Below are 288358 nucleotides of genomic sequence, written 5' to 3' on the forward strand. Positions count from 1 at the left end.
TAAAACCAAGTGTTACTTGTTGGGTAATCTTATCATCTTCGATAGGAATATTAAAACCCTGCACATCTACTTTGGTCTGGTCCTGCTAAATGTTTTTCCCTTGAGGGATCTCTTCCCCTCCTCCCAGCTTAAATCAATAAGAAATTGGGTACAGAGTTTATGAGATCTGGTATTTCCAGGAACGCTCTTGACACCTGTTTTCAGAATACATCAAAATGTAAGAGGGTTTCCAGAATGGTGTGAAGACGAAGCCTCATGTGAAAGCATCTCAGGTTTTAAAAAACATAAGTTTGTTTCATTAGATGTGAAGCAGATTATGAAAAACCCAGCCAGTAGACAAATATCAAAATTGTTCTTAAATTCTTTATGTGGTAAATTTGGTCAAAGAAAAAAATCTCTCACAAGCAGATATAGTGAGACAACTATAAGGTAGATTTCAACCTGCAATTTTATTGGTGATAACTGTGCCTGTGTCACCTTAATTTAAGTTGATTTTAAGTTGAATAATTGTATGCTTTGTGCATATGGAGCTCGAGTGGATTCTGTGCATGGCTGCCTTCCACTCCTTTTCTGAGATATTGATCCTTTTCCCATTGTCCTCTTGGATCTTTGAAAGGGAGGGACTGTAAAATGTTTTTGTATATTACAGAAATGCTGTCTGAGTCCTCAAGACTAATCAATATTTTTTCCGGAATAGAAATAAGTGGGAGGTGAGGAAAATTGGGCAGGTTTTGTTTAACAAAGTTTATAATTTGAAGGTAGTGAAAGAAATGTGATGCTGGAAAGTTAAATTTGGAGTGTAATTGTTTGTAGGATGCGAAGACGTTGTCTATGAACAAATATCTAAGTGATTTAATCCCGAATGTTTTCCAGACATTAAAAACTGTGTAAGTTTGAGATGGTGGACAAAGGTGGTTATTGTGCAGAGGTGCCACAGATAAAAGCTTCTCTGTCTTGAAGTACCTACATTGGTTCCATATTCTGAGTGAATGAAGCACAATTGGGCTGTTATTATATTGGCGATAACTTGTATTTCTAGGGGTACAAAGGAAGGAATATAAAGAAGTACTGAAGGATTTTATTTCTATTGCGGACCAAGTCTGTGTATGTTCATCTATTTCTGTCCATGTCCAGGTTTTTGTAGCCTGTCTTTGCTGGCCAGTAATAAAATTGAAAGTTAGGTAGAGCCATGCCACATTCTGCCTTAGGTCTTTGTAGGGATGCCCTTTGGATATGTGGATGCTTTGAATTCCAAATAAATGAGGTTATGGTTGAATCTAACTTCTTTAAAAATGATTTATTGAGGTGTATTGGAATGCTTTGAAATAAAGAAAATAAGCTTATGGTAACAATATTTCTATAGCCAGTCTCACCACCACTTATACCCAATTAGAACTGTACCATCATTTAAGATTTGTAACAAAAGAATTATTTATTTTGACACCAATTCTGTTTAGTATATTTATGTAGTGGACAAATAGAACGGGGCAGCATGGTGGCGCAGTGGGTAGCGCTGCTGCCTCGCAGTAAGGAGACCTGGGTTTGCTTCCCGGGTCCTCCATGCATGGAGTTTGCATGTTTTCCCCGTGTCTGCGTAGGTTTCCTCCAGGTGCTACGGTTTCCTCTCACAGTCCAAAGACATGCAGGTTAGGTGCATTGGCGATCCTAAAATTATCCCTAGTGTGTGCTTGGTGTTTGGGTGTGTGTGTGCCCTGCGGTGGGCTGGCGCCCTGCCTGGGGTTTGTTCCTGCCTTGCACCCTGTGCTGGCTGGGATTGGCTCCAGCAGACCCCCATGACCCTGTGTTAGGATATAGCAGTTTGGAAAATGACTGACTGACTGACAAGTAGAACACCCAGCTCAGTGATGAATTAAGATACTTAACCATCAAACTTCCACCCCTATGGATATTAGGCATCATTACCCCATTGGATGCCTGCTAGCTAGGCCTGCCAACTGTGGTAAGTGCTATTTAGCCAAGCTATTACGAGAAAACAATAAACATATGTTGTCCCTTAAACCCCAAAACATTGTCTCGTTTTACACTTGCATTCAACTTCTGTATAATGAACTGTTAGAAAAACTGAAGGAGAAGAAGAGGGGGGAGATGTGTCCAGAGGCAGGAGGAGAGAAGGAAGGTCAAGAGAGTGGAACTGAAGGTAGGAACTTTGAAAGTTGGCAGTATGACTGGTAATGGGAGAGAGTTAGCAGATATGATGGAGAGAAGGAAGGCTGATATATTGTGCGTGCAAGAGACTAAATGGAAGTGGACAAAGTCCAGGTGGATTGGAGGTGGATTCAAATTGTTCTATCATGGTGTGGATAGTAGGAGAAATGGAGTAGGGGTTATTCTGAAGGAACAGTATGTCAAGAGTGTCTTGGAGGTGAAAGAGTGTCAGACAGAGTACAGAGTAACAGAGTAATAATTATCCATCCATCCATTATCCAACCTGCTATATCCTAACTACAGGGTCATGGGGGTCTGCTGGAGCCAATCCCAGCCAACACAGGGTACAAGGCAGGAAACAAATCCCGGGTAGGGCGCCAGCCCACCGCAGGAATAATGATTATGAAGCTGGAAATTGGAGGTGTGATGATGAATGTTGTTAGTGCATATGCCCCGCAAGTTGGGTGTGCAATGGATGAGAAAGAAGGTTTTTGGAGTGAGTTGGAGGAAGTGATGAACAGTGTATCCAAAGGACAAGTGGTGATTGGAGCAGATTTCAATGGACATGTTGGTGAAGGAAACAGAGGAGATGAGGAGGTGATGGGTAGGTATGGTGTCAAGGAGAGGAATGAAGAAGGTCAGAGGATAGGGGATTTTGCCAAAGGGATGGACATTGCTATGGTGAATACGTATTTTAAGAAAAGGGTGCAACATAGGGTTACATACAAGAGTTGAGGAAGATGCACACAGGTAGATTATATCCTATGCAGAGGAGTCAATCTGAAGGAGATTGAAGACTGCAAAGTGGTGGCAGGGGAAAGTGTAGTTAAGCAGCATAGGATAGTGGTTTGTAGGATGATGTTAGAGATCAAGAAAAGGAAGAGAGTAAGGGCAGAGCCAAGGATCAAATGGTGGAAGTTGAAAAAGGAAGACTGCAAGGTTGAGTTTAGGGAGGAGATAAGACAGGCACTGGGTGGCAGTGAAGAGTTAACAGACAGTTGGGAAACTACAGCAGATGTAGTAAGGGTGACAGCAAGAAAGGTGTTTGGCGTGACATCTAGACAGAGGAAGGAGGAAAAGGAAACCTGGTGGTGGAATGGGGAAATACAGGAGAGTATACAGAGGAAGAGGATGGCAAAGAAGAAGTGAGATAGTCAGAGAAAAGCAGAAAGCAGACAAGAGTACAAGGAGATAAGGTGCAAGGTGAAGAGAGAGGTGGCGAAGACTAAAGAAAAGGCGTATGATGAGTTGTATGAGAGGTTGGACATTAAGGATGGAGAAAAGGACCTGTACCAATTGGCTAGACAGATTGATCGAGCTGGGAAAGATGTGCTGCAGGTTAGGGTAATAAAGGATAAAGATGGAAACGTACTCACAAGCGAGAAGAGTGTATTGAGCAGATGGAAAGAGTACTTTGAGAGGCTGATGAATGAAGAGATAGTAAATGAGGAAGTGCACAAGATTAGCAAGGAGGAAGTAAGGACAGCCATGAAGAGGATGAAGAATAGAAAAGCCGTTGGTCCAGATGACATACCTGTGGAAGCATGGAGGTGTTTAGGAGAGATGGCAGTGGAGTTTTTAACCAGATTGTTTAATGGAATCTTGGAAAGTGAGAGGGTTCATGAGGAGTGGAGAAGAAGCATACTAGTGCTGATATTTAAGAATAAGGGGGATGTGCAGAACGTAGTAATTACTGGGGGATAAAATTGATGAACCACAGAATGGTTATGGGAAAGAGTAGTGGAAGCTAGGTTAAGAAGTGAAGTGATGAGTAATGAACAGCAGTATGGTTTCATTCAAGAAACAGCACCACAGATGTAATGTTTGCTCTAAGGGTGTTGATGGAGAAGTATAGAGAAGGCCAGAAGGATTTGCATTGCGTCTTTGTGGATCTGGAGAAAGCATATGACAGGGTGCCTTGAGAGGAGTTGTGGTATTGTATGAAGAAGTCGGGAGTGGCAGAGAAGTACGTAAGAGTTGTACAGGATATGTACGAGGGAAGTGTGACAGTGATGGGTCTGCGGTAGGAGTGATGGGTGCATTCAAGATGGAGGTGGGATTACATCAGGGATTGGTTCTGAGCCCTTTCTTATTTATAATGGTGATGGACAGGTTGACAGACGAGATTAGACAGGAGTCCCCGTGGACTATGATGTTTGCTGATGACATTGCGATCAGTAGCGATAGTAGGGAAAAGGTTGAGGAGACCCTGGAGAGGTGGAGATATGCTCTAGAGAGGAGAGGAATGAAGGTCAGTAGGAACAAGACAGAATACATGTGTGTTAATGAGAGGGAGGTCGGTGGAATGGTGAGGATGAAAGGAGTAGAGTTGGCAAAGGTGGATGAGTTTAAATACTTGGTATCAACAGTACAGAGTAATGGGGATTAAGGAAGAGTTATGAAAAAGAGAGTGCAGGCAGAGTGGAATGGGTGGAGAAGAGTGTTAGGAGTAATTTGTGACAAACAGATATCAGCAAGAGTGAAAGGGAAGGTCTACAGGACGGTAGTGAGACCAGCTATGTTATATGGGTTGGAGACAATGGCACTGACCAGAAAGCAGGAGACAGAGCTGGAGGTGGCACAGTTAAAGATGCTAAGATTTGCATTGGGAGTGACAAGGATGGACAGGATTAGAAATGAGTACATTAGAGGGTCAGCTCAAGTTGGACAGTTGGGAGACAAAGTCAGAGATTGCGTTATTTTGGACATGTGCAGAGGAGAGATGCTGGGTATATTGGGAGAAAGATGCTAAGGATAGAGCTACCAGGGAAGAGGAAGAGAGAAAGGCCTAAAAGAAGGTTTATGGATGTAGTGAGAGAGGACATGCAGGTGATCAGTGTAACAGAACAAGATGCAGAGGACAGAAAGATATGGAAGAAGATGATCCGCTGTGGCAACCCCTAACGGGAGCAGCTGAAAGATGAGGAACAAGAAGTATTTACAAAATACAGTATGTGCATCATAGAAATCTGAGCATTCTGTACATTGTGCAAAATGTGGTTTGTCAGGGTAAAAAGAGTTATACAATCACTTTAGATAGTGTATACAGGCATTGTACTTAAGTTGAATTTGTGTGTAAGTCAGAACAGGTATATTATTTTAATAAATGGTATTGTTGACCGACTGCAACCAAGTGCTCTGCCAATGAATGATGGAATTTCACCCCTCTGACCCTTTTATTATTTATACTATATTTTTAATGGTGATGGTTTTTCTCTTCTTTACTTTATCACCAGCACCTGGATCAGATTTATGTTTCAGAGACATTCTTGAAGGGTGAAGACAAAAGGTTAAGATATGCTCTTCTGCACAGCACTATCCACACTATCACAGTAGGAAGGCACCCGTCAACACGTCTGATGTACTGACAAGAGACAACTTCCTGCTATGTGTGTAACAGTACAAGCAGGCTTGCTATTGAGAATGACTGGGGTGGCGAGGGGGGGTTCATCACTCGTCTACCACACAGTCACCTCCACTACAATATGTTGCCTGCAGCATCCGCCCACCGAGAACGAACACGATGCTGCCAAAGGCAGGAAGTGAATCGGCCAACACCAGTTCAACAGGCAGCCATCTGAGGCACACTACAATGCTATCCCTGCCGCCCCGTTTACCCTCAATGGCCTCCATTCAGCCAAAACCGGGCCACTGCTTGCAGCATTACCAGCCATATGTGCTGGGCAGGCAGTGAAATGCCCCCCTCCACTCCATCCAGCCTGCGTCCAGCCAGGAGCAGTAGCTGCGGTGGCGTAGTGGGCGGGAAGCGAACCATCATCCTGCACATGAGCGATAGCTGTGTCCTCTGTGACTATGGACCACGAGTGACCGCTTGCTGCTGGGAGCTGCCCGAGGGACACTACACTGTGCAAGCAGCGAAATACCCCCCTCCAGCCACCACTTGCAGCATCCCCAGGCCGAAGAAGACGGAGCAGGAGTTACTGAGGCGCATGCGTCGCAGCTGTGGCCTTTTTCATAAGTCATAGATCGGATGTCCGCAACCTGGGGACTACCTGTATATGGTATTGTTTAAGAACAAACATGACAATTAGCAGATCGCTATCTTGGGCAGACAGATGTATCTGGGCAGATCACAGTTTTTTTTACAGGCCTATGAGATCCTTGAATGAAAGATTACATTAATCTGTTGATTCATTTACATACCAACACCCCAGGTGAGTTTAGAGTGAGACTGGGCTTATTCCCTCAGACTAACCAGTGGACTACATATATACTGTAAAAGACGTCTCAGCTTAAAAAGGTTGTGATTCTCAGCTATCTTCTCATTTGGGATATGGACGGTGTAAGGACAACAAGCCCACACGTGTGCTATGAAACCTAATACTATTATGCTTTCTTATGCCACAAAGGAATCCATTCTGTGCTCTGATTTTGACAACTTGGTACAAGCTATGGCAGAAATCACCCTAAATGCTGTGAAAGGAAATCTTCCTCTTACATCACACCAAATTAAATGCCTGAAGAAAATGCAATCTCAGAAACAGTTCAAATGGATAAAATCACAGTCTCCTGAAGAACTTGACATAAGGAAGAGAGCCACACATAGCCTGGACGACAAAAGGTGGTCATTCTGCGAATTTGTAGCTCCCAGATTGTGAAAATTCCAAAGTGTATAAGTATGTGTTACATCGCTATCTTAGTTGATCTGTCAATTACAATCTGAAAAGACTTGCCTGACTTGACTTAGACCTGAGTCAAAGACTGAATCAGGCACCTCAAGGGTAGAGCCTTTGTCGATTTTCATAAAGCATTTGACTCAGTTGATCGAGCTGCCCTGTGGGACATCCTGAAGTTTCACGGGATCCCCTCGAGGTGGCTGGATATCATGTCCAGCCTGTACACTGGTACTGTGAGTGCTATGCAGAGTGGAGGCAGAACCTTTGTGTTTTTCCCAGTTGATTCTGGGGTTCGTCAGGGGCGTGTTCTTGCTCCTACTCTATTCAACGCTTGTATGGACTGGGCGTTGGGCAAGGTCGTGGGGTCCAGCACCTGTGGAACATCTGTTGGTGAAGAAAGATTCACGGATCTTGACTTTGCTGATGATGCTGTGATCTTTGTGGATTCAATGGAAGCTCTGATCAGGGCGCTCGAGAGACTGAGTGAGGAGTCTTAGTGTCTGGGCCTGCAAGTGTCCTGGATAAAAACTAAGATCCAAGTGTTTAATGACCTCTTGGGCACAGCCATCAGCAGTGTGTCTGTATGAAGAGAGATAGAGTCAACCTTGTCGAGAGGTTTACTTACCTCGGCAGTGACATTCATGTCCATGGTGAATCTTCCAATGAAGTCAGTAGACAGATTGGAAGGGCATGGGGGGTCATGAGGTCGCTGGAAATATTTATGTAAAAGGACGAAGGTCCAAGTTTTTAGAGTCCTTGTGCTTCCTGTCTTGCTATATGATTGCAAGACATGGATGCTATCCAGTGACCTGAGATGAAGGCTGGACTCCTTTGGTACTGTGTCTCACCAGAACATTCTTGGATACCGTTGTTTTTTCTTTGTGTCGAATGAGCGGTTACTCATGGAGTCCGGAATGAGGCACATTACCTGCATTGTGAGGAAGCGTCAGTTATGGCACTACGGCCATGTGGCGTGTTTCCCCGAGAGTGATCCGGCTCATAAGATCCTCATTGTTGAGGACCTGAGTGGCTGGACCAGACCAACAGGTCGCCCAAGTAACACCTGGCTGCGGCTGATAGAGGGTCATTTCTGGAGGGTGGGGCTGGACTATGTGTCTGCCTGGGGGGGTTGTCAACCGAGATCCTGAGTTGTTTCGTTGTGTAGTGGATGCGGAAACACGCTGTACCAGTGCATGCTCCCCAACCTATCTTGACTTGACTTGAGTGCATCTCAGAGAAACAGGAAGAATGCCAAAATCTAGTCAAGAAAAATTGTGCACAATAGCTGTCTGACATCTTGGGATGAGAATTTATTTCTAAAGACATTGCCATCCCTGGAAGCAACTTGCTGGACCTAACCCAGACTCAACCTCTCTCATGTGACAGGAAACCCAAAGGTTGGGATACATTTTATAAGCCAAGGGTCAAAAATAACCTACCAAGCCTTGTACTGCCCAATTTGGACAACAGGCTGCTGCAGGAAATAAAATCTGGCAAGGGTAGGACGGCTGGTACATTTGAGGTGACACTTGAGTTTGCTTATTCTGCCAAAAAAACAACTACTCATCACAATGATTTAAAAATGGTCAGATCATCCTACATTGTATTCATTTAAATGGCTGGTGATGTATTGAAATTATCCTGTAAATGTGATAACACTGTACACATTAAATATTTATGTTAAATGTTTATGTAGAATGAAGTGTATCACTCAATAAATTGTTAACACTTTTACTTATTCTTTTGTCATTTTATCACCTTCACAAACAACACAAATAAGGATCTCTTGATACAAGAAATATTTATTTTTTATTTGCAGTGAACAGTGGTAATTTGGGAGTTTCCTTCACCTGCTGAAGGTGCAAACATTCACATTTTAGCTTTCTTCATTTTCAAGGTAAAGTATCAAAAAGTTCTGTCTCTGACTTTAGAATTCATTAAATTATACAACCATTTACATCTTTGTAAAAGGTAAAAGCAGCAATGATGGCCGCAGATGGTGGACAAAACATCTTGCAGCTGACTGGAGTTAGTGTTGTCCTGCAATAACCTCAGAACAGTCAGAGGAAGCAATTCATCATCTACAGAAAATCTGTACGAATCAAAGAGTTCCTCTTTTCTATCTTCTATCAGGTAAATGGACAATCAGTGTTGACCACGTTTATATTTGGGGTTGGTATAAATAATCAAGGACAGCGGTCTTTAAGTTAGATTCTGCTTGTGGAACTTATCAAAGGGGAACACATCTGGAAAGCTGTTATGGGAGTTACACCCAAAATTTAAGAAATTTCTAATCTTGTCACTGAGCAACTGCTGTTCATTTACAACTGGAATGCCTCATGGAGAAGTAAAATGAATCTCTGATTTCATAGATTTTAAAATAGAAGAGTCAGATGTGTTTCAAGCCATAAATACGCTGAAGAACCAATAAAACCCCTGGACCTGATGGGATCCTACCGATTGTATTGAAAAAAATGAAAGATGTCATCTATAAACCCATATTAGGCATATTTCAGCAGTCATTTTAGAAAGAAAAAGTACATGAGGAATGGAAAATTGCAAATGTGACTCCAAACTTCAACATAAGACAAAAATCATGCAAAACATCTGCATAGTGAAATGTATTCAAGGAGGAAAAATACTTTCACATTCTGTACTTTACAGATCTGTTGAACTGCGCCACCATATTGGCTTTCATATCGCTCAGGGTGACAAAATTCTTTATCTGTGTTTGCTGAGAAACACTTGTCTCTGGTCTGTCTGCAACTTCTTAAGCCTTCAATCTTGGTGAAAGGTTGCTTCAAAGTCTTCGGTCACCTCCACACCCACTTTGCTTTTCATGGGCACCACAAAGGTATATTTAGAAAGGATGTCAGGATGAATTTCACACTGCTATTGTGGTCTAGGCAATAGCTCAAAGTTTAAATTTGCTGGCCAATGTCAGTCCACTGTTGGAACCACCATTCTATTCCTCTTCATTATCACCCTTGCTAGTTTATGCTCACTGGTCATCCAGTCATACTCCAACCTGTTGCTGCTTTAGCCTCACACCCTGCTCCTTCATCCTGCTCCACAACCCTCTAATCACTCTGAAACTCCTCAGCTGTTCTGGCTGTTTATAGATCCTCTGCAATGCCTTCCACCATCTCCATATACGCACAGACTCAAACATACGCAGACAGTCACACGCACTCCTATATGAGGACCATTAAAAAGAAAAAAAAAATATATATATAGGGTGGTCTTAAAAAGAGGCCAGAGTAAGATGCAAGATGGAGCTCCAATACAACAGAGAAATTGTCTTTTGTTTAATAAGAAGCCCCAGATTGGAGACAAGCACTAAGTAGCGCATCTTTATTTCTGTTTTTTGTTCTTTTCAATTCATCGAGTGAAGAATAAAATGGGTGATCTGGCTGGCTTCCCAAAAATCCTTTCTTTTGGACACTGTTGTTGCACTGCCTGATATATATATATATATATATATATATATATATGGTTGAATAGTTTTACTGTCAAATAATGCAAAGAGTACATGACATGTTTCGCCCTAATTCTGGGCTCATCAGGTGTACACACTCACTGCACCCCCTCTCGGGGAATCGAACCTCAGATGTCAGTGCTAGAGGCAAAGCCTTTTGCCTTGCGCCATGGCGTGTGGTTAGTTTATTTGATAGTATGTAGATCGGGATAGTTACATTCATGGCATTCGTAGTCTGAATCACAATCTGATATGTATGGGTGGTTACCTACAAGGTAACACTTGTGGTTGGTTTGTGAGCCTGCAAACCTCTGCCACGGTGCCCTCTTTCAGTTGCGAGAAGCAGATCATAGATATAGTGGCAGACAGCTAGGGACCTCGCCCCACTGGGACGCCTGGTTAAGGGAAGGCACGGGAAGGGGGCAAAATCTTCCCTGGATGCAAGAGGGCAGACCCTCTGATTTCCATCAAGGACCACGGATGCGGAGCTTGGAGTCTCTACCCTGTGGGGGTCTGTGGCCCAACCAAGCGGCTGCCCGGATGGTTCCTGAGCCCTGGAGGACAGCACTTCTGCCACACCAGGAAGTGCTGCCGCTCCAGGAACTGTGAGCGCCCGGAGTGCTTCTGGGTGCAAGGGCAGCACTTCAGCCACACCAGGAAGTGCTGCCGGAACACCATCATCAAGCACCTGGAGCACATCCGGGGCATGATAAAAAGACGGAGCTTACGTGGGAGGAGTGGAGGCGCCGAGGAGAGGAAAAAGGACTGAGTACCTGTGTGAGTTGTCACTGTACATAATTGCAAATAAACAGCATGTTTTTTGGACACTGGTGTCGCATCTGTCCCCTCCCTTTGACCAAGCACTTCCAGATCTGCCACCTGCCAACATCTGTACCTGCCTGCCTGCCCACCTCCTAAAGCAGGACTACCGGCTTACCATTGAACTAGAGGTGAAGCGAGTGGTGACACTATAAAATTAACCACATGCTTATTGGATCAAATGGAGAGGAACACCTGTCACTTTTTGAATTTTCAGTTCTGATTGGCTGGCTGTCACTTTTTTATAAGATGTCTCATACGCTACATACAGTATTGTCTCATATACTGTTTGTAGTAAATTTGATGTATACTTATGATACTTTTTAGATGTTACCTAAGAAAAATGATAACAAAAAGACTGAGATGATTAAAAAAAAATAGTTTATTTTTTCATTTAACAGCCTATACAGTGTGTCACTCATAGTTTTCAGCCATTGCCAAACAATTTTAAAAGTGATAGTTTTGAAGATTTCAATTGGAAAAAGGTTACTTTTCTTTGCTTCTTAATGGTTGTACAATACTTTCTTTTATTCTTTTTGGTCTTAACAAATGTCAAAGAGAGAGAGAGGGTGCTAAATATTAACAGATAAAATGTAGAAGCTGAATATACTTACTACTATAATTACTTGCTGGCCACTTTAGCACCTAAATGAAAAAATGCATATTTTATTAATAACAACAACATTTATTTAAATAGCACATTTTTATACAACCCCAATTCCAATGAAGTTGGGATGTTGTGTAAAACGTAAATAAAAACAGAATACAATGATTTGCAAATCTTTTTCAACCTATATTCAATTGAATACACTACGAAGACAAGATATCTAATGTTCAAACTGATAAACGTTATTGTTGTTTTGCAAATCTTCACTCATTATGAATTTTATGCCTGAAACAAGTTCCAAAAATGCTGGGCCAGGGACAGCAAAAGACTGGGAAAGTTGAGGAATGTTCAAAAAACACCTGTTTTGAACATTCCACAGGTGAACAGGTTAATTGGAAACAGGTGTTTGTCATGATTGGGCATAAAAGGAGCATCCCCAAAAGGCTCAGTCGTTCACAAGCAAGGATGAGGCGAGGATTCACCACTTTGTGAAGAACTGCGTGGGCAAATAGTCCAGCAGTTTAAGAACAATGTTTCTCAATGTACAATCGTAAGGAATCTAGGGATTTCATCATCTACTGTCATCTAAAGATTCAGAGAATATGGAGAAATCTCTGCACGTAAGCGACAAGACCGAATACCAACACTGGATGCACGTGACCTTCGATCCCTCAGGTGGCACTGCATTAAAAACTGACATTATTCAGTAAAGGATATTACCACGTGGGCTCAGGAATACTTCAGAAAACCATTGTCAGTTAACACAGTTCGTCACTACATCAACACGTGCAAGTTAAAACTCTACCATGCAAAGCGAAAGACATATACCAAACAACATCTAGAAACGCCACCAACATCTGTGAAGGCACCATTAATGCTGAACGGTACATACCGGTTTTGGAGCAACATATGCTGCTATCCAAGCAACGTCTTTTTCAGGGATGTGTTACAACAGCATGGCTTCGTAGTAAAAGAGTGTGGGTACTAGACTGGCCTGCCTGCAGTCCAGACCTGTCTCCCATTGAAAATGTGTGGCACATTATGAAGCGCAAAATACGACAACGGAGACCCTGGACTGTTGAGCAACTGAAGTTGTACATCAAGCAAGAATGGGAAAGAATTCCACCTACACAGCTTCAACAATTAGTGTCCTCAGTTCCCAAACGCTTATTGAGTGTTGTTAAAAGAAAAGGTGATATAACGCAGTGGTAAACATGCCCCTGTCCCAGCTTTTTTGGAACGTGTTGCAGGCATCAAATTCAAAATGAGTGAAGATTTGTAAAACAACAATAAAGTTTATCAGTTTGAACATTAGATATCTTGTCTTTGTAGTGTACTCAATTGAATATAGGTTGAAAAGGATTTGCAAATCATTGTATTCTGTTTTTAATTTTCGTTTTACACAACATCCCAACTTCATTGGAACTGGGCTTGTACAAATGATGTAGCTCAAAGTGCTTTACAGGATGAAGAAAGAGAAAAAAGACAAAAAATAACAATAAAATTAGGTAACACTAATTAAAATAGAGTAAAGGTAAGGTCCAATGGCCAGGGAGGACAGGAAAAAAAAAAAACTCCAGACAGCTGGAGAAAAAAAAAAACAAAATCTGCAGGAGTTCCAAGGCCACAAAACCACCCAGCCTCCTCTAGGGATTTTACCTAACATAAATGACCTCAATCAGACCTCTTCGTTTTCAGGCTTAACATGGAAGAACTTGATGATGACGGTCATGTGAACTTCTGGCCTTTAATCCATCAATGTAGGGACAGCATGGTGCTTTGATCAGGTGGTAATGGCGCAGATTGCCACCACAGAAAACCGGAAAAAGAGCAGCAGAGAAAGTAGGGGTTAGTACGGATTTTGGAGCCACCATAAATGATAATGAAAATTAAATGCATATACAGAATATCAGGATTAAACTAAAATGAAGCTATGAGAAAGCCATGTTAAAATAATATGTTTTTAGCAGTTTTTTAAAGTGCTCCACTGTATTAGCCTGGCAAATTAAGCCATTCCAGACTTTAGGTGCATAACAGCAGAAATCCACCTCACCACTTCTTTTAAGTTTACCTCTTGGAATTATAAGCAGACACTCATTTGAAGATCTAAGGTTACAGTTTGGAGTGTAATGTGTAAGGCATTCCAAAATATAAGATGGGGCGAGATTATTTTAGGCTTTGTAAACTATAAGCAGTATTTTAAAGTCAATTCTAAATGGCACAGGTAACCAATGTAGTGATGTAAAAACTGGAGATATGTTTGGATTTTCTTTATCTAGTTAAGATTCTAGCAGCTGCATTCTGAACTAGTTTCAATTGATTGATGTCTTTTTTGGGTAGTCCTGAGAGGAGTGTGTTACAGTAATCTAGCCGATTGAAAACAAAATGTGAACTAATTTCTCAGCATCTTCAATACTATAAAAGGTCTAACTTTTCCTATATTTCTTAAGTGAAAAAATGGTGTCTTAGTAATCTGATTTATATGTGATTTAAAATTCAGGTCAGAGTAAATAGGTACCCCTAAATTCTTTACATCTGTCTTGACTTTTAATCCTATTGGATCAAGTTTATATCTAACTAGCAAAATACCCGCGCTTCGCAGCGAAGTAGTGTGTTAAAGAAGTTATGAAAAAGAAAAGGAAACATTTTAAAAATAACGTAACATGATTGTCAATGTAATTGTTTTGTCACTGTTATGAGTGTTGCTGTCATATATATATATATATATATATATATATATATATATATATATATATACACACACACATATAAACATATATACATATACATTGTGGTCCCTTGGGTGGCGTCCGTCCTGGTTATGTTGGGGGCCACGGGTAGAGGGCTTGGAAGCCTAACCCTGTAGGGGCCTGTGGCCACCGCCAGGCGGCGCCCAGGTGCCTGAGGAACCCTGGAGCCCAGCACTTCCGCCACACCAGGAAGTGCTGGGGGGAAGAGAACAGGAGACACCCGGACGGCTTCCGGGTGCACAGCCGGCACTTCCACCACACAAGGGTATGCCCAAAAGAGAGTGCCGGGAAGCAGTTGGAGCCCATCCGGGTTCCCATTTAAGGGGCAACCTCCCTCCAGTAATTAGTGGATGTCGGGTGGAAGAGGACAGAGCTGGAGAGAGGACGGGAGGCGGCCAAAAGAAAGGCATAGAGACTGTGAGGGGAACGGGCGTCGCCAGAGTGCAGCGGGCTCCGAGGGTTGCGCTGTCGGGAAGGACGGCCAGGCCAGCGTTGCGACGCGGAAGGCCACACCGAGGCAGGGGCCTCGGGTGGCGGGATCCGGAGGTGAGTGCCCTGCCCTGCAGTAATCGGCCGCCGGGTCACGTACCTTGTTTTCTACAGGGGAGGGACGATCCGGATCCGCGTCCGTGGCAGGAGCACGCCAGGCCACGGGCTGTCGGCAGCGCGACGGTGGCAGCAGAGGAAGCTGCGAAATGGGAGCCGCTGCGGCTCGAAGAATTGCTCAGCTGCGAAGCTGCGAGGAGGCATGTCACTGCACCCAGAGCAGAGGAGACAAGATGGCCGCGGGCCGGCTGTCCCGCCCGCTGACCGGCACGGGATTGGCTAATGTGTCTTGTGTGCCCGCCAATGATTGGATGGAGGTGGGACCAAGGAATGCCAGTCTTGTGCCTAGGAGAGACCCGATTGGGCCAGAGGGATTGGCCCACAGGAGGCAGACGACGAGTGGGGCTGATCCACAGGTAAGCCCACTGCCGTCTGCCTCTCTGTTTCCGCCAGCGGCTCGGCGCGAGCCGGAGGAGTCCCTTCGGCCCGCTGAGTCGCCTTTATTACAGGGAGCACTTGGAGCAGCTGAGGAGGAAGGCAGTCGCGTCGGGACAGACGCTGCGTCAGAGGGGGGATCGGCGCGACGCTGGAGCCTTCGGCAAATAAGACACCACGGGGAAGGTAGGTTGTGCCGTCCCCGTAAAGCATAAAGGGGGATCGGCCAAACACGGCCGCGATTTTATTAAGGAGGACCGGCTTCAAGTAAGCGATCCCCCCACAGCGGACGCGGCGGTGCAGACGACCGGCGGGGCGAGGAGAGCGAACACGCAGGGACTGGCAGGACAGAGGCTGATGAGTGCCCTGGCTCCTAGCGCCCTGCGCTCCAAGCCCGCGGCAGTCTCCTGTCGCTCTGCAGGGGACGCAGACGGGGCTGGATTTGAGCCGTCACTATGCTCAGACCCAGACCGTCAGGCCGTCCAAGAGGAGAAGGAGGAACCGAGGGATGAATGCCGGTTCTTCCGATAGTAAGGGGCGTCTTGCTGGGAGCGAGCGTCCGAAGGAAGGCCGTCCTCTGCGGAGGCAGAGGGAATCCCCTGGGCGGCTGGGTGAGCCGCCTGCGAGAGCGGTCCCGCTGACAGCAAGAGGACGGGCATGGAACCTGCGCCGGTGGACTCAAGCAGGCAAGTCATAGGCTGTCAGAGGGGGGCGAAAGCACTGCCGGTACAGAGACCGACAGGACGCTCGGGGTGAGTGTCCTGGCAGTGCTTCTGGCCCTCCCTTTTCTCTTTTTACAGGTCTGAAGCCATGACGAGCACTGGAGCCGACGTCGTTTGGGACCTGCCCTCCTGGAATGGGCTGCTCCGCGGGAGGGCTCCCCGTCGGGAGGCCGATGGTGACCCAGCTGGTGATGACGGCGGGGGCGAGAGCGGCTGGACATTTGGGGGAACGGTGCTGGAGGCACTGGCAAGTGCACTGACTGTAAATATATAAATAAAGGGTGTGTGGTGAACTTATGATGTCTGTCTGTGTGTGTCCGGGTCCCAGTTCACAACATATATACATATATACATATCTACATATATACATATATACATATATCTACATATATATATATATATACAGTATATATATATATATATATATATATATATATATATATATATATACAGTATATATATATATATATATACACTAGCAGAATACCCGTGTAGTGTTTTAAAGAAGTTATGAAAAAGAAAAGCAAACATTTTAAAAATAGCGTAAGATGATTGTTAATGTAATTGTTTTGTCATTGATATGAGTGTTGTTGTCATATCTATCTATTTATATTATATATATATATATATATATATATAGCAAAATACCTGAGATTGGCAGCGGAGAAGTAAAAAGAAAAGGAAACATTTTAATAATAACGTAACATGATTGACAATGTAATTGTTTTGTCATTGTCATGAGTGTTGCTGGCATATATATATATATATATATATATATACACACACACACATATATAAACATATATATACATATAAACATATATATAAAATATATATATATATATACACATCTATACACATATATACATACTGTATATACAACATATACATATCTACATATATACTGTATATACACATATATATACAAATCTACATATATATATCTACATATATATATATATATTAGGGGTGGGACTCGATTAAAAAAATTAATCCAATTAATTAGAGGCTGTGTAAGAATTAATCTTTATTAATGTATGTAATCCACGTAAATTTGCCCCAAATCGCAAATTTTTTTTTTTAATTTAAAACGGTTTTAGTGGGCGACAGAATCAAATAATAGACATGGACATGAATATTGTAAACTGAAGCTGTTTTAATTTCTGAAAAAAAAGCTTTTAAACTGCATTTGAATTCAAAACAGAAACAAAAATATCATCCCTGGTTAAAATTGGGCAGACTTAAAAATAAAGTGGTAGTTTAAGTACTTTAAGTACATTTTCAGAATAGTATTGTCTTTAAATAATAATAACCAAAATTTCAACATAAAGTGCAGTTTTCTTCTTAAAAAAATGTCAGAAACATAAAAGGTAATTTGACCAGCTTACTCTTTAAACTCTGAGTAACATTAGCCAAAATTATTTTGTACATTAGGCTAAAACAGTGTGATCATTGAACATTTTGTAATTAGATGTATTTAGAATTACTAACGGTCACGGAAGTCCAATGATCCCCAGTAAGAGCCACAAAGTCCGCTTTCTGTAATGCATCTAATTTTGCTTGCTTTTCAGTGTGCACAAAACCATGCTTTTATCAAGGCTTCGCGGTAGTCGAAATGATCAGTCGTAGGAGCGCGCTTTATTCCGACTCTAACATTTTTGTAGCTGTGATGTGTGCATCAGTGTAATGGATGTACCAGGAAATCATGCATTGACAAAAGTTCCCGCTTGCTTGGAATTGAAAGTGTGATTAAATCGTTATTTTTAACGTTATGGAGTACATGCATCGAAGCTTCTCAGCTGTGCTTGTGCTAAGAAAGGGAAAATTTTAAAATAACGTAACATGATTCTGCGTTAACCTAATATTTTTCATACGTCCCAAACCAAGGAGATCGAAGGTAAAATGAATCGGGTAGCGCATACATAGTCAGTACACCCCTCTCGAATCGAACCTCGAATGTTGGCGTTAGAGGCTTAAGACTCTACAATTAGCCACAGCGTGTGGCTTGTCTATGCTAAAGTATGTATTGTAGATCGGGTATATATATACATTTATATATATACCGTGTACCGCAGTGGAGAAGTAGAAGTTATGAAAAGAAAAGGAACATTTTAAAAATAACGTAACATGATTGTCAATATACAGTAATTGTTTTGTGAGTGTTATTGAATGTTGCTGTCATCAAGGATTTGATTATCATTATTTTTTTCAATCAGGCTCGTATTTGTAGGATGTGTTCAAGTTACATTCCGTGTTTGTCAATCGTTGTAAAGATAAGAGGTTTCATTCATCGATTAGTTCCTTACTGCATCAATAAACAGCTCGTCTTCCTTTTATCTGTGATGTGACAAACTGCATGCACGTTTTTTTTCACTGTCTTCCTTTAGCAGGACATTCACTTTTTCCACCGTGTGCTTTGTTTCCGCAGTAGCTGCACTTATGAATATGATTGTATGTATAAGGCGCTTCATATTTTTTTACTGCCTTCTCAATTGTGTAATTCGGTTTTTGTTCAGCACTCTTTGGAACTGTTGCTTTTTGTCTGCGCATTGCGTCAGTTCACGTGAGCCGCTTGGTGTTCTTGCATCGAAGGTTCCCAGCTGTACTGGTGCCATCTCGTGTAATGTCAGCTAAGACCCGCACTTAAAAGTTTCTCTCGCAGTTTCAATGAGTTTGTGCCAAACACCACCCTGACCATCTCATCTTCCTCTGCATAAGCACAGTCCTTCACCCGTGAACATTTACCGGCAGTGTTTGTATTGGATTGCCGCTGATGGACGGCCTTATATGGGCAGGCACTAAATTACAAGCGCTAGTGGCAGCCTGTCTATGAACTTAATTTAATATAAACTTACGGTTCACGCCGTGCTTTGTTTCCGCAGTAGCTGTACTTATGAATATGCTTGTATGCATCATTTGCTTCATAATGTTTTTCTGCCTTCTCAATTGTGAAATGGCGTTTTGTGCTCATCGCTGTTTGGAGTTCTTCCTTGTTCTCTACGTACTTACGTAGGAGGCGTGATGATGTCACACGAAACTCCGCCCCACGCCATCTCCAACTCAAGACTCCATTACATTATATGGGGAAAAATAGCTTCCAGTTATGACCCTTATGCGTAGAATTTCGAAACCTGCCCAACTTTTGTAAGTAAGCTGTAAGGAATAAGCCTGCCAAATTTCAGCCTTCTACCTACATGGGAAGTTGGAGAATTAGTGATGAGTCAGTGAGTGAGTGAGTGAGTGAGTGAGGGCTTTTGCCTTTTATTAGTATAGATATATATATATATATATTGTCACAAAAAAAGACAAAGACAGAAAAAGGTTTGGGGCAGCCACCCATGTAATTTGGTATCCTGGCTGCAAAAGTCGTTTTTCTTTCAAAATACCAGCACTGAAGTGCTTACAACAGAGTCCAAAACAAGACTGTCAGAGAAGGGAAAAGGGAAGGCTTTTAAAGGGGGAGACAGAAAGTGAGGTCATAAGGATCGGGCACGTGTTCATCATTCATTGGATTAGGCCCGGATGTGACATCAGGGGGGCCGGAGCTGGCAAGGTCTGTCTCCATTGGCTCGGTCCCAGAAGTGACATCAAGAGAGACAGGTGGAACCTCCCGGGTTTGGTCTACAGGGAAGTGAGAAAGAGAGTTAGTGCACTCTGCCACATCCCGGCATGCCTCAGAACTGCCTTCACTCGAGCCCTTTAACTGCCTCCCATGCGCGCGTGTGTGACAATATATATATACACATATCAACATATATATATACACATACATATACACACATACATACACACACATATACATATATACTGTACATATACACATACATACATACATACACACACACATATATATACTGTATATATACACAGACACATATATATACAGATCTACATATATATACATATGTACATATATATATACATATATATATATACATACATATCTACATATATATATACTGTATATAGCAAAATCCCCGCGCTTCAGCAGCAACGAAACTAAGTACTGCTTTTAAATTTTTATTAAGAAGAAAAGAAAACCTTTTTAAACTGAGGGAAAATATACCAATAACTGTCTGTTAAGGATCTCTTTTTATAGCACGTTGTCAGTTCAGCACTCCGGTTGTAATATGACCAAGCTGCTAAGCTCACTCTTGAGAATGCAACGTATAGTTGTCCAGGAGAAAAGCAATCTTGCCTCAAATCAATGGCAAACTTTTGTAGGGTCTGTCCCTGAGACTTATTACTTGTCATCACGAAGCAGAGCCTTACTGGAAATTTAAGGCATTTGAATTGAAATGGGAGATCAGAGGGTATAAAGATGATAAGAGGAATACATTCAGAGTGTGGCGCTCTGCTGTTTTTTTGTGTAGCTGCCTTCACACAGCTTCTCTGCTGCTTTATAAACGAACGCCATATAAGGCTGTCATTTCTCCTTGCTTTGCGGTTCTGTACTGTTTTATTATTCATTTATTACGATTGTTATAGTTATTGTGTAGCTATTTGAGACTTACTTTACTGTTCAGGTACCCATTTCCTTAATTTAATCCGCGGCTTGTACGCTATTTTTTGTTTGTTTATTACAATTATAGTTATTTATTGATTCCCTTCTTTAGCTGACTGCCTGCTCATATAAGGCGCTCTGCTGGTTTTTTGTGAAGCAGCCTTTACACAGCTTCTCCGCTGTTTTATTAACGAACGACATATAAGGCCATCGTTTTTCCTTGTTTCGCCAAGGAAGCTGCCTTTTTATTTAATCCACGGGTTCTCCGATGTTTTTTTGTTCGTTTATTACGATTGTTATAGTTCTCTTTATATAGCACATTGTCAGTTCAGCACTAGGTCGTAATATGACGAAGCTGCGCGAGCGCACTCTTGAGAATGCAACCTATAGTTGTCCAGAAGAAAAGCAATCTTGCCTCAAATCAATGGCAACCTTTTGTAGGGTCTGTCCCTGAGACTTATTACTTGTCATTGCGAAGCAGAGACTTACTGGAAATTGGAGGCATTTGAATTGAAATGGGAGATCAGAGGGTATAACGTGGATGCGAGGAATACATTGAGTGTGGAGAAACTCTAGAGACAGCGTGTGTATTAACTTGTGGATTTTTCTGTATTTGGTGGCAGCGTGACGAAGTTACTTCCGCAAGACCGCGTTAGCTGTGGAGCTCAGCTCGGAGCATATTCTTTTCCTACCTTGTCAATTGTGTAATGCATTTTTTGTACAGGTTTGATGCATGGAAGTGATCACTCGTACTGCATTCAGTCAGTTCACGTGAGCTGCCCTCTTGTGTGATGTTGCGATGTCCGCAGCTTTATGTAATGTTAGCTAAGACTCGGCATTTAAAAGTTTCTCACTACAGCAATTTTAACTCTGTTACAAAGTGATCCAAGGTCTCATTTATACCTCGTGTTTTCTCATTAAACTTGTACCTCGCGAATAAAGTATTCGTCAATGGCATGAAAAACGTTAGTGTGAGCGTGTCTATAAACTTAATTTAAACTTACGGTTTACACCGTGCTTTGTTTCCGCAGTAGCTGCACTTATGAATAAGCTTGTATGCGGTTTTTCTTCAGCTCTTTGGAGCTTTTCTTCCTTTTGGAGCTCTTCCTTGTTTTCTATGTACTGCGTTCACAGTCAATTCACGTGATTACGTGGGAGGCATGATGATGTAACACACAACTCCACCCCCCACGGCCAGCGAGCTGAAGTCCATTACAGTATATGGAGAAAAATAGGTTCCAGTTATGACCATTACGCGTAGAATTTCGAAATGAAACCTGCCCAACTTTTGTAAGTAAGCTGAGTAAACAGAGTTGGGGTCATCAGGAGCTATTGATAAATACAGTTGTGTGTCATCAGCATAGCCGAGATAATTTAACCTAACGGAAGCATGTAGATCAAAAAGAGCAGTGAACCCAGGATAGAGTCTTGTGGAACACCATATGGAATATCATGTGTCTTTGAAGTATAATTACCACAACTAACAAAGAATTTTCTAACTGTCAGGTAGGATTCAAACCAATTTAAGACACTGCCAGAGAGGCCCACCCGTTGTCTAAGGCGATTTCTAAGAATACTGTGTTCATTGGTATCAAATGCAGCACTCAGATCTAAGAGGATGAGAACAGATAAACAGCCTTTGTCTGCATTTACCCGCAAGTCATTTACTACTTTAAGGAGTGCAGTTTTTGTCCTGTGATTTGCTCTAAAACCCGACTGAAACTTATCAAGAATAGCATGTTTATTGAGATGGTCATTTAGCTGCATAATGACTTCCTTCTCTAGGATTTTACTTAAGAGATGAAGGTTAGAAATAGGTCTAAAATTTTCAAAAGCAGAGGAGTCAAAATTATTTTTCTTGAGAAGGGGTTTAACTACAGCAGTCTTAAGACAGTCTGGGAAGACCCCTGTATCTAATGATGAGTTTACTAAGTCAAGAAAATGATCAATTAGTACACTGGATACTTCTTTGAAAAAACATTTTGGTATTGGGTCAAGAACGTAGGTGGAGGGTCTCAATTGAAAAATTATTTTACATAAATCAGGTAAATCTATCCTGGTGAAAGAATTTAATTTGTTTAAAATGTAGTACCAGAGTTTAAGAGGATCAGTATTGGGGAGATGTATTATATTATTTCTAATATCGTTAATTTTGTGATTAAAAAATACAGCAAAAGCCTCATAAGTTTCACTGGAAGGTTTTTGGAGGCATCCCATTGAGTGACCTGAGTTTAGCAGACGATCAATTGTAGAGAATAAAACTCTGGGTTTACTAGCATTGTTATTTATAATTCTAGAGAAATAACAGCACCTATCAAGATGGACTATGTTGTTGTATTCTGTTATTTTAGCCTTCAATATCTCATAGTGGATAATCAGTTTAGTTTTTCTCCATTCATGCTCAGCTCTCCATCATGTTCTCTTTAGATCAGACACTATTTGGGTTTTCCATGGTATAACAGTGCTAGAAGATTTTTTAACTGTCTTTTCAGATGCGACTATGTCAGCAGTAGCTCTCACTTAAGTATTAAAATTTTCCACCTTACTATTTACATTATCCTTGCTATTGTAGTAAGCACTATAAACAGACTGGTTGCTTAGAATGTTTGTAAACTTTAAAGCTGCTGATAAATAAAAGAAGCGTTTTTTAGCAATATGCTTCTTGTGAATTTTTTCTATCATTATTTCTATATTAAATAGTAAGAGAAAATGGTCTGATAAACCAATATCAATCACCTTTAGTAATTACTTAATCCAATGTATGCCCTGTTTTGCGTGTTGGCTGACTAACAAGCTGGCTCAAATCAAGTAAGTCCAGGAGGTTCATGAATTCTTTTACTTTCAGGTCACACTGATTATCGATATGAAAATTAAAGTCACCAACTATTAGGAACATGTTACAGTTCGTAATCATAATTGACAACCAAGTCTGAGAATTCCTCAAAGAAAGACGCACTGTATTTAGGAGGTCTATACACGGACAATACTAGAAACTGAGAAACTCCATGAATAACAACGGCAAGATACTCAAAGGACTTGAATATACCAAAGCTGACATCTTTACACTTTAACCAGCTCGAGTAAGTGTTTGCTAATCCGCTGCCTTTCTTACCTTGGCAATCTGCATGAGCAAAGCTGTAATTCAGAGGCACAGATTTGATTAAAACAGCCGCACCATCACAGTTAAGCCACGTTTCACTTAGTACAATAAAATACATTTTCCTATCACTAAATAAATAAATAAGATCATTGATGGAAAACAACTTGTTGGTTAATGCTCTAACATTTAATAAAGCCATATTTAATGTCTCGGAAGAGCAGAACTGAATTGTAGGAGCGTTACGAGTAATCAAGATAGAAATTAAGTTATTCGTATTAGTGCCACTCTGTGCATATTTTTTATTTAATCTACAGTCTGTTTTTATAATTTTAATACATTGTTCATCTAGAGGTGTAATTGTAATTAAATTATTCATATTTATGCCGCAGTGTCTAGATTTTCTACATGCATTGAGGTTAGTTATTAGAGTATTGCTGCAGTGCACTTTTCAGGAAGATTTTGTATTAACTATGGTGTTTAGAGTAATTAGATATTAATATTTACTTTCTAGCATAAAAGCATTTTGTTTGCAGTAGAAATGGCAATGTTATAGGCAAAATCAAACATAATGTAATGAACTACAACATAACAAAAGCTGGACATCAGTTTAAAGCTGTGAACACGTTTTTATCAATGCCATTCAGGTAAGTGGAAATTATGACAAATGATCATGCAAGTAATTATTATTTAAAATAATATCTAATTAACAATGGAATTAACTTACAAAGAAAATAAAGAGGTAAACAAACATTAAGGTTTTCTAGTATTTTAGCTCAGTCTAGTTTGCTTAACAAACTTACTTTTTATTCTTCATAGAGTATCTCTTTATTCTCCTCTTCTTATAGATGTTCACAGTCCTAATTGGTAGTCCTTCTTATTCAAGCTTTACCTGTTGGAATAATGTAGAGAGACATTTGTTTACTTCTACCGATTACTGTACCTTCATTTTCTGCCTACCATCATGCCATCAGATAAGATTTTCTAATTTCCATGTTCAACTTGTCTAGCTGTCCACTGTACATGTTTCCATCATTTTAAAGAATGTGGCTTACACTAGTTAAGGGGCTGACATCATTTTGACCCACTGTTTTTCATATTACATGATACAGCTTTATACACTCCCTCTACTGCAATGCTGAATTAAAAACATTGATGCATTTATTACTATACTTAAATATAAAATATATTTCTCTGCAGTACAGAAATCAGTGGTTAACCATGAATATTCAATGAAATCAAAAATCTACAAATATCTCAATGAATTAGAAATGTTACTGTTATATTCATAAACTCACTGTCACTTCACTGTCAGGTCAGTATAAAAATATTAACGCAAAAGCTTGAACCAAGCTTTTATAATGATGTCAATTTCTGCTTAAAATTAAGTAGATTCAACACACTTCAGTGACTAAGGTGAATTAGCTTCTCCATTACATTTAAAACTATTTTAATAACTTAATAACTAGCAATATAAACCCAAGTGTAAAAGTATTTTGATCATCTATGCCTCCTGGGATACAAAAGCTGGTCTAGTTAGTTTGAGGCAGCAGTGCTACCATTATGCTACTGTCCGGCCTCTTTTTGTGTCAAGTGCTTAGCAAGTATAGAATATAAGCTTTTAAATATAATATATTTAGAATATAAGCTTTTAAGTTGACAAAATTTCACATGGTTAAGTTGATTTACATAGTTTTATCTTTTTATTTGTTAGTATTTTCCAATTGAATTGTGACATCAACATAAAAATTGATTTGTTATATCATAAACCAAAGCCTGTATATTGACATCGCTTTGATCATAAGAATGGCTTTGTAAATAAAGTAAAATTCAGTAATATTTTTCCACAACAGACAGTTTTATTCAGCGGGTAGATAACATTTACATTTATTTGTTTAGCCGACACTTTTACCGAAAGCAGCTTACAAATGAGGACCTTTAAAATTGAGTAAACATCAGACTGAGGATGCCATGAACTTGTAGACATGAAGTTGTGCTAAGTGGACAGGAACCTTTGACATCATGTCTCAAATGAAGGTGGAACTGACATCACTCAACAAACTTGACTAAGTAACCACAATGTGATTTTTGTTTTTTATCAGTAAATTAATAAAATTATGTTTCAATTACTTACAATAGTAAGTGGAATTATTATTATTATTATTATTACTGTATATCAACACAATGTATTAAATAATGCTTGCAATTAAGAAAGTTTAACAAATTTATTACATTTAAATTTTTACATTTCAATCATGCATTTATTTAAATATTGGATAAAGGTCATTTGAATTATTTTTTAGAGTGATAGGGTCAGTGACAAAACAAGTTTAATAGAAGGGGCATTACATGATTACAGTTTAAATATAGGGATCTAATTATGCAATTTTCATTACGCTATAACTTATGAAGTTTATAACATAGGAAATCACCCAAAAAATCATCAAGAAGTGTGCGAACTGACGTCATGAAGAATCGTCCCTGCATAAATCAAAGTCATCCAGATGATCTGGATCTGCATAATTAGATCTAGACCACCCTGTACAACCCACTTTAATTGTGTTTTAAATCCACTCTTAGATAGGACTCCTGTCAGAAGGGGGATGACATCCAACACTGCAAAGACAATTGCACAGTTTTTAACTGGCCACAACCTATCAGACTTCTGGAGATTTCTAAACCCAAACTCAAGAACATATTTCTTCTACTCACCAGTGCATCATTGCTACTCAAGAATTGATTATTTCTTTCTAGATAATAATTACTTGCCTACGATTAAATCTTGCAAGTATGATGGTATTGTTATTTCTGACCATGCCCCTTTGATCTAGAGCTAAAATCATTAGGCCCCATACACTCATCTCGCAGATGGCGTCTTAACCCACTTCTATTAACAGACGAGAACTGTACAGAATTTATATCCAAACAAACCAGTTTCTTCCTAGAGATAAATACATCCTGAGAGGTCTCTGCAGGAATACTCTGGGAAACTCTAAAGGCCTTCTTAAAAGGACAGATTATTTCATATCTTTCCCACAGGAATAAATTAGAAACCAAGAAGGTATCAGAGCTAACCAGCGAAATTACTAGAATAGATTAAAAACATGCCAGGTGTCCAAGTGAGTCTCTTCATAGGAAAAGGCAGGCTCTGCATTCAGAGCTCAACCTCTTAACAACCAAAGAAACTGAGCAACTCATTTTTAAATCAAGACATCATTACTATTAACACAGAGAGAAAACTAATAAGCTCTTAGCTCAACAAATCCACAAGCAAGAAATTCGAAATTCAATCCCAGCAATCACCAACACGAACAAGGATAAAATCATTGACCATAAAAATATAATGCACACATTCAGAGACTAAATCCTTATATTCTACTGAGTTTAAAGAAGACAACACACAATCTAACGCATTTCTAGATACATTACAGATACCACAAATAGATGCGCTGTCAGAATTACTAGATGCTATCAAGTCACTTCAAAGCAGGAAAACAGCAGCCCCTGATGGCAACCCTGTAGAATTTTATAAGAAAATCTCCACTCAGCTAGCTCCCCTCTTATTAGCAACATATACAGAAGCTAGAGACAATCAAATTCTACCTGAAACTTTTCGCCAAGCAATTATCACTGTCTTTCCTAAACAAAATAAGGACTTATTACAATGTGCATCATACAGACCAATTTCACTTCTGAATAATGATGTTAAGATACTCTCCAAAGTCCTAGCTAGAAGGATGGAGAAAGTGCTGCCTTCGGTAATATCACAAGATCAAACTGGATTTATTAAAAATTGACACTTACATTCCAATCTTCGACGCCTGTTTAATCTACACTAATAAAAGACAAAGCCCTCACTGACTGACTGACTGACTGACTCACTCACTGACTCACTGACTCACTCATCACAAATTCTCTAACTTTCCCGTGTAGGTAGAAGGCTGAAATTTGGCAGGCTCATTCCTTACAGCTTACTTACAAAAGTTAGGCAGGTTTCATTTCGAAATTCTATGCATAACAGTCATAACTAGAACCTACTTATGTACATATATACCGGCCATAGCCTGCTGCTCGGTCGCCGTGTGAGACGGAGTTGCATCTCTCATCGTCACGCCTCCCACGTAATTGAGTGCCTGCTCATATAAGGCCGTCCCTCAGCGGCAATCCAATAGAAACACTCTACCGCTAAATATTTGCGGGATTAGGGCTGTGCTTATGGAAACGAAGATGAGATGATTAGGGTGGTGTTTGGCACAAACTGAGCGAAACTGTGAGAGAAACTTTTAAGTGCTGGGTCTTAGCTAACATTAAATAAAGCCATGGACATCGCACGAGATAGCACAAGTACAGCTCAGAACCTTCGATGCATGTAGTCCGAGCGGCTCATGTGAACTGACTGTGAATGCAGTACGCAGACAAAAAGCAAGAGCTCCAAAGAGCGCTGAACAAAAAAGTATTACACAATTCAGAAGGCAGCAAAAGAATATGAAGCGAGTGACGCATACAAGCATATTCATAAGTGCAGCTACTGCGGAAACAAAGCACACGGTGGAAAAACTCAATGTCCAGCTAAAGGAAGACAGTGTAAAAAAAAAACCCGTGCATGCAGTGTGTGATGTCTCAAATAAAAAGGAAGATGAACTGTTTATTGATGCAGTAAGAAAGGAATCGATGAATGAAACCTGATATCTTTACAACGGTTGAGAAACATGGAATATAACTTGAACACAACACATCCTCCAAATACGAATCTGATTGAAAGAAATAATGATAATCAAATCCTTGATGACAGCAACACTCATAACAGTCACAAAACAATTACATTGACAATCATGTTACATTATTTTTAAAATGTTCCCTTTGTTCATAATAAAATAAATGTTCATAACTTCTTTAACACACTACTTCTCCGCTGCGAAGCACGGGTATTTTGCTATATATACATACTAATAATCGTCAAATAAATGAACCACACGCTGTGGCGCAATGCAAGAGGCTTTGCCTCTAGCGCTGACGTATAAGGTTCGATTCCTGAGAGGGGGTGCAGTGAGTGTGTACGCCTGATGAGCCCAGAATTAGCGTGAAACACATGTTGCGTACTCTTTGCATTATTTGACAGTAAAACTACTTATATATATCTATACTAATAAAAGGCAAAGCCCTCACTCACTCACTCACTCACTCACTCACTCACTCACTCACTCACTCACTCACTCACTCACTCACTCACTCACTCACTGACTCATCACTAATTCTCCAACTTCCCGTGTAGGTAGAAGGCTGAAATTTGGCAGGCTCATTCCTTACAGCTTACTTACAAAAGTTGGGCAGGTTTCATTTTGAAATTCTACGCCTAATGGTCATAACTGGAAGGTATTTTTCTCCACTAACTGTAATAGAGTTTAGCTGGAAAGACGTGGGGGGCGGAGTTTCGTGTGACATCATCACGCCTCCCACGTAATCACGTGAACTGACTGTCAACGCAGTGGGTAGAAAACCAGGAAGACCTCCAAAAAGCGCTTAAGAAAACATGCATTATATAATTGAGAAGGCAGCGAAACAATAAGAAGCGAGCGAGTGACATATACTACCATATTCATGAGTCCTGCTACCTCGGAAAGAAAGCAAGGTGCAAACCTAAACTTTAAATTAAGTTCATAGACAGGCTACCGCTGGCGTTTCACATGCCCACGGGAATGCGGGATACAAGTTTAATGAGAGGAGGCAGGATATAAACGAGAGTTTTGATCACTTTGTAACTAAGTTAAAATTGTAAGTGAAGGGGTGTGCTTATGCAAATTCCGTGAGACTGTGTTTGTGGGGGATTGACAGTTAAGGCGGGTGGGGGAGTCACGTCATCATCACCCTCCCATTCATCTCATATCGTTCTGAGCTGAGCTCCGCGGCTAACGCCGTCATCCGAAGCAACTTCGTCACACTGCCACCAAATACTCACTGAAAAATCCACAAGTTAATATACACTCTGTCTCTAGAGTTTCTCCACACTGAATCCTCCAGGCACTACTTACAAAAGGTTACATTGACAATCGTGTTACGTTATTTTTAAAATCTTTCCTTTTCTTAGCACAAGCACAGCTGAGAAGCTTCGATGCATGTGCTCCATAACGCGTTAAAAAATAATGCATTTAATCACACTTTGCATTACAAGCAAAGGGAGCTTTTGTCAATGCATGATTTCCTGGTACACGATTACATTGATCAGCGCATCCCGATTCATTTTACCCTCGCACCACCTTAGTTTGAGAAGAAGTATGAAAAAATATGAGGTTAACACAGAAAAACAGATCACCAATTCAAGCTTTATGAATAATCGATTCGCCATCAATAATTGTTTTGGTAAAGCCATCCTCCTTCCATTTTATAAGTTTTCCGCCACTAGCCATGATTAAATGAACGGTAAAAAAGTAAGAGCGAAGCGAGGGTGACTTATTTAGGCAGGCATATATATGACACCAACACTCATGACAATGTCAATCATGTTACGTTATTATTAAAATGTTTCCTTTTCTTTTCATTACTTCTTTAACACACTACTTCTCCGCTGGTAGGGGTATTTTGCTATATATATAATATATGAATTACCTGCAAAGAACGCTGAGACTTTTGATATCATGAACGTGTGTACAAAAGGGGTCTCCTGCCCAGCAAAAGTCGAGCAGCCAGCGCGTGTGCATAGCTGTGCCGGCCTTTGAGACGCTGACTGCGCTTCTGCCTTAAATCAAAGTGAGCACTTTTAATTTTTTTCTTCCTCCCCCTGCGCTATAGCCCAGACAAGTGCAAACACGGGACCCCTTTTCTACACCACGGCAAAATAATATTAAGGCGATTCACACTTTCTTTTGCACGTGCTACGATTATGAGGTCCTCAGCTCAGATTATGAAGATACGCACAGGAGTGGAAGACTGACAGTGCCATCACAGCCGATTAATGGCGGGGACGTCTCACCAGTCTACACAAGACCCACCGCGACTGTCCCCAAAAGGCGATCATAACATCAGCGAACACATCTCTCTATACTATATAAAAGGAAAGGCAACTTTCCTTTCTTTACACCTTTTTTCCTTTTATCCCAAACCAAAGCCTTTCTCTCTTAACATTGCAAAGGACACAAAAATAATTTTCTTTAATTGCCGGTAAGGCACATTACCAGAGGCACAAATTTGAAAGTTCACATAGAAAATGTAATTTCTATACCACAGCCGTCGTGTAGCGCCTTTCAAAAGGGATCTACTACCGAGAGATGATCCATATACATTTTAGCTGCTGTTGGTTACTTACCTGTTGTGTTACACAGTCTTTAAAATGTAGTTTACCCAAACCACTCCAGTAGTGCTCAATGTACCTGTACTTCTTAAAACGTTAATGTTTTACTGTTTAATAACTTATAGACTATATTTTATTATTTTTCCCTTGCACTCAGTGACCAAAGCTATACACACACATATAGACACATACAAACATACAAGTATATGTATGTCTATACAGTATATATGTATGTATGTGTATATATATATATATGTATATACACACACACACCCCTATCTAGATTATATATATATATATATATACATACATACATATATATACACACATTTATAATTTGTGTGTGTGTATGTGTGTGTATATATATATATATGTGTGTATGTATGTATGTATGTGTGTGTGTGTGTGTGTATATATATATGACAGCAGCAATCCAAGCTGTGAGAAAACAGTAAAAAGGAGGCGTGTCAGACGTCGTGGTACATTTTCTGATGCAGCTAGACGAAAATAACTTTGTGACGCTGCCACCAAATACACAAAACAATTACATTGACAATCATGTTACGTTATTTTCAAAATGTTTCCTTTTCTTTCTCTTTCCTTCTTTAACACACTACTTCTCCGCTGCCAAGCACGGGTATTTTGCTATATATATATATATATATATATATATATATATATATATATATATATATATAGATAGATAGATAGATAGATAGATAGATAGATAGATAGATAGATAGATATATATATATATATATATATATATAGATAGATATGAGAACAACATATATATATATATATATATATAGATAGATAGATATATATATATAGATAGATATGAGAACAACACTCATATCAATGACAAAACAATTACATTAACAATCATGTTACGTTACTTTTAAAAATTTTTCCTTTTCTTTTCGTACCTTCTTTAACACACTACTTCTCCGCTGCGAAGCGCGGGTATTCTGCTAGTATATATATATATATATTGTGAACTTGAACCCGGACACAGGCAGACAGACATCGTTGTTTGCACCACACACTCGCTTATTTACAGTATTTACAAACAGTCCCGCCAAGTCCGCAGTGCCTCTTGCACCAATTCCCCAAATCCAGGCCTTACAATGCCTCTCTTTTCTCTTCTCAGGCCTTACAATGCCTCTCTCTCTCTCTCTTCTGGCCGCCTCCAGTCCTCCCACTAGCTCCGTCCTCTTCCACCCGACTTCCGCTCTAGACTGAAGGGAGGCGGCCCCTTATATAGTGCTCCCGGATGAGCACCAGGTGTTTCCGGCATCCATTCCTTGCCACGCAGCGCGGGCGGAAGTGCCGCTGTCCTCCCGCAGCTCTCCGTCGCCACAATAAGTCTTCCCCAGCACTTCCTGGTGTGGCGGAAGTGTCGGGCTCCCGGATAATTAGGTACTGGGCGCCGCCTGGCGGCTCACTGGTCCTACAGGGCTGGGCTTCAAAGCCCTGTACCCGGAGGCCCCTGCCTAACCAGGACGGACGCCCCACTCTGTCTGGAGGAGGCACTCGCCTCCTCCGTCCTCCAAGCGCCCGCCGGGCTCCAGCCCCAACCGCAACCGCGACGGGATAAACCGCATCGGGCGCCGCCTGGCGGTGACCACGGGCCCTACAGGAAGGGCTTCCATGCCCTCAACCCGCGGGCCCCCAACAGAACCCAGGACGGACGCCTCGCGCGTCTGAGGAGGCACAAGCCCTCCTCACGCCGTTCAGCCCCGCCGGGCTCCACGCCGGGCCACAATATATATATATATATATATATATATATATATATACACATACATTATATATACACACACACATACATATATATCAGCTCTTCCCGATTCATTTTACCCTCGCACGGACGATGCCGAATTCGCACCCCCTTGGTTTGAGAAGAAGTATGAAAAAATATGAGTTTAACGTAGAAAAACAGATCATCAATTGAAGCTTTATGAATAATGGATACTTTATTCGCCATCAATAATTGTTTTGGTAAAGCCATACTCAGTGTAATCCTCCTTCCATTTTCTAATTTTTTCGCGACTATCCATGATTAAATGTAAAAAAGTAAGAGCGAAGCGATGGTGACTTATTGAGGCAGGCAGGCGAGAGCACAATAGCACGCAGGCTCGATGTAGTGTGCGTCAAGTCGATCTAAAATGCACGATCAGATTCGAAAAAATATATCTTTTCAAGTTCTATTTGGATATAAGTAGGTTCTATTTAGTCGACAGAAATATCTTTGGTAGGAATGTAAGTTGAATTAAGTCTTTAAATTTCTATGGTGAAGAAAAATGTATGCAATAATGACTAAATTTAACTTATATTCCTACCAAAGGTATTTCTGTCGACTAAATAAAAATGACTTATATTTAAAATTTAAATAGAACTTGAACAGATACGATAATTCATAATACCCATACAGCACTAAATGCATGTAAGAGCGGGAGTCATCCGTTTTAACAAGCAGCGTATTGCACTGATACGAAATAGCCTGCCCATTTAATTATTTAGGAATGGATATGTAAATTAAGATTTTGTACAAATAATGTTTTTCATTTTTCTTCCTCGATGGATTCTGGCACCCCCAGCAAGAGCTGCTCGCACCTCAAAGTGTATATATATATATGTGTATATATGTAGATATGTATATATATATATATATGTATATATGTGAATGTATGTGTATATATATGTATATATGTATGTGTGTATATATAGATATGTGTGTATATATATGTATGTGTATATATATGTGTATATGTATATATGTACATATGTATGTATATGTACATATGTATATGTGTATATGTACATATATGTTTATATGTGTGTGTGTGTGTGTGTGTGTGTGCGTGTATATATATATATATATATATATATACAGTATATGACAGCAACACTCATAACAGTGACAAAACAAATTACATTGACAATCATGTTACGTTATTTTAAAAATGTTTCCTTTTCTTTTTCATTACTTCTTTAACAATACTTCTCTGCTGCGAAGCGCGGGTATTTTGCTAGTGTAATATATTCACCAGCAAAGTCAAACACCCCAGTGATATTATTATCGTTGGATGCAGAAAAAGCATTCGACATGATTGAATGGAACTACCTTTTCACTACATTAGAGAAATTTGGGTTTGGCTCGAACATTTGTGGATGGATCAAACTACTATATACCAATCCAGAAGCTTCAGTTTGTATTAACAACATTTGTTCAGACTACTTTAAACTAGAACATGGAACCAGACAAGGATGCTCCTTGTCACCACTGCTATTTGCAATCGAACCACTGGCAGTTCACTGTCGAAATGCTTATCAGATTAAGGGGATTATCAGAGAAGGACTTGAACAGAAAATTGATCTATATGCAAATGCTATGGCACTGTATATATCTGACCCACAAAATACTGTGCCTTCAGTTTAACAGCACTTACAGAATTTCAGAAGATCTCTGGTGTCAGAATTAATTTGAATAAAAGTGTGCTCTTTCCAGTGAATTCTCAAGCATACAGTATCAGATTGGACACCTTCCCTTTTATCATTGCATATCAGTTTAAATACCTATGGTTAAATATCACAAGTAAATATAAAAGCTCTTTATCAACAAAATTTCTCCGTCTGTATGGAAAAAATAAAGCAAGACTTGTATAGATAGTCAACCCTTCATCTCACTCTAGCTGGAAGAATTAACACTGTTAAGATGAATATTCTTCCTAAGCTTCTCTTTTTATTTCAAAACATTCCAATATACATCAATAAATCATTTTTTAAGCAATTAGATTCAACCATAACCTCATTTATTTGCAACTCAAAACATCCACACATCCAAAGAGCGACTCTACAAAGACCTAAGGCAGAAGGTGGCATGGCTCTACCTAACTTTCAGTTTTATTACTGGGCAGCAAACATACAAGTTATAAACACCTGGACACAAATAGATGAACATTCACAGGCCAGGTCAGCAATAGAAATAAAATCCTACAGTACTTCTTATATTCCCTGCTTTGTGCCCTAATAAATGCAAGTTATTACCAATATACTATTAACCCAATTGTGCTTTACTCACTCAGAATATGGAACCAATGTAGAAAGCATTTTAAGATGGAGAATCTTTTTTCTGTGGCACCTCCGCATAAGAACCACCTTTTTCAACCCTTGCAAACATATGCAGTTTTTAATATCTGGAAAAAATTTGGGATTAAATTGCTTAGAGATCTTTATATAGACAACATCTTTGCATCCTATGAACAATTACATTCCAAATTTAACTTTCCAGCAACGCATTTCTTTCACTATCTTCAAATTCGAAACCTTGTCAAACAGAACCTGCTCGATTTCCCCCATCTCACACCTTCCTCTATGCTGGAAAAAATATTGCTCAGTTTGCAGGGCTCAGACAGCATTTCTGCAATATATAAAATTATTTTACAGTCCCTCCATTTCAAAGTTCCAAGTATACAATGGGAAAAAGATCTCTTAATCAATATATCAGAAAAGGAGTGTAAGGTAGCAATGCAGAGAATTCACTCAAGCTCCATATGCGCAAAGCATACAATTATACAACTTAAAATTATATATTGAGCACATCTGTCTCGCCTAAAACTGTCCAAAATGTTTCCAGGGCAAGATCCAAACTGCGAACGCTGCAATCAAGTCCCAACCTCACTGGGTCACATGTTTTGGGCCTGCACCAAATTAACATCATTCTGGACAAAAAATTTTAAGTGCCTCTCAGACAGCCTTGGTATCACAATCCCTCCTAACCCATTAACAGCTGTGTTTGGTGTTCATCCAGATGGGCTTAAAGCAGAGAAGGACAAACAAACTGTGATTGCCTTCACTACACTACTGGTACGCAGACTCATTTTGCTAAACTGGAAGAATCCTAACTCTCCTCTTTTAAGTCACTGGGTAACTGCTGTTTTATACTATTTGAAATTTGAAAAAATGTAATTCTCAGTTAGAGGATCGGTGCAGAACTTTTTCAAAACCTGGCAGGATCTAATCAATAATATTTTAGAATAAGCTCTTAAAGCACTGAGGAAATAGATTCTCTTCCCATTTTTTTTTTATCCGCCTATTAAACTCATCAATTTATGTATTTTGACCAGCTTAAAGTTTTACTCCGTTGGCCATGCTCTCTTTCTCAGGAGTGGGGGTTGGGTTGATTTGTTTTCAATCCTATTTTTTGTAAAAATTGATCTGTATGGAATGATTACAATAAAACCAATAAAATAAAAAAAATAAATAAATACAACCCACTGCATTTCTGACTTAAAACAAATGTACTTCTGAATGCATACGCTAGAAGAAACAGAACATCCTCATCATTAGCAAAGCAGTGCTGCTATTTATCACTGTTGCTCAACAAGCTCAAAACCATGCAGATGTTATGTCTCTCAAACACATGTAACGTGGCACTCATAAGTTTACTCATCAAGAAAACCTAACACAAAGCAGTAAGTAAACATCCAGTGCTAAGAAAAACCCAAAATAAATAAATAGATAAATAAATAAATGCAATTTAAAAAAGTATAAAAGGTCAAAAATGACTACATTACTTACAGCATACCATACTACTAAAATAATACAATTTCTTCACTGTTTGCTTAATATTTAGCTATCAAAACACCTCATTGTGGAAAAATGTAAATTGTCCCAAGAATGTGTGAAATTGCTGGATTTAAACACACATACACAGTAATTTACCATTCGAGTTGAATTCAACAAGTCTGGGAACTCAATCTCTTCAAGACCATGTCTTTCTACTCATACTTATATTCTTTTACATTTTATATTTCTTGCAAAATTACATTTTATTCATTTCTTTATTACAATACATTTCTGTTCTGTATAAAATATACATTAAAACATATATACATGTTTTGAAGAAGTTATGCAAGGGTCCAAACTTATGTGAAATTGTGGCAAAATTAAATGCCAAAATTGTGCTGACCATCTCTTCGCATTTGGCCAAGAGGCAAGTAAGCCCAAAACAAGAGAATAGTCATATATTTCCAGGATTAGCATGCATGTAGACATTAAGCCAAAACACTGTAACCACAACAAAAAAAAAAATCAAATATATGGGTAAGTCTAATTCAAAATCTGTATGAATCTTTTACTAACAATATGTTTGCTTACTTAGTCTTTCCTTTAATATTGTTGCACATTACAACATTAGAACATTAGAACAATCTACTGTAGATGAGAAGAGGCCATTCAGACAAAACAAAGCATGCCAGTCCTATGCACTTAATTCTTCCAAAATAACATCAGGTCCAGTTTTGAAAACCCCTGAAAGACTCTCTTTGTAGCCACACTACTTGGTAGCTTATCCCATGTGTCTATATGTCTTTGTTTAAAAAAAGCTTCCTAATTTCTATAGGACCATGGGGCTTTGCCCCCTGCTCACTTTACTCGCCAACCCCCTGGCCTGCACTACGCGTCAACCACTTTGCATCTCTGCCACTCGAGTATGTGGGTTTCACTTTCACCAAACAACAAATCTTTTAATTCTCGCAGATATGACTTTTCATTGGGAAGAAACACTGCTTTTACCTGAGGGCAACACAAATTAGACAATCTACAAGTCTCTGACTTACAGTTTTAATCAGAACAATATATTCGATCGCTATTTCACCGAGTAATAATTTCCATTTGTTTCCGCTAATGCAATCTTTACTATAATTTTTTTGAAACTTTCGAATTTTAGTACTGTACTTTCATTATCTCTAACCTGCTCTGCATGTGTATCATGCCAACTTTTTTAAACCTTTTTACGACGTTCTACTTTGTCATCTACTCTTTGTCTTTTATTTCCGGCCATGGACACGGTTAAGTCTCTTGGTACAAAGTCTTGTCTCGCGGGACTTCAAAGTATCTCTCTGAAAAAGTCGCGTTTCGTCCCAGGTGTAAAAGTCTCATCTCGTCCCAGGATTTTTTTTATATAATAGAGAGAAATTTACATTTAACAAGTTTCCAACTGTGTCCCTTAGTTCTCCTTTTGTTCCCCTGTGACCCTAATTTTAAAGTAACATTCTTGATCCAATGTACTAATTACCTTCATAATTCTGAACACTTCAATCATGTCTTGTCTTATTTGACTTTTGTTTAAACTGAAAAGGCTCAGTTGTTTTAATCTTTCCTCATAATTCATCCCTTGCATCCCTGGAATCAGCCCAGTCTCTCTTCTCTGGACTTTTTCCAGCGCTGCTATTCTTTTTGTAGCCTGGAGGCTGGAAAACTGGACACAATACTCCAGGTGGGCTCTAACCAGTGCGTTATAAAGCTTGAGCATAACCTCCTTGGACTTGTGCTCTAAACATTGTGCTATATAGCCTAACAGTTTATTAACCTTCTTAATTGCTTCTGATCACTGTCTAGAAGTTGATAGAGTCAAGTCTGCTGTGACTCTTAAATCCTTCTCCTAAGGTATACTTTCAATTTTCAGACCTCCAATTGTGCATTCAAACCTAATGTTACAGGCCCCACTAGTAGGCCACAGTAACAGAAATGATGAAAGCAGCAAATCCCGAAGTGTATGTGAACTTCACCTCCACCAGAGGATGAGCTACGTCAACCAGGTCTGGAACTGAACTCCACTGGCCCTCAATGGTGATGCAATCCAGGTCTTTGGCCCTGTGGAATAGGTTAAGTGGAACAGTAATGACAGCACACCGCTTTCAGTTTGTTGTCCAAATTAGCGTCTATTTATGCACATTCAATAAAGTCATTATAACCCTGCATATATATTTCACTATTTTACATTCACATTCTCAGGTGTGTTCCCAATACCTCTTCATTCCACCAAGAGTCTCAATAAATAAGATCACATACTCATACACGTGTACATACAGCAAGCAATCCCTAGCCACTTGGGTAATACAGAAATAAAGTATTTAAATCAAGCTATGTGCTGTATTAAATTATATGCAGAAGCACAACTAATTTCTTCATTATATAACCCTTTTTTAAAAAATAACATTTCTAAAGGTATGAAACATCAGCATTAAGCATTAATCAAAAATCTTCAATGCTACTCTTATCATATTTCAAACACTTTCATAACTACCAGTTTCATATTTATACATGTATAACCACATAATCATTCATCACAACATTTCATCCATTCTATAATTTATTTGCACCTAATAGTTTACAAAATACATATTTAACAAGAGTACCAAGTGTTTAGGAGCCAAGCAACTATTTAAAAATCCACACTCTTGTCTGGTTAATGATCCACTTTGCAAACAAGCAGCTTTCCGTCTGCATTTAGCGAGTTTTAACTTCACGCCTCTGTAGCAATATATATCAGTATACTACTGTAACGTTCTGAGTATACTTGACTCTCAGTTAAAAAGTAAAATACTCCGATTTATTGTACACTAACCTGTGGAATAGGTAAAGTGGAGCATCAACAAGAGCACAACGCTTTTAGTTTGTTGTCCAAGTTGCGTCTGAGGTGTGGCCAGAAGTTTGTCCCTTTACTGCAACCCTGATGGAACCACTTCAGTGTGAAACACGCTCTTACCAATTACTGCTCATTCCACAGTCCGTTTTCATGGTCCAATCTACAACAGGGACCCTTTGTTTACCAAATAGTATTCACTTTTGGCAATGTATTACATTAATAAGATAAACTATTGTGGTCACTCTTTTTTTTGAGTGTGCCACACTAACATTTTTACTTCCTACATGTAATACTTTTTCTTTCATTAAATTTCATTTGCCACAAATCTCCCAAACCTGTATGATGTTCAAGTCCCTCTGTAATCATTCAATGGATTCTAGATTATCTACCAATCTACCTAACTTGGTATTTTCTGCAAACCTAAGTAGCGTGTTATTTATATTCCTACCCAAATTATTTATATACAGGTAGTCGTCGACTTATGACCATGTTCAGTTCTGATGGACCAGTCGTAATTCGATCTAGATGTAAGATGGACCAGTACATGTATTAAATATTGTATATCAAGTCCCTTATGTTGTATTGTTTGTTTTATATCCTTTCTTATCGTCATTATTAGCATATTGTTTAGATTTTCTATCATTTTGTAAATTATATTTTATTATTTTGTTTAATTTTGACTGTTGCTTGCATGGGTGCTGAACCTTTAACAGCTTTATGAATCCTTTTGTTGTCTGTTATGTTATGTCATCAGCGTGAGCCTCTCCCAGTGTGTTAACTGTGAAAGGAGGAATTGTACTGGCAGAGTCTGGGCACTCATATATTTTCTGTTTTAACATTTCAACCTGTTAATAATAAGGATTAACAGATAAAGGAATTCAGTGTGGCTTCATTTCCCCTTTGTGGCGGTTCACAACACAGAGGCTTCAGAGGTTAACCAGGCTCAAAGACAGAGTGCAGCAATACAGTGCGTGCAGTGAACACCAGTTACAATGAGATAACTTAAAGTCACATTGATCACATTTTCTTTCTTTCCTCCCACATACTGCTTGATCACCCTAATTTTTGAGATCACTTGCCTTTTTTTCCTGTAATTGTCTGACAAATGTAACTAAATGTAATTGAAACAGCTGCAGGTAATAAACTGAGATCAAGATGAATGAGTCACGGCATACAGAGCTGGCAAAGCAAAAACTGTTGTTTGTCCGTGAGGTCCAGCAGAGGTCTTAAGTTGAATGGCTGTAAGTCAACAGCAAGTGTATATTAAAAACAGCTGTGGCTCTGGCACTGACCCCACTCTTAACTTCAGCCAATTCTGATAGGGTTCCTTGCACAATAACTCTCTGCTTCCTGTGACTGAGCCAGTTGTGTACCCATTTACACACAACACCCTGAACTTTTAGTTTGATGCCCAACCTCTCATGTGGCACCTTATCAAATGCTTTCTGTAAGACAAGATAAATAATATCATATACTCCACTTTGATCCTATCCTTTTGTTGCTTCCTTATAGAATTCCAGAATATTAATAAAACATGACCTCCCTCTTCTAAACCCATGCTAACTGTCGAGTAAAATTCCTGTTCCTGCCAGGTGTTGCTCAATCTTTTCCTTAATAATTTCTTCCAATAATTTAAGTGTGATGCCCATTACATTTACTGGCCTATAGTTGCTTGGACCCACACAATCACCCTTTTTATACTTTTTATATTTGCCATTTTCCAGTCCTGCAGAATTTCCCAACTGTTCAGCGACTTCCTAAAAATATGTGTCAAGGGCTTATATATGTACTTGGTATCTTCCTTAAGCACTTGAAATCATTCTGATCTCTCTATCTCATTCAGGCCGCACCTCTTCTGAGCAGCAGTGAGTGGAAAGTGGCGTAGCTAGAGTTTGTGCTGCTCAGGGCTCAATTTAAATGACATATAGAGAAAAATTAAGATAAATTCTGCATAGATTTATTCATATATAGAGAAACAACAATAATTTTTCATTTATAATTATTTATAAGCATCATCCAGACAAGAATATAGCATAGATGCACTGATAAGCCGTGTTCTAATTATTATTTTAATATAATTAAGCTGTGAAAACCAGAACCAGTGTAGTGTACAAGTGATAGGTGGGGATGTTTTCTGCATAGAGCAAGAATGCATTCAGATTGATACTGAAACAAAATTATAAATTGTAAATTAGTTGTTTATCTTACTAGAAATTATTAACAGTGTAATGTTTATGTTTATTTTTGCTATTGCATCATAAATTTCAATTGCTGTGTCTGATGCTGTCACAGAAGGACAGTCTGAAAATTATTTTTGAAGCATTTATGTGTAAAAATCAGAGAATTTTGCTATTTTCATTCATGAGTGATATTTTTCTGAAACCTGCTGCTTACACACAGATTCTACTGAGCCTTTTGGCTAATAATGCCACCCTCAAAAATATGCCACCCGGGACAGACCACTCAATCTGCCTGCCCCTAGCTACGCAACTCTGAGTGGAAGCACAGAGCAGCGGCATCTCCCACACTCACATAACCCTTTGCAAACATCCAAGTAAGATCAACTGGAGTAAAGCGGAGAGCCAATGAGAAGAAGTAACTGGCAGTGAGAAATCAAAGTTGATCAACCAGCGGGTGGTGGAAACTTAAAGCCGACAGTCTCTTAGTGATTTCGCTGACCGTAGAAAGCGTTGTTGAAAGCACCGATGTTACTGCAGAAAAAGAAAAGATGAACTCAGTGCTAAATGTATGTTCAATCTGTTCTCTGCTCAACAAGGGCACATTTATATATTGTGTGTCCTGCAACATGTACAGGTTTTCTGGCTGACAATGTTGACAGCTTCACCTGCCAAAAGTGTTTGGTTAATTTATAGTTGTTTGAGGAAAATACGCAAACTGGAGAACTGCGTTAGGAACCTGATAGCATTTCGGCAAACCGAAAATCGGATCAATTCTGTTTGCAGTACTAATTCAGTCACAAGGTGAATGGGTAACAGTAAGATGGCAGTCTAAGAAGCCAAAGTTTAGTCCCTCGGCACCCAAGTCACCAATTCAGACCCAGAACAGGTATTTCAGCACTGAGAACAACAAAGTGCTCATAATTGGAAATTCCATAGTGCAGAATGTTAGAATTCCAAACTATGTTAAACCAGCTGTTAATGTTAAATACCTCACACAGGCAAAGATTTCTGACATAGAGGCCCAAATGGATTGTGTTGCCGACAATAAAATATCTACCTTATTGCTGCATGTTGGCACTACTGATATTTACTTACAACAATCTGAGGTATTAAAGAGGAACTTCATCTCTCTATGCACCAAAGCTAAAAGAAAATGTTGGAATTTAGTTGATTCTGGCCCCTTACCAAGATTATATAGAGGGGATATGATAATAGCAGATTGCGTTCCCTTCGCTGCTGGCTAGAAACCTGGTGTGCAAATAAAAGCATAGCCTTTGTGAACAATGGGGATTATTTTTGGGAAAAGCCTGGATTTTTCAAAAGGGATGGTCTTCATCCTTAGTGGAGGGGATCCTATGTATTATCCCAAAATATGGCAGCAAAACTGCCTAGCTGACTGGTTAGAGCACCATTAAGGCCACAGTCGCGTGATCTTAAATCACAGGCTGTTGTTTATCTCACCTGTTACTTTCCTGAAGCTATTACCCATAATTCCTGTTGTGGGGTATCTAGTAAATTTAGTCATGATGCAGACCTTAAATTACTTGATAACCAAAAAATAAGGTGTATAATTAGACCAAGAGATAAAACCAGACCCTCCACCAGGGGCATCTGTAATAGAAATGTAAAAATTAAAACAAAAAATATATCAGCAGTTCAGAAAGAAGTATGCAGTTTTAAATGATGCATATTGAACATTCACTCTCCTGGCAGTAAAGATGTTTTAGTAATGATATTATATTAAGTACAAATTCTGATGTGTCTTCTCACTGAAACCTGGCTCAGTGAATCTGACACTTTTCTCCTAGCTAAGGCATCACCAGAAGGATACACATTCCTTCATAAATCTAAAGATTCTGGTCGAGGAGGAGGCCTTGGAATAATTCATTGTAACAAAATGCAAATCGCTTCTAAAAATTTGGGCGACATTGTATCCTTTGAGGCATTTATTTTAAATATTAAAACAGATTCCAACACAATTGTAGTGCTAGTATACAGACCACCAGGGCCATATTCATTGTTCATTACTGAATCTGGCAACCTTTTACCTGATTTGGCTATAAATTATGATCATGTAGTATTGATGGGGGATTTTAATGTACACATTGATGTGAAAACCGACACTTTTACCAAATATTTTACTTATTTGTTAAATTCAGTAGGATTTTGTCAAATTGTCAAAGGTCCAACTCATAATCATAACCACACATTAGAATTAATTACAACTTACAAAATTGAAATTCAAAATTTAAATATTACTCCATTAAATTATTTATGATCACTATTTAATTGTGTTTGATTTGGTTCTTCCCTTACCAATACACTCACAGATTATAACAAAGACAGTGCGACATCTAGATTGTAATTCTGCTTCAAAATTTATAGATACTTTGAACAAATCAAGTGTAATTTTTGGATAGCCATTTAGATCAATTAACATCAAATGTAAATGTGGAAAACAATTTAGATCAACCAACAGCACATTATAATGTGACCTTGAAAGAAGCTACGGACACAGTGGCTCCCCTTAAAACAAAAGTGATCAAAGCACATAGAAACTCTCCTTAGCCTAATGAGAACACTCAAGCTCTTAAATTAGAGTGTCAAAAACTAAAGCGCAAATGGAGAACAACAAAGCTGCATATCTTTCAAATTGCATTGACAAAAAGAGTGTTAAATATGAAAAGCTCTCTTTTAAGCTCGCTCTGACTACTGTTCTAAAATAATAGCAATAATAAAAATCCGTAGGTACTGTTTAGAACAGTGGCTAATTTAACAAATGGGAATTCAGATCTACAGTGCAAAATACCAACAGACATTAACAGTAGACTTTATGAATTTCTTTAATAAGATAATTAAAAATATAAGATCCCAGATCTCAGCATCACAGTACAAACCACATACTAGCGTGCTAGACCCTGTCTCATATTGCATTCAACACATTAGAAATTTTAATCCTGTAATAGAGCAGGAAGTCTTGACTTTAATTTCTAAAATGGAACCTACTACTTGTTCCCTAGATGCAGTGCCAACAAAATTATTAAAAAGTGCAAAACCGATTCTAAACATTATTAATAGTTCATTATTGCATGGCACAGTACCTGATGCACTAAAAGTGTCAGTCATTAAATCATTACTTAAAAAGTTAGACCTAGACCCTGTGAAAGAAGCCTGGACACAGACAGACACTGAGACAGCCAGATATCCAAAACACACATTTTTTATTCAGAGTTCTTCCTTCTCACAGCACAGTGCACCAAACAGTACTTCAACTCACAAGTTTCCTGCCACCTCTACTCCTCAACTCGCAAGCTCAGTCCTCTTCCACCCAACTCCATCTCCTCGAATGGAGTGAGGCAGCCCCTTTTATTTTGCACCCAGATGTGCTCCAGGTGCACCCTGATGAACTTTCTGCAGCACTTCCTGGTGTGGAGGAAGTGCTGCCATCCAGGGCTCCAGGATCGTCCAGGCGCCCCCTGGCAGTGGCCACAGACCCCAACAGGGTTGAGCTTCCATGCTTTCCATCTGTGACCCTGATGTAATCCAGGGGGCTGCCCTCTTGCACCCCGGGGAAGATATTGCCCCTCTCCCGGTCCTTCCTTTCTCCAGGTGTCCCGGTGGGACAAGGTCCCTGGTAGTCTGCCACAACCCACACATACTTAATAACTATAGACCCATTTCAAATTTACCCTTTCTCTCTAAAATACTTGAAAAAGTAGTCGCCAGCTTCAGTCACACCTTATGCATCACATTTTATTTGAGGAATTTCAGCCGGTTTCCGCACTGGTCATAGTACAGAAACAGCACTAATGCGTGTTGTAAACGACTTTCCGATATCCTCTGATAATGGAAACTCCACTGTAATTATGTTGCTAGACTTTAGCGCAGTGCTTGGCACCATCGACCATTCCATTTTACTGCACAGACTAGAAAATAATGTTGGGCTTACAGGCACTGTCCTTGCCTGGTTTAACTCTTATTTATCAAACCGATTCCAGTATGTACAGAAATGTGCTGACAGTATTCCATCATTATTCACAGAACTGAGATATGGTGTCCTGCAAGGCTCAGTACTAGGACCTTTACTTTTTCACGTTACATGCTTCCACTGGGATCTGTCATTAGAGAACATAATGTTAATTTTCACTCGTATGCAGATGACACCCAGTAATACCTTTGTTTTAGACCAAATAAAGTTTCTGCAATGCTATCTTTAATTAGTTATGTTAGTGAAATAAAGAGTGGATGGATGAAAATTAACTTGTCTTTAAACACAGAAAAAACAGATGTTAATTATTGGAGGGAATTGGAGGAAATTTTGCTCTGTAATTGTAGTATTTCTATTGCACTATTATACTGTATTGAGGATTACTTCATTATATGAATTGTATTAAATATTTACCCCCATTTTGTGACACCCACTGCACGCCCAACCTACCTGGACAGGGGTATCTCTTTGGACTGCCTTTCCCAAGGTTTCTTCCATTTTTTTTGCTTACAATAGTTTTTTTGGCAGTTTTTCCTTGTCTTCTTAGAGAGTCAAGACTGTTGGGCTGTCAAAAGGCAGGGCCTGTTAAAGCTGATTGTGGAATGTCTTGTATGATTTTGGGCTATACAAAAATAAATTGTATTGCATTATATTGTATATTATATGGCCCTGGTGATTTGTTAGATTTTAAGCTATTTAATCTGTGCAGTCTTTCTCCCTGCACAATTTCCAAATTACTCAGTACCTCCTTAGTAGTCTGTTTTACCGATGTTTCTCCCATGAGAAGACCTCAGAAAAAACTGAGTTTTGAGCATTTGGTCTTTCACTGTCTGTATTTTTAATAACTCACTGTTCCTGGTGCATTTCACCTCCTTGACTGTTCTTTTACCACTAAAATATTGAAATAACCTCTTTGGGTCATCTTTTGCCTTACCTTCAATATTCCTCATTAATTGACTTTTAGCTTCCCTAATATCCTTCTTAATGGTTGTCCTCATGCTCTCATACATTTCACACTGGTGTTATTCATTTTATACAGCTGTTATTTCCTCTGTAGCTTCTTTTTCAACTTTTTATTAACCCACTGAAGAGTTATTTTCCTACTTATCTACTTATTCCAAATTTAGTTCTGCACAGTACCTATCCTGCACTATATGTAAAATGTTTTTAAAACTGTTTCAGTGCTCCAGGACTGCCTCCACACTTAAAAGCTTATCCCATTCCATCTACCTTGGACTTTACCACATCTGCTCAAAATTTGCCCAACCAAAGTTAAACTTAATATTTAGGTCTTTGCATCCATGCTCATCCTAAACACTGTGAGTTATATTATATTATTATCACTTGAACCTAGTAGTTCACATTCAATTCTATACTGATTATTACAAAATAATATTTGGGTACTTAAAGTGCACCATGACTATAATACCTCCCGTAAACTTGCCTTTTTAATATTACTAAAATGATGTGCATTGAAATTACTGTCTGCATTGGGCAGTCTATAACACACTCCTAAAATAATGCCTCTCTCACTTATGCTTTCTAGATGAAACCAGATGTCCTCACTAAGATGGAGCTAATTGTCCAACTGAAAAGGACTTGCATTTACATTCTTTTTGACATAAACAGCAACCCCACCTCCTTTTCTGTTCTGTCTGTCCTTCCTAAAATATATACTCACCAAAAAAAGAAACGTCCCTTTTTCAGGACTGTGTATTTTAACAATAATGTTTTAAAAATCCAAATAACTTTACAGATCTTCATTGTAAAGGGTTTAAACAATGTTTTCCATGCATGTTCAATTAACCATAATCAATTAATTAACATGCACCTGTGGAATAGTTGTTAAGACCTTAACAGCTTACAGAAAGTAGGCATTTAAGGTCACAGTTCTAAAAACACAGGACACTAAAGAGACTTGTCTACCAACTGTGAAAAACACCTAAAGAAAGATGCCCAGGGTCCCTGCTCATCTGCGTGAACGTGCATTAGGCATGCTGCAGGGAGGCATGAGGACTGCTGATGTGGCTAGGGCAATAAAGTGCCATGTCCGCACTGTGAGACGCCTAAGACAGCGCTACAGGGAGACAGGAAGGACAGCTGATCATCCTCGCAGTGGAAGACGACGTGTAACAATACCTGCACAGGATCGGTACATCCGAATATCACACCTGCGTGACAGGTACAGGATGGCCACAACAACTGCCCGAGTCACACCAGGAACACACAATCCCTCCATCTGTGCTCAGACTGTCCGCAATAGGCTGAGAGAGGCTGGACTGAGGGCTTGTAGGCCTGTTGTCCTTACCAGACATCACCAGCAACAACGCTGCCTATGGGTACAAACCCACCTTCGCTGGACCAGACAGGAGTGGCAAAAAGTGCTCTTCACTGATGAGTCACGGTTTTGTCTCACCAGGGGTGATGGACGGATTCGTGTTTATCGTCGAAGGAATGAGCGTTACACTGAGGCCTGTACCCTGGAGCGGGATCGATGGCTAGGGCCATTCCCCCCAGAAATGTCCAGTAACTTGCAGGTGCCTTGGTGGAAGAGTGGGGTAACATCTCACTTCAAGAACTGACAAATCTGGTCCAGTCCATGAGGAGGAGATGCACTGCAGTACTTCAAGCAGCTGGTGGCCACACCAGATACTGACTGGTACTTTTGATTTTGAGCCTCCCTTCATTCAGGGACATATTGTGAAACATTTTTAGTTTATGTCTTATGGTGTTGACTCTTTTACTGTTCATACAAATATTTACACATTAAGTTTACTGAAAGTAAAAACAGTTGAAAGTCAGAGGACGTTTCTTTTTTTGCTGAGTATATATACCTCTATATTATACTCATCCCAATATTTGTTATTTTAGTCAGGCTTCTGTTATTACTTTAACTAGACATTAAGCCCGTTACAATAACGGGCGCTAGAACAGTAGTGCATAAACATTAGTAGGAACAGTCTGTATTAAATGGCAAGGGACCTTGACCTCATTTTGTTTCTTATCTTAATTTTTTTTTGTCAAAAATACTTTAGCAAGAAGCCTAAAGTAAAATAATAATAAAAATAAAATAGAAATTTATATGACAACACAGTAAGTATAATTAATATTGTCTTAGTGCAAAACTTTGTAAGACACAATATCTGAAGAAGATATTTAGGTAAAATGTTCTATTTTGTTACCTCATGAAATGTTTCTATAAAATTTCATTACAGACAACAGTTCTTGTAAATATTCTGTCTGAGTCTGGCAACAGTTTGCCTTGATCAGGACCATCTACAACCTTGACAACAACATCTGGAAAACTTCTAACTTTTGATAATGCAATATATAACTGACCGTAGCTGAATACTGGTTCTGGTAAGTAAATGCCAACTTTTTCTAAGGTTTGCTCTTCGGAGTCTTTCTCTTTTAACGTTTTTCTGATGGTCATTTTCTTTTTCTTCAATCGATCTATTTGCTCGTATTTTTCTTTGACTTTCAGTCTTTCTTTGGTTGATGTTTACTTGTTGAGCTGACCGTTCTTCCAGGAGATGTTGCTTATATAGGATTTGATTGTCCGTGCCTTTTGTCCTACTTGACATGTCCTTTTTTTGGGTGGCATGTTGTTAGTAGATTCATCCGTAATATTTTCTCTTACAGTAATACTGGCTTGTATGTGGCTGTAATATGCGTCACTGTATTGTGTGTCATTAATTTTCTCTCACAGTAATACTGGTTTGTATTTCCATAAAATGCCTGTAATTTTCTCTGAAAGTAATACTTGCTTTGTTGTCCGTAATATGACTTTAATTTTCTGTCACAACATTGGGCAATCAGCAGAGTGTCCCCAGCAACTGATTTAATGTGTGGCGTGTAGCTGATAATCGTGCCCGTGGCGTCTCCCCAGCAAGTACTGTTTAGTTCCCCAGCAAGTATTTTGATCTGTGCTGGCTTGCAGCTGATTATTGTATGTGTGCCGTCTCCAAAGCAACGGGTTTTATGTGCGTGGCCACGACTAGCCAATCAGCACTCTCCCCAGCAATGTTGTCCTTTATTTCTTATCATGTGAGGCCGTGGCAAGGCCATTCACTGTGTGCCCAGCTTCCAGTGTGTGTGCTTTATTTACTTATCATGCGCGGCAGCGGCTAAGCCATTCACTGTGTGCCCAGCTTCCAGTGTGTGTGCGTCCATGGTGCCGTGCGCATGGGCGGGGCACGGCACGATGCGCGGTGTGGCCCGCGCATGCGCTCTTCACCAGAAGACACACACGGACACCTGGACGCACACAGGGGTTTTATTAAAGAGGATATCATAATTATGTTCAGCTACATAGAATTCCAACTCACTTGTTTTATCTTTAATACTTCTGGCATTAGGGCAAACCATTTTTAATGTGTTACTTATGTTACCTTTACACTTAAACTTTAGTTTAGAATTTATTTTACTAGGCATTTTTATGTTTAAGCTATTGTTTGTTCCTTCGTGTACAGTTCTAAACCTGGTCTATCCTAAACTCCCTCCCCCTGTCCCATTCCCAAGTTTACACAATTCTTGACTAACATACTCATACCCAACTGTGATATCCCATGGGAAGTGGTCCCAGCCTTCACTCTGGACATCTGATAGTTCATGAACTGAACAGGATCAGTGGAGGGAGGAGACACAGACAAAAATTAAAGGGTGAATGGTGCAAGTTTATTTACAAGAATGCTGTACAACCAAAAATGTAGTAGTGTCAGGTGGGATTTGAGACACAGTCCTTCAGCACTGACACTTCTTCAGAAATAAATAAAATCAAAAAAAGTGACAAATATGGTGTATTTACAAAAACAGTGCACTCCTACATAAACTACACACACACTCCAATAATTAAGGTTGTCTTCTTTTATCTCTGGCTTAAGAAGCTCCTCCAACAGGGAAGGAAAAAAAATGCAGAAGAACAAAAATAAGTGTGTGTACTGTATATACAAAAACAATTGCACCAAAATCAAAATGATCCCAACACCAAATAAGTATATATACACCTTCACCAAAATGATCACTAGGAGATATATAACTCTATATACAAAAGAATATTTACAAAGCTGGCAAAATCACAACTGCTACTTCAACAGCTCCGCAGTGCTTACTCTTACCTCAACTTTAGGTCCACTGACCCCTGTTGACCAGTAACTCCTTAAATATAACCAGAAAGACTGTCCAGCTAATCTGCCACCTCGTCTACCTCGCGGACCTATCCAGGTAGATGCTAACACGTTCACACCACGCCCTGAGCTACTATGGATTCAAAATTAAACCCCTGCGGGTCGTGTGCATAAGCCCCCTACGCCTGGATAGCCAACAGTTATGCTGAGCTCAAGCACACCCATTGCCGACTCACTAGTAAGGAAAATCATTTCTTTACAATATGGGATCCCCATCACTGACTCAACCAAATGACGGCTTTTTCTTTTAGGTGTGAATGGTAAATGATAAGTTCACTTCCTTACAACCATATAAAGACCACTGCTTCAAGTTTAATGCTTCAACTTAATCCTCCCTAACACATGGTGGTCCTTCAGTTCAGATGTAACTTGTTGAGGCAGTCTCCACTGCTCCTAAAGGTGTTATAACGCCACATAAGCATATAGCCTTCTACCCTACTCCAAGACTTGAGCCACATGTTAAGCCTTCTAATATTCTTAACCTTACCTGGACTGATGTGTGGCAGAGGCAGAATCTCAGAGAAGACTACCTAGTGGGTTCATTTCCTCAGCCTGACATGTAACTCTTTAAATTTGCATCGCAGAACTGACAGACTAGTCTTATGTATGTCATTTTTCCACCATGAACAATGAAAGCTGGAACCACACCTGCTCTGGCCAAGTGCCTATCAACCCTTCTAAGGAGGCCTCCCATCTGTGCATCCTGTAAACAACAAATCGTGTGAGACTCCTTACCTCTTAAGCAAGTCTTCACTTCAATCCCCCTAATGACTGAGTCTCCAACTATCATTCCCGCTCTCTTTCTATGAACTGGTTTTGAGGTGGTTCATGCCTCCCTACCACCTCAGAATCTTCAGAGATACCGTCTAGCCCCATGAGAACTTGAGAATGATTTGACACTTCCAGATCTGGAGTTGATGCCCTGGATATTATGCATCCTTTGCCTTGCACCTTGTGACTGTGATCCACCTATCTCTTCCTGTCTTGTCTGGAGTCTGTTCCTGCTTCACCTCAGGGGTGGACCTGGGCCAGGTCTGCCAATTGTCTGTTACAACATGGACCAGCCGAATCATCCCCCAGTTCAGCGACCCTGTGCTTGAGGTGCTGGATTAGCTGGCATTTCCTGTACATGTAGCCCTCATAGAAGACTGGCTCCTCCAAGCCATTCTCTAAAAAGTCCATTATCCCACCTGCCATGCACTATACTGACCTCATTATTAAAATTTGACATCTTAGTAAGTGTTCTGTCAGTTTTTATAGTGGCAACCTGATAGCATAATTTGCCACGAATCATAGGCAACATGTAACTAGCAATGTATGCTTTTGCCTTAATTATCCATCTATCCATCCATTTTCCAAACCAGCTTATCCAACGTGGGGTAGCGAGGAAACTGGAGCCTAATCAAGAAAGCATGGGCACAAGGAAGGAACAATCCCTGGACAGGGCACCAGTTCACCACAGGGTGAACACACTCACACACAAACACACACCACACAAACACTAGGCCAATTTAGCATCGCCAATCTAACAGTGCATGTAAAACAATGTTCAAAATGTCAGAGACCATGGAAAAATTAGCAAGAAAATCATAATGCAATGATGTCAGCAAAATAACATGAAAATTAGTCAAACAGAAATATCCATCCCTCTTGTGAATCCACTTATTGGGAGAAGGATTGCAGGAGCCCATCCCAGCAAGCATCAGCCGCAAGTTAGGAACAATTTCTGGATAGGCTGCAGGCCCACTGCAAGGTGAACACACACAAGGAAAGTTAAGCAATTCCAATCTGAATACCTTTCAACTGTGAGAGGAAAACTACATGTACAGAAGATAGACATGCAAACTCCACACAAAAAGCACCCAGGACTTGAACTGTGAGCTTCTTGTTATGAGGCTACCATACTTACCTCCAACATAAACATTTGAATTAATTTTGCATTTATTGAGATGCCTAAAGAAATAAACATCATCTTAACAAATTCCTACAAATAAAAATCAAATAGATCAAAAGAATGACCATCTCTTCTAATTGTTGTCATTAATGGGTAAATCCAAATCATAATAGCACATAAAAATATTTCACACACATTACTGTCAAAGACACAGACCATAGTTGAACTTCATAAACTGAAACAACCAGATGTATCTTTTTAGGTAAGCACATACTTTGTGTTTTAACTATGTAAATTAAGTAAATTGAAGAATTTACCCAAAAGCATTTCATTGACTAATAGAATTAATATGGGACAATCAGTGAAGTCATTAGCCTAGAGTGCTTACACTGAAGCAATTTGAACTGGTGGAAATGGGGCTCCTGGTAGTTTGCTTCCGCAAGACAGCTGTAAAATTTATTAAAAAATGAGCCTTTCAGGATAAAAACATTGAAAATAATTTCTCATCTATCAGCTTTTGCATACAAAATTGGAAATAGTTACAACACATAATAAATTATTTGATTTCAAGGCTAAGAGGTGTCTTTTCTTGAACAAAGAACTTATTTCTCATTTTTGAAAGTCATCTTTATATAAGGATATAGTAATTACTGTACTTGATGATAAGGTTTTCCTTTGTGTGCCAACCACTTGTGTTCCCAGCAGCCAGAGTAACATAGTATATACTAGCAAATGTGACATTGCACAAGTGTATAGTTGTATGTGCGTATTTCATATTTAATTTGCAAAGACATTTATCCAACTCCTGCTGTGATATAGTACAAAAATTATAAAATTTGTTAATGATTATTTTTTATACTTCTACTGATGGTTTGTAAGACCTGGAACATCACTCACTATATATGTACAATATAAATGTGCAAAAGAACAGAATATCATCTCATGTATCATTAAAGTATATCTATTTTGAGAGTCAGATTTTATTTAAATAGAATCTATTATAAAATCTGTTTGATGTGGCTTTAGCATAATGATAGTCTTAACCAGTCTTAAAAATGAAATGTGGCAAGATAAGTATTCATGAAAACAAAGTTGCAGCAAAACATCTACAAAGATACATGTTTTCCAGTACAATCAGTTATATGTCACTAATGTTAATGTTACCAAAAATTGGCACAAATTACTCTCCCCTGAGACCAGATTACTTGCAGTCAAAATGTACCAAACCATACCTTAATTGAGCCAGTTAATTAAAGTACACTCACTGACACTACAATAAAAGATAATCCATAAAATATATTTGATTCATACCAATCTTTCTCAAACCTCTTTGGAACCAAAGATGTTCCCTTCAATGTAAGCAAATGCTGGCTATTTAAAAGGAATTATCTGTAATTTTTCACAATAAAGTACTGTATTGAAAAATGTACTTTGGAATCACAGCAGGCCAAACAATCTTCTATTGTAAGACACCAAATTGTTGTAAAACTGCATTTGGTTTGGACTGGTCCAAACCATTGTGTATTGTGAGGCATTTTCGGTTCATGTATGTTCATACTGATTCACTTATCTGTGTGGTGAAATTACAGTTAAAAGTGACTTCCTAGCTACAAGAACACTGAAGGAAACTTGTTTAATATCGTAAAAAAATTTGAAAGTTTTAATTCAAAAGAGAACCAGAGACTCTTGGTATAAGTGAAAAATTAATGAGGTGAAGAGGAGAAGGGCTTTGGGGACCTTTAAAACTCAACTTCATATAAAGTTTGGGAAAAAGAGGTGAATACACTGTAGAAAAACCTCAAAAATACATTATATTCTCTGTATTTTCACAGTTAAAAAGCTGTAATACAATTTTCTTCTTTCGGCTGCTCCCATCAGGGGTTACCACAGCGGCTCATCTTTTTACATATCTTCCTGTCCTCTGCAATCTTGCCTTTTGACACCCATCACCTGCATGTCCTCTCTCACCACATCCATAAACCTGATCTTAGGTCTTCCTCTTTTCCTATTACCATCTCCATCCTTAGCATCCTTTTCCTAATATACCCAGCATCTCCCCTCTGCACATGTCCAAACCAACACAATCTCGCCTCTCTGACTTTGTCTCCAAACTGTCCAACCTGAGTCGACCCTCTAATGTACTCATTTCTAATCCTGTCCATCCTCGTCACATCCAATGCAAATCTTAGCATCTTTAACTCTGCAACCTCCAACTCTGTCTCCTGTCTCTGGTTAGTGCCACCATCTCCAACCCATATAACATAGTTGGTCTCACAACTTTTCTGTTGACCTTCCCTTTTACTCTTGCTGATACCCGTTTGTCACAAATTACTTTTGACACTCTTATCCACCATTCCACCCTACCTGCACTCTCTTTTTCACCTCTCTTCCACAATCCCCATTACTCTGTACTGTTGTTCCAAAGTATTTAAACTCCTCCACCTTTGCTAACTCTACTTCCTGCATCCTCACCATTCCACTGACCTCCCCCTCATTTACACACATGTATTCTCTCTTGTTCCTACTGACCTTCATTCCTCTCCTGTCTAGAGCATATCTCCACCTTTCCAGGGTCTCCTCAACCTGCTCCCTACTCTTGCTACACATCACAATGTCATCAGCAAACATCATAGTCCACAGGCACTCCTGCCTAATCTCGTCTGTCAACCTGTCCATTACTATTGCAAAGAAGAAAGGGCTTAGAACTGATCCCTGATGTAATCCCACCTTCATGTTGAATGCATCTGTCTCTCCTACCAAAGACCTCACCACTGTCACACTTCTCTGCCACTCCCAACTTCCTCATACAATACCACAACTCCTCTCTTGGCACCCTGTCATATGCTTTCTCCAACTCCACAAAGACACAATGCAACTCCTTCTGGGCTTCTCTATACTTCTCCATCAACACCCTCAGAGCAAACATCACATTTGTGGTGCTCTTTCCTGGCCTGAAATCATACTGCTGCTCACTAATCATCATCTCTCTTCTTGCCCTACAATATGTGGTCAAAAAAACTGCAATACAATAAATGGTTAAAATAATTATTTTAAATAGATGAATGCACATAAATTTACATTTAAGGGATGCTTTTAGTGTCAATATCAATTAATTGTGAATTGCTGTAAAGCCGCAATGGCACAGAAAACTAAATTTGCAAAAACTCACCCTTTGCAGCAACACTATAAATTGTTAGAAACAAAAACTTAAGACAACTAGAAAACTAATTTTCCAATGTTGTGGTTATGCTGTTGATTTTTTTGATAAACTGGTGAACTTGTAGCACACCTGACATTAATAAAGCAACCTTTCCTTTTCACCAAACAACATAAAACAATTTATATAAAACATTGATATAGTATCAATGGAGGGACAAATGATTGGTAGATGAATTGCTGTTAATTTAACTGTTAGGGTACAAAAAAGTTTTTCTTCACAAAATCTTTTAATTTTTGTAAATTTGTAAATTTTCAGTAAATTACTGTCTACTAAATTGCATTACTATTACAGTTCAAATGTAAAACTCAGGAAATTATTATAATTTCACAGCAGCATACTGCTACATCAAATTAATTTTGTGACCCAGTTTTTTGTGAAGTCACTGTAAATTATTGTATTTTTCTTGTAATATACAGTAATATGATAAGGTGTGAACTGTGAAGGTAATGTAATTAGTAGCCAGTAATTTACTGTAAATACATTGTAACTTTTTTTAGTGTCGCCATTCTTCATAATCATTATGGTGTTTAGAGACGACAGGAAATAAATAACATATATTTGACTATAAATTTAAAACAGCAACTATGCAACAAATATAATATGTTCTAAGAATGCTAACAGAACAGAGAGTAAGACAAGTTTTCATAAACCCCCTCTGTGAATGAATGGAAAAGGGAAATACTCAACAACAACAACAACAACATTTATTTATATAGCACATTTTCATACAAACAGTAGCTCAAAGTGCTTTACATATTAAAGAATAGAAAAATGAAAGACATAATTATAAAAAATAAATCAACATTAACATCGAATAAGAGTAAGGTTCAATGGCCAGGGGGGACAGAAAAAACAAAAAAACTCCAGACGGCTGGAGAAAAATAAAATCTGTAGGGATTCCAGACCATGAGACCGCCCAGTCCCCTCTGGGCATTCTACCTAACATAAATGAAACAGTCCTCTTTGGATTTAGGGTTCTCACGGAAGGGCTTGATGATGATGATGGTCACGTAGACTTCTTCCTTTTAATCCGTCCATCATTGCTGGAGCATCATGAAGCTTTGAGTAGGTGGAGGTGGCGCAGGCCACCACCACAAAAAAAACGGAAAAAGAAACAGAAAAGAGAGTAGGGGTCAGTACCGATTTTAGAGCCACCATGAATAGTTGTTATGATGAATTGAACATACAGAGTATCAGGATTAAGTTAAATTACGATTAAAATGAAGTTATAAAAAGGCCATGTTAAAGTAATGTGTTTTCAGCAGTGTTTTAAAGTGCTCTACTGTATCAGCCTGGCGAATTCCTATTGGCAGGCTATTCCAGATTTTAGGTGCATAACAGCAGAAGGCCTCACCACTTCTTTTAAGTTTTGTTCTTGGAATTCTAAGGAGACACTCATTTGAGGATCTGAGGTTACGATTTGGAATATAAGGTGTCAGACATTCCGATATATAAGATGGGGCGAGATTATTTAAGGCTTTATAAACCATAAGCAGAATTTTAAAGTCAATTCTGAATGACACAGGTAACCAGTGTAGTGACATCAAAACTGGAGTAATGTGTTCTGATTTTCTTTTCCTAGTTAGGATTCTAGCAGCTGCATTCTGCACTAGTTGCAAACGATTTATATCTTTTTGGGTAGTCCTGAGAGGAGTGCGTTACAGTAATCTAGTCGACTGAAAACAAACGCGTGAACTAATTTCTCAGCATCTTTCAGTGATAAAGAGGTCTAACTTTACTTATGTTTCTTAAGTGAAAAATGCTGTCCTAATGATCTGATTAATATGTGATTTAAAATTCAGATTACAGTCAACAATCACCCCTAAGCTTTTTACCTCCGTCTTGACTTTTAATCCTAATGTATCCAGTTTATTTCTAATAGCCTCATTGTATCCATTATTGCTGATCACTAAAATTTCAGTTTTCTTTATTTAACTTGAGAAAATTACTATTCATCCATTCTGAGATACTAGTCAGACATTGTGTTAGTGAATCAATAGAATCGGGTCATCAGGTGCTATTGATAAGTACAGCTGTGTGTCATCAGCATAGCTGTGGTAGCTCACGTTGTGCCCTGAGATAATCTGACCTAACGGAAGCATGTAGATTGAGAATAACAGCGGACCCAGGATAGAGCCTTGTGGAACACCATATTGGATATCATGTGTCTTCGAGTTGTAATTCCCACAACTAACAAAATATTTTCTCCCTGTCAGGTAGGATTCAAACCAATTTAAGACACTGCCAGAGAGGCCCACCCATTGACTAAGGCGATTTCTAAGAATGTTGTGATCAATGGTGTCAAATGCAGCACTCAGATCTAAGAGGATGAGAACAGATAAATGGCCTCTGTCTGCATTTACCCGCAAGTCATTTACTACTTTAACGAGTGCAGTTTCTGTGCTGTGATTTGTTCTAAAACCTGACTGAAATTTATCAAGAATAGCATGTTTATTTAGGTGGTCATTTAACTGCATAATGACTGCCTTCTCTAGAACTTTACTTAAGAAGGGCAGTTAGAGATGGGTCTAAAATTTTCAAGAGCGAGGGGTCAAGATTATGTTTCTTAAGTAGGGGTTTAACTACAGCAGTCTTAAGACAGTCTGGGAAGACCCCAGTATCTAGTGACGAATTTACTATGTCAAGAACATTATCAATTAGCACGTCTGATACTTCTTTGAAAAACCTTGTTGGTATCGGGTCAAGGACGAGGTGGAGGGTTTTAATTGAGATATTATTTTTTGTAAATCAGGTAAATCTATCCTAGTGAAAGAGTTTAATTTGTTTATAACAGGATGTTGGGGTTTAGGGGATCCTTAGTGTTGGGGAGATATACTATGTTATTTCTAATATCATTAATTTTTGATTGAAGAATACAGCGACAGCCTCACAGGTTTCACTGGAAGCACTTAGGAGGCATTCCTTTGAGCTACCTGGGTTTAGTAGGTGATCAATTGTTGAAAATAAGACTCTAGGATTACTAGCATTGTTATTTATAATATTAGAGAAATAGCAGCGTCTCTCAAGACGGACAGTGTTATTGTATTCTGTTATTTTGACTTTTAATATTTCGTGGTGGATAGTAAGTTTAGTCTTCCTCCATTGACGCTCAGCTCTACGCATGTTCTCTTTAAATCAGACACTCTTTGGGTCTTCCATGGTATACCAATGCTAGAAGATTTTTTCACTGTCTTTTCAGGTGCAACTATGTCAACAGCAGCTCTCACTTTAGAATTAAATCTTTCCACCTTACTATTTACATTGTCCTCGCTATTATAGCTGGCACTATAAACGGACTGATTGCTTAAAATGTTTGTAAGTTTTAAAGCTGCTGCGAATCAAAGAAGCGTTTTTAACAATATGCTTCTCATGAGTGTTTTTTATCATTATTTCTATATTAAAAAGTAGAAGAAAATGGTCTGATAGACCAATATCAATGATCTGTTTTATATCAACTTTCAGTCCTTTAGTAATCACTAAGTCTAATGTATGACCTGCTTTATGTGTAGGCTGATTTATGAGTTGTCTCAAATCAAAAGAATCCAGGAGGTTCATAAATTCTTTTACTTTTAGATCACACTGATTATCTATATGAAAATTAAAGTCGCCAACTATTAGGAGTGTGTCATAATTAGTAATTAAAATTGACATTAAGTCAGAGAATTCCTCAAAAAACGACGCGTTATATTTAGGAGGTCTATACACGGATAGTATTAGAACTTGAGAATCTCCATGAATAACAACGGCGAGATACTCAAAGGACTTGAACTTACCAAAACTGACATCTTTACATTTTAATCGGCTCGAGTAAATGTTAGCCAATCCGCCCCTTTTCCCTGGCGGTTTGAATGAGTAAAACTGTAATCCGGAGGCAGATTCGATTAAAACTGACGCGGCATCTGAATTCAGCCATGTTTCATTTAGTGCAATAAGATCTATTTTTTTTATCACTAATAAGATCGTTGATAAAAAACGTTTTGTTAGTTAAAGCTCTGACATTTAATAGTGCCATATTTAATGTTTCGGAGGTGCAGAGATGAGTACTATGTGCGTTATTGTTATTTGGAATAGGAACTAAATTATTATTAGCGCCGCTCTGTGTATTTTTTGTTTAATCTGCGATCTGTTTTTATAGTTTTAATACATTGTTCCTCTAAAATAGTGATTTTAATTAGATTATTGGAGTTTATGCCGTATTTCCTAGGTTTTCTACGTGCATTGAGATTGCTTATTACAGTATTAATGGTGTGAACTTTAACGGAAGACTCTATTAAACATTCATCATGTCCTGGCACAGCAGTGTTATTTCGGAAGGGGTTAAGAGCAGAGATAGATAGTCAAGAAAAACGAATTACCTTCGATATGTTTTCGGAGAGGACCCGGGCGCCGAAACTGTTCGGATGCAGGCCATCACGCTTGAAGAGACGCGGCCTTTCCAAAAAGAGATTCCAATTGTTGATGAAGCCGACATCCTTCTTCTTGCAGAAACCCTGTAGCCAGTTGTTCAACCCTAGCAGACGACTGTAGTACTCAAAGAGAAGGTGACAATTTGTAGGTTATTTGTTGGGTCTGCCATTCATTCTTGAAAAAAGTGTTGTGGTTATTTGTATAAACTGAAATATGCTTTCCCACCTTAAGTTATATTTAAAGTTAAGTTAGATTTTCTAAAGGAATACTCCATTCAAAAATAATTTTTTACTTCAATGAAATGTGGAAGTTTGATAATGGGGATCAAAAATTTGCTAACAATTTAACATCAGCTTCTGATTCTATGATCTATAAAACATTGAGAATAATTTATTTTAGCTTAGTTCAATGTGTGTGTGTGTGTGACTATGGAAAATCAAAATTGATTTTTATGTCTTATAATAGTAATTTACAACATAAAATGATTAGTATGTGTACATTACTGTGCAATAGTATGGGGTACCAGACCTCCTGATAAGGGCTGTTCAGTCCCTGTACAACCGGTGTCAGAGCCTGGTCCGCATTGCCGGCAGTAAGTCGAGTCCGTTTCCAGTGAGAGTTGGACTCCACCAGGGCTGCCCTTTGTCACCGATTCTGTTCATAACTTTTATGGACAGAATTTCTAGGCGCAACCAGGGTGTTGAAGGGGTCCGGTTTGGTGGACTCAGGATTGGGTCACTGCTTTTTGCAGATGATGTTGTCCTGTTTGCTTCATCAGGCCGTGATCTTCAGCTCTCTCTGGATCGGTTCACAACCGAGTGTGAAGCGGCTGTGATGGGAATCAGCACCTCCAAATCCGAGACCATGTTCCTCAGCCGGAAAAGGGTGGAGTGCCCTCTCAGGGTTGGGGGAGAGATCCTGCACCAAGTGGAGGAGTTCAGGTATCTCGGGGTCTTGTTCACAAGTGAGGGAAGAATGGACCGTGAGGTCGACAGGCGGATCGGTGCGGCATCTAGAAATGAGTTTCCTCCGCAGGGTGTCTGGGCTTTCCGTTAAAGATAGGGTGAGAAGCTCGGTCATCCGGGAGGAGCTCGGAGTAGAGCCGCTACTCATTCGCATCGAGAGGAGGCATCTGATCAGGATGCCTCCTGGACTCCTCCCTGGTGAGGTGTTCCGGGCACATCCAACCGGGAGGAGGCCCTGGGGAAGACCCAGGACACGCTGGAGGGACTATGTCTCCCGGCTGGCCTGGGAATGCCTTGGGTTTCTCCCAGAAGAGCTGGAAGAAGTGGCCGGGGAGAGGGAAATCTGGGCCTCTCTGCTCAAGCTGCTGCCCCCGCGACCCGACCCCGGAATAGCGGAAGAGGATGGATGGATGGATGGATGAAATTATTTATTTTTTGAATTATGTAGAGCTCTGTGATGACTACATTCAGGTAAAGATAGAACATTTTAGAACAAATGGTTTCCAAGACACCTACTCTGAGTGATGAAAGCTATGTACAATGATAACTTCCTTTTGGTCTGCTTTGGCCCAGTACTTATAAACATATCCTTCCAAAACAGTTTGAACTATTTCTAACAATAATTGCAGTAGAAATTGTTTAACTTAACCACAATTTTTGCTGTCTGCTACATTTAATCATGGGACCAGTACTATTGTTTTGAAAAATGTTTGCAACAATTGTTTTTGAAATACATACTGTGGTGTTATAGGTCCACAGCTCGTTGAGCAAAGGCCATTCATTTTAAATAATCACCGCACCCGAGGCAGCTTCGTGAGGGGGGCGTTGTTAGCGAGCAGGGGCAGTCGTCGATGTGGGCGTTTCTCACCGTGTGCACAGGTGAGGAACTCCCAACATTCGTGATTGCTCCCGTGGCTAATGCTACAGCTGTGATGGCCCCTCACGGATTTAAAAAGAAGCGCGAGTCGGTTGTGAGGTGAGTAAAAAAGAAACGATCGGAAAGAAAAAGGAAAGAGGACGGAGGTTACCGGGAGCAGGAGAGGAAGCAGGTCGGTTAAAGAGAGAGAGAGAGAGAGAGAGAGCGAAGCCGCGAAGAGCGAGCGGACGGGCGAGCGAATGAGCGCTCATGGACAGCTGCGTGGAAGCTGGGTGTTAGGCCGACACCCAGGTGTTTGTGTTGATGTCGCTCCCGCTGAGCGATCAGGTAGCGGGAGTGACCAAGGGAAGGCGACTGGCCGCAGAGAGGCCATGGAAAGGCAGCGGAAGTCGGGAGACTTGGTGCTGGAATCCCCAACGTGGGCGACCTGGCCGTTGTGGGAAACCAAGTTCTCGGGGACTGCGATGAGTGCCATACCAGAACCAGGGTTCGGGAGGTCTCCAGTCTCGTGTGTGTGTGTAGAAGAGGGCAGCTGCAGAGAGCGTCTTGCCTGCTGCTTGGCCCAAACGGGATAAGCAGGTGAGACGCTACCAGAAGAGCATCGGATTTGTTATTGTTTTAAAGATTGCTTCCTAAAGAAGATTTTAACCTCTCGTTTTAAAGGATTGTTTTTTTCTATTGATTTTTAACCTCCACGTGTTCTTTTTATGGATTATTTATTTACTGAACTTTTGAATGGACTACATTTTATGAACACTGTTTTGTTTTGATGGACAGTTTTAAATAAAAGCACTGTTTTGCACTTTTTACCTTCCCTTTGCTGGAATTATTTGCCTCCACTGACTAGCTCACTCGGTTTCATTATCGAGGGTGTTGGGTTCAAGTACTTCCAACAGCAATGGGAGTGTGGAGCCAGAACCCACATCGTCACACATACTTTATTTAAATATAGATATATGCAAACACAAAGGCACACACACTCAAATAAATTTATAAATGAAGTTGGTTGACAGATTGTTTGCCCTACCAGAGCATATGCTGATGATGAAGAGAAACAAATGAACACACACAATAGATTTGTAAAGGTCGACAGTACAGAGGCATTAAGCCAGCCTGTACAAATCTACCGGTGCAGCTTGTTAATTTCATTTGGCCCAATGTGTTTAGTTTCAAATTAAATATTATTTAAGTTGTTGTTCGATTCTTTTTCCTATTCATTTTACACTACATGCATTTGTGTATCAAATTAATTAATGAATTTGATTCTATATCATGTACTGTAAAATCAGTTGTATTGTTTTGTAAGATCTTTTGCCATGATTTCCTGCAATAGTTTACATGAAAGTACTGAATGGACTATTCAACCCTTATTTTTTATATGATATTTAACCCCATGTAGTTTGTATTGATGGCAGAGAAAATTTTCCTTTTCATGCAAAACAGAGATGGCAAAGTTTCTCTTATAATGGGGTCCTTTGTCACCAATGCTAGATAGGAGTAAGGAGCTTGATAAACGTCCATGAAAAAATCTCATGTAACTTGCATGGCATAATCCACATGTCGTGTCATTCAGTCATATGCTAAGAGCACCCCAAACATAAGTTTCTCATTAAAATATGATTAAATAAACCCCATCCAGGAAAACACTCTGGTGAATGAAAAGATGTAATCTCTTATTTGTGTTATAAACTGACACTTCCATTCAGAAGGATACAAACGTAAAGCTGAGTGAGGGTGATTCAAGTAAGGACTAATTTACAGTAAGCTAATGTGGAGCATGGGAGTGAAACAGCATTCACCTGCATACATTTTCAGACCTGCTTAATCCAATTCAGGGGTGTTGGAGACTATGACAGCAGAACTGGGCATAGGGTGGAGAATAACCCAGAACAGAGTGCCAGTTCATTACAGGAGACACAATGGCTCCGAGGCCCAACCCATACATCTCTGCAGATATGGGAGGAAATTCAGAAATCCACACACATGAAGAAAAGGTACAAACTACACACAACAATCAGGAATAGGATTTGAACCCAGACCTCTGGATTCATGAGGCAGCAGAACATACCACTGCCACCAACATGCAGCCTTAAAAATGAGTTTACTTATATTTTACTGTTTTTTTATTTTTATTTATTTTATTTTAAGAAAACAATATTGCATACAATCAATTCAAACGTATACACCAAATGACATTCACAGTGAAACTAAAAAAAGAAAAAAAAGAAACTTAAAAAAACAAGTAGGAACTAAAAAAAAAAGACAAAACCTAACAAAACAGAATTCAACCTTTCATCCCAGAGAAATAGAGGACAACTAAGAGCAAGAACATATAGTACTTCCTAAATGTGTGAGTCATGTTTTTATGATCAATGATTTTATCTCCAGTTGCATTGATAATTCATGTTAACTTTCTACTTGTGGATTTGATAAGCTAAGATCTTTTAGCCTTCTCTCCATGTTCCTAATATGTTGATTGTTGACCATTTTGTTATGAATGAGCATGGTATGCGTGGGTAAATGCACTCTACTCTGGATTGGTTCTTTCTTTGTGCTCAGTCTGGCAAGTACAGGTGTGGACTGGACCAAAAATTAAAAAATGGTTGAAGCTGGCTTTATAAATGAATGGATGGATACTTGCTGTGCAGGGTGCCTTATGATGGAATGATCAGTGAAATGCAATATATAAATAAAAATGATTGATGCATTTCAGCAAAAATAACCATACATTTGGTCTCTGTGCATCAAACATCACAGTATATTTCATTAAACATAATTTCATGCTGAAGTAATAGAGTGGAGCAATGATTCCCTCTACTGTCTCTCGGCTCCAAAAGCTTCGGTTTAATTCCTGGCTAAGCAGATTTTCACTTTGCATATTCTCCCTTTGTCAATATACATTTTCTGATTAGTCTGTTTCCTTACCAAATCTTAAAAAGATAACTGGTGTTTCTATCTGGCCTCTTATACTGTAAGTGGGTGTGACCTTTGACAGACTGGCGTCCCATCCTGGGTTGGTTTCTGTCTTGCAGTGACCACAGTGATAGGCCCTAATTCTATGCAGCCCCATAATGGAAAAATGGATTGACAATTTAATACATACATCTATTCATATTCTAAACATGTATATTCTCAGAGGTGCAGGAGTCTATCATGGTGACATCAGGAGCAAAATCAGAAGCAAGGTCTGGATAGAAATAGCGAATTGTTAATACCAAAGTCTTATACATTAATATACACGGAATTCCAACAGTATTACAACATTTCATTCCTTCCTTATAAAATCCTAAAAGAGACTGTTTTATTTCTCAAAAATTGCTATTTGTATTTTGGCCTTGTGTTTATAAGTTGCATGCCACTTTTTGATTCTACACAGTGTGTTAATAATGTTTGGACTATTTAAAAGCAAAGTTAATATATTCCTTGTTTTTTTTTTTCCTATAAGAAAATTGTCAACAAAGCAGGATTTCCTTTTATGGTTTTAAAAGTTGCTAAAGACATAGAACATTTGGTAATTTGTAAGAAACAAGGTCTCTGGCGGCAGATGGTTAGCCACATGATTTTAATATATTAATACATGTCTTTGATGACCCTTTGGGATATCTGTTAACTTAGTGGAACTTGGCACCTAATTAACAGACTAGAAAGGCTATGTTAGAGCAGGACATTTTAACATCAAAAATACCATTATTATCATGAAACAAATACTTGAAATTAGGAGTGTATCAATGTAGGTTTGCCAAAGCTGAGTGTTGCTTGATTTCCAATAATGCTGGCTGTAATTGTTGGTTCTTATTTAAAATGAAATTTTATACCATAAAAATGTTCTTTGATAACCAAAGAGTATCTATCCTTTGATGTAAGACAAAATTAACTTCCTTTTTCTTTTAACTGAAATATAAATTATATTTGAAATAAAAATACTCATGCTTATATTTTCAAATATAATATTTATGTGCAGCTGTGAACAGAATAGTAATATCTTCACTTGAAAACAGAATTAACATGACTATAAACATTCTGAAGTCAGCCTTTACATAAGGTTTTTTCTGTCTCTGTGTGGAGCATGATCAGGCATTGATGTCTTGATAATAAAGGTTTAAACATTCTGCCTTACAGAAGTAAATTCTACAGATGCCCAAACCTGCATTGTAATTTATCAGGGGTAAATGGCTAACGTGAGAAAGTGACTTATACAATGCATCGAAAATAAAGATGGCAGCACTTGGAGTCAACATAAGTTACTCATTAATTAAACATATATGTTTTTTGTTTCATGAAAGTCAACAGGCATCTATGCCTTTGCAGACCTTCTCCCTTTAGCATCTGCCACTTAAATGTGAAATTCCCACAAGGCACCATGACATTTATTTAAATTTTACAAGCTTTGTCAAAACCTGCGTAACTTCCCTAATCTTTCGCCAGTATCTATGCTATAAGATATTTTAGCCATAAACAAGAAGAAAATCAGTGGTGTTTCTAAACTTTATCAAATATTTTCACAATGTGCCCCTCTAGGCAGTCCTAGGCAACATCTGGAAAGGAACATGTCAATTAATATCTCTGGCACAGAATGTAATTAATTCATTCATAATTTACACTTATCTTAATTCTGTGGAAAGCATGGTTTATGTAATTCCAGTAAAAATTGTGTTTAGGACACATCTTTCAAAGCTAAAAATATCAAGGCTTGTGCTATAATTGTGAAAAATGCAATCAACCACAGGCCTCACTAGGGCATGTGTTTCGGGATTACTATGAAATAGGACTATTCTGCGGGAAAATATTCACATACTTGGCAGATAGCATTGAACTCACTAATACGTATGTTTCTGGTTTTGTTTATTCAACTTTTACTTAGCCTTAGAAATATTTCTTGTACTTGTACTTATTCTGGGATGTCTATTGTTTTCAATTCTGCTGTTATTTGTTATATTAATTTTATTATTTCCCTTTTAACTTATTTGTTTATTTTTTCCTTTCTTGTGATGCCATTATGAAATTGTAATGGGCGCTGCTGTTTTCTTTTCCTGGTTGCTGGTTGCATTCATCTTCCTTGAAGGTGCATGTTGCCATCTCTTATTCTTTAAACCTTCTACACTTTCTCTTTTGTGGCAGAATATCAATTATTCATAATCATTAAATGGTAACATTTGGGGTAACACCAGAAATAAAGATTATGTAGCAATAAACTTTGATTTCGTACACTATATTGCTTGTACATTCATTGATTGATTTTGCTTAAATGGAAGACTCTTACCTCATCCTTTATAACTCACTGAGAAAATGATGCCTTAAACTAGAAACAAACCAACATTTCTTTGTAAGGAATGATGCAAAGCTTTAGACGAATTTGTTAAGAATTAATTAATGTTGGTTGAAAATAAACCTCCTATGCCTTGGTTCTATTTCTCTTTTAATACTTATTTTATATGTTAAATGTGAAACATTAATTGAATTGAAGTATCTCTGAGATTAAAGTAAAAAGTATTTTTGACATGAGATAATAGTGAGGACTACACCAAGCCTAAGGTTTAAAGTTATTTAATAAAGGTGCAAGGGTGGGATTTAAAAGAGTTGAGTACTATAGGATTTTTTCTGAGAATTTGGGGTTGGTTGTCTAAACTTATTTTTATTGGTCATTTGTTGACATCCAGGTACAGAGTTTTTTCTTCTGAAAGGAATATTAGATAATCTTTGATCTTAACATTTTGTTAAAAATGTGTGAAATGTTTGTTTTGTGAAGCTTACATTTATTTTATTTCTCTCTTATGAAGTTGTCAATTGTTGTCTGAATTGTAGTCTAAATTGTAGTCTGATGTAAAATTTCAGTTTATACTATTAGCCCTAAAATTATTCAGACATGTCATATTTCATTCATGACTGCAATCTTCCTTCAGCCTGAAAGAAAAACATTTAAGTAAAGCAAAATGCAATATGGATTTATTGTTCAAATCTCACACACAATCTCACCCTGCTACTTTAAGCATTCAGACATGAGACCATCCAAAAGTCATGGTCACTTTCTATGCATTTGAAAGGATCATATACTAAACAAAACACCATATTTTCTCAAACTATATTTCCAGTCAATCTAAAGCATGGTAATGGACCTGGTCAACTGGAGAAGCAGGAGGTGTATTACACAAATATTGTTTCAGAGATCGATATTACTTACACCAGTAATTACATGTCAGACAGCATGTAATCTTTAATTTCTTAACTATACCTTTAAACAGAACAATTGCAGTGATTTTATGCTTACAGGAATCAATTTTATTTGTGTCAAGCCACCAATAGATATTGCCATCTTTGGACACAGAGAAAAGTTTCCATTGGACTCAGTGGGACTAGCTCTTCTGTACACTGTGCAGGTTTGAGGTATGCATGAATAAGAATGTCATACACTAATGGTAAAACCTCAAGCATTAAACTCACAGTTTGTACAGATCATTTGAACTAAGAGTTTTTTTCCTAAGACATTGTATAACATATGGATGTCCCTTTTCACCTTTCTTTTTTCCCCATTACTCAACTCCCATAAAATTTACTTATGGGTGGTTGGGTTACTTTGAGGGAAATGTCAGAGCACAATATTTTCTTAGATGCTGACAAAATACTATTCTAGATTTCTAATCCTGACTAATAATTTCTAGACTTGTCACAAATAGTGGACACAATATTTGAAGATTTCAAGCTTCAGGATACTAGGGTTTTGTACCGTGTTAGCCATTCTGGAAGTAGTGGGAAGTTAAGCAAAATTACACCTTTTATTGGGTAACTAGAAAGATTACAATATGCAGCCTTTTGAGGCAACTCAGGCCCCTTCTTCAGACAAGATGTAATTGTGATCATTGATTACATCTTGCCTGAAGAAGGGGCTTGAGTTGCCTTGAAAGGTTGCATATTGTAAATCTTTCTAGTTACCCGATAAAAGGTGTCATTTTGCTTAACTTCTCACTTCAAGCTTCAGGATAAATGTTAGTAAACATAAATTACTTCTCATGATAGTTACTGCTCATTAGTTTAACTTTGAACAGGTTATACTGTATTAATTACATCACACAAATTCACTTAAAGGGTTGCTTGTATTTTCAAAAGTTTTAAGAACACAGCTAATTTACATTTTAATAATCAAAGAATATGACAATTTAACCCATCCTACTTAGATTTTCTTCAATGCCACCTAGTCTTAAAAGAGAGAAACATTCTGCATAAATTAAGAATTTGTTAACTGTTTCAAATTTAGCTTAAGAGAAGTCACTTCAACTTGTATTTTTTGTATATAGTATTTTGTACATGTCAGATAGCCACTTCTGTCACCAAAACAACTTATCCAGGGGTGAGAGTAAGAGAAATTAGAGACTAACAAGCATTGGGTGCAAGGCAGGAACAATCTCTGGACCGGGCACCAGCCCATCGTAGGGAGAACACAAACACATGCACACATATCAGGGCAACAATTAGCATCACCAATCCATCTATCCTGCCTGTCTTTCAAAAGAGTTAGCTGAATCCCAGAACACTTGAATATTACACCATGCATACATTTTCAAACAGTTTTAACAATAAGAAAGTGTTTATTTTTCCACAAGTACAAAAAGCAGAAATTAAAAGTTTTCAATCATTTCAATACAATTAATGGAACTTGTGTACTTTTACATGATTTCAACATTTTAAATGTGTTATTGAAAGTGAGATTTAAGTTATAAAGTAATGTGGTATTATGCATAATTTATGATATGTGACTTTGTATGTGATGTAAATATGTAGTAGTATGTTTGTTAATCTAAAAAATAGAATATTAAGAATAAACATTTCCTTTTGTAATATCTACTGGAGTGAAAAATCAATGCTGTTAAAATGAGTATTTATCAAATACACACTTTCAAATGTAATTCTGTAAGCTGTATGTAGCTAACCAACATTTTTAAGAATGTACTGGAGTACAACTTATACCATTATGCATACAGGCCAGAGAAACACTCTTATGAGAGGAAATTGCCGCTCTTGAGACCTGGCCCTACCTGACCTTACAGTGTCATACTGAGCAGAGAATGTGTGGTCAATGGGTCTCTGGCCTGAACTATATAGTTCTCAGTTGGTACTTGCAGGGGTAACTGTAGAAAAGGAAATCAAATTCCTCCATTTTGTAATCTCTGCTGTGTGTACTGCTTCCTTTAAACTGTTTAAAAAATAGGAAACATCCTGTTGTTCAAAATGTATTAAGAACCAAGCCCAAATACAGGTGGCTTTTCAACTGTGTGTAATCCCCATCAATCGCGCCCTTAAGAAAGACATGATAACCTTTGCAGGATCTTATACAAAGTATATAAAAGACAGTTTTATATCATTTCAACAGCTACATTAGAATAAATATTTATTTGCTTACTTGCAGATCATACTATGTAATTTTCCAAATCATTTCCAAGTTGTTAGGAGCCATGGCCTAACCCAGAAACAATGAGCACAAGAAACAGCCCCGGACAGACATGCCATTCTCAGAGGTATACTTGCACATCTGAGGATCACTCTTCTGGCTCTTTTTTGTTAAGTGATTCCATCCTGGGGCTCTTTCTATTCCCACTGCGCAGAGAAGATGTCCATTGATAGCAGCTGATTCCGTCCATTCTGGTTGGAGAACTACTTATTCGAGGTCCTCACAGAAGGTGGTGTCTCATACTTTCCTGACACCTGACAGAGCTCCAAACCAAAAGGCTAAAAAATGGCAACAGTGGATCTTTATTCTGGTTAACATTATGTAATGCTTTTGTTAAATACTTTTTTGTTAATTAAATAGGGTGACCTAGTAGGTGCCCCAGAATTTACCAGAATCCAGTGTCATACCTCAAACAACTACATCAATTAACTTGTATGTCTTTGGGTCTATGGGAGGAAAACCAACACAGACATGGGGAGAACATGCAACTTCACATATGCAATGATTATTGAAGGAATTTAAACATAACGCTAAGGAGGTGACAGATTTCTGCTTTGTCCATATTTTAGGAACCTTTCCAAAGCCCAAAGAACCAATTTCATATGTAAAGGAACCTTCCCAGAATTAGCTGGTTCTTCATCAAGCAAAGGCTTTACAATAAATAACACAACCCAGTAAAGAGCAATTAAAAAAAATTATATTTAGGTGTATATATCCAAGTTAAAAGGAGGGCATATATTTGCTGACTTGGAAAATGATTTTCTTTCTGCAGTTTCTATATTCAAGGAGGCCTTATATATCAAGTTAGAGAGCTATTAATGTGCTCTCTGTGGATTTTCTGCCAAAAACATGTCTCTCTATTATATAAAAAAAATCCTGTGTTGAGACGAAAAATTTTTTGAAGAGATTTTTTCAAGTCCTGTGAGACTTTGGCCATGAGATTTTTTCAAGTCATGCCCTCCTCTCAACCATATTCAACCATGCACACACTACTCTCACCTCTCATTCATGTGAATGTTTTTATCAGACACAGTTCCTGCTCTTTCAGCTGTTATAAATTTTAACGTTTTCCTCACTTTAAGTTCCCAATTAAAGAAGATGTATTATGTCCAAATTCTATTGAAGAATTTCATCATGAAGGGTTATCAACAGAAAAAATGAGTTCACGGGCAATCCTAGCACCGAGAAACGATGAAGTCAAACAAATTAACGCAAAAATGTTGATCGGTGAGATGGCAAATTGGTTAAATGCGTATCAATAGACTATGCTGAAACAGTTGATGGTTATCGTGCAAAACATGAAAACATAGACTTACAACATCCCGAAGAATACCTACAACTGTTAACACTGTCCGGTCTTCCACCTCACGAATTACTGTAGAAAGAAGGATGTATCCAAGAAAGGTAATGTAGTACATCTTCAGGGGATAACATTAGACAACAAAGAAGATCTTGATATGCCATTTGTATTAAAACGTTAACAGTTTCCTGGTAGAGTAGCTTTTCCAAAGACAATTAACAAATCTCAGAGCCAAACATTCTAAAAAATTGTTTTATTTAATAGAGAAAGAGAAATGAAATTCAATCACGGGCAGTTACGTGTTGCGTTGTCGTGATGAAAGTCCAAAAACAGAATCAAAATTTCATGCAATATTGATGAACATTTAATTCAAAAAATTGTTTTTACTGAAGTTTTACAGTAAAAGTGTAAGTTTAAAAAGTATTTGTATTTATTTCAAAGCCAAACAGAATAAAATTGTATTACTCAACAACAATACTCAATTACATAACAAATAACAGTCAGCATGGGTTCAGAAGAGGGAGGTCATGTTTTACTAACATGTTGGAATTCTATGAGGTTGCAACAAAAGCATACGATCAAAGTGGAGCTTATGATATTATTTATCTGGACTTTCAGAAAGCATTTGATAAGGTGCCACATGAGAGGTCGGGCATCAAGTTAAAAGAAGTGGGAGTTCAGGGTGATGTTTTTAGGTGGGTGCAGAATTGGCTCAGACACAGGAAGCAGAGGGTGATGGTGCGAGGAACCGCTTCAGAACTGGCCGATGTTAAGAGTGGTGTTCCACAGGGGTCAGTGCTAGGGCCATTGCTATTTTTAATATATATAAATGATTTAGATAGGAATATACAGTAAGTAACAAGCTGGTTAAGTTTGCAGATGATACCAAGATAGGTGGATTAGCAGATAATTTGGAATCCGTTATACCATTACAGAAGGACTTGGATAGCATACAGGCTTGGGCAGATTTGTGGCAGATGAAATTTAATGTCAGTAAATGTAAAGTATTACACATAGGTAGTAAAAATATTAGGTTTGAATACACAATGGGCGATCGGAAAATCAAGAGTACACCTTATGAGAAGGATTTAGGAGTCATAGTGGACTCAAAGCTATCAACTTCCCAACATTGTTCAGAAGCCATTAAGAAGGCTAACAGAATGTTAGGTTATATAGCACGATGTGCGGAGTACAAGTCCAAGGAGGTTATGCTCAACCTTTATAATGCACTGGTGAGGCCTCATCTTGAGTACTGTGTGCAGTTTTGGTCTCCAGGCTACGAAAAGGACATAGCAGCACTAGAAAAGGTCCAGAGAAGAGTGACTAGGCTGATTCCAGGTCTAAAGGGGTTGAATTATGAGGAAAGATTTAAAGAGCTGAGCCTTTACAGTTTAAGCAAAAGAAGATTAAGAGGTGACATGATTGAAGTGTTTAAAATTCTGAAGGGAATTAGTACAGTGGATCGAGACTTGTATTTTAAAATGAGTTCATCAAGAACACGGGGACACAGTTGGAAACTTGTTAAGGGTAAATTTCGCACAAACATTAGGAAGTTTTTCTTTACACAAAGAACAATAGACACTTGGAATAAGCTACCAAGTAGTGTGGTAGACAGTAAGACGTTAGGGACTTTCAAAACTCGACTTGATGTTTTCTTGAAGGAAACAAGTGGATAGGACTGGCGAGCTTTGTTGGGCTGAATGGCCTGTTCTCGTCTAGATTGTTCTAATGTTATAATGTTCTAACTCTAATGCAACATGAAACATAATTTACTTTCAAATGATTATGTTTTACTATTTTTAATATGGTTAATTACCCTCTGTAATGTAAAATAGTTAGTTCTATTATGCATATGTAACAATTCCCACAAAAATAAAATCTGTTTAAATTGTACGTCCACATCCCCATTCGCGAGCAGCAGAACCACAAAGAGGGTAATGCGTAGCGCAAGCCTGGGGGTTGGCGAGCAAAGCAAGCAGCCCCCTAGTTTTCATTATTTCAGTTGCTGAAATGCTTAATTTATCTGAAAATACAAATCAAAGCTTGAGTGGACACAAATTTAAGTGAAAGTGTTTGTAGGTGAAAGACCTTACTGTTCTTCATGTTACGAATGTGAAACTAATGCAAAAACTCAGATGTACCCTGCATAAGCTTTGTTTTATTCAGTCCAAGAAATATATCAGTTACATTTTTGTTCAGTAGCTGACTCCCTGGAAAGTGTTTCTCTAACTGTACTTCCAAATTTTAAAGAGAAAATCTGTGAGAAATAGATCTTTTAAATCTGAGGTCATGGACCTCAAATGAAAATAGTGACCTGTGCCCTATAAGTAAAGGAACCCCAGCTAACCAGGTAGAGAAGTTCAGGTACCTTAAAGTCTTTTGGAAAGGCAGAAGGAATGCTTGCAAGACTGAATAAGGAACAGATGCAGTGGCAGCAGTTTTGAAGATACTGCGTCAAACAATCACGATAAAGTTGGATGTAAGTCGTCAGATGACTTCTGATCTACCACCAGTCTAAATCCCCATCTGCAGCTATAGTTAAGAGCTCATAAGCATAAAAAGAACAGCACAATGACAAAATGTGACTCCAGGATTTTCCTGATTAATTTCATCATCATGAGATTTCCTGAATAAACAGGCTGACTGCCATCATTGATTGACAGTCAGTGCTGGGAGCACACTTAACACCAGCCAGCACATAAACAAAAGGATCATAGACAGAATCAGATCAAACTTAAAATAAGGCTTGAGAATTAAAAATTTAAAATAACCTGAAATGTACAAGTCTTCAGAGATGCTTTAACTTAAAATAAGTCAAATATGTATGTGTGTAATATGTATATGTGAAGGAATATGAACCGATGCAAGGCACAGTAATATGCAGTTCCCATGAAGACAGCTGGGAACAATTTGTGAATTCACAGTAGCGGGTGAGCAAGTAAAAGTAGTGTTTGAGAAAAACGAGGTACAGTTACCTGTGAGCTTTGATTACTGAAGGATGAATTTTTTTATGATGCAGGTTACAACTGCTGAAGCACGTAAATCCTTCCAAATATTCAGACAATAGATATCTTTGAAATTGATTAATTCACATATTAAAGTCCTAAAACAGTAATGAAAACTATCAGGCTAATCATATGAATTACAAATTTGTTTTATTTAGAAATTTATGACATTAGCTAAACATGATCTTTTAAGACCAGTACAGTGCCACAGCAGTCTCATATTTTAACTCAGTGACAGTTATGAGTCTGCAAATTTTGCTCATATGTGCAGGCATTTTATAACACTAGTCAAACAATCTTTGCTGCTTTGGATTGAATGGCAACTCTAAACTAGCCCATTGCAAGCAGGTGTGGCTGTGTGTAAGTGTATCCTACTGAGGACTGTGTCCTGCCTAGGACTGGCTTCAGTTGTGCACCCAATCCTCCTGGAAACCAATAATTGTAATAAGTGACTTCAGTAATTGGATTCATAAATTAAATCTTTGGAGGCATGTGAAAACAGAACAAGAACTAAATAGGAAGTTCACAGAATTTAAATTAATAAACAACTGTTTTTGAACGGGATAAAAATAAAAAGATTATGAAAGAAGATATGCAATTTGTTAAAGAAAATTATAATAAACAAAAATTTAAGAATAAAGCATTATTTTTGAACAACATAACATTCTCAAGCCTGCTAAAACATTTCAAGGTTATGAGGTACTGAAGCCAATTCCAATGGCATAGGAGATAATACAAGAACCAACCCTAAACAGGGTGTACACACCAATAGTCACATTTAGCCAGTTTACATTTGACAAACAACCTGACAATTATGTTTTTGAGAATGTGGGAGGAAAAGTCACGTGGACAAGGGAACACATGCTGACTCCACAAGAACAACAACTGTATGAGGGATTCTCACCCAGGACATATAGGAGCAGGACTAACTACTCTAAATATATATATATCCTATACTTAAAACATAATCGTTATATTATATTATAAATAATATAAATTTTATGTAGTGCCTGTTAAAGTTAATGTAATGGAAGCGAGGTTGTTACAACAATGTAATTTCTATGCTTCCTTTCCAATATTTGTTTAGTTCCCTGGATTTGTGAAAATCTATCTATCTATCTATCTATCTATCTATCTATCTATCTATCTATCTATCTATCTATCTATCTATCAGAACATAAGAAATCTGACATTTGTTTAGCTAATAGCTAAGCTTTACCAATATCTGATCCAGATACTTCCCAAAGGTTGTCAAGGATTCTTCGTCAACTACATGTCTCAGTAGCTTGTTCAGGTTTCTACAACTGTTTGAATAAAGAAGTGCTTCCTAGCAAATCCTTTTTAACTGCACTTTTTTAAAAATTTCCATTGGGTTCTCAAGTATGTGATCTACTTTTTCAATGATTTGGAGGATTTTTAAGACCTGGATGAGAGCCCCGTGCAGCCTCATTTGCTCAAGACTAAACAGGTTCAATTTTAAGTAAGGTCTTTGCAGTACAACGTCTCAGGATTGTCTGAATGCTGCCATTGTGATAATAGGCCAGAAAGACCACATTCTGTTTACTTAAAAAAGGATTGCTTTGTAGTTTGAAATGGACAAGTAAGTAAAATACTAATCTAAAAAACTCTGATTATTGCCTATGTAATCAGAACCCAATTACTGCATATGCTGTCGGAAACTGTAAACTGGTAATGGTCTCATGAGCATGTGAATGAAACCTAGCTGCCACCACCAGTGGGTGCTATGTCCCACAAATTATGTAGTGAACTCCAGAAATAGGTACTGTGTGAATGACAAGAGAATGGATGCACTATAGAGGAATCTGTCAGTACTTTAAGTAGCAAGAGAGAGTTCCTGGATGTTATGCATGGTACCCTGCTACTCATGATAATGGACAGGTATCCTGGGTTTTGCCTGGCCCTTTAATAAAGACCCAGGGTTTAGTATTGCAGGGACATCTGTGGCAACTCAGAAGAGCTCCAGAAGGTTGACCCCAGGAGTTCACAAAGCCATTCTAGGCCTTGGAAATTACCTCCAGGATATCCTAAAAAGTAGTTCCTATCAGGGCTTAAAAATCCCTTCCAGACAACGTCTGACTGAACTTGAAGTTGGGAAAGAAGGTAAGAACTTAACTAGTGGGAGGATGAGAGGCCAAAAGTTCTGAAAAGAGAGAACAAGAGGTGAGAAAGAAAGATTTAATAAGGATAATCTAGTGGAAAGAACACCAGCAATTTCCTTACACAGAGAGTAGAGTTGACCTTAGGATTAGGAAGGCCCAGAGTGATGTTAGGGTTACTGTTTTTATGTGATTTAAAAAAAAACAAAACATTCCTTGCACTTTGTTTGTTTACTTTTCATTTCATTTCGGTTTGAAGACAGCTTGAGAATGCCTCCTGTCATCTACACTGTGTATGTGATATCTGGGGTCTTTTGGGCAACTTTTAAAACTTTAAAGTGTAAACATCAAAAATAGTATGATATAAAAACTTCCATAACCTAGTAGGCAAGTAAAATTAGAGGATTTTTCTTATTGAACGGGAAACACGCAATGATGAGTGTCCATATGGGAGACGTCAGACCAAACAGCAAAATCCTCACAACTCTCCTTGACTTTTATTTCAGGATACTTGCTTTCTATACAATCCTACAGCTAAATTCCTCTCTAAATTTATCAGTAATTGAGTAGAAAGGGGCTATTTAAACCACTTTTCTAAAGTATATCTCTGCTTAAAGTAAATGGTACCTTAAAATGCCAAAGGGTTTCAGGCAATATTTCCCTCTGCTGACCAGAAGAGTCTTTGCACTCTCACTTAACATCCGCAGGATACATGGTACATAAAAGGGCATATGTTCTCTAGCAGCTTCCCAGTGAGACCATATACCTAGAGACTACACCTTTGTACTGCTTGTCTCACAGCTTGAAAGACAACCTCCTATGGCAGAGCTCAACTTACTAGGCCAGTGCATGTGGGTATACACTTCCAAATAGTTGGACTTGTTATGACTGGACAACCTCTCTTCAGTCATGTCCACCACCGGGGGCATGTCATGATACACGATTAGTCTCTTTTAGAGAAAAAGTACTCATTGAGGTGAGCACTGTGGCATAATGAGTACAATTGCCACTTCATATTTCTTGAACCTCAGTTTTCATTTCATTTATTGCTAGACTGCCTTCTGTGTGAAGTTTATTTTCTATCTCCATGTTCAAGTAGGCTCTCTTGGGATCTCTGATTTTCTTTCAGTTATATTTTTTGGTAAAATTATATTGTTCCAATCTAAGTGATTGGGCCAAGAATCGATGGGCATACCATCTGCTATTTTTATATTATGTTGAATGTTACCACATCAAACCTGCACCCCACATGCTAGATAAGGCAGATTTAGAAAATGAATGGATGGTAACCACTTAGCCTTAAAAGATAATGAAATTGAATTAACCAATTAATATGTGGTAAGCTGCACAACACCAAATATGAAATTACACCATAATATTCTTTCATGGGTGTTGTTGTCTTTTATATTAAAACAAGAATGTGCCTCCTATATATTTTTAGTATCGAATGTGAAATTAAAACATGATGGTATGGAGAATTCATATATACTAAAAGTAACACATATTCTTATGTATACATATTGTAACTAATGGTTTCAGGCAAAGTAAGAGTCAAATGAGTTTAATATTATAAAGGCTTATGCTTGTACTTTTTATTCTCTAAGTAATCTGGGATGCCACCAAACCAAAGGTTAAGAATGTGACAGGTAATTAAGAGGTGGTCAATCCTTTGGCCAGATGGCAAACATGCCTCTCGGATCAAGATAATGGTGGCAGGTGATGGGTAGAAAACAAGTATGCCCATCAGAAAATTATTAATGTCCATTAAGCATGAGAAAATATTGGTGTTGTAAGCAAAAAGAGAGGAGTTGGGTACCGTGAGTCAGATAAAGATGAGAAACATGTCAAGTGAGATAATCTTGTGATAAGAATTGTAATAAATATGATGTTCCGCTGGACTAACGGCACTCACCTCATTGAACTAAGTTGGCTTTGTGCTCTGTGCAATAAAATCTTATTCTGATTGTCCATCCAGAAACACATTTTTCTCCAAGACAAAGGATGCTGCACTCCTCAGTATGATGTTTCAAAGAAAAGTGGGTGTTAAATCCAATAAATGTAACCAAAATTTTGTCATCAAAACATTCTTTGGAAACTTGTTTAATTCTCAATAAACAGACTAATATCATTTTGCAGACTTACAACATACAAGTATTGATCTTATATTTCTGAGGTGGCTGTCTGATAACTCTTTGAAATCTTTTTTTCCTATCAGATACTTTCACTATATATTTGTATATATTCCCAAAAACAGATTTCTTAAAATATTAATAAATCCATATTCACTCATACAGTCAATGCATTTGTTGCTCAGTTGTGGCAAGGTGCAAATAACATCTGTATAATGGTGATAATCTTCTTTGCACTTTACTCTCAAACAGCATTATATTTGTATTATAAATAAAGGACATGTTAAAAATTCCAAGAAATCTGCAAATAGGCATTTGCATTGAGCGAAACTTGACTTTTTAAACAAGGGTAACCCTCTCAGAAGTTTTCTTAGTATGTATTAATTCTGTAAAGATGCTTTGGAGCTTAATCAGGATTTAGAAATGTAAAACATACTATTGATCTAATACCTATAGGAGTTAAAAAGTTGTTATCTGTTTGGTATTTGGAACAATAATGTGCCAATGAAATTTTAATAAGGAAGACATGCACTCTTAAAAATAAAGATTCCAACATGGTTCTTCCATGCCATATTTTTTGGTTCCCACATGAACCATCATCATGAAGGTTCCAAACATAACCTTTAATTTAAGATCCATAAAAAGTTAAAAGAAAAGTGAGTGATTTTAAAATACCTATTGCAAAATAACACAGGATAAATTTGGGTCTTCTTGCTCTGTTAATACCTTGCCAGGCAGCCTATATTAATATTAAAGATTTCCAATTTGTATACTGTACATATTAGGAACTTTTTCAACACCAAAAGAACTAATTTCATATGCAGAGAACCCATCCCAGAATTAACTGGGCTGTTGTCATACAACCTTCAACAAAGAACCACAAAACCCAGAAAAGTGTCATTAAGAAACCTTTTTTAAGATGTGTGTAGCAGATAATGTGAGATAACTTTAAAAGCATGATTTAGATCAATGATGAATTAGATCAAGTCAAAACTGGGTATATCTGAAAAATTGCTGCTATACTGTATAATCTTTTTGTGCACAAAACAAAAACCATGACCTGCTGGTTTCTTCCAGATTACAACATTAAATTAATAAACGAGAAAAAACTCAATACTTATAACAGGGGACGCTGCTTATCGTTTACATACAATGTAAATAGAATGATATGCTGACAGTAAAACAGTGGCCCAGTGAAATGATCTGATCTACACGACCTGTTGCATTTAAATCAATATCAACATTTATAGTAAATATTCAGAAACGCCTTTAAATAAGGCAGAATTAATGCATGATGAGTTACAGGGTGGCAGTTTTTTTACTTGTGTCTCAACACAAGAACGTGGTTAACAACTTATTCTAAAAGCATCGTTTTGCAAACTTTCTGTCCTTTACGGCGCTTTCATCGGTTTGATTGTTTACTTAATAACATGAGGTGTACTCTTAACTATCCTGCGTGCACAAGGTCTTTGTTGAGCATGCACTCTTCAAGAACGGAAGTTTGGATTCTCTTTCTTTTTCAGTTCTTATCATTTTAGCAGCCGATGTACTAAATACATAGGCAGTTCATTAAATCATTAAAACGGCCTAGAATAATGCTCTCCAAGTCATTATAATGCTATTCCCCAGTCAGTGAGGTAGCGTTGCCTTAAGCACAGTTTAATCAAATTAGATAGCGAGCTATGTCAGGGGTATTCTCCTATTGATATTCATTAAAAATACATGATTTATCACTAATCTCTTGAAGGTATACCCCACTCCTCGTGGTAAATGTAATAAATGCCACTAGGAGAATAAACAGAAAAAATTAATTTAGCTTTCCATATAAAAGAGTTTAGGACAGCGCGAACATAGCGAAGCGAATTGCACTTACAAGTAGTGCACATCCAGAAGACAAACAAAACCTACTTAACAAATGAGCTCGCTCCCTGCCGTTAAGTGCAATAGAAGAGAGCTACTGCTGCTCCAGACAACGCGTCGAACATGAGGGTGGCCTTCAAGCACTGAATTTCAGCACCAACGGGAAGGCGAGTGATTTGCGCCAGTTCACTTACGCTGCCGCTGACAGAAAATGTTACCTCTGTGTTATTAAACATATGATTGAAATGCCAGAATAATACGAGTAATACTTCACTACGGATAACTAAATTGCATTCATCCGTTTACTAAACTCACTTAATCCAATTTCAGGGGCTGACTGAATGCGTTTGAAGCCCAACCAGGCAGCATCGGGCACGAGACAGGAAGCAACCCTTGGCAACGCGTCAGTAAACCACAGGGCACTCTCACCCACTCGGTTACTGAATTTTTCCAAGGAATTGATTTAACTTTGAAAAACGGAATTTAGTATAAAGCTAACAAAACCAGTCTTTAAACATTATTTTCATAAAGCGCATAGAATTAGGAGATGTTCATCGCTGTTCTACGTTAGCTGGGAAGTTTTTGATCCCCTGCTAATACACTTTTTCAATTTTTGTTTCATCATACTTCGAACGTTGGGCACCAAGGGGCGATGACACAATCTCAATATTCTGGACGCCCGGCTAGGATGTGTCACTGTCTGTTGGTCTGTATTTGCACTTCGGAACAGTGCCTTCGAATTCTTTGCCCGCATGTGGCGTTGGGTTTATTCTATCCCTGAGGATTTGCTGAGGATTTTTCTCCGCGCAGGTACCTAAAAACCCCTCCCCGCTGGATTCTGCTTGATAGGCTCAGATCGGACTAAGAGGATTCTGAAAATAGATGGATGGGCTGAATAATTAATAGTTTCTTGACTTAAGGATAGTCAACAAAAATCATTTTGAGTCAAGTCAGTTTTGAAAGGCGTTGAGGTAAATTGAACTATGTATGCCTTTTAATATTAAAAAATAGCGTGATTAAATCACTACTGGATATGATCTACATTATCTCTATATTTTTAACCAGCGCCTATTGTTCAAGACAATTTAGCTTAAGATGCGTTACAACTGTTTTCAAGTATTTTGCGCAGTGCCACACAGATCGGAATTGAACTAGCATCATTGTGGTGTGAAGTCCAGTGCCTTACCAACTCCACAATAAAGGCTAAATAAAATTCTAAACGAATTCTAGATAAAGCCGATGCTATAGTTAATATAATAGCCTTTCAATTTACGGGTTTTAAAGTAACTTACAATTCTAAAATTATGTTTTGACTATTATATCTCCTGCATCCCCGCAACACTACTCTGGATTAAGCGGGCTCGAAAATGATATGACACGATTTAGAAAAATACCATACACAACCAGTCCTAAGAAGTTAAGCAGTCGTATTTGCTCATTTTAACCTTGCTTAATCATTTTAGTATGTCCCAAAGTAAAAGGATATCGCTTCCTGTTTTTAACTTTTACTTTTATTATTTCGCTTAATATGTAGCCTTACCTAACACATATACATGCTAAATGAAGGTTCAACACCAAAAGGCTGAGCCACTAATTTGGCCCTTATAATATGCAATTACATATCTCTTTTGTGTTTCTCGATGCGCACTGACATCGCGTTTCATGAACTACTATGTGTGAGAATGCATTCATTTCTGGGTCTCCTTTGAAGTCGGTGAGCCGTAGCTTATCTGGATAACTCGGACACAAAATGTTAGACGCATTGCCTATATAGGGCAATTAAATTACAGTGACGCTTTTGCAAAACGCATAGTATGTTATCTTTTTTTCGTTATTAGACGACTATGTGCAGTTACATACAGAATTGTACATTGGCTTAGAATAAATTAAAGGAACGAATGAATGAGTGAATGAATGAATACTTAATTCTGAGAAAATATCTGGAAAAAAGTTATGTAATGCTTGCTCCAACTATTAAAAAATATTTAATACGTGATTAACGACATTGTACTGTTCACCTAAGTTAACTAATCTGCAAACGAGTGGCAACAATCTGACTCCATATCACCTTCCATCACTGCTTCCACCAATTATAAGTAGTTGAGTAAAGCTACCTTGCCTTCTGTTGCATTCTAAAATGTTTTAGTTCACTAAAATCATAACGGCATTCAAGTTTATACTTCTGTAAATTGTTTCTAAAATACGCCATCTACTGTCAAATTCTAATCAATGATGCAAAACAATAGTATTACTTTAATACCAGTATTACGAAACTGCGTCAAAAATGAAGACGTTACGTAGACAGCCTATCCCTGATCTTTTTCTGAAGTCATTTACTGTATATGGAACATGTTGACTAATACTTTTAATTGTCGCAAGAGGGGGTAGAAGTGCTTCAGAAGTGCTGGGCTTTGCAAACTTTTGCAGCAGCGTACAGTTTTTGTATTTCCTTCTTAGTTCTAACAAATGAATTGGCAATGTTTTGTTTTATTATATTTTCATGAAGGTCGTTTTCCATAAATCACAGAAAAGCTTTGCTGCACATGTGATTCTCGCCATCCCAGCCGAAACAGTGTTTGGCTAATATAAAATAGCCGATCATGACACAAACAAGCATTCATATTTTACCGATTAAATCCTTCGCCAGTAAGTCGACAAAATGAGTATACACAAAAACAATCGAACGAATTCTCCAAAGTTGGTGCTAAGAATAAAGACATTAAAAAATTTTGAAAACGGATTAGGGTGCGACGTATATTTCTGCAAATAATGCAGTTGCAATTATTCTGCGTGAGTTTCCTATACGTCAATAATGCGAAGTGGAAACTAAAAGTAATCCATAACCAAACCGTGAACTTCAGAATATTGTGAAACATTACACTGTAGATCAAATTACATTTGAAATAATACATGTATTACAACAGAAAATCTGTTTTTACAGAATTAATATCTACAGTTTTAGTTTCGGGGAACAACAATGCAAAGTATGAACGTGCTCTGATATTTGCGTGAAATTTAAGACATCGATAATTATTCAAGACGAGCGTGAAAATGCTGCTCGGGGTTCACAGGGCAGATTTCACCACAAAGCGAAATGTGAAGAACTCGGAGCTACGTCGCCCACCGCTGAACTTTACAGGTTTTTACCATACTGCATTTTATTAACATTTTTATCGTTACAGCTAATCGAAGTAATCGTCCCTCGTCATCATCGACTGTACAGCAGAAATGTATTTCTTGGCTGTTAGTAAGTTCTACGGACCGTTACCCAAACATAAATGAAGGAATGCATTAATTTGATTCAGTGTACTTGGGGAATATATGTGGCAATTTGTCCAGATATCCAGTACATTTAGTGGCTTACGAATACATTTGTTTTCAACATTGTAACTAGTAAATAACTATATTGTTAAAAAGCATCTAACAAAACTTGAATAACAGAAAGGAGAAGAATAAAAATTAACCATAAATACACGTCAGTCTGACGACTCCCATGGAACAAAAAATCACGAGATGTAGAAATACACCGCAGGGCATTCATCACAGTGTTATGGAAAAGGCAGAAGGCAGTGTTCATAATGAGTAACACAGATTAATTCATCCAGTAATGATGCATTACACTTTTAAACGAGGATCTTTATTTAGTTTACTGTAACTTTGCAAAATACGATTAGAAGTGTGGAATTGTTCATATAATTATTTGAGGATCTTTATTTAAATTATGCTTATTCGCTAGGCATCATTAATAACGTAATAAAAAATTATACTAACTTTGTCATCCACGATTTTTGATAGTTTTTCATTTGTATTTTAACAAACATGTGTTATATATATTTTCTTAATAATATAAAAAACTTCGCAAATTATAACTACATCTTCAAAAATATTATAAATAAACCATATCCCGTTCCAAAGCCTGCTAAATTCTGAGCAGCGGGCGGGGGGAGGGGGGTGTGTGTGTTGGGGGAATTGGAGGGGGGTATGAAGCGTATCCCATCCCATCGCAGGCTGGACAAACACACACACACACACCCCACAGTAGGACTATTTTAGTATCCATTTATAAATTAACTGATGGGAATTTTTTTATCTAAATATATTACTTTGAAATAAATTACAGCTTCAGTTTAGACCCACAATTACTATACGTAAAACGTTCCATGTGTTATTTTCCAAGGCAATATTCCTACATATTTGACAGTTCAACTAGGAAGGCGATTATTTGATAATAATGTAAAAATTTAACTTTTAAAGCAAAGAATATTGCATCCGGCAAGTTACTGGCCCACTTAATTCACCATAGGAATGGGGGAAGGAGCGCTGGAGCCTGTATTTGCGTCAAGGTAAGGAGCAACTGTGGACGGTAGGTAAAGGTAAAGATGAATTCATACTTAAGTGCAATGTGTTTATCATCGATATCAGTTCCAGTAATACATAATGCACTGTAGTTAGTGACCCAATTCATTAGTGCTCGTTTGACTTTTAAGTAGTTCATAACTAGAAATCATTTCTGAAGACACCTGCATAGTTTCGCCATCGGGCCTGCCAAAATATACTTGATGTTATTTTTGAAGAATTAGGTGGACATGACTGGCGAGCTTTTTTGGGCTAAATGACCTGGTCTCATCTAGATTGTTCTAATATTCTAATGGTTTAATCTTTCATGTACATTGTCTGCATCACAAAGCGAGAAACGTTTCCCGACATTTCCTTGGATCGTATTCCTGTTGGAGCAAGGTCTATGCGGAGTTTGCCCTGACTCTCTGTGTATATTTACATTAACTGAAAAATTGTCATCCCGCTTAGAGCTGGACTTCGATGCACACCTACGTCTCATAACCCATAATAGAATGTCCGTTTTGAAAAATGGATCATAAATGAATTTTGACCAAATCCAAAAGATTGACCATTTTGGTTTCGTTTCAGGACGCCGCTCTTGAAATGTGTGCCTCATGTCGACCACTAGAGGGAGTCACTGCACAGTTTGAAATTTTCCATGAGAGGTAAACTTAAACATAACATTCTGAATGTTAAACTAGACTTATTTTGGCATTGGGCGGAACTGTTAATTATTTTTCTTCTAAATAATCTCAGACTTTGCAATCCACAAAGCAGGCATTTTGCAGGTACTTTTGAGGGGATATGTGATCAAAGCTAAAACAAGTTTTGCTTACTGCCTGCTCTCACAGAAGGAGGTATTGTTTCAGCCAAAAGACAATATGGTAACAAAAAATATCTACTCAATTATTTTATAGGATGTTTATAAATACATATTTACTTATGTTTACTGGTAGTTAAAACTTAGTTTGATTGTTAAGTAACGACTACTTATTTAGACATACTATATGCATATTCACCTTTACTCCTGAAATAAAGCTATCATCAAAATATATGTCGTATATAAAACTGCGGTCAATTCTTATCTTCATATTAAAACAGCCTCAGCAGTACAGTTAATCGTATTTTCTGTATTGTATAAAATGCGACTAAACATCGGATTTTCCAAATTGAATTTCTTGATGCCTCTCCCACATATTGGATGTTTGCTTTTGATTCTATGAGTCTTCCGTTTTGTCATATCGCCATTATGTCTAAAGTACTCACGGAACTTTGTGATTTGTCGCAACTAACTTGCCCTGATTAGTGTTTCCGCCACCCCTACACCTATAACCCCTCTTCGATACCCCCTCCCCCCAAGAGCTGTCTTTGTTAGCCATTATAATACTTTGAAATTTGAAACGGTTGTGAATTTTGTGTATTATCTGTTACCTCCTGGAGAAAGAAAATAGTTTTATTTCTTCCAATTTCGTACATTACTTCAGACGGCCACACGAAAGCGCTGTGAAAGCATTCATTAAGTAAGATAAATGTCCAGCTTGTTGCGATCTATGAATACATAAAATAGTAACTGGATCTCGCGAAGTTACTTGCACAGATGTAAAAGTAAGCTGTGTGTACAGTCATTTTCTGTTCCCAAGCATTCTCCACGATTTATACTTAATCCAAAGAAGTTTATTAGTAAACACGTTATGTATCGCATGTGTATCATCTAATGGGTCACGCGGTTACATTTTCGCTGTTCTCTGTAATACGCTAACAGCCCATATTGGGGGCTTCCTACCTAGAACTCGATGCTGCCATGATAGGTTCCGCCCTCCCTCCTTTAGGCGGGTTCAGGTATGTCCAAAGACATTTGAACAGGAATAACCGATTTAATTAGCTGGAAGTTTATGAATGACTTTCTCTTTTACGTTTTTAAAAACCTATTCAACAACTGGTTGACGGTTTAAAAGTAGATAGAATGCATAGAACTACAATGTTTATTGGGCTTTGTATATTAAATATCATCTTCGACGTAATAGAGTCGTAAATTGACAGCTGTACATCCTCCTTTAAATTATAAGAAACTTATATTCAGTAAGTTTTCAATGACTAAGGCACGCATCAGTACAATAATTAATGATGCGAGTTTTCAAGGCAGTTATAATGTAATGCTATAAACAACAATGCCATTCGATTCATAGCGTTTATTTTATGGGATCGAGGAGATTCAGAATTTGGTCATTGCAATCCGACTTCATGAGAAACTGACATAGCTGTACGAATTCCTGTTTAAATGTTAACCTAATATTAAAAAAAAAGCTTCTCCTCCGCCTGACCACTATCCGTTTTAGCAACGCTTTTAATTAAGTGACGCTCTCAGGGCAAAGCTTTGAAGTATAGGATTAGATTATTAGCATTCATGGCACGGATTTTTAATTACTCTTACTCTTAGGCGTCTTTTTCCACGTGCCATGTACATTATATTGTCACCTCTCGATGTACGTGTGGTTAGCATTATTTTAACATGAAATTATCCAATGATAATATCACATTTTTATTTATTTAGCATACTTTTTGAGCCTGGGATACTTTCAGTTTAAAGTGCCTGCGGACATTCAGCGGTTAATGCTGTGGTCAGTACACTGCGGGGATGAGCTGAGGCTTTGGGCGCATTATCAGCTGGCACACTAAATAGTTGCACCCGATGTTTAAAAAACTGTAAATTATATATATATAATATACTGTATTAAAAACAATGTATTTTAGAAAACAACACTACAGCACAAGAAGGTTCAGTGAAAATAAACAGACCCTGAGTTACACATTGCAGCAAAAAGAACACTTTCATCACTCCGATCGGGTTTGTCGAAGTCAAACTCGTTATACACAAAAAAGGTAACGACTGCATCCAGATCGTTTCGCTATAAATGCACCCACTTCAAGTTAATCATTGAAACGACATAATGTGTGAGACAGCAGGTAAAAACATCACAGGCATCCTTACATCTAAATGTGAACAAGAGTTTGTAAGCTAAAATACATCTAAAAGAACCATGGGGAAGTGTGCATTTGTTTTCAACTGCTTTTAGAAGTAGATTGAAAATCAGATAATAATTTTACATTTACTTCCATTAACAGTAGGAAAATAATTTATAATCATTTTTTTTTTAAATTATTATCGGCATGGATACACTTTAATATTTCACAGAGGTTGAAAACGGCGCTTGTAAAACGTTCTAAGGGGAACTATTGCTAGAATGATTATAATATTACCTCGATATGTATACAAATGTCACTAAGGCTGTGCATGGCCATTTCCATTAAGTGTTGGTATATTAATGATTCGTAACTCCACACTTCGAAATAAAGAGAACAGCGTTTTTGCATTTTAATGTACAGAAAAATGTGATTATTGAAATTAAGAACTTCAGATTGTCGTCAACAAAGTATTTTTGTTCTTTAAAGTGTTATTTTTGTATTAATGTATATGCACACGCTTTATGAGTCCGTTTTTTAGCATTCTGCTCCACCCCGTGGGAAGGCAGCGCTTCAAGTTTCTTCGGATTTCTTAGAAATACATCAGTATTTCACTTCTTCGGTTGACATAGAGAACAATGATTATACGAGTTCAACTGTTGAGGTATTTGAGCAATGTTTTAGTTTTGTTTATTTTCAGTGAAATATGCAATTAATCTTCAGAATAAAAATCTACTGTTGCTATACAAGATCTATCTGTCTGTCTAAAGTGATGAGAGCAAGGAAGTACATTAAACATACATGAACACATGTAAATAAATAAAATGAACTTATAAGTTGAAATATCCTTTGCAGCCATAAACTGAACAAAAATAATAATTTAATTCCCCAGAAATGCCCTATAGTTTCAATACCTGATATTGACCTCTCTGGCAGAAGAAGGCATGTTTTTTGTAAATTTTACCAGTGGCTTCCATCAGCAATGTCTTCTAAAGGCTTTGATGCTGTGATGGTTGAGGGCTTTGTTGGAAGTACTACTCATTTCAAGTCTCCCTTTTTTTGATAAGATTTAGGCCTGGATTTTGACTTAGCTGTTTCCATCAATTCATTTCTTCTTTTTGAGTTATTCTGTTATGGATTGGCTAGAAATCGCAGAACCGTGGCCCTGTTGCATGGTGTATTTTTAATTCAGATTCTTGACACATAGCTGTTAATTTTGCTGAACCATTCTGTAGTATATTGACAGAGTTGACAGCACACAACCCAGAATGTGAAGAAGCAAGATTTCCAAACCACGATATCGAAGCCACCACATTTTCAACTGGTGTAATGTACTTCTCTTCAAAGGCAGGTTTGATTTGTGTCAAACATGACATTGCAGTAAAATACTTATGCTTTGACGTGTCTGTCCAGAGTACATTGTTCCAGATGTTATGTTCGAGAAACAAGTGATCTTCAGCAAATTTGTACACATATATTGTTTTCTGAGATTAAAATCTTCTTTTTCTGGCTTCCCTTGAAAACAACATACAAACAATCTCTTTGTGGCAATTGATCCACAGAACTTAAAATTGATGGTAGCTGTGTTTTATACTCTTGATGTTAATCTTGAGTTCATTAATACCTCCTTGTACATCTTTATGTCAGCACATGTTCTGTGTTTGGTGGTAAGGTCTGATCTTAATAGTTTGCCGGTGATCTTGAATTTTCTCCATTTCTGAGTAATCCATTGAATTGTGCAAAAGTTCACTTTAAATTTCTTTGAAATGCTGTTGCAACCCTTCTCAGGTGCATAAAGAGCAGCTATCTTTTTTCTGAGAGATTCTGGAAGTGTCATTCATCTTGACATGTATGTTCAAAATTAAACTTTCCCATTTTTCTGTTAATATGCCTTGTTCAAACTACTTTCTACTTATTTGGTAATTACATCTGGATTGGTGTACTTGACGCAATCTCTAATCATTACAGGGACTGATGAAACAAATCATTTTTATACCAAAGATAGATCTGTCTATCTGTAATGGTTCCACAGAAAACAGAACATAAATGTTTGTCAACTACTACATCTGTCCTTTAGATGGCGGCAAAACACCAGTTTAATGGTTTAAAATTCACATCCTGTTTAAAAAAACAACTGATTTCAGACAATAAAAGGCAATTAATGAAGGATGCGCCACATATAAGAGACTGTCATAATTTACCATCTTCATATATACTACAGTTACATGAATATGAACATTTGGAGCCATAAAAATGAAAAGTAGCCAAAGCTCTAAAGTTACAAATAAATAAACTCAATTAAAATGAAATGTTGCTTGAAAACTGGGGATTTTCTTCCTAATACTTTTAAATAGCTGGGATATACAATACATTTAAAAAAAATACATCTAGTTTTGATTGGCAAGAAAGATATTAACTGCAAGGCTAATTATGTCATATCATGTGCCAATGTTTTAACTAATGGCACTTTTATAATATTGCACAAATATACAGAAAAATAAAAGACAACCTTGAGTCATAACACTTGTACAATGCAGAAGTTCAGAACTCTAATCTAGTGGGGGAACTCTTTCATTCAACAGATAAATGGTTGGCATTCCCCAGTGTACCATCTTGGCCTCCTCATTCATCATCATAACAACCGTTTAGTGTAAAATTAACAACAACTTAACTACTACAGCAATAAACATGGTTATGCATTACCACAGGCTGATAAAGATTGCTTAGTGAAGCCAACAAAGTGTACAGAAGACCTAGCTTGTTTGGAGTTAGCAGGCTGTATTAGATTTAAGCAACCAGATTTCCGAAAGGAAAAAACAATACACAAATGAAGTGTTCTTTGTGGAATAGTTATGGTAATATACACTGTCTTCTTTAGGATCAAGAAATCACTCTATACTTAATTCATATTAACAACAAAGCTGACAAAAAAGTTAAACAATTTTATACCATGTGAAGGTATTTAATTTTCTTATATTTTACAATACAAATGTGAATACCTAAATACTCAAACTACTTTAAAATATAAACTAGGAAAAGGATACATTTCCAATAAACCTTTGTTATTTTTAAATGAAAGAAAGAGCCTGAAATTGCTAAGGTTTATAATTTCTCCCATAGCCAAGTAATCCCTTTGATTACATCTAATACCTGCCAAAACCCAGATGGTATGGCCACCCATCTCACAGTGTGATAATACCACATTGTGAAATCTACCCATTAATATTAATTGTCAGCCTGTGAATCTGTCTGAACTACTAAAGCTTGAAATTCCCTTGAAAAAAAGCAAAGCCTGACTTAGCAGGGATTTTAAGATAATTTCAGACTTTTTATTATTATTAATTCGGCACACCTCAGTGGTTTAGGGGAAAATAAAACTGATAGGATTTTTTTCATTAAGTTTACTTAAATATTAAACAACATGCAATTTGATTATACATAGTTTTTGGTGGGAAATGTTAAACATGCATGACACTTGCAACCCAAAGCAGTTTTTCTTTGTTTAAATTCTTCAGTTTATTTGTTTGTGCACATATATTTAGAATGTACTTTTTAAACTAAGTTTAACAGGCAATAATGTCTCGTTTTATTTTAATGAACTAATGGTACATGCTATTGCTAAACAACTTTTTAAAGATGTTACTATTACCATCACTTTTTGTTTCATATTACTAGAAAAAATGTCATCAGAAATAATTAAAATAAAACTAATTTTTTTTTGCCATTATAATAAAAACATTTGCAAAAATTAGGATAATTTTGCTTCACATTAATATAATCAGTTATTACCAAGGTATGGGCTTTGTACTGAGATGACCCATTTTATTATTATTATTAATGTTATTAATAATAATAATAATAATAATAATAGGCCTTTCCCACAATGGGTTAATTAAAACAGAAGCCGGCAGATGAGGCTATGGGGTGTAAAACAGCCTTGTGTTATATTTTACTCCAACTTCATCAACAGAGTAGCCTAGGGGGTATAAGCATAATAAAATTCCAGTATCAGTATCTTTGGGGTTCTGTTATTTTTAGTCTATGGTAATAATTTAACCCTAACAACGGGACCAGACTGATTTAATTCTCTCCGGAAAGGTCAGTAGAAGGCCTGGCTGAGCTAACCTCAATGCTCCCCATCTGTCTGCACTTGAATTCAGACACTTTCAATAGTGCCTTGTGTGCAAAGAACCTGACACAAATAAAGTGAAGTGGTCTGGGACTAAAATACAGAGTGTTTCAAAGTTTTCACCAGTAAAATGACCAGAGGGTTTTTTTGTAACAAAAACGCAAAGTCCTGAATACATGGGCCAAAATGTCGCAATAAATACTACTTTGTCGGACATTTAAAATGATTATTTAAGCTGCACGAAAATCAGTTTACATTTTTTTCCAAAGGCAACTCTTTCATTTCCCCAAAGAGATTTGCTTCTGAGTTAAGCATTTAGACATTAGTGTGTTAAACCTTTCACAGCGCATGAATTGGGTGGGAAAATGTTAATAAGCTTGCCCACTACAACACTCACGTAAACGGCCAATCTCTCACCCTAAAATAATATTTATATGGAGTTAATCGATAACTCTCACAACTCTTTAGGAGACGCATACACAAATGGTTTCCAATTGTGTGACAACTAAATTAATTTTCTAATAAATGCATACCGTTTTGAACAGCTTAATAATGTATTTTTTTTTCTTTTAATCGGAGAATGTAGGCCTATTTAATATAACACAGACTTTCTCATTCTTTTCCGGGTATCTTCAGGCAGCTCTCCTAGACTGCACGTAAACATTTGTAAACATTCAATTTGAATGCAAAGTTAAAAATCCTGTTTCACAACTTAAAAAAAATATTACCTGAGCAATAAAACAAGGCAGTACTATGGCACATGAGCTCATAACATAAGCTAAACAGACAAAACAGTCCTTGTAACCTTTCTGGCCTGAAGCTGGCTACTGAACCATGTTCGCGCCGGGCAGACACACGAGCGCAAGAGACCGGACCCAAATCTGTGAATCAGTAAACGAACGAGCTAACCTGTAATCTCCAGGTTGGGTCTTCAGTATCACTGCATTCGTAATACATGGCTTATAGCAGATAAGTAGCTATTACAAATCCCCTCCCTCCGGTTAATCAAAGTCATTAACGTATCTTGCATATTCTTGCAATTTTTCCTGCTGCGTATTCCGGAATGAGGTATGATCGCACAGAGTGCCAAAATTCTACGTTTTAGGATGTTCAACTTTCACTCCAGTATCACACGAAGCATACAGATAATAAGAAATTGATACATTGCTGCTGTACTGGGCATGTCGTGCCTAGGTTTAGCGATGTGAGCGATTGTTAAAAATAGTGTTACGACTTGACATTTGTTAAATACCACTATTTTTTCCAAGTCTTGGTAATGATACCACACTGACCTAGCGAATAACTCAATGTTATACAGCACCTTTGGAGTAAGTGTGATCATAAAGAAATTATGATCATAAGTGCATGATGGTGTTACATCTAGGAAACATATACAGAATGTTTGAATTTGAAAATAATATATTGTCCAAAGATACTATTTAAGACAATGTTTTGTCTCTACTAGATTTTATGATTGAAAGAGCTTCAAATCCCCTAACGATTAAAAAATGATGGCATGACGACTATTTAAACTGAAATGGACGTTGAATACCCGTAAAAAGCTCTTGTTAAGTACACTTTCATTCAAGTCATAATAGCTAGGATTTAAAAAGGCAAGAGGAATCTATAATGGTCAGCAAAGAATTCATTTCATTGACTATAATTAATGAAGTAATAGGGGACTTTAACACGCGCCCAATCCAGGCGTTCTTAAGCTTTACATTGGGGGGTATATTAAAGAACGTGTGAGACCAGCGGGTACGCGTGTTAGTTTGAGCATGTCTTTTCCTGTGCATGCGAGTGGAATGGAAGAATGGGGTGTGTGTGTGTGGTGGTGGTTGGTGGGGGCGTGGGTTTGTTAGTGTCTTTATTATTATTCTATAATGTGTGTGTGTGTGTTGGTTGGGGGTAGGGGGTGACTGGCTATGAATTGGTATATTTAAGTAAGTGCTGTATTCGTAGGGTTAATTATGCTGGGCTGTCATATTTTACCGTCTACATCCACTTTCACAAAAGTAATTAGGCTCAGAATTTCACTGAAGCTGACCATTGACCCTTATATGTCTATAATTCTGGAAAAAAGCGGCCGGTCTTTATGCAGTATGCTATAGTATGTAATTAAAGATTGTATAAAGTTAAAAAAAATCTTTCTATTTAGTGGTTTTTAACGCATGGGGTAGTTTTTTCCCCCTTTTACAATTAATCGCGTTTATAAAAATTCTGTTGTTTGATTATTTAAAATATTAAAAAAATCGTAATATTAACTAAGAATGAAAAGACATTACAAAGTATTAATTGCTTCTGATTTGTATCGCGTTTTATTATCACTACTGACTGCAGCGACTTTGCTACCGTGCGAAGCTAGGCGTTTACTAACACACTGGATGCAAAAATTATGCCCCAGTCCTTTCAGACGATCCGCTTAAATGCAAACAAGTTGTGACTGATAAAACAATGACCAGAAAGAAAAATGTCAACGACATTGGGCTTAATGTTGGAAAAAGAAATGAATAAAGCGAAGCAGAAAGAGAAAAATGACAATGTGTTGAGCGTTGATTTATTGCATAAGCCTCTGGTCATTTCCATATATTGAAATGCGCCCAAGCGGCCAGTCAGTCAATTTTCTATAAGCGGCTGCCCATGGATCCAGCACGTGACTCTCGCTCGCTCTCTCTCTCTCTCTCTCTCTCTCTCTCCCTTTCTCTCTTTGGTCAATCGCGTCGTTTTCTTCTGCAAAACTGATCAATCCCAGACACTCTGTACAAATGGGAATCTGCCGCTTTCGTATTCTTTTTGTTTAGTATGCAGAGTTTAGGTAGCCTCCCCCACTCCCCGACTACACTAACAGTCAATGGAATTAATTCGAGTAACACATCCGAGTTCGAAACTAAGTAAATAAATAAAATAAACGTATTGCAACGAGTAAACTAAACGACACGTGTAACCTGTGCAGGGACATAACAATCTATCAAAACTATTATAATTGGCAAAACAAAGAAAGTATATGTTTATCACGCAAGCATCATCTCTGCTCTGTGAAGTACATATGCGTTTACAGGGCATGCTACAGGAAGATGGTACAAATAAAAAGCAAATACAGGCCTCTGCATTTAATTTTAAGGACAGTACAGTGACTTGATTCATGTTCACATCAGTCGCTTGATCATTTGCATACACTGAATTTTGCTGTCCGCATATTGTAGCCCGCATATTGTATCCCTAGAAGGAGGCGAGGAGCAGGATAACGCCTTTATCACCGGTGTCTGCGAAGAAAGGGGCAGGAAAAAGAGAGAGAGAGAGAGAGAGAGAGAGAGAGAGAGAGAGAGAAACAGGCTGCCACCAGATGGAGAAGGGTCTAGGGAAAGGTCAAGGTTAGCACAGCCTACTATTGAATGGGCTGCAGCCTCACAGATAGATCTCTGCCTTAGAGGCACCCACTGGGGCTTCTCACAATCAAATCTAATACAAAAGGCAGTAACAGAAAGAAATCGCTTCATCTGAATGCTAAATTTGTTATTAGAACACATTGGTAAAAGGGGAGATTCATACTCGTAATCCTAAAAAGGCTCACCATTTGTGATTGAATGAAAACCTATTAAATGTTGATTGGACAGCAATAAAGTTAAGTGGCCTTTTATGGATCTGACTAACAAAGTAATTTTTAGAGCCCCTTGGCTGCATTAGAAAATAATTTATTTTCATTTTTTTAAATTCTAGATACTTGAGGTGATGTAAAAGTATCTATCTATCTATCTATCTATCTATCTATCTATCTATCTATCTATCTATCTATCTATCTATGTGCTTGTGTGTGTGTCTGTCTTTCGGTCGTCTTCTAATTGCAAACAATCTCATATAATGCGTGCATCTTGAAAGACTGACATGACAAGCAGAACAGGTTGGTAGACTGAGCACAGAGACAGATAACATCAAACAGCCCTCTCAATTTATTTACCCAGCAGTTTTTGTGAGAAGTTGCTGTTTAGACTACTGGCAGATATGCGTTTGGAAAGTTGCTGTGAACAAAAGAGATACAAACTCGTACATTTTTATATTTTACGCAATTCCCAATTCTTTGATTTCTAAGCTGTGAGAATATGTGTTTGCGTATACAAATCGGTGCACATATAAAATGTATATTTTGTTTATATTGTTATCTGCGAGCATTTGTATGGGCAATTCAAAGCGGTAAATGAATGGTTTTTATAAGAACGTCTATTTAAAACCGTTTCATCCACCCAGCAGCGCGTCAATAACGGGTACTATGAGTAATTTAATTCCATTATCTTAGTAAACAAAACGTTTGAACTTCATCTTTACTTCAGCATTTATCCTTCAAGTACGTGGTCAAATATCGCGTTAAAAGCAGTTATGAAGGTCGAATACTTTAGAAAATTAAATCATTTTAGCAAGTAAAAGACACAGTAGTAATCTTCAGCTTTAAAGAACGCAATTGCTCAAGTACAAGACAATTTATTTATAAATCAAAAGTCGAATACAGAGTTCAATTAGTGAACATACAAATCATGTCAAACGTTTACGATTGTTAAAACATTCCAAGATTATACTGGAACAATATAAATTATGTAAACGAGTTTATTCTTATAACTCTTAATTGTAATTTCGAACAATACTGTATACGCATATGGGCTTAGCAGATACGTTTGAACTTACCGTACTCAAAATTTATGCGGAAATAGAAATTTAACCCCTTAAAAACCACGAGTAATCTTTGGGAACATATCTGCTTTCCAGTTACCACTCAAGTAAACTGCGGTTAATTTACTTTCATCTGCAATTTACTGATCAATCAAATTTCCTTAAAAATCTTCTTGGTGAATATAAAACTACAAAGACTCAAGATTAAGACTCTTAATAAGTAAGTAAATACATAAATAAAAAGACAAACTTAAATAAATGAATAAATAAATAAAAGGTGTTTGGACTAAATTGCAATCTGTAACTAAAGTCGACTGATACATACCTTCCCAATAAACTTCGATAAAAAGTACCACATACACGCAGACAATTAATCTCGGAATAATTGCTTTGGTTAACGCACACAGCCACGCACTGCACCCATAGTACACGCAAACAATCTCGCCTTTTGAAGAACTCGCTCTGTAAAACAATACTTTAATGATGTAATTAATGGGATCAGAAAACACTTATTTATTTAATTTTAAACCACGTGCTTTTGTACGAGCCAGGAAGATTTAACGCGACGTTATCACCCGAGTTTTCTAGTAGGGTCCTGCCAAGCTCTGATTGCTACATAACTCAAGACTGGCCAGTTTTGTACAGATTCATACTTTTAAGTAACATACACATTTTAATAGTAGTTAACATTTTTGGTAAACAATATTTTGTCACACTGAATAAAAGTAATTCTGACGCTTTGAACTGAAAAAAATGGATTACATTGCTGTATGGGCTTGGGTGGGTTAAACCTTGGCAATTAATGAAGTTAGAATGTACAACGCATATTCATGGATATCTTTGAATACATTATGTTTGGAAGGGTTGAATGAAGTTTTAAGTGCTCCGTGCCTGGTATTTTGAGAGGACATTTACAAGTGACATGCAGCATTGAAATTTAACATGCAATTTTATGTTTAAATAACTGTCCGCGACGAACACTATAAACCCTTGATTAGGTCATTATAATCTCTTTGGGTTCGAAACAATTACAGCCACATCAAAGTCCAGTCCTTTTTACGATATATGAGTTCAAGTCACCTTTACCAGAAACGCCAGACATACAGAATCTGAGATGTTAGTTTTTCTTGCTGTCAGGTAAAGCATACCTGACCACTATTTATAGCAACTTTATTGTGCATCGTTATTATCGAGTATATTTTTAGTTATTACATGCATCAGTATGTATTTAAATATAAATGTCTCGTCCGTCCTTTCTGTTTTAAGTGCATCATTATTTGTTAGTTAATAAACTATATGCAGAACAACGATGTATTAAAGTGCAAAAAAGCAGAATTTAATAACGTAAACATCTTTTGCACTTTATTTTGAGATCGTGGAGAGCGAACTTTCGATGTTTTCGACTGTTATGCTCGTCTTTACCTCCATGAAAATGAACATAAAGGAATTCTTCAACGTACGTAGACACAAGAGATGCCCATGAAAGTTGTAGAGCCATGTCCTTCTGCTGAAGAGATGTCGCTGCAACCACTCCAGCCAAAAACATAGTATTTCTGATATTCAATGTCAGGGCAGCTTATATAAATTGTTAACTTGCTTGATGTGACCTAATATTAAACCACTGTGTCGATACATCCCAATGCCCCCTGTATCTGTACAATATCAAAAGTTCCACCTCATTGAATGAATGTTGATTTCTGCCACGTGGAAAAGAAAACAAAACAGGAGTCATAGAAACACAGTAAAGCACGCCCGAATGGCGAATAACAGCAAATGGATTCGGGTTTTCTTTCAGTTTTTAAGAAAGGGTAAAATTAATCTCATTGTTTTCAAAGCCGTCGGGCAGCTGGAAGAAATTACACTCACGTTTTAAAGAAATACAATGCAGTTCAATCTTTTCCAATTAGATCTTGTTTCGCGTTCATTTTTACCAGTTACGTCTTGTCAAAAGCAAGCCTGTCCAATGTATTGATGGTCAGTTTTAGGTTAATGCAGAATATGTGTTTTATAACGATTTCCTCTTATTTTATTGTATCATTGCGAAATTGCGAACACATTGCATTTTATTGTATCTGAGCAATGTCACCGTCGGTGATCGTTCATTTAATTGATGAATCCATAGATATATCTAGATATAGACAGATAGACAATGTGTTTGAAAAATTAGATAAAATACTTTATACAGTAGATAGATAAGTTACATACTGTATCACTGATTTGTCAAACAGACCCATCGTTTACATTAAACAAGCGTCTTTATGAAGTGCGCTGTCTTTTCCCTTATTAACAAGAAACTTTTGCCTCCCTTCGTCTTTACCAAAATAAGCTCCACTTGTAGTTTCTCGCAAACTAACCTGTTCAGTTAGATCAACATTTTTCTCAGCTGCTCCAGGGTTTGTCTCCACCGCTCAGCTTCCTCCCCGATCCTCTCCCTCTTCAAATCCCATTGATTTTTTCCCCCTTCCCCTTTGTATCCCACCCCAGCTCCGCGTCTGCCTCACGTTTTCATTACAAATCGCTCTTGTGATTCTCTTACATAGCCACTAGTCTTATTACTTTTTCTATTATTACTTGACTCGGTTATTTTCGGCGCTCCGCTTTAATTGAATACGCGGTGCACTTCTAAGCATGCACCTTACAAGAAAGGACGCTTTATTCTATTGATTGCTATTTTTCTTCTTCTGGTTTCTCATCTTTAGACGTTTCAAACTGCAGCTTTAAATTAGTGTCCTGACACACATTTCTAAATGCAGCCATGGACTGACAGCAAATAAAACCTGTCAGCGCTCTCTGCCTCGGCACTGTCCACCTTTAAAGTTACTAGACGCACCCCAGCATACCCACGCCTTGTTACCCCCGCCTATCCGCTGGCGACCCGCCTTTTCAGCCCCGTGCATTTCTATGACCTGTTGTTACAGCTTTCGATTTACAGCACTGGATCCATCGAGTCTCGATAAAACTATTTTAAGGCATCCTATAGGTAACTCGAAATATTTAAAGTGTACTGTCCGGCTTCCAACGCGTGTCGCGCAACCCTTCACACACACTTGCTTAAACTTTGGCTCGCTCGCGCTGGTCTGACAGTACTTCTTTTTAAATCTTCTTTCCCCTGTGCTTGCTGCTTTGTGGCCCACGGCTTTTATTTACTTATTTTTGTGCACTCTGGTCCGTGCCCAGGTCCCTGATCAATGTCCACTGCGACAGCTTTAATTAGACTCTTTTTTCTGCTTGTATGTCCAACCCCCTTATCCGTTGTCCATTGGCTTCTCTTGGTCTATTTTTCACGTCCAGCCCCCTGATCAATGCCCACTGCAATCATTAGACAGTTTTTTTTCCTCTTGTGCCTCTTGTCCAGCCCCCTGATCTCTGTGTCCATTGGCTTCTCCGGGTCTATTTTTCATGTCCAGCCCCTAATGAGTGTCCATTGGTTTTGTTATCTGCATTCCCTCCTCCTCCTCTCTTTCTTTGCCCTGCCCATGTTTTGTATGTCTGTGTCCATCCATCTCCTGACGTTCAAGTTCGCAGGGACGTCACGTCCGCACTTGAACTTGCAGCTCAGGGGGGCTTTTGCCATTTTTTCATCTCTCTCTCTCTCTTTTTTCAAAAAAGCCATGACGGCTATCCCACAATCCATCTTCCCTGCGCCATCTTTGTATTATTTCTAATTTATTTTGGATGTCAAAGGCATTGATGAAGATATTTTCTCTGGAGTCTCCTTTCTAACCCGGCTCTCCCGATGTGAACCGAGCTCAAAGCCACCACCAACCACCATGTCTCGCCGCAAGCAAGGCAAACCCCAGCACTTAAGCAAACGGGATTTTTCGCGTAAGTAATGTGCACAAAAATCTTCATTTCTTTTTTTCTTTTCATTTAGTTATTTTTTCCAATCGCGATTTGTGTAGTTTGTTTGAAAGGACTGGGCACTGACCGGAGAAGAGAAAATCGTTAAGGTGGTAGTGGACATCGGACAGAAGGAGAGAAAGCTAGTGAGAGAGAATGAGAAAGAGTAGGATCGGGTAGACTTAAGGAAAAGCATGGTCATCTGCAGAGTTAAAAATGCACAGATCATAAAAGTTGAAAAAAGTTGCAGTTTTTATACAGCGCCGTTAAAGTCCGGTGCACTTTCAACGAGCGCGCCTGTTTTATGCCTTACTGTGCCCTCGGTGCTTGAGCCACGAACTAAGGGGCATATGGTGGGTGAACGCGTTAGGTAATGCAAGCTCACTGGACATGAAGTGCCGCTGGACCGTAGCGCAAAGCCTATAGAAAGCCCTGCTCGTGCACCGCACTGAGAAGGCTTCCCTCCTCTAGTACTATTTTTTGGAAGATTTTCAAAAAAACTGGAAGTGGATTTTGATTGGGAAAAATCTCGTGTCTGAATGTTTACAAGCGCCGCGTGCGCGGAACCTCCTGCCAGCAACGTCGACATGGTGAGAGAAAGGAAAGAAGACGCAAAATACAGTTAAAAAGGTATAATTCCGACCTAAAAGTAGGCAATCCTCGATCTTAATTTATTTATACCACTTAGCAGCCAAAGCGAAAAAGCTTATTTTAGTTTAATGGGGACCTTAAGAATTGAATTAACGCGTACAGCGCGAAACTGCAAAATCAGAAAGATATGGACCGGAGGACTGTCCGGCTTTAAGTGATATGCATATGTACTCTCTGCCAAGGCTATCCGCGACTGAATAATCGCACCGTAAGACGAGCACATGTATATTCTTCGAAGGGCTCTGTTTGTTATCTGTCCTCGCATGTGTGTCATCGCACAACCTTCCCGGGATTTTTTTTTCGGTTTCTGAGAGCAATGTAACAGCTAACAACAAAGAAAAATACAAATGATAAAAGGAAAGTCAATAATATGAAAAGTGGGTAACTGGAAATAGCCTCACTTTTGCCGTGTTCTTCCTCTTGCTTACATCTCGATTTAAAGATGATCTGCTGGCATGTGAAACGTCAATCCGGTTTCTCCCTTTCTTCCAGTGTTCTTTCAGACAGGCACCAAACTAAAAATAAAAAGTAAGGCGTTGCGACTGCAGGTTTCAAGGTAACAAATGTGTCTTAAACAACTGTCCCGCTCGATCCGCGCGACTGCAAAAAATGCAAAGCTTTTCACAAGCCGCATTTGGTCGCTAGGAGGCAGGATACGATCAAAAACGGAGGTGAACTTGAACCTGATCAATTTCAACACCACCTCAATCTACATATCCTGACGAGATGCTTGGAATAATGGGGGAATGCTTCATAATACAACAAGGCTTTTAGAACAATTTCTTTTTTCCATTCCCAGTGTCTTCTAACGTAGTATTTAAATGAAAAGAAGTGACCCAAAATGGTTAACGCTGAGAAGACGCGTCTATTTTAAAGACTTTTACTTTTAAGCTTTCTGAAATGTTAACATGTCCTTGTTCTTTGTTTATTATATTCTTCTTTTTATGATGGGCTTAAATTGCACACGGTTGATACAGATTTACAAATAAAATCGTTTTACGTTCTATCTCCGTAACAAGAAGTACTTTTTTGTTAAAAGGTAGGAACGCAGTAACCCAAATGGAAAGGTTTTGTAAAAGGTTCTTGTATTAATTAACTTTGACCGCCTTAAACAAAAAGTACACATTTTCTCATCTTGTTCATTTCATAATGAAAGTGATGCCGGTACTTTAGGAAATGCTTAACAAGGTACTTATTAGAAAGGAACGTTTTACGTCTGATTGCTTTTATTCTTGACAGTTACGATACCCTAGCTTATTGCACTTACGTTAGTGTACGTGTACAGTACTCATACTATCTGCTTCAAAGCAGGGTGGACTTTACATAATGGAACACTATTATTATTATTATTATTATTATTATTATTATTCAGCGTACGATCGTTTCTTTAATTCAGTAGTCGGACTTATTCTTTTAAAATTATTCAACAGAACGGCGCGTCTCTCTCACACACACGTACACACACATACACACACATTTATATCCTAAAGAAGTAGTGCAGTTATCTTAACTCTTGAAGAAGAAAAATTATTTTTAACACGATTTCTTCTCATATGCGATTTCTTGTAGAAAACGGTTAACATTTTCTTGCTGTGCCAAGTATTAGAGCACGACAGCAAAAGTAAGACATTTCTGTTTGCTTTTATAATGTACGTAAGTTTAAATATTACTCATTTAGCTGTGACAGGTGTAAGTCATAAATTTAAGTTACACTAAACAGGCTTAACAATCCATACCTGTCATCCCTTTATTCACATTATCTTCTCCCTTTAAAGCATTATCTGGCCAGATAACAAATCTTGTAAGGTACAATGGTTTATTTGAAGTGGATATTGTCTAGGTAGATGGATATAAATTCATGTGCTCTGTATAATGGCAGGTTTTTAATTGTTTTTTTTTTGTTGTAGTCAGTGCTTACCAGTTGGTTTACAAAGAATGTCACCTGTGTGTGTTTTTCTTGAGTTATGCAGTATGTCGTTTTCAGCTAAACCTACTATCTAAAATATAACTGAATATTTACATGCATAATCACTTTTGTGAAAATGTATAAGTGTCTGAGACGCTTTACTACTGCTTTACTAAGTGAAGCAGGGGTAACTAACCTTTAAATCTCGTGGTTGTCTATTAAAAAATAAAGACAACATATGGATATATCTGCTTAAAAATCAAAAACCTTAACTGTGCCCCATTTCACTTTTGAAATATTTAAAAAGCAGTAAATGCTATATTTCAAACATGCAAAAGTAAAGTATTGTTTTTGTTAAAAACAGAATATATTTTTACATTCATTATGCCTTGTCATCAAAAATACAATTTTAAAAAGTTGTTGCATTATTATTAAGGGTTTGTGCATAGATGCTTGATTATAATGACACATGCATATTTTTGCAAAAGCTGAAATAATAATACAAATTATAAAAAGGAAACTGAAAGGCAGGCATGGAATACAAATTCTCATACCTCATTGCTGCTTACTAGAAGTGGAATAAAAATACACTCATATGTGCCTCTAAAATGCTCTACTCTCATTTAAAAAATTCAACTAGAAAAGGATTGTAAGGAAAAATATATAATTCCTTTAGATTTCATTTAAATTAGAGATCATGAAAAGCATTGAAATATTTCATTTAAACTAATTTAAATACTGCAACTATTGTCATTAAAGGAAATTAAGCTTATTTAGCTAGAAGACAGATTTTTTTAAGAATCACAATTCATAAGAAGTAATTCTTATCTGTCTACCCTGTTCATGTTTTATATGCTGTAAATGATATGTATGGCATATTTAACAATGTTAGTTTAATCCGCATTTGTTAATGTGCCTAATGTCTATGTGGATTTTCAGTATGAGAGGTATTCCATTGAATTCAGCACTTGTTTTTATGCATTTAAATGTTTTATTAATGTAAGTATGATTTTTTTAAGACATAATTTACAATTAATTCTTACAGTGTGGTTTTCTGGAAAAAAAACTTTTAAAGAGCCAAGTGTGGCTCATAAGAAGTTGTTAATTTGGAGTTCTTGCTTTTTTAGAACCATGCAGAGACCTCATATTCCAGTAGCTGACCTGACACAAAATTAAGGGTAATACCAGAGGCAAGAAATTATCTGTGTGTCCTAGATGTAACCCAGCTTTCGTGTAGTCTAGGTTCGCCAAATTATATTTTTCACTGCTCATCTGGGAGCTACCCCATATCTGCCCCTCAATATGTGGTCTAGGTAGGGCTGAAACAAATTTAACCTGAGTTCATAAGATCCCAGCACTTTATCAAAATCTGGTCCAATCTTCTGAAGTCAAATTAAAATCTATTTTTTGATTCTCAGTGGCTTTAGGTTCATTAAAATGTGAAATTGGCAGCTTAGTAAAGAAGGTCAAGTTGCTTAACCATTTGTAACCTCTGTTGAGACTTCACCTTTTGTTTAAAAAAAAAAGATCATGGATATCTGAATAGGAGCTAGATATCCTGATAAACCCCCCTCCACCCCCATTAAAACAGCATATGCTTATTTGAAAAGAAGCCTATCGAACTGCAGTAGCTGGAGCTCAGCTGAGTAATGCAAAGAGTTAACCCTCATCGGGTTATAGAAGTAACCCTTTAGTGGCTTACAAATGCCTATCCTCCTCACAAAGTTGTAACTAAAAGTTAAGCATGCAAAATGACACCCCCACTCCCCCAAAATGCAAAAATTGTACGAGCCAGAAATTACTCAACATGCTATGCATATACAGTGTGATTTTTTTTTTCTGTCAAAATTAGATTGGACATTTTTTCAGTCTTGTTTCTTTAAACAATAGAAAGTCCTCTGTGCAAACATGTGGTGGACACATTTGATTCTTTCCTTTTAAAGATTTCAAAGGATGGGGGAAATGAAATCTTGAAGAAAGTTGACTGGGACTTATCTTAATTCTTTCTGCAATATGTGATTTGTATTTTGAGTTGTGTTAGCTGCTGTACAAGGCATGAGAGTGGGTTGGAAAATAGACAGACATACAGAATTAAGGAGCCGGAGCTGCTACGATTTAACGCTGAGGTTAATATTTGTAAAGATCCATTGATGAGGGATAGCATCATCATTTTTTTTTTTACTTTAATTTTAAAGCATGGGGTATTGCTTCATAGCAATATGAAATTTTTCATTTTTTTCAAACAATCTCATCAAATCTTGCAGGTTTGCAATTTTTTTCTTTTTAAATGGCCATTTAGAGGGATGGAGTATGGAGGCTTTGCTCAATCAGTTTTTTCCTTGTAGAACATTTCTTTTCTGCTGACAAGAGTTCTGTGTACTGTTCCAGAAAGTCCTTATGCTATACATTTAGTCTGCTTGTATACTTCATTAAAGATTGTTTTTTTTATTATTCTTGCAAAAAATGTCACGATTCCAGGTGTTTATATACAGAGCAGAATTATTGGGGTTAAAATGAGTAAAGCAATTGGCCATTGCATAACTTTATAGTTATTACTGAATTTTTAGGCTGTTTCTAATCTTTCTTTCTTTCTTTCTTTCTTTCTTTCTTTCTTTCTTTCTTTCTTTCTTTCTTTCTTTCTTTCTTTCTTTCGTCCTGCTGCAGCCGAACCTCTAGAAGCCATTCTTACAGATGATGAGCAGGATCACGGAGCACTGGGAGCTTCAGAAGGGGACCATGACCTTCTTACTTGTGGCCAATGTCAAATGAACTTCCCTTTGGGGGATATCCTTGTTTTTATTGAGCACAAAAGGAAGCAATGCAATGGCAGTCTCTGCATGGACAAAGCTGTGGATAAGCCGCCTTCACCCTCACAAAGTGAACTGAAAAAAGCCTCCAATCCTGTAGAAGTTGGCATCCAGGTCACGCCAGAAGATGATGATTGTTTGTCAACGTCGTCAAGAGGAATTTGCCCTAAACAGGAGAACATAACAGGTAAAAATGAAAGCAAATAATAATGATAAATTGTATATACAAATTAATCTGCACACATAAAAGCACAGATGCACTCCCGAGCATATGCACAGTAAAGCTGTATCGGTCTTTGCACACTGGTTGCTTTTTATATAAAAGTGTGTGCAGTTAGCTCTGTAATATATGAAGTGGTCCAAGTAACTAAGAGACACTTTAACAAATGCATATTACTTTCTTACTGGGTTGCTGCCATACAGTCTTTGCTGGCAAAATTCTTTTTCGTAAAACTTTATTTTTTTAACGGCAACAGGTCTTTTATGTTTAATTCTGCTACATTATAGCGCTTTTTGTCACACTGCTACTTGATTCCCTCTTTAATTATGTATGTTATTATTAGTTTTAAGTAATTTTTTCCTTCTTTTTGTAGCAAGTTGCTTCCACTGATTACAGTCATGTAATTCAGTAGAACACTCTCCGCCACTGTACCCAAGATGTCGACTCATTCAGCATTACTTTTAGGCACATTCTTCTTCATGGTGGTTTTCCTTCAAAGTGTTAATTGCAGTGCAGTTAGGCCAGAGCTGGGTTTGCCCTGCAATTAAAAACAACAGCCCTTTGGCAGAATGACTTTACTGACCTTGAAGCTGCCATTTTTGACTGACCAGACTGTAATAGAGAGGCCCTGTACTGAGGTTTAACCAAAAAAAAAAAGTTTAAAGGGCTTATTAAAAATGTCAAAAGGTTGGTCAGTCAGGACAGGCTTGCTGGCTTCTGATAAATGCCACCCTCTGATGTGGCTTGGACAGATACATCTAGATGTTTTTTTTTTGTGGTTTACACAACCACATCACATCATTGTATAATATCCATCATATATTTTCTCTTTTCAATTAGGGTTTTGTTTTTTTTTTTCATTTTTCGCTTTTAGGAGCAGGCACGTATACTGCAAGATGGCTTTGAAAAAAGCAGAAAAGCATAGATGGCCTAGGCAAATAATTATTGATGTGCATACACGGCTGAAATTAGACCTTTTGTTTACAGCCACCCTTCTATCACAATAATAGTTCAGTTTATGTGAGTGAAACAAATCTGTTCTGATGCTGCAGCTCTGGTGTCTGGAGGCTGCGGCCCTTTGTAAGAATTGAAAGGACTCCCCCCCCCTTAAAAAAATGCAAAGAATGTCAAAAAGCAAAATCATGAAAAAATACTTTGGGTAGAAAGGATACGTCATTTTGGGAGCAATCAAGCTCTAAAGTACTTGTAATTAACCCTCATCTCACAAACACAGCATCTTGCTTTGTTACAGGATTTTTTTGGGTTATGACCTCCTGCTGTTGCTTGTGGATTAAATGAAGAAAAGCTTGTGGCATTATGTTCTATATTAAAACATACGTTTTTTTGGAGTCTTCGGAGTTAATGTCTTTTTTTTAGCATGTGTGTGCTTTACTGATATGTATAAAGAATTTTGTAAACTGAATTTCTTGAGACAGTTTTAAAGTGGTGGTAACTTTAAAAAACAAAGGTGAGTGGCAGCAGGGGGCAGTTAAACAAAGTCTCAAATACGTAACTTAGATGTACAATTTATCCTTCTAAAATGTGAGCTTTAATGCCAGACTGTTTTACTGCTCATTTTTTTTCCTTAGCTGTACTTTGTAGCATTTTCATAAACAACCCTTGAGATGTAAGGGAAGCTAGCAGTATTTGTGAATTCTGTGGCAAGTAATTATAACATCCTTATTTTCCGATCAAATTCCTACAGTACAGCAGGCCCACAATCATTCTTTATTTTTAATGCAGCAGGAGATCTGAACGAATAGAAGGAGCGTTGTAGTGCATGATTAATGATACAGAAGCCTTCAAGGAAAAGACATGCAGACTTAGAGGTCCAAAGCGATGCTAAATCGCCAAATATGGAGTACCACTTGAGTGATGCAACACCCTATTTACATATTGAGCAGCTCTGTTTAAAAGACAAAACACAGTACCTGTCAAGCAAGAATGAAACGCTCACTTCGAACATTGTTCCAAAATAGGCCATGCTGTGTAGCGCGCTGGCTCTCTGCTGCTACAGGAAGTGCCTATCTGAAACCTTTGTAGTAATTGTGTTTCAGGGATACTCTCAGCAAAGGCAGCTGATAGCTTTAAGCCCTTTTAACCAGGGTTAATATTTTTTTTTCCTGTAAGAAAACATATTGGTTTTATGAGCTCTTTTTTAAGAAACAAAGATCTAACTTGACAAGTGCTGCCTTTAGATGTCAGGTTCTGACATGAAAATAACTTATTCATGTCAACATTTTAAGCTAATATACATTAAGCAGCATTAATTACATATCAAGATTGTATTCTTAGTCAGCAGTTTTCAAATGTGTACATAGTAGCACACAGATTAAAATATTAACTTTGCGTCTTTTCTGTGTTTAGGCGCTTTAGACACAAGGTCAGTATGGAAAGCCAGGACAGGCCATCCTTTGCTGCAGTACCCCTTAGAGTTTACTGAAGCTTCCCTTTAGCAGTTGCTAGCAGTTGAAGTTCATTTCCTTTGTCAAGAATAGTGCAAGGGGTTGAATTCTGTTTTGTTAAGTTTTACTTGAGTGTATGTAATGTTATCTTCTTCATTGTCTAAGTTAGACCTGATCGTATGGAATGTGATTTTCTTTAAATAAAATTAAAAAACTACAGATTGTAGAATGAGCTTTGAGTCAATAATAGAGCATTTACTTACATTTCTTAAACAATGCGGCACGCTGGTTGGGGCCTGTCTTTTCAGATTTGTGGAAAAAAATAAAATATTTTAACTGTTTCTAAAGCACATCTTTGGAAACACAAAAAAGTCTTCAGAACCATGACTTGCCTGTGTCTGTTAGGGCTTAGTAAATGACACAGTGTTTCATGTATAGTGCTCAGCATGAGCTGTTGCAACAATGCTACACTTCTCAATACAAATGAATAGCACAAACTGTTGCATGGTCAGGTAAACCTTTGTTATCTCGGTAACAGTCTTTCACTTTGCTGGGGTGTTGGTTTGTCCCGGCTTAATAGTCCTGTACCATAGAATTAAATTAAATAAATCAAACTGCACTGTTGCTTAATGTGCTAGTGTGTTCCAAAAATTTGATAGTCGTGTATTTGGATAAAGGTAATCAAGAATACTTCAAGGGTCTGCTTTTATAAATGCAATAAAATGCAAGCTATGCAAAGCATGTGTTGTATTTTATTATATTACACAGCAAAATCACCAGTGTTGAATTAACATGTGAAGTGTACACATTGTAAAGAGTAACTTAATAGTATTTAATGCTGGAGAATTTACTGTATACATTTTTATTATCTATGAGCCAGAACTGTATCAAGCAGCTATTAAATATGTTCCACTTTTTGTTGAAAGAAATTTATTTTTATATCTGGAAAAAAACTCATTTTTATTTTTGCAATTTTAACCATTAAATATTCACAACTGTAATAGTTGCAAAGAACCTTTGAAACCAAATCCAACACCTTATTCTTGCAGAGCATATTTCTTCTTCTTAGTTATTATTACTTCTATTTTTTTTAGTAAATAAGCTTTCATTTGCTCTGTGCACATTAAAGTGTTAACCAGGGTGCATTTGGAAAGTGTCTGCTTAGTCTGATCTAAATGATGAGGATGTATTTTGTTTTAGAGAACTGAAAAATTGTTATCCAAATTTGTTCTACACTGAAAACGTGGTTATCATTTCGACTCAATGGAAGATGCCGTGAAGCAAGTAATTTGGGCATCACAAGTCCTTGGCCACATCCTGCTTGGAGGTTACTTGGCCAGTTGTCATCCTCTTTTTTGGCTGCCTCTTTTTAATTTTGTTGTTGGATGAGGCAGTTTGAAAACATTTTTTTGGTTCAAATGCAAGGTACTTGCAACCTTGCTTTCTTAGCTTCAGGAAGGTTTCCGTTTTGTTTTTGGATGGGACTTCATAACCTTAAACAGAGGTACAGATGTTTAGCATTGTCTTAAAAATCCTTCTTGGTACTTATGTTGATTTTTAGAAAGCTAATTTGTTAATTTATTCATTTTACTAAAAGAAAAAGTCATCATTTGGCAATTTTCGTGTTAAATTTGCAGTTGAACGTCAAATGAGAGAGTCTCTGAAAAATGACCAAATTAAAGGATGTGTTGTGTGCATATGCGCATTTCCCTGAAATACTCATTAGTTATCATTCGCACACTTTAACAGACAGAACAGTCGAACACTACTGGAAATGGTTTGCTCAACTCAGATGTTACGGTTTTTGTTCTTAGAGTGCACCTGCCTTTTTGTTTTACATCTGATTGCTTTTGTGGTAGCAATTGTGTAAAACAGGGAGAAGCTACGTAGAAACAAAGTTGGCTGAAAAAGCTTTTCATTTTAAAAACCTTTAATATTTTCTAAGACTATAAACCGTGAACAAAATTGTAGCTGCATGTTACTTACCTGAGCTGAACACAGTCCTGCTTTTTTGGAACAAAAGTGTTTAGCGCTTAGGCTGGCAACTGCCTGGCAAAATGCCACCTTGCTGCCAAAAGCCTGCACCTCGGGGTTATTTCATTTTCTCTCCTCAATCCTCTTTTGACCATTTTCTATCTTAGGTTTTTATAATCTTTTACGTCCAATTCATGTGTATATCTGGTGACCCAGGATTTAACATGTGGATCTCTTAAATATATTAGTGGGTCAGGCTGTTTTTTTTCAGCTGATTCTAGAGAATATTTCCTTTATGCTGTCATTTTATTTCTGTTGTTCTTTTTGCATTTATTGTCCAAGGTTCATAGTGCGTTGTGTTTAATATCTGTTTTTGGAGTCTGCATATTTGCCTAGCCTATTACATTATATGAAATGGTGCTCCGCATATCTAAATATCTCGATATATGCAACAGTTGAATGCTCCCTTGTCATAAAGCAGCCTTTGCTTTAGAAAAGGCTGTTGTTAAAAACAAGGCTTCCACTTAAATAATCTCCTATGATGCACAAACAAGTATTTTTATAAAGTGGACAAAATGCAGAGGATAATTTACCATTTCATTTTCCATACTTGTTCATTTTTTTTCTAGCCACTTGCTCAGACGTCAGCAAACATTAAAGGGTCTGAAACTTGGCAACAGCACCTCAGGACATCCCCCAGTCTCTGGTGCCAAAGATACCTTGGCACAGCGACGGTTTTGAGACGCGGGGTGGAATGATTGTCCCAGCTCTTAGCAGGGATTGCATGTACTTCATTTGCCTGTACAATTGGAGCATTGGTGCTGTGTCTCAGGGTAGCCCTCAGGTGCAGGCTTCGATGGGCACATGTTCTGTCAAACGTTATTCAGCGAATAACAAATTTGTGCTGCTGCAGCACTGTAATAAAGCTATAAACAGTTGATTTGATGACATTCAACAGAAGAAAACACATTTCTCAGGAATGTATGATAAACAATTGACACGTGAAGAGCCCCTTCATACTACACACTCTTTAGTTTTTATTTTTAATCTCAGGCAAATACTGCATTATTTGCAGATCCATTCCCTGAGAATAATCAATTACAGCAGCTATAACTATTGGATTTTTAGTGGCAAGTAGATATACTGTACAATTTTAAAAAATAAGCTTCCAAATAAATAAATGAAAATGGCTTTGTGTTTCATTATTCTAAGTTTGCCCGAGTGTAAACTCTGCGGTCTGCATTACCAGCAGTGTACATGAGTACCACTGAAACTGAAAATCTACAGAGACTGTTTTTTTGTATGGCAGATTAGATACAGAATGGTAAATTCATCTATTTATACACCCATCTGGCCATCTTCTGAACTGTTTAATTCTATACTTAGGATTGTCAGGGTCCAGGGCCTGTCTTGCCAACATCAGGTACAAGGTAGAAACCAGCTCTCGATGGGGTGCCACTCATGTGTCCAACAATACTATTGCTGTTATAGTTTGTATTATGTGTCCAATTTTTCCCTCTTTAAAAATATATAATAGCCAAACAGTGGATTTTATTTGAATTTCTCACGACATTTATGTCTGCATACAAATTCTGTAAAATTCGTATGAATATCTAGTGACATCTGAATATATAGAACCTGCATATCTATCTATCTATCTATCTATCTATCTATCTATCTATCTATCTATCTATCTATCTATCTATCTATCTATCTATCATATTACAGATACTAATATAGATACTAACGTAATATTAATACCCCAGAATAGCTTTTAATATGCATTTTTATTGCATGTAACAAACAGAGCAGGTATATATATATGTATATATAATATATTACATGTAGACATACACCACTATTGGATAAATATATTTTTTTTCTACATATAAGCTTGAACAATGTAAAAGTCTGGTTTCATAATTTCATTTTATTGTTTAACAGGAAATTCTTTTTTTACTTTTTCCATTACTATACATACACACATTAATAAACACATGGCCACTAATCACAGTTTTCTTCTCTTTGAAATTCTTGAATGTAAGTGGTCATGCATTAACAACCATTCTCTTCTAATTTTCATTTTGTAGTTGAGACTTTCAACCTTTTTCTTTTTGTATTATAGATAACCACACATACACATAGGAATTCCCATATACTTTGTATATATAACAATAAAGTAAAATCTGAAATATGAAATATGAACACACACATACATAGTGAAGGTCTGTGATACGGTTTCCATGTTTTTAGGTGGATGTGGTGGTGCTGGGGGGTTAATAAGGTGGGGTTTGGAGGGTGTAGGTCATAAAGTCTCATGTATTATGTGCATATACTTCTTTTCAAGCCTTCATATGCTGGGTTCTTGTTCAAGATACATGAATATTTTTCTTCCTTTATGGATTTCCAGCTACACACAAACACACACACTCACACACACACACACCCCACACACACACATATATATATATATATGTAATATATCCTATCCCATATACATATGTAATATACGAGTCCTATTACACTATTACTACAAAAAATACATTTTGGAAAGGATTGCATGACTACACTAAGAACAGTCTATTATTTTTATGATGGCTTCCATGTGCAAATACACATTTAACTTAAAAGAACTTTGCCCATATAGCTCGACTTCACATTTTTTAATATAAAACTGTACAACATTTTTGCATACATAACAATGGTCTACAACATTATAAAGAAAGTATGTTTTTATTTTAAGGTTAGTAAATATTTTCTTTTATTGTGAAGGTGGGTGGTGTTTACATGAAGTTTAAGAAAGTCAGGGAGATTCCACCTCCATCTGTTTGACATTCACATGGAATTCAAAATGTAAATGGCACAAAGTCTGATGACTACAAAGATGTATCCATTCCCAGAATGCCAACCCCACCCCCCCACCACCATGAGAAATGTAATTTGGCAGTACTCTCGATTCCTTTGCTTAAAGAATATACATTTCAAAAATTACGTCTACAGAGTAAAACAATAATTTACTATTGTATTTCTAATGAAAAAGATATATGAATATGAATGTAAAGGTGTGTGTATTTGTGCATATATTTTTTAACTAATTATGTAATATTTTTATATATGCTACATAACAGCTTTGCATGTAAAAAAGTAACATTTACAGTATATTGCTTTCTGGTTTTCTGAAGGAAATAACAATACATGTTTTAGGAGCATAAAATAAAAAAAACTTTTAAAACATACTTATCAACATGCAGCTTTTTGTTTTAACCATTTCAACATCCTTAAAGTTTATTGTGTACTGTCAATTCCAGGAACAACAAACAAAAACCACCACCTCTCACTTGTTTTATGAAACAGGCTCACTTAACAACTCAGTGGAGATGTACACTTGTTTGTACTACTGAGATAAAAGGGTGAAAAAAGGGATTGCTGTAAAAAAATAATTCAAGCACTGTCAGTTGACGTGGTGCTCAAGCAGCCTTTTTTGTGTTGGCCGGAGGTCGCCAGATCAAGCCTTTGCACCCTCCACTATGCAGTCTGTCACTGCCACTCGCTACAGCCTGGCAAAAAAGTTAATTGCTTTATTTTTAGGAGCTTGTGGAGAGACAGTTCATTTAAGCAGCTCTAGCTCCAAATATCTTTAGTCAGAAGTATTTCAGTATAATACTGTTAAAAATATTTAAACAGCCAATTTTAGATTGCATAGATTAGGATTTCAGTTATTGCATATAAAAGTTGTTTATCACAGCACTTGTTTGCCTATATGGTTAGATAGAAATCTGTCTGCTTATGGTGTTGTGTGGGACCTAAGGTCTCATTTGTCTCATCTTAGACACTTGAATTAGTAATTACATATCTAAGATTAGCCTGAAAAGAACATGGGTTTGAAAAATGGGGCAGCCTCATTCTGGGCCGTGGAATTGCAGAGGTGTCCCAAAAAAACAATTAAAATATCCGAATGTGAGATTAGCTCTTTTTTCACCTAAAATTTTAAAATACTTGCACTTTGAATTGCACCAAATTGATACATTTTTCTTTAAAATGAGGATTAAAATAGTTTGTGTTCTTGGAGTAAGAGATATGTATTAGTTATTATTTTGTTGACATAAAGCTACTACTAATTACTCTACTTTTTGGACATGTATTTTATTTATTTAGCAATAAAACATTAAAAAAAGAAAACAGAACCCAAATCCATAAAATGAAATAGTAGAAGTGAAAAAATAATTAATCAAATTAATATCCATTTTCAGACTACTTACTGCTGAAGCCCGCAGATTGCTGGCTCTTATCTATAGTAAATTTCCTAAGCCTTCTTAGGGTCATCTGTTTTTGGTTTGAAAATAGATGGAAAGGTCTTGTATATGCAGCTATCCCAGTGCAAGCCAGACATGTTTCCATAAAGAGTGGGGGGAATGGGGGATTCATTGTTCTGAAAGTTTTCCTTGTATCTCTAATGCTGTCAAAGCCGGCCATGGATAACGCTCCTTTCAGCCAGACCCCGGGGTCTTGTGTTTATCATTAGAGCAGATAGGAAGAAGCGGAATATTTTTGCATTTGGAGACATGGAGAAATTGCAGCCCCCACCCCCCCTCCCTTCCCCAACCCCAAAATCAGCTTGCACTTTCTGACTGAATCTTACTGATAATTTGCTCAAGCTCATTTGAATTTTAAGCACTTCTTTAATCTTCAAAGACTAAATTGCTTTATGAATATGCATGATGTGGGCAGACTTTAGTTCATTACCTAGTTGTAAATTGTAATGACCATTAGGTCCTCGCAGTAATTGCCAATTGTTTTGCATTTTTGATTGGCCTATTAACATGTGCATTCTGCACACATCAGGCTGGCCTGTCAGACTGCCGAAGGAAGGAAGGGGGAGCGGAAAAGGGAGGTGGCAGGAGTGGGAGAGTGGGCTGTAGGTTGTGGGGGTGGGGTGGGCAGGGGAGGGGGGTTTGTTGGGCAGGGTAGGAAGGTGAAAATTGTTTGTATCGACTAGATTTCTGTATTTCAGGGCTTGGAAAATTGATGATGTAAATTAAAGCAGCATTTTTACGTCTCAAGATTGAAAGTTCACCAAGAGATTTGACATATTTAATTTACATGATGACTTTGCACTCCTTCATTAATGCAATTTGCATATGAAGCTGTTGTTAATCACTTTTGATCATGCTTTCTGCATTAGCTCTGAAACAGCTTAAACGCTTGGGTTTTAAGGGTACAGCTTTCGAAAAAGAGAAGTGCAAAGATGGAATTACTACCAGATCACTTTTTTCTTCATTTTTGTATAGAAGTTTCTTGAGAAAGTCAGAAAAAACAGAGTTGTAAAAGTATAATCATGTTAAATAATTCCTAAGCTATAAAGCATCACTGCCAGCTTATTTGTATATCATCTGTTATATTGTTACATTATTACTTAATATTGATTTATGCAAGTTCTTGATTGACTGATGGAGGAACAAAGTACCTCCACAAAACACTTAACACATGGAGCAGGTAGTAGGTTGTATTGAAAGCCAGCCAATGCCAGAGAGAACAAGAGGGAAGAAGCAAGCGCCTAATGCTGAGCTGGGACCTGTTGGCAGGTAGATCTATGTGGCCTTTATCCCATGGTCCTCAGCAGGTGTGGCAAAGGTCTGCAAGGCAAAAATGGTACCAGCACTTGGTATACTAATAATGCTGTCTAAATTTCCTTCTAAAATTATCGTAGCCTATGCTGAAATTACCCAACATTTCTGAATGGAAAAAGGAAAATAGGAGGAGGGAAAGAAAAGGTTAAACTTTAAATCAGCTCTTGTAAAGCTCAATAGAATTAGAAGTGGAGGTTTATCACTAAAACGTTAACTTCACTTAAGTTTATGTTACGTTTTTAATATGTATTTTTCTTCCTATTTGCATTAACTCCATCCAGACTTTCAGAACTATGGCCCTAAAACTCATAACAAAGAAAGCATGTTCTCCAGATCTTCATTTTGCTTGCAGTGGACAGCATTATTTTTCTTTCAAGCGTATTACTCAAATAACTGGTAAATATTTCTGGTGGTCTTTGCTCATCTTTCAGCCTACTATCATCAGGTTTTGTGTACTGTCTTCTGTCTAAGAGTATTCATTAATTAAATCCTTATTGTTAATGTTGTTTTGAGGTGCTGATCATACAAATATAAAATTATGCCTTGATTTGAAAGCATAAATAAAAACCCAAACTTGATCCAACTGTTCTACCCAAATCCATCAGATTGCCTATGGAAACAAAACCAAAATCCATCATTCCAGGTTTAAGAGAACTCTTTTTTCCATTAGATCCAAAACATCAAGCTGTATTTCATTAGAATCAAAAGCATTAAGCAGAAAAACACCCTGGATTGAATGCCTGTTTAACATAGTCATAGAGTTTTGATCCTGTTTCATTTTTAATTTTTACTTCCTGTTCTCTAGTGTAACTTGCTTATGAAACTGCAGGTATTGTTTTTTGAGCTTCCTGAACTCTTTGATTTAAAGTAGTTTTCTTGGAGCTTTATATTAATTGCATGTTTTTTGGCACCATCTTGGATTTTTAAGGATTCCACAATCGATGCCATCAATGATATCATTGACAAGATGGCATAAAAGGTCATCTTGGATTTACCTGTGCTCTCTTTTACTTTTCTTATACTACCTGGTTAAATACTTCTAGCCGTGACTATTGACTTCGATATAGGAATTCTTTAAGTGATTTGGTGAAAGGTAGGTTAGAACTGTCAACATTAAACCTGGTAGGTTATTGACACACATTTATTCTTCCACTTCCTCCTCATTAATCTGCTTTGCAAAATATAAGTTAGCCAGTGAAACCAAATGTTAACATAAGAGGCACATAAGAGTGTTAACACATTTCCATTTTTCGTATGATGTCTTGTCAGATATCACTTGTCTCCTATGGAGTGTGAACTGGGGTGAGAAAGAAAACAATTTAGCAAGTTCAGCTGAGGTGACCCTGAGCACTCATCCTGCTACAGGTTCAATTAAGGTTTACTTCCTCTTCCTTTTTGACACCTTAAATATAATGGCATTTTGTTTCTCATAAAGTCAGTGTCCCCACTGCATGTCATTTATTCCCTCTGGGATGTGAACTTGGGTTCTGCACTGTATAGGGAGAAAAAAGCAACCATTTTAGCAAGTACAGCTAAAACTTAAATTAAGTAACTAGGTATGAGTTTGGTCATTCTGTAATATGCCTTGTTTCATGAGAAAACCACCATTGTATACAATCAGAAAAAGAATAGTTTATTCAAAAAATTATTTTGTGAAAAAAACATTTTTTTGTTGTGTTATGAAATGTAACTTATCAAAGGGTTGCTTTGTGTGTTGTGCGGCTAGGCTGGGTGAATTATATAAAGATACTACTGGTATCAATTGAAGAATATACAGCAGAAGGAGAGGTACTAGTTTGTTTGTGTTTACATAAACTGCATGACCCCCATTCCAAGATGCGTCAAACTTTGCAGCACTTTTAATTTTGTAAAACAAAAAAAAGGGTGTTAAAATCTGTGACCGAGGTTTGCTTTTGCACTTTGAAAATGGTCACCGTGCATTCTGGTACAGCTTCCAGTATCAACTTTAGAGAAGGTCAGTTATGATTAATAGGAAGGGATGTCTTTTCATGACATTGGTGGCCTTTATCCAAATGATGGTAAAGGCCTTCCTCAAGGAAGACTAATAAAGGCTAAATTCAATGCTGATTTAGTTACTGTATTTGTTTTAGGAGCTTCCTGTAATTCTGGAGTAAAAACACAATTATTGGAATCAGTATTATCTTTTTATGTTGTTTGGTTGGCAGCAGTTGTCTCAATTGTATACATTTTTTCTATCTATCTATCTATCTATCTATCTATCTATCTATCTATCTATCTATCTATCTATCTATCTATGGGTAATACATCACACCTCTTTTATTATTCAACATGTGCTACAAGATGTTTAGATATTGGTATAGTATTATATTTTATAGCCTTCGGAATCTGAGAGATAATAAGTAAGCAAAGGGCCTAAGCTGCAATCAATCAACCATCATGCAGGTGTTCCATAGAAAAAAGGAAAGTTGCCACCCCCTCTACTGCCAGTATACAGTAGGTTGCTGAAATCCTCTCCCGGCATGTTATCTTACCATCACTTACTTTATCTGTTAAGCCTTTCCCTTTTGTCTCGACATGCGACCATTAAGGTGTGTGTTTTTGTAATGCATAATTCTTTGCAATGCCGCGATCTTTTCAAGACTGTATATAGAACTGTTTGGCTTGAATATAACGTGCCTGTATGTGTGAAGTCACATAATAGCATTTCATCAAACTAGCCCTTAGCAGACCCAATTGCCTCTTTTTTCCTTTCAGAATGTTAGCTCTACCCAAGTGTAGTGCATGCTTGAAGTTGTTAATATTCATTGGGGAAACAGTATCCTGAACACAAATAAATTATTAAGTGCATGAACTTTTAAGGCAGTAAGACGAACTGATGGGGTCCATCTGCGAGATCCAGGGGCTCTTTATTTGTGTGTGTTGTACGACTCTGCCCTCTCCAACTTCATAGCCTTTGGTCTCTGGCCAAGTGCATGCATAATTGATTCCACACGCGCTATCATTTTCTTGATGTAATTGCTTTAGTAAGATATGATGAAATCTAATGGATAATTTATTGTTTGAAAATGGGTAAAGAAACAGTAAATGTCGATGGATTCCCAATGATGAGTGGATATAATGAACTCCTAGTGAAAACTGTCATTCCAGAGTGAGTGTCCATAGCTGCTCTGTGTCTGAGGGATTTTCTTTGTTAGTTGTTGATTAGCTGTTAGCCACTGTGATTCATTGATTAGAAGCTTGAAATTTGTTTTCTCATGTGTCCCATCTTCTGAACCAAAATGTAAAGTACCTGCTGATCTTTGAGCCTTTATGATCCAATACCAGCCATTGAGGGGCTTTGTATCAACATTAACTCATTAGTCTTCTTAAATTCTTGGGATGTTTATTGTTTGAGTCGTGTTGTACCCTATTGATGGTCACTTGAACCCAGAAGACTCAAAAAGTAAGTGGAAGACCTACCTAAAAACTAACTGCACTGGTTGATATCATTTTTCCTGTACAAAGGCATTGGGATAAATCTGCTTTGGAGTTGAAAGCAGAAATTAACTTGCATTTCTGCCTCCTGTGTCCACCTTAAATGTTGAAGTGGCTGACCGCAGAATGCTTTTTTATTTTTCAAAAGGCCATGAGAACTTTGAGAGTCCTGTGATCAACCCCCTCTACCCCTCACCACCAACTTCTAGCACTTCCTGGGGACTCCCAGTAGTATCTGATTGACTTTTTAATCAGTACCTCTTTGCTTTAAATATGCTTGGTGGGGCAGTCTTATACAGATGGGGACAGTCCACTCAGGTGCCTTCCTTAATTTCATTGCCTGCTGAGTAATGAAAGAGAGGCTAGAGATCGAAACATAGACGGTTTGCAGTTGTGACTATTGCTTTTGCTTATTTCTTTTGATATGATAGTGTGGAGGTGATGTGTGTATTGTGAAATAGTAGATGGAGGAAATCTTCTGAAATTTCACTTCTGTTTTGAATTTAAGTCTTTTGTGATGAAATCCATAGACCAATTTTGATTGCTGTTTTCTATTAACAGCTGAGCTGGTAGGTCTGGCCCCAGTGGAACTGGTTGGCATTTCCACCTTGGTTGCGTTGCTGTATTGAATGTGAAGTTTTGCATTCCAAAGCCAACAAAGCCAAAAATTCCTGGGCCAAAACAAAAATGATGGTGGACAAAAAAAATGTTGTTAGTATTGAATAGGCTATTGGAACTGCTTTCTATTTCAGCTGATGGTGCAAATACAGACCATCATAAAAGAATGGACTGACCATCAGCTTTACTTGGAGTGACTGCCTTTTGCGGGCAAAACAGTGCAGTGGATTAGAATAGCATGTGGTCATATCCTTAATACTTTACCTTGAGACAGAGTTCAAAGGCCCCACCACCATTCCTGCCTGGGGTCTCTTCATATATTTTCACTGTGTTCATGAGAAGTTCTTCCAAATTAGGGATGGCTAAAGCACATCTTCCACCTATTATCTCAAGCTTGTACCCTTCTTCATATTTCACTTATACAGTTGAGGAGGACTTCTGTTGTGCACCTTGGACACCTGCTGTGTTGGTCAGCCCTGCTCTGGTTTCCTTTCACACTGAAATAATAAGTAGGTTGGGAGCTGTAAAGTACCCTTGTGTGTGTGATTGTTTCCTGTAATAAACTAGTGAATCTTGTTCCTGCCTTGTACCTGATGTTCCCACAACAGGCTCAATCTGCCTATGACGGAAAAATTGGCTTTAGAAAATGTATGCATAGAGGAAAACCAAGTAGAATATTTGTTTGTATAGCTCTGGAGTGTTTTATTTATCATTTTTATTAAAGCATTCTCACTGCTGAGAACAACATTTAGGAGAAAGACCTAAGGCTTGCATTAACAGATTCACTTCCATGCTCTTCGGTAATCTGGTTGTTTGGATTGACTTTTGGGAGTGTTGGCCAATTTTTGGTTTTGCTGCTTTCTTCTGAGGCACATGCAAGCATTATTGCAAATAGACATGGACTTTTAATTGTATTCACTTATTTATTTTCGCACGACTCGTGCAGACCAGCTCTAAGGCCAGATTTTTGGAGGCCCCCTGAAGTCTTTATTTTTGTGCTGTGGAAAGCAGAGTTAGCAGAGCTGGGAGCAAGAGCACAAAGGAAAAATTGTACATTGGATCCATTAGTCTCTTTAGCCTCAGTGCGGCCAGACTGGTTTAGCAGACAGAATGATAGATTGCTTCGTCAGGGGTCCCAGGGTGTGCCCTGAACTTGAAGCACTTTGTTTATCTTGAATAGAAAGGAAAAGCACAGAAATAATCTATGTCTAGCTTTTAGAGGGTCGAGAGAAGCTGGAGAACAGAGCAGACGATGGGGGTGGGAGGGGTGCTGACTGAAGAGTGGACGGTTGGGGGAGGGGTGGGGCTAGTGGCGGCTGTCCATTAACAGATGAACTTGGCTGAGGTCCAGACATTTGATGAGACAGTGTCATAGCCCAAGCGCGGTCGAGCCTTTTCATTTTTTTTTTCCTTTCCTTACCTGCTGACTGTACATCAAATGCTCCCAGGTCTTTTTGGCTAAAGGCGAAAAATGACACGGCTCAGTTTTATCTCAGAACCAGTTTAGACCGGTCTTCTGGCCTTGCAGGCAGGCTCTATCATCTTTCTTGGCTTTGCTTTTGAAAGAAAAAAAAATGTGATAGTGCTGGTAACCTGAGGGCCTTAGATGGCGGGTGGGGGTGTGTTTGGGTGAGAGTTGGGGTGGGGTGTTTTGCGAAGCAACTTAACTTCAAGAGGTTTTCATAAATTGTGGAAACTGTTCTGTGAGAGCAGCCAGCCGAACGAGCAGACCTGCTGTTTCCACATTGTGTGCACATAAACGAGACGGGCAGCAGGAAGTGAAAAGGTACAAACAGATAAAGGAGGGCGAGGAAGAGAGCTGAGAAGTGGCTCTAGCGATGCTATATTGCATTCTACGTTTTTGTAATTTTTACTTTTTTTTCTTTTTTTTTTGTAAACTGAGGCTAGGCCCGTGCCTGCTGCTTTCAACGATTTATAGCACAGCTTTCCTTTGAAGAGTCGCAGGTCAAAGTAAAAGCAGCCCAGGGCGCCAAACTGCTTTACTCAAATATGTGAGCCAGGCATCATCAGAGCTAGATGGGAGCACTTTTTGTTTTTTTTTTCTTTTTTAATCATCTTCATAAGCTGTTTTTTTCAAGCTTGCACCTTTAATTTAATGTGCAGTGATAGGTGTGTTTACATGTACATCTCACTCTGAAAGCACCTTATGGAAGTGAGGAGAGTGCCTGCTAACCCCTACTTTCTGCTGCAAGAGCTAAAGTGGCTGCCTACTTTATTTTTTGATGAATAAATTAAGAAAGGAAAGGATAGGTTGGAAAATGTATTTAAGAATCCATCCATTTATTAAGTCCTCTTATTCCATTTCAGGGTCTCAAAACCTACCCTGGCAGCACCTGAACCAATACTGAACAGGGTGTCAGCTCATTGCAGGACACTTTCAGTCCAATGGACAGTTTTGAAATAGACAACTAACTTAGCATGCATGTCTTTGGAATGTGGGAGGACCAGAATTTCTGGAATAAAAACACACACACACACACAAGTCAGCTTTTGAACCCGGTTTCCGGGAGCTGTGAAGCAACTGAACACTTCACCATCACTTGTTTGAAGATGTTTTGAAGACATGTCCTGGTTGGCAGGCAGTTAGTTATGTATAGTACAAGAAGTGGACTGTAAGATGTCCTTCTGGAAAATACACAACATTTAATAATGTTTGCTTTTTGCTTGACTTCTTACTAACTCTTTAGTGCGACGGTCTTATTTTTCGTAGGTACACTCCACTTTTGTGCAGGTCAGGCTGTTACCAGTGAAGCTGCAGATTAACCACAGCTAGTTCTGCTGGTGTTCTTTTCAAAAAATGGCTGGATAGAATCTGAAGTTCATGGACAATAGTGACCTGCAGGAAGTCTCAAGACTGTTATGATTCTGTGTACTTTAATATTTCCTGAGTACCTATTTGTGCTTCTGTTATTATTGTTTTTAGTTATTAATGAACATAATTGTGCTGTTTATGTCCCAGCTGACATTTTTTTTGTTATGGGTGCTGTCATGTTGAGTTGTTGTTGTTACAATGTGCTGTTGGTTGCTATCCATGTTGCTTGAAATACTGTAATCAAAGCAACAATTGTTGATTAATTTGTAAGTTGCTGGAGTTTATAGTAACTGCCTAGGAGTGGAATAGGTGTATGATGACAACCGTGATTTGAGTGCTGAAACAGTACTGTTAAAGTTGAATTACATCACTGGCCTAATAAATACACGAAATCAGTACTGATTAAATGTACACTTGCATGCATAAATTAGTTTTTCACTTGAATATCTTGCAGTCTTACATTGTTCCAATCTTCACACTCTGTGCCACTTATTTATTTCCGAGTTGTTGCTATCCTCAACCTCATCTGATGTGTCTTTGTTTTCATTGCCTCACTCTCGTTCCTTTTGTTTCTGAACCTTCATGTCAGTATCAACACCTCCTGAACCAGAAACAGTTTTTTTTTCACTTCACTGTCCTGACAGTTTATTTTGATTTGTGTCACTTCCAGTGTTTTTGCCACACGTTTTTCTTTTCACAGAAGCTAGTCAAAAACCAAATAGGTATAACTTTACCTGAGCTTCATTTATAAAGTTTAAATATGATCTGTGTCATGAACTTTGTTTATTTAAACACTATAAAAATTGAAAACAAATATTTTATTTAGATTTTGGGGTTCAGGACCACATTTCCGGAGGCCTTGGAGCGTAGACGGCTCAGTACAAAGGTGCTTTGTCTCCGTAGTACAATTCTATGATTAGTGTTTTCACAGTGACAAATGAAAAGATAAATCCCAGATTTTGACTTTGGCTTTGGTTTGGATGTCCTCTCCTGGTCATTTTCATGTCTCAATCAAGGTGTAACAGGGGCAAACTACTTATTTGCATCTGCATGAATTGGCATGGATAGTAGTTTATTGCAAGGAAAAGCACTATATAAAATAAGAGGCAGAATACATCACAGAATGCTGAAATTCTTTTAATTTAAAATGTTTCATTATTATATGGTGACAGGGTGGTGCACTACTTCGAGTTTGGTGAGTGGTTTGAGCCACAGCTGACTTATGACCCTATAAAGGAAAATTTGGGTTCAGAAAGTGATTGGACAACTGGATTATTATTCTTTCATTTTCTGAACCCATATATTTCATTACTCTGTCATGGAGTTACAGAACTTTGTTCTAGGCAGCACTGGTCAACAAGTAGGAGCCATCTTGAAGCAGATCTCCAGTAATACAAACACACAAAACCAAGACTGTAGTACAATCAAAAAAAAAAAAATACAGAAAACATGGGGAGAATGTAATGATGACCAGGGTGGGACTCCTGTCACTGAAAGTGTAATGTGAAAGTACTAACCAAGGCCCCATCATGCCACATAGTTTTTGTTTTCAATGTTTCTATGTTTGTCAAAACATATCTTTGTCAATGACATGGAAAAGTGGCCCACTGTTTAAAGATGCTTCTTACTGTTCAGTGATCCCAGCACTGACTCCTAGCCAGATTGCTCTCTGCATGGAGTTTGCAAATTTTTTCTCTACAGATTGTGGCATTCTTCCATATGCATGATTGGTGACTCATGAATGAGTGTCTGTCCACTGGACATTTGGGTGTCTCATCCTGGATTATTTTATAACCTGTTTTGTAGATGGAATATATTCTGGCACCTTATGCCTTGGGGGAGGTCCACTTTTTTATTGGAAGTACTGTTCAGAGTGCTGCCAAACCCAGTGTTTCCTCCATCTTTGCCCAGAGATATATCTAGATTCATAAAGACAGTATTGATAGTTCTATCTCATGTCTGATCTAATTTTAACTTCTTTTTGAGCGTCTTTCCGAAAAAACACCCTGTTTTTACAGATACTATTTTATTTAAAAAAATACAAAGCCTACAATGGTTTCTTACACAATTAACTGTTTTGTTGAGTAACTGTTTGCCTTGTACAGAGTCTAGTCGCCTGAGGGTGTTAAATCAATGAATGATACATTCTGCAGGACACTGGCACTTCTTTATCCTTGGCAAGTGCCAAGGCGGGCCTACAGCATGTTCATTTGACACTGGACTATAGCATCCCCACTCTCTATTTTCTTCCTTTTACAATCCAAGCATCATGGAAATGTTGAAACTGATTTTATATTACATTCATGTTTAGTGTTAGCATCACTGGACAACAGTATGTGTGTGTTTGGAGAACATTTTGCACACAAGCATGCTGCTCTTTTAAAATGTACAGAAACTGGCATTTGTTTTGAGAGGGACCAAAAAAAGGAACTACCCAGGTGTGGAAAGGCCACATCTTTAAGAGACCAGGAGCCATTTTAAAAAATAAATTACTGTGAAAATGGCAGTTTCTTCTTTTCTGATGGGCCACAATATAATTTTATATATTAGGAGTAGTATATCCATTGAGAAAAATAAAGGCAGTACAATAATTTTCTGTTTGCTCTTAGAATGACCAATGCAAAACATTTCAAGGGAGCAACTAAGGGTGTTTGACCTTTAGCAAGGAATTTTGGCATAAGGATGGAGTGAAACTTGGTGCTACTAGAGGGAGCCCTTGGGAAATAGTCCAAGGGCTCTCAGTAGGTTTTATGACACAAGAGAGGATTGCTGGGGAAGTAACCACTGGTTGTGGTTTAGAGGTCAATTCCTGCTACAGACCTCATCAGGCTATGAGTTGGAAAGAGATTCAGGCAAAGGCTTGACTGGCACAGAGATAATTGGGCTGGTGAGAGTACATAAGAGATGTTGCAAGGAAAATTGACAAGACTTTTGTGATGCTTATTATACTGACTCTAAGAGAGACATTAATATCTTTAATGAAAACAACCAGGGGTCTCATGCATAACGCTGTGCGTAGAATTCACACTAAAATATCCAGGTCTCCTTACTGCGAGGCAGCAGCACTACCATTGCGCCACTGTGCCGCCCCAAAGCGTATTAGGGTATAGAGAAAAGAAAAACAAAATAGGGACACAGTTGAAAAAAATGTCCAAATGTCAACTTTAATCTTGAAATTTCCACTTTAATCACATAGTTTATTTTGTCATTAAAGTATAATGTCATAAACTTCATCTTAAAATAGTTTAATCTACTAGTTTCTGAGATCCCTAAAGTAGCACATTAAATGCTTCTTTCTATGTGTTCTTTTATGTGCTCTATGTGTGTGAATCACTATGTGCTTCTTAAACGGGCTTTCTCTTCTGCCAACAGGACGCAGAATACATTACATTCATGATATTACAACTCTGAACAATTTAAATATTAAAATTTATACTTGATATCATTTCGATAATGATTGGAATTAAAGCATGTGTTAAACATGGGGACACGGTGGCACAGTATTAGCGATGAGCTGGCGCCCTGTCCAGAGATTGTTCCTGCCTCCTGCAAAATGCTTGCTGTGCCATGTAAGACCTTCAGTAAAATAATTTATTGCAGCAGTACTGTCTCTTTCAAACGTACTAACCTCCAATTCCTGTCCTTCCTTTTCTTTCTCCAAGTAACCAATCGCCACACGATCAACTCTGTAATAAATGCCAAGCCATCTGTAAGCTTAGAATGCCGATTCTTTAAAACTTTTATGGAACATTGAAATATCTTCGTAGTACATGTTTAATTTTTCCATCCATCTATCCATCCAGGCTCACGCCAGTCCAGCAACAATCTCTGAACGGGGCACCAGATCGTCGCTAGCGCTGTCCACCGTGTCCTCACATGTTTAATTATTAACATTATACATTATTTTAGTAAAGTTTAAAACTTATCTGTATAATGTAATAAACATGCTTTACTACATCTCATCTTGAAAATGATATCAAGAGCTCCAAGAAAATAGCGCTTGGAAATCTAAATCGACTTAGAAGCCAGTTGTCATCATATGTAAATATGCGCTTTATAAAGTGGTTCTGGTTGTGTGATATTCTAACTATGGTGCAAGCTTACAGTGAGGTGATTGTACTTATAAGTACAAACAGTTCTACCAGGAACACTTGATGGACTGATTGAGTGTGTTTAGAGGTCTTCGGATAAAACTGTTTCTGAAGCTTGAGGTCCCTAGAGGAACCATACCGTATGTACTGTAAGTTTAAATAGACTGCGCATGGCTGAGGCAGCATGTGCTAGATGCTGTATCCCGATAATCCAATCAGCTGCTGTAGAGCTGTGATTTAACACTCAGATATATTGAGTTAAATACTCTGAGTGGTGCACTGACAGTGACAACGCTGAAGCAGCTACAGTATTTGGAATTGTTTGGTCATTCTGTGCACCATTATATGGTTACGGGTTGATTACAATCAGATGCCTTAAACTAATAAACAATATGCGGTTAATATCAGTGTATTTGATAAAGCCGCGTAGGGGGTGAACCTAAGAAATCAAGGGAAACCACAAAGAAACAGCAGCACTGCTTTGATGCTGGGTGCCGCCAGTTTGCAAAACCGAGCGGAGAATTTGTGTACACAATGGATTGACCTGGCATGAAAATATATATGGCTTTACGCCAAGTTTAGTTTTTATACATCGTGACATGAATGTGGAAACAGGGGTATGCAACATTTTTGTGCATACGCACCTTTTATACATGAGGCCGCAGTAGAATAGTGAAGAAACATGATAAGGTCAGAACCATAAGTCTGTCCTATCTTTCAACAAAGTGAGAATGTTATACAAAAACCTCAGCAAAAAGTCAAGAAACAGGAAGTCACAAACAAAAGAGTAGGTTTTTGAATTTCAAACACAATGTCTATCTGAAAATTAAGATACTTGGGATAGCTTGGGTAAAATTTAAAGTGTTGCTTTGATGATGTGACAAGCATCACACACATCGTGGGGAATTCTGGGAGAAATACCATGACAATGAGCAATGCAAAAGTCTTGAAATGATAGTGTCCTCAGAAAACAGCAGTATATAACAGTAAAATTACTGAACTTTGTCAATTTACACTGAAATAAAATACTAATGAAAACAAAGAATTCTTGATTCCTAAAACCCTAGAACTGATGTATATATTTTAGAAATTAATCTAGTATTTCTCACAAAACATTCACAAAATTTGCTGATAATATAGTATTGTTTGTATTAAATGGTGGACAAGTGGATGAGCCACCCCACCCTTTATACTTTAATAAGCAGATCCAATTTAGTCCGGTGAAATAGTTCCAAAATTTGTTCCAGTTTATATATTTATTTTCCCTTTCAGTTATTATTTATTTTTTTTAATAATAAATGCATTTTTCACACACTGCTTGATTTTGGTAATATTTGTTCTGGGTTAGGGTGGTACACAGAGGTGTTCCACATCACAATACTTATTTTTGTAGGATTGCACTCGCCTTTCAGAGCATGTTTGGGTGATGCTTACCATTTCAACAGCTATATAAAATAATAATCCTAAATAATCGATTTGTACGAGTACATATAAAAAACCTATTCCACTGATAGACCCAGAGGCGAAGGAGGCACTTGTTTTCCTTGCTCCCAATCTTGATTCTGCACACCATTAACACGTCATGCTCCCATGACTTTTCTGTCTTCCTTGTATACAAAAGGAAATGCATTTACATCTGGTCTAAACCTGCCATTGTAGCCAGTTACACTGCATTGTTTCAGTTGGTCGAAACCAGCATCTTAAAGAGCAAGATCATGTGCCTTGTAATAATTTTTAATCCAAAATGATAATTTTCGAAGCAAAAAAAAATGCACTAAAAAGTAACCACTTTAGTGTGCTATTACCAGAGTTCCAAATGTCAATATTTATGATTAAAAAATTTAAATGTTATTTAACACATTCAAAGATGTTGTTCTTGTTGACAGAAGCACACCTTTATGTTCTTTTGTCTGTGATTTGTAAGAGTTGAAAAAGAAGGGATGAATCTGCATCTTGTACTTTTAGTCCTCAAAATGGCCAATTGAAAGTGAATTATTAGACTGACAGATGTGACCCAAATCATCAATTTATTGTAACCATTGTTTTCTGTGTGGTTTGTCACTTTTTGATAATACACTCACAATTGAAATTTCACTGCTTCTTAGGTGTGAACAACACAAAATATAGGTGCATTTAGAATTACCGAAATAAAACCTTTTGCTCATATTTGATTCTAACTTTCCAATATTCAATTCATAAAGACTGTTACGGTGTGTTTATAAAGTATATCAGATGTATTTTGTGTTGAATGGGTGTTTGTGATGGATGGGTAGCTTAAACATATAAAGTTATATTTAAAAAGCAACTGATATAAAAAAAAAAAATCTGTAATAGCAGCATAGACCCTGCTAACTGCAACAGCAAGCCAGTTTCCAAAAAGGGTGAATTTCACATTTAAGAGGTTGTAATCTATTGTGTCTTAAGTTGACTTTTGGCGGTGAAGTTTATCTGCTGTATTCTCCCTTACCCTGTTACAATTCTCCTTCAAAGCTCAGGCTTCTGAAAAGGTACGTATCACAAATGCTTCTAAGCCTAACAACTGGCAATGGACACCAAAAAACCTAACCCTGCCTTGTATCACCCTTTTGAGGCCAGGGATTTATGGATTTAGTAAACATAACGGTATAGATTATCACATGCATATCTTCATACCGAATTCACCTTATTTAGTATACAAAGTCTATTTTGTAGTATGAGTTTAACTCTGTGTTCTGTCAATCTTGTAGTAGGAGTTATGTTTAACTCAGTGTTCCCTCTCTAACATTTTATAGTACACCACACATCTCCTTACTAAATAAAATACTTTATCCTTATTTACCTGTTTTTACACAATGTTATAATAGAGGAGAAGTGGTATTTTTCAGAAAGAATGTGTGGATTAAATATTGAGTACCTTGTTTTCCATCCTGTGGCTATTCTTTTCTTCTTTATTTAAGAGTCACATGGTCACTTCAAAATATATAAGAGGGGTATGTTAGATATTGCCAATGTTACCGAATCGATATTAGAATTAATTTTGTTATGTTTCAGTTACTTTTGCTGGAGTGACTGAACATTTCTTTTAGCAAACATCTGGACGAACACCAAAGTTTACTCTTACTCTAAAGTGGATCATATAAACCATGTTCTCTTTCAAGCCTAATAGCATTATGTGCATTTTCATGCTCACTAATAATCCAAAAACAAAGTGAAACATGTTAACAGTAGATTTCAAATGGATTTGCCCTGATAGAAAGCATGGTGTATGTAGGTCATGATTTAGCAAATACAGTAGGAGTTGTAGGCATACGCTTCATTTCAGTAATAAAATCTTTCAGAGGACTTTATGTACTTCTCCGTGTGTGTTATAACCTTTTCAAAAAGGATGTAAAAAGATAAAAGTGCAATACTGAAGAGATCGATTTTACATGGACACAACATTTGGCACTATTACTGTGTTAATGCAAGTGTATTGCCATTTGCAGTACATTATCAAAGTGTTAGTTAGATGTGTCCAAATTATTAAGTCATGACACTATCCATAGAGTCACAAAAAAATAAATGGATTATTGAAAATTCTTCCTACTCACATTTGGAAATTCAAAGAATACAGTATTCTTATACTGGCTTTAATTATCATTAATTAATTCAGCTTGCTTTTGTTACATGAAGAGGAAGACAACAGCCAATTGAAGATTTGTGAAATATATTTTTTACAGTGCAGATTTGCTTCTCTCTCAAGGTCTAATCTTCTTGTTAAAATGTTGAATAAAACTGGGAGTCCCTGCTTTTGACTAATTTTTAAAAGACTGGAAAACAACACTGCATAAAACAACTGAACCTGCTTAACCCAGAGTTGCCAGGTAAATATTGATAGTGCTTCATTAAAACTTGGTTTCTTGGACTTGTGCTGCTAATGCCAGGGCCACATGTTAACATTTATTTTTGTTGAATTATATGATTGAAGGAAGTATTTAGCATTCAAACATTCAGAATGTCCTGGTAGCCAAGCTGTTGCATAGAACCACAAGGATTCCAATTCAAGCTGCACCCTTGCCTCACTTAAGTCGCTCAACTTGTCTGTACTGCATTTGTAAAAAAAAAAAAAAAAATCTGAACAGCTGTTTGTTATTTGGATAGCATGGTGGCACAGTGCAGCTACAGGAGGCTCACTTTTAATCTATGGTCCAGTTTATTCATTCTTGTCTTGCTCACGTAGGTTTCCACTGTGTACCCTGGCTTTAGCGAGCATACTAAAAGATGAGCATGGTTGGTTATTTGGAAACTTTAAATGGACCCAATATATAATGAGCTTTGTAAACAATGAGCTGCAGGGCGTTGGGCTATACTCCTGTTTACAGCATCTTTCATAAGACATGTATTGGTCAGTAAGAGAGTGGCTTTTCTGTGTGTGCAGGGGTCTTTACTGCGGTGGGATGTTATCCTTTACAGAATGGCTTCCTGCTTTGAACCAGTGCTGCCCAGATAAAATCTGGCTTCCACACCACCTGAAAATAGAAGAAGACACTGCAAGCTGTCAAATTAGCTTCCATACAAAATACACTTACATTTTCTTTCTTTTTCTTTCTTTCTTTCTTTCTTTCTTTGCAAATAATGAACAATGAGAGAAGCCGAATTCAGTCCCTGATGTACCTCACTATGGCAGTGGACATTTAGACTCCTCTGTTTACTAAGTAAACTTTATTATCAGAATTTTGATTTAAAGTACAAAAAAATCAACACTAACTAGAGTGATTCAGTGTTTGTATGAGGTATGGCAGCTACCCTACTTGAATATTTACAGTTTGTTATATTGACTATTGAGATGCTTTGGACTCTTGGCTACACTAAGGAAACATTTTTTTTGCTTTCTGACCTATTCTTCATATTTTGCTTTGACATTTTAAACTTCTTAAGCTTTACTTAGACTATAAAAGACTGTAGTTTGTAATGACATTTAAATAAACTTCATTCTGGCTAACTAGTTTGCTGTTCTGTTCATATGACATGCTGTAATCACTCAGTCTTTATGTTATATGTTGCCATTCACATCATGCCCATCATAAACCACTTTAGGGAACAAATAAAGCATCAGACTAAAACTCATGAGTGTAAAAATCAAAACAGTTGTTTAAATCAAAATAAAAATGTATTATCGACAAATGCTAGGAGGAGTTTGGAAAGTACATGACTTTAAGAACTGAGAATAATGCACTGTGGAAATACAGGAATCAATGAAATCTAGAGAAGCCACAGTACAGTAAAGTCTACATAAGAGAGTCAGAACCATGCCGGAAGAATAGAGCTCCTGCTTCACAGTTCAAAAGCATTGATTTTCTTTAACTGTACTTTCTTGATAGTTGAGCTTTCAAAGCCATATGTTGCTTTTGGGAAGACCACTGCTTTAACTATTCAAACTTGTTGAATTTCATTATCCTGTCCTGGGTCGTCATGTTTTTTTTCCCAAGAAAAATATGTCCTTATTGCTCATGATTGCATTCTGTATCTGTGTGAATATTTGAGGCAAGAAACTGAAACATATTAAGACATATATTGATATATAGAATTCGCTGAAAGCTATTAAGACATATATTGATATATAGAATTCGCTGAAAGCCAAGTACCCATGTCCTAATTGTGCTGTTGAAGAACCTGGCTGGAGTTGATAGTGGCACATACTAACAGACTCCCTGTGACTAAGTCATGGAGGTTTAAAAGATAAGTGGATGGGTGAATCAGACCTAACCAGGATATTTAGGGTCTAGGGGCCCTTTATTTAGTTATTTGTTTGTGTATCTTGTTTATATTTGTATATAAAAAAAGAGTTTTAGATAATATAGTTTATCCTCCTAGTCTTCTTATTTTACTTAAGTGTTTTCAAACATCTATGTAACATATACTAACACCCTAATTAATGAGAGAATAAAAACACAACAGCCAGACTGAAATTAAAAGAAAAGAGTTTTGGTTCTTACTGCTGACAAGAACCAGAAAAGTGTCTCAATTAAACTGCTGCTTCTAAGAAATTTGTACAAATCAGGCCGTAATGTCACAACTTTCAATATCCTACAAGTGTTCTTTTGTTCAGTATACTGTCTTTTCAAGAAGGGTTAAGGTCTAGGCTGGGTTTGTGTTAGTTAATAAAATTAAAATCTTTCATTACATAGTATACAGATTTTGTAGGCATGATAACATTTCAGACGTTGCACTTGTTAGATTATTTGATCTGCCAAAATCGGCTTTCAGCTGACTGTTCATATTTTTGCGTTGCCCAAACTAATCTTATCTAACAGCATATATTGTGTAGAAGCTTGAAGGCTTTCATTTCCAAATGAATTGCATGCTTGAAGCATGTCACAACGTGAAGACTGTCTGGTTTACCTGTTAAAATATTCCACTTATTAAACAAAATTAGCACGAATCAAATCAGATCCCAGTCATTTGGGCACTCCCAACTTTAAAATTAAGGGAATGTAATATTGCTGAAGCAAACCAACATTTTTTTTGGATGCCATGGAACTTATCCAGATGGACTTGGAGGTACACATAATGTCTTTATCTTGGCTTAGTGGTGCAACATTTTGCAGATTCAAAATGGTAAATATAATTCATAATCTGTTATTAAGAAGGGTCCCTCAGCTTCATTGGTTTGGAAATATTTTGTCATGGGACATTCTGCAAATTCTGACCCAAGATAGGCTGAGAATTTTCTCCTGTGGCTTATTTATTTATTTTTTTAGATATTCCATGAGTAAAATCTAAAAAAAAAAGATGGGCAGTCTGGCTGCTTTGGAATAACCATGTAATTGTTTGTCCCATGTGGTACCAGAGCAAATTGCTGATATAGTGCCCTCTGTCATTAAAAGAGGTTTCTAAATGGAAAGCAAATGCTTGTCTTCCCATTGCCAAATAAAATTACAAAATGTAAAATCTTGAAAAGTGTCAATGTGGTTACAAGTAATTCTTCAATTTGATATTATTTTCAGCAAGTGAGAAAAGCTGCCTTTGAAATGGAGAGTCTAGACAGTCGCAGTTGATGTTTCTCATATTGTAACACTTCAGACATATTGGTTCACTTTGAAACGTGCGATTCTAAGAACTTACTGTTGGTGTGAGAGAAGGTCGGCTCAAATGGTGTCCTGATCTACTAGATTTGCTTCATCCACCACAATAATAGAATAATAAAGAACTGGATGTCTTTTAATCTCCTTCAACTAAATTCAGATAAAACAGAAATGCTAATTATGGGTGATCAACAAAATGATAATCTGGTTAAAGCTTCCACGGGAAATTCAGTTTTTAGCTTTAAAGCTGCAGCCAGAAACTTGGGTATTTTTTTTACTCTTGGTTAAACTTTGAGTTTCATGTCAAAAAACCGTCTCAGTCTTGTTTTTATCATTTAAGGATTATTGCTAAAGTCAGACCAATACTGGGCTTCGAGGACATTGAGAAATTAATTCATGCTTTTATTACTTCACAGCTGGATAATTGTAAATCCTTGCTCTCATCTCTTAGCAAACCAATCCATCTAGGCTGCAACTGGTGCCAAAAGCTGCTGCAAGACTCCTCACCAGGTCCTCATGTATAAACGGTGCGTACACACAAAAATATTGCGTAAGAACATTTCCACGTTCAAATCGTGAAACCTAAACTTGGCGTAAAGCCACGCACATTTCAACAGTAGCTCGTACCTGTCGTACGCAAGTTCTGTGCTCAGTTTTGCAGACTGGCGGCACCCAGCATCAAAGCAGTGCTACTGATCCTTTGTGGTTACCCTTTCTTTTTCAGATCCACATCCCTGATGCGGCTTTATAAATACACTGAAATTAACCGCATATTGCTTATTAGTTTAAGGCATCTGATTGTAATTAACCTGTAACAATATAATGGTCCACAGAATGTTCAAACTATTCTAAATACAATAGCTGCTTTAGCGTTGTTACTGTCACTGCACCTTCTTCTTTCAGCTGCTCCTGTTAGGGGTTGCCACATCAGATCATCATTTTCCATATTACTCTCAATGAACTATTCGGAGTATTTATATCACTGTATCTGAGTGTGAATCGCAGCTGAGAATTATCGGTATACAGCATCAAGCACATGCTGCCTCAGCCATTAGCTATTTGAACTGCTCTCATCCGACAAATGCTTCAGAGCCTTTCCTGTTCGGACCTCACGGTTCAGAAACAGTTTCATCCCATGAACTAAACACACACTCAATCAGCCCATCAAGTGCCCCTTGTAGAACTGTTTGTACTTGAAAGTTTACAGTTAGGTAATTGTACTTATGTTACAGTTATAATATTGCACAACCTGAGCCGCTTAATAAAGCACGTATTTATATATGATGACGATATAATTTTTAAGATGAAATGCAGCAAAATATATTTATTATATTATACAAATAAAACTTTAACTTTACATGGTGACGCAGAGCTAGCGAGGAGCTTGAGCTTTGTTCATGGATTGTTCCTGCCTCGCGCTGTATTCTTGCTGTGACTGGCGTGACACTGGAAGGATAGATGGATAGAATAATTAAACATTACGAAGATATTTCAGTGTTCCTTAAGTTTTGAAGAATTTGCATTCTAAGATTACAGATGGCTTAACGTCTATTAAAGAGCTGATTGTGTGGCGATTGGGTATTTGGAGAAAGAAAAGTAAGGACAGGAATTTGAAGTTAGTACATTTGAAAGAGACAGTACTGCTGCAATAAAGTATTTCATCAAAGGTCACGCATGGCGCAGCAAGCATCTTGCATGAGACATGAACAATCACTGTGCCACCGTGTTCCCATGTTTAATAACATGCTTTAACTCCTATCATCATGAAAATGATATCACATATATTTCTCAGTATTTTAATTATTCAGAGAGCTGTAATATTACGAATGTAATGGATTTTGTGTCCTGTCGGAGGAAGAGAAAGCCCGGAAGCACGTAGTGATTTAAACTCATAGAGCACATAGAAGATCAAATACAAAACAAAGCATTTAACGTGCTACTTTAGTTATGATGGGATTTGAGAAACTAGTAAATTAAAGGATTTTAAGATGAAGTTTATGATGTTCTACTTTAATGACAAAATAAACTACATGATTAAAGTGGAAATTTCGAGAATAAAGTTGACATTTCTAGCTTTTTTCACACTCTGTGCCTTTTTTTTTTATTCTGTACCCTAATAAGCTTTCATATGACACTCAGATGATGGGCTACGACTCACCTTTAAACAGCGACTTTGATATGGGACAACTTCTTTTTTGTTTCGGGCACTGTGCGACTTTGTGAACTTGAACTTTCGAGTTTCTCCGGCACGCTATGTCACTCGATCAACTTCCTTGTTTTGTTTATACCACTATTTAAACCAACAATAGTATGTTTTTCTTTGATTCCACTTGGTATTCGCTGAAATACTTCTATTTTCCCTGGTACATTTGCCATTGTCTTTTCACAGAAGGCTGAGTTTAAGGGCTATTTATATTGATTTGCATATTCAAAGAGGTGTAATTCTGGGAGGAGACGGGGTGGGACAGCAGGCACGGGCGTTACTTTTCACGCTGACCAGAATTTATGTAGCAGAAGAACATGGAAGCTGGCTAATCCACAGATTTATGCATCTGAATTTTTTTGTGCGTAAGCACATTTCCGCTTTTGTGCTTACGTCATGTTATAGTGCGATTTCTACGCACGCCGTTATGCATGAGGCCCCTGGTCTGTCCTCTGCTCATGTCACCCCTATTTTAGCCTTATTACATTGGCTGCCAGTTAGTTATAGGATCCAGTTTAAGATCCTACTTTTAACTCTCTCCTCTGAATGGTCTGGCACCAGTATATGTTAAAGACATTCTTAATGTTTATCACACAGGTAGACCTTTTAGATCATCTGACCAGTGCTTACCTGTACTTGTTATTCCACTTATAAGATTAAAAACAAATGGGGACAGAGCCTTCTTTGTTATGGCACCCAAACTCTGGAACTGTCTCCCCCTTGATATCAGATCATCTAATTTTTTAATTACATTTAAAACTTGATTAAAAACATATTATTTTAGACAGGCATTTCTTTCTTGTTAGGCTGTTTTTAGGTCGTTCTGTTATGTATTTTATCTATGTATTTGGCTTCTATTATTTGGTTTTAGCTATGATGGCTTGCTAATTTTTTTCTTTTTATCTAATTTTATATGAAATACAGTATTTTGTTTAGGTTACTTTTATTATTCTTTTTTATGCTTTTTTGTTTTGTCATTGTAAAGCACTTGTACATATTTGGTGGAAAGTGCTTTATAAATAAATAAATGAAATGAAAATAATGAAGGAGACTACTACACACTGGAGTTATGCTCAAACTTTGTGGTACTTTTAGTGTAAAGTAGAATGGTGGCACAGTAGTTAACATTGCTGGCTCACAAGTTTAGAATCCTAGAATCAAGTCCTAGTCTGATCACCATCTATGTGGAGTTTGCACATTCTCCTTGTGTATATGTGGATATTTTCGGTTTTGCTATTTAATATCCAGTAATTTGTATATTAAGATGATAGCCTGTAAATGAGCAATGTGAGGTACTGGTGCCTCATCTATGATTGCAACTGATGCTACTGGGAGAGACTCTGTCTCTCTGTGACTATAATGAGCTATTCGAATTTAGATAAAAACATGAGCGGTGTATTTTATTTAATTATGTTTAACTATAATGTAATATCCTTTTGGGTAGTTTTTAATAGTAAAGACACTATATCTAAAAAGAAAAAAAGAATGCGCACTGTATTAAATTTATGTTTATTGAAGATGTTCACCATTTTCTTAGCTCTTATACTGAATATGCCAGCATTACATTAGGAGGCCTATTTGTCCCATACATTCAGGAATATAGCATCAATCCCAGCTTTGTGCTTCTGGATGAGCACACAAATGACATTCTTCATGTTATAACCCAGCATTCTGTTGGTAGACCTCAAGAGTGATGGTAACAGTCCTTCACCGTACCAGTGGCATCGGTCAGCCTGTTGTCCATTAAGACTATTTGTAGTAGCCTTGCGTGGCCTTGGCTGCTGCTTTTGGCAGAGCACACTGAACATGCAGTTTGCCTTTCTCTTTTTCTTTTTATTTGTATCATTATGATTTCACAGAGTACTTGTGTATTTTATGGTCACCTTTATGTTCTTAGATCTTTGCTTCCTGCTCCCTCCTGGTACTGTTGTGACAAATTGCTTATATTAAATGAAAGCAGTTTGAGCCACTTTTGTTACTCCAGTGAGGGGAGGAAATCACAGACTCATTGCGTTCTGCAATTTGTGTGAGTCCAGCTTTGTTTAGGGACAAACCTGCACAATTCAGATGATGCACTGCAAAAGAGCTAAACCCTGTAATAGAAAGGGGCCAATTTTGTCTGAATTAAGTGTCCAGATTTCTCCTTTTAACTGCTTTTGCCAGGTGGGTGCCTTTTCGGACTCAGCACATTTCATGTTCATAGACAGCCCTTTTAGGCGATTGTTATGTTTAACCTATAACTTCTCATTCTCGTTTGTAGCACCATTTCAGAAGATTTTTTTTTAATTGGTTAAATTGTAATCATTGTTTCAATTAGGGCTTTCTACGGTTTTCTTTCACATCGAAAAGACATGCAAGCTGTGTTGATGTGTGACTCTGAACTGGCCCAGAGTGAGTGATAACATCCTGCAATGTACTGTGTGGGCTCTTTCCTTCACCTCATACTGATACCGAGTAACTGGATTAGTGGAGGACAGATTAATGAATCATATGTCCTTAATGAAATTAAAACCATGTTCCAACATAGCGGACATAAAGGAGTTGCTTTTCATGACACATGTTGTATTGCTTACCTGTATGAATCTAAATTATGTTTTGCACAGTTTCAATTGTTTTTTGTTTTTCAGATACTTTTGTAAACGATGAATCAATGCTAGTGAACTGAGATCGTTTTCATTTAAAAACACCATTTATAAATGAAAATGCAGTGGTGTAGATGACCAGTAATTAGATTAAGTGGAAGACAAATGAGTGATTGTTGGAACTAAATGGACTTCTGGTTATATCCAACCACATATATTCTAAGCCGTGTATCAAGTTTAGGGTCATGAGTAGTCAGTGCCTATCTCATTAGCACTGAACGCACGTAAACCTGTAAATTAACCAATACTTAACACATTTAAATAAATCAATTAATGTAACCTGCACAGGTTAGTGAAGGTTGACAAAACCTGTGGTTCTTGGAGGAAAACTCACACAGACAGGAGCAAAATGTGCAAACTCAACACAGGCACTATCAGGTGTTAGCTAGCTAGTCTGAATAAAATGCTTGCGGCTGAAATTTCAAAGTGCGCTGGTCTTTCATAAAGAATGTTTTCCGCATTGGAGGATTAGTTCAGTGATTCCTGTAACCATATTTCATAAAACCAAAAACAATGGAGTGTCTGAAAAAAGGTATTATTAAAAAAAAAAAATCACAAACAAAAATTACAATCAATCGAAATGTGAACTCAAAATCCCTTGCTGCTACATTTGGGAATGAAATGGAAACAAAAACAAAGAAAAAATGCATTCTTGTCCATTTTCTGATCAACTTAAGAGCAGATCTAATAATACAAGCTGGTGCCTCTGGTTTGCCCCTCAAAAAGGCTGAAAAGAATCAATACCACAGCTTGAAACTGGGTTTTGAAGCTTATGCGATAAAATATTTATTTTAAAAAACTTGCATAGAAAGGCAACTCTCTTTCCCAGAAGGCTTGTTTGAGTGGTTTGATGACATCATTTCAAGCAGTTCTTGATGGACCAAGTGCTTATTGCTTGAAAAAAAAAACATTTTTTGTTGTGTTTTTTTTTAGCTGGAAGGCAATTATATTTCCTGCATAAGTCCACTCGGGGTGCAGCTGAATATGATTTCATTACAGACTGATACCTTCTTTTATAAGTTGTTTTTCTTCTGCAAGGCAGCAGCTAAATATATCCATCAGAACTCCTGTGGGGCTGCTGGTTTCACCCCTTATGTATTTGCATACGTATATGAAGTGTTTATGTTTGAGCAGGCTGGGAGTTGAGCTTGTCAAGTTTGTAAAAGAGAAAAAGAACCATTTTTCTTTTTATAAATGCTGTACACCCTGCTACTCTGCTTCTCATGATGGACACTTACTTTTCAAGACATCACCATATACATGTAAGACAAAGCACTTGAATTTAAACACTGGTATTTAATAAACATACAGACATGACATTTTCCCTCTCAATGTCTGCTTGCTGCCTTGACTCCAATTGTAATTTTGGATTAAGCTGGTTCAATAATGAATAGATTTTTATACTTTAATATAGTGCCCTTAATGCTTGCTTTTTTAGACAAAATGACAAACATTAAATTAGGTCAAGAGAGCCAGGTTTTAATAGTCATGGAGAGTTAGAGCCTTGACAGCATTGGGTGTAGAGAATGAAACCTGGTTGGAATGCAAACACACCATTGGCTCCATTCACTCATGACTGACTAAATTATGCACATTTTTGGGATGTGGAGAGAAATGAGGATAACTCACGCATGAACAGGGCAATATGCAAATTGTATAGCGATTGTAATTGGATAACAACTGAAACCTGGTCTTTAGACATGTGAGACCCCTACTGGGGCAATGTAGTAACAACCCTGAGTGGAATGACAGTCCATTATATTGCGCTCATATGGGCCTACCCACACTCACTGAAAGCAGGGTAATTTAGAGGTGCAACCTAATCTAACTTATTTGCTGTAAGATGGTGGCAGAATCCAAATTATCAAAAGGAGACACAAGGAGAACCCGTATAGACGGTGTCTGACTTGAGAAATGAACCCGGTTCCTTACCACTGTGATATACTAGCACTAACCACTTTGCCAGCATGTCAGCCATCCCTACAATGTCTCAGGCTTTTCATTTACAATACAGGGAAAACACACTTCATGTTATCCTTGGAGCACATGGAACATACACTAAGTAAGACACCAGGCCATTGCATGGCACACGTACACAAACTCAACACCTACTCATCCCAGTCTAATTTAGAAAGAATGGTTAACAGTGCATGTTTGAGACATGGAAGGTATACTTGGAAAAACCTCTGGAAACTGAGGAGAACATGCACAGTCCACACAAATGGCGACCAGCTCAAATTGTGCAGGGCAATCATAGAGCCTTAGCACTGTTTAATGAGCTACCCATGTAAAATATGCAGGTTAATAAAAAAAAAAGCATTACCACTTATATATTAGCAGAAAACATGTTTCTTTATGGTTGGCTATATTTTTTTTTGTCCCACTGTGCAAAAGTTTCCTTCCAGTTTTACCAGCCTTGTTCACATGTGAAAAGTGTAAAAAGGAAATAGGAAGACAGGCAATAGGTTTTCAGGGAACGTTCATTGTTACAGCTGTCTCCAGTGTATCCCTTCACTTTGACAACTATATTGCACATGGAGATGGAGAGAGAGAGAGAGAGAGGGAATATATAATGCACAAGCGAGGGATTGGTGCTCTGGGCACACTAACATGTTTGTGAGCGGGCAGTCCAAATGGTTCAGTTTTTTGTATTGCTAATGCACGGAAGGATTTTCCCACTAGGCCAGCCGTGGCTTACTAATGGGGTCAGTTGTGTCAAAATGTGATATATGGATTATGTTTACTATGGCATATTTTGTTTGCGAGCTGGGCTGTGAGATTGGTGCAGATGATAAATGAAGATGCCCTCCAGTTTCACACTAGTTCCTGTGGTCGCCAGTCTCTAAAGCAATAAAGGGCTTACTATAATAGAGAAGTATTTATGGCTATATAATTGGCTGAAAAAGTTTTCCATTTATGTTGAAAGTTGATAACCTGATGTATCCTCAGGCATTACTGTTTTGCCTCAGGCTCTTTTATTTAAATATTTAATGTAAGTTTCTTGCTATTTCAGAACCCTTTTATACATATGTAATTTTTTGGTGGAACTTGGAGTGGGGGGGTTAGGGGCGGTAGGGGAGGATCTGTTCTTATGTATTTAGCATGTACATTGCCGTCTTCGGTTTTAATTTCTTTGCAACAGGTCCCAAAGGTGCATTTTATTCCTTAAGCCACATGAGCTTGAATAAGATGCTGCAAACATATTCTTCCTATTGAAAGCATGTCAAGAAAAGCTCCAGAGCTGGCCTCATCTGTCTGAGTAAAGGGGCCTAAAGGGGCTTTTGGAGCTTTTCTTGGCCTCTCTTAAATGCAGAACTACAGCAGCTCTTTGATTTTTTTTTTCATCTGTTCACTGTTACAGCATGTGTTAAAAATAGAAATTCATCATTATTTAGGTGGTTTGGTATTACAGTTTTTACTCTGTGGTTTGGCCAGGGCACAGGAATGACACTTATGTGGCAGATATATAATAACACAAATTTTCCTTCATTTCTAAATGGAATGTCTGTCACAAGAGGGAGACCTTCTAGAAGCAGCTTGGTCTGCATCTCCAGTTGTTTCTTTATCATCTTTTGTGCTTATTCCCTAACCTGATGATGCATGTGCTTCCAATGTACAGATGATAGGACCCCAGTAAATACTTCATGTGTCCAAGAAGAAATGTTTCTGTGTGGTGGTAAGCAGCTGCTTCTGGGCTGCACCTGCATGCCACATAACCTTCAGTTTCAAGCAGATTCCAATATGACAGAATATGTGTTAGTCAGGGACTTTGCTTTGACTTGAGCATTTACTCTTTTTATGCACTTCAAATGTTAGATTATGGGATCTCCTGTTGCTGGCTCTTCGAAATGCTGTACACATTAACTTTAACTCCTCCATTGAGTTTAGAAGTGTCTCTACATTTGATTCAGGTTTCCACAGAGCACCAGAGTTTAGAAGAGAAAAATCCACAGTGTAAATCCAGATGAAGACCTCAAGATAAAGTGCAGATTGGTGAATACTGTCCAGTAGGATAGGTTTATACCAGTTTTGCTGCATGCATACTGCACAGTGTATGTTTTTTCATGGTGACCCAGCTTCCATGAACACAATTCCAACATTGTTGTTTAAAACTGTTTCCCCTCCATTCTTAATCGGAGTATCTTGGTAGTCTCATTGATGTACTTGAGAACTTCTACTTTTAGTCTGGACACTGTGTGGTGTTTACATGATTTCACTGTGCCCATGTGCTCCAGTTTTCTTCCAAATTCAAAAGTTTACTTTAATTTGCAACCCAAATTTGCATGTACAACTAATAGATATGTTCCCTATGATGGGCTGCCATTCTGTCTAGGTGGTCAATGCCTTACAACCAATTCCTTGCTTTCCATTAACTTTATAATTTAAAGGAGAATATTGAGGAGTCAGTGGCAGGAGAGATAATGTTTGAGTTGTATCAACCAATGCTATGACATAAGGTATGTCTGGATTGTTTCCTTTTTGTTTAAAAAAAGAAAAGCCTTAGTGCAAAACAATATGGGTTCTCATGATAAATATTATTGCCAATGTTCAGACCCCACCCCACCCCCAAAACACATTATGAGAAATAGCAAATGATTTATTGTGTATAATATTGTTGATTTGTGTATTCTATCAGATTATTAACCAAGCTCCTGTCAACTGCAGTGCTGGACACGTAAAAGACAATCAATAGGAAAAACAGGTTGATGTGAGTAGCTCTCATGTTGGCACTTGTGCAAGTGATTTATCTGCATGTTCTTGTTCACTATGACATCAAGCTTGGTAAGTGAAATATACATTAATTTAGAGGCGACAGTTTATTGGTGAGGAATGCTGCAGTGGTTAGTGCTGCTTTTCCGGCACTCCAAACACCTGCATTCAAATTATAACCTAGCCAATGTCTGTTTGTATAAATATCGTGTCCACATCTGTGTGAGTGTTCTTAGGGTACTTTGATATCTTCACATGCCCTGCAAAAATATGTGAGTGTTTGTTGTGATGGAATGATGCTCCATCTGGGACTGGTTGTTGCATTACACATTTTGTTACCATATAGCGTTTTGCATCCCATTGAATTTGTTAACAAGTTCAGACAATTAATGAATGGATGATTCCAGTTAAAACCTATATGTTGCCGGCATGAATAACAGAATTAGATAACTGGTGTATGCTTGTTTATAAATGTTCCTATGCATTGAGGCTATTAGACATTTCCAAGAAAAACTGGCACTGTCTGACTGAATATGGTACAGATTGGTATGAATCACCATTTTTTTTAGCTGAAACTTCAATCAATACAATACTTTTGTTTGAGAAGTTGTATCTTTTTGCTTTTATAATGCTTGTCTCCATTAAAAGGTCAGAGTCAAGGTGTTAGTGTGCTGCATGAACTAGGATGTTGAACTGCAGTTGGAGTTTCACCATCCTAATATTGCCTTGAGATATCCCAACTTCTAAATAATAGCATGAAGCGTGCAATCCTGGTAGCCATTTCCCCATCAATGTTAAAGAACTGAGAATGATGGCAACTAGCCATGCTAAGGCTATGGTGGTGGCCAAGTCTGATATTTGAGGCACCCCAGCAGTCCTCTCTTACTCTGTTTACCACAAGACTTCCCAACATAAAGCATAAGTCCAACACTGCAGGATGTGAGTAGACCCGGTGTGTTTCTGAGGCAGCTGGTTCAAGCAGATCAGATTTATTGCCATCTAATGATGTTTAAGTGCAGTTGCATGGGTCAGGTTTTACTGCTTCTTTTAGTGACCATTCAAATAACGTCTTTTTATACACATTCCCAAGGGTGTCATTTTTCAATATGAAATGATCTGTGGCTACACTTTGTCACGATTCAAGCTGATCCTCTCACTTCAGCCATGATTCTATTCACTGCTTCATCCTGGTTAGGCTTTTGGTGAGCACATGCACATGAGTTGGGATGCCAGCTGACCGGCAGGTACACACGTCCTAATGCACACCATTCCAGTCGACCTTAGCAGCACAATGCATGCTCAGTATTTGTAGAAAATATCTCAAATAATTACACAGGAAACATCTTTTAAAGTTCCACATGACTGATTTACCGGCACAAGGTTTAAATCTGTTCTTCTCCTTTTTTATTTATTTATTTTTTTGTTTTAGCCCTTTTTTCTCTTTGTGTCCTATAACAAGCCCACATAAATACTTCTGTTATCCATGCCTTTATATGTGATACACTGGCGTGAGCAGTTCTGGTAAGAAATTCTCTTGTGACCTGCTTTGCCCTTATTCTAAAGCACTGGGCAATCTCTATATTGCTTTTAAAAAGAAACATATTTTAAAAGATATTAAGCTCAACAATCTTTATACTGCTCTTCAGTATCTTTAAACTGCTCTGCAATTTTTGTTTTCAGCCTGTAAGTCTCAGTGGACTAGTAGTTCTGGAGACTGATCAATAGGGTTTATTGTAGACCTTACTGTCTGTAAAGACAGCGTGACCTTATCCTGACTAAAAATAGTATTTGCTGTAGCTGCCTGTAGAACCCTGACCTGTGAAAACCCCTAACTGATGCATCCAGTCAGCTGTACTTTCAAAACACTGTAATGGAATCGGTAATGTACGGTTCTAATAAAGGGCAGGCCAAGGTCTCATAAAGGTTATTCTCTACTTTGTTCTCCGTGCGTTTTGGTGAGGGAAAACAAAAGTGGGTTTGCTAATCTAATAAAAGCAACTTGTGTCCTTTTAAGTGGCCAGAACTTGTAAATAAAATCATGAAGCACAAAGGAAATATGTTGAAAAAAAAGTCTGTGTAATATTTTACCTTTAGCTATCAGAGCTACTGAACTTTAAGTTTTTTTGTCAGGGAGGGATTTGTTTTTAAGATGCCTTTCAAGATACCTTGAGTAATTTGTGTATTTAGTTTTCCTTTTTCTTTTTTCAGTGAGTGTCCAGCTTCAGAATTCTTGCACCATTTTAGTTGTATAGTTTTTAAAAATCACCTGCTTACCTAAAGTCGACATGTATGCTCTTTATGTGAAAAATCAGTTGATGAATCGCTTATTCTTACAAAAATAAAGTAACAAAAAAATAAGTGGACAGTTGCTAGGTCTGCTGCTACACATTTCTAAAATCCTAGGTTTGAATCCCAGCCTGAGCACTGTCTGTGTGGAGGTTGTATATTCTTCTGTGTCTCCAACATTCTCAACATGTGAATGTTATGTTTCATCACTGTCTGCACAGAATCTCCATGCTCTCCCTATATTTACATAGTTTTCTGTGGATACTCCAGTTTCTTCCCATATGTTCCATATGGGTACTCTCTTTGTGGAATAAGAACGTGCTTCCTATGAATATGAAGACACTCTCTGGATACTTTAGTTTCCTTCTGTTTCACCAAGATGTCTATTGGGTTCCATTTGGATCACTTGCTGTGTGGAGTTTGAAAGCTCTCCGTGGCTTTACATTTTTTAACATGCTATTCAATTTTCTATCCACATCCGAATGATATGCTTGTTAGCTTCCATTCCGGTTTATATCTTTATGGAATATCTGCATTTTCCATAAGTCTGTGTGAGTTTGTTCTAGTTTGTAGTTAGGCAATTTGGTATAATGGCTAAGGCATACCTGCCAGATTAATTCTATGTAAACAATTGTACATTATTTCTCTAATTACAAACAATCTCAATTCCACTGTATTTTCAGTGGAGTTTGAACATTCCCCTTGTTTACTTGTAGGTCTTCTTTGTGCACTCCCATTTCCCCACAAAATCCATGTACATGCATGATCATGTACTCTTCACTCATTCTCCCCATGTCTGTTTAGGGGTTTCTCAAGTTTCTTCCCACATCTCTGATGCATGCAAGTTATGTATACTGGTGACTCAAAATTGGCCCACTGTGAATGAGTCTGCTTTGGAATGAGTTGGGATACTTATCCTTGCCCAGCACTTCCTGGATAGACATGAACCCAAAATGACACAGCTTCAAGAGATTGATGAAAGCATAAAAGAATAATACCCTAAAGCGGATTCAATGAAAATTGGCTCCATGTTAACCTTATAATGTTTCAGTAAATTAATTAATTGATGGATCAAATCTAACCATATGTTTTAATGTAATATCCACCCATATATTTGCTGACTCTACCAGACTGGAAGGAGTGAAAACCTATCCCAATAGCATGAAATGCCAATCTATTATAAGGCTCTTATGAGATGCACAAGCACCCCATAATTGCCTTATAAGTTGCAGTCTCGTGGGGCAGCCCAGCTGGACTCCATTGATGCTGACAGGAGGAACTGCTTGGGAGAGCTGTCTCTACTTTTCAGGGGCTTCCACCTGCACCGGTAGTACTTTCTCCTTGACATGGCATAGAAAGGGCTGCCTTTGCCCACTCCGTACTCAGGGTAAGAAGGAGGTGGATGAGACTGAATGGGAGGTGTAGAAGGAGAAGAAGAAACTTATTGTTTCTGTTTTACTGCTTGGAAAGGAAGAAATTGAAACCCTGTGGCCATATTGTTAGAAATAAACAACCTGTATTTGAACCCAGGACTGTGTTGTGTAGTTGTGCCTGGGAGTTTGGGTCACTGCAATGCCTACTGTAGGTCACAACATACTTTATGTACTGTATATATACATACATTTCCCATACCAAATGGCATCAAACAGAGACATAGCAACTGAATAGACACACAGATACATAGACACAGACAGAGACACTTGTCCTTTCATTAAGGAGGATATATATCCTCCTTGTATACAATAGTTTCTTGCAAGTTGAAGATGTAAATTTAAGGAAGAAGCTAACAGAGGACCTGTAAGGTGTTTGCTTTTTAAACCACAGACTCTAATGTACTTATCCTCTTAACGCAGTTGTGATTCTGGCCCTTCCAATTCTTTTTCTGCACTGGTTAGATCCAGTTTGCCCTCCTCCCTCAAGAGAGTAATGGACACCTTAGTATGAAACTTTTAGTTTGTTGACTAACTACCACATGGAATAACCTTTATTCTGCAAAATAGATTGACATATTTCTTGAGAAAGCTGCATTATTTTTGCCATTTTGTAACCCAGAACTGAACTTTAGGAATGCCAGTGCCTTGTCCTGTAAGTGAAAAGAACAACAGGTTTCAATTGTGCTAATGCAATTACAAAGGTTTTTCCAGTCACCAATTGGCATCTGAAATGATTAATTGTGGATAAGCTAAGAAATTGACTGTTATTTGTCTTGGCTGTATTTTCTGGATGTGTCCTAACTTTTGTATGGAATAGATAGATAGATAGATAGATAGATAGATAGATAGATAGATAGATAGAACTTTCTTTGTCTCAAGGGGAATTTTTTAACCATCAATCATTAACATTTATTTAATATTAAACATATTTAATAGTAAATCTTTTCAAATATTATCATCATCTAATTATCCTAACTTTTCGTCCACTTTGATCTGTCATTGGGACTGTCACTAACGTAGCTTTGAATTGTCAGCAATCAGATTGTAGCCATTTACAAACAACTGGGGTTTGCTAACATCAAATGCTCCTAATATAACTGTCATCTAAAACTGCAAGGATTTGTTTTTTGCCTTCTAATTAACTGACCTGAAACGTGGAATAAAATGGAAAATACAAGCATGATGAAAGGAAGAAAGAAAGAAAGAAGAAAGAAAGAACAGCAAAGCAAAACAGCCAAAACAAAGAAAATTTGTCCTCACAGAGGTGTTTAGGCAGGTATCTCATCATCCTATGGTAGGCGAAGAAGCGTGGCCACTCACCCAACCCCGACAAGTCTCGAGCCATCACAGGTGGGCGGTGGCCGGGGCAGCTGCGTCCGGTCTTTGCTCGGTGCGCACCTCTCCTTTGATAGTTCTTTAAACCCAAGGGGTTTAGGGTTGTCATTAGTTCTGTGTTTTATTTATTCACGTTATTCTTGTTTCACTTCTAACCAGGTGTTCTTGCTGGGCTGCCTCTCTCAGTTCGGCCACGCGTGTTCATAGCGTTCCTCTGCCTCTTGCCTCTCTGGCTACCCCAGGCAGATGTGCAAGTCTGGGCAGACACAATGCTGTTGGACAAGGCTGTCTGGCTCATTAGCATGATGTTGCCTTGTATACTAGCCATGTCCTATAATGGGGTCTGACACGGTCTGATGCCAGGTGCCCTCCATAAACAATGTCTTTACTGTGAAGATATGACAGACAGACTCCAGCCTGACAGAAGAAAGGGTTCGACAGACCTCAGCTTCGACTCCTGCACTTGTGTTTTTAGTATGTGACATTGTTTAATAGGGAAAGGTGAAGGAAAGAGAAAGGCAGGAACATAAAAGGAGTAGAGGATTTAAATTTAGCTTTCCTTCATTTACAATGCCTGAATCTGAATGCCACACAGACAATGAAAAGTAAATTAGAAGTGTTACAGACAAGTGCATATCTATGTGTAGTATAGTGGACATCATTGTATACGTTTTGTTTTAAATGTCCAGTGGGAAGCTCTATATACAAGTTAATTGAATTGAACTATAATAATTCAAACCAGAGAAGTAAGAAAATGTATGATTTTGTATTGTTCACAGTTACTTAAAATGTTAACATTTTTCATGGATGTAACTCCTAAAGAGATGTTGGTTAACAAGCAGAAAAGAAGAAGAATGAGTGTGCAGCTTAACTGCAGTTTTAAACAGTTTGTTGGAGGTATCTCTGTTGTCTTAGAGAGAAATACTGCTATAGTCACCAGCAGAATTTGTGGTGTTCATTTCAATAAATCTTGTTTTTCATCTATAATGTATAAGTGAGCATGGCATCTAACCAGAAAACACATGTTACAGGGACTTGTCAGCAGTGTTTTATACTGTTACAACTCTTCAGTTATAGTACGTTACATTTCTCATGCTGAACATGTAAACAGAACCTTAGACGCGAAATTGTGGCTATTTACTTTATGAAAGCTATGCAGTCAAAATTTAACCATCATTTTATTTTTTGCAATGTTCAGATAACTGTGTTATCATTACCTAGGTTCCCCTCCTTTCTGGGTACATGCTGCCTTTCTGTTCTCATTTTAATCTTATGTAGTACAAATGTAATAAGTATATTTATATATTAATCCATCTAACCATCCATTATCAAACCCACTTAATCTAGTTTAGGGTCACACTAGCTGGAGCCTGCCCTGGTGGTATTAGATTCATGGCAGGGGCCAACACTGGCTGGACTGCCAATTAAACTTAGCCTAATTAAATTTAGCAACATATCACTGAACACACAAAGTCCACCCAATGTGGGCACAGAGATGTACAGATACTGTATATACAAACTTAGTTTTTCATAGGTTTATACGCTCATTATTGCCATGTAAAATATACATGTACATCAAATATACATATATAAATAAATACATATTCATATATATATATACTGTATATATATTTATATATAAATATACATGAGTACAGTGAAATTCTTACTTGCATGAGTTAATCAACACACAACACATTGCAATAAATTAGCTGCTATTACACATACAGTAAAAATTAGTAATTAAATGTAAATGTGTGAATATTTTAAGATAGCACTAACACTTAAATGCATCTCTCAAAACAGTTTAATCCAGTAATACATGAAAAACTGTACAAACTACCATTCAAAACAAATGTTTGCCTTTCAAATATATTCAAAGGCAGTACATTCAAGAAGCCTGTATTATAAACACATACATAAACAGTTACCCGTGTATGCATTACACCAGGCCAAAGCACAAAATATACAAACAGGTAACACGGACAGCTAAATTAGCAGTACTTTTATAACATATCTCAAAAAGACAGATTTTCTAAGAGTATCCAGTAGTCTGAGTACACTGCAAGAAAATTTGCAGAAGAGAACTTATCCACATTACATGCCTTTTACACTGATGTTCAGTTGACCGATGTAAAGAAAACAAAGACGTGGTGAAGGGACAGTGCTTAGCTTTCGCCGTGCAGGCAGAAGCACCATTCTTTAAAGACACAGAAAGAAATTCATCATTCTGAAGTGATTGACAAGTAGAGCAGTGTAAATGGTTGGTGCTCCTGGCATCCATGTTTGATTTCGGGCCTTCTCACCTTCAGTGTAGAGTTTAAATGATCATTCTTTGTCCATGAGTATTCCCCCCTCATATACAATTCTCTTTTCACATCTTGAATGTATATTATTGATTCAAATTAATGAAATTGATAATATTTATCCCTCAGAATTCTTTCAATGAGATAGAAAATCATTTGCCCAAGGACACTGGTGAAGAGTAAGAGAAAGTGCTTGTAAGATAAAAGTTGGTAAGCACAAAGGGTCTTCAGACAAAAGGTTGTAAAAATCTGGAACAAACTACCAAAGTCGTTTTTTTTGAAGTAGAATCCCAGACAGCTGGTAAAAGGTACTTAAATAGAATATTGGGACAGATCAGCTATCATGTTTGGACAGAACGGTCTCTTCTTGTTTTTGAAACATTTTGTATTCATAGTTTAAATGGGCAGTCTGTAATGACCTGTTATAATTACAGTTTGGCATGACTGTGGCCTGTGATGGACTAATGTTCCATCCAGTGTTGGTTCCTGATCTTCATCTGTTATTCCCAGAATAGGCTCCATATACCAGCAAAGCAAAATTTGAATAAGCAGCTTCAGAAAATTAGTGGATGCTACAGTGTGATCTTCCTACATAAAATTTTATGGAAGTTAAACTTCCACCTAAGGTAACTGCAGCCAAAGTGCCTGTTCAGAGTGAGTCATTAAAAAGGGTGAATCATTGTGGTGGTTATGTGGACTTATGAACTAGCATTACCTGAAGTTACAGTGTCAGGTAGTGGTCAAAGTAAGCGAGCTATGGTCATTTTAATATTTTTTTCATTGTACTTTACCATCTTATAGGGATGCACATTTCTTTCAAATGAGATCCATTGGCATCAGCAGGCTTCTGAAAAAAAATGTAAAAAAAAAACCAGCTAGTTTTATTTAGCGGAGGAGCAGTGCAACACTTATACTGACAACAGTCTGTAAAAGAATGAGAGACACTTTAATAAAGCCTTTGTCCAACTGGCCATTTTCAAAAATATGCATCTTTTCCTACTGCGCACATGCTACACATTTTTCCTGCACTTAGTGCTATCTGTGTGCCCATCCACTGATCTAGTGCTGTCCTGTCCAGGGCACATGTCTGCTGAGATGATCATTCCACAGATCATCAGTCTGTTACACCTTCATACACATACTAGGTCTTGTTGTTGCAGCTGAAGAAGCCTTGGATGAACTCTGTTGTAATCAAAGGTAAAACATCACAATGCTACATACACAATTCCTTAGCCTGCAATTGAAGCTGGCACTCAGGGGCCAGGAGGCATTGTATAAAAATTGATCCATCCTTCAATCATTTTTCTGTGCCACTTAATCCAATTCAAAGTCACGTGAGACTGGACCGCTTATCCCACTGCATTGATCACAAGGCAGCAATCAGCCTCAGATGGGGTGCTAGTCCAATGAAGGGTACCCTCATACACACTCCTCACCCCAGGCCAATTTATAGCAAATTTACATACATATGCATATTATCATAAGACTTCAGGCTAGAGGTTTTGCCCTAGAATGCTTAAAATTCTTGAATATAGGTTTTAGAAAAGATTACCTTATTCATGTAGAAGAAAAATTTGTAAGATAAACATCAAAGGTCCATAAATGTTAGCTTTATGTTCTGTGGTAGCATTCATAAATTGGTGGAGGGGACTTTGTATATAGCTTTTGCTGTGGAAACCCAAACACGGGTGTAATGGTCACATCCTTGTGTCTGACTAGAAATCTTTCTTAGCCAGCAGCATGTCTTTTGTCAAAGCCCACCGTCTTACATCATAGAGGCCCTCTTTTCCCTTTTTGGCTGGATAGAAAGTGAGACCTTCTCGTACAACTCAAGCTGGCACTGAAGGGCCCATGCTGGGGTTTGCCTAAACACAAGAGGGATTTATAGTGTTGGCAGAGGCGCAACACATATTTTTGAGCTTAACTAGAGGCATTTTGTTACATTTAATTGCTACACATATACCTGAGTTCTGCTTAAAAATACATGCATGTGTGAAAAAGGTCCCCTGCTGGTTCAGTCTGTCAATTGTTTTACTGTATATAGTGTCTTTAATGGCTTAGGCTACAGATGTGCAGCACAACTCTTGTCTTTTTTGTGTAATGGGTTGTATAAGTGTATAAAGTTTAACAAAGGACAAGAGCAAATATCAACAAGGCCTTGTTCTTAGGCAGAAACAGAGCAGACACTGGCAGCGACAACACACGTCAGTGGATAAAGAAGGACACCACTAGGTGATGAAAGCCCTGCATTTGCATGTGTCAGTAGCACCAAGAGAAGAGCTGGATGCAGCCCAAGATGGATCATGCAGTGTTCCCTCTGTACAGCAGAGGGCAGCACACAATCACAGGCTGGCAAAACAATGATGTAATTGCCCCTTTAGGTGGAATTCATCTACAGGATAGGTAATGAAGAAGCACCCTAAAAGATGTGGCTTTTTTAAGGCTCAAGGGTGCAAGGACGACAGGGGCCACAAGTTGAGGTTCTAGCTTATGTCCCTGACACAAAAGTAGAGTCTAAAAGTGACCTGGATTAAAGACACTTAAGTCCACAGACTTATGAAGTGTGGAGTCAGAAGATTATTGAGGAAAAGGCCTGATTGGTGGAAGGAAGAGATGCTGGGGTTTAAAGAAAAAGAGCAAGAGAAAGAAAGAAATGGTAGATGAAAAGAGGCGTCTGGTTTTAAGAACTATGAAGGCGGAGCTGCCCCAACAGAGAAGAATTCAACAGCTGTTTTGTTAAGCCTAGAGCCTTAGTAGGTCTTTTGTTTCATCCTGTTTATTTTTCCCTCTGGATATGCTGTGTGTTTATTCAGTACAATTTATATTTTTGTATAATCTGGCCTTCTTGTTGGGTAGGTGATGTGCTATGAGACCATTCTTCTTGTCCAAAGTGGTTATATTTAAAGATAAGATATTTGATGTTTTAGGGCCCATCATTGTTTTGGGCCCCTAAAACAGCCAAATTGTTGGGTCCCCTGATTAGAGCGAAATTTTCTAACAACTTTCCTGTTCTGCGAGGCTGTTTTACTCCTTCCCCTCCCGCCACTTCCCATTCCTTGGTTTAGGCCCTACCCATTAAGACTTGCATTTCTTTTGAAAGGCGGTCTTGATATCCTTGGCCCTTCATGGGTTGCAATGCCTTTGTCATGTCTGGATAATGTGTGTTGGTGTCCCGAAGACATACAGCTGACCCGTGTGCTTTTGTACAGAGGCAACCAAGTAAACAGAAGACGCGACAGAAGGGATGAGACAGTGCCGTTTGAAGGTGGTATTTTCATTCTTTCCGACACAAAAGCCCACAACTGTTGTTATTCATGGGCTTGAAAGCGAGGTTATTGGTGGCATTAACGTGCCTAATCGCATAAGAGTCCGGGTGGGCTTTGGTCTGCCTGCCGTATCCAGTGACTGGGAAGCTGGGACTGGCCATGCCGAGCTGTTCCCAGGCATAAACGTTCCTCTTTGGTTACACAAAATGTCTGCTTCTGCTTCTCTGTGCCGAGGCTATTATTAGCAAGTGTCACTCAGTTATCTGAGAGTGGCGCTTTTAGCTGCCATTTAAGTGGCTGACACTTGGGTTTCCAGCAGATTAAATGAAATTTTAGGCGGGTTTGGCTTTGCGGAAAGTAGACAAAAGAAGCAGCTGTTGCAGGAATGTAATCTGCCAGAGACAAGTAAGGGGTGCCATGGTGGATGCGCTGCCCCTGCTTTTCAAATGTTTGTCAGCGTGCAGGTGACTCTTGGTAGATTAACGTTTTGACAACATCTTCTCCACTGACGTGGGATTTTTTTTTTCTTTTTGGCATTCTAGTGTGTGGGGGTTGGGCACGATATAGTGAGAGAGACAGGCAGGGTGCATACTTGCTTTTACTCTGGATTGTGTCTACTTTTTCTTTTTTCACTTGGGTACCATTTGTTTGTAAAATGCAATGTGGCATTCTGCGTGCTTTGGAGTTTCCTGCAGCGCATGATGCCTGAAGTTTTCCTGACTTGCTTTCTGCACCATTTTCATTTTCAGGCCAAAAAGACTGTTGTACTGACCTAAACATGTCATTGAACTTGGATTCTGGGTGGTTTTCTATTTCATGGGTAACAGGTTTGCTCCTTTCTATTACCGTTCAATTATTTATTTTTTGTCCAGCTGTGTTGGTGGGTCAACAGCCAAAAAAAAAAGAAAATGTTATTTGCATGCTGAAAACATGAAGATAAAGGCAGATTATGCAACATGGACTATAATCTGGGCACCTCCTTAAGGGGTACTGTAGGTATTATGTAGTGTCTGCAGTAGAGAGAGACAGAATGGACTAGCCACTGCTTGAGGTAGGGCTGACTCTGTGACCTAACACCATAATTACCTCTATTATTTTCTTTTTTTTCTTCCATACATTATGTATTCTAATGCCCCAGTTACAGATGAACGCAGGTCAGCAGCAAGCACAAAGCAAGAATCAGTATTGGATGGGATCCCACACCACCAAAGGACACATGCCCAGTTTTGTAGGCATATCTTCAGAAGGAAATCAAAGCAAACAAAGAAGGAACTTGTAATTTCTGTAAGGCAGGCTTCTTAGTTGGCAAACATTCTAGCTTACGAATTCTAGGAGGTACCAATGTCATCCGCTCTGCCACCATGCGTCATTGGCTTGGTTTACAAAAAAAAGGCAAATATCATTCAATTTTTGTGGAAGATCTGTAAATTTGCCAGGTAACCTCTTTTGTCTGGCTAACATGGTGGTGCAGTGGTTAGTGCTGCTATCATGCAGCTACAGACCTGGAGTTTAGTTCCCTTTTCATTAAGTTTGCATTTTCTTATCATGGCCCCCTAGGTATACTCTGCATACCTGCCTTTTGTTCATTTGTTAAGTTTGTGTTTTGTCCTGTGTGACTGAATATTTGTGTTCAGGTTCCTTCTCTATTCCAAACATGCTTATTAGTGAGTATAATTTACCTGGAATGGGTGTGTATGTGATTGTGTCCCACAGTGGATTGATATTTTGTCCTGGCCTAGCTACTGCTTTGCACTCATAGCTGCTGGGACAGTGATGTTGTAATAGAATGAGGGATTCAGAAAAGACATGTATCCATGAATAGTTTATTATTTGTTTACAGTGAATTGCCTAAGAGTTTCTGTCTTCTACAGCATATGGTGCATGAGTAAATTGCACACAACTTACAGTCCTGGTCATGATATCAGAAGAGCTGCCATGTATTTCTAAGATGTGGATATTAGTGTGAATGGCAGCTATAAATTGGGACAATATGAATGGGTGAGTGAATGTGTGTGTTTGTGTATGTACTTCATGTATATGTGTGTCCATGTGTATATTAGTGTGCTGAGTGGTAGACATGGGCTCTTTTCCAGGTCTAATTCTTGCCTTGCTCCTATATCTTTTGGGATAGATACCAGTATATTAGGGTTACTGGTGAGTCTACATTGGTCCAATATGATTGTATTCTGTCTAAGATTGTGTCTTATTTTATTTAAAGTGGAAGTCCCATAATATTTACACTAAGTTGGTATCTTCTAGTTTGGTAATTCTTTTATAGCAGTAATGGTCTCCGTCATACAGAAAGACATCTATCTATCTATCTATCTATCTATCTATCTATCTATCTATCTATCTATCTATCTATCTATCTATCTATCTATCTATCTATCTATCTATCTATCTATCTATCTATCTATCTATCTATCTATCTACCTCCTGAACCTCCTTATGTCAATTCAGCGTCACTGGAACTCATCCTAGCAGAACTGTATGGTGCCAATCTTTCATAGGATACAATAACTCAGACTGGGCCAATTTAGTGTTGGAGATCAACCTAGCCTGCAAGTCTTGAGGATACCAGAAGAAACTAATCCACCTGCACACGGGGAAACTGTGCAATCTCCAAGAAGACAGTAACCAAGCAAAACATTAAACGAAGGGCATTTCAGCTCAGAGGCAGCAGTGCTAACCTTTCACAACCATCCGTTCCACTAATGCGCTTGTATGTGTTATTTATTTTTTTATGCCTGTCAGTATTTTATATGTTTCTATTGATTTTTGTAGCACAGTGGAGGCATACAATTTTTTTGTAAACCTCAACATTTCTCCAATTTGTTTTGTGTGATAGTTGGATGGTGTCCAGTATATGTATTCCAGTGATATTCTAAAGGGCATGGGAGTGTAGTTCAGCACACACATCTTTGTTCAGTGCTAATACCTTTGCTTGTAAATTGCTAAAGATGCAGGTCTCTTGGAGACTCTCAAACAGGGTTAATGGGTCGTTAAAGACTGGAAGGAATTTCTAAAAGATTCCAGGGAGAGGCTGGTGCTTTCACCCCAGAGCAAGCTGAAATCCTTTTTTCTATATCAAAAAATTTGAAGGTGGCTTAATGCAGATGTAGCTTGACGCTCACATTCTGCTAGCAGGAGAAAGAAAAGTTACAGTGAAAGAGTAAAAGATGCCACTTTTATAAAGGGATATGAATGCTTTGAAGATATTATAGCTTCATGAATTTGCAGTGTGTTTTTAATTATTTTTTGGTATAGGCCTTCCCTGGAATAAAAGCTGCCCTGTGCCTTGCCTCTCTTGAGCGTCAAATCCTGAAAGAGTATTGTGGAAAGAAAATACAAAGCCACAGTAGTGTGTTACATCACCCAGTGTCATTTTGCAATAGTGTCCCCGGCGTGTGGCTCGCTTTATGAAATACAGCTGTTTTCATTTTGCACACTTTCAAAGTGCTGCTGTGTGAAAGACTAGACCTGTCTGTCTGTCTATCTGTGTACTCTGTAATCTCATTGCTCCACACCCTTAAACTTTTATAGAACACAGACACATTTTTGGCATGTCACAATGGTAGAGTTTCAACATGTTTCTAATCTATCATCCCTGCCTTGTTTAAACCTGATTTATGAGCTTCACCTGCATGCAAGAATCTGTAAGGTAGTCTTCTCCGTGCACCCACCCACACAAATGTAGACTAAAGAAAAACTGATGGATATTAATGCAGTTATTGGCAAATGAGGGTAGTACATGTATTTTGCATTTATAACTAAGCACAAAATAACCAACAAATAAGGCTGGGCACTCTTTTAATAATCAAGTCCATTAGATGTTGTGTTTCTTTTCATTTTGTCTATGAATTGTCTTGGCAATAGATAGACAGCAATAATTGTCATTCAGTAGATATACATCTTTGGAGTTTCTTATATTTTTGAAGGTTCTTGACATGAAAGGCATTACAACATATGCAGAAAAGATAAATTGACATCTGAAAGACGGCATATACAAAAAACCAAAAAAAAAATGATTGATATAAAAAAATGTTTTTATCTTTTAAAATAATTTCCAGGTGCTACAATTAACAGTACAGAGATTTATTTAAGAACAAATGCAAGCAGATCATCCAGTTCAGTGAGCTTGAGCTATATATACTAATTGTAATTCCTCTACAAGTTATAATGTATTTTACCATGAACTTTGACGTGTGATGTTTGATCAACACATAGAATACATTCTAAAACAGGATAATGTTTTTGTAGGCAGATTGTTTCAAAAAGGTAAAGTAAGGAGCCTTTTGCAACTAGATAGCAGGTTGTGTGACACTAAAAGAGGCCAGATATAAACAGCAATAAAATCTCCACCATTTGTTTACACACATAAGAACTCAGACGTCATTCCTAATTCTGAGCACATATGTGACGATTGCATGCATTTCTGTTTTTGTTTTTTTTGCATTTTATATCCTGCAATTGATGCATTTGATGATCACATGTATTTCTTTGCTCTTGTTGTTCCTGCATTATGTATCTCAGGGTTGATGCTCACCAGATGGCACAGAGCTTTTCCTTCTTTCTGTTATGATGTTCTTCATCATGTCATGGGCCTTTGCAGTTTGCTTAGCAGATGTTGCTGGTCTTCTTTTTCTTTCAGCTATGTCACTTTGTTTGCCGGTTACTATACTGTTAATAAACCCACAAGCTCAGGTTAGCTTCAAAGGTTGCTGCTACCTCAACTTTACTGAATTTCCAAAACATTTTAGGTCATAAGCTTTCCGTGAAGATCAAGATCAAGGTTCTAGCCCCAGCAGTTTGTGGGTGACAGACCTTAGCTTTTCAAATATACAGAATAAAGCTGCGGTTGACCGAGGTCTTCAGGATTCTGACTGTCTAGCTTGTTTGAATCATTTTCTACATTCTGGCAGTGGTCCTTCAATTAGCTGGTGAACATATAATGTTGTTTTTCCTTTATGTTAGTTTCTAGTTTGTTGCTGATGTATTTGAACAAATCTGTATTCTCTTATGTGATGGTTCTGTATTTTGTGAGTGGAATAATCTATTCTTGCATTTTGCATTGTAGTTCTGTTGTTTTTGTATTTCTGAGATGGCAATGATCAATTGGCCATATACCTCTGTAAAGAGGATTACTTGAGTTCTGTTTCTGTATTTACTCATTTTTGACACACATTGCACAGCTAACCTTTCTGGAAGGGTGTGTCTCTCTGAATTGCCTTTCACAAAGTTCCTTCCAGTTTTTTTCCCTACTAGGGTTTTTTTTGGGAGGGAGGAGTTTTATCTAGTCAAGGCTGGGAGGCTGTCACAAGTCCCTTGGATTGTGAGGCAGCACTATTAACCAGTGTGCCACCTGAAATACATTATTTTTATTTTTTATTGTTAATGTGAAATAAGTGCTTATAGAGATTTAAACCCATGGTATCCATTACTTCCCTGAAGGCAGTTGCTTCAAGCCCCAGATACATGGATTACACTGAAAAGGAATATGCACAGTGAGCTGTTTTACCTGACCAATCGAGGCAATTTTTATTTTAAAGAATACAACCTTCTTTTTCACTGCCAGATAGCAAGAGTATATATCCCAGGTCAAAAAAATATTAGCAGGTTTATTAGACTGAAAAATGGATGTTTTCTCTTCAAACCTAATTTTTGAAATGTAGTCCCTTCTGCACATTTATTCATTAAATCTTATTGGGGTGCAGGACAGGATTTAAAAAAACTAACACTTGAATAGACTGTTTCTTCTTTCTTTCTCCCATCTTGATTTGTATTTTTAGTTTTCGCCCATTGACATTGTTGCCCATATCACATCCACTGTTCCATATGGCTTGACTTTTATTACCTGTATTTACAACACATTCTGCCTTGGTGCATTCTGACTTCTTATCAGTGTGCCCTCAACCTTGCTTCACGCTGTCACTGTATGCTCTCTGTGAGCTGGCTGGTGAGAGATATGCTGGGTGTTACTGCCCATGTTTTTCTTTACTTTGATATGCTTCTTTTTCTCCATAGTATCTTGCTTCTTTGTGTTAAGTGATACTGTGAGTTTCTTCACACTTGCTGGTTGAACCAGTTGTTTTTGGTCATTTTTGTGCATTGCACTCACCCATGCATTCATCACTAAACAGGCTTAATCCTGGTGAGGGTTACGGGACACTGTGCACACTTTGCTTCAGTACATCTTCACTTGGTCTCAGTGCTCCACTTGATATTATGATATTATGCATATTTCGTTTTTACCCTTTGCTAGGTTCCCATTAATAGCTGTCACAATTAAAATCACTAGCCATTATGGTGCTGCATTCACAATATTTTGGTACAGCATTTTGTACTTTTTAAAGGAGTTGAAACTAAATCAGTACATTTTGGCTTGATGTAGTCCAGTAGTAAATATGCATACTAAGATGTTTACAGAACAAATAACAATATGGTTATAAACAATACACGATTGCAAGGTAGAATCACTTTAGCTCTTGTAATAGGACAGTCGAAGATTTGAGTGTAAACAGGGTATTTTTTCAAGTTACGCAAAGTCATAATTAGAACCGCTAATATGCCTGAGACACTGGCTTACAAATGACAAATATATCAATGCTGTCTCTTTTTGTAATTTAAAGTTATTTAATTTTGTTGTTGTAAAAATATGTAAAAACTATTAATAACCTTGAAATGTGAAGTCTAATATATATTCATGAGTGCTCTGCTTTCTTTTTAGCAACTGAGCATTTCATAGTACCTATATGGCTCATCTCTAGGAAAGACTGAATGATGGTTATTGTTTGGCTGTTCCATTTTATTTAAATTTACTTGTGTATCTGTGTGTGAACGCAAATGAATCTGCTTATAAGTGTGGTGAATAAAACAAGAAAACTATTACATAGCATTTATGTGGTGTTTACTATACAGTAAATGATTCTTTATGATTCACTTGATATGTTTTCTCTTTATTTATTGCCATTGATATTGGTTCAATAACCTATAGTTCTATTCTTAGATGAACATCTGTAACCAAGATTTGACTATGACAGACTTATCTTTCATTAAATTTTAACTGGGCACTACAAACATTACTGGATAAAAAGTGCTTTCTAGCCTAACTTCATGAATGAAGATTTGGCTCTCTTATTGCCATAAACTATTTTGTACATCTTATGGAACATTTTATGTCAGAATTTGCATTGGGCTTTTCTATATCTATAATATTTACTAAGCCTTGGTTCTGTTCAAATGCTTTACCTCATAGAACTATAATCAGCTTGCATGATGTGCCTGTTATTCTCTCTGTCTAAGCAGTTTTAAAGTAAGGGCACTTAACTTCCAATATACTGATGAACCCAGTTCACTCTGTGATGTTCATAATCATTCACCCCTTAGTCTCCAATGACAGTTGCCTACAGTTTAGAAAAGGAGTAATAGCAACATACTAATGAATCCACATGAGAGTACATGCACCCATGTGGACCAACTTGTAGCAACATTAATAGACAGCGTTGCTAAGTTTCATATCACTGACTAAATCTTAGCTTGCCAGCAGAAGGTAGAAACAGAAAAACATAAAGTTAAGCTATTTATAATGGAGTCCAAGAACAACAAAGACTTGGGTTATGAATTAGTGTTTTTTACAGTGAAATCTTGTATCCAATGCAAAGAAGCCTTGCCTTATATTTTTTCTCTCCTTTGCCCGCTATTGTCTTTCAGAAAGACCTATATACTCAGGCAGTGTCGGATTAAAGGTGGGACCTGCCCATATGTGATGGCTCCACAGCATGATTATTATATTGATAACATACATCCCATGTTGCAAAAGATATCTGATGAGTCACCCCAGATTTAGGCTATTTTTAAAAATTTTATTATTTTTGATGATCCATTTAATAAAATAGACTTGAGGCACCTTAATTGAACATTTGCCTAAATGAAATGCATCGTGAGAGGGCAAACAATTGACATGTTATTGCAACATAAATTACAAATAATAGTCAAAATGACAATATCAATAAAAATAAAAAATCATAGATTTTAGCACTTAGAAGTTGCCATTCACACTTATGAAACTGAATATAAACCCTCATGTAATCTATATATGGCGATGTATCAGATTAATGTTGAGAAAAAATGTTTTGCACTGGCTTAGGTATGCATTGTATACAGGAAAAGTCATGGAAGCACTATTTATTTTTGGAGATTTTAGAGGCTGTATGTAATGATCTATACATAATGAAAGAAACACTGCTAACAACGAGCGGCTAATAATAAAACAAAGTAATCATTTTTAATATCATAATGCAATAAGATTAAAATGCACTTTTGCTTTCATTTTCATTTTTGACAACTTAAAAAAATTATCTTCAAGGAGATAGGTTGACCATATTTGGAACTGATGATTTTGCAGACTAGATATAGGGAAAACTATGCAATAATAATCCAAAATATGGAGCACATTCTCCATCTCAACAGCTTCTCTTGACCTTTCCTTGTCTCTGAAATTCCAGTTTTCTCTCTTCATGTGTTCAGCAGGTCATTAATACAGTACAAGTGAAATTGGTCATACACTAACACTCTTCTCCTTTGATAAGCATGTCAATCTACACATACAGTATTTCACTTAATGTCTACCTAGCAGACATCTCAAGTTCCTGAAGTAAGCATCAATGTCTATCTGCCCATCCATTTTCAAAGCCATTTAATGCATTTCAGAATTGTAGGGACTTTAGAGTGATCTTTAGAGAATCGGTATGGGGCTCCAAACCATCTCATAAGTGTCTGTTTTACATTCTACTACACAGACAAAGTTGTGTGGTATAAGAAGTTGCTTGTTGCCTACCTGGGAGTTAAGGAGTGTGAAAGATTCATGTCATGTCACGACCTTCGACTGTTCCTATGCCTACTTTGAGATGAGCTGAGATGCTCTATTTTAGGAGAGTTGATTCAGTAGATCCTTTGATTTGTTGAAACATAGCTATGAATCCATTGACTGCTAAGGTGATGGGCTCTGAAGTGTGTTGTTTCACCCAGTAGTCTGATGGAGATGAGAATTTATTGATGGTTTATCAAAGGTGGTGTGACACCTATGTTTCCACATTGTGTTTCTCTTTTTCTCACCTCATTGGGATGTGGCTTTTCATTAAATTACAGAACTCAATTTTCAGGGGCTTTGAAAGAATTCACACCTGTGAAAAGCTGACCCTGTGCCAGCTTTCTGCCAACTAAAACTGGAGAGGTTCTCACATGAAATATAATCACAATCAAATACAATCATATGTTTTGTGATAAAAAAGGGGACAGGACAACATAAAGCATTGGGGTCTCTCCAATAACCCGTTTTAATAGCAACAGTGCTGAAGAAGATTAATGAATACCTAAAAATACTTTGAACATGTAAGTTCAGATGTAGTCTCAACTTATTGCTCCTGTGGGCTAATGCAGTTTCGGCAGTTGTGAGTCTGGAAATAAATGCTGACTTCCAGCTGACTGTGTTCTTTTATATGATTGGGACTGGAAGAGCCAGTGTATCTGGGGCAATCCAGAAGTGAGGTCACTGGTTTTCTACAGACTCCTCCTCCGCCCTGGTGTAGGGAAAGGAAAAGATTTTAATGACTGCATTTCACCCAAACCCATCCCCTGTTTTAACTTTTGCACAGAGCCTGCAATACACTCTCTTACAACATGTGCGTGACAGCTTACATGCCCTCCACATAGTAAAGTGGAATTTAGAAAAGGAGGAATCCAGAGGCTTCAAGGTAAGGCCCATGTTTGACTAGTAATACTTGCTGGTTATGATGCTCGAGGGTGGTGATGCATTGCAAGTTGGTCTGGCAGGCAAAAATGCATTTCACTGTTCTCTGTTTATTATTCTGTCTCTATCTATATACAGTATATGTGTGTGTGTGTGTGTGTGGGGGTGGTGGTGGAATATTTTATTTAATAAATGAAGCATTCAAAATATATATTTTGTTGTCCTTGATTTACAGTTTTGTCTGTGACAACAGAAATGGCACCTGGAAACATACAAACATGCAAGGAGACTACCACAGAGGCCACTTCAGAAGCAAATATCAAAGTCAAAATTTAACATTTCAGAAACAATTTAGTCAAATTTGAAATAGAATGAAACAGCATTAATTTTTTGTTTTAAAATTGATGTTCGTGTCTTTCAGAAATTATATATTTTACAAAGCACATAATTGGCAATACCTTTACCATCATGCAAAACAAAGAAGAAGTAATGCACCAGCCAGACACATAATTAATGGAGAGGGAAAGGTACACTTAGAAAATATTTATTATATGCTGGTAACAACAAAAAAACTTGTCATTATTGTAATTGTTTTCAAAGTAGTCTTTGACAGACCTCAATTTAATGAATCTGTTATATGTTAGATTAGTGAGTCAGTGATTAGGAGTACTCTTAAGCCTAAAGCCAGGTGTCTATCACTGTGGAGTTTGTGTCCTCTCGCTGTGTTTGTGGGTGTTTTTTTGGGGGGGGACTTAGATTGTCTTCCATAGCTCAAAGGCATACAGCCAGTTTGCTAATGCATAGTTAAATAGGCATCTCATCCAGACTGGGTTTCTGACTTGTAAACATTACTAGTAGGATGGGGTTTTATGAATAAGTTTAAAAATGAATAATAATAATAATAATAATTATAATTCTTTGCATTTATATAGCGCTTTTCTCACTACTCGAAGTGCTCAGCTATTGCAGGTTAAGGCCCTTGCTCAAGGGCCCAATTGATTATTCTTAATACATCTTTATTTTATATAGATCCTTCCATAGTGAGAAATTTACAGATAGTTAAAATGAAAAAATGGCAACAGATAATTTGTAAGTTTTCGGACTGGTAAGTCCACAGCATGACGTTGACGCCGCAGGATGCTACAATGTTGGAAGGCTTAGAATGCATCATTGCCAGAGTGAATGAATGAACTGTCACTCACTTGGATTGGCTATGAAGATGCTTCAGAGTTTGCTTTATGATATATAAAGCCATGTGACATCCCAACTGCACAACAGACACACCTATCAGCGCTCACTTAATGTGACCCTCTTTTAACTTTGGCTTTCATTTTTTTTTTCCAGTCTGAATTCCTCCATTGCAGCAGAACAGTTCAAAAACGACCAAAGAGCAGAGAAAATACCAACCAGAACCTTTAGTGCAGTGGAACATTTTAAGTCAACATAGTAATTGTGGTCATTTTAGAAAAGGGGTCTGAGTTTTGGCTGGCCTGTGACTGTGCAGTGTTACACTTAAGTAGATTTGCTTGATTTGTAAAGAATATGGAATCCGGCACCTCCAGCATTTCACCTTCACCCCTTTATATTTTGCAGAATGTCATTTGGGAGGTGGTAGCATTATTTAAAATCTGAAAAAAGAGGGCGGGTGGCTTTTCATAAATGTGTGGTGTACCACTTACTGACACGCTGATGGCGATATTATCCACATTTCTTTGCTTTAAAAGGCTAATGCAGTGAAAGGGTGGAAAAATATTTCTATAGCCATTTCCAATTATTTTTTAATTAAAAAAATATCCCCCCAGCACACACACACAGATGAACAGCAGACAATATCTTATCAAATTCTTTAATAAAAGGCCTAGCCATTTGTATAAGATGCAGATAAATTACACGTGTGTGTGTGTGTGTTGAATTTTTTCACAGTGTTGTTTTTTATCAATTCTCCGTATGGTCTCCCCCCACTTAAAATTACATAACCTCTTACTTGGATTCTTTTGAAAAATGTGTGTTACGGATGTTTGTTTCACAGCAACTGGTAGCCCTTCATGTTTGCGCAAATGTCAGATCCTGTGTAGTTATTGACTGCACTGCTGGGCCTACGTTTCTCACCACTGTCGAGAAGTTGGCCTGGGGCAGTGTTGAGTGTAATGGAGCCTTTCTTCTCATGTTGATCAAGTTTTTTTTTTTTTTTGTTTTGTGTGTGTGTGTGTGTGTGCCTGTGTGTATGTTTTGCCTCCTTCTTTCGTTCCATAGCCCTGTAGATGTGCAGAAGTTTCCTGCATCTTTTTTTTTTTTTAATTTATGTAACTTTTTCGATAGACCCCCTTGAGGCAGCAGTATTCCATGAGATATACTGCTGTTTTGGACCAACTTTTTTCATTTAATTTCTGTGTAAAAAGGTCAAAAAAACACTAATTTTCGAAAATAGTTTTTTTTTTTTTTGCAAATTACAGGAAATAAAAGTAGCTTTAACTCTGCATGGAAGTAGTTGGTCTGTTTTGTGACATGAAGAGAAACGCTTTTGTGAATCTTTTTCCTTTTGTTTTTAAGTGTTCCTTTCTTTTCTAGGTCTAATTCTATTCTGCCTTTATCTCAGTTTCTTCAAAGAATTAAGCCTTTTTACTTTCCTGCTTGTGGTGTCTCTGATATAATAAAAATAATTAAGTTTGATGAAGGCTGTGGGTAGCAGTGTTATTTCAAAGGATTTACTGCATTAGAAAAATATTCATAAGTGAGAACACGTGTTGCCCGATGTTTATTTTAGCTTGCACTATAATACTTTATTGTGAAATAACTCTGTCTGGCCAAGACACCCCCCTCACCCCCCCGATAACCTTGTTTACAAGAAGCCTCCCATCTTGGGGAAAAAAAATTAAAACATGGCTTCAAAAGCAGCAAATGCTGGTTTCGATTAATGTAGCCATGCATTTAGTGAAGCTCTTTGCTAGACCTAGCAAATTTTCCATGCTGTGTTTTTTTTGAGTGAATTAAATTTTGTCTGTAAATGTGTAAAAATGGAATGGTGAAGATGCTTATTACTAGTAGTTCTTGTCTCTTAGGTTTATATCGTCATTTTGGGAATCACTTGATGCCACCTCTCTGGGTATTGTAGACATGAGCAATTTAGTGTACAGTACAATACAAGTTTACTTGTCAACCTTCTACGCAAGCTGGCGTTTTGATTGGATTTATTCTCGTCACGTGTTTCTGCATATGATTCACCATATTCTGTCACTGTCAAGATACTCACTCACCCCACCAACACAATAAATATCTCATATAGGTTAAAACAGGAATCCATTAAATAACTTTATCAGGATTGAAAAGAGAAAGTTGAGACACGAGGAGTTTGGAATCTAGGTCAGTGTGGTTGTCTATGGCCAGCGTGTTGTAACTTTTTTCTGAAATTAGGACAATTTTAAATCCACCTCCTGCTACACCTGTGTGTACAGTATATGATTACATGTGTTGATGCCCCCTCTCAAAAGATGCTAGTTATATGCTAGTACAAGAAATATAAACCTGTCAATTTTCACTTACGGTGCTCAATCACTGTATCTACTTAAGTCTTGATAATTCACATTCAGTATTTGCTTCTGACATGCATCTCTGTTCCTATGGCTTGATGCCCCATTATGAGAATTATGTGCAGCTTAATTGACTCACAAGTTTATACTGTTCAGACGTGTCCACAAAAAATGTTTGCCCCACAAATGCCACTTCCCCTGCTGGCAAATGCAATTTGCAGGATAAATTCTAATTGAATCAGTTGAACAAATTAGCCCATTGTGAAATAGTGTGCAGGTTTTATGAGGGCGACTCTCCATAAATATGTATCCTACCCAGCATGGCATAGACCAAACTCAGATGGTGTAGGTTAGATTGGCATATCTGTGTATAACATACCAAAGCACAATGGAATATAATTGTTATGGACATTTTTTAGATTCAAAATTACATTTATTAGTGCTGTTTCCAGAGACAAGAGTAACATAACAAGGTTTTAATATGTATCCAGTTTAACCAACACACTATTTACTTTGCTTTAGGGAATTTTCCAAGCAGACTAACTAACTGGCATCCAGAAACTGGTTGAGTCAGTGTTAGAGTTCTTGCCTTATTTACATTTGGGTTAATGTGAAGGAGGAGCAAACTACATAAAAATAATACCAAACAATTCAAACTGATTAGAAAAAGTTATGCTATTTAAACTGACTGGAAAAATTAAATCAATGTTCTAAAAGATGTGCCTGTTAGGTTGATGTTCTTTTATACTATAAATAAAATACTCTAAAATAAATGACAGATTATACAGACAACTTATTTCATTCTTCTTTTCAAGGAAGTGTGATATAAAGATGTGCTGCAACAGGGATAATAATTACATTTTTCAGCTTTAGACTAATAGAAATAACGAACATATTTCAGATAAACATATTTAAAGGATGAAGTGATGGGACACACAGAAATTGTCTTCTTTTGTGTATTACTTCAAAATCAATGAAAATTGTGTTTTTTGTGTTGTGTGTCTGATTGAGTCATGGTTTATATTATGTGTTTTATGGTAACCAATCATTTGTATTGCATATAGTAATATTTTTATGTTTTCTTTGTTATGATATATGTGATCAATAAAAAATGTAGCTTTACTATTAAATATGGAGTTATTTTATCTTTTTCTGGTACACTTTGTGTTTTATATTTTATAGTCTGTACATACTTTGTTTTTATTAATTATTCAGACTTTCAGTTATATATTTTATGTTTAACAATTATTTTGTATTTTTTAGTTACATTATTACTTTAGGCTGTTTGACCTACTATATGGCCTTACTATAATCAACATTAATTTATCTGTTCATTTTTCTAAACCATTTTATTCCAAAATAGCATTAACATTTAACCCACATTTAAAATTATAATTCATGAATATTATAATTGACGAATATTTTGTTTTTGTGGCGATTTTCCAGTTATTATGTCTTGTTACTAAAAAACTATATGATTGCTAAACATTTTGTGTTTTTGTTGATTATATTGATGTTTTTAGTTTTTTTATTAGAAAAATCTTATATGTTCAGCACATAACTGGAATAATAATAATAATACAAAAAATAAAAAATGGAAAAATCACATCATGTTAAAAATATATTCCTTTTCCCTAACTTGGATGAGGAAGGGGCACAAATGTGTGCAAAAAATGTAAAATAATTTCTGTAGAGTGATTTTGCACAAAATTATTAGACTTCTAGCATTTTATACTAATAACAGTGTGACGTTTCATTTAGATTTCATTCTGATTTCTTCTTGAGTTACAAGAACACCTAAGACAGAACATCTAATTAGACAAGAAGTTCAATTAACTTCAAGAACTGACACCTGATTAGTTGAAAAAGAAAAGCCTGTGGCCATTTCACATCCTCAAGGCCAGGTTTCCACTTCAGCTTGGTTAGGTTTATAAATATACACAGCATCCTGAGACTGTCAAATGGGAAGTACTATATGTACTATATGTATATGAATTGAGAAACTGAATGTGCTTTACAAAAAGATCAGAGTACATATGCTAAAGACTGAGCCTGTCATTAAAGAGCAGTGCCACGAAAATAAATTGAACTGAATGACATACATTTTGCTAAATATCAGTATATCAAGGGAAATAGAGAATACATAGTGAAAAGTAGTATTGCATGTGTGACCCTATTCCACAATGCAGGGTTTTTTTGACGAAAAAAGGAAGAGGGGTAGTATTCCATTGACATGCATTACTAATGGCCTTTAAAACAAATTTGTATTCATATTTTTTCCTAATGTGCTGGTCAAAGGTTAGCTTGGCACTTTACACACAAGCTACTGTTTCTCATAAACTATGGGGTTGGTTGTTTTGCCACATCACAAATAAATTGGCAGATAGTGAGGTTGTGTCGTGTGTATCTCTGTATACATACTCTATATACATACACAAGGACATGCACATATACAGTATATATGGAGGTAGTGAAGTGATATGTCAGCTTGCATCAGGCAAAAGCAAAAAATAGTTCAAGAGATTTTCCATGCTGAAAAAAAAGAAAAGAAGGTTAGGGACACAATGGTTTAGCCATACAGTCTTCATCAAGGCTGTACCGCCTAAAAACTGAAAAAAGTAAAAGAAAAAGGAAAGAAGTGTTTGGGCACAGTTTCTCAGGTATATAGCAATAATCAAGGTTATGAAACCAAAATGTTGTGTCTTTAATCTTCTTTTCTGTTTTTCCAATGTGAGTATGGCTTTCACCTATTTTGTCTTGTACATATACATATACCTTACATAAACATATACCTACAGACTGAGGGAAGGGTATGTTGCATGTTTTAGCGAAAGAGAAAAATACTCTTTTTAGATTTGTTTTGCAGTTATTTTTATTTTACAAGTTTAGATGTGCTAACATTTCTTCTATGTGTTTCTATTAATTTCTTTTCCAATTTACTTGTATTCCTTCTTCAAGTATCTACAGAATAAAAGAAGTCAGACCAAATGTGGAGATTTCATTTCACCTCAGCTGGCTTCACTATACTGGCTTTCAGCCAAACTGAGAGTCATCAACTTGCAGAAAATTCTAGTATTACTTAAAAAGCTGCCAACAATCAACACTCGGAGTACCTGTCTGTGTCAATTATTCCCAGTAAACCTACGATCATCTTATGTTGGCCGTCTCACTATCCCGTAATTTTGCTACAAATCTTTTGGCAAGTGCTCTTTTTATTTAGTGATTTGAAGGGGTGCATAGCTGGCAAGAGCACTGTGAGGGTGGCACAGGAAAGGCTAAAGCTGCATGTGAGGCTTACAGGGAAACTCAACCTGACAGTAGGTGAAGTGTTTCTCATGGCGTTTGGGACCACAAGAGGGTGCTGAGCAATGGTATGTGTGCCAGATGCCCCTGCATATTGTCCTTCTCATTTTATGAGGTTTGTTTGTGCTGCTTCTTCAATTGTGATGTTAAGAGGCTAAAGACATAACTTTTCCTTTTTGCTTTCTAGCTATAATGTAGTTTGGCATGTTTGACTGCACTACAGCATCTCTGTCTTTAAATGATTCGGCTTCTGCAGTACTGTATATTCTTGATTCCTTGTCGTCTCGTAGCGGTTCCAGCTGCCTGCCAGTATTTTATCGCTACTTGGCTGATACCTTTATCCAAGGTGACTTACAATATTTGAGATACGATTAGTTGCCCTTCTTTTGTATTTCCAGTTGGAGTATAGGCAGGTGAAGTGACTTGCTCATGACCACACAGTGTCAGTTGCAGGATGTGAACCTAAAGGTTTTAATTCCAAAGTCCAAAACCTTAACCACTTCACCAAATTACCTGCTCTACGTTTACAGTATAATATATCATTGATTCTATGTTATCTGCAAGCTGTTCCAGTTATCTACCAATACTGCATTCTTCTTTTGAATTTTACTATATTTTTATTACTTTATTATAAAGATATTTTAATTGCTTTGCAAAGCTGCATAATATAAATGATATATATAAAATAAAGCTTAATTCATTGATAGCTTCACATTGCTTATGCTGTTTAATAGAACTGGAATTACTTAATTTTTTGTTACTTGTTTTGAGCAGTGTTTCAACAAACATTCAATTTAAATTTAGGTGAGCAAAATGAATCGACAGATAGCCTTTGCACCGAATGGAAACTTCATTCTAGAACTACTTCCCCAGAAGTGAGTTTTTATAGGGGTGCCTTTACACTGCTCAAAATTCATTCATTCATTCATTTTCCACCACTTATCTGGGACTGGGTCACAGGGGCAGCTTTCTTAGCAGTGAGACCGATTTGTCTCTTTCTCCAGCCACACTTGTCAACTCATACTGTGGGTCCCAAGGCGTTCTTAGGCCATCTGGGAAATATAATTATCCTAGCAAATCCTGGGGTCTCCTCTCAGCTGGATGTGCCAATAAAACCTCCATAGAAAGACATCAGTGAGGCATCTATATCAGATCCCTAAACATCCTCAAAAGCTCTTCTCAATGTAAATAGTCAGCATCAACTACTCTGAGCTTCTCCAAGATGTCTGCACCTTTCATCCTGTCAATAAGGGAGACCCCAGCCACCCTGCACAGGAAGCTCATTTTTTCCACTTTTACCTGCAATCTCATCTTTTCGGTCATTACCCAAAGCTCATGACCATAGTTGAGGGTAGGTAGATATGTAGATTGACTGTTAAACTGAGAGGTTTACCTTCAGGCTCTGCTTCTTCCTCACCTCTACCAATCCAATTCAATCTGTCTGTGTTTTCCCCTCACTTGGGAACAAGACTCTGAGATACTAAAACTCTTCTACTTGAGACAGTAACTCATCTTCCACTTGGAAGGGACAGTTCACCTTTTTCCTACTGCTCAAAATATGTTTTTTTGAAGACTGGAAGATAAGTCCATGTTTATTGTTTTTCAATTTTTTAAGTTTATCTATTGAGCTTGCACTCTGCTTTCCTCCCTTAGTTCAAAAGTATCGTGTTACATTACCTGGTAACTCTAAATGAGTTCTTTGTGATACTCAGATGGTGTAGGGTAGATTGGCATGTCTGTGTACAACATATTTCAGAAACAAAGCACATTAGAATACAATTGTTAAGGACAATTTTAGATTCAAAATTACAATTATTAGTGTTGGTTCCAGAGACAAGAATAAAATAACAAGGTTTTAATATGTATTCAGTTTGACCAACTATACTGGAAATTAAAGCACCATTATTCACTTCATCTGATATGCAACATACTTTTCAGAAAAATGGTATCTGTGATGCTGCCCACAGTGGCACCCTGTGGTGACAGTGTTTACTAAGTATGGCATTTAGGTTCTTATAATTCCATTAACAGATAAGTGCTATTGTTTTCACCCTTTCTCTCTCAGTGTTGTACTTTTGGGTTATACTACAGGAATGTGTTAAATTTGATTTCCTATATAGCAATGTGACTGCATTTGTTATTAATCTGAAGTTTGCAGATTGTCTTTAATACTTTCCCAAGTTATTCATTTATTTGTTTCACCTTTCTAAATCTCAGGCAGGAGTCCACAGGTTATCCCAAATACGAATTTTCCTAACAGAGGTGAAATACAACTTCAAGTAAAATGTTTTACATTGTACAGTATGTATTATTGATAACATTTAATAAACTTGAGAGAGAATGCAATGGATCTGTTCTCTAAAATCAATTGTTTTTGAGGGAGTGTTAGATTTGTTTCTCCATTATTTTAACTTTACAGATAATATCACATAAGCAACAAATAATAATTTCTGAGTTTCATTGTTGACTATTTGAACACACTATTTGTTAAGTTTATGTGAGGTAAATTTAATTCACAAACGTTTCTCCAGAATGCACAGGATAGTGGTTGGGAAGGAAGAAGGCACTGTCCATCCAAATTTGGAGACACTATTTGTTAGGGATTGCACCATGGTTGGGGCAGTGAGTAGTGCTGCTGCTTCAGCGCTCCACAGTTCTGAGTTCAAATCCTGCCCAACCATTGTGTTTGTGGTCTGCTTCTCAAGTGAGTTTTCTTGAGGTACTTTGTTATTCTCCCACATTCCAAATGTGTGTAGATCAGACTTACTGACTACACTGATGAATGAGATGAGAAAGTGTGCCCTGCAACAAGCAAGAATCCTGTCCAGGACTGGTTACTACACTGTGCCAAGGGCTTGGCTCTGGGCCCTCAGCACTCTGTACTGCAATATTAGAATTCAGAAGTTACATGAATGACTTGATTTATCATTTTAAGCATATATAAGGTGTTCTCAAAACATCCCTTAAATATATTTGTAGTACTGATGTATGGTTAATGAATTGCAAAGTAAGTACTGGGTATAGAAAGGCTGTCTGTGCCAGTGGTACTGCAATTTGGCAGTTGTATGGTAAGTCTGTGGATGTCTAAGAAACCATCACATACTGAGCCAATACTAAAATCTAACTTTGAAAGGAATTTTATTTTGTCTTAGTAAATGTTTTGTAACGCATGAGTTTTTTACTTTCTGATTGAATCATTCTATTTAGGTTAACTGTCTTATAAATTCATATTTGCTTAACCTGCCTGAGAAAATATTTTTTCATTTACATCCATTTGCTTTATACAGTATATATATGCAAAATTTACACTTACCCAGCTTCTAACTTTGCTTCCACGTCCTAGCTGAAGCAGTTTGTTTAAAATTACATCTGACCTATCTGTTTCTCTGTACCTTTTGTAATCTGCAGATTCTTGGTGACATTAAATTTTAAAGCACTGGGACACAAACAGCTAGATTCATGCAGGCAACTTGAATGAGAGTGTTATCCATCAGATGCACAGAGGATTTTTTTCACACACATAAAGTAAGTTTGCTAGTAATGCAAATTGCAACACGTGTAAATCCACAGATACATAGAGTTATAAAATGGTACAAAAATTACAAGTAAGAAAAACTCCTCTTAAGACAATTACAAAACCATTTGTGTGTAGGTTCACCTGTACATTTATTTGCTGCAGCAAAGCCTCCTTCTTTAACATAACTCAGTTCATCATCTCTGACTTCCTGCTTACAATCTAAGCAAGCTTATCTCTTTATTCATGAAGTCACTTGATATTTTCCAGCAGGATCAATGATTCAAAATGTTTTCTTTTATATTCATTTCTTTACAGTTTTTATTCAGGATTGTGGGTTGCTTTAATTTTGGGGAGCCTTACATCTACCATATATAGTATAGCCCCTTCTTATTAGTTATTCACTTTCTCTCTCTCTCTCTCTCATTCTAATTTGCCAAAGAATCTTTGTTTTCTGGGAATATCTTCTTTGCATATGCCCTCCATTTCATTAATCCAATTATGCTCTCTCTCTCTCTTTTTCACATTCTCTGTCTCTCTGTAGTAATCCTCTCTATACTTTAAAATGATTTTTGTGCTTTAATGAAGTCATCTTGATAGTTTCTCAGCACCTTGCACTTTGGACCTCCTCTTTTACATTGTACAGCCCCTTCAATTTAAACTTCCTCACTTTCTTTTCATATCTGTCCCTCTCAATGTAACTCAAGCAACATTTATTAGATTTAAATGTCATCATTCTGAAATTAAGGACATCCTTCTTTTAAGAGCATATCTTTTTTCTCTCTAGATCATTACAACAATTCTGACGAGGACAGGACATTCAGCCCAACATACCTGGCCATCAAATTCACTTAGGTTGCCCAAAATTACATCAATTCGAGATCTGAAAGACCCTAAACCATGAGCAGGATTTTGACATTTAGGCTGGATGATGCAGGATGGACAATAAAAAATATTTTTTATAGATTTCTTTCATATCCCAAGTAAAAAAAAACATAAATTATTCGTAACATAAAGTTACAATATAAAGTAAATCTCACTTATATTAACACTTATAAATATAACTTTCAAGTTGTTTAAAAAGTACACAAATGCAGTTAGTGATATTTAAATGGTTTTTGTTTAAGTTTGTCTAATTATTGTCAAGGAGGCAAAATAAGTGATTTCTTATTTTTTAAGCAACTTAGAAAATATATGCATGGCGTAACATTTAGGTGTCATTTTCAAAGTTGGAGCAATTTGCATGTTTTATTTACTTCTTCAAAGAAATTTTTGTACATAAAATATTTTATCACAGCGGTGTATGCAATGTGTGATAAAGATTTGTTCAGGCTACTACTTATACAGGCAGCACATTCAGGCATAAGCCACATGTCCGTACAAGCAGCTCTGTGGCCATTGAAATAGCTTTTAGTGACTACTGGGGATCTGTTTTGCCAAAAGGGGAGGCTCCCTAATATGTAAAAGTAAAAAATGCTGAGTAAAAAATGTGAAAGTTGAAGTAGCCTCTCAACCTCAATCTGAATTTGAAACAGTAAACTAATCTGTAATTGAAGTTGTGCAGAATGTTTCTGTTTGTTTTAAGGATAAACAACATACACAAAAAAGTTGCTTAGGGTAGAATGAATATAATTATTATGTTTGTTGATTATTAACATATTTATATTAGCTGTGATCTTAAAAAAAACAAGGAGAAAAGCATCCTTTATTGGACATTTAATTTAGTAATGCATCTTTTGGGGCTGCCCCTTAAACTCTGCCTAGGCTCTAAATGTACTCTGCACCACACTACTTGGTAATGTATTCCATGTGTTTAAGGTTTCTTTCTTTATGAAGAAAAGCTTCTCAACATTTGTGTGAAATTTGCCCTTAATATGTTTTCAACAGTGTCCCTGTGTTTATGTTAAAGCTCCTTCCTGAATTGTGGTTTGCTTTGCAACTATTTTGTGCACAGCTATTTTTCCGTGTAAAGATCAAAAAACATAAAGGTTTTGGAAATGTATCATGCATACCAAGCACATGCAGTGAGTGTGCCATGGGAGGCTTCATTACTATACCCAGCATATGCCTAGATGACACAACAGCTGCTACTCCATCCTTAGTCTTCCCATTGTGGCATAAGAGCTGTAGTGTATTTATTAATGACACAGTCTTATAAGTGTGTTTGTATTTGTGTGTGTACACGGTTATGATAAACATTTGATTAGTACACTAACCAAATTACGTTTTACATTTACATAACAAGCTAATGTCCAGGTTTAGTGTAAAATCTGGCTTCGTACCCTTGGTGTTGTAGTGGCTGTTATTTTTTTCACCTGCTCACTGCCATGGTTTACATGTCCTTGTACGAGTTTGGCAAAACCGCTGATTTAATTGGTGGTGCTATGCAAGGTTTATGTTTTGCCATTCCTACAGAATAGAGTGTGCTTGGTGGAAATCCTTGCAAGTGCCTGGCACACCTATTTACATGCCTATGGGCTGTTGAAATGTGGGCAGAGCAAAGCTAAATAATATAGAAGAATGATGTTTACAGGGTGGCACTCTTTATAAGAAAACATAAGAGAGGAAAATATATCTGTATAAGAAAACATAAGAGAGAAAAATATATAATGCTTAATGTTCTGTCATAGATTGTTTTACCATTTTGTTTTCTTACTTAGTTGATTCAGTCAGGTTTTTTTTCCTAGCCCAGCAACTTATAATAGTTTCTGTTTTGCAAAGTCGCTTCAGTTTTGATGCTGATTGGCCAGTAAAATATAGAGATGGTCCTCTGTAGTATTCTTATTTTTTGATTGTTGCTATTTTTACCCAGTGGACTCTCCTGGATTTCTGTAAGTACAGATTTAAGTGTGTCCTCTTTCTGTAGCATTACTAGCTTTTTGTGTTTGAAGCCTTATGCTTCTGGTAGTAAATGTTTTGCTAAAAAAAAAAAATAGAATTTCATGTCATTCTTGATAGTATGTGCACCTTTTTCAATTCTTCTTTACTTCGATGCATATGAGACAGGATCTTATTTGAGTACCATTGCCTTTTCTGCATAAATGGGTTCACCTTTCAAATGGCAAGAAAATACATTTTCAGCACTGTGGTCAAAAAAACATCATTAACTCTGTCCTTGCCTGAGCCTTTTTATCTTATTGGCTGCTAAATCTTATGCTCATAGATAGATCTGTTATTTTTGGATTGTATGTTATATACTGTCCTAAATAGCCTGATACAGAAAGGTATACGACTTTCAGATTACTGATTACAGAGTTAGTTTAAAGGCAGGGAGATGCTTTGCACTCCAGATTTATTTACGGTCCATGAGGGAAATGTATTATTTTTTTTTCTACTAGTACTAGAGTAACTGGAGCTTTATTATTTGAGACAGAAGATCTCCATGCTGATAGTACTGAAACAAGTCCCTTCTTAAATGGCATCAGTAATGATTTGTCCACCACTAGCTGCAAGGCAGTCATCCTACGCATATGTCAAGTCTCCACTGCCATTTGCAGTGCAGTTAAGAGCCATAGCTGACTGCTGAAGTGCCTGTTGTAGGAGGTCAGTTTTTGATACATTTCCACCAAAATTGCTTTGCGTGTGAGGTCATTAGCAGCCAAGTTGAGATTTGGATATTTTTCCTTTGGCAACAGTCAGTCAAAATCCATTGAGCCAATATGTAAAACAGTAAAATGGTATGATCTTACCATTTTAGCGCATTTTGAAAGCTTTTGCAAGAGCAGAGATCACTTATGCCAGTCATAGTGAGGCCTATCCATATTATCTTCATCTCACACTCACTCTGTCACAAGAAGCCATTGCAGGAAACTGATAATATTCTGTCTGTGAAACTACTCCCTGACATTGCCATCTCAGGTCTTGCCTACGCATAGAGAGTTACTTTTGTATTGTGTATACCAGATGTCCTAGTCAGGAGGTCATGGGTAAGATAGAGTGAAGAATGCAGACTTGCAGTATTTTTCTAGCGAAAACATTATGAAAAATATATCGTGCTGGTAGTAGCATATTTTAATTGAGTTTTCATGAATTTTGTGATCTGTTACCTTTGAAACTTTCAGTCAGGCCCAGTGGTGGAAAGTACTTAATATGTGTGGACATTATCTAACATTGAAAGTGTGAATGGCTGATGTCTAATCATGAGTCTTTAAAATATGTGGCTGAATATGAAGTGATCCCGCCTTCCATAAGCTTATCTATGGGTGAACGTCTCTCTGTTTACTTTTGGTCTTTGCCAGTTTATTGCATGTGTTTTCACAAATTTGATCATAGTTTGCACATCTAGACTGCTTATGTGCTGGTTTTTTTTTAAATAAATCATTCATTCGTATATATTTAGTGGGGGCAATTCTTCAGTGCACTGGCAAAATTATGCAAACTTAAAGGAATATTTCTTGCATACCTAATCATGGTGTTAAATACCCTAAGTGGTTCATGCTGTTCATGTACCATCTAGACATCATTCAGGCTTACTTGTTTTGAAGTGGCCTCTCAACTCTCAAATGTTTCATTCAGAACATTCAGCTCAAGTTCCTGTTGGGGGACTATTGAACTTTTAGCAGGACACAGTCATTCCACAAATTCTGCACGTAAGTTCAAGGGCTGGGATAAATATGAAAAGTATAAAGTTGGTGTCTGGAGATGGCTCTGGCATTGTGTCTAATGCTGCTGGTTCAATATCTTGGTGGTCTTCACCATGTGAGCTAAGCTTATTTAGTAATTGTTCATAAAATGGAAGTTAAGTAAACAGATAGATAAAGGTATATGTCAGTAGGCACACTTAGTTGTAGTGTTGTCTGACAGATTTGTTTTAATTTTAGGAATACAGAAGGTTTTGGTTATAATTTTGGTCCTTACACATGGTCAGTATTTCCCTTAGTTTCCCATATTTATTTTTAATTTTCCTTGTTTATATGCCAGACCCAGCCCAGCACAACCTGTTGTTACCCACACAACCTGTAATCACTCCATGTCAGAGCACATACAATGTGAAACATCTCCTACCAGTGTGCAAAATAATAAAGGTAGTAATAGGTTGGAAGGTGATGCCAGGATCCTAATTACTGAGCTGCACACCTTGATGGTTGTCACTTTCACACTGACTACATACTGTGCATTGCATAACATTATATAACATTATCAAACTTGCTTAATTCAGGATCACAGGAGGTCCAGAATCTGTCCCAGCAATATCAGGAGCAAGGCAGGAATCAACAAAAACGAGGCTCCACTGCATTAGAAGACCCACACGACCATTCACTCATGCCTGTATCTTGAGGTGGAAAAAAAAAACCTGGAGTACTTGAAGAAAAACTTCATGTAGACACAAGGAAAATGTGCAAGCTTCACACAGGAAGTGGCCAGACTGGGATTGATATTCAGGACACCAGATATCAGCCAACCACTAGGTCACTATTGCGCACCATTTCCTGAATTAGTTGTTACTTTGCTTTCCTTTTGTGATGAATGCATTTTCATTATGCATTTAAGAAACCATGAGTGACAGGAGATTATATTGAATGTTTTAATGCTGTTAGGCTTTTAATGTTAAAGTTATTCTGTAATGGGCAGCATGGTGGGATTTCTGGTGGCCAGCTTGATTCCTGCTATGGGTGTGCTTTCTGTTGTACTCAAATGTGTGGGTTGCGTTAATGTTCATTGTAAATTGCTCTAGTGTGAGTAAGCATGAAAATGTGAATATGCACCTTGCCATGAATAGCTGTCCTGTCCAGCACTGTCTTCTAACTGTTTTACTTCCTAGATAGACACTGGTTTTGAGGTATTATAAAGTGAGCCTTTGTTGGACGATGGCTTTGTTAGATAGTGTTGAATATTTAGTTTGAATAGACTTGAGGAATATTTTCTACATTGCTTTAAATATAGAAGTATAAAGTATACATAAGAATTTCATATTTGTATTGTTAAAAGGACTGAAGTGGAATGGTTTTCTGACTTCACTTTGAAATATAAATGGTAATTTTTAAGATGTAGGAAATCTAATTTTTGTCTGTTAAGTCACAATCTTTAAACCAATGAATGCCTGTTACAATAATAGAAAGCAATCAAGAATTGTAAAAATTCAGTCACGGCCATGGAGACACTTTTTTAAGATCTTAAATGTTATTTGATGTTGGGGCTAATTATCAAGATGAAGATCTTGTCAGCTTAATTAGATCTGCTGTACTTGTGAGGTAAGGTGATACAGTTTGTCAGAAGCTACATCTGTCTGGAAGTGATTTTGCTGTTATTATTGTTATTAATTGTTTGCCATTATTTCTTCAGTAAAAACAACTAAGGTTTATGTATCCATTCAAGAGGTAACACTTTTCTTTGCTTTTGCTGACTCATCTATTGATTAGATTACTGTCTATCATGCAGCCTTACAAGTGTTTTGCTTTACAGTATAAATTATGTGATTTTTTTCAGGCTCGGTTTTACAATATGTTGATCTTGATGTCTTTTCGTTAATTTTCTGATTCTGTCTGTTGCTTTTGTTTTCCAATACATCAGAGCTCCCAGCGTAGCTCATCCACGGTGGAAGCCTGAATCCCTGTAGTTTGTGCTGCCTGTTGGGAGTAGAAACAAATGTGTTTGTCAACAGGGCTAGCTTTTCTGTTGAGTGCTTGCAGAAGGCAGAGTGTTGTTATAAACCTAAAAACCTCAGCAATACTTTACTGTGAAATTGGACGCGGCTGTAGCACCAGTTCTGCTTCTCATTTATTTTCTCTCAATTGCTATAGACAATGAAATAAACCCTTGGCTGCTTACTTTAAGTGACTTATCATTTTGCAAACTTTTCCCAGCTTTCTATAAAAATGTAAAATAAATAATTCAATAAATAATAAGAAATATGCAGTTTTCACATTTTCTAAAACCAAATGTTATAGAACTTTTAGATTCACATTGTCCTTTAATTAAAATGGCAGAAAACATTTTGACAGCATTTAAAACCTTGCCGCAGGCTCTGTTACTATGGTGCTCGGTTTTTACTGATGCTGTGATAAATTTATGGATAACACATTATGAATTTGTTATTATGCCATCGGAGTGTGAGGGCTAGTCTCTGAGAGTGTATCTACTGAAGGTGTGCAGCAGACTCGTGGGCTTGAATCCCAGCCTGGTCGCTATTTGTGTGGTGTTTAGCACTTTTGTTTCTTTCTTTTACTGAACTTGTCTTAAATTTTCATATAAAAAGGTTATTAGTCAGTCAATACCAAACGCACTTTATCTTATTCAGGATTTCAAGGGGCATGTATTCGTCATAACACCTGTTCACACACACACCACCCACAAACTTGGACTTATTATACCAGGGCCAGTTTGGACTTGACAAATAAACCAAACCTGCACACACACACACACACATATATATATATATATATATATATATATATATATATATATATATATATATATATATATATATATTGTTCTTCTTCCACTGCCCATATCAGTTGGTTACATTCTGCCTTTTTGATCCCATTCAGTTCCTATGTGTCATTTTAATGTCATTTCATTAATGCAGATCTCTAAAGTGCTGTACCTGCTGTGGGTACTATATTGACATTTTAGTGTATTTATTACACCCATTTAATGTCTATTGAATATGATTGCATTTCATTCTAATTTATCTGTGTAATTTTAGCCAACTACATTCTATTCAGGCCTTTTACAGTTTTAATTTTGTTGAAACAATGAAATAAAATGTTTTGCTCACATTGACATTCCATCAGGTAAAGAATGCAGTAATCATTCTTTGCATATTTGCTTCTAACTAAAGGCCTGAGATGGTATTATTATCAGGAAAGCATTCACTAGTCATGTCACAAGTCTGGCTGATGCTTATGTAGGCTCACCAACTGTCAGATAAGTCCTATGACATTCAAATGTGCCAGTTCAGCAGTAATCTGGTTTCCAATTGGAGGAGCACAATGTTTAATTTCATTCTGAAATGATGAAAGAAGGCGCACCTTTCCTCATTCTATTTCAACCATTCATTTCTGAAACCATTTTTTAGTCCAGTTCAGAATCCCTGGATGATGAAACTCAAAACCAGTCCTAGTGGAGCACACAACTGCACAAACCCAAACTTACTCAAACAGGAGCAATTCAGATTTTCCTTCTAGGCTGAACATAATATAGTACTTAATTTGCATATTCATAGAGGAGGAGGTTGGGAGCATGCACTGATTACAGCACGTTGCCGCACCCACATTCATATACATTCATGTCTTAGATTGTCACTACTGTCATACTGCTTTGTAACCAATAATGTGAGCTATGGCAGACCCCAATACATCTGGAAGGCTCAGTTATGTATGCATATGAAATATTTTTACCTTATCTGTTTTAAACATGACCAGAAAATCTATAAATCTGCTATACTTCTGTAAAAGTGTTGTCTTTTGCTAACATTCAACAAGTGCAGCTCATGAAATTTCTCTTTGCATTTAACACAAATAATATTACTGTAAACTTGAGCTTTTGGATAATTTCTACAATGCTTTTACATTTACACAAGTTTTAGTCCTTTATTAGAATTAAAAGCAAATAACTTGGTCTATTGTTATTAGTGCTTATGGTTTCCGGTTTACTGCACCTACTGTAAAATACATTTTTCTTGTATTTTTATGTTTTATAATTATTATATTTTTGTATTTGTTATATTCAATATTTGTTTATGAATTTATAGAATATTTTTTATTGATTTTAATTTAAAGCAAATAGCATTCCATTCAATCAATTCAAACTTAACCAAAATTCAACTCCTACCAAAATATATTCTGTTTCTAATTGTATGGCATACTAATAATAATTGTAATTGGTTGGTTGTGGAAATGCATTCTACAACTAAAACAGTTGAGATGTGACAATAAAATTAAAAACTGCTCATTGATATAAAATATTCCATAATGGATATGTAAATAATATAAAATTAAATTAAACATTTCTTTTGCATAATGTAAATTCATATAACGGAAATATTTCCATCATATTTTTTTAAATTGTCTAAATAGATGGCCATAGTCATTAATCTGCCCACCTTTTACTGCTGCTCTGTCTCAATAAAAATGTAATATTCCTGGCTTGCATAATTCAAAAACATGGTTAGTGTACAACATAAAAATTAACCAATTTTTTCATTTACTTTATTCTTTTCGTTTTCTGCTTCACTAACTTTTGCCGCTTTTTTATGATTATATGACCCTCAATTAAAATACTGCAAATATTGAAGACTCCTCCTGAAAAATGTAACAGTCTAACAACCTAGTTGATATTCAAGCAGTTTTCTTAAGGAAACATTGGGTTCTAATTTGATTAATGTAACAGTTCTCAAAATGGGTTAGCAGAGTAGTGGGCTTTTATTTTATAATGTGTTCACATTTCTTTCTTTCTTTCTTTAACTTGATCCTTTAAACATCTTCCTCAGAAATTATTAAACAACAATTTCAGCGTGCCATATTTTTAAACGCAAGTTATGACTTTCTGACACAAATCGTGAAGTAAAATACAACACAGTAGATAAACAGATTAAGTTATCCTCCAAGTGAACTTAACCTAGGCTGTCACTCTTTATTTTATGTAAAATTAGTAACAATAGTGCAAGCTTATAGTTATCCATCCATTTGGTGATTTTGTGTAAATATATATATATATATATATATATATATATATATATATATATATATATATATTATATAATATTATCTTGTGAAATGTATTTATGATATTATAATAAATAATCACATCCATCCATTATCCAACCCGCGATATCCTAACTACAGGGTCACAGGGTTCTGCTGGAGCCAATCCAAGCCAACACCGGGTGCAAGGCAGGAAACAAACCCCGGGCAGGGCTCCAGCCCACCGCAGTATATAATCACATTTTTGTTTAATTTAATTGAAGCAAAGTTTTTCTTTGACCTAGCAAAATTAATAGGACGGTGCATTGGAGTATTTTTCCCCATTTGTGAAAATGACCATTCCATTTTTGTTTAAAAAATAGCCTTTACCAAGATCTTCTTGCAAATCTTCACATACTGTATACAAGACATAAGTGAAATGTGGAAAAAAGGTTCAGTTTGTGTGTTGACTTAATTGGGATTTTTGGATTTCTTCAATTATCTTACACCTTTTGTTTCAAGAGCCCTTGTTGTTAAAATGTAGTAGCTGTGGGATCATGTGCTTTTGTGCTTATTTTAATAGTCAACGTATATTAATTATAGATTTTGATTAATTTGAATGTTTTCCAATAATACAGTACATAATAATTTTTGTCTGTTAAATAGCTGCCATTTAATCCAGCAAATGTCCATTGTGACTGAATTTGAAAATGTATGTATTTCACTGGTTCTGTGCCCTTTTTACTGCCTATGGTAAGAGTGACAATAAACAAATAAAAAAATAATAAAATAAAATACTATAGATAATGGTTTATGTGGCTTCTTGGTTAATTTACGATGCGGTCACTTGTTAGTCTTATTTTTTTGTTCACTATACAGTAGGTGCCTTTTATCTTTTTAATTCTAGAATAGTGTTTAACTTTGTATGAATACAATTTTTGTCCTAGACTGTAGAAGATATCATATGAATAATTCATTTTGTCATTTGTCTGCACCTGTTGAGTGTTCCTTTTGTTTTAATATACAAAAGTCTGGTTATTTGATTGTGTCTGGTTATGATGACTTCAGTGGGAATAATGATGGTAAAATAACTATTTGTAGTAAGGGGAGGAGTCTGTGGAGGAATGAACATTTTAAATACAGTTGGGCTGAAAAGGAATATTCCGGCAGTGTGAAAAAAAGCATTAAAATAGATATAAAAATGAAAAGGAAACCAGCAGGAACAAAGACATTCAGGATTTTTGATTCCTTTGGAAGGGAATTGTAAAGCCTGATAAATCACTTTCAGCTTAAAAAACTGTTTTTCCATTCTTTGTTATCACCTGTATATGACTTCTTTACAATGTTTCATATCATCACATCATGATTGTTGTGATATTTGATGTTTTATAGATTTTTTTTTCTTTTTTGACCCTGTAATTAGGATATAGCAGGTTGGAAAATGGATGGATGGATATTTGTTTGTGACTGCATACCCTGTAATGCTGTGTGTTCCCATTATATATATATATATATATATATATATATATATATATATATATATATATATATATATATATATATATATATATATATATATATATATATATATATATATATATATATATATATATATATATATATGTGTGTGTGTGTGTGTTAGAATGTTGTTTTTAAACTGAAATAGAGAAAAATAATACACTAAATTTTTTGGTTATTTTCAGTAGGTATGGTATGTTCTGTAATAGTGTAGTAGGGACGTAGTGTGTTCACCTGTTCTCTTAATTGTTCATTATTATTGTATTGTTTAAAGATCACAAAAAGACAAATGAAAATTTATAGTAGTTTTTTTCATTATCTATTTATTAGTGTCTTGATATCAGAATCATTATTGCTTCTGAGGATTGTGATTGCAAGAAGCTTTATCTAAGCAGAAATACCAAAATGAAAAGGCTTGATGATGCAAGATACAAACAGACCCTCATAAGTGTACATTTAAAAAATGTCATCCCTCTTCTGTAATAAAGATACCAGAACCAGCTTATTTGGTGGCTGGCATGAGAATTTTTTTTCCATTGAGTATATTGTGGCTTAGTTACCCATGCATCTCAGCTGGGCACAGTTTGAAACACTTACCAGCAGATGAGTGGCTCATTTAGAACTTGGATGACAAGATTTTAACTTTTACCAGGTAACATGTTTTAATGTATTAATACAACACAATTAAGTATGAAATTTGTGATTTGAAGTCTAAATACTGTATAAGCATGTATGAGCCACTATATTTGTACAACATATTGTAACAGTTATAAAGTGTTCCCACTTTATAATAAATAAGACAAGTATTAGCTTTTTAGCTCATTAGACCAATAAATGTTTATTTAGTTGAGCAGGCTTGTTAATACCTTTCTAAATGATGAATAAGAGGCACAAAATCTTGAATTGAAATTCTGAAGAGGAGGAATGGTAGTCAGTGTTGGACCAGCAAATCATACAACCCTAGTTAGTGATAGTGATCTTAGGGAGAGGAGATCATAGTAGCACTAGAGAGTGAACTTGTTACTAAAACTGAGCCATCACCAAACAAATGGAGATTAGTAGTGACAATCAGGATTTCAAAAATATTTTTTTAAAATTCTGTTTACATTTATGCACTATGAAAAGGCTATGAAAGATAAAATCATAGGTTTAAATTCTGGAAGCGCTCGACCATTGGTGCCTGTGAAGTTACTGTATGCAGATATACATAGATTTTCTGTCCATCCTTTATGTTACAATTGTGTATCCAATTCTTGGTGGGTCTTAGTAATATCCAGAGGATTTGCAGCAGTAAATTGTACATTAAGAACCCCTCTAACACACCAAGGATTTTGATCTGAGCGGAATAGTTTGACCTTTCAGACCTCTTAAGTTAGCAAAAACAAATCTTCACTGCAGCTAAGCTCCTTTGTTTCATGATGTTTGCACCTAACCTTCTATCCTTACATTTGATGTGTTGAAATACTGTAGTATAATGTCCCCTCCTCCTCCTTTTTTAAAATGAAATGTAACAGCAAACTCCAGAGGACACAGCCTCAGCTTCATTCTCTTGCACTGTAGCCAAAGGAGAAAAAAGCACAGATTTATTTTTTGACAAAAGTTTAACAGGAGAGTTTCTAAGAGCTGATTGGTTGATTGGAGCTTGTTTGGTCTATTTATCAAACAATCCATCAACTATGAGAACTTAGTCACTAGGTAGATGAGTTAGTTAAACTGTTTCAGAAATTCACACAGCATATTTTTTTTTTTGATAACAACATGATTTGGTATATTGTTCATGACTGCCAGTATAGTATCATCAATGTGGAGCTTTTTTTTTTCCAGTGATATTTTACACCAGTCATCTTGATAATTCTTTTTCACTCTTGACAATTACTCTGTTTTATTAGTACCATTATCCATCCATCCATTTTCCAACCCGCTGAATCCGAACACAGGTTCACGGGGGTCCGCTGGAGCCAATCCCAGCCAACACAGGGCACAAGGCAGGAACCAATCCCGGGCAGGGTGCCAACCCACTGCAGGACACACACAAACACACCCACACACACTAGGGACAATTTAGAATCGCCAATCCACCTAACCTGCATGTCTTTGGACTCTGGGAGGAAACCGGAGCACCCAGAGGAAACCCATGCAGACACGGGGAGAACATGCAAACTCCACGCAGGGAGGACCTGGAAAGCGAACCCGGGTCTCCTAACTGCGAGGCAGCAGTGCTACCACTGTGCCACCGTGCCGCCCTAGTACCATTATGAAGCCTTATAATATGTATCTTCTCATATCCTCACATACAGTATACAGTATTTACTGTCCACATTTTTGGCACACTTCACTGTGGAAGATACTGAAAGGAATACCTATAGTCCAGTGTAGGACGTTTTACTTCTTTTTAAGGTTTGTTCATTTTTAGTCATTCTGGTGTGTGTTCAGACCTTATTGTGTGTGTATATATATTTATTTGATTTTTTTGTATTTATTTATTAAAAGAGCTGCTGTAAAAAGCCACATTTCCCCCAAGGGACAAATAAAAATCTATCTATCTATCTATCTATCTATCTATCTATCTATCTATCTATCTATCTATCTATCTATCTATCTATCTATCTATCTATCTATCTATCTATCTATCTATCTATCTATCTGTCTTTCGCTTTACAAAAACGTAACAATTTTATTTTATGCAGAGCTATTAAATAGTGAACATCACTTCATGATGCTTTACTGTTTACAATGCTGATACTATGTGCTAGTTCTTAATATGCTACTGTTTTCATATTTTTGTCTTTCTTTTCAAAAGATTCTTTGAGGTGCAATTGTTACTGTGGAAATGAGAACTATTAAAGGAATCTTGTCCCAAGTACATCATGTTTCTGAGTTTGCTTTCAGATGCAAAGAGAGAGATGAGACTATTTACTGTAGGGTGGCATTTACTGTATGGCAGCTATGTGTGTTTGTTTTTTGTGTAATGCAGTTGTTGCCAGTGTCTGTAGGAAATTTGAAGCATGTGTGCCTTGAAATATTTTTCTGCAGGTAACAAAATGCTGGGTGTGAACCCTTTTCTTTTTAAGGTTGTCAGGTCTTGAAATCAAGGGCAGGGGTGAGCTGATGTAAGAAGCTACTGTATGTTTAGCTGATTTTATTTTACTGTTTTTAACCCATTGTAAGCTTCTGATCTGCTTAATCAAATTTTTCATTTCAGCATGCCTGCCACCTACAGACAGGTATAAGTCTGATATTTTTGTTTATTGCTTTATGTACAAGATCTAAGAAGAGACTGCTACATATAATGCGCTGTGGACTATCGCGACACTCTGCCTTTCATCCAAATCAGTTTCAAATTCTTGAGTATGGCTCCTGGGTAGTGGGTGGGCTTGCTTTTGTTTTGTCTGGATAGGGACTAAATCCAGAGGATGAATGGACAATGTTGACAATTTTCCAAACCTCGCAGGTTAATTACTGTGATCGCTTAGCCCAAGAGCAGCCGTCCCTGTTATCAGAATATCTCTTTCAAGTGAATAATTTTGCTCGGCGTGTGAAGTATTCAGTTAATGGGGAGATTAGATGCTATTGTTTAAACACTAAAGCACATTTCTGAGGAGAACGCTCCTCTGTTTGGATTTGAAGTTGTCAGAACATCAATTCAGCCTCTTTTACAGCACTTCCTCCATCGTGTTTTGTTTGGAACAAGTGTTGGTCAAACAAGCCTTTGTTTGTGGTCAGTCACTCGGCACACAACAAAGCGTCTAGTGTGGGACAATGAAGAAACTGTTTCGGTGGAGGACAGAGGCAGCTGTGATATTACAGCATGGAATACTGATTTGGGGAATCTGTGCATTATGGAAACCCAGGGGGAAGGTTAATAGCCTGTGGACTCTGACTAGATAAATGTTAGTTTAACACCCCTGCCATTCATTAAAGTTAGTCTATGAATCTCATTTTTTTAGCATTGCTTATGAAATAAGCCAATAACATTGTATGCGTGACTGTACTGTATAATATACAAGTGGTGTAAAGAGTAAGATCCAGAATAATGTCAAGCAAAAGCTAATGATGAAAAGCCACAATCATATTATAAGGCAATGTCATTTCTTCCCCTGTATCAAGTAATCCTGTTATAGCATTGTTACATTACCTCAATTACTATTATCTCTAAAAGCTGTTGAATGTTAACTGGATTGTCAAGGGCAAGACAAACGACTGTAACTTTCTTCACAAAGGCTTGAGTGATGAAAACTTTACAATCCCTTTGGATTTCTATTTTCTAATGTGTATATGAAACATTTTATAAAAATATCAAGAAAAGCTATTTGTGATTTGTGGAGGCTGCTGGCAGAAAAAGGAAGTTATTTTCTATATGCTTCTTTATGATCTTTTTGGGTGGATAGACACTGGTTCAATCAGATGGATGTCCTTTCATTTGTCTCACCTCTTCTTCACCCTTTAAGAAGTGACATACAACCACCGCCCATTTCTGCCAAGCCAATCACAAACGAGTTTGTAGCTTTCCTTGTTTTCTACATACAAAATACAGTACATAGAGATAAGCAAAATGTATGATATTTATCACTTCTTCATTTAAACATGATGCTGTTAATGGTGTGTGACTCCTGTAATTCTAAAGCAGATGACATCTTTATTACTTGACAGTATTTTTGGTGCATCACTCAACATGCTTCTAGATCTAATAGTGCAGCATAACAAGGCTGTTGCAGCAAGTAAGAAAACAAGATCTGAGGAGGACTTTTATTGGATTACAAATCACCTCATCCTTTCACTGATCTCACACTGTAGCCAGACATTTAGCAATGATGGCCAGATTTGACTCTCAGTCCCCACAGGTGGCTGTATAGGCTCAGAGAACTTCAAGCTGAATCCCGCTTTGATAAAAATGTACTGCAAGTCTTCTTTTACTTTACTCCATGTATGTATCCACCTTGTGAGATGAATACACAAGGCAACACTATGCATTTAAACTGGCATCAGTTACTACAGTGAATTCTAAAGAGTTTGTATGATAGACAGGAACTATAGTTCCTCCTGTGTCTGGGTCCCACTGAAATCTGTCTGGGCTGTGCTCCTTTGTTTGCTCCCAGTTGGTGCTGCATGATATGTTCCCCACCTCAGCAAAGTACTCTTGATCTGGAAGAACAACTGTTCTGCTTTTCCATAGTGCTGAGCTCCATACTCTGTCATGGAGAACCCAAGAAACTACACAGAAGCCAAACTTTAACCACTTGTATCCACAACCTTATTCCTTCTGTTACCACCCAGCAGTGACGTGCGTTGAGGTTCATGACTGGTGAGGCCCTGATTCCTTCAGAGTCAGATTTACAAATATATGAACTCAAAAGAGTAGCTTATTCACTGTTCAATTGGCAGCATGCACATTGACTGCTGGTTATGTTTCATATCTCATCAGCATTCTTTACATACACATAGGTAAGGTACATATTTGTATAAGAAAGAATGTTACATTTATAGCGGCGAGAGAGAGTGGAGAGAGCGTATTTGCTCTGCACCCTCCATGCGTTCTAAATTTGCTGTTGCGATTCCACAATTCATACTCATTCAATACAAATGAAAGTATAGAGTGGTGTACAAAACAAAAATGGATTTCAATTTTGACCTTAATTATTTAGTTGTTTTTTAAAGCTTTTAATTCTGATGCTTTAATCAATTTTAATACAGACTGTTTAACAAAAGGATAACAATTTTATTTAAGGACAAAATTAAGTTCAGAAATATTGGATTGTTTTTTTTCATAGTGTGGTCCCATTCTTTGTGAAACTGAAAAACGTTTATGGTCTTACCTTTACTGTATTTGTAAATGAAGTCCATGTGCCTATCCTTCTCCAGGAATATCTAAGTCACTTTCCTGTAAAAGTCCTCCTTATTTTCCTTTAGTTTTAAAAGTCTCAGAACAGCAGCAACAAGCACCTCTTGGGCTCACATTCATCCCCTTCAGTGTGGAATGGTACTGTCTGCTTCACCTTGTGCCTTTTCACTGCGGTTTTACGTCCAATCAGCAAGATCAAATATGTCACACACATTCATTAAAGATATTAGCCAGACTGTGGAAAGTCAGGGTGTAATAAATGTGTCTGCAAACATTATATTGGTGACATACAGGGAGACAGCAACAGGCATGCGCCAATTGCATGCATCAAGCAAGTGTGTGAGGGAGGGCGCAGTCTAAGGTGAGACTCGGCTAGTTGCTACCGCACCTCGCGTTTCTCCCCTGTATTTGAACAAGAAATGCATGAATTCAGCAATTTTGACTATAAAAATGATCAAAATAATTGGAATCATACAGAAAACAAATTTATAGCACAGACTAGTGGACAAATTTATTTTATGTTATCATTATTATTCCTCCCCTGACCGCATATCCCTGCCACCCAGCCCTTATGATGAAGTATAAGGATTAGGATTGACAGGGACATTGAAAATTTTTCCAGAGAGCTTAACTCCCATTTTAGCACAGTTGTCCAATATAACAGCTGCAATGGTGTATTGGTCAATCTTATGATCGCCAAGAAAGTGTGTTTTCTCTAGGAACCTATGCAAGGCTGCCTGACCCAAATGCAGCCAAGTAGGAGTGGGTGGTACATCAGCTGATTGGATGAAATTCTTCTTCTGGTGTGGATTGTATAAAAAACATTTTATCTGTATGGTAAAAATTTGAGAAAAAGTTGCAAAAACATGCATACACATACAACATACACAGCATGCACGTGTAGGAGGTAATGGGAAGTGTTATTTTGTGTCAGTGTATTCATGACCTGTGTGTAATGAGTGAGCCTACCCCTTTCACTATTATAGATGTACGCAGAATGCTGTGCAGCTGGTGCAACTAAGATGGTAGGACATGAAGAAACCATGTCTTGTAGTGATCTGTTTGTTGGCAGCAAAGGCAGCATGAGCAAACGAAAGTGTGAGGAAAAAAACTGTACTATTACTGGTTCAAGTACCATTAAGTCTGCTTGAGTAGCAGAGTGTTAACGCCAGAGACTGATGAGTCAACTATGTGTATTTGTCATTTTGCACTATTCATAAAATACAAAAAGAAAACAAAGACATAAAAAGACATGAAGCTGCCATCGTAAGTCTTAAAATGGGGTCATTGATCCATTCATCTTGTCAGCCTATCTATTCCATTGCAGCGCATTGGGAATTAGCATGATTGCATATAGGTTCTAACTTTTGATAGGATGTCAGTGCATACAGAAGTAATATGAACTGTCCAGTTAATCTAACATGTATCTTGTTAGGGTGTGAGAGAAAGCCAGAATAATTGGAATATATTCATGTGGGAGAATATCCAAAGTGGGCGCTGGAGCAGTGTGCTGTCTTAAATTGCTGTCATGTGGTTATAATGTAATTATTTTATGTATCAAGAGCTGAAATGTTAGCTTGTGTAAAAGTCTTTGGTGTTACAGGTGCAAGCTAGAGGAAGACACTCTTTGACACAAACTGACTCCCCATCATAATGTTGGAAGACCCCAAGTGAATCTTGGTATCTGAATGAATCTTTGAGGCATGCTTTTACTGACAAAACAGTCTTTTCCTGACATCTAACTTTGAATTTTCTTTTTTGTAATGTATGAAAATGCTTTTGAAATTAAAATACACATAATTCCACCACCACATCATGAATTCTGATTTTTAAGTTGTGACTAAATATGCAAGTAAACGTGTGCCATGATGAAAAAGGAGACATAAAAAAACAGCAGGGTAATAAAATGTACTTGCTGATGCAGAAATATAGAGAGCCAGGGTGTGGGTTGGGCATGCGGTTCACAATGTGGCTTCTAGCTTTAAATTTGAAAGTGGATTTACAACTTTGCACTTCCTAGGGTGTGAATTTGTGTCTTTGTGCTTTTTTCACAACTCACACATAAGCTGCTTCAAATTCTTCCCATAGTGTTTTGTAAAAAAATATTTGAAATGTTATCTTTGTTTCTAAATTCGTATTGTGAGTGGGAGATATACTTTCTATAAAGATTGGTTCTTGAGAATTTTATGGCACTGTTTGTCTGAAGCTGGCACGTTTAGACAAATGAGAAGTTGAGTTAATGTCTAGTTTTGCTGCTGCTACTGTTATATTTCTAGATTCCTGTGAAAGCAGGTGTCATCAGCACTTGCTCACCATGAGGAAGTAGTGGCTTTCAGTACAGTAATCTTTCTTTTAGCTTCCTGTAAGGACCTGGCAGCCCTAACCGAATTCTTCTTGACTGTAAATTGTGAGTGGCCCTGCCATCTCCAGACGGTCAGTCCAGCAACTGTCACAGGAAGCATCAAATGCTGAGCTGTCAATAGACCCACATTTGCAGAAGATTGGAGGACCATCTAATTAACTGAGGATCTGTAAATTAGAGTGAAGCTGCTTGACAACTTCCCTTAAACGCTTTAAGTGTCAAGGCGCAGATAATCATTACATCTGACAAACTCCTGAGTCTTAAGAGTCACTCTCAGTATGTGTGACTACTGGGGCTCTGTAATATTCATATTTTTTCAGGGTGATTTTTGTAGAACTATTAAATATTTTTGTTCATTATACTTAAATAAGTGTTGTGAGACAAACTTGAAAGTGGTTGCTAAAAATCTCTATTTTATTTTATTTTTCACTGATCAATTTAAACATAAGAAAATATGGACGAGTAAAGGCATTTTTTATATTATGTACCCTTCCTTGTCATTCTAGCAAATTTTAAGTCATTGTCAGCAAAAAACGGTAGATTTAAGTCTTCCTGATGTAATGTTTGAAAGATGAACATTTGTTTCATTGAGAGCACTGACAATCAATAACCTTTCATTCTGGCTAGGCTATCAATTATTGCTGCAATTATTTGTCTTGTTGGATATTTAAAATGTCATCTGAAAAAGATGATTACATATTCCAGAAAGCTAGACACTGTATAATCAAATGAAGCTGGTCGACTTAAATGTGGTGTTGTACTAACCTGTCCTTCAAAGACGTGTTCTAGACTGGTCAGATGAAATGGCATTCTCCCAAGGCTACACACTTAAAAGCTTTTTTTCTAAGATAGAAAGAAATATGAAAATACAAAAATATACTAAGTAGCACTGAAACAATAGACTCTGGAACCTTTCTGTTGGGAGTCTATTGAATTTTTTAATATGAAAGAACTTGCTTGTGAATGTTAAAATTAATAAAGCAGATAAGAAATTGTAGGAATGTCAACACTTCACAGCCAAAAATGTATATAGAGGGTAATAACAAAATTTTGAGCAGGTTGAACCTCAGTACAGGTGGCAGCAATTAACTGTAATTCTTTTAGATTGTAATGATCCATAATTTGCCAGCCAAAAATGGCCTTTTGCCTTTTTTTTTCAAAAATGTTCCTTCCTGCTTTAATTCAATGCATATTTTTAAGCATTCAATTTTGCAACTAGAAGCACGGTGACAGATCCAGGGTGGCACACAGAAAAAAGGAGACGGGGGAAGTGAAAGGATGGGATGTGGAATTATTTTTGGTGACAGTAGAGAGTGGGTGTCTGTAAATTATGAACGTCTTTTTTCATTTTGAAGAATGGTTTATGTTCTGTACTCATGTACATTTCACTATATATTCAGGCTCATGAGAGGTGTTTCTGAATTAATTATCAAACCTCTTTGTTTCGGTTTCCTGGGAGGGACCTGCTATCTGGCTTACACTTGTGACATTAAAGACCAGAGTAGTGTTTGGATATGGTACTGATGGATGTAGCATTTTTAAACATCTATCATTCCAATTTCTGAATCTGATTATTCCAATCTAGGGTTTCAGGGAGTCAGAGTCCTTACTAGTAGTATCAGACCTTGACAGAAACCAATGTTTTTTCCATTACTGTGTTATAAGCAGGCTATGCAGGAAACAAGTCATTGAAAGGATGTTAGTTGTAGGACATGTTCCCAACCCACAATGGTTCAGGCCCAGCCAATTTAACATCCATGTATATTGTAGATGAATATGGAATTCAGCATTTTACCCACAATGTCAAATTACAATTGTAGACCTGAGACAACAGTGCCATCTTTCAGTAAAAAAATGTATCATGTTTAGGAACAAAGACAATTTAATGAAATTGCAATACAACATATGAAACTCTGAATAGAATGCAGCTCTACATTCTACACTGCACTGTTTAAATGAAGTTTCTTCTCTGGATTGACCCCACAATCCATTGACTGGATGGGGCTTGGTTGTATCCATGTCCACACAGATGTGTCAGAATAAGGTGGTACTGACCTAAGAGTCGGAGTGTTGTCCTTTATTGTAAATTAAGAATGCAAGTGTAGCAATAAGAGGAGACCATTACAACCATAAGCCAGATTATATTTTTGATTTTTTTGGAAATGCATAAGGATATCCATGTCAGCAATATATTTTAAACTGGCCTCTGCTTGCCCGGTATCATAACGATTGTTTATGTGATATTTACAGTATTTGTTATTGCTTCTAATCTGCCAGCTTTAGATGTCTCATCATTTTACAGTTCCTGAAGTCCATGTAATCTCTTAGCAAATGCAACCTGTGTCTTAATGTCCATAATGGTATGATCCATGCCAACTGCAACATCTTGTTCAGTCATTTTCCTATCATTCTAAAAACATGATATTTCTCACTAAAATACTTGGACAATTTGTAGATGCTTTGTAATTATTGCTAGCTCAGGTGGTTTACAACTTACTTTATTGTTTAAAAGGTGACTTTGTGGTATTGTCACTGTGTTTCTCAGAACAATGGCCAATAGGTCCCAAGCTGAGTATGCAGAGGCAGAAGCTGAGGACTGAGTGCTATTAGAAGAATCTAGATGAGAACAAATAATGGTTATGCCGACTAGATGTTGACTTGATTTTTAAGACAAGTGGATCAGATAACTTAACATTTTTTTTTTGTTAGATTTTTCCAAAACACACATTTTACACTTTTTCTTAGTTTTATAAAGGGTATGTCCTAACAATGTTGTACTGTCAAATAAAGATGTGCAGGAGTGACAATCAACTATATAGAAATCTCTGTTCAAGTCTTAGAAACCTTATTAGTTTACCAAAATTGTCCTTCAAAAATGCATGATGGCAAAACTTTGTCTCGACCAACGTGCAAACAAAACTAAAATAATGGAAAAAATGTAACAGACGCCTGCATTGTAGAATAGTCATAAGGTGCAATACTGGTTACAAAATTCAGTAGCTTTTTCTATAAGAGAGAGAAAACAGTCCATCTAGGGGCTGATTTAATCCAAAATAGACCCGTAGACAGGCAACCTGGAAGCACCATAGCCATACCCTTGTTTACTCTAAAAATACCTTTGTCAGACTCCATGCTCTCTAGGTTAAACGTCCCACAAAAGAAGAGCTGTGCCTGCTTCTTCATGAAGTATTTAAGCAACTGTTCAAAGAGGATGTTAGATTAACACATTGCTACAATACTGAAGATGCAGAAGTTCTAGCAAGTCAAATATTTTGACATTAAAAAAATCAGTAAATATTTCTTCATGCAGATATCTATACTTACCAGAAATTACTAAATAGTGTATTTAAATGTAGACCTTTAAACTTTGACTTGACAATGATTTGGGAAAACTATATTGAATTGAAAAGCTTTTTTTTTTTTCTTCAAAAAGGGGCTTACGTTGTAACAGCTAAAAACTGAAAAAAGTAGTTCAACACAGGAATCTTGGTCAATATGACATACATGATGTGACATTCTAGGACATAAAGGTAAATATTCAACATTTAATTTTTGAAACAATTAAAAAACCAAAATAATCTTTAAAATAAGAACCAATTTAACTAATTTAAAAACATACATTTTTAAGTTCTGCCATCAGTTTTCTTACCAATTTCTTCCTGATCACGATCATAGATTGGCTGTATCCTGTCAGACCAGAAGATAAGAGTTCACCCTGTCCTTCTCAGGAATTCCCCTTCTAGCTGGAAACAGATGAAAGATTAATTGTATAGCTTAGTTTATTTTCTACTCTTTTTATTACATTAACTTTTTGTTTATAATACAGAATATTTGCAATGTGTTTCTCATACTTATTTTTACTTACAGTACATTCTTTGAAAATACAGCATTTTTGAGACACTATTCTAGTCTCATGATAGGTTGCAAGTTCACAGTTTTGCTGTGCTGTATAAAACTCGATTACTAAGAAAGAGCTTATTTGAATGGTTTTATGTTTTTATGCCTTCATATATTGAGCCCATATATTGAGCAGCTGTATTCTTAAAACTTGTTCTATGTTCTCTACTTGTTCAGTATTGGATGTTCACTGTCTGTCATGTCCAAACTTGTTGACTTGTTAATCTTAAAACAGGATATACCCTGGTTTTCACATATAATTCAGTTTGTAGTTAAAATATTTATTGAAATTACACTTCTAATCCATTTATTTGGGGTTGATTACAGTAGATGTGTTTACTGTTTGTTTAATATTTATGTGTTGTGCTCTTGTGCACAAAATAACTGCCTAAAATAATATAAACTACTCTTGAATGACTATGGAGAAGTATAATTTACGTTTATGCTGTTTCTGTTTATCTTTACATATAAATATTGCAAGAAGATGCTACTGTATATAGCGCCTGACCCGACACAGACTGGACACGGAGGCGCGTGTAAAATAGATAAACTTTTATTTCTCTTCACCTGTGGGGCACGTCTTCCCTGTAATCCCTACAGGCACAACACAGGCCCAAGTATAGTACTTAAGCACCACCACAAAATCACTCCTTCTTCCACCACCACTCCTCTGCAAGCTTTGTCCTCCTTCCACCCGACTCTGGCTGCTGAGTGGTGGTCGCTGGCTCCCTTTTATTGGGTACCTGGAAGTGCTCCAGGTGCTTGATTGGCGACATCTGGCTGCACTTCCGGGAAAGGTGAAACCAGTGCCCAAAAGGGGCCACCCACTCCTCTTGCAGCACCCCCTGGTGGTGCCTGCAGAACTCCACAGAGCTGCTCAGAACTCCAACCCCCTGAAGCCCTGGGGGAGTCCGAGGCACCACTGCAACCCAGGGATGCTGCCATCTAGCATCCAGGGGGAGATACTGGGCTTCACACCCATGTCCCCCTGGCAGATGTGGTGGAGAGGCGCCCCGGCCAGGCATGGTCCCCAGCCATCCGTCACAATATTTAATGACATTTTGTTGTATAATATTTGTGATTTGAAAGATTGTTTTCTGTTATAAAGTGTGTCATGCTTTTTATTGCTTTTGTTATTTAATTTTTCTCAAGTGTATAAGTCACAAGCTATATAGGATTAATATTAATACTACTATGTTTCGAATATGCAAACAGTTTAGCTTTTAGTTTTCTCTGTTCTGTTCAATATTAGTAAAATATTTCAGTTGTTAGGTCAGGAAATACTTATATTAAAAATAAAGCTTGGGAAGTTTATTTTTAATTAAACAGAATGAAGTGTTTTTATTTATCACAGGACTGTAACAATTGTTTTCTTAATTTAATATTCCACTCATTGTTTGAATAGTCAGATAAAAAAACCCTCTGTAACAGGTAATTTAAAGTTTTACTAATAAATCAGATTATCAGATGATATGTCTTTAAAAACCAAGATGCAGATGTAATTTCCTTAATAGTGTTAAAATGCGGTGTTGACATGCAATTAAAATTACTGAGAGACACAGATTATAGCTGAGCCACAAGAGCAATTTTACAGAATTATTAAGAGTTCTTTGGATAATACTTTCCTTTGGAACTGAAGTTTCCTGTACTGGCAAGTCACTTTTTTGCAACTCTGGTGTGGATAGAGAAGTAGAAGGTTTAGGCTTTTATCTGATAACTGTGAAGAGCATGCTGCCACTGCACATTTGGTCAGGTTTCCTGCTGTGCCACACTTTTCATTTAACAACAGAGCTCAATTTAAAGAGCCTAAAGTAAGTTGTTGTTTTCTTTCAAAATCTGGGAGTGAAACAATCAGAAAACTCGGTTCTGTTTAGGAAATAGCACAATTCAAGTAAAGGTCTTCATTCTGTACATTAATGTAGCTAATTCAGAGCTATTTTTTAATGCACACATAATATGCTGATTTTATGCTAAAATAATATATCCCAAATTTGATTGCGTTCACATTCTTCAGCTGCTGAAACTCCTCTGCACACACAAACCTTGGATGGTAAAAAACTCAGCTGCTCACCTTATGACAGCCAGATTTGTTTAAATGATGACTATTTATTTGATCAAGTTTTTAATTGCATATTCTGCCTTTTCTAATTTTTATGTGTTGCAAATTGCTTTTATATTTTCTTTGTATTTTGTATAATGGATTTGATGTAAAGTGCATTAGACACTTTTTTGTCACTGGGCACTGAAGTAAAATTCTTAGACCAGGCAATCCAGGATCCTCATTCCAGACAACATGCATTCAGTGTGTACAGTTTGATGGAAAAGGTATCTCCTTTTTACTCCATTATGGGATTGCTACATTTGAAAGAAAAATGCATTGTAGCAAAGCTGTTAAATTTGTTCTTTAAATTTTGTCGAGTCCTACCTTCCAAAATGGGTCAAGAATTATAACAGCACTGATGTTTGGTGGCAAATGCAAACTTCAGAAAGTCATATTCATCCACAAATTCTGTGACAGCTGTTGTATAATACTGTATAATCCTGACCAACACTTGTTTATTACTTTTCTTTACATGGGTAACTATGTATTCCTTCATCTTCACTTTTCCCAACCATATCTTTAACTTACAAATTTGGCTCTGAGTTTAAGAACCTTACTCAAGCCCCATATTTCCAATCACTAGATGTTAGGTTTGGATTTGCTGTGTCAGCTCTCTTATCTGTCTCAATTTCAGTGCAGAGTCAACGAGTACCAGAGCCTCTCTGAGCAAAATAAACCCCAATATCTCCATATATGGATTTTCATGTGCCATGTGAGCACCTCTTCACACAGACTGTTTCACATACATGTGTTAAAAATGGAAACATTTCTCTCTTGAAGAAGTGGTGTGTTTGATGGCTTGGGCTGGAGCACAAAGTGCTTTTTTTATTTCTGATTCAAATTGTTTCCCTTGAATACTTACTTACAGTATATTGCATTTTCTTATTATATATCAGTATCAAACTAAATAGAAGATAATTTGTAAACAAGAACACTGGTGGTGATTGTCTTAAAATCAGATATTGGTTTTCTTCTTATATTAATCATATCAAAAAATCCCAAGCTTTTTAATTTTCTTCCTAATTCTTGCCATTCTTGAATCACCCTAGCTTACTGAATGAAAAATGTTTTAATACAGTACACTTTAAAGGCTTAATTAGTACAATACTGTGTGTACAGTATATATTACTTTGATAAAATGAATATATATCCGTATTAATAAAGTATCTATCTATCTATCTATCTATCTATCTATCTATCTATCTATCTATCTATCTATCTATCTATCTACACTTATACACAAATATATAGGAATAAAAATACTCTTGTACTACTACTAACATCTGATAAGACGTTTTTGTTTCCAATTGTTAGGTGAGTCCTAATATTAGTGTAATTTTTGTAATAGATATGTTTGTAATAGATATAATGGGGTGCTGTGCCATATTTGTTCATTGCTGTATTTTTTTATATTAGTATGTTTGATGATTCTTAATTGCTGTGTTTTAATGTGATGTATTGGTCTCTCTGTGAGTACCTGCTAACAAACTAAATGTCCCTCTCGGAACAATGAATTGAATTGGAATGAAATTGTATGACTAGCAATTAACCATCACAAGATGTTTACATTTCTGTGTTAGTTTTATATTCAAGCACTTCCCACTATAAGAGGATCATTTCCGCAGGGTGAAAGTGCTTAATGCATGTGACTCCTCATTCCTTGTAAGGCAACAAACAGGTACAACTCAAAGGGAACCTTCACTGCAGGAAACTGTTTACAAGACCTAAAAGTGGCCTTGTAATAAGTTGACTAGGGCAAATGATGAAGTTAATAAATAGACTAGGTTAAAGTACTGAAGTGTAATATTTAGAGTGTTATAATTAACAGTTTGGTAATTATTAGGCTTTAGCAGGCATCATGCTAGAGCCATTTCCAGAAGAGCCAACACATTTAAGGCTTTCATGATGCTCTTTCCAATGATTTTGCATCTTGTGATGAGACAAACAGCCAGACAAACAAGAGAGGCACTGCTCACATCATGGACAGATGTTACGAGCCTGCAACAGATGCAGTTCCCCCAAGAAAGGCATTTTTAGTGATAATAAGACCGGTTATAAAGTTACTGTGCTCCCAGACTTCTACCACGAGTGATTGAGAAATGGTAACTTGATATACTGGGTCAGTTGTTGACAGCGTGGCATATTAAAACATAATAAATTATTGTTCAAGCTATTGTTACATGGATTACAGTAAATAAGGAGATAGTACCCTTGCCCAAGTTTTTTTCAGGAGAGGTATCAAATTATTTATCAATTAGTAAGGAGGTCTACATCTACAACAGAACATTTGAAAAATTTGATTGAACATTTGGACAGTGAACATAGCCTAATCAATTAAATACTTCTGAGAACATAAAATAGTTAAATTTAGTTGGATTCTGAATGCTCTATTTTAATATCAAATGCCTTTAAATATAAACCTGTGGTGTGACCAGGCAAGTCAGATCACAATCTGATCTACCTTACTCCCTCATACAAGACCATTGTTTTTCATGGCATGATATCACTTATCTTTATCAAAGCCAGTAGTTCTTTTGTGTGTTTGAGTTGTTTTTTTTTTCAATAATTCTATTTTTATTGAGCATCTGTAAAGTCTTAACTTGACTTTAGATGCAAATAAAATATCAAAAACCAGAAAAACTACGTCACAGCAATAACATTCTGGATTTATGTATTCATACCAAATATTTAATGTACAGAATGGATGAGTCCCACTTATATTGCAGGAGAGGAGTATGACAATAAATGTATATCTTTTTAAACTTGAACGTATTACTGACAAATATCTAGATTTTGTGCAGGGAGCTAACTCTTTGATGTTGTAAAGCATAATCCTAAACAGCACATTATTTAATAGGATGTTAGACATCTCAAACTTTTTCATCAATAAAAGGTGGAAGAGAAAGCACATTTGAAAGTGTATTCAGAGTTTTAAAGCTGCAATGGTTTAATGAAGCATTTACTGCTGTCTTTATTTTTGCCCCATGTACTATAGAAGAGAGGGTGTTACAAGAGAGAACCCAGTGTTAAAAGCTAGAACAGCTAACAGAGACTGGACTGGACAAGGAGGTCAAAATCCCATGTTCTCACCTCAAACAGGAAGCAACCTCCAACAGGGACATTAGCTGTGCAAAGAACAACATGCTATTTTTCAAGTACGCATGTACTGGTTGTAAAATATACAATATAGCATCTGTTTGTATTTTCTGTTAGTGTTCAATTTGAACCCATCCATCATATAAGGGCTTGTCTGATCTTACATGTGAAGAGCTGTTGTTGGGTTCGTTGTGGGCAGGTGAGGCTTGATTGAATTTCAGGACCCTAGCTTGCCAGTATGATTTAAAATCTCTCCAGAATGCATAGGTTCATAAAGAAGTGTTCATTTTTACTGAGCTTGCATTTGAACTGTGGCATGTGTGCATGTCTTCTGTAAGAGTTGCAAATCTATATAACTGAAACTGAGATTTATATTTAATTTTTATTGACCTGTATATAGCAATTTATGAGCAAACAACTTAGGTTTACATTTAAGCACATATTTCTTTAAAAATGAAACATTTCTTAACCAAACGATATTAAACCTTTTACGTTAAATTGAGATAGATAGATAGATACTTTGAGTTGTGGAATGATTTTTTTCTGTATGAATTAGTGAAAATACTTGAATCTAAGTTCACCACCATGCAGGTCATGTTAAGGATTATAAAATGTATATATATATATATATAACTTATATACTGTAAGTATTATCCAAAGTGCTGACAAAAAGCTCAGACTTAAATTATCTTTTTGAAGTGGCAACTGCTCTGCTTGTCTGCAGCCGTAGCTGCCGGCATTGCATCCTGTATATTTCACCAGCACCGAGGCTCTGGAGACAAAATAAACAGTGTCATTTTCACTTAAGAATAAAAAGCATAACATGAATATGTGCAATTCTTCAAAAGGAAAAAGTAATAAATTCTTCAAAAGGAAAAAGTAATAAATAAAAAAAATAACCCATGATGAACTCTGTTTCATTTACAGTGCTGTTTATTTTTCTCTCATTTGTTTAATGTTAAAAAGCTTAATTTCTCGATAGCTTTATTATCTAATCTTGTAAATGAGTTCGTGGAAGATCTGGGTACATTTAATGAGATTGCAAATGCATTGTGAAGCAAATTACAGGTCAGACGGAAAGTGTCTTTGAAAGTCAATTATTATTTTAAATGCTGCTTTGCCTGCACACTTGAGCATTATTTGTTTAGTGTAGCATTACTCTTTGTATAGTTTTTGTTGCTACTTTTCAGAAGATTTTAAAAAGATTTTACTTATACATATCTTTTGACAAGAATACTTTTTGTTTACATGCTCTTTTGAAATTCTTACTTTCATTTATTTTTTGCAAACTTAAACTGTGTACATTTCTGAAGACCAACACAACATCAGCAGTGTACAAAATGTGCAAAGGAGAAAATACATCTGTTTTATAAAAAAAAAAAAAGTGTAAAAGAAAAATACATTTTTATATAGTGGCTCTTACCATCTCAAGATGCCTAACACAGAGTAGAATAATTGTTTATGCATTTCTACAATTAGTGCACTGTCAGGTTATGTGACTGACTCGGTCAGGGGTGTAGTGTGAGGTACCTTTTTATCTTGGGTGTGGGACACACTGTCTACAAAAACAAATATATTTGGCAGATTGTTGTTGAAGGGTAGCAGCCACAAATTCATACTGCCTCAAAGATGTATTGCATACATTTAAGATCTGCTGAAATAGACATTCAGGAAACAGTAAACTTATTTTACAGTTCTGCAGTAAGTTACCTTCTGGGAATAAGAACCCATTTTAAATAAATGTCCATACAATAAGGGTATACTTTAAATAATTTTTGAATATCCAGTCATTGTAAATATTCTTTTTGTATGGAATGTAGCCTCTGGACAAAGCACACTGTGACTGCTTCATTTAACACTGGCTCCTTTCTCTTTTCTGGGAATTTCTGACCATTTCCTCACACTTTAGTTCCCCTCAGATGTTTTGTGTGTGTACATTCACCCAATGACTGCATGAATTTTATTGTTCGTATTCCAGTTGTCCATCCTACATTCCCAAATATCAGCTGGTAAGGTTAACTGACAACTCAAAATTGCCTTTGGTCCTGTACAAATGTGTGTAAGTGTGCTTTACAGTGGACTGGTGCCTTGTGTCAGATGCTGCCGGGTTTTAGGCTTTGGCCCTTTGAAAGTTATGTTACATTTATGCACTTTATTGTTTATTAAATATATTGTTTGGTTTATTTCACATCTCTTTCTATATACACATACTTGTATATATATATATCTATATATATATATATATATATATATATAAAATCTAACCTCTGCCTGTCTGTCTGCCCACTTTTTACAAGAGAACTACATAGCAGATTTAGATTGGGTTTTTATTCTATAATTTGCTTGAATATTCTGGTTGATTTTGCGACTTCTTTCATCACACTAAGTTTCATAGTTCATTTGAGGAGGGGGAAATGAGCGGGGCCCTGGTGATTGACAGAGATACGATGACCACGTGATTTTCTTCCCACGCAGGGGACGCTCTCCTGTCAGAGCTGAAGACAATCAGATACAATGCCAACGTTTGACGCTGGAGTGTACCTACCTTCCGCTTGCCCAGAATTACATTTTTTATATTTTTTAATGATTTTTAAAGTTTATCCTGTTTCACTACTACGTGGGTGGCACTGCAGAGGACAGCTAGTATGTTATAAGGACAAGTTAGTTATTAGTCACGTGTCCCATCAGCAAATCAAGCAAACACAAAACACACTGCTGAACAAAGATGACTGCATAGATTAATGAATAATGTGATCTATTAGACCGTCTTACAGTGTTGACTTCAGCTTTATTGTCAGGTGAGGTCTGGCAGTGTAAGACAGCAGTTGTCAGATCTCATTTCATATATATTGTAACAAAGGCGCTATATAGGCGCCTGACCCAACACAGATGAACACGGAGACACATGTAAAATAAATAAACTTTTATTTTTCTTCACCTGTTGGGCACGTCTTCCCCATAATCTCCAGAGGCACAACACAGTCCCAAGTGCACAAACACCAAATTAAACAAAGCACTCTTCTCTTCCTCCACCACTCCTCCCAGGCAACCTCCTCCCGATTCTGGCTCCCCGAGTGGTGGCTGCTGGCCCCTTTTATAGTTCACCCAGAAGTGCTCCAGATGCTCGATTGCCGAATTCCGGCTGCACTTTCGGGTGTGGTGAAAACACTGCCCACAAGGGCTCAGGAGTTCCAGCTGCAGCACCCCCTGGCTGCGCCTGCAGGACCCAACCGGGCTGCCCCCCAACTCCAATTCCCATGGAGCCCTGCGGGAAACCAAGGCATTGCTCCAACCCAGGGGGGCGGCAATCAGGCGTCCAGGGGGAGGTATTGCACAGTCCATGGCTGCTCCCACTGACCATATAATGAAGGGGCATCCCGGCCGGTCATGGACCCCGGCCATCTGCCACTATATATATATATATATATATATATATATATATATATATATATATATATATATATATATATAGTTTATATAATATAATTAATATATAGTTTAACTCAGTTTTACCCTTTTTGATATTCATAATCTACATTCTTTCCTGCAAACTAACTAACAGGAAAGAATGAGCTGAAGAAAAAGTTCTGATATAAGATTGTTCCTGGGATTGAGCAATATCTAAGAAAGGCTGTCATATTTTGTAAAAATCACTGGGTAGATTCCTATTCAGTAGGCTTTATTTCCCTAAATTCAGACAGTATCCTAAAGCCACTACCAAATAAGAGTTCATGAAGGATTCATGTGAGTGAGCTTAGATAGGACATTAGCAATGTGAAAAAGGCAATTACAGTAAAAAAAACTATTCTCGAAGAGTATGCCATTTGGAATAACCCACAAAGTGGTAACAAGAGGATGATAGTCTATCACAGGTTCTAATGTTTCCAGTAGGATAGCCCTCAGATCTCTTTGTGTATCCCGTTAATGGGCAACCAAATCCTTATGGTGCTGAGCTCTGCCTACACATTATTTTCTGTAGCCAGTTTTAGTTTGATAAAGTGTTATCCACTCTATTTACTGTCATCAAAACACTTTTACAACTTAATATTTTAGTATTTACCCAGACAGTCCACTTTGAAGAATTATTTTTTAAGTCATGCTACTTTCTATGATGAAGGTTGTACTCATCCATTTTTATTGTGTTTGGTCCATTACAGGATGACAGTGAGAACGGGGTTTTCTCTTCATTGTAGGAAACACAAGTACACTCACACAAGCCCATTTAGAGACTCCAGCACAAAAACATGCTCAAGCCCACATACGAAAATGTCCCCCAACTGTAATAAAACATTTTAAGCAATTAAGAGATTTGTAGAAAGGGGCAATGACATATTGGATATACTGTAATTTGTTGTTCTTCGTATAAAATTGAAGGATTTGTCTTAAAATACTGTTAGTGACTGAGTTTAAATTTATTTTAGTGTTCTCTTCTAAGCCTTTGCTTGTCAGTGTGATTTTAATAAATACTGCACAAAAGTGATTGTTACTAGATTGCTAGATTATATGCAATTAGCTGAGTCAGGGGCACTTAGATGCATGCGAGGTCAAGATACTGAACTGAGCCTTCTTTTCTTTTTTTGCAGGCAAAGATGAGCCCAGCAGCTATACTTGCACAACTTGTAAACAGCCATTCACCAGCGCTTGGTTTCTCCTCCAGCATGCTCAGAACACTCATGGTTTCAGGATTTACTTGGAAAGTGAGCATGGAAGCCCTCTCACTCCTCGTGTCAGCATCCCGTCAGGACTGGGTGCTGACTGCTCCACCCAGCCGCCCCTTCATGGGATCCACCTTGCAGACAGTAGCCCATTTAATCTGTTGCGGATACCTGGCTCTGTCTCCTCCCGAGATGCACCCAGCATGCGGGAGGGCCGCTTCCCACCAACTCCTCCACTGTTTAGCCCCCCTCCTCGGCATCACTTAGACCCCCACCGCATGGAGCACTTAAGCGCGGAGGACATGGCGCTTGCGACACATCACCCGAGTGCCTTTGATAGGGTGCTGCGGCTTAACCCCATGCCAATGGATCCGCCAGTCATGGATTTTTCAAGGAGGTTGCGGGAGCTGGCTGGAAACACCTCAGGCTCTACACCCCCACTGTCGCCAAGCCGGCCTAGCCCTATGCAAAGGCTACTGCAACCATTCCAGTCGGGTGGGAAGCCTCCCTTTCTGCCTACACCACCTCATCCCAGTTTGCAGTCTCCAGTGGGAAACCAGTCGACTCCTGGCCAACAGCAGCAGCAACCCTCCCTTAAAGCCAAGTCTTGTGAGTTCTGTGGCAAAACTTTCAAGTTTCAGAGCAACCTGATTGTTCATCGGCGGAGCCATACAGGAGAAAAGCCCTACAAGTGCCACTTGTGTGACCATGCCTGCACACAGGCCAGTAAGCTAAAACGCCACATGAAGACGCACATGCACAAATCTTCACCAATGACTGTCAAATCCGACGATGGCCTCTCAACTGCCAGTTCTCCAGAGCCAGGCACCAGTGATCTTATGGCTAGTGCCAGCCGTGCCCTCAAGTCTGTGGTGGCCAAATTTAAAAGTGAAAATGACCATGGCTGCATGATCCCAGAGAATGGCGACGAGGAAGAAGAGGAAGAAGAAGAGGAGGAGGAAGAGGAAGAGGAGGAAGAAGAGGAGGAGCTCATGGAGAATGAAGTGGGAAGAAATGACTATCACTTTGGCCTCAGCCTCGAGGCAGCCCGTCACCATGAAAATAGTGGAGGGCGTCATGGTGGAAGTGGCGATGAGGAAGGTCTCCCACGTTCGCTGCCGGAAGTCATGCAGGGCATGGGCCTGGCAGCGAGCATGCAACACTACAGTGAGGCCTTCCATCAGCACAAGCGCGGTGCGCTTTCTTCAGAAGCCGAGGCACAGAGGGACATGTGTGATGGTGACTCTGTCGCTATGGAATCTGACAGGATAGATGATGGTTCCATAGCAGCCATCAATGGGAGGGGCTCCTCTCCAGGGGAGTCGGCTTCGGGGGGCCTCTCTAAGAAACTGCTATTGGAAAGCCCCAGCTCCCTGAGCCCGTTCTCTAAACGTATCAAAATGGAGAAGGACTTTGATCTGCCTACAATGGCCATCCCCAACAGTGAGAATGTTTACTCCCAGTGGCTTGCTGGCTATGCTGCCTCGCGGCAGTTTAAAGACCCCTTTCTGAGCTATGGAGACTCCAGACAATCGCCTTTTGCCTCTTCCTCAGAGCACTCCTCAGAGAATGGCAGTTTACGTTTTTCTACCCCACCCGGGGAGATGGATGGAGGGATCTCGGGCCGCAGTGGTACGGGGAGTGGAGGTAGCACTCCACACATTGGTGGACCAGGCCGGCCTAGCTCAAAAGAGGGCCGCCGTAGTGACACATGTGAATTCTGTGGCAAAATCTTCAAAAACTGCAGCAACCTCACCGTGCACCGGAGAAGTCACACAGGCGAGAGGCCATACAAGTGTGAGCTGTGCAACTACGCTTGCGCCCAGAGTAGCAAACTTACCCGGCATATGAAAACTCATGGCCAAGTGGGGAAGGACGTTTACAAATGTGAAATCTGTCAGATGCCTTTTAGCGTGTACAGTACCCTGGAGAAACACATGAAAAAATGGCACAGTGATCGGGCCTTGAATAATGATATAAAAACTGAATAGAGATGTATCCATTTCCCCAGGCACCCCCTCAATTCCCTGTAGATTTTCCTCTTTGGTAGTCCCTCGTGATTGCAACAATGGAAGCTAAGGATGTAAGAATTTGTGCTAGTCACCAGCACACCTCGTTTAATTTACCGTTGAATGCATGATCTGTATCGGGGCAATACTATTGCATTTACGCAAACTTCGAGCCTTTCTCTTGTGCAATAATTTACATGTTGTGTATTTTCTTTTTTATTAGACAGCATGTATGGTATTTTTTGGCTAATTAAAAAAAGATGTCCATGGTTGGTTAGTTGTTGAATAAATGTGTTGCTGTTTTCTTGTTCTTTTTTGTTAAAGAAAAAAGGAAAAAGAAAAAAAAAAAACTGCCATGCTGCATACATTCTGTAATACATATCATGTACAGTTTTGTTTTGTAACATGGAGGAAAATAGTCTTTTGTTTAACCCTGTCTGGATGGGCTGCAAATCGCACTTAACAGAATCTTTTTGAAAGACATTTGGTCCATAAAAAGGGGTTAAAATATTAATTGGTTTATTTAAGGAACACAATGAAAGAAAAGTGACAGCCTTGAATTTTTAACAGGAAAAAAAAAGAGTTAAATTTGTACTATCATTTGGTTAACAAAAAATATCTGAGTGCCTTGGATCTATTAAATCTGCATTGGTTAACCTTCCTATCTGTTATAAGCTTGGAATCTGTTTCATACTGGAAGTGGGGTTCTTGGTGTTCCCCAAAAAAATAAAAAGGGTTCTTGAATCAAGCACCTGACCACTGTGGCCACTGGCTACACAATTAAAAAGGATTAATTACAATTTTTAGTTAATCATCATTTAGCTACCTATTATAGCTCTCTTTTTATTACAAACCTTTTAATTAGAATAATATATGCTGTACCACTGTCTTATTTGTGACTGTTTTTATTCATTTTTTGCCTGCTTGATTGTTGTTATTTTTTTCCTGTTTTTTCTGCTGTTCTGCCACATCTTCCCATCTGAGTACAACACTGTAAGTTTCCAATTCAAATTAGCAGTGTGCTGGCCAAGCAATGTTAATGAATTAAACAAGACTTCTATTAACATGCATTTGAGATTTATACCATTGTAATTTTAAATGCTTTCTTTTATATAAGCTGTGTGAGGTTCTCTTTACTTTTATTGTTTATTTTTAAATTTGCTTTAGAGTTGGGGGTCATTAAGGCCAATATGGAGAGGCAGTTTTTAGGTCCTCTTTTTTCAATCCTATCTGTCAAACAGTGATGATTAACTATGAATTCTTTTGCCACACATTATTAAATTTATATAAAGTAAATTCATTTATAAGAGTTACAGTATAGTCTGTACTCCCTAAACATACAAAGTTAAACGTTCATTTTTAAAACACTGTGTGCTATTTGTGTTGACATATAAAATGGATCCTGTTCTTTATTTTTTTAATTTATTAAGCTAGCATCTGCCCCAGTTAGAGTTCACATAGCACTTGACACTCTGCCTGTGATGACTGTATCTTTTTCTTTAATCAGAGGTACAGAGGTTGAGTATAAATAATACTGCTCATATATTGGACAATTAAGTGCACTGTACAATTTTCCCAGTTTACAGGTATACACTTAAGGGAAAAGTTGCTATAATGCTGACATATGAATATGATCTCATTGTTAAGCATTTAAAAGAAGAAATAAAAATAAATACTTAAATAAATAAAAAATAAATAAACAAGTAAATAAAACTTTGCCAGCCATTTCCTCTTAATGTAGCAGTGCTGTGAATGGGAACAGACCACCCTCCTGTCAAATGAATGAGTGAATGAATGAATGAATGAATGAGTGAGTCCTCCTCTATAATTACAGTGCTTTTTTTGTACATTTAAAAAAAGGATAATTTTTCTTAAACACTTCATTATCTTTAGGGAGAAAACTGAATTTAAGGATGTTGTCTTGGTGATGTTCAAGACTTGACTTGTATTCTAAAAGGAACAAAATACAAATGGAAATGATGATGGAATTTATTTGCCTTGGCTGTACACAGCTCTTCAGGATGAATAAAACTTGCAATGGGGAAAGGTGTAAGATTATATATATATATATATATATATATATATATATATATATATATATATATATATATATATATATATATATATATATATATATATATATATATATATATATATATCTTACACACACAATTTATATATGTATGTGTGTGTGAGTGTGTGTATCTATCTATCTATATATACATATGTGTATATATATATATATATATATATATATATGTGTGTGTGTGTGTGTGTGTGTGTGTATATGAGAGAGAGACAGAGAGAACTTAAATATAGGAAAATGCACACTCATGTTGATTCCTATGCTAAACACATTTATGGTCTCTACTTTTTCTGTATTTCTAGAATGGTATTTGAATTAAATGTTCACTTAGTGTAGGCACTATAGTATTTATATTGAGGCTTGTATTTTTAACTGTTGCTTGTTCTCTTAAAAAGGTATCAGTTTACCTTTTTGGTAGTGGAAAAAAACACAGGCTGCCACAGTATATTTTTTTAATTTGGCAGGATAATATAGTGCGAATTATTTGTATGTTTCAAAATAAAAAAAAAAAAAAAACAAAATGAAAAATGAAAACCCAAGTGTGGCATTATACAGCTGAAGGACCATAAAATGGCATCTTCAAGGAATGCTTTCAAAATGTCGCATCAATAGCTGAAACAGGTGGTTGTACATATCTTTATTTTGTTTCCTTCCTGCTGCCATGATGTATGCAGTACTGCAAGCTAATGTTGGTTTGTTCCGTAGTGTGCTTTTTGTCCCTTAACTCTCCCCTTATTACATTCCAGCATCTTAAGAAAAAGGAGAAAAAAAAAAGAAAAATTCATATGCAGTAAAACAAAAAAAATGCATTTTTTTGTTTTTATTTTGTTTTTCATTGCCAAAAACTAAATGGTGCTTTATATTTAGATTGGGAAGAATTTCATATGCAAAGCATATTTAAAAGAAAAAAAAGAAAGAAAAGCCCGCTTGAGTTAATACTTTTTTGTAAGTGGCAAAAATGGCAATGCGGAATATTTTGTTATCAGCCTTTTCTATTCCTGTAATGAAAGCTGTTTGTTGTAACTTGAACTTGAAATCTATCTTTTACTATGGGAGTCACTATTTATTATTACTTAAGTGCTCTGTTGAAAACAGATGCACTGAAATTGATCTTTTTTTTTATTTTATTATTTTTTTAAGATGACCAAAGGTCATTACAACCTGGCTTTTTTGTTGTATTTGTTTCTGGTCTATGTTAAGTTCTATTAGAAAAAATACCACTGTCTGTGTTTTTTGGCAGTTGTCTGCATTATCCTATTCACAAACCCATTTTGTCCCTTTATTGAAAAAAGTAATAAAAAATTTAAACAATATCTGCTTCAATGACTTTGAGTCTTTTTTACAAAGTTCTTTTTCAGAAGATGACAGCTCTGTTTTTTTGGGAATGGAGGACTTCATGAATTCTTTTGTGGCTCTCTGTACAAGCCTACTAGCTGGAGGAATGTGCCACAATAGTTGAAAATAAAGTTCATAGAAGAGCTAAAACTTTTTTTAAGAACTAAGGTATTTTTTTATAATCCATGCATCCACTCATTCAATTTGTAATCCCTTTTTTATCTCAGAGTGAGCTCAAGTTTAGATGGGAATCAGCGCTTCCAATTTAGAGATGCCAGGTAACCTCACAGACACTGAGAGAAAGAACATTTTCCAGAAAATAATCAAGACCGGAATTTGAACCCAGGATTCTGGAGCTGTGAGGTGTCAAATGACACAAAAACTTTATTTAAAAAAGAATTTCTAATGACCCTAACATGCATGTATTTGGGATATAGACGAAAACAGACTAAATTAGACACAACTCATGAAAATGCAGGTAGAGCTTGCAGACATCCGACAAAGTGATATCTAAAAAGACCTCGGCACAGATTCTCGGAGCTGTGAGGCTACACTTCTAACAAGTGTGCTGCTGTATCAAAAGAATAACCTAAGAAAAACAATCATAGCTTGGTAATGAAATCTACCAATCACTAACCTCTAGTGAAACGTATATTGGGATGCATCAATCCACTTTCTGACCCATTTCATATTATTATCAAATGTGTTCTGTTTGAATTAAATAAACTGCAAATATTCTGATTTGAATAATGACAAGTTTGGGTAACAGAAGGACACCAGGCTAATTTTCTGCAAGACTTTGTCTGTTTACCCCATTTCCAAATTTCCATTTTCTCAAGTGTTGGTAACCCAATTTGGCACAAAGATACGCAACATCGTATTTAACAAGTTCTTAAGCATATAGTGTACACCTGCTTTAGCCTTAGGCTGTGTTAATGGATCAGATCTTTCCTCACCTCACCTTACCCTAACCTAGTCATAGCAATGTTAACTGTACTGATGATCACTAGCTGGGAACAGTATAAATATTAAATGTTAAAAGCTAGTGACATACTATACAGAGAATCATCCATCCGTCCATCCATCCATCCATTGTCCAAACCCCTATATGCTAACATAGGGTCATGGGGGTCTGCTGGAGCCAATCCCAGCCAACACAGGGCACAAGGCAGGATTAAATCCCTGGGCAGGGCGCCAGCCCACCACAGATACAGAGAATCATCACGGCTCAAAGTTCAGCACATCTCATTGTCTTGGTTTGGGTTCTATTTTTTTCGATATTGGGATAAATGCATGTTGTTTGCGTACAGCTAGAATTAAAATTTACTGTAAATCTTTATAGCTGAAAGGAGTGTATTGGCTGTTGAATGGAGCTACCACATACTATTTACCCATTGCCTATGTCCACATATGAACACATTTTACAGTAAATAGATCATTTGGTCCATTACTCTTGTTAAGCCATACCATTATTTAAAAGTTTTCATGATGTCCACATCAACTCAGTTGGTTCTAGATTTCCATGACCTCCCAAAAGGATTGGAACAGAGATGAAGAAAACACCAGACAACATATTGAAGTGTAGAAGGTGTAGCTGTAAAGTACCTTTATCAGGGCAGAACGTTACACACAATAATTGTTTGTGTTGAGGTAACAGATGTACACTCTCTTTAAATGAACAAATACCAAATACAGTAAAAGGCTATGTCACACATTTTCCAAAGATTTTCAGTCATAGCCCTCATGTAGATAATCTTAGGGCGTTGGAGGCCATTGGCACCCTACCGTGAAGCCTTTGGCATAATGTGACATACCCAGTGGCTCACTCCAACTAGACCACGACTCGTACTAAACAAAATCAAACAGGCTTGTTTTTATCTTTAGTCATAGGGGTGGGCTTTGTGTGCACGAGAAGTAACAGCCAGTGAATACTCACCTGAATGTACAATGCATAGAATGCAGCAAAGAGGAATTAGGAACACTGAGAAAACAGAAGGGAACCTTGTCTGTCTGATGTCTTTATGTACCACAAATGAATGGGAAAAAAATGCCAAGACTGTGGCTGAACTCAACTTGTGGCTTCTTGTTAACCCTTCATACAGCACTTTCTCTGTTAGGCAGTATGCTTTTGGCTGTCACTAAAAGAGACAAGCACGACTGTACAGGAAAGTTGGCACACAGTCGCAAAATGTGACATGCCCATCGAATTTCAGTTATGTAAACTGACATAGTCTGGTGATGACATCAGCAATTCAGTTGGCAAGTCTGACATACCAAACGACTAGATTTTTAGATCCTCACCTTAGTCCCCGCCATTCTGCAAATTAGTTTATTATTGGTATAGATTTCAATTTTGATTACTTCTCAGAAAGTATACAGTTATTTTTATGGTTGGGTCTCATTTCCAGTTGTGCTTCTTCTCTTATATTTAAGAGTGATATGCTTACTTTCGCCAAATCCTGCAGTGTTATACTTTACTGTGTCAATTCATAATTTTTAAAATAAGGTTACTCAATTAAAAAATAGTCATGATATATTTACACTCCCTAGCTGCAGATTTGTTTTTATAAGCAAAAGCCACTGTGGTGTATATGAGTTTATTGTCTTTTATACTGAAATTATTATTTGCATTACAGACTCTGTTGGGCTTAGTTAGTGGTAGAACAAATATGTAAATAATGCACCCATCCATTATCCAACCCGCTATATCCTAACTACATGGGTCATGGGGGTCTGCTGGAGCCAATCCCAGCCAACACAGGGCGCAAGGCAGGAAACAAATCCTGCACAGGGTGCCAGCCTACCACAGGGCACATATACCCACACACCAGGGACAATTTAGGATCGCCAATGCACCTAACCTGCATGTCTTTGGACTGTGGGAGGAAACACAGGGAGAACATGCAAACTCCAAGCAGGGAGGACTCGGGAAGCAAACCCAGGTCTCCTTACTGCAAGGCAGCAGCGCTACTCACTGCACCACAGTGCCACCCTAAATAATGCAGGTTCTCAAAATTGTATTTTTATGAAACATATACAGCATAAATAGCAAGTTAACTCTGCTTGTCACAAAACTTTGAGTTCCACGTCATTATAAGAGAAGGAGATGCATGCCCTACGTAGATAAAAAACTAACCTTGAAGAAGCCTGACATTCCAAACACATGAGAGTCTATGAAATAATAATAATAGCAAAAAATGTATTATAATTTGCAAGATATTTTTATCTTTTTGATAGAAGACAAAATGCAAAGCATCAGCACAGACAGTTAGGAGAGCCTTCAGTGCAACTTCAAAAAATAGAAAGAGCCAGTTGCTTCAGTCATGACACACCACATTGAATATTCTGCCTTTAAAAAACCTACTGTATGTATTTTTTCTGACTTTTGACGGTGATTTTGGCATTTCTGCTTTGTTCTGATGAAATATATGATTGCACATCTCTGACTGTGTTCTCTTTTCTTTGATCCCACAGAGGCATGGCGGTGCAGTGGTGGGCACTGCTGCCGCACAGCTCAGGTCACCTTTTTTGCCACAATAATCGACCCAGGATAATTGGCAGATGTTTCCCAGCCCTCAGGGACACTTTAAAGATGATTGTACCCTTATAATCCAGTCAAATTTAGTTCAGTTTATCCTTCCCCATTGACTTTAATGCAGTTTGCCGAGTTTGGCAACATTCGCAAACACTTCCGTGATTTCTCTGAACCCCAGGTGAAGTGAACACAGTGGAGTCTGCTCAATACTAATGAAGGCCTTTGTCAGGAGAGGTTTTAAAATGGTCAGTAATGCTCTTTAATCATATTCTCCAGTAAGAGCAAAAATAACAAAATAACTATTCAAGTGTAATATAGCATTTGTTACTTTTTAATCACTAATGCAATTCTCAATTAAACTCACACTAAGACCAGGCTACATTTCACGCACAACCATGGATAATTTTCTGCAAATGTAAGTCACTTCATTAAAAACAAGTTGTATGAAAAGTTATTTTTAATTTTACTAATATACATACACTACATGAAGAGAAACTCACATAAAACATCTGAAGATTAACATTTAGGTATCTAAACTGGATGATTTTAAGAAACACTTTTTAAGATTTTTTCATATGTTATTTATACACTGCTTCTTTCATTTAAGAGGACATAAATCAGCCACATATTCTTCTTGTTCATCACAGGGTACTCTTACACGCTAAATAACATCTTCGGAGGATCAGACCCAAAACATCTAAATAGAAATTTGGAAATTCCATGCAGTGAGTGACCAAGCCAGGAGTTAAATCCAAGGACTCTGGAGCTATGAGGCTGAAGTGCTAACAACTGGCCCCTGTGCCACTCAAGGTATAGTGATCAGCTGTAAGATTTATGACCTTCATAACTGAAGAAACAATGGCATTATGGACTAGAAAATAGCAAAGAGCACGAAGTCAAGTGAGTTACATAATACATAATGATAAAAATAAAATAGGAAATACAGAGATTTAAAAAAAAAAATCTGACTTGCTGTATGTTTTTTAAAGCCTACTGTGATTCATTCAGTGGAGAAAACTTGAGATGATTTCATTCATCATTTTCTTTGTTAACCTGTTTAAATATTAGATAAGCTGGGATGACCTAAAAAACTTGAGAGCAACAGACCTGCTGAGCCTGGCACATTCTTAACAGATGAATTTGTTCTTTTTTTCACTTTTGAAGCACTATTTGATAACACGGCTGCAGTGAAGTTTGCATTGGTGTTTTTTCGGCAAGCAAATCAAATCAAAACATCCAGCTGTGGCCAACTAGGTATACCGAAGAGCACAGACACTTGACTTCAAACCTCAAGGCCTGAAGTATTTTCATAGATTTGTTCCAGACATAATATCAATCAAGTTATTCACTTCACTGAATTTGTTATTTCAAAAAAGAGTTATATTTTATAATGAATATTATATAAATATATTCCAAGACACCAAATAGGCAAAACCATAAATCATTGTCTCTATTGAAGTGAATGGAAGTTTGAGTAATTCAGATACCTGAAAGACTGGACTTGAAGGACAAGTGCATTGGTTCCTGCTTTTCAAAATCATGCCACCTGCTGGATTTCACTCAATTTAAATGTTTAATCAGAGGATTATACTGCCTATATTAAAAAAAAAAATCATCAATTTTTATGCTAATTGTTTTATAAACTAATATGGAATGACAGCCAATTACTCTTTACTCTATACAGAAAGCAAAAACCTTTTGCCCCACAAATCTTGTTCAGTTAATACACAAGGTTGCAAGAAAATACAGGATCAACTAAAAATGGTTGGAGCTCCAATCTGAGCACAGTTTATTAAACTCCAATGTGCACAGTGTGGAGCTAACCCGGACACAGACAGGCGGACATGTTGTAATTCACCACCACACGTTTATTTACACAATTATTTACACAAATATGGTCACTCAGACCCAGTCCATTAGTGCACAAAACCTCAAACACTCTCAGTCCTGGCCACAAATGCCTTTCTTTGGGCCGCCTCCACACCTCTCCTGTGCTTCGTCCTTCCGCCTCCTGACTCCAGCCTCGAATGCAGGGAGACGGCCCCTTTTATACATGACCCGGATGAGCTCCAGGTGCTTCCGACACTCCCCCGTTGGCCACGCCCCAGCATGGCGGAAGTGCCGGCTGTTCTCCCGGCAGCTCTCCGGGTGTCGTCCAAAGTCTTCCCAGGAAGTGCTGGGGCAACAGGTCCCCAAGGCATTGGGGCGCCTCCTGGCGGTGACCACGGGCCCCTACAGGGTAGGGCTTCCATGGCCTCAACCCGTGGCACCCAGAGCAACCAGGAAGGCGGCCCCCACGTGATCCAGGGTGGGCTTTGACCCTCTTCCGGTCCTTCATGGCGTCCCAGCCGGGTCGTTGCCCCTGGCATCCCTGACAACAGATACACTTAGTAAACTGCTAGCAGCCATTTTGATGCATTCTCCTGATTATTATTCAAGGTATCATTCTCTCTTATTTTTTTTTTTTCTTCTTGCTGTCTAGTGGCATCTGCCCAGCTGTCAAGAGCTGATTGGGGATTGGGGGGCTCCTTTTAGGGTGCCCCTTAATATGGGTAATTTTTACTACAGAAAACACAGACAAACACATCACCCTTCTTATGTAAAGCTGTTCCCTGTAAAAGTAGTCCTGTGATTATTATTTATAAGAACAAGAAAATGCATTCTTGTAGAATTAACTGAGTATATTTTGTTATCCACTGTAGTAATGGAGATCAACTCCTATACATTCACATAGCTTCTCCAGCGGTATAGATGTTACTTACAGTTCAAACAGGTATTGTCATCCAACATGAATGGATTCATTAGGGTATTAGCTAAATGAATAAAACCAAAACAAAATACACTTATCAATATTTGAACCAGATAAAAGCCTCTTCCTTTGGATGTGTTGCCAGCAATAACAGATTATTCAGTTTGGTACCTGGAGCAATGCTGAACAAAAGTTATGATGATTAAATTCTATACCTAATGTATTTTTGTCTGAATATTTCTACAGGTACTAAGCGTAAATTCAAACTGCAGCTGAAAGTGATTCGATTCAAATTCATGGCTCATATCCGATTTTTTTTTTGGTTGTATATTCAAATTTATTTTGTAGGAGATCCAAATCCAATATGAGTGTGTAAATATCTGTGAATAATGGTGCACATACTCTCTCACAGACTATCATTGAGTATTTGTAGCCAACAAATTACAATTACAACAGCATTGGTTTCTGTAGTACGTTTTCACCAATGGGATGCAGCTTAATGTGTTTTACAAAATGTCAAAGAAACTGATGCAATAAAAGAAAAATAAACTAAAATGGGGTAAGATTAAAAATGAATAAATAACAAAAGAATCAATCAATACAGACTTGCACAAAATAAATACTATATATAATTAGTAGATTCCTTTTATATAGCCATCATGTCTGTCATTTTCTAACCCACTTTGTCCTGAAAAGGGCCACAGGAGGAGCTGGAGCCTATCCCATCTGGCATAAGGTGCAAGGCAGGAACAAACTCCAGATAGGGCACCAATCCATTGCAGGGTGAATGCACGCACGCACACACACACACACATCCCAACCACACACTAGGGCAAATTTAGTATAACCGATCCATCTTTGGACTGTGGGAAGAAACTGGAGCACCCAGAGGAAAACATGCAAACTGCGCACAGGGAGGACCCAGGACTCAAACCCTGATCTTGTTACAGTGAGGTAGGAGTAGTGTTGGCACCCCCTTCTGGCTTGGGGTGGAATTGATTACCTTTTCAGAGCCTTGAAAGTGATTCTGAACTGATCATGTCTGACAATCTTTAAAGATGAGTCTATAGTAAGGTCAGATGGCAGAAGGACAGAAAAAAAATAAATTAAAAATTCCAGATATGCTGGAGAAAAAAGCAAAATCTGCATGGGTTCCAAGACCAAAAGATCACCCAGCCCCCACTGGGCATTCTACCTAACATAAATTAACTTAAGTTATTCCTTATTGTTTTTAGTACATTAGCTCTAATACTAAATAGAACAAGAGAAATAATAAAAGAACAGCACAATAAGAATGTAAAAAATTACATTGTTAGTATTAAAGTAAAAGTAAATCCAGGGAAGTCCCATGTTCAGTTTTGCAGTTGTATACAGTTTTATGTCTTTATCAACATTGTAAGCAGTAGCTAAAAATATGGACTGGGAGGCAGAGAACTGAAAAAAATAAACCAAGGAAAAATAAAACAGTGTAGTCATTGATACAATAAAAGCAAAACAAAATATTTAACTGTCAATTTTAATATTTTAAACATACATATATAATGGACTAAGTAAAGGCCGAATAAAAAAAGGTCTTTAGAAATTTTTTTAAGCATTTTCAAAGAGCCGACCTGGTGTATCTCAATCAGCAGAGCATTCCACAATTTAGGAACATAAGTGTTAAAAGTTGGCACATCAGTTATTTTACACCTGGTATATTCATGAATGATCTGAAATTTCAAGTTGGAACGTAGATGTTCCTATACTACATTATGTGTAAAACATTTTAAAACTTGTTTCACTGTTCCTTGACTGCCTCCACACTTAAAAGCTTATCCCAGTTTATCCCTTTTAGACGTTGCTGCAGCTGTTCAAAATTTACCCTAATAAAGTTAAACTTAACAGTTTTAATCTTTGCATCCGCTCTCTTCCAAAATACTGAGAACTCTATTATATTATGGTCACTTAACACTAGTGGTTCAATCACCTCTATGCCATCACCCTCTACATCTCTTCTATCCTGGCAATTGTGAAATACTTAATCTACAGTAGAAAGGCACCACTCCCTGAACCCAGTGATGAGTGTTTTGCCATACTGTGTAAGAAAACAGTAACTGATTATGTCTATAAACTATTGTTCTTGAAGTCTACTGCAGGCAGGGTTAGCCCAGTTAATATTTGGGGAGTTAAAGCCGCCATGACTAGACCCCTGTACACTTGTCTTTTTAATATTACTAAAAAGATGCATGTTAAAATTACTGTCTGCATTGTGGGTCTATAGGACACTACTAAAATAAGGCCTCTTGACTTTCTCTTGAATGCTTTCTACTATAGAATAATCCAGATGTCCTCACTAAGATGTGGCTCATCATCAAACTGAAGAAGACTTGCTTTTAAATTCTGCTTTATATAAATGACAACCTCCTTCCATTTTCTGTTCTGTCCATCCTTCCTAAAAATGTGCGCCCATCTAAGTTACATTGCCCAAAGCACTTTCAAAAGGTAGACCTGTTGGGGGAAGGGCATTGGGGAATAACCTTCAAACATTGACAAGAACGGGCCTGGAAAAACTTTTTAAAATAAAGGTTTATTTTAGAAAAGGCTCTGCAATACAAGAGGCTTTGAAGAGCTCAACGGAGTTGCCTGAAAAGGCAGGGCAATTACAGTAAACAAGGACCCAATACAAAACACAGAGCAGAGGTTAAAAAGCCAGAAAATCATAAAGAAATACCAAAGGCACAGATACTCACAAGAAATTATCCAATCCTTAGAACATTTGAAATGAACTGCCAGGAACTATGGAGGGCCCTCCCATAAATAGGATGAAGAGCTATTCCTGGCAGTTATTGGAAAGTGGCCCCACCCCCACAGGAACCACCCACAAAACACATGGCCTAATCCATTTACAAATAAACAGAAAGAAAAATGTACATAATAAATAAAACAAACATAAATACAAATAAATGAGATAAAACTGGACTATGATGAAGAAGTACAACTGTGATCCCCAGCCAGGGGAAAAAAGCTGGCTGAAATATAACATCACTTGTTTTAATTTTAAAAATTTGACACAGACAGTGGTCAGTATGCCAGAAATAGTTATTCCTTTAATTTATTTTTCAGGGTAGAAAATGCCGTGACCCTGTTCCAGGTCTCTTCTTTTGGAAGCCATTTTCATCCAGCCCTTCCTATCTATAGCTGTTGTTGGGCAGCACCCATTATACAGTGGTCACATGATAAGGCAGAGGGAATAAAAGTATGAGATTCAGAGGAGGCCTTTGCTCAAGCCTTATGTACCTTTGTTCCTCTGGAACAATCCCCCGATACCCTTTGTTATAGTATTTTGTGGGACATTTTTGATTTTGATCCTTTTTGGGTTTGTTTCAGGATTGAAATTTCAGTTTAGAAGTTTGGATACCTGGCTTATGTTTGCCTGTATTTTGTCCTTTTTTTGTCTATTATTAGATCCTGCCTCTTCGCTTCTTGTTTCTATATTGTTGCCTTTTTACTTCCTTGGTATGACCTTCTATCTGCTCCTTGTTTGCATTCTGTGTTTAGATTACAGATGTGTATAATAAATAAACAGCTTCTGTTGTTCATTTTGCCATGCCAGTTTCAATGTCAGCTTGTCTTAATCTTTAAACTTTTTTTGTGTCGTAAAGGTACTGCATGTTGTGCAGTATAAGATCCAGCCTGCCATTACCTGCTTAAGAACTGGTGCTGAGGAGCCACACTGAATGCTCTCCGTTTTCAGTGAATGCAATGATTCATTGAAAGCATAACAGTGTCAAACAGAAATGCACAGAGGTTTTTCAAAGTGGCAGTAACATTCTGAGTAAAATTGATGTTTTGCATTTTCTTCAAATCATTCTATTTACAGTTCTCAGTATTATAATGGAGTTAGTACCCATCTTAACAGCAACATACATATGGTAAGACCTGGCATTCAGTTGTTTTTTCTTCACTCACCTATCAGTCCTGTAAGAGTTCGATTAATTTTCAGTAGCGTGTTGCTTTTTGAAGGACTCACATTTTGAAATTCATCTATTAGTTTTTGGATATATTGTAATCTTTTTAGTTAGCCAATAAAAGGTGTCATTTTGCTTGGCTTTTCTCTACATTCATAATGGCTAATACAGTACAACACCCTAGTACTACAGGGATGCTGTTGGTAAAATCATGTTTAAGACAATTATATTTGCACACCACTTTCTACTGTTTTTCCTTTGATGTCTTACATCAAGCAACAGAAACAAATCATGGGCACATTTTTGTCTACTAATTAATACCATTAAAAATAACCTTACATTAATTTGTTACATTAAATGCTAAGGGAAAAGAGTGAATTATTAAGCTTTCCATACATTTCAAATTTTAAAAAAGTATGGCTTGAGCAAATAACCAAACCATCCGTCTGCTTTCTAAACTTTCCTAGACTTACTTATTTCATGTTAGGGTGCTTTAGGTTGCCACAACCCCATTAGGGCAGCATTAGGACATTAATTGATTGATTGATTGATTGATTGATTGATTAGGACAGGATTTTCCTCTAAGGGGACATGAAAGGCCATATGCAGTCACACTGGGCTAAAACTTTTATGACAAAAATTCATCAGTTGTGTGTGTAATAATTACTAAGTTGTGGCAGTTATTTGGTTTATTATATCCATCCATTTTCCAACCCGCTGAATTCGAACACATGGTCACTGGGGTCTGCTGGAGCCAATCCCAGCCAACACAGGTCACAAGGCAGGAACCAGTCCTGGGCAGGGTGCCAACCCACCACAGGGTTCATTATATAGTTATCAATATTAATCAGTCTGGTACATGAAATCCTTGGTACTGTGTTTATGTTTATTTTTATCTGATATTTATATTCATGTATCACGATATTAATATATTGAACATTGTTTTTGAGTAGCTGTCGCGATATTGCATTAAAATAATTATAAAATAATTGGCAAGTAGTTAATTAAATATTGTACTATTTTCTTGTAGTTCAAGTTAATATAGTACAATATGAATTAAGATTATTAAAATCTTTAAGGTTTTAATCCTGTACACTACTCTTGTTTAAATATATTCTGATAACTCAGTGATTTTACTTGCCAAAAAGTGAATATGTTTTGTGTAAACAAGACATGTCAATAACAAAAGCTGGAATACAAGACGGTGATTCTGTTTAGTGAGATTAATGAAAAAATAATTAAAAAAATGCACTTGCTTCTGTAAAAAATACGGCTTGCTGCTGTCAAAATACAGATGTGTCTGAGGTGGAGCTCCATCTTTTATAGATTCTGGTCCTTGAAGAATACCCACTTACAGTAGTTTCTATGTATTTATAGTGCCAACCCAGAAGGGGTGCAGCTTTGTGAGCAAAATCAGAAACAAGGTCACTTGTCATCCGGCCAGTGAGCCTTTGAACCATGGATCAAAAAGGAAATGATGCTAATAACAGCACTTCCCTTCTGCTCATGGTAGCATTGCCTACTTTATAGAGCTTTCAATGATGTCGCCTAAGTGCTTGTGCTTAACTCCTTATTGATATTAATTATTTAGGAGATGACGTCCATGGAGGAGCACATTGTTTTTCACAGTAGCTGGGAGCTGTACTAAGTGCACAGAGCAGCAGTTGTTTTGAATAGAGATAGCATAAGAAGATTGATTGTAACAAATAACTACCAAAGGTCAAAACTAGTACAACAAGATTTAGTAGCATAGCCTAGGATGTGGCACAAAAATTGTAAGTCAACAATTGTAATAAGAATGTCATAAACCAAAAATAATTAACAGAACCACAGCCAAAGCCAAAACATTGCATATAAATCCTAGTTGGGGGTACAAAACAGTTCAAAACCAAAGATACTTTTTATTGCTCAAACAAAAAATGTGAGGTATTAGTTTATATCCACAAACTTGGACAATGAATGCTCCTTGTGTTGCCAGTTTCTGAATCACTGCACTGATGATGTCAACTGGCGCAACATACGGGAGATAGCACCCAACAAACTTACGAAAGCATACCTAACTACATGTGGTATAGATAGTGGTGCCTATAATAAAAACAAAGTGGCATTGCAGGAAAGCATATTTATTTTTAAACTGTATCAAATACTAACAGCACATTCCTTGACCTCTAAAACACCCAACACAAAGTTTCAATTACTTTTAGAAACCAAAGCAAAACTGTATAAAATTAAAAGTAAACATCAGCGGTCTCATGTATAATGCTGTGCATAGAATTCACATTAAACATGGCATATGGACAAAAGTGTAAATGTGTGTATGCACAACAAATCCAGATGCTTGAATCTGTGCGTATGCCAAGTTCCATGCACTTCCCCTTTAGAAATCCCAATGAACGTGAAATTTAACTCACGCACTCATGTCTGTAGCCCCACCCAGACTCCTTCCAGAATTCCACATATTTTAATATGCAAATCAATCTTAATTATAGCCCCTTTTCTTCAGTGCTTTGTTAAAAGACAATGGCAAAAGCACATGGAAAAAAACAATTTCAACGAATGAGAAATGGAGGCAGGGAAAAATTTACTTTTTGTTGGTTTAAGCAGTGGTATAAGCAAGAAAAGGAACTTATGGAGTGATACAGCGTGGTGGAGACACTTGAAAGTTGAAGTTCAAAGAGTTATGCAGTGACAGAAATAAAAAAGAAGTGGTCAGATATAAAAGTTGACATGAAAAACAAGTCCCAGCCCACCTGTTTATTCTGTTTCAGACAGTATTACAAAAGCTTACCCCCATGCTGAGTTTGTGAATCCACTTTGTGATGGTGCTGCTGTGCACACACCTCTGCCTCGGAAACTGCCAGGCGATCTTCTGGCTGTGTGCTGACAGACGTTTTCTGGAATCATAAAATGCAATAGTGAATGCTGTTAGAGATTTGGCCAATTAACTTAGGAATATAAGGGCTGTACTATGTGATATTGACCACAAATTAAATGAATTGGTTAAAAAATAAATGCTGCATCTGATTATCTGCAGCACATGGGACGTACATGTGACAGTGCCATATTTACATTATTGTACCATTCTTATAATTACTTTTATAAACTGAGCATTCCCCTTTCAAAGAGTAAAGGTTATGGGATAGCACTGTGCTGCTGTTCAAACTGTGAAGAAAAACATGTCTCGTCTTCTACTTTGGTGTCAAATGCAGTTCTGTCTTAAACATACTTCTGCTAATTATATTCAAATGAAGTTGTAAAGCTGTGTGATGCACAATGTGACAGACTTTCTGTGGACTATAGAGCAGCACATTAATAATTAAGTGGAAATGCTTTCTATTTACATAAGCAAATTCATTTTCTGAAGGTGCCTTTATAGTGTAGTTTCATAGTGACTATACAGGGTAGTACCACAACGAATTGATTATCTGCTCTTTACATGGCTTTGTGAGGTGACTCGCTGTCCTTAAAAAGACTGCTTGCCTTTTGACGCACTAGTTGGAAAAAGCACCTGTAACTGTGTGGAGCTGCCGTTTTTATAGGTTTTCCAGGTATATGATGAAATGAAAGCTCATTCTTTTGGTGAGTCATTCCTGGCTGATGTTACTTGTCCAGTGCCGTTGCAATAGCAATGTGCATGCAGTTAACCAGTCCAAATACATTTGGAAACTGAATGTTGCTGTGAATTGCGCTTTTATGTTTGTCATTTCAACCACAGTGTAAGGAAATCTTAAATATCTGGATGACAAGCAGGTAATATCATCCTATACAGCTGGCATTGCGCAACTCAGTGGTGTTTGTGAAATACTCATTCAGTCAGCAAGTTCATGTTGAAAAACTCCCATGCCTAAAAACGCGAGGGTGGACAGAACTTGCAAAGGAGCAAGTAGAGCACAATTACTCAAAGTCTGTCTTTGTAAAACTGGCACCATTTAAGCACACATCTCCAACAGGATAGCTGTTGGTAATCGATACTGACTCAGAACACAATCATCTTAATCTGTAAATGCGTGCTCTCTTCTAATTTTTCCATTTGTGATGTTTTCTAACAACGCTAAAGCAACCAAGGCAGTTGGAATAGTTTGGCCATTCCGTGTACCATTACATTGTTATAGAATGACAATCAAGTGAGTTAAATTTGTAAACAATATGCAATTAATTTCAGTGTATTTGATAAAACCCGCATCATAGATGTGAATCTAAAAAAGAAAAGTAGACCACAGAAACAGTAGCACTGCTTTTGATACTGGGTGCCGCCAGTTTGCAAAACTGAGAAGAAAGTGTGTACTTTGGCTTTACACCAAGTTTAGTTTTTATACATCTCAAAGTGAGGCTGGAAATGGATGTATGATACATTTTTGGGTGTACAGTTTATACATGAGACCCCAGGGGGGTATTTTTCGTATGTGGAGTGCTTGTTTAGCCGGATGTAATTGTTGACGATTTGGCATGATCCTGGATCTGTTGCTTTTTCGAAACTCTTGCTGGATGTGTTGTCATAGCAACACATCCAAATCCTCAAACCTGCTTGGAGCAGGTTTGATTTATGTATGTAAGGATTAGCTCACACACTTAATCATTTTCCGTGCATGGAGTTCATTCAGTCATGGCTTCACCGTTCATGAATGAGCAACCAATTGATATCAGTACGCAAATTATAAGAAGAGAATTTCATATAGAGAGGGTTTTGCGCGATCTGCAAGATCCTTTATTGCTCCCGGAGGAAATTCTTTTCGAAAGATACCACTTTAGATGAGGGGGAATATTGTACCTCAAAGACTTATTAGCACCTTATATTCGAAGTCAAACTAGGCGAAGTCGGTCTCTCACAACCACAAAGACAGTATGCATTGCTTTGAGTTATTTTTCAAGCGGCACTTTTTTTATATACTGTAGGCGATGCGGAAAATCTATCTAAAAGTGCAGTTTGCCAGGTAATTCGTAAAGTCTGTTTGGCTCTGAAATACTTCCTTCGGGTTTTCATAGTTCTTCCTGGACACTAAAAGAGGCGTTTCATGCCATTGCAGGTAGGTAATACACAGGCAAAAACACCCACAGCTCCATAAAGAATCTCACAATCAGCCTAACATGCTCATTACCCAGGATTTCCAAATGTGATTGGGGTACATGGGATTGATCAAAGTGGAGTCTGAGTAAACATTATTTGGAAAATGTACCTCTCCTCCTGATGAACAATCAGACATAGTGTCTTCATCAAATATTTGACCTTCATCAATATCTCGTTGGTCAGACACAAGTTCTAGGGATATGACATTCCCTGCAACTGACCCAACAAAAAAAATGCCCTCAGAAACAGGGCGATGGGCATTTTGCTGGAGAGCCAACTCTTCTGCAGGGGTTAGGTCTGGACCGCCTGGACCTACACTTGTTTTTTGCTTGTCTGCCTTCTTATTAGCTTTAAAATGTATGTTTTTTATATTATAGATGATTCTTTATGTCAACAATTCTTTAAATAGTTATATACCAATATTTACCAGTTTGAAGTATATTCTTGTAGTTCACTTTAACCTGTTCCTTTGTTCTCCTTGTTCTCACGTTTGATCTGGAATTATGACATATTAAATAATAATTAATCTGACACATAGGAAATGAAACGCTGCATTCACTAAGTACAATGCACACTACTTAGCGTTTAATTTGTCGGTCATTTTTTGCCAGCCGTCTTTTCTGGTTTGGGCTGCTTTTGCAGTGTTACCCCTCGTGCATATTAAATCTTGAAATTCTTCATGTCCTTCGAATAAAAGGTCCTGCTCCGCTTGTGTGAAAAAATGCGCCCATTCTTTCGTCATTTTGTTACAGCCTATCAAAGACTTGCTAATCATGTTTTCTAGACTCAATATATATGGGCTTTTCAATTAGCACGGGCACGCAAATTCATCTCGGATGATTAGATCCAGCTAAACTAATCTACTACACGGCTGCATTTGAAAAACTGACTTATCCTGGATGAGCTTCACCAGCATTAACTCATCCAAGATGAGGCATCTGATCTCGGATCATTTAAGTGACGTACGGAAAATACCCCCCAGGTCATTACATGAACAAAGTCATTCCCAATGGCTGGTTGTAAACTAACAAAGTGGTCTTATAAACTTTTGTGTTTTCATTTAATAATTTTTTTAGTTATTTTGTAATATTTATTCATTTTATTGTTCTTTTTAATTTGTTTCATTTAATAATTTGATTTGTCATCATTATATTGTGTTTTTTTTTAACCATTGGTTAGTTCATCTCTACCTGTAGATCCTTATTCAACCAGCTACTAGTGGATCTTAGTAATAAAATCAGTCAAAGTTTACTGAAAATTTGATTGAACTTGTTTAATACTGTATATTCCCAGTTATTCTTAATTCATATTACAGACAGACAGGAATAGCATTTTTAAGCATTAAACACATTTTAAAGAGAGGAATAAAACTGGGCTAGAAAGAAAAAAAGGCTGGAATTAACCAGCTCCCTCAAATGTGGTGCTATTTGGCAAATTCACCTTTTCACACTTGATCAACTCAGCACAATGCCACTCAGCAGACTGATTAACCAGACTGTATGCATGGAATATCCATTCAATACCTAACAGCATATTGAAGAATTACAACTTACTCCCATGCTATTGACCATTTCCAGAAAACCTGTGTCCTTTCTCATTTGTTTAAATGCAGACCTGTTCAAACAAGAATACATCTCGATTTCAAAAACAAGAACTGTATATTTGACCATTTATGTTAAAATAGAGGGGTTCTCAGAAAGTTAAATTATGTTTATCCTATGCTATTGCAATGATTTGTAATAAGTATTTGTAAGTGGCAACAGACATTCTTACAAATGCTTTAATCACTCCCTTTATTTAGAGGTGTAAGTACACTTTGCAAAGTTAGAATTGCATTACGATACCCCCTCTCTGTGTTACTCACTGTGGCTAATTTAGAATTATTACATATTTTGTTGTGATTAATGCCTTTTGCTCTACACTCTCATTTTCTTCCACTTTTTGACCAACGTCCAATGGGATCTTATATTTTCTCAAAATATTTCATTGTAATCTTTCTGTTGGTCAAAGACATGTTACATTTTGAGCAAAACCAAGCATGTGATTTAACTATTAGCATATTGTTTTAGTCTATGTTGACAGTCATATGTTTTGACAACATGGCTGCATTCATCTTTCAAGATGCATTATTACAAAGATAAGCAGACAATGTTTTTCCTCTGACAGATATCATCTTGTATTTTTTTTCCTAATTATATAGTTATTCACATGCTTGATATAGGGTGCTAACAGGAATACCCTCAGGTAAAGCACTGAAGTAAAGCTAAACAGCCAGAGGGTCAAGAAGAAATCTGGGCTCTGCTTTTATGCAGTAAAGCATAAAATCAGAACACATAGACGTACACAGGACAGTGCCATATTTACATTATTGTACCATTCTTATAATTACTTTTACAAACTGGGAATTCTTCTTTCAAAGAGTAAAGGCTATGGGATAGCACTGTGCTACTATTCAAACTGTGAAGAAAAACATGTGTCGTCTTCTACTTTGGTGTCAAATGCAGCTCTGTTTTAATCATACTTTAATGAAAATAATGCATTTGAGTTTATTATGTATGTGCAGACTGCATAGTCTAGCAAAACACTTTATCAAGTTTAGCTCTTGTCATAAACCAAAATATATTATTACAAATTAACTCTAAATTAAATCCACATAAATCAAGTCACTAAAAACTTCATAATTCTTTATAAGAACACTAAAACATAATACATTGGAATAAGTTTTGTGCTTACATAATTTAATAAATTGCAAAAACTTTGCAACATTCAATTTAATTTAATATTATACAGTAACTGTGGTGGGCTGGTGCCCTGACCGGGGTTTGTTCCTGCCTTATGCCCCGTGTTAGCTGTGATTGGCTCCAGCAGACCCCCGTGACCCTGTGTTAAGATATAGCAGGTTAGATAATGGATGGATGAATGGATTGAATACAATCAGAGTGAAGTACTAAATCGTACAACCAATGCACACTTATATTGCCTGTAAGAGCCATTTGCTAGTTATTTAAGTTAAGTTAAATATTTGCCTATAGATTAGTGCATAGTATATGGGAGGTTCTAATAACCCCCACAAGCTGAATTGAAATGGAATATTCAAACTATTTCTTGTCCTTCTGATTACAGATTAGTCTCAGTCAGTGACTTGCCTTGCCATAGGTAAGGCATGGAAGGCACACAGTTTAAAACCATGCCTTAACGTGCTTAGTTCTATGTGCAGAGCCGTACTTTTAGAACATACTGAATGTGAAGTAAAGCATAGTAGAAATCCTGAAGTATAGAAACAATTGAACTTTAACACGAAGAAGCATTTTTCCTTTTTTTACCTTTTATTCTAAGTGTATAATCACTTTTCTCTATTCTTGCGTAGACTGTTTGCTTTTAATTTTCACTAAATGTTTTTAAAACTAACCTTTTTTGGACTGAGAGATTTCTTTTGGTACATGTTTGACCCATACTTGATCCTACCTTACTTACTAGCAGCCACATTACCTTCAGAAAGTATTTCAGACCTCTTCACTTTCTGCACACTTTTTTGTGAATTAGATTTAATTGCAAAATGGATAAATTTGCCGTGTTTGCCAAAAATAACATTAAATATCCCATAATGACAAGTGAACACACATTTTCAGAAACATTTGCAAGTTTATTAAAAATCAAAAACTAATATCTCTCATTTATAGAAGTATTTAGACCCATTGCAGTCTCACTCCAAATTATGGTCAGATGCACCCTGTTTGTTTTAATTATCATTGAGAGGTGTCTAGAACGTGATTGGAATCCACCTGTGGAAAACTGTATTAATTGCACATGGTTTAGAAAGGCACCCATTCATGAATATAATGTCCCACAATAAACACTACATATCAGGATGAAAATCAAGTGATAAAGTACAAGGAACTCTTTGTAGACCTCAGAGATAAAATTGTAATGAGGCTTGAACCAGGTAATGAAATAAAACCTATTCTGAAGCTTTGAGTGTTCCCAGGCTACAAGAATTATGAAATGGAAGAAGTTTGGATTCACCAGAACTCTTCCTATAGTTCAGTGTCTTGCCAAACTGAGTAAACTGGCAACAAGGGTTTTTGTCAGAAAGGTGACCAATGGTCACTCTAACATAGTTTCAGAAGTCCTCTGCTGGAATGGGAGAACCTGTCAGAAGGGCAAACATCTCAGCAGCATTTCAATAAGGTGCATATTACAGCCAGCTTAAGAGTCTGACAAATATCATTTAAAGGATTCTTAGAACATTTCCAATCACTGTCTGGCGAAGACCAGACACTGCTATCTCCTACCTAATGTCATGCCTATGATGAAGCATGCTGGTTGTAGCATCATGTTATGAGAGTGTTTCTCAGTAGCAGGGAGAGGGTGACTGGTTCATTGTTTAGGGAAGGATGACTGCATCCAAATACAGAGAGGTCCTTCCAGAAAACCTGCTCCTGAGTGCACGCAATCTGTGGCCATTAGTGCTATTGTGTTTATCATTGCATTCTCTAAGTCCCTGGGGATGGTTCATGAACTACAATTTAGTTTTTTTGCATTTTCAATGCAGGCATAATGTGAGGTTTAATAAAACAGAATGTTGGGACCTGTTAGCGCTTGTTTTTTTTTTTTTTTTATTTATCAGTTTTATTCTCTCAGTGACATTAACAAAGTACAATGAACTTTCCTCTCCCTCTCTGAGTTGATGGTGTTTATCTCCATTCTTTTCACAAGCTGTGGCTGATGCCTGCTCAGAACTATTTGTTGTACCGGCAATCAAAGATACGATGTCCCATGACCACTATTAGATTGGACAAAGTCAGGGCCGTAACAAAAGACAGCTTCTTCACAGTGCTTTCGCTAGCTAATAGATTGCTGCACTCTGCTTTGCACCATAAAGTAAACTAGGACTTACACCTGCAGCTACAGTCACTTCAGTATGCAAGCAATTCGCCACACTAGTGTTTAGATCTGTGCTTTATACAAGTAGCCAAAATTTACATTGGGTGTTACAGACTCAAATCAAATGTATGTATTTATTTATAGTAATTATAATAATAGCAGCTCACTACCCAAAACATGGGCACCCAGTCTCAAACCAAGTACCTTTGAGTTATAAGACAGCAGTTATTACCTCTACACCATTCAAGAATACATATGAACTTCCTGTCAACTGACATTTGAGCTTGGGTTTTAACTTGTGTAACATGTAAATCAAATGTTTTTTTTCTATGATTATATTCTTGAATAAAAGTGCATGTGTTTATTTGATATTTGAACTAAAGTCTTCACACATTATACATTTCATGTTATTATTAGTATAACATGGAAAAAGTTTCTGCCTTAGGTATGTGTTCAGTATTTCTTGCCTGGCATTTCTTTTTATCCTACACATACCCAGATCTTTGTAGACAGGGAACACACATGAAATGCATGTATTCCAAATAACTATATACTGTATTATTTAACCAGTACAACTCCAGGAACCTCACACGTAGGTAAGGAGCCTTGGCTTCAGCTGGGAGAACTTTTTGCCTGAGTTAAGTCTGTCTAGGCGGGGGTGAGACAGCTGGCTGCTTGCGCTGATCCACACATTTACAAAACAAAAGATGCTGATGGAGAGGTGCAAAGGGATTTAAGGTGGGCTGGATGTTTACAAGTTTTTTGTAGGCTTCAGGGATTCTAGTGTTAAATACGTTTAATTTTATTCAATCTTTTGTATTTCTGTTTGTGTGCTTCCCAAAACAGTTTTATTTTATGAATGTACAATACAGCTGGGGCTTTTCATGACAATAAAGGAGTCACATTACTTAAGTGCACTACACACACATTTCAGGGTTCCAAACCTTAAGAGACTTAAAGGCAGCAGTACTTAATGTTAAAATAATGATGACACATTTCCAGTTGTTTGATCTTTAAACTGTCAAAAATGAGTTCTGGAGTTAGTACAAATGAACATGTAACAGTTGAGAAATGTGAAAAAATTATACCACTAATAAAAATATGCCTGCAATCTGGTGTAAAGTAAAACATGTATTTTTTGGCATCTTAAATCATGTCTCATTGTGAGTTTGATAAAGCGTACCAAAGTCTCCCTTCAGCTTCTGTTTTGGATTTTTTCTTAAGGGTGGAAGTTCACAGTCTTATCTGTTTTGCTGGCCTTGTCTGGTCATCTGGAGTGCCTTCATAAAATACTCACTCCCTTTCTTTCCAAGAGTAGTGTGGCAGTACAAACACAGCCCCTGCCTTAGACCAAGCTGTTTGCTAAATACTGGAGGTTAAAGTCTATAGATAGACAGAAAACCTGGAATGCGAGGTGTGGACAGCTGAGATAAAAGAACTACAAAGGTTATGTCTGTCTGATGTCCTTTTAAAGTACAAGAGAACAGTGGGAGCCACAGAACACACAAACTATGATGATTATTCTTTATCCTGGAATTAAAGGAGGAAAAAGGATAAAAAACTGTAAAAACAACCTAGTAAAAGGAACAATTCTGGTTCTGATTAATGACTTTTCCTTCACAGTACATGTAGTCTCATCTGTGAGGGTTTCCATAGCAAATGGCATTCATCCCAGGTGTACACAAATTTAGACCTTTAATTAGAAATTGTTAACAATTTTTCTTTAGTAAGCAATGTAGTTATGTGTGATTGATTCAAATGCTTGTAAAAATATGATAGTGAAGACATTGTTTTCTCCGGACTTAATTAAATCTTTTTTGAGCATTGTACTTTTTCTTTTTTAACATGTTTTTCTCACATATATGCATATTACTGTGTGCAATGCCAGTGGTTAGCATTTTTGCTTCAGGTCTCTTGGGAACAAAGTTCGAGTCTTTATTGTTGTGACTATATGTGAGATTCCCTTGTTCTTTTTGGATTGGTATGCCATTTTTCTCCCAGGGTTTTTTTTTTTTGTAAAGTAAAGCTGGGAGACAGTAAATGGCCCTTGTGCCTGCATGTAGGGAGTTGTATCCTTTGGTACGGAGTATCACCTTATTCCACATGTGACAGTTGATTGATGACAGTGTGACAACTCTACGGGGGTGTAGCAGTCACCCAACCCAACACAGACAGATGCTAGAGGCACACTTTCAAAATCACAGTTGATTTTATTTTGTTTCTTCACTTGTGGGCAATGTCTTCCCAGTTACCAAAAGTATAACACAGTCCAAAGCACATTACCACACAATACTCTCTTCTTCTTCTTCTTTTTCTACTCCTCCTCGACAAGTTTTGTCTCCCTCCTCCCAACTCGGCTGCTGGCTCCTTTTATAGCCCACCCAGAAGTGCTCCAAGTGTTTGATGACCTATTTCCGGCAGCACTTCCAGGTGTGGCGGAAGAGCTGCTTTTCAGGGCACAGCAGCAGCTTCAGCACCCCCTGGTGGCTCCCATGGATGCCAACAGGGCAGCAACAAACTCCAACTCCCATGAAACCCTGTGGGACTCCTAGGCACTGCTGCAACCCAGGAGGGCTGCCATCTAGCGTTCTGGGGGAAGTACTGTCCTGACCAGGCTTGTTCCCCAGGTCCTCCCAGAGAAGAGGTGTTTTAGCCAGGCAAGGATCCTGGCCGTCCATGACAACACATAGACTTCTTAATATCTCATTAGTTCCGAGACAACCAAAAATGTGGATCAATACACAAATAATGTACATGTTATCCTCTGCCAGTAGTCAGCAGAGAACGTAACTACTTACCTACAGTTAACTTAAAGTCTTATGATGCATTAATTTCAGTCATTCAGTCTTGTAAAGTGTGTCTTTAGTTGTGTAACTATTATTATTAATCCCATAATAATTAATTGTGGTCTAGATTAGTTGTTGCTCTTTTATTCTTTGCCACTTTCAGTTTTCACTCTGTCTTTAGTAAGGACTAAATTAGTTGGGGAAATTATTAAAAGATGGATGCACAGCATGGTGCTTCACTAATCCAGTGTCCCAGGTCTGAATTCTGTGTCTGATTATTGTTAGTGTGGACTTATGTTCACAGGCATGTTCTCCCTGTACTGCCAAAGGCGTTTCCATACATATTATGATTTCGTCCCTACATCATAGAGATATGCATGTTAGTTTTTTTTTTTTTTTAAATTCTAAACTGGTCCATGCTGGTTTCTATTTTGTGCCTCCATGAACTTGAATTGGGTTAAGATCTAAAAATGTTATGCTTTGTTATTGACACATATAACTGAGACTGTCAAGATGAAACTAAAAAGATGTAAAAATAAGCAAAACAGTCAATAAGACACTAAGATTAAAACAGATGCAAAAGAGACAAGGTAATGCAGCCAAGGTATTAGTACCCTTTCAATGTTTAGAAAACTTCACAATTTTCTGTGAAATAAGTTAAAACTGACAAATGGGCATCCACCTTTCTTTACTCCATAGAGAGAAAAGACACTTTACAGTATTTTTGACTTATATTTAAGAAATAAGTAAATAAATAAATAAAATGGCATTGGCAAAATTATTAGGACCCATAACTTAATATTTTGTAGTACATCACTCTGAGGCAATGACTGCAACAAAGTGCCTTCTGTGGCTCTAAGTGAGATTTCTGCACCTCTCAGCTAGCAATCTGGCCCACTGTTCTTGAGCAAACTGTTCCAGTTCCTTTAAGCTTTGATGGATTCCCTTTCCCAACTGCAAGTTTCAGCAGTTTCCATAGGCACTCATGACACAGCACCTGGCCAGGAGAAGTCGCAATGCACAGCTTGATGGCAACTCCAGTCTGTACCTGAAACTGAGAAGGATCACTGCAAGGGCTCTGGGGGCAGATAAGGAGGCATTTGCTAGAGGAATCTGTGAGCAAGCAACACACCATCTATGGTTTAGTGACCCATGTCCTGCTTACACAGGAATCAAAGCATTCAGCATATCCAAATCTGATTCTCAGAGAGTTGCAGTCAAGGCAAGTGATAGAACAGTCCTTACGGATGGCGCTGCAGTTGTGACCTGCTGGGCTGGCTACTTTTAGCAGCTGTTTAAAGCTGAACCTCTGGCTAGGATGTTAGACATCTCTGGGTCCCCAGTTCTTAAGGCTGATCCTCCAATTAGTTGTGAACCACCTAATCTCACTGAGATTACACAGGTGGTGAACCAGCTAAGGGTACGGAAAGCTGCAGGGATCTGTGGTATCTGGGGTGAACTTCTCCAGGAGCTATCCTCCTTGCATTACAAGCAATCTTTGTTTCCATTTGGGAGACTGGCATCATCCCAACTGACTGCAAAATGGCACTTGTTGTCCCTATGTGGACAGAGAAGGATGATCACCTGGATTGTGGCAACTACAGGGGGATAACACTGCCATTTAAAGTCCTTGGCATGGTCATCCTCATTAGCATCCATTATCACTTGCTCACCTTCCTGGGGTTCATACATTTATATTTGGCCCAAAGGTGTCTCTAGGAGGCTAATGACTTTAATGCCACTAGGAAGGGGACTGAGCGAGGTAGTTTTAAGGCATGGTCCTTGTAGGAGGCAACAATAATTCTCTAAAGGGTTATTTTCTGCCTTGTGCACACCATTACTGAGAAAGGCAGCTTATTTAGGCTGACAGAAAAAAAAAATCCAAGTATTATAGTCCTGATTTGAATTAAATGTACCTTTTGTCCCAATATCTCATTTTTCAGTACAAAATGGGCCCAGCTGGGAAATGAAGCAAGATGTAAGGATTTTCAGTTGCATGTAGAATCTATACTCACTAATCATGGTGCTGAAAAGTGGTGAGATGTTGCATGTTTGTTTATCACAAGCAAGTAAGAATTTCACTGTACTTTTTAAATAAGAATAATGAATACAGGTATTCCCCAGGTTACGGACATCCGACCTGCAACTTATGAACGGGGCTGCAGCTGTGACGCTGCAAGCAGTGGCTGGACTGAGGCTGGAGGCCTGGGGGCGATTTTGCTGCCCACATAGTGTAGTGTCTCTTGGGCGGCTCCCGGTGGCAAGCGGTTTCACTGCCTGCCTACCATACATGGCTGCCCCATTCATTCTCGGTGGGCAGCTGGTAATGCTGCAAGCGTTGACCCTGTTGTGGCTGAATGGGGCAGCGGGGGGTAGCATTGTAGTGTGCATCGGATGGCTGCCTATTAAATGGGGGTGATTCACTACCCACTTTTGGCCGCACCGTGTTCGTTCTCGGTAGGCGGACACTGCAGGCAGGATACTGCAGTGGAGGTGACTGTGAGGTGGGTTGGTGATGAACCGCCCCTCGATGCCCCCATTCATTCTCAATAGCAAGCCTGCTTGTACTGTTACGCACATAGCAGGAAGTTGTCTTTTGTCAGTACATCAGACGTACTGACTAGGGGTGCCTTCCTGTTGTGATTGCGTGTACAGTGATGTGCAGAAGACCTCATCTTAATCTTTTGTTTTCACCCTGTCTCTGAAACACAAATCTGATACAAGTGTTGGTGATACAGTAAAGAAGAGAAAAACCATCACCATTGAAAATAAAGTAGAAATAATAAAAAGGTCAGAGAGAGGTGAAACTCCATCATTCATTAGCATAGCACTTGGCTACAGTCGGTCAACAATAGCATTTATTAAATTTATTTACCTGTTCCGACTTACTTACAAATTCAACTTAAGTACAAACCTACAGTCCCTATCTAGTACGTAACCCGGGGACTGCCTGTATATACTGTATGAATATATACTGCATAATAATGAATTTTTACTTGTTATATTCCACTCTTTGAAAATTTGTCTTCCTCCGATTATTGGCAAATTAGCTCACAACATCAAGAACCTGTTAAATAAATTACATGTATTTAAAATAATGGGTTATCAAAGTTCAGCATGAGAAAAATCACACTTTACATTACAGAGTAGACTTTACTTTACAGATCCAATGTCCTGACAGAGCTGCAACTGCAGTTTAGATCAAGTATTTCCAATAGCAAGGCCAGAGGTCTTGGAATTTGAGAGGAGCTCCTGTCAGTGGTCTTCTAGCAATTAATCATGCTCAAGAAACACATAACCATGCTCATATATTTATGACCACGCCTTTTTTCTGATTCTGCTTCAATGACAGCTGTATCTATCTCTGATGTTAGATGAAAACCACCTGACATTCTCGGAGGACAGACACAACCTGAAATCTGTTATTGAAGTGTGAGCAGATTCTTTTCACAAATCCCAACACTTGTTTGAATATCCAGATGGTGTTAGGTCAAAGGAAAGTACATAAAGTAAAAGTATTACTAGTCACCATCTTTATGGCTCAAGGGAGCAGGAGTCCATTGTAAGGATGATTTAAATGTACTGTTCAGACCATGAGCAGAGAGGAAACTTTGAAAAGACAAACACATGTTCAATTTGTACAGATAATAAATGGAGATTGGATCTTTACCATGATGGGAAACTCTCAAGTGTAGCATATTTTAAATGTAATATCTAGACTTTTAAATCAGAGTCATAATGTTTACATGTAACAACACAACCACTCATTTTCTAAAATGATTGCTTCCATTACAAGGGCCACTGGGAGCCAATCTTTGGCCTCGATACTAGCCTTCATTTTACCATGTCCAGGAAAGTATTGGGTGGCAAGTTCTTTTAGGTCAGATAGACCTTAAACTGCCTTTTTAGGAATGGTGGACTCTAAAGCTTTACTTTCTGTGCATTCTGTGTTTCCTGGGGTGTCGTTGTCCTCATCCTATCCTTCATCACTTTCTGCCTTTATCTTAATATACTACTGTATTACAGTCTCTTTTACATCTGTTATAACTTTCACACTGTTTAGTTGTTTTTATATGTTTATCTACATACCGTATTGCATGGAGTTTTATGCCTTGTTTTAATTTTATAATATTTGCAAACAATTATAGTACTCTTATTCTATCATTAGAAGTGGGCTGTAAAAAAATTAGATGAATGTTAAATGTGCTCAGTGCTTCTGAATTATCGAGAATGTATGCTTTCTCCATAGATTCTTGGAAATAGTGGAGGATAGCAATCAAATACAGGTAACATTAAGAGTAATCTCAGGGTGTACAGCATTATTTGTTAGTTACACATTTATTAGAACATTAGAACAATATTGACAAGAATAGGCCATTCTGTCCATTATGTTAGACTGTCAAAAATAACATCAAGTTGAGATATGATGGTCCCATAAAGTCCTATTCTCCACAACTCTACTAAGTAATTTATTTTGTTTATCTGTGGTTCTTTGCATGAAGAAAAACTTTGCAACATATGTGTGAAATCTGCCCTTACGTTTCCAACTATGTCCCTGCGTTCTTTTTGCAGATTTTATTTTAAAGTGAAATAATAGAGCCAGCATACTAATTCCTTTCATAATCTGAAACACTTTAATCATGTCCCCCTTTTTCTCTGCTTCTTTAAACTGAAAAGGTTCACCTCTTTCAATCTCTTGTCATAGTCCCTACTTCTTAGTACAATAATCAGCCTAGCTGCCTTTCTCTGGACTTTCTTTGGATCAAAACTGAACATAGTACTCCAGATGAGGAGTCACTAGTATGTTATGTAACTTAAGCATAACCTCCTTTAACTTGTACTTGTTACATTGTGTTATATAACCTAACATCCTGCTATTTTAGATTGCTCCTGTACATTACCTGGATATACTGTAGCTATTAATAAGTATACCATGACTCCTAGGTAATTCATCCTTATGTGCATTACAAGAAAATACATGCTTATTAGAATGACTATGCACATGAATACACACATCTGAATCAAGACAGCTTCTATGAAAATGTACCTAAGGCTAGTGTTAAGTTAATAACAACCTGCAAAAATGAATTCCACGAGAAGCACAAAAAATCATGTAAGTTTACAACTGTCTAGATGCCACCATGTCATGAGTTTACTAAATTTTTGTAATCCCAGTCAGAGTCAAGGGTCCAATGGTCTTCTTCTGTTGTCTTAAGTATGCTAGTCAGTTACAGGCCACACACAGGAACACATCCATAGTCATGTGCAATGCGCATGTTTAGAGTTACTGATCAATCTAAACTTGACTCATAGTGTTGTGGAACAAACTAGAATATCTGCTAATACACCCATACAGAAATGGCAAAAATGTGCACACTTAACACAGACTTTGATGTTTCTTAAAAACAGATTTATTTTAGACATACTCTTTTACCTCCGCTCAAACACAAAATAATTCTGGGCTGCTGAAATTTTGGAATTGTGTACCAAAAATAATTTGTATTTGTCATAATGATGAAGCTTCTGTACAAATGTTCATTTAAAGAAATGTAATTCATTCATCAACTAACCTGAACTTCATTGTTTTCCTTTGTCATCCCAGTAACATTCTATTTATGCCACACAAATTAAGGAGATCTTAGTGAAAAGAAAAAAAAAAATACCTGAAGGTAAACTGAAAATAGACAGTCACATTAAGTGCTGATAGTCTGCCTTTGAAATCACAGAGAAGAAATGAATAATTTACTTTGGCTTGCTGCTTTTCTGAAGTGATTTAAGTAACTGTCTATATAAGCTTCTTTCTATCGATTACCTTATTAACAAGCCTCGTCTGTTAAAACAGATTTCAAGTGCACATAAATGTGTCCAAAGAATTAAGTGGTGCCTGTTTGGAGAAACAGGAAGGTGAAATATAAAGATATTTTATGCTCTATATGACTCTTGTAGCATGTCAAAATTATTGAAGTAACAGCACTTCTTAGTGTTCATTTTTTAAAATTGAACAAATTACTGTAAACAATAAGAAAACTATTATTTAACAGGCAGGAATACTTCTGCAGTGTGTTGCAGTTCAGCCACTACATCTAACCTATTTCGTGAGTCTGAGGAAGTGCCTGTGCATCAAATGTAAGTTTACAATAGCTTTCTAATCTTGTAAGTCATATTGGATAAAAGTGATGACCAGGGAAATAAAATAACAGAATAATACAGAAATTTAACATAACATTCTGAAACCAATTCATAGTAACAGGAAGGTGGATGTAGCATAAGGCAGGAAAAAGGAAAAGAGAGCATGAGTACATTGCATAGCCCATTCACCCACACATGGCAGCCAATTTGGAATCACTAACAGATCTAGCAGGATGTTTTTGGAGGTAAGATGAAAACCAACACAAAGACACAGGGGGAGTGTGAAAACCTATATAGGCAAAGACCAAGCCAGGACTTGCACCAGGAGGCTGGATCCATGAACTAGTAGTACTAATCTCTTTAATACCATGTCACCTAATATAGTGTAAAAGATTATGAACTGAACATTTAAAGAGTTTGGAATCTCAGACAGGATGGCAAGTTTATTAAGACAGAATAATAAAGAGTCCAAAGAAAATAACTCAGAAATACTGGTCCGCTTCCTTAGCCTTCAAAATGTTGCTTTGCATAAGGAGGATCCACTCTCAATGGTAACAGGTCCAACAATGAAGACTCACTTCCTGTTTCAGTGCTTCTTAAGTGGAAGGACTGGAAAGGGCAGGCATTCTGGTGTCTAGTAGGAAGTGATGTCATCATTCTTCCTGGGTGTCTTCCTCCATGTTAAGGTTAAAGGGGAAAAGAAGTCTAACTGTGCAACACCCTCATTATTCCCCCATTTCTTATCTGAACTGAATCTTGAAAACTCATCCTTGGCTTGTGCATCTGACAATAGATGTCTTTACTAAAAGATTTCTTTGTGATATTTAAAATGCTAATTATTAACATCAACTTCTTTATTCTTTGTATATCTCATTACAATGTTATAATTTACACAATATCATCTACCGGTAAGCCAAATAAAAGATTTATACGTTTTTGCTTTTCTTGTGAGATTTTTGTGCTAAATAAAAGTAACATTTTTTACTTCCTACATGTAATACTTTATTCTTACATTAAAATTCATCTGCATTGACCCCAGCGGTTCAGTCATCTCTACACCTTCAATTCTGTCCTCATTATTACAAAACAGATATTACAAAATACTAAATCCAGTCAGGCTTCACCCCACATTGGTGCTTTAAAATACTGTGTTAAAAAACAGTTACCATTTACTTCTCAAAGCTGATCTTGAGCTCCACCACTTGCAATGTTATCCCAGTTAAAAGTCAGGTAGTTAAAGTCGCCTATGAGTATATCCCCCTGTAAACTTGCCTTTTAAATGTTACCAAAAAGATGTGCATTGAAATTATTGTCTGCATTGGGTGGTCTATAACACACTCTTAAAATAAGACCTCTTTCCCTAATGCTTTCCAGATGAAGCAACATGTCCTCACTAAGATAGAGTTCATTGTTGAACTGAAGAGGACTTTAAATTCTGTTTGACATAAACAGCAACCTCACCTCCTTTCTGTTCAGTCTAACCTTCTTTAAAAATGTGTATTCCTCTATGTTATATTCATACCCATCTATGTTATTTAGCCAGGTTTCTGGTATTGCTATAATATCATAACTATGCTCCACTACATACAATTTCAACTCATTTGTGTTAAATCTGATACTTCTAGCATTGAGGCAAACAATTTGTATTGTGTTACTCATTTTACATTTGTATTGGGTTAGAATTTACATTACTGTACATTTTAATTTTTATAATATTGTGTGCTCCTTCATATACAGTTCTAAACCCAACCCCTAATAAACTCCTTGCCCCTGTACCCTACTTTAAACAATTCTTAACTAACCTACTCATACTCCTTCACAACACATTGGTGCCCCTTTGGTTCAGATGTAACCTCTCATGGCGGAACAGGTCCTATCTGTTCCAAAATGAGCCCCACTGCCGCATAAACCTATACCCTTCTAACCCAAATCAAAATGTAAGCCACACATTAAGCCTTCTAATCTCCTCAGTCTTACCTGCACTTGCACATGGCACAGGCAGAACTGCAGAGAAGACTAAGTGCACTACTCCTCAGCCTCAGTTCTACTCCTAAGCCTGGCAACTAATTCTTTAAATTTGGATTGCAGAACTCACAGCCTACACTTATGTATGTCATTTGTTCCAACATGGGCAATCATCCCCCTAATGATTTAGTCCCCAGCTATCACTACCTCTCTCTTTCTTGGAACTGTTTTTATGGTGGCCCACTGGGGCTCCTCATGCCTACCTACCACCTGAGAATTTTCAGGGACACTGTCCAGCTCAGCAAGGACCTGAAAATGGTTTGACACTTCCAATTTTGCGGTTGGTGCATCCAGACAATTCAGCGATCTTCAGTTCAAGGTGGTGGATTGGGTAGCATCTCCTGCAGATGTAGCCATCATAGAAGACTGGCTCCTCCAAGTCATCCTCTAGACAGTCCAACATTAAACATGACTTGCATTGCACTGGCCTCATTATTAAAATTTGACTTTGGATTACCAGAAATGCTTGTTTTAAATTAAAATTTAATAAAATTAACTTAAATAGTAAAAATAAAAAAACTAAGCCCAACAAAAATTGGATTAAAGATTTCTACAGTTATTTTACACCTTCTGATTGCTTAAGGTCCTATAATATTTTCCCCCTTGACTGTCTGCTTTTTGTCCTTCTATGAGGTTAACTTTACTTTTCATTTTCTGCTCTCCTAACTTTGCGCTCCTCTTGTTTCTTACTTACAAGCTCTCCACTGAATGAACCCTTACAACTGTCGCCCTATTAACTGTTCCGCTTTACTGACTGCTAAGAACTGATCAATCTAGAAAAACACACTTACTGAATATCTGCTGAGAAAAGACAAGCAAAATGACACCTTTTATTGGCTAACTAAAAAGATTACAATATGCAAGCTTTCGAAGAAACTCAGGCCCCTTTTTCAGGCAAGATGTAATACAGAAACTGAAGTTCCCTGTGTTTATATCCACACACTAGGACAAGAAACAACAATGGTAAATCTTTAAATGAAAAATCTTAAATGCAAAAAATGAATAGGTTTATTCAGGCTAAGATTAATTTAACAAGAGAGAGAAGAACAATGTATGGTCAAGATCTTTGGATAAGATAACTGTCCAACAACGTCCTTTGAAGTTTGTGATGAGTTTTTCTAAACAATATGGGTCTGTAGACAGGTTATCTGTGTCAGTCCGAGAGATGCAAACAGTCCTCATACCTGGCTATAAAACTCTTGTCTCTATTCAAACCATGTTGTAATGTATTAAATTTTAACATGAGCTTAACTTCCCAGTCTTTTCTGTCTTGCTGTGTTTTGAAGTTGCCCATAAGCACTGTGACTTTAAAGTCCCTCTCACAGTATTCCATGGCTGTTGAAGTGGGCCGCTACAGGAACATCTGTGTTGCCAATTTTAATGTGGAACCTGTGTAAATTCATTCACTGGCGGAGTGTTTGTCCAGTTTCTCCCACATAGAGTGCAGTGTCAGGACATTTCATGCAGAGAATTAGGTAGACAACATTAGATGATCTGCAGGAAAATGATCCCTTTATGTGATGTTCAAGTCGGCAGTGTGGTATAACTATACGGTCTGTATTGTAGATGTGGGCACACGTTTTACATCTTTTCTGTAGGCAGGGAGATGTGCCATTTTCTGTCGGTTCATTTAGGGAGCTTCAGACAATTAGTTGCTGAAGGTTTGGTGGTTGTCTGTATGTCAGGTGAAGAGGTTCAGGAAATACCTTTTTCAGTGTTTGGTTGTTGTTTAGCATTGGCTGAAGTTAATTGCTGCTAGTTAATTTCTTACTGTCTTATCTGTTCCAATTGCTGATTGTTCCTGATTGGTGCCTTAATGCTACCTCCCTGCCTCCCTGCCACTGAGCCTTTCTCCTTAACACTTTACAGTCTTTTTTTCCCTTTAAGAAATTATTATTTGTGTTACTTATTACAACACCGGTTATTTACCTATGCTGGTGTCAGCTACTGCTGCTTACTGCCCTGTCTCACTGATGCTAGTATGAATACGAATAAAATGTACAAGTATAAGTAACAAGTAAATTTTCCATATGCTCCTCCAAACACTCTGCTGTTTTTGCTCCTGTGCTGGAAAACAAAAAGCAAAAACTCTTTTGAAGAGAAGAAAAGCTTTAAAAAACCAAAACACAAAGTTTATAAGAGCAAAATTTTTAATGAACTCTCACAACACAGAATACAATAACTCTCAGCCACTTCTCCTTTGTTTACAAAGAAGAAGTCAGCAGCTCATCAATTTGTTTCTGTTCTCTCTTTCGTTATTGTACTGATTCATACCCCTAAACTGTAATGTCGTTCTCAGACTCTCAGCAGAGCTGCCCTGCCATGATCACAGATACTCTTTTCGAACATCTTTTTTTTTAAGTCAGCAGGCTACTGATGAAAATCATTTACAATTTTGTAACGTGTTATTTAACTATAGTCAATTCCATTATCCAAGGGGGTTACATTCCTTAAAAAACACGCAAATGTGAAAAATAAGGACGTTGAAGTATTCATCATATGGGAAAAATGGGTATACGTTCCAGCGAGAAAGTAGGAGGACTGACTGGTGTCAGGCAGAAGCTGCTGTCCACTTCTTTCTCCTCTTAATGCTTATTAATGACTAGCAAAATACCCGTGCTTCGCAGCGGAGAAATAGTGTGTTAAAGAAGTAATGAAAAAGAAAAGGAAACATTTTGAAAATAACGTAACATGATTGTCAATGTAATTGTTTTGTCACTGTTGTGAGTGATGAGTGTTGCTGTCATATATATATATTGTAATAAGAAGAGACTTGAGGCATGGCAAGGTTTGGGGCAGCCACCCGTTTAATTCGGTTTCCTGGCTGCAAAAGCAATTGATTCATGTAAGGCAAGTTTACATGACAGAGTCCAAAACAGAACTGCCTCCCAGAGCAAAGGCAGGAGGCTTTATAGGACGGTGGGCGGAGTGATGTCGTCCTCTGTGTCGGAACCGGAAGTGATGTCGTCCTCGGGACAGGGACCGGAAGTGATGTGTCCCGCTTCGAGGTGGTGGCTCCTGGTGGGATTTCCCGGAAAAGACCTGTAGAGAACTCAGAAAAAGCGTTAGCGTTAAGGGAGAGGCAGATGTATAATCAGTCCTCTCTAAGCCCTTCAGCTGCCTCCAATGCACACGTGTATGACAATATATATATATATATACACACACACATATAAACATATATATATACATATCCATACATATATACATATACACATATACACATATATATATACACACACACATATATACATACATATATACACATACATCCACATATATAAACATATATACACATATACATACATATCTACATATATACATATACACACACATATATATATATATATATATATATATATATATATATATATATATATATATATATATATATATATACACTCTTTGGGGTGTGAGTAACTGTTGCTGGGGGTGGCAGAATCCATCAAGGAAGAAAAATGAAAAACATTATTTGTACAAAATCTTAATTTATTTATCTATTCCTAAATAATTAAATGGGCAGGCTATTTCGTATCAGTGCAATACGCTGTTTGTTAAAACGGATGACTCCCACTCTTACGTGCAAGTCTGCGTGGATATTATGAACTATCGTATCTGTTCAAGTTCTATTTAAATTTTAAATAGAAGGAATTTAAGGAATGTAAGTTAAATGTAGGCATCATTGCATAAATTTTTCTTCACCATACAAATGTAAAGAGTAAATTTGCCTTACATTTCAAAAGATATATTTTTTCAAATGTGAGCACGCAATTCAGATCGAGTTGACACGCACTACATCGAGCACGCGTGCTATTGTGGTTTCGCCTGCGTGCCTCAATAAGTCACCCTCCTCTCGCTCTTACTTTTTTAGCGTTCATCTAATGAATACACTGAGTATGGCTTTACCAAAACAATCATTGATGGCAAATAAAGTATCCATTATTCATAAAGCTTCAATTGGTGATCTGTCTTTCTGCATTAACCGCATATTTTTTCATACGTCTCAAACCAAGGGGATGCGAGGGTAAAATGAATCGGGAAGCGCTGATATATATGTATGTGTGTGTATATATATGTATGTATATATATATTGAAATAGTTTTACTGTGAAATAATGCAAAGAGTACGCGACACGTGTTTCACCCTAATTTTGGGGTCATCAGGCGTACATACTCAGTGCACCCCCCTTGAGAATCGAACCTCGGACGTCAGCGCTAGAGGCGATTGTACCACGGCGTGTGGTTTGTCTATTTGAGAGTATGTAGATCGGGGTATATATATTGTGACAGGCGCCTGGCGTCCATGCCCAGTCGGGACGCCCCTGCACACTGTATTCAGGGGGAGCAGCCCTGGACAGTGCAATACCTCCCCCTGGACGCTAGATGGCCGCCCCCCTGGGCTGGTGTAGTGCCTCAGTTTCCCACAGGGCCCCCTGGGAATTGGAGTTTTGGGCAGCCCTGTTGGGTTCCGCAGGTACCGCCAGGGGGTGCTGTGTTTGGGACTCCTGAGCCCATGTGGACAACAGCTTCATCACACCTGGAATTGCCGCCGGATCTTGGCGGCAAAAGCACTTCCAGGTGACCTATAAAAGGGAGCCAGCAACCACCACTCATCGGCCAGAGTCGGGTGGAGGAAGACAAGGTTGTGAGAGAGGACTGGTGGTGCCAGAGAAGAGTGTTTGTGTTTTACTGGTGCTGTACTGGTGTTTGGGACTGTGTTGTGGCAGGGGGGAGTACGGGGAAGACGTGCCCTCCAGCTGAAGAGGAATAAAAAATCCTTTTATTTTACGTGCCTCCCGTGTCCAATCTGTGTCGGGTCAGGCTATATAGTGCTGTTTACAATATATACATATATATATATATATATATATATATATATATATACCCGCTCTTCGCAGCGGAGAAGTAGTGTGTTAAAGAAGTTATGAAAAAGAAAAGGGAACATTTTAAAAATAACATAACATGATTGTCAATACACAGTAATTGTTTTGTGAGTGTTATTGAGTGTTGCTGTCATCAAGGATTTGATTATCATTATTTCTTTCAATCAGGTTCGTATTTGAAGGATGTGTTGTGTTCAAGTTACATTCTGCGTTTTTCAATCGTTGTAAAGATAACAGGTTTCATTCATCGATTCGTTTCTTACTGCATCAATAAACAGCTCGTCTTCCTCTTTATCTGAGACGTGACACACTGCATGCGCAGGTCTTTTTTTACACTGTCTTCCTTTAGCTGGACATTGACTTTTTCCACCGTGTGCTTTGTATCCGCAGTAGCTGCACTTATGAATATGCTTGTATGTATCACATGCTTCATATTTTTTTGCTGCCTTCTCAATTGTGTAATTCAGTTTTTGTTCAGCATTCTTTGGAACTGTTGCTTTTTGTCTGTGCACTGCGTCAGTTCACGTGAGCTGCTCGGTGTACATGCATCAAAGGTTCCCAGCTGTGCTGGTGCCATCTCGTGCGATGTCCACGGCTGTATTTAATGTTAGTTAAGACCCGGCACTTAAAAGTTTCTCTCGCAGTTTCGCTGAGTTTGTGCCAAACACCACCCTGACCATCTCATCTTCGTCTGCATAAGCACAATCCTTCACCCGTGAATATTTCTATTGTTTCTATTGGATTGCCGCTGACGAATGGCCTTATATGGGCAGGCACTAAATTACGTGGGAGACGTAACTCCGCCTCCCATGGGCATCGAGCAGAAGTCTATTATAGTATATGGACGAAAAAATAGGTTCCAGTTATGACCATTACGCGTAGAATTTCTAAATAAAACCTGCCCAACTTTTGTAAGTAAGCTTTAAGGAATGAGCCTGCCAAATTTCAGCCTTTTACCTACACGGGAAGCTGGAGAATTAGTGATGAGTCAGGGAGTCAGTGAGTGAGTGAGTGAGTGAGGGCTTTGCCTTTTATTAGTATAGATTCTTCCACCATTTACCTATGTAAACCTTTTTGCAACTTGTACTTCCTATATAGTAAAGTTTGATAGTCCTCTAGTTCTAGTTGTTCTGCCGGAGGCCTCAAATGTCTATTGCAGGGCTTATCCAAGAACCTCATTAAACCATTCAGTTGGTAGTAACGACAAAGTGCAGGCCTATGATGCACAAGAACTGGGAATTCCTTGTTTGTGGGGAACAAATGCAAGACCACATCACAAATTGGGTTCAAAGGTATACATATGCCTCTTGGCGCGGGGTAAACTCATATTGATCCATTCAGTGTAGCATGTGTGCAGTCCTGAACTTCAAAGGGCATGACAGACCTGTTATTGTTCAATCTCATATTTCTCTGCTGTGCATTGAGCCTCTCCAAATTTTTTCTTCTTCTGCACATTCAGCCTTTGATGTCCACTGCCGCATAATCCTTTGGCCCTGCATTGAGGACCTTTTTCGCAAATAGGAGTGATTAGACTGCAGGTGTTATGAAATGGGTTACACTTTTATAATAACAGATAAGTGAATCCATAGAAATTGAGGATTTAGCAAGGCAATTTTTTTCTTCAATCCACCATGAAAGATTTTTAAAAGACATTGATGATCACGTGTTTTGATACTGATTGACTTGTTCAGAAAAAGTTTCTTCCCCACCAAGAGACTGTTAATCAGATACATTACATTGAACTGCTGAGGCATCTAGCGGAAAGCAGTTGGTATAAGAATTTGCACACCCAAAACTGAATTTTGCAGCATTGCAAAGCACCAGTGCAAACCACCACAGTCAAAGTGTTTTTTGGCCAATAAACAATATGATTGTTGCTTTCCACCCTCCAACCATCCTCTGTATTCACCAGATCTCAATCCTTGTGACTTATTTTTGTTCCCAAAATTAAAACTGAGACTGAAAAGAATTAGATTTGCTACTGTAGAAAAAATCCAGGAAAAAATGCAGAAGGCTGTAGATATGGTAACAAAAGTTAATGAAAGAAAATGATTCCTGGAATGGGGGAAGCGCTGGGACAAGTGTTTTGCATCTCAAGGAGAGCCTTTAAAAAATAAAGAAACAGGAATTATTTCTAAGAACGTTAGGAATTTTTTGGGTCCCTCCATGTAGACTTATATGCTAGGTAAACTGAAAGCCACACAATTACATGCTGTTCTGGAAGATATATTGTAATGGTTATGAACTACCTAAATTAAATAGCTACACCTCAAGTTTAGAATCAAACAACTTTGAGATAAAAAGGACAATAACATAAGTAGAGCACATACTCCTCACAGTGTGGGACTCGAATCATGTACTACACATCCAGTAACAGTGCTAACTACCTTTTGGCAAGATGTTTGGTGATCAGTGCGAGGCAAGCAAACCAATGAAAAAAAAAAGATTTTCTACTGACATACCTGTTCTTTCCACACCAGGATTCTGTGCCTCTCTCAAATGGGGCATTACATTGCTGGAACATGCAGAGGATGCTTTGTTTTTTAAATATAACACAATCCTTATCAACAGCAGGTGAAAATCAAAATACAACCTGATGTCTCTTTATACTTTTTCGCTGACATGTACTACACAGCCTCAACGGTAAAAAATCTCAAACCAGAAGTGCTAATGTGCAATTTAAAAAACAGAAAACAGGTGGTTTTCATTTTAATGGATGATGACCTTTAAATCCTACCACCAAAGTGGAAAGTTTATGCTAAATATGAGTACAGACACCCAAGAATATAGAGAATACTGCAGGGCCAATTGATCCAGTCAAGAAGGCTTGTAGCACCTAGCACATTGACAATTTGACATTTTCATTTATATTCATTTGCTTAGCAGATTCTTTTACCCAAAGTAACTTATAAATATGACATACTGCAAGAAGCAAATGTGTTTCCCAAATAAGTAATTACATTGAGCATATAGAAAAAAATGCTCCAGACAAAGCAGTGGATTGTTATACATATTTACATAATAATTTAAATTAGTGAGAAAATTATTTATTTTAAATAACCTCTTCAAAGCTCTATTTCACTAGCATCCAGTACTCAAATGATACTGATCTGTTTACTGGTACAAACTCATTTAAACATCATCTCTTTGTGATGTTTTATAAAGCACTCAACCCCAGTATGAAATCTACAGAAACTGAGCTATTTACATGCAATGTTTCTCACGAGTCAGTAAGTTGTACTATGCCACCAATTCTATTATAAACACCAAAGGAACACTCTGACAAAGCTTGGTACTCAAATCTATATTGAATGACCATCTCTTCTGTATTACACACTGAAGTTAAATTGCTCATTTTTAACATGCTGTATTATCCTCAACTAAACTTCTGTCCATCCATTAATTTCATAAACCTGTTTTATTATAGCAAGGTAATTTAGATGAAAGCAGCAACTAACCCTGGACAGCTTTCATTATGTCATCATGTGGACTTTATGGACTAACTCTAACCCATATCAAACTTTAACACATGTACCATTATGTCATTGAGACACACTCTCATTCGCATTCAGCAATACTGTGACAATTCAGAATCTTTAAGGGATGTATATTTGGAAGGTACGGGGACACCTGAAACAAATCAATGTGAATAAGAGAAAATGTGCAACCTCTACATGAAAAGTTATCAGGCAGTAGCTGACTCCAGGATTTTGAATCTGTAAGTCAGCAAAACTAAACACCACATCACTTTTCCCACAGTCTAAAGTGCAGTAGGTTGGTGTATGTGCATGATGAAATCTGGATCAAACAGAATGCTCATAACAATCGATGAAGGCAGTGAAAAGGAGAAAATATTTAGTTGCTACTAAACAAAGACACATTCCTTGGCTGTCCTGCAACAACTTAAATGCAGATGCCAGTTTAAAAATTGGTGAGGCTCTAAGCTTGATAAAAAGGTAGAAGGTCTCACAAAGGCAGGGTTGTCACTAAAAATAAGTGCTATCCCCCTGCATTTGCCCCCTTTGAGTAATTGGAGGTAGTTCACCTTTGGAGTGTTGAATGAAATCAAAGAGCACAGCTGTCCATTTTGGAGTAGTCCACACAATTTTAGAGTGGGTTCAAAAGAGGGTTCTTTTCATTCAAGATGAGAGCAACCAAAGAGCATGGAGGGTAAGAATGCAGGCATCCATAGGTTGCGACTCCAGAGCTTAGATATCATATATCAACTTTCCCTTCCCTATCTTTCCATTTTCTATGAAAGACTGACCAGATGGGAGCCTCCTGGTAGCCATAGGACCCTATGCTGCTACTTACTTCAATCATGTTTCTGGCTGGCACTGATTAATGGCTTTAACCTTTGGTGTAAAAATGTATGTATGTTGTGGCAAATTGAATTGACTGGACATAGGTTAGAAAAGAAAACACCTGTATATATAAGGTCCCACAATTCATGCTGAATGTCAGGACAAAAACCAAGCCTTGAAGTCCAAGGTTACTCTCTATATAACTCTGCTATCAAATTGTTGCAAGGCAAAGATCAGCGTAGAGGTATAAAACAATTTCTAAAGCTTTGAGAGTTCCCAGAAGCAAGTAGCCTCAATAATTGTGAAATTTAAGAGGTCTGGAGCCATCAGGGCCCTCCCCTTCCTATGGCTGGCTGTCCTGCCTAACTGAGTACCAAAGCAAAAAGAGCCTTGGTCAGTGCACATGACCAAGAACCAAATAGTCACTCTAACAGAGCTTCAGAAGTCCTTTACTGAGATGGAAGAACCTGTTAGAAAGATAGTCATATTAGCAGCACTCTATCAATCAGGCTTTTATGAAAGTATCGCTAGACAAAAGCCACCCTTGAATAAATGGTATATTATAGCCTGCTTGGAGTTTGCGAAGCGGACTCTGAAACCATGAGGTAAAAGATTCTCTGGTCCAAGGAGACAAAAATGTAACTCTTTGGGCAAAACTCCAAGCTCTATGTTTGCTGAAGACCAGGCACTGCTCATCACCTGCCTAATACCATTCCTATGATTTTCAAGTTTCAGCCAGGGTTGAACCAAAATATGCTGTTAAGACAATATTGGTGTAGTTTCAGGACAAGTCTCTGATTATACTTTAATGTGAGAGACCTGAAGATGGTAGTTTACAGATGCTTCCCAACCACTTTTATTTATCTTGAGATCTGTCAGGAAAAATGAAATATACTACTCAAATTCAGGGGCCTCATTTATAAAGCTTTTGTACCCACAAAAAGATGCTAGAAATGTACATAAGCAACATTACATGCAAAAATTGGGATTTACATAAGAAATCTTGACAGGGAAAAATAAAATATTTATGGCAGCTCTGACCAATGTATATGCAACATTTCAGAGCAACTGGGAAATCATGACTCTCTTCATCAAGGAGCGAAAAGCAGCGAAACCAGCTAATTGACGACTCACACACGGGGCGAAATTCCAAAATAAATTATTTCATCATCAGCTAATCTGTTTCCCTTTTCTTGCCAAAAGTCTGTAATTTTTATGCCCCGCAACAATGTTGCAGAAATACACAACAATGCAGGGTATGCAAAAATGTAACACGTTACTTTTCGAAGTATAGCATAGACACACCGATTGGATGGATTTTTCAGTCACATACATTTTTTTGTATATTATTTTTTAAGACAATCATGCAAAATGGTTAATAAAGATAGGGATATAGGGTGAAAGTATCTGTGGCTATGAAAAATTGAAAAAAAAAAGGAAGCAGAAGAAGTTGCAGGAAATCAGTGGAACTCTATTGTAAAATTTTTAAAAACCAAGACTGCAACAAATTGGGGAATCACTGCATTCACAGTTATTGGAAGATAAAACAGAAACTGATGAAACCAATGAAACTATTCAGTTCAACATCAATGACTATGATCATCAAAAGGCCAGGGGCCTCATGTATAAATGGTGCGTACGCACAAAAATATTGCATATGAACATTTCCACATTCAAATCGCGATGTATAAAACCTAAACTTGGCGTAAAGCCATGCACATTTCCACAGTAGGTCATACCCTGGCGTACGCAAGTTCTGCACTTGGTTTTGCAGACTGGCGGCACCCAGCGTCAAAGCAGTACTACTGTTCCAGTGTGGTTTCACTCTCTTTTTTAAGATCCACATCCCTGGCGCAGCTCTGTAAATACACTAAAATTAACTGCATATTGTTTATTAGTTTAAGGCATCTGATTGTAATTAACCTGTAACAATATAATGGTCCATGGAATGGCCAAATTATTCTAAATACAATAGCTGCTTTAGGTTTGTTACTCTCACTGCACCTTCTTCTTCTTCTTTCAGCTGCTCCCGTTAAGGGTTGCTACAGCGGGTCATCTTTTTCCATATTACTCTCACTGCACCACTCTCAGTATTTATATCACTGTATCTGAGTGGGGAATCACAGCTGTACAGCAGCTGATCGGAAAGAGAATTATCGGTATACAGCATCAAGCACACGCTGCCTCAGCCATACTGTCTATTGAACAGCTCTCATGCGACAAATGCTTCAGAGCCTTTCCTGTAGGGACATCGCGGTTCAGAAACAGTTTCATCCCAAGAACTATAAACACATTGAATCAGTCCATCAAATGCTCCTTGTAGAACTGTTTGTGCTTATTAGAATAACTAGCAAAATACCAGCGCTTTGCAGCTGAGATTTAGTGTGTTAAAGAAGTAATGAAAAAGAAAAGGAAACATTTAAAAAATAATGTAACATGATTGTCAATGTAATTGTTTTGTCACTGTTATGAGTGTTGCTGTCATATATATATATATATAGCAGAATACCTGCGCTTCGCAGCGGAGAAGTAGTGTGTTAAAGAAGTTATGAAAAAAGAAAAGGAAACATTTTAAAAATAACGTAAGATGATTGTTAATGTAATTGTTTTGTCACTGATATGAGTGTTGCTGTCATATATATAGACACAGACACACACACATACATATATACAGTATATATACATCTACATATATATGCATATATATACATATACATATATATATATATACATATACACATATATACATATGCATATATAGCAAAATACCCGCGCTTTGCAGCAGAGAAGTAGTGTGTTAAAGAAGTAATGAAAAAGAAAAGGAGACATTTTAATAATAATGTAACATGATTGACAATGTAATTGTTCTGTCATTGTCATGAATGTTGCTGGCATATATATATATGCCAGAATCCATTGAGGAAGAAAAATTTAAAACATTATTTGTACAAAATCTTAATTTATCTATCCATTCCTAAATAATTAAATGGGCAGGCTATTTCGTATCAGTGCAATATGCTGCTTGTTAAAACGGATGACTCGTAATCTTACATGCACTTAGTGCTGCGTGGGTATTATGAACTATCGTATTTGTTCAAGTTCTATTTAAATTTTAAATATAAGTAATTTTTATTTGGTCGACAGAAATATGTTTAGTAGGAATGAAAGTTAAATTTAATCATCATTGCATAAATTTTTCTTCACCATAGAAATTTAAAGACTAAATCCAACTTCCATTCCTACCAAAGATATTTCTGGCGACTAAATAGAACCTACTGTAGTATATCCAAATTCGAGCTATTGAGCTGTCGCCTGCCTGCCTGCGTCACCCTCGCTTCGCTCTTACTTTATTTCCGTTCATTTAAACTTGGCTAGTCGCAGAAATATTATAACATGGAAGGAGGATTACACCGAGTATGGCTTTACCAAAAAAATCATTGATGTCGAATAAAGTATCTATGATTCCTAAAGCTTAAATTGGTGATCTGGTTTTCTGCGTTAACCTCATATTTTTTCATACTTCTTCCCAAACAGGGGTTGCGAGTAAAATGAATCATTAAGCGCTGATATATATATTGAATATATTGAAATAGTTTTACTATCAAATAATGCAAACAGTACGCGGCACGTGCTTTGCCCTAATTCTGGGCTCATCAGGCAGTACACACGCACTGCACCCACTCTCGCGAATCGAACCTAAGACGTCAGCGATAAAGGTGAAGCCTCTCATGTTGTGCTATGGTGTGTGGGTCGTTTATTTGACAGTATTGTAGATCGGGGTGTATATATATATATATAAAGCAATGTTGCCTCAAATCAATGGCAACCTTTTGTAGGGTGTGTCCCTGAGACTTATTAATTGTCATCGCGAAGCAGAGCCTTACTGGAAATTTAAGGCATTTCAATTCAAATTGGAGATCAGAGGGTAAAACGGTGATGCCAGCAATACATTCAGAGTGTGGCGCTCTGCTTTTTCTTTGTAGCTGCCTTCACACAGCCTCTCCGCTGCTTTATAAACGAACGCCATAGAAAGCCATCACCTTGTAAATTGTGTAATGCGTTTTTTGAACAGGTTTGATGCATGGAAGTGATCACTCATACTGCGTTCAGTAAGTTCTCGTGAGCTGCTATCTTGTGTGATGTTGCGATGTCTACGGCTTAATTTAATGTTATCTAAGACCTGGTACTTAAAAGTTTCTGGCTGCACTCCGGTTATAATATGACGAAGCTGCGCGAGCTCACTTTTGAGAATGCAAGTATAGTTGTCCAGGAGAAAAGCAATCTTGCCTGAAATCAATGGCATCGTTTTGTAATCAGTAGTGTGTGCGACCCACGATTTGTGAGTTTGACTGTTTGTGTTGTGTATGCGCGTGTGTGTGGTTTTCTCAGTTTTACAATTAAAACAGACACCAGTTATTTGTGAAGCAGGAATATTCTGATCATTCTGGTCCCTGATCACTGATAAACATTCAGAAGAAACAGCGCTATTCCAGTGTTTTCCTCCATAACACCCTTTCAGCAAACAGGACCAAGTTCCTTGCTGAAACAGATCTTCCCTTTAGTAAAATGCTGCCAATATGGAATAACAGATATCACTGGGTGGCTCATGAGGTGAAAAAATGGGACGTACTGTGGTTGCGATTAATGCTTTCTGGTAACTCTGCTTTTGAGAAGAATCGGTCATGGGTGGGACAAGAGGGAGCGAGTGAGGTGGGTACAATGAGCCGGGGCGGGACGGAGCGTGGCAAAGAGGCAGGTATCTGTGCAAGTGTTTTAAATAATGAAAAGAAAAAAAGTGCTTTGAAATTGAGGTCCCCCAACCAAGAGGGCTTACGAAAAAAAAAGCGACAGACAGGCATATGCTACTTGTATAAAATGTGCACAATTACAACAGTGTTGAAGCAATGATGAAGCGAAAGGGAGATGCTAAACATGGGTGGCCACGTTGTGCCTGCCCATAAATCCCAATCAATGTATATATCTGAACGGATCTATCTAAATCAATATATATATCAGAACGGATGTATCTGAACCGATGTATGTATCTAAACCAATCTATTTTAACCAATATATATATTTAAACCAATGTATATCAACCAATATATATATCTCAACGGATGTATTCAAACCAATGTATATATCTAAATGGATGTATCTCAACCAATGTATACATATCAGAACGGATCTATGCAAACCAATTTATATATATCTCAACCAATGTATCTAAACCAATGTATATATCTGACCGGATGTATTCAAACTGATGTATATATCTCAACCAATATATCCCAACCAATGTATATATCTAAACCGAAATATATATCAGAATGGATGTATTAAAACCAATGTACTGTATATATTCAAACCAATGTATCTGAACCGATATATATATATATATCTGAACCAATGCATATATTTACAAACCAATCATTTTTTCCTGAATGGCCCCTCATAATATATACATATATATATAAACACACATACATATATATATATATGTGTGTGTATATATATATATATGTGTGTGAGTGTATATATGTGTATGTGCATGTGTGTATATATATATATATATATATATATATATTGAAATAGTTTTACTGTCAAATAATGCCAAGAGTATGCGACACATGTTTTGTCCTAATTCTGGGCTTATCAGGTGTACACACTCACTGCACCCCCTCTTGGGAATCGAACCTCAGACGTCAGTGCTAGAGACGAAGCCTCTTGCGTTGCACCATGCGGTGTGGTTCGTTTATTTGACAGTATGTAGATCGGGGTATATATATATATATATATATAGCAAAATACCCGCGCTTCGCAGTGGAGAAGTAGTGTGTTAAAGAAGTTATGAGAAAGAAAGGGGAACATTTTAAAAATAACGTAACATGATTGTCAATGTAATTGTTTTGTGACTGTTATGAGTGTTACTTCTTTCAATCAGGTTCGTATTTGGAGGATGTGTTGTGTTCAAGTTACATTCCGTGTTTGTCAACCGTTGTAAAGATAACAGGTTTCATTCATCTATTCCTTTCTTACTGCATCAATAAACAACTCGTCTTCCTCTTTATTTGAGACATCACACACTGCATGCATGGGTTTTTTTTACACTGTCTTCCTTTAGCTGGACATTGACTTTTTCCACCGTGTGCTTTGTTTCTGCAGTAGCTGCACTTATGAATATGCTTGTATGCGTCACTTACTTCATATTCTTTTGCTGCCTTCTCAATTGTGAAATTCGTTTTTGTTCAGCGCTCTTGCTTTTTGTCTGCGTACTGTGTTCACAGTCAGTTCACGTGAGCCGCTCAGAGTACATGCATCGCAGGTTCTCAGCTCTGCTTGTGCTATCTTATGCGATGTCCATGGCTTTATTTAATGTTAGCTAAGACCCGGCACTTAAAAGTTTCTCTTGCAGTTTTGCTGAGTTTGTGCCAAACACCACCCTGACTATCTCATCTTCGTCTGCATAAGCACAGTCCTTCACCTATGAATATTTAGCGGCAGAGTGTTTCTATTGGACTGACGCTAACGGACAGCCTTATATGGGCAGGCACTCAATTATGAGGGAGGCGTGACAATGACGGACGCAAGTCTGCCTCACACAGCGACCGAGCTGCAGGCTATGGCCGGTATATATGTATTTAAGCAGGTTATGAACGTTACGCGTAGAATTTCGAAATGAAACCTGCCTAACTTTTGTAAGTAAGCTGTAAGGAATGAGCCTGCCAAATTTCAGCCTTCTACCTACACGAGAAGTTGGAGAATTAGTGATGAGTGAGTGAGTGAGTGAGTCAGTGAGGGCTTTGCCTTTCATTTGTATTTCCGGCGCCGCATCCGAGTGGCAGCCTTTCCAGCAGCTCCGTGTATGACTTTATCTTTTTACCTTTTTTCTTTTTTTTTTTCTCAATTCACTGATTACTTCTACCACTTTCTTTTATGTGGAATCGCTCCCTGGACACTTTTTACTATTTTTACTACTTGACTTGAGACTCGCCTATTCAAGTAGTCAACCTAAAGCACTGAGAAGAAATGCTCATGCCGGTGTGGTTCCTTATTTACCTGACGAGGTAAGAAGGCGATATTGGGGCAGCCGAGCCGGCGCAAAGATAAAAGCCAGGCAATTTGAGAGAAAATGGCATTATAAACCGTCAGTGCCTTCTGTGATCCTGGGAAATGTGAACTCACTACCAAATAAGATCGACGAACTGGCTGTGCTGGTGAAAAATGTCAGAACCTACAGAGAATGCAGCTTGCTGTGTTTTAGTGAAACGTGGCTAACAACTACCATCCCAGATGCTAATGTGGAGCTACCCGGGTTTAGCACAGTTAGAGCGGACAGAGACGCAAGTACCTGCGGGAAGAAGAAAGGAGGAGGACTCGCTCTCTATGTCAATACAAAGTGGTGCAACTCAGGACATGTAAACGTTAAAAACTCCACTTGCTGCTGGGACATTGAACTGTTGGCCGCAAGTCTGCGTCCCTATTGCTTGCCCAGAGAGTTTGGACACGTGATTGTTGTTATTGTTTACATCCCCCCTCAAGCGAACGCGGAGATAGCGAGTGACATCATCCATTCCACAGTTGCTAAGTTACAAACGCAGCACCCTGAGGCACTTGTGCTAATCGCTGGAGACTTTAACCATGTGACGCTGGACAAAACATTACCTGCCTTCTCCCAGTATGTGGATTGTAACACCGGGAAACAGGACTATCACCTACTGTATGCAAGCGTTAAAGACGCATACAGCGCCACCCCGCTGCCTGCGCTTGGGAAAGCAGATCATAACCTGGTTCTGCTTCAGCCTCAATACAAACCAAGAGTGAGGGCGCTACCTACAACCACACGCTCATTCAGGAAGTGGTCCCCTGAGGCAGAGCAGGCTCTGAGAGACTGCTTTGGAACTACAGACTGGGATATATTGCTGGGTCACATAGTGAGAACATTGAAGAGGCTGTTGAATGCACAACTGATTACATCAACTTCTGTATGGACATTGTAGTTCCAGTAAGAACAGTACGCTGCTATGCTAACAACAAGCCATGGATTACAAGTGACATCAAGGTCCTTTTGAACCAGAAGAAAAGGGCTTTTAAAGGTGGTGATCAGCATGAGCTCAAGTGCGTGCAGAAGGAACTCGAGTCCAGCTCAGGGTGGTAAAGAGCAGTACAGGAGAAAGCTGGAGCAGAAGTTGCAGAACAACAGCATGAAGGAAGTGTGGGATGGGATGAAGATTATCACTGGCTGCAGCTCGGCGGGTGCCACCATCGAGACAGGCGTGGAGAGAGCAAACCAAATGAACAACTTCTTTAATAGGTTTGATCACCCTAACCCACTCTCACCTCGAGTACTGCATCCTCCAACCATCCTTCTGCTGATACCAGCATAGGTGAGACATCCCCACCCACAATTACAGCAGCCCATGTGAGCAGAGAGCTGAAAGACTTGTGCCAGCAAAGCAGCAGGTCCAGATGGTGTATCGCCACGACTGCTGAAGGCCTGTGCATTGGAACTGGGGAGTCCTCTACAGCGCATCTTCAACCTGAGCCTGGAACAGGGAGAGTCCCAAGGCTTTGGAAAACATCTTGTATCACCCCAGTCCCAAAGGTATCACGTCCTAGTGAGCTGAATGACTTCCGGCCTGTTGCTCTGACGTCACATCTGATGAAGACCATGGAGCGGCTGCTGCTTCACCACCTGAGGCCACAGGTCCGCCACCCTCACCCTCTGCAGTTCGCATACCAGGAGAAGGTGGGAGCGGAGGATGCCATCATCTATATGCTACACGATCCCTCTCCCACTTGGACAGAGGCAGTGGTGCTGTAAGAATTATGTTTTGGACTTCTCTAGCCTTCAACACCATCCAACCTCTGCTCCTTAGAGACAAGCTGACTAAGATGGGAGTAGACTCACACCTGGTGGCATGGATTGTGGACTATCTTACAGACAGACCTCAATATGTGCGTCTTGGGAACTGCAGGTCTGATATTGTGTCAGCAATACAGGGCGCCGCAGGGGACTGTACTTTCTCGGTCCTGTTCAATCTATATACATCAGACTTCCAATTTGACTCGGAGTCCTGCCACGTGCAAAAGTTCGCTGATGACACTGCTATTGTGGGCTGCATCAGGAGTGGGCAGGAGGAGGAGTACAGGAAACTAATCAAAGACTTTGTTAAATGGTGCGACTCAAACCACTTACACCTTAACACCAGCAAGACCAAGGAGCTGGTGGTGGATTTTAGAAGGTCCAGGACCCTCATGGACCCTGTGATCATCAGAGGTGACTGTGTGCAGAGGGTGCAGACCTATAAATATCTGGGAGTGCAGCTAGATGACAAATTGGACTGGACTGCCAATACTGATGCTCTATGTAAGAAAGGTCAGAGCCGACTATACTTTCTTAGAAGGTTGGCGTCCTTCAACATCTGCAATAAGATGCTGCAGATGTTCTACCAGACGGCTGTTGCAAGTGCCCTCTTCTACGCGGTGGTGTGCTGGGGAGGCAGCATAAAGATGAAAGACGCCTCACGCCTGGACAAACTTGTTAAGAAGGCAGGCTCTATTGTAGGAGTAAAGTTGGACAGTTTAACATCTGTGGCAGAGCGACGGGCATTAAGCAAACTCCTGTCAATCATGAAGAATCCACTGCATCCACTGAACAGTGTCATTTCCAGGCAGAGGAGTAGCTTCAGTGACAAACTTTTTACCTCACTGTAAACTTGCACTACAGTTATGATATTGCACAACCTGAGCCACTTTATAAAGCGCGTATTTACATATGATGACATTATCATTTTTAAGATGAAATGCAGCAAACTATTTTTATTATATTATACAGATAAAACTTTAACTTAATTTAAATAATCTATATTGTTAATAAATAAATATGTGAGGACACAGTGTCGCAGCGCTAGCAAGGAGCTGGCGCTCCATTAACAGATTGTTCCAGATATTTCAACGTTTCTTAAAACGTTTGAAGAATCGGCATTCTTAGCTTACAGATGGCTTAACGTCTATTATAGAGCTGATTGTGTGGCGATTGGGTATTTGGAGAAAGAAAAGTAAGGACAGGAATTGGAGGTTAGTACGTTTGAAAGAGACAGTACTGCTGCAATAAATTATTTCATCAAAGGTTGCGCACGGTGCAGCAAGCATCTTGCGTGAGGCATGAACAATCACTGCACCACCGTGTTCCCATGTTTAATAACATATCATCATGAAAATGATATCAAGTATACATCTCAGTATTTTAATACTGTAATATCACCAATGTAATGGATTCTGTGTCCTGTTGGAGGAAGAGAAAGCACGGTTAAGAAGCACATAGTGATTCACACACATAGAGCACATAGAAGATCAAATACAAAACAAAGCATTTAACGTGCTACTTTAGTTACTATGGAATTTGAGAAACTAGTAAATTAAACGATTTTAAGATTAAGTTTAACATGTTCTACTTTAATGACAAAATAAAGTACGTGATTAAAGTGGAAATTTCGAGATTAAAGTTGACATTTCGTGCTTTTTTCCCACTGTGTGCCTATTTTTTTTTCTCTGTACCCTAATAAGCTTTAACATGACACTCAGACTTTTCATGCTGACTTTGATATCTGACGACTTCTTTTTTATTTCGGGCACTGTGTGACTTTGTCAACTTGAGCTTTCGAGTTTCTTCCGACACTCTATGTCACTCGATCAACTTCCTTTTGTTGTTTTTACCACTGTTTAAACCAACAAATAGTATGTTTTTTCCTTTCCTCCACTTGGTATTCACTGAAATTCTTCTATTTACCCTCATGCTTTTGCCATTCCCTTTTCACAGAACGCTAAGCTTAAGTGCTATTTATGTTGATTTGCATATTCAAAGAGGCGTAATTCTGGGAAAAGTTAGGGTGGGGCAGCTGGCGTGTGCGTTATTTTTCACGCTGATGGGGATTTATGTAGCGGAAGAACGCGGAAGTTGCCGTTCGCACAGATTTATGCATCTGGACTTTTTTATGCATAAGCACATTTCCACCATGTTATAGTGTGAATTCTATGCACTGCATTTTGCATGAGGCCCCAGGTCTTTTTTTGAATGAAGAGGAAGAGGTTGATAAGGATAAACTAACTGAAGAAAAGGAATTTGAATTGCAGCTGTTTAAAGATAACAAAGAAACAGATGGATTTACACGGTTCAACATCAATGATCCAGATCATCAAAAAGCCAGTTCCAGTTTTAATGAAGAGCAAGCAGTTGACAAGCTATCTGAAGAACATCAGCTTCTTGAAGATAACAAAACCAACACAAGTAAATTTTGTTCAGCAAACAAGACAAATTAAAATTTCGACATCAATGATCCTGGCACTTGGTCCAAATATTATAACTGAATAGTTTAGAGTGACTACGGTGCAAACTGACGTGACACAAATAAAAAAAAGCACTGTTTTCTGAAAGATGTAAATAACTATTATATTATATAAATTATATAAACTATTACCTTAGGAAATCAACAAACAGGGAACATCAAGAACAAAGATGGTTACTCTGCTCAAAGACCAAAGATGCAACATGGCACTACTTCTTTTTGTTTAAATGGACTTAGTGATTGGGCACATTTAAGTTCTCAATTACAAAGTCATGAAAGATCAGAACATCACTTACAAGCGATTTACAAATTATTACAATTTGAAAAAACCTAAAATTGGAAAACACTATTGACAAAGAATATTAAAGAATAATTAGAAATGAACACAATGTTTAAAAAGTGTGTGCAAACAAATAGTTGCCGCAATTTTGCATTTATTAGAGCACAATTTGGCTTTCAAAGGACGTAGTGATGCTTTGTATTAATCACACAATGGTAATTTCTTAGGTCTGATAGAATTATTTGTTAAATTTGATCCTATCATGAAACAACCTTTGGATCGTTGTGTGGATACAGCATCTCCTTTCTATTTATCCCAAAGGATTCAGGATGAACTGATATAAGCTTTGGCTAAAAAAGTGAGAATCAAAATATTAAAACTAGTGAAGAAAGATAAATATTTCACAATTCTATTAGATTGTACTCCAGATGTAAAGCAGTAAAAGCAGTAAAAGATTCAATGGGAAAAGGATTATCAACCAAAATATATATTTATATATATATATATATATACATATTTTAAAAATGGTGGGATTAGATTTAGGGAATTGTTGAGGACAAGTGAGGACAAGGGTATGATAATGGGGCTAATATGGCTGGGATGTATAAATGTGTGCAAGCACTTATTCTGCAAAAAAATTCCAAAGCATAATATATGCCCTAGGGTGGCATGGTGGTGCAGTGGGTAGCGCTGCTGCCTCGCCGTTAGGAGACCTGGGTTCACTTCCCAGGCCCTCCCTGCGTGGAGTTTGCATGTTCTCCCCGTGTTTGCGTGGGTTTCCTCCGGGTGCTCCGGTTTCCTCCCAGAGTCCAAAGACATGCAGGTTAGGTGCATTGGCAATCCCTCTACCTGGGGTTTGTTTCCTGCCCTGTGTTGGCTGGGATTGGCTCCAACAGACCCCATGACCCTGTAGTTAGGATGTAGCGGGTTGGAGGATGGATGGATGGATATGGGTAGCTATTTTGGCTCTTCTGTTTCCTCCCACAGTCCAAAGACATGCAGGTTAGGTGCATTGGCAATCCTAAATTGTCCCTAGTGTGTGCTTGGTGTGTGTGTGTGCCCTGCGGTGGGCTGGCACCCTGCCTGGGGTTTGATTCCTGCCTTGCGCCCTGTGTTGGCTGGGATTGGCTCCAGCAGACCCTGTAGTTAGGATATAGCGGGTTGGATAATGGATGGATAGAATATATGCCCTGAAGAAGACATAAATTGAATTTAATTTTTGGGGACATTTCAAAATCATCTGCCCTTGCAAATATATTTTTTGGAACTTTACAAAGCCTATACAATATTTAATCAAGTTCTGTAATGCACTGGGATATATTGAAACAGCATGTACAACACCTTACTACAAAACCACTGTCAGAAACTAGGTGGGAATGTCGACTTGAAAGTGTGAAATCTGTACGATACCAAGTACCACAGTTTTCCTAAATTCAATTCAGACTTACTTCATTTGAATTTTTATTGAGTTTAGTCATTTGGTTTGACTTACTAAATAAAGTAAATTTAGTGAGCAAGATATTTCAGAGTTCCAGCATGGACAATGGTATCGCAAATTCACATTTAAAAGGCCTATTAAAATTTTTTGTAGACTAACGCAAATCAGGATTCAAAGTTTAAAGAAAATTGCTGAAGAATTTAAAGTGATACCCAAAATTTAAAAGTTGATGGACAGAAAACAAAACAATTTCTTTATGAAAAAACTGATTTCATATGAAGATTATTTCCGGATTCAATGCAATGCAATTACCTCATTTAAGAAAAGATTTGAAATTTACCATGAATTTTATTTGGTTTTTATTATAATTATGACTACATTCAAAGATTTATTGAAGATGATCTACTTAAATGTTTTAAAGACTTAAATGTGTCCTTGAAAGATGACGTTAAATTTATTTATTTATTTAATGAAATCAAAATTTGTTGTAAAGTATTGCCTCCCAGGAATACTTTTGCAAATTGTGCAATATTTATATAAAAATAACTTATCCGAATTGTATCCAAATTTTGATACTGCTCTGAAAATTGTATTAGCACTACCAATAACAGTTGCATCTGCAGTAAGATCTTTCTCAAGATTAAAGATAATACATTTTTTTTAAGATTTAGCTTAAGTCAAGAATGATTCTGTTCCTTAGCAAGTTTATCTTTTGAATCAGAATTCACAAACAAACTAAATAATGATATTATTAACAAATTCGCAATAAAAAATTCAAGAAAATGAAATATAATTTTTTTGAAAAGTTGTACTATATATATTTTATTAACTTGCATTGTCTGTTTGTAGTTTATGTGCGCAAATCAATATTTATTGTCGATGCAATTTACACTGTATTAACATTTTATATTAATGTATGATTGTTTTGTTTTTTTAAATATTAATTATTTATAAATTAAAAGTATCAATTTGTGCAATGTAATTGAAAAGAATTATATCTGCAAATAAAATACTTTTTTTGTCTAATAGTTTTTTTCATATGTATAAAGAGTCCCTGCACAAAATATTTGCACCGGGCCCCACTTTTTCTCAGACTGGCTCTGCTCACATACATATTAATACTTACCACCAAGACATTTATTAAAATGTGTATTGATGTGAAAAAACATATTACACCACAAAAGTAATGAGTTTGATGTGTAGACTGTATTTTAGTTCTCTTTTAGGAGGGCCAATGATGCATTATTGCAATAATGAACTTTTTTGATTATTTGTTAGTTTACAGTATACACCCTGCCTATTGTCACTTCTCAGGGATCTGGCCAACAGGTCAGGAATATCTCAGCCAAGCTTAACTCCATCATGTCCACACTGCTGGAAGCCACAGTAAATTCCAGAGAGTGCCATCCTATTGTTCCATGTAGTCAGCTGACGACTTGTGGGGATCAGGCTTCTCAGTCCATTGCAAATGGTGGAACACCCTTCCTTGTGCTTTACGTGATACACTGATACACTTGATTAGCTGAAGAAACATCTTTTTTAGGTTAGCATATGGGTAGCTGGGCACCATGGAGGTGCAGTGGGTAGCACTGCTGCCTCGTAGTTAGGAGACCTGGGTTTGCTTCCTGGGTCCTCCCTGCGTGGAGTTTGCATGTTCTCCCCATGTCTGCGTGGGTTTCCTCCCACAGTCCAAAGATGTGCAGGTTAGGTGCATTGGCAATCCCTCTTCCCGGGGTTTGTTTCCTGCTTTGCGCCCTGGGATTGGCTCCAGGAGAGCCTGTAGTTAGGATGTAGCGGGTTGGATAATGGATGGATGGATATGGGTAGCTATTTTGGCTCTTCTGTTTTTTTGGTTCATTTGTTGAAACATTAGTTTTTTTTGTTTTTTTTTTACTGTTTGTAGCTGTGTGTTTTAATTGTTTTCTATGGTGTACAGTGCTTTGTGACCCTCTTTGTGATAGTCACTTTAAAAATAAAAATAATAAAAACTGACCAGTGAGGTGCTGCATCCAGTTTTTGTGTGGTTAGGTGCACATACATAAAACATACCATGTTTTTGCCAATATAAAAAGGTGATTTTCAGCAGTGTCTACTTCTCCTACCTTAATAGGAGAACTCATATTGCACTAAGGGCAACTAACAACAATGGAACTGCTTTTGTTAACCATGACCAGTGAAATTCTATTAACGCACAAGTCAAGTGTAATGTAAAGATGAGATTGGCAAATGTTGTGGCTCAGTGGCCTGTGTCAACCTGTGATTCATTTATTTTGAGGCAAAGTAGTATTGACAGACAGGATCGCACTGTACGTGTTGATCAGCTTACTGGTAAGATAACTGGCTAAATCATCAGTTTTTTCTTTGGCCTGTACTACTTATTATAGCAACAATCATGCCATTACATTTGCCAGGAAATAGTGGCTACTCATTCAGGCAATGGTGCCTTATGCCTTTCACTGACCCCACCAGAACACAGAGGAGAGGCACAATAATGCCACAGATAGTTTTGAATGCAGGAGGTGGTATTTCAAAGTGTCAGGTAGGAGGCTGCTCTACCAGCCAATGAAGTTCTGCAGCATAGTGATTCCATATACAGTATATATAGGTCATTACATAAAGGTCATGAGTATGCTCTATATATGGATGTTTTAAGATGGCATTCAAGACTTGTAAACATACACATATTTACAATGTAATTGTGATTTATAAACGGTAAGCTGCATAGAGATGTGTGTCTGCCATGCAAAGCTTTATAAATGAGGCGACCAGGAGTGTGAAGCCTGTAGAGACTTAACCAAGAAGACTTTAGTTTTTGATTCTTAATAAATTTGCAGACATTTTTCTGAAAACATGTTTTCACTTTGTCATTATGGGGTGTTGAGTGTAGCTTGATAGACAGAAATGGCAAATTTATCCATTTAAAATTAAATCTACAACACATTAGAGTGTGCAGAAAGTGAAGGGGTCTGAATACTTTCGTAATACACTGTACTTATGGATCAAAGTATACACTGCTTCTTGAGTAATGAATTTAAAATAACAGCAAAAAAGCTGGATAGTAATAGACATCCTTCACAAAACTGCATTTTCCAGCTGTTGATTAACAAGAATATTTACAGACAAATTAATAACATACAGTATATTGATTTTTTCACTAACATTTTATTCATCCAGGTTAGCTACATATAGTAACATATGACTCATGCTATTTATAACTTTTAAATTTTACTATTTTTTTCTCCCTATACAAACTTTTAAACAGTTAACTTACATTCTCCTTCATATGATCTAAATACACACATTAAATAATTACAGCTTAAAGCAATTCAACATAATTTCATATAACATTTAAGGTCGGCATAACAATGAATATTTGTGTTAAACAGCATGTCAGCTTGCAGTTGATGGATTTCCTTGCCTTAAGAATGTCAAGGCTAGCAATCACAGGGATAGGTTCATGGGTTCTGTAGTGTCCTGTGTAAGGAGTACAATAAAATTCTTGCTTGCTTGTAGTAATCAACATGCAACACAACACCACTCTCTGGCACCATGATAAGGGAGTATTACTATCTTACTTCTAAACTTCTGTCTTCCTTAGTTTAAAACCTCTGATTTCTTCATCTGAAATAACTATTTAATCTTGTAACTTCTGTCTTCCTTACCCGAAAAATGTCAGTTTCAAATTTCCCATTACGCTGTAAAAGTATCATATGTTTGCTTCTTTTTCATAGCCAATTAACATGCTGCCTAACTGCAGCAGTGGATGTCCAAATGCTTCCCATATATGGTGAGCCCACCTCCATTTTCACCCTCTGTTTTTCCTTTTCCCACTTTGCTGTGGTATATCAAACCCAAGACACTGGACACACAATCCTCTCTTCTGTTTTTGTCAAAAACACCTGTTTTACTTCTCTCCTTGCTGTCACATTGTGTGCCTTATACTTCTGGCTGGGGGCTCATTGGTAGTCCGCTCTTGCACATCTGTGCGAACATTCCTATGACGTGCAACAAAATCGAGCATGGTGAGTCATGGAGGACCATGACTGAATATATGGGGATGTCACATTACATCTGAGGTGCAGGATGGGACTGTTTATGACTTACTAAGATTATGTATATGAAAGCAATGGCTATTAAACATCAAAAAAGTCCTGTGGTGTGATCAGGGCTTACCTATTTTTTGATTCCTGAAAATACGGTACAGATTTGATTTTGACTTAAGCTTGTCAGATTGCTTTACAGCATCTGTACTTAGAATGTAACCCAAAACATTTTTAAATAATATTTAAATAAAGACATTAACAAGAAGTAAAGTGGGATATATTTTCTCTCACTCTGTGTTTAAGTTAAGTGTAAAACAGTGGGTAAAAAAAAGGACGAACAAGGTGAAACATTTGATTCAAACATTACAGAAATCACTTCCCTGCTCTAAAGAATTTTATAAAACACATTTTCAGGTTAGGTTATAACATCTGATAACAATTATTACATATTTCTTAGTTTCATAAACTTTATGACAGTGATGCAACTTTTGCAAGTAAAATGCAATGAACAAAGGAATAATTGTTTTAGAAGTCTGCCCTTTCTCCCATGGTTGTTCAGTGGCAAACTGATTGACAAAGCAGTGTTAAGTACCATGATAATGTACTGCTAAAAAGCAAAATATAAGTAGTAATATCTAGTATGAAATTCAATACATAGGTAGCGATTAGTGAAGTTTTGTAAATGTAACACTAAAATTTGCAAAATTAAAAACTAATTAAAGAGTTTCTTTGGGGATCTAAAAGGAATTTTGGGTAGAAAAAAGAAATATTGCCTCCTAAAGCTTTGTTCATACTTTCTCTGTTTACTTGTGTACATTTCCACAGCTATGTAAAGCATATAATCTATACCACACCAGTAAAGTCAATTCTGTTCCTGCCTCTTTTCCACATCAATGCGGAGTAACGTTGTATATTTTTTAAAAATGCTCCATATTTTCCACAAGAAGATAGACTAAAAAGCCCCGTCATGCATATTACTTTGTTTTCTCCAAAGGAAAATCTCAGTACACGGTAAATCTGCAACTTTGTTATCCAAAATGGGGTTATACAGTTTTTTAGTGTTTTTCTTTTGTACTAGAGATCTTTAATTAAATACTAAATGACAAAAGAATTCAAAATGAATGCATGAAAACACCTCGAGACTGGAACTAGACACCTTTCTTACTGAGAGAACGATCTGAATTTCTCTAGAAGCAAAACAATTATTTTGCAAATTCTTTTGCTAAGTGAAAAACATTGCATTTCACTGCAAATTTATTTTCACATGAATTGTTTTGCCCACCATGCATATGTATTACAGGCAAGCTTTCTTTTATCTAAATATATCTTTATTTTATGTATATCTTTATTTTATATATTTATATGACATGGAATCTATAAATGCCTAATGAAAGTTTTAAAATACAGAGCAATGTATTTAATATTTTAAACAATACAAAGTAACACTACTAATAACCATAGTCAAATAGGAAAGTTCATAATGAACATAACGAAGTGAACTTGCAAAACAGTATTTGTAAGTGCTACTTATATGTACTTTATATGTTTGACTTAATAGGGCAAAAAAGAACATGAAATCCTCATGAGAGATAATCTTCACGTTCAGTATAAAGTGGCGTAGAATTTTTTTTACCCAGGGCGCTCTTTAAGTTTGCTAACAACCCTCCCACCCACTTACAAAATAAAACATAATACATATCAAATAAAAAATGAAAATGATGAAAATTTTAACTGCATTTTTAATAATTAATTACAATTAAGGCATTTACATAATTCCCCTTCATTCTTTTTTAATACTTCTTCCCTCACCTTTTTCTTTTTTTGAAGCAGCACCACTCTCTTCTGTTCTCTTCATCTTGAGATTGAGAGAATACAGTAATAAAATGTTAATAATGAGATTGAAGGGTTTGTCTCTTTTGGTCGGAATAAGTCGACAGAAAGAGTCTTTGGTCGGAGTAAGTGAGGGAACTGGTCAAGACTGGCATTTGTAAAATATAACTTTGCAACAATTATATTTGTGAGTTTTAAAACATTAAAAATGGTGCTATTTTGACATAGATAACACACCTTAGCTTGCCAAAGCCCTGTCAAACAAAATTGTCAAAAAAGTTTAAAAATTCCAGTACTAAAGTTTGTCAAAAAGTGCCGCCTCTAAAAAAGTGCTGCCTGGGGTGGACTGTCACCCCAGCTATGCCAGCAACACAAAATCTTTGGAACTTCAACTTCCATTTGGTTCTTTTAAGTTCAGGAGCAGTCTTAGCCTAGAAAGGTTAATTGCAGCTGCAAAGAGTTAAAGGTCAGGTTGAAAGTTTAGCCTCAGATATTTTTTCAGGAAAGGCCTGTCAGTGCCAGACATGGCCATGAAGGCTGCAATGTGGAGGACCTGTGTTATGTCTAACAGGGGTACATGTTTCTGTTAAAGTGAAACTTACATCATGTTGCTTTGCTTTGCATGCTTTGTGTGCTGTGTTGCTTTGTGTGTGTGTCTTAATACCTTTACATCACTACCAGCTGACCTTTATAGTCTGGAGCACGCTATAGCATAGCCAGGCACTCATCTGAAGTTTACGCAAAAGAGGTGAAAGGTTACTGTTTAAAGTTGAAGATAAAGTTACTGCATGACTGAAAAAGTTGGCACAAGGGGTCGTAAGAAAGGAAATGGGTGGGTTAGTCTATCTGGAGGAACAGTTCTGTGCAAGCCATAAATCGATCTGTGTGCTTAAGTAATTTATTTGATCCCGTTTCCTGCTGATGTGGCCAGTGCTGCCTGTTTGTTTATTCACTCTATAAATTGAAGTCAAAAGTCCAGACATAGCCACTTCAGGCTCAAGGGGAAAGCTGTGCAGCAGCTGCTTGTGGTTGTGGCCTTGGTGAATCACAGGAGTGCCATGACCAGTGACACGCCTCGGAGCCTTTACCCTCTAGCTGCAGAGCAGCTGTTTAATCATACTGCAGATGCCAAAGGCCAGCAATGAAATGTGCCATCCTGCCTTAATATAGTCAGGTCATTTTTCTGGCAAGAAACTCTTTTTAGGTAGCCATGTCTTGCAAAAACTGGGCCCCCTGCTATATATATATTTTTTTGCCCCCACAGTTTTCCTTAATAACTTCCTTGTTTATATGAAATGCATGGATTGTGTCAATCAGCCTCTTTCACAACTGGAATCCACATGTTTTTATACTGGTGCCAAGCTCTATCTTAAAAGAACTAAGCTTTTTTGTCAGAAAATCTGAATGGAAATTTGCTGATTAAGATGTCTGGGCCACTATGGGCATCCACCAGCCTAATGTACTTTACATGGTAAGTCAAAAGCCCTGGGGGTCTCATTTATAAAACTTTCATGTGGATTTCAGGAAAATGCATACATGCTGATTTATAAAATTTGGTATATGTACATTTCAATGCAATTTACCCTTTTCAAATCACAATCACCTTGTAAATGTGTGTAAGGGAATGCACCTTCAACTTCATCTGGTTACTACCCTTAAACAACCATATATGAATCATGCTGATCTACCTCATACATATGCAATCACAATGCTGCAGACTTTCATTGTCTGGTAGAGCAGCCTTCCAATTGACGCATCCAGACATCACCACCTGCATTTGAGGAGTCCTATGGTGTGCTCCACTACATTGTGCACAAGAGCATGCATGGCATAATAGTACCTCTCCTCTGTGTTCTGGAGGTCAGGGAAAAGTGAAAGTAGCCAGCGTCTGAGCGGGTAGCCACTATCACATGTAATTGCATGATTGCTGTTACAGGCCAGATGAAAAACTAGGGTTTAAGCCAGATAACTTACCAATAAGCCAACAAACATATACAGCACTATCAGCAAGTTGTCTGTCAAAGCTACTTTGCCTTAAAGTAAATTAATAAGGTGTTAACCCAGGGCACTGACATTTGTTAATAAAAGCAGTTTCATTCTTTCTGAATGCCTATATTGCAATTTTTGAGCAGTAATTTGTTCTGATTATGGTAGGAAACACAGACACTGCTGTAAATTGTTATTTTATGAGGGCAAAAACATGTTCTATGTTTTATGTACAGCATGTACACCCTCACCATACAAAACCTGAATGTAGCACCTCATCTGTTGGTTAATGATTTTGAGCACAGCAGGCATGATGGAGTGAAGCCAGTTCCCTGAATAGTGACAACAGGTAGTGGATATACACTAACAAAAAAGAAAAAATTCTTCAGTACAAATACACAGCATTGATCCTCTTTAAATGGAGCTTAAAAAAAGAGTGTAGACATCATAATGATCACTTCTGAGATTTAATATGTTTGGTACATTGCCGCACAGTATAAAACAAATTGTTGTGCATGTGAATTATCCTTTAGCTGGTCTGGCTGCATTTTTCTGCTTGATCAAGGGAATCATTATTTCTCATTTTCTCCAAAATATTGCATACACATTGGTCAGTGTTGCCATAAATAAACTCAAGTTCTCCCATTAAGCTTCCTTATTTAAATCATAAACTTTTCCATGGAAAGTTGTATACACACATTTCAAGCCTCTTTTCATGTATATGCATCTTTTATAAATCTGTCCCCTGTTCCACTGATGTCCATCAATTTACCTAAACAACCCAAAGGTTATCAAAAGAAACTTGGTACCCATTAAGAATATATATTTGCAAGTCTGATTTACATTTGCTAGTGTGGAAATCTAATATATATTTTGAAAAAGAAAGCAATAGTTTTATAATTGCATTTTGAGCTTAAGCTCCAAGAAGAAATATATATCTTTAAGAGAGTGACATTCTGTCTGCAATTGTCATACTTCTTCTGAAATTTGCAATATTATCATTTAAATGGTAACATTTTTACGGACTTCAAATCATTTCCACTGAAAATCGTCCATTGTAAAAGCTACTTTTTCTGAGAAATGCAAGGAGGAAAACAGAAGCAAGCAATTTTTTTTTAGGTATGTGTGATGTATGCAATTATTTACAAGAATAAATTTTACAATGATGAATCAAGAGGTGATTAATCAAGTTATGTGCCAGGCTTCTGTAAGAACAGCCCCACATGCTGATATGTTTTTTGGTACCGATGGAGGTAGTGAAGACTGATTTTATGTGATAATGTCAAAGTGAACAAATCAGCTATGGAACGCATTTTGTCCTGAAAGTCAGGTCACATTATTATAGGGAATGCATTTATACAAACACAGCCTACAGGCCTATTGAAACACAGTCCTTCTAATACAGAAGGTCAACACTGATATTCACGTTGTATACACACAGTAAAAAAAAATATACATAGTGTAAAAAAAAAACTAAAGCTGGTTTGCTGTCATCATGTATTACACTTTATTAGCTGGAATGTCCAGTGTTTCAATCACGCATTGAAAAGGTAAATGCATTATCACAACTGAGTTTACTGAAGTCATATATAGCCTTCATATTTAATTATTAAAGATAGACAAAGGCTTAATAAATTATGTGTTGGACATGTATATGATTCTGTTTATGAAAATAAAGTTACAGGAGTAGAAATATTGATTTTTAAAGCAATCTTTTTGTGGTTTCTGTAGTATATTCTAACTTATATGGAGTTAATAATAATTCTTTAAATTTATATAGTGCTTTTCTCACTACTTAAAGCATTTTGCAGACTCCACGCAGGGAGGGCCTGTGATGCAAATCCATGTTCTCCTCACTGCAAGGCAGCAGTGTTACCACTGCGCCACCTACAAGCAAAACTGAATAAAACTTAACTAAAAGAACCCCATACTGATGGAATAAGTAACCAATCAGTGTGGAGTTTGGGGAGCTTCAACTCAACTTGATTTTATTTTAGAGAATCTCGATGGACAGGATTGCTTGTTGGGCTGAATGACCTGTTCTCATCCAAATATTTCTGATATTTTAATGTTATAAGTTAAGATTAATTGAACTTTTATTTACATTAGGCTATTTCTGTGTAATGTATACACACCTAATTTGGATGATGATTTTAGAGCTAATTTTGTTTTCTTTATTTTTCAATATGTGTATTCACAAGTTCCTAATGGCTGGAGATTTTAAGTTTGTATTGGTTATGCCCCAAGATTCTATTCACTTTTGTGCCATGCTATAGTGGGCATGATCATTTTAAAGTGAATAAAGGAAATCTGATTAGTCACGAAGAACAAAAAAGTGACTTTACACCCTAACTTATCCCTATTTACTTCTATAAAAAAACAACATGATCAATGGCTTATACAATATTTAACCTTGCAAGAGCTTGCTTCACATAACCAGTTCTATAGAATTATGCACATGACTATAAAAATTAATGCAACACTGGATGGAACTAAATCTTGTGACACTGCAGAAGCTTATCGAAACAATGCCACAGTGAATGCATGCCGTAATCAAAGCTAAAGGCGGTCCAATGAAATATTAGAGTGTATGAACTTTTTTTTTGGTGGAGACTTTTTTTTTGGCCAGGCAGTGTATTTGGGTGCTATGGACAAATGAAAATAACGACACCATGAATATGAGACATAAACACCAGAATTAAGCTATGATAAGAAGCCCAAGTCATACTGCTATGCTATACTAACAGTCCAGTAAAGAGCTGCAGGAGATAATATATTCTTTCTTTTCAGAACTGCAGAAGACTTGTCAGGTTATATTATGAGAAGATTCTATTTAACTAATGTTTGAAGAACTGGAGGCAGGCACAGCAAGACATATAGAGGAAATGGTCATCAGCTATCATTCTACAAATCATGAAATATTGGCCTACGAGACTCAACTTCATAACCACTAGAATAATAAAAGAAGTGGTACAACTAACAGAACTAACTATTGGAAAAAATTAAGGTGGTTGTTAAACCTGACAGTATTAAATAAACCCTCCTTTGCATTCACCACATTAACTACACCTGCACAACTATTTTCATAAAGGATCATAAACTGTAGTATTCATGGAAATTTCTACACTCCTGTTCTGGACAACATTCTTTTATTTCTTCTCCTGAATCAAAGTTCTAATTTGTTGCCTTTGGGCAAATCTTGCAATTATGACCTCTTTGTTATTGCTAAACATTCTACAAAGCCTGTGGGGAGATGATGTAAAATAATTTCCATTTCTAAAATTCAGTTGTGAATATAAATGTTGTAAAGCCATGGAAAGATTTGGAACGAAATGGGCTTATATTGGCGTGGTTAGCCATGGACAGAAAATCCCCAGCATAACCCTTGCCTTTGCACTTTGGTCTGTGCAACAGTTGCCATTGCTTACTGACAACTAAGTAGAAACCTTGAGGCTCAGTGGTCACTGAATATTTTGAATAAAGTACCAGTGCAGGGGATACTTGAAGGAAGATAGTTTACTCTCAGTTGCACCGTTACATGACAATCACATTTTTCCAGCATTTCTAAAATACACAATATTTAACATGAAATGCACTTCATTTAGGAAAAAGAATTTGTATATTAAGTATATTTTTTGCATCCTTTGAACAACTGTGCATCATACAAATTACAGACTTTTATCAAATAATCCTGAAAAACTAACATTTCACCAATATCTGCTTTAGACATTATACTTTCTGGTAGTGATAAAGATATAGGAAGTACCTCCAGACAATTTAAGTATTTTTAAAAGAGTCACATGTAACAGAGCTGAAAACTGATTTTTTAAATTAGGGTTTTCCTTACTTTGTGTGAAATATCATCTTAATCAACTCTATTTGGAATTATACCAAATAGGACATTAATACATCATGAGCAATTTATTGTGATAAGGATTGATGAGCAAAAAAGACAAGTTTTGCTTTGATGCACTTTAGCAAAACTGACACTAAAATGTGTTTTGCTGGCATTTTGCAATTGCAAAATGAAAACTCACAGAAGAGTTTTTTTTTAAATTTTAAAGGGATTTTTGGGTGGCATTTGTGTTTACCTGTGTTTTTCCGCAGCTGTATAATGCATTTACACAGTTAATGCCTGTGTTATTAAAGTAAGCTTTTTACTTGTTGTTGTACTTTTTATATAGCCTGTTTTTTTTTTAATATTTCAATTTGTTTTGGGTTTTTTTTTTTTTTTTGCATAATTGAAGTTTAATGCTATTTTTTTGAATAGCCTATTATGGAAAATCTTATATATCAGCTTTAAACATTTTTTATATGTAATAGATCTCAACAAATGTAGCATTTTTTTTCTAAAGCTGTTTGCAGCTTTCAGGTTATTACAGTAGTGGGGTATCTCATCTGCTTGCCTGGTCATTTATTTGCTTTTTTGTTATTCTCCTTAATGCAACTTCAAAGTTTTGGCAATGCAACGTAACTACCTTAATGGCTGATATGGAGTCTTATTATTACTACTTCCAGTACTGGGGTCTGCCTCATTTCTTAAAACAATTTATCCCGTAAACTTTTAGAATGCCCAAGGTGGCCAAATGATTTAAACCTTGTAACGTTTGAATTGTGGAAAGAGCGGGGCGTTCAGGGAACCAGTTTAATTTATCAATCTATTCATGATTTCATACTAATTCTCCTTTTCTCCCTTGCAACTAAGACTTTATATTTAAGCATGTCATGTACATTTATAATTCGTAGGTGTTGTGCATTATTGAAGATCTGCTGGCATGTGCCTGGGCAGCACAATGTTGCAGGTTTTTAAAGCAAATAGTTGCTTGAATCTATTGTGACATGTGCACATTCTGTTCATATCTCCTTGGCTATCTCCCTCATCCCACTGACATTTCTGTTAAGATGATTGGCAATGTAGTGAGTGTGGATGTGGGTAAGTCATGGATTAGTGTGAAGGTACCTATAGGTTCTGCTTTATATTTGATACAGATGAGACAGGTATTCTATCCGTACACTGTAAAAGAAAAAGTGTATAAACAAAATAGTCAGTTGGAGTTGATGAAATGTGTCAGTGAATCAATGCTTCATTAAAAACTTGTTGCTATTGATGATTACCTTGTACATGTATCAGTGCTTTGCGTTCAGTGGGCAAAAATGCACCAATCTGTTAAATCTCAGTGGTCAATAAAAAATGGAAGAGTACACATTGTGATAGATTCTTGGGCTGGAAAGATTATAGTAAGGAACAGAGAGGTATTGACCAAGGCTACAACAGAAGACAAGCTGCAATATCCATATTGGGAAAAGGGATCTAACATTTGTGATGGAAAAATGTCTAGAAGTTCCAGAGTTGGTTCATATTTGAATACAAAACTGGAGAGACTAAATCTTGAAAGCACCCCTTGTGACAAAGACCTAGGAGTCTTAGTGGACTCCTCACTGTCAACATCTGGAGAGTATACAGAAGTGATCAAGAAAGCTAATAGGATGTTAGGTTATATATCACAATGTGAGGAATGCAAATTAATGGAGTTTATTCCTTTGTTTCATAATGTAATAGTGAGGCCTCATCTGGAGTACTGTGTACAGTTTTGGTTTCAATATTAAAAAAATACATAGCAATGCTAGAGAAAGTCCAAAGAAGAGTGACTATGCTGAATCTGGTATGACAAAGTATGAGATTATGAGGAGAGACTAAAAGAGCTGAACTTTTTCAGTTTAAGCAAATGGAGATTAAGAGTGGACACAATGGAAGTGTTTAAATTATGAAAGGAATTAGTGCAGTAGACCCCAGTTGTTACTTTAACAAAACTTCAGCAAAAAGAACACTAGGACACAGTTGGAAATTTATAAGGGCAGATTTCACACAAATTTTATACAGCTCTTCCTCATGCAGAGAACAATAGACACGTGGAATAAATTACCAAGTAGTGTGGTTGAGAGCAGAACTTTAGGAATATTCAGATCTTGATTTTATTTTGAACAATTTAACTGAAGAGTACGAACAAGCTTTTTTGCCTGAATGGCCTGTTCTCATCAAAGTTTTTCTAATGTTCTAATAATGCTGGCATTATATGTGCGCTGTGTGTAGTTGAAGCAAAGTAGATTTGGGGGAACAGCAGAAATAAAAGAGTTCTGGTCTGGGCAGAGGAATACATTGTTCCTCCAGGGCACAAGAGGACAGATGACCTAAGGATGCCCTCTTGGATGCCTGACCCTTTGGAGAGAGATAGAGAGAGAGAGAGAATGTGAGGGAGAGAGAGACCAAGAAGGGAATACCAGAGAAAATAGCACCTCCTGACTGTTAGAGGACACGTAGTCCAAGCTGATAACATATTGTTACTGTAAGAGAGCTGGGAGATACCAGACTTGAGACTTTGCACTTCAAATTAGTATTGAGACTCAAGAATACCAAGATCCTTGGGTACACCACAGCAAGTTCAAGAAAAAATCTCCTGAGTTCCTGAGATTGTCCTGGAAGAAACCCCAGGATGGTGTAGAATGCTTCCTCATCTAAGTGAGGGTCCAAAACTGAGAGTGAGACAGGGGCCAGGTAAAAGGAATTACTTGCTTTGTACTTTTTGTTTAGTTTTCAAGTTAATGATCTACTTCACTTGGCAATTCAACATCAGTGTAGTTAAGGTCTAGACAAGAATCAAGACTTAGGATTTTCTGTTGCTTTATTCAGTAATTTGCTTCTCCTTTGTGTTTACTCAGGGTTTATTAATCATCCTCACTGGTTTTGTTTGGTAAAATATATAAAGAGTACAAAACATCAAATTGTAAGCAATATGAAAAGCACTGCAAAGTAACACATTAAGGGCAAGAGAGAACCATTACGCATTACTTGTATATCACATGTTGTTCAAAAATGTTACTTTTTTTTATAAATTTCATTTCAAATTTTAAATCAGTAAATGTGACACTTTTTATAATTTCCAGCAAGATTACCACAAATTGATGTAGCAATGGAGTAGGAAGGAATGATTGGTGTCGACAGAACATAGCATCATTGCACAATGTTGCTAGTGGGCATGTGCTTTAGAAATTTATATGGCCATTGTCCACGCAAATTATGTCATACACACTGTGCTTGCAAATTATGTGCATAAACCTTAATTCACAGTATTATATACTAGACTTTTCCATAAGGTGTCAGGTGATGAGATCACAGAAACAGAAGTATATGTGCATCAGGACTGATCATTTATGTTAGGTAGAATGCGTAGAGGAGGCTGGGCGGTCTCATGGCCTGGAACCCCTGCAGATTTTATTTTTTTTCCAGCCATCTGGAGTTTTTCTTGTTTTTCCTGTCCTCCCTGGCCATTGGACCTTACTTTTATTCTATGTTAATTAGAGTTCTCTTATTTTAATTCTTACTTTGTCTTTTTTTTCTCTTTCTTCATCATGTAAAGCCCTTTGAGCTACATTATTTGTATGAAAATGTGCCATATAAATAAAGGTTGTTGTTATTGTTATCAGTTAAGTTGAATTCCATTTTCTGTTAATTTAAATGACATTTTGTACTTTAATCCATTTCTTATTTATTATGGTGTCAGACGAGCAAAATGCTGCATGATATGCAATTAAGAATTTTACTATACTCTCTACACATGATGCAACTTCTGCTACTACTATTGTTTTTTCTTTTTCGTGCAACGTCACCTCAAGTCATATTTGTCAATATGAAAAGTTTTTCATTTTTTCCAGCCTCAGCTGAAAAGTCAATGTAACCACGTGTCAAAAAACTTATAAAAACATAAAAAGGCAAGCATAAAGTGAATGATGACTGACCAGGTTTCACTTAGAAATGAGATTGCTTGGTAATTTGTATTATCAGAACAACTGTATAAAGTCAGTATGTTTCATAAACTGACCTTGCAGTATAGGTGGTACATTACTAGATTATTTATTATCATTTATGTTTTCATTTCTGACAAAAAGATTTTGACAAAAACTAAACTTATATTCTGGTCTTCTAAAACATGCTTTTCAAGTTTGCATTGAACTGAAATGGAATTGAACAAACCAGTTAGTACACATAGAGAATGCCACTAGGATTTGATCTTTTGGCAAGATGTCCTCCTTTGGCGGGGATGACACATTGATCATAGGAAACATTAGTTTAATGAAAAATACACTAGCATTTTTACGGTTGCTAAATAAACATGATCCATTCTTACAACTTTGTGCGTAGAGTCAAATCACCACTACAGAAACAGATATAAAACCATTGTAGTCTGTGTTTTGGTTTCCCAGGGCCCGACTGACTACTTCCAGTCATGTTATCTGTTTTTTCTCCACTGCTTGCTATTTTTAGCAACTGACTGTAATCACCATTTTAGCTTAGAAGAACCCAGAATTAACAGAGTCTGTGCAGTAACCCTCAAATACGTTTAACACAGTCGACTATTAAGGGGATCAATTTCATCTCTGACCACTCCTCACCACCCCCCATAAGCTGGCTGAATATACATGCTTTATTTAAAGTTTGTTAACAATGTGGTTGGTTAGGACTGAAAGAAATTATTCACAAAATCAAAAAAGAAGGTCTGTTTTAAAGAATGCACTGTCTTCTTGTGCAAGAGACACAGAGTTAATGGCTGCAGGGCTTGGCATTTGACCTAAAACCAGAAGAGGTCTTAAAGGGGATGCTGCTCACGGCTTACTAACTGCTGCACTGAGAAGCAAATTGCCCACTTTGGTGATTTGATAGAAGGAGCGTAGGCATTTTATGTTAAATGATTGTTTCCGTAGCCAGTTTTACTGAAGGGAATTCTATCTACCAGCAGCACCAGTTAGCATTTTAAAATGTGTGCTCATCTTTACATGCCTCAGTCATTCTTCTGAATTTTAAGTTTAATCTCAGCTGATCTCCCCTTCTGAGGACTGATGCTTTTCAAACTAAATAACAATCGCAGAATTTCTAATATTTTCAACCTTTCACTTCTTTACTAAACATTCTAAGCACAGGTAACGTCTGTTCCTTAGTTGTGCCTATTTGGTCCAGAGTTTGTTACATTTTTATTTGTTTATTCAAACATTTTAGTAAAGTATCTGATGGCCCATATGCCACCTGCTTTACTTCTGTTTTTCATTCAGATTAGTGTTGATGATATTGTTGAAAGATTTAAATAATTACCCATTGTCAAATAATGATGATTTTACTTAAGGCACTGAGGATGTTTTCTTGTTATCTTCCTGTAACCACTTTTTTAAATCAATGTACTCAATGATGAAGTTTTACACATTTTTCCCTTTTTCTACTCATAACCATTGAAAAAGAATATGTATATATTTCAGAAGGGCTGAATAATTGAGATTGACCACCACTGAGTAAAATGTGTATTTTTCTAATTTCAGATACATCTATAGACCATTGTAAAAGCTGATGAAAAGCTGAGGAAAATTAGGTAATAATATAGAAATGTAATAATAGCAATTACATTCAAACAATCAATGAGGAGTGGTTGTTCAATTCATGATCACTGTAAAGAAGGCACAAACAGGATTAACATCTATTAAAATTTCACATGTTGCCTAATGCACAGCAAAAAAGAGATTTTCAGCAGAATCTCATTTGAAGTTAAAACCAAAACATGCTGTCAAAGGAGGCCGGAGACTGGTATGGTATTATCCAAGGTAGATTACAGAGCTTAGGAACAAGTTATGGTGTATAATTTTAAAATGTACCGTATGTGTTAAGATCTGGGATTTATTTTAATTTTTGTAGAAATTCTACAGTACTTTTTAAATGTTTATGCATCCATTTTAGTTGTTTTTTACACTCAGAGAATTCATTTTATATATTTTTCCATACATAGCTGCTGGAGAAAGATTAGCATTTTTTAATCATTATTTCCTGACACCATTTTATATTGTTTTGGTACATGTTTTCTGCACTTACTCTGGTTTTCTGGTTTCCCAGAAGGCACCAGGAATGCACCACATGTGACGTCCCTAGAACGAGCCTATAAAGACCAATGTACATATTCCTTAAGTATGAAAACACAGTGTTGGTACGTGATTCCATTTTTGACTAAATCTTTGTTGTTAAATGAATATGATTTTGATTCTTTGACCTTTGATTTTTTACTACCATTTGAACTTGACGATAGATGTGATAGATATTTCTTAAGGACCTTGACTTCACTTTCTGACTATGTTTCATCTTCTGTTCTCTCTTGTTAAAAACTTCTCATTTTGAGTCAGTATAATGTATATACCTGTGTCTCGTACAAGTTGAGGAGAAATGTATAGTTTTGAGAGCGGCTTTCCAGGTATCTATGGTTATCATTATAAAATCTTCCTCTCATGCTCTGCATTAATGTTCAACTCAGTGGCAGTTTGTAATGCAGGATGCTGGGGTGCCACCCCTTCCAAATATTTTAAAAATTCTACTTAAATTAACTAGGAAGTGCAAAATAATCATGAAACAAATTTGTTTATTTGCAAATATTCCTGGTCAACATTCATTAAAAATTGGTTCTGACTTGTATTTGTTTCATTTCTGTGTGAAAACCTATCATTTCCTTAGTGAAGAGTGCCAGCCAAATGAGAGTGTATGCAAGTCTTTGATCTTTTGGCAAGTGGGTAACCTGAAGCTGCCCTTTAAATGGTTGCTTCAGATTTTTCCAGGGACACAGCTCTCTGTGCCCCAAACACTCCCACATTTTTTGCAGTGAAATAATATTGTTTTAGGATTTTTTTAATCTAATGTTGTTGGACAATCGTTTATGCCCTATTTCATGTTCACAATAATGGTTCACACTTCACACACGCCATTAACAATGAGTGAGTGTGATTTTAGTGAAATGGTAACTTCAAGTGGAATTTGAGAAATCAAAGAAAATTTGGTTATTTCTTTAATGAAACACCCCTTCATAAATCATACACATGAAGAAAAAAATAAGATAATGGAGCTTGGACCGGACCAACCTGACTTAAGAATTCAACAGCAAGCAAATGATCAAGAATGAGCTTACACACAGACATTTTCCCGCTCAGATCTACAGTGCAAAATACCAACAGATACTGTATTAGCAGCACAGACTTTATGAAATTCTTCAATGAGAAAATTCAAAATATAACATCCCAGATCTCAGCATCACAGTACAAACCGCATACTAGCTTAGCAGACCCTGTCTCACATTGCAATCAGGACTTTAGTAATTTTAATCCTGTAACTGTGCAGGAAGTCTTAACTTTAATTTCTAAAACGAAGCCCACTACTTGTTCCCTAGATCCAGTGCCAACAAAAGTAGTAAAGAGTGCAATGGATGTTCTTGCAGCGCCTATTCTAAACATTATCAATAGTTAATTATTGCATAGCACAGTACCTGATGCACTAAAAGTGTCAGTCATTAAACCATTATTTAAAAAGTCAGACCTAGACCCACACATACTAAATAATTATAGGCCTATTTCAAATTTACCCTTTCTCTCTAAAATACTAGAAAAAGTAGTCGCCAATCAGCTTCCAGTCTAGTTTCCGCACTGGTCATAGTACAGAAACGGCACTAACGCGGGTTGTAAACGACATTCTGATGAAGGAAACTCCACTGTAATTATGTTGTTAGACTTAAGCGCAGCATTTGACACAAATGACCATTTTATTTTACTGCCCTGGCTAGAAAATGATGTGGGCTTACAGGCACTTCTCAGTAATCAGTAATGATCCTTCCACTGGTTGAGCTACAGAAACCTGGTTACCAATTTTGCAATCTCTATAGTCAGGTTTGGAAGTCTTCTTGGTGCAACTCCAGAGGCTGGGATTAACCACAGCAGGGCCAATCTGAGGATCCCACTAAGCCATCCGATCGGTAGATGCAACAGGTGCTGTATACAAAGGGCAGGGACTTAATTAGTGCAAGCTGAAGACACAGTGAAGAATTCCTTATTCATGGGAAACCAATTGCAAGCTCCACTCCCAAAAGTGAATGTGGTCCAATGACTTAATGCAGGCCTCTCTAAGGGCATCACAGACCTGTGATGACCTGAAATATAAAATTCTGCCTTCTGGTTTGATCTTTTGTAAAGAGCATTGTTTTGTCCAATTAATTTTAACACAATAAAACTCAAGTTTTGTGAGATAGGGCATTAGCAAGTATTAAATAGAGTCCAGCAAATCTGTAATTTGCACATCTAATCGCTATCATGCAGTTTTTGAATGGAATCAAATTTCTGAACCCCATTTTGAATCCATAAATCTCACCTGTGGGTATCCCAGTTTCAAAAGACAGATTGACTTTCCTTAGTGTTTTAAAAAATGAAAGCGCAGGTGACTCTGTTTGTCAATATTGGGTTGTTGAGGGCCATGAGAAATCCTCATTTCTGTAGACCTTTAGTGATATTCACCCTTTAATTGCAGCTCATTTGATGTTAAAAGACTCATGGAATTCCTCAAGTGTCCTGAGTTCAATAATCAGCTCCTTTGATTTGCTGATGCTAATGGATAGATTGATTTTTACACCATTCCATAAAGAGCTTTACATATGTGGAGGCTGATTTCTGATGTTCATAGATTGCTTGTACTTCATTGAGTTCTGTTATTATGTTTGTTTCTTAAATTAGGAGTGGCAGAGAAGTATGTAAGAGTTGTACAGGATATGTACAAGGGAACTGTGACAGTGGTGAGATCTGCAGTAGAAGTGATAGATGCATTCAACGTGGAAGTGGGATTGCATCAGGGATCAGCTCTGAGCCCTTTCTTATTTGTAATGGTGATGAACAGGTTGACTGACGAGATTAGACAGGAGTCCCCATGGACTATGATGTTTGTGGATGACATTATGATCTGTAGTGAGAGTAGGGAGCAGGTCAAGTAGACCCTGGAGAAGTGGAGATATGCTCTGGAGAGGAGAAGAATGAAGTCGGTAAGAACAAGACAGAATACTTGTGTGTAAATAAGAGGGAGGTCAGATAAAATGGTGAGGATGCAGGGAGTAGAGTTGGCGAAGGTTGATGAGTTTAAATACTTGGGATGAACAGTACAGAATAATGGGGATTGTGGAAAAGAGGTGAAAAAGATAGTGTAGGGTTGGTTAAATGGGTGGAGAAGAGTGTCACCAGTAATATGTGACAGACAGGTATCAGCAAGAGTGAAAGAGAAGGTCTACAGGACAATAGTGAGACCAGCTATTTTAAATGGGCTGGAGACGGTGGCACTGACCAGAAAGCAGGAGATAGAGCTGTTGTAAAAAAAAACATATAAGGGAACATGTAGATTTTGTCAAAAAATACAACCAAAAGAATAACCTTTTTCAAAATTTAAAAATACCCCTATTGCCTCTCAGATCCAAGCTTATTAAGTCACTGACCGGAAGGTGCTTTAAGCCTGGGGTCAGGAGGATGTCCAGGTAACCTTTCAGAAGTATTCAAGGTTCCAGTGGTCTTTTTCAAGAGATACTCTAATGGCTCCCAATAATCCAATAGTTTTCCTTGCCTCTATTCATTGACTGGCAGCCACAAATTCTAAAGCAAATCAGCATAATTTTGACAAGGTACATTAACCTTTTGATGCATGTAATCAATATGCACTGTCCTCTCAACATCATGAAAAAATTGTGTGCATGGTCTTGCCAGCACTGCATTTCATACTTCTACTGTCCAGGTCTCATCTCCAGTTATTAAATATATATATTTCTCCCATTTCAAATCCATTAATTTTTTGGAATATTAGATGCAGTAATGCTTCATTTCAGGAGTAATCATACTAGGTAGCATAT

General features: G+C 37.4%; 1 protein-coding gene and 1 long non-coding RNA gene across 3 annotated transcripts; one reads left to right on the plus strand and one right to left on the minus strand.

Moving 5' to 3' along the window:
• Positions 1–19754: 19754 nt before the first annotated feature.
• Positions 19755–102269, minus strand: LOC120516834. Of its 2 annotated transcripts, none has more exons than XR_005630927.1 (3): positions 102031–102269; positions 24565–24653; positions 19755–19781 (listed from the first exon to the last, which is right to left on the minus strand). It is a non-coding gene; the product is annotated as an uncharacterized LOC120516834 (long non-coding RNA). The 2 variants fall into 2 exon arrangements; XR_005630926.1 differs by lacking the exon at positions 102031–102269 and adding an exon at positions 99493–100646.
• bcl11aa (BAF chromatin remodeling complex subunit BCL11A a) lies at positions 100675–211922 on the plus strand. Its single transcript, XM_039738790.1, has 3 exons — positions 100675–100963; positions 106200–106529; positions 207902–211922. The coding sequence occupies exons 1-3, from the start codon at positions 100909–100911 to the stop codon at positions 209962–209964; spliced, it is 2448 nt and encodes an 815-aa protein (XP_039594724.1). The 5' UTR covers positions 100675–100908; the 3' UTR covers positions 209965–211922.
• The last annotated feature ends 76436 nt before the right edge of the window (positions 211923–288358 follow it).

Source organism: Polypterus senegalus, chromosome 16, assembly GCF_016835505.1.
Source record: "Polypterus senegalus isolate Bchr_013 chromosome 16, ASM1683550v1, whole genome shotgun sequence".
Taxonomy (NCBI): Eukaryota; Metazoa; Chordata; class Cladistia; order Polypteriformes; family Polypteridae; genus Polypterus; species Polypterus senegalus.

Excerpts from the sequence above, each read along its gene's own strand:
- bcl11aa (XM_039738790.1), top strand. The coding sequence starts at position 100,909 with ATGTCTCGCCGCAAGCAAGGCAAACCCCAGCACTTAAGCAAACGGGAT. Across the intron at positions 100,964-106,199 it reads AAGCAAACGGGATTTTTCGC|CCGAACCTCTAGAAGCCATT; the intron begins GTAAGTAATGTG and ends GTCCTGCTGCAG. Across the intron at positions 106,530-207,901 it reads TAAACAGGAGAACATAACAG|GCAAAGATGAGCCCAGCAGC; the intron begins GTAAAAATGAAA and ends CTTTTTTTGCAG.